This window comes from Thunnus maccoyii, chromosome 5 (genome assembly GCF_910596095.1).
Source record: "Thunnus maccoyii chromosome 5, fThuMac1.1, whole genome shotgun sequence".
Lineage (NCBI taxonomy): Eukaryota > Metazoa > Chordata > Actinopteri > Scombriformes > Scombridae > Thunnus > Thunnus maccoyii.
This window is the reverse complement of record NC_056537.1, coordinates 20,629,023-20,857,861: the sequence shown is the minus strand read 5'-3', so window position 1 is coordinate 20,857,861 and position 228,839 is coordinate 20,629,023. Positions and strand designations below refer to the sequence as shown.

Below are 228,839 nucleotides of genomic sequence, written 5' to 3'. Positions count from 1 at the left end.
GAAGTTTGAGTGGCTGTGGCATGAAATAAAATGGTAGAGCACTATTAAAAAGAGGACAAAAGGGAAAGGGTCGCACTGATATTCTGTTGCTGCAGGACGTTAACCTTTAAGACTCTGTTGTTTTGACCTTTCAACCAAACTGGTGACGCAGTCTGCCCCAGTTGGTGGATGACCTTACTTTGATGGAATTACCACAGAGAATAATGGTCCCTCTCCACAAAACAATATTGCAAATGAAACGTGGGGCTTGCCATCAAACATCAAGGCCCCAGCCGGACATGTAAACATGATTTGAGATGAGAAAATATGAGATGATTTATTGTGGTTGTCTTGGTCCGGAATTATGGCACACTGATCATATCAACATTGGTCTGCTAATTGATTTGCTGGGATATGTTTAAAACTGTATAAGACTTCTGCACATCTTATATATTCTGTGTAATCACTGAGATTTAATATCATATAAATATTATTTTACTATTTTCTTGACGTGAGGACATTTATGTCGTAGAAAGATGCATCCAAGGCCTGGCGCTTTACGTCTGCTGTTTCACCATTTGTCATGAACACAAATCAATATGAGGCTTTGACTTTGTATCTCCACTACATGTGTGTGTTTGGTTTCCTTTCTCCTAGAGCCTCCTTGCATTTCTAAGACACTCTGGCATGTATTATTACTATTATTTATAGCAATTCTAAGTATGTGAAGACATTATTTTTAGTAATATGACTCACTCTGATGATGTATGAAGAAATACAGGCTCTGTTAATGAGGATAAATCACATATTTAAAAAGTTAAAGGAATAATTTGACATTTTGGGAATTATACTTATACTTGTGTACTTGATTGATATCACTGTCATGTCTGTACAATAAATATGATGCCACAGCCTGTAACAGTCATCTTAAAACTTAGCACAAAAACCTGGAAACAGGGAAACAACTAGCTAGAAATTACTGCACCCAACCAAGTAATAGTCTGGTGTATAACCCCCTGTAAAACCAAAATGTGTATTTTTACACTTGAGGTTTTGTACAAATCAAAAAAACAAACAACATATTACATGTTAATAAGCAAACTTTAGAGGTGCTGGTGATTTTGTTACCTTTGGACAGAGCCAGGCTACCTGTTTCCTGCTGTTTGCAATGTTTATGCTAAGCTAAGCTAATTGGCAGCAAGTGGGAGAAGGGTCCAATTGCAGACCTCACATCTGGGGACTCCAGGTGTCTGCAAACCGATGGGAAGAAAGTAGTGTCCCCAGACATGAGGTCTGTCACTTCCTTTTCTGCCACAAAAGTATTTAAACTAATAGGCTACTTATTTTAAGGTTAATTTAACTCTTTTTTGCTCAGAATGAGAAGGCAAGAGTATCGTCTGTGTGAAAAATATGCAATATTTGAAATAAAAATCCAAGAAATGTTCAGATATTACTAGGCGGGTATAAATGTATTTTCAGTCTTTTATAAAGACATTTGTAACTAACATTAGCATTAGTTAGGTGCATGACGTAGAGTAGGATTAAAATATGCTGTTGAAATTTGCTTGTTGTATTTGATGATTTTGTGTTAATCACTGTTACGTTTTTATCCTAAGTGGGTAGAAGTTAAAAAATATTGGAAAATGTTTTCTAATTTCTATATTGTGTACAGGATTTTAAGGCTGTATGAGTTTAGGTACATTTTCAGTACAGTTTCATTCATGTGGATATATTATATTAATTAACAATCTGTTTCATGTATTTGTCTATGTTATCCCTTTATAGGGATAACATAGATGTTAGCTTCTCAGTATTTCTTTCACACCTGATACACAACAAGAATGGACAGTTAGCATTTTTTTGCAAAGCCTCTAAATACTTATATATGTATGGAGACCCTAAAGGAAGTGACACGCCTCACATACTCTCTTTCCATTGGCTCACAGACCTGGGGTCCCCAGATGTGAGGTCTGCAGTTGAACCCTCTTGGCTGGCGGTGCTTCTTATTTACCATACAGATATGAGAGTGGTATCGATCTTATCACATCACTCTCAGCAAGAAAGCAAAGTGTTTTTCCCAAAATGTCACCTTATTCCTTTAAGATAAATGTAATGCTACCTAATGCTGCTGAAAGGGTCAGTATCTTTGTAGTCTGGTATTATAAGTTGAATATTTTAAAAGTATCTGTTGTGACAGCAGAAAGAGATACTTTTTCAAATTGTATTTTTGTGAAATAATAGGACCACATGTGTATTGTATGGTGGCACTGGCATATATCATATATTACATATACAGTTCTTGTAATTGCAAGTGAAATGTCGAAACACAAGTAGAGAACTCTTTCCATGAAGCATCCTCTGGGCAATGGCTTGTGTGGTTTTAAAGCTCGATACAGAATGTATAATTCATAAGGGTCGTACAGTCGTGTCTAGTCCTTGCTGGCCACTGGCAATTACTTTGCATGGTAACATCATACAAAGGCTTCCTCGCACATGGCACTGAATTAGCGTCTGCTTATGTGAATGGGCTGCTTAAAGGTCTCAGTTTCATCAAAGGCTTCATCCTTTGTTTTATTGTGTCAGTTGGAATATGTTTTTTTTCTGAGGAGTTACGCGCAAGTCGACCTACGTTCAAAAGCCCAACACAGACTGTCGTGCATACAGTACATTCATGAGCTGAAAGTGTTCAGAGTTGAAAGGAGGACAGATAGAAACCATAAAGGATGAACTGCTTTAGGGCATATGATCTATGTTACTGCACAGCACCATGAGTGATAAAAGCCATCACCCCTTCAACACACACACACACACACACACACACACACACACCCTCTCATCATTCATTTTTTTCACACACATTTGCCAACTTTCTCTCTTTCTAGCTGATGTAAGCACAAGTGTACTACACCATAAGTCCTTAAAAATTATATACTTCTTTCAGTGCTGGCACAGTAAGAAGAAGAACGTCCTCATTTGAAAGTTGCCATCTGCGACTCTGTGTGCACAAGGAATAAAAAAAAAAAAACATCTAACAATGAAGCTCTTTCGTCTTCACTATATGCAGTCATGCCCCAAAGGCTTCAGGGAAATGAGGTCATCTAGTTGGAGCCAAAGCAGCTTTTTGAATGGAGAAGGGCCACACACAATACCAGCCTACTATGTGGCACTTCTGACAGGATGTCCTCGCATTTTCTGAAATTTACTGGTGCGTTCAGTTATCAACAAAGCTGTGGGATTCGGAAGATGTGTATTAGAAAGACAGAAAAAGCCACGCTGCAAGTTTTTCTTTGCTCGTGATCTCTGGATTTATTTTTCTCTGGGCATGACTGTAAACTACATCATGTGCTAATGAGCTAATGTTGTTGACCCATAGACATTTACTGTAACTCTTCCTGGGGCTTGGAGCAAAACGTGACATTATAATCTTTTCCTATGATCCAAAGACTGGCCATAATTTATCATCTCAGTTGGGATTTGGGCCACCTGGACTCTGGTCAACCACTGGCCCTCATATTACCTGTAGATGAATTAGCCACAGTTGTGCCTGTGATTTATTACCATTACATTAGAGTCACAGAGCTGATTTATTTCAGAGCAGTAAATAACCTGAAATCTGAAAAACCCAGAGGGTCGTTTAACAACAGTCGCCACTATTCTGACTTTCTTTCCAAAATCCTCAAAGATTCTTCTCACCGTCTGGATGAAAAAATATTCTGTTGCTGCACGATCATTTTTAAAAAACAGTTTTTAACCAAATTGTGACTCTATTTCCTATACAGACAAAAACAAAATGCCCTTTTGTACAACATAAGGGAAATATTAACAGGTAATTTTGTATGAAACGATTAAAATCATAACATCAGTACAGACAAATGTTACTGATGATAAAGCTTTACATTTTGTTTTACATCATATACAGACATATGTCATTTCCAGCTGCCGTCTTTATTTGGATAAAGTAACAGTGGCAGAACTTGAGAGATGGGTTAAAAATCTTTTTTGTTGAGCAACAGACAAAATTAAGTGTTAAATAATTAAGTTAAATGACCAGCTGGGTATGTATGCTTCCTGTAGCTCTGTGACTTAAATATAATGGTCATAGAAACATGAAGTGGGGCTATATATAAATATCTCTAAGTAACAGTTTTTTTCTCTTATGCTTTAGTTCAGAACCTAAACTTTTCCACACTGTAGGTGGATTGATAACAAAGATAACCAAAATAGAAATACTGATGAATTCTGTTAATGGGGGTTTCTGGCAATTTAGTATTGCACTGTCATAAAGTTGAGAGACTCACAAGAGACAAATTAAAAACAGAATGGTTGAGGAGAGGCCAATATATCCTGACTTTTTGTTCCTATTATGAGTCAAGCTCCAGAAACACTGAATCAATTTCCAAACTTCAACTCAATAATGCCTCCTAAATGCCTACTTCTGTTACATAAACCTCACACGTACAGTTTGCAATGCAGACCTTGTGGTAAAAATAAATTTAAGCCCCAAGCTTGATGACGTCATCAGGGTCTTTTTTTTTTTTTAATCTTTGGAAAGCTCCCTCCAGAGTCACAGAAGAAATTATACAACTGTTTCCACAGGCTGAGGACTGGTCCTCAAGACAAATAAGCTCAACTTCATTTGTAAAAGGGAACGACTTAAATGCCCTCGTCGGGCACACTTATCCAGTATGCCTTCCATGAAGACCTGCCCTTACTCTGCCTCTGATATTTTTATCTAACCTTAACCATCTCACTCACCATGCTTAAATCTAACCAGTCAACCCTCTGGTATCTTCGTCAGACTGCAAGTTATTCTGGGTAAACATGCCCAACAAGCGTATTTAGTCTCTCCCATTTGTAAAATTGGATGAGTGCAGTTTCAAGGTTTGTAATGAAATGGATAATAATGACACTCTCCATCTTACTGAGGATCCACTGACATCTCCTCAAGGACTCATAGGTCTCTGTTGAATAGATGAATAGTCTGTAACCCAAGTTGAATTTAACTGTCTGTTAAAATGCAGTTTGAACCAACTCACTATCACATGAAAGCTGTTGATTTAAGGCCCTTTTAAAGGTCCCTTCTTCGGCCAGTATGTACCAGCTCTCATGTTGCACTAATTGGTTGCTTTATGACTCTGCTGCCATCTGGAGGACTTATGTCTCACAGACCTGCAGACATCTGTCATGCAGAACACTTGTCCACCGCTCTGTTAATATCAAGTGAGTAAATAATTTTTAGAGTTGTGTGTGTGTCAAAGTAAGAGGAAGACAAACACTGCATGTAACTGACATGCATTAAAACTGAGGATTACTTTGAAAACCAAAACTAATCAAACCAACCTGCAGCCTTTTTTCAGCTCAGCAACTTTTTAACAATTTGTTAAAATTCCAAATAAGTAAACACCAAATTCCAGCTAAGTGGTCGTTGGTGATTGAGTAACGATATGGTTTTATGTCATTTAGATATCAAGCTTTTGATGAACACATGGATGATGTGGTGCAGAGGTCTGATCTATTCAATTCAATTCAATTCAGTTGGCTTTATTGGCATGGCTGCATACAATACAACATTGCCAAACCATATTTAGACAAAGTATGCATATCAAACAAATAAATAAATAAACAATAAGCACAAGAAAACAAAAAAAACAATAAACAATAACAATACAAGAGAGCATGGAGAACAATAGGGGCCATGTAAAGTAGGTAAGAGTAACATAAGATATAAAACATACAACAAATTAATTGTTATTTAATAAACATTAATTATTAGCCATGTGGGTCAGTTGTGGAGCTCATGGCAGGCTGCTTCATATCTTGCTGCCAGTCTACAGCAGTCCTTCCTCTCTCCCAGCAGGACTGGAAGTCTCTCCGAGTCACTTAGATATGTATCTTTCAAGTATTAAGTAAATATGAATTTGACAAAAATCATTAGTCAAGATCCACTTACTAGCTTTTTCCAGAGCTTTCAACTGCATCTCTCTTCATCAGCAGTTGGAGTTTGCTCAGCAGTCATGGAGATAGCTCAGTTGTTATCACATGACCTAATTATTAGGTAGTTGAGGGGAAGGTGCGTGTGTAAACCGTGTCTCTTTTCAAGGATGGTTGTTGTTGTGAAAAGTTGTTGTTCTGGTCGATGACTTTGACATCTTCCTGTCCACGCTGTGACTGTTACAGAGTTTGATGTTTGATGTGATTTTTGAATCTCAAACAATAAGCTAATATATGATTATAAGATTGAAAAATGTAAAAATGTTTTGCAGCAATCTGTGCAGCTCAGGGCAATATAGAGGTCTGTATAACAAACACACACACACGCACAAAAACACACAAACAAGTTAATAGGACCCACTTGGAGGCCCTGATCCTTGTGACACATAATGAGCATCAGAGTGCTGACGAGCTGCTCTGTCGTTTCTCCGTTCATCTCACACTTGTTGCCTTCTGATGCTCCATCACTTGCTTGCTTGGGGGGGTTGAGGGGAGGGGGTGGCATTGCTGTGTCATAGCAACAATACTACACATCCTTCTCCACTGAGAAAAAAGACACATCACCCTTTGAAAACCTGACTGGGCTATTTGGTGGCGTCAGGATCATTGTAGTCTATTTTCCACTGTTTTACTGCACTGCTGACCTCATGGCCTCTCATGTTGTGCAGGAAAATCTTTCCATGTTCACTTAGAATGGATTGGAAAAAATTATGGCGCTCGTTTGCATGATGCAGGGGCCATCTGCAATGGAAATACTATGTAAAGTGAGGAGATGAATTCTCACCACATCTCAACCCTTTCCCATCACATTTATACATATGACCATTGAGAAAATGACGTGTTCACTTTAAGTCAAATTTTATATGATCACGAAGAGAGAAAATGCAGCAATACTCTGCAGCATTACTTTTTAATTAAGTCTGAGACTGTGGGCCTCCCCTCAGACAAAGCTTGAAAAAAGGGCCTCCTCACACCTCCAACCCATCTTAGTTTTCTCACTTAGTTTCACTCAATTCCTGGATGCCTATGAGATTATGATTATGTTATTTGATTCCTTAGACACTCAACAATTGAGCCGAGATAGCCTGATATTGCTGTTTGAAACACTTCGGACTACACCAAATACATAAGACAGGTGTATGAAAGCATTTATTTGTTTCTGACTCTGAAAAAGTTGGAAAAACAGTGAAATTCCCCAAAACTACTGTATTTCTGAACTATCTCTTTAACAAAATAACAAATTTAGGCTATTCTACATGATTTCCTTTTGATAAATAATGTAATAATGTAATATTTTTTCACTTCCATTCACTGACCCTCCCCTGAAATTGTTTAGAGCAGCCCTGGGGAGGCCCACCTCCCCCTTTAAAAACCTCTGATATGGCCCATTTCTTATATATGATTTATTTGCTTAAACTTTTCAAACAATCGCATCATTCAGAAATGATGTATCAGTTTCTGTTGTTTTCAGGTGCTTTAGCCTCGGTGCCCATAAGGCTGAATCACGCAATCATCATCCGACAGTCATTTGAATTCCTGGATGTGGTCATGGAGAAAGCTCAACCACAGGGTGTGACCCTCATTTGTGAGCATCAGTGGACGGGAAGGACTTCAATCCTTGGATGGCAGGCCTTCACCATCAGAGCAACTACTCTTTGAAACCAATGTTGTTTAAATCACTTTTAAAGAACAAACTCTACACACATGCTTGAATTTAGTGATGCCTTTTTTGTATTGCTTTTTGTTCTGCGCCATCTTTTCCCTGTTTAATGTTGCCTGTAAATTCTGTATTGGCTGTGAAGCACTTTTTAACTTTGGATTATTTTTTTTTTTACAAGTGCCATACATTTTCTCTCCACTTGAATATTTCTTAAGGAGTATAGCACTAGGAAGGTGTAGGATGCACCCACCCACCCAGATGTTTTTATGTTTTGTCTGGTGCTGTCAGTTTTTATACCCTTGTCTATATATATTTATGTTTATTCCATTTTAATTGTATTTTTTATAGGTGAAACGACAAAGATTTTTTTGAGAAAAGAGATGAAGGCAGTTCTCTTTCACCAGTATCCAAACACATTGTTATTTATCCTGTTTTAAGATGTCAAATTTTCCAAAGGCTGAAAGTCGCCAGCACTAAATGTGTCTGTGTTTAAGCAGTTTGTCTGTATGAGTGGCACATGCAAACATGTTACAGAGGCTTACGATGCAAATCAGCACTGACAGCATGGACGCAGTACGCATTAGACTGATCTCTCTCTCTCTCTCTCTCTCACACACACACACACACACACACACACACATAAAAACGTTGCACACAAAACAAACATGTGGCACAATCTAATTGCAGTGGATTTGCCTAGATTGTCGCCTGATTGTCTGCACATCAAATATGTTGGAGAATAGGTTGGAAAACACTGTAACTGTAATTTTAAAAACCTGACATGAAATTAATGAACTGCTCTATAAAACCATGGAAATAGGCTACTATGGAAACCCATTTCTGGCAGGAAAAGCAATTGATGCAGAGTGAGGGTCTCTGGCACAACTTCACCTACTTCCAAGGTGCACGGAGAAGGGAAAGAAGTCTAGAAAGATGAGAACTCCAGCAACACTTGTAGTATGAAGAACAACTTTATTAGTTGACCGACATCACAAACACCATTTAAATAAAGTAAGTTGGGTATGACAAGAGGTAAAAAAAAAAAAAGTTAAAAAAATATAAAAGACAACCAATCATATACATCCAGACACATATCAGCCAATGGGACATCTACAGAGATGGGTTGGATACATGGTCATGTGGCTTCAGGCCAATCGTTGTACAAGAGAGACAAGGGGAGTGTCCAAGAAGAGACATGGGTGACACCATACAGGCAAAGCAAATGATACTGTAAATGAAAAGTAATGAATGATAGAGCATAAAAAACTATGAAAATACAAGATACTAGTCTAAATGTGGTTTAGTAAATACAAATTATAAGTTAGTAGGTCAAAATTATGAGTTAGCAAATTAATATTTTGACTCATTACAGTAATCAAAATTGGTGAATTTTGACTTACTAAACCAAACGTATGCGATAGTCAAATTTTGACCAACTATATCAAAATTATGAGAGCTAAATTATGATTTTGACTTACTAAATCAAAGATACAAGGTCAATATAAAAGTCAAAATAATTAAATACTTTTGACAAAATATTGACTTAGTCTATTATAATTTTACCATATGTATTTCTACTTTGATCATGTCTCACTTTCCATACAATGTTTTCCTTTCTTTTCTTGACATGCTCTTCATCAGTAATCACAGCCCAGCAGTGGTGGAAGAAGTACTCAGATCTTTTAATTAAGTAAAAGTACCAATACAGCAACGTAAAAATACTCCATTACAAATAAAAGTCCTGCATGAAAAATCCTACTTAAGTAAAAGTACATAAGTATTAGCAGTAAAATGTACTTAAAGTAAAAGTAGTGGTTTGGTTCCTCTGACTGATACATTATTATATATGACATCATTAGATTATTAATATTGAAGCATCAGTGTGTAAGCAGCATGTTACTGTTGTAGCTGCTGAAGGTGAAGCTAGTTTGAGCTACTTTATATACAGTTAGCTAGTTTAGTCCAGTGGTTCCCAACTTAGGGGTCGGGCCCCTCCAAAAGGTCACCAGATAAATCTGAGGGGTCGTGAGATGATTGATGGGAGAGGAAAGAAGTAAAAACAAAGTTCTGACACACAAATCTGTTTGAGTTTTCAGACTTTTTCCTCTAATCTTTGATTTTTGGTGAAATGTTGTATCATTTGAACATTTATTGAAATGAATCAATGTGAGAACTTTAGAGGGAAAAATCACTATTTGGTGGAGCTGTTAACAACTCAGACATCTGAAATGTGACCTGACTACACACTGCTTGTTGTAAGACATCAAAAGTCAAAAAGGTTGGTAACCACTGGTTTCATCTTTAACAATGTGTTGTATTTTAAAAGCTTGTTATATTATCCATTGTGTTGAATCTTCATCTGAAAAGTATCAAATAAATGTAGTGGAGGAGAAAGTACAATATTTCCCTCTGAAATGTAGTGGAGTGGAAATATAAAGTAGCATAAAATGGAAATATTCAAGTGAAGTACAAGTGTCTCAAAATTGTACTTAAGTTAATGTACTTGAGTAAATGTACTTTAATGTTACTTTCCACTGCTGCAGCACACAAGTTGTAAAATAAGAAGCTTAAAGATCTCCCCGGACATGTATTAAGACATGTGTGTCTGATATGGTTTTGCAAATATAATTCATCTCAAAAGTTTAACTGCTGGACACAAGATGTCTCCTACTTCACTGTAAGATCCATTGTCAGTGTTTGTGCACTGTAGGCTTCGAGTTTCCACATCACATTTGTGTAAATTGAATATTGGACCAGGATTGGCCTCGAAAACTATTTATGATGTCACAAATCATGCTCATAGGCCCATCCCTTAAAATCTGATTTTCAATGAGCTCAGAGAAACTTTCCACTTTCAGCAGATGAAAACAGCCTGTTAGTGTCAAACTCTGCACACACTGCATCATTCTGCAAAGTGAAGTTCAAACATCCAACTGTGGGAGCAAGAAGAAAAACAAATTTTTGAGTGGAGCGGGACTTTAAATTTTTTTGAAAGAAAAGCTTGTTGCTCCGTCGCGCATGCGCAGCTCACAGGTATGTGAGAAGAACAGGAAACGAATAATTTCAGACTCGGACGCAGAAGCTACCGTTTACTCGTCTACTCGTCTTGTTTTTGTCATTTTTTTGTGAATGCTGGCTGTGCGTGACTCCTTCGAGAGGTAGGAACGCCATTAAAAGAGCCAGCTACCGCGGTTAAATAAACACATTTGAGGCGTCTCGGCTGTGAAATCGGGAGCTTGAGTGTGAGGCCAGGGCGTGTTTGAATCTCAACAGTTGGAGAGACAAGCGTGCCTCCTCCTCCTCCTCCTCCCCCTCCTCCTCCTCCTCCTCCTCCTCCTCCACTGGATGCTAGCTGTGTAGCCCTTTGCATGTCGTAGCGATCGTAGTTAAAAAGTTGTGTCTCGTCTAGATTTTTTTTGTATTTGTATCGGAGGTCAGGCTAGAAGAAGATGGGATGTACTCTGAGCACGGACGACAAGGCGGCGCAGGAGCGGAGCAAGATGATCGACAGAAACCTGCGGGACGACGGAGAGAAAGCCGCCCGGGAGGTGAAGCTGCTGCTGCTCGGTGAGACGGGAAGATGGATGGACGGGGTGTCGGTCTGTTAGCTGGGGAGGGACCCTTCCTACTGCTGCAAACATATAGCCAACATTTACACATCAAAATCAAGTGTTTCTGCCCGCTTATGATTCATTTAATTAGCCGCAGTGGCGATAAATCTGTTACGAGGTGAACTTTGATGAAACGGAAACAAGCGGAGCAGTTTGAGACATTTCGGGGCGTTTTATTTATGAACGGTGGTGCAGTTAGCTGAAAAGTTTAGCTGCTGCGTTATCTCTCTTGATTCCCTCTCCTCAGCTAATTAAAAATAATAAGCATTAATAAAATAGTTCTTGATTAAGTTAAGTCGCTACCGCACTAGCGTCAAGTTAGTCGAGTTAAGCTAATTTAGCTCTTAGCTGCTTAACGCTAACTAGCTTCCCCCAGCGGTAGCTTGGATTAGTTAGCAGACAGCTTAACCTCAAACAATGATTGAAATGTTATCTTAAAACAATTCTGCTCGTCCGAAATGTGTGTACAGTTGTCTTCAGTGTGGCAGATTGTCTTCAATCTTCTAAGCTATCTTCTTGTTTGGCAACCATCCATCACATGAAATGAACACTAAACGTACTTTCAGGCCGGTTCACTCCCAAACTGGTGGAAACTACCGTGTGTGTTTTCAGTGATTTTAAATAAATCCCGGTCATACGGCATAAATGTTGATGTCTATGGGAACCAGTTTTATCTCTAAAACCAGCTGGTTTTAGAGATAATACCAACTGCTCAACTAGTCTGAAAGTCTCAACTCAACCTGCTTGTAAAACATGTTTCCTATTTGTTATTTACAATATTTTTTAATTACTTTCCTTATTAAAGGTCCCATCCAAACATGTTTTTAAGCCATTTAAAAACCTTCAGTAATAATTTGACGTCTGTCTGATTTTTTTTTTTTTTTTTTTTTTTTTTTTTTTCCCCACAAAAGAGGTTAACAACCTCTTTAAATTACACATACTCCTCTCTAATTGAAAAGGCTACAATCTATGAACATTCAGGTGTTTTTCATTTGAAGTTTAATTACCAGACACTAGATGTCTCCTACTTGTCCGAAAAAAGTCAATTTTTAAGTGTCTGTGTGCCGGAGGTTTGTCTAAGTTGCATGATGGGCTCCCTGACTAGTTGTGATGTCATACGTACACATCTTACACATGTTTGGTGAGCAAATATCCATGTTTTCTAGTGTCAAACTCTGCACATACATCATTCTGTAAGTAACGATGAGCAAAACATGTTTTTTAGTGGAGATGGACTCTGATAATAAAGCGATATCTTGTGTATAACTAATGGCGATTTCATACTTCATCCAAAATAAAGTTAGGTGACGGTTATTTGAATATGCTGGCCTGACAGGCAGATGCTTTCACTCCCATTTCAATCAGCCAGAACAGGCAAATATATTCAGAAAGTCTTATCACTAAACTGTAATGCAGTCTTTAAGATGTCAAAAACACAGTGTTGAAGTCCTAGGATGATATAACAATAACTAATCCTCCAGATAATATCAGCATTACATCTCTCAGCTTTATTTGGAATTGTTTAATTTCATGGAAAACATACACACGTTCTCTTAATTCTTCACATAACTGGTAGCTGATGACCACCGCTGACTATCTGTCAGGAAAAGATGGCCAAAAGGTTGCGTGGCAACCTGTGCAGCCTGGCTGACGGCAATAAGCATTTGTGGCAACTATGTACACACAACAGAAACAGCTAGTGCATGCTAACTGGATGTCTGCCTGGGCCATCTAGTCTGCAAGCTGTTCACACGGTGCAGGAGTCTTCTGCATCTTTTAGTGCATCTCTGCTCAGGCAGGTGTGTGTGTGTGTGTGTGTGTGTGTGTGTGTGTGTGTGTGTGTGTGTGTGTGTGTGTGTGTGTGTGTGTGTGTGTGTGTGTGTGTGTGTGTGTGTGTGTGTGTGGGGCACCTCGTATTTTCAGACACACTGTCTACACTGTACATGCACTGTGTCAGCTGCAGCAGTCAGTTCTCATTATGTCTGTGCGTCATTTGAGATGGACTTTATTTGAATTTTCATGGTTGTTTTTTTCCTGTCACGATTCCCACAAGCACCTGCATGAGATGTATGGGATTGGTTTGTGGATTTATCATCTGATGGGGCAATTACCATAAGTCTTTGAACACATGGATGTGTTTCACTTCCACATTTGTGAAGCTAGATGTATTTTTTATATTGTGTGTGTTTCTGTACGAGGCAGAGAGATATGCAGCTTTGGTTGACATGCTTATTGCAGTTTGCCTCCCACCAGAGGTGTTTGCATTAATGCAGTAATCTGCAAATGACATGCTCTTGACACAAGTGTTTTGAGTGGGAGGTGTGCCTAAAATGTAGACTGCTTGTGTACTGCACAAATGCAAATCATAGAGATTTTCATTTTAGCGCAGAGGCATTTGTGTTGCACAGTTGCACAAAAAGCAGCAGGCATAGTGTGTATTATTCGCTGGGGGGATATCTGCATCTCCATATAATCTGAGGTGAATGTGTAGCCCTATCACTTTGGGATGTCCTCTGCAGGATAAGGTGCTGTATAAATAAATTTGCCTGGCTTTGCAAATCAAATATCATCATCGACAAACTTGAACTAGCTTGACTTTTCCACTTTTTTGTCACAGTTGCCGACCTTTTAAGCCTTTCAATTCCAGCAGCTCACTGAGGTGTGAGTGTGGGTTTGGTAATCAGAGCGTGTTATGATGTTTGCAGTAATATTAGCTTTGTGTCTTCGGTGCGTGGCTGTTTATCATATGGGACAACGAATTGGTGAACAGTTCTCCTCACCGGGGAGCCGTGAGTCCCTGCAGAGGTAAGGTAATTAAAATGTTGTGTGTTCAGCTGAAAACATGCCGGTATCTCAGAGGGAGCTGGAGAGGTGTATGAGAGACTGTGCATCAAACACTTCTCTAGTTAATTCAAATAGATTTACATATATTTCTTACACTTTTAATGCTGTGATGACATCATACTGCTGCAAGTAGCGTTGTATATTAGTTTCACATAAATCAAATGGTCCGTATTAGATGCATCTGACAGCTTTGAGTCCAGCCAGCTAGCCTGATGCAGCGTGAGTTTCTAACCCAGGGATGTTTAAGCTGTGTATAATCTCATTGACGAGAGGATCCAGTTGATAAATCCAATTGCACTGTGACCTGGCTAAACCAGGCCTGAGACGCTTCCTCTCTGCAGTCTCAGGCCTGTGATGTGCTGCAGTTTGATGTGAACAAAATTCTGTGTTTGGCAGTGATTTGTCTTGTGTTGGTGTGAGATTTAACTTGCCAATATCTCATTAACGTAGCAGCTCATCCTTGACTGATTTGTTATGATTGTAGGGCTGCACAATGAATCAAAAGATTGATTGCTGTACTTTGATATTCCCAGGAGTATCAGGTTTTGTGTTTGACTCTAATCATTTTTCAGCATCCGACAATTGCAAAATCATTCGAAACATTAATGCTGCATGTGCGCCTGTGCTAAAATGCAAACTTTGTGTTTGATTTAGCTTGAAATAACCAAGCAGACAAAGATTATCTTTTAAAAAGACATGTAATGAAGTGGCCTGTTTTTGACAGGTTATAGGTAGAGAAATCGGTATGTCACCTGATTGAAAGAGAAGCAGACTCATAAAACAAAACCTTTGTCAGAATATGGAAGCAAAATTTCACTTTACATATTTATTTACATATCTATTTTTGTCTGTCTGTCTAGAAATATTAGTTAACACAGTACATTAATAAATGACCAGAGGGAGGTAACTGATGACCAGTTTATACCTCGCATTAAAAGGCGATCTGTATCTGGATGCATTACGTGCATAACGGAAAAACGCATGTTAATGCATACAGAACTTGGTGGGATCAGAATGCGATTGGATCTGACAGACTACTACGGATCTCAGCCAGGTGTAAATGCAATACCTGTGACCACATTCATGTTTCTCAGTCAGCATTATGAAAGGTCACCTTACTCCGCCTCTTCCTGCTAGCTTAAGCCACAATTATTAGCAGTGGCTAGCAAGTCTTCCCCCACAGAGAATAATTTTAGAAACGAATGATGTATGTTCGTGGCAGTCCTTTCCTTGGGATGCACCGTGTTTGTTGACAAGTCCGCCAACAGACTTGCTAATTTGCATATTGAGATCTGAGCACAATGCAAACGCAATTGAAATGGCAAAAACACATTTTAATACCAGTTGTAAATGCAAAAGACTCATGGATCGAGCATTATTACCCAGATAATTTATTCAGATACACATGTTAACACCAGGTGGAAACTGGGCCAAGAGAACTGGCCAGAATGATCATTTCAAGCAAAGGCTTTTTGGCAGTATCATGTATTTCGCACCTGCTTGTCTGTGATGTATACATAAGATAATTAACATCATGTGACTGTAGTGACTAATGTTTTTCTCTCAACTGTTGTGTTTCAGGTGCTGGAGAGTCTGGAAAGAGTACAATTGTTAAACAGATGAAGTAAGTGTGGATGATCAACATCACATTTAACAACACATCAAGCTGAAACACTTCAATTACTGTTAGCTCAGAGAATCGTCTTTTCATAAGTGTTTCAGTCTCAGTGACCCCTCTCAGACTGCATGGAGAGCACACACACTTCACTATATATAGATCAAATCACAAACACAGCTGTGCTTATTAGTAATCAACAGGTGAGACACCGTCAACGCACTTGTTCACTGTGTGTGAAATCATTCATTTGTTCAGTCATGTGCTATTGCCTATAAAATGGACACTCAGTCGTTTCCTCACTCTGCTCCAGTGAACACTGAATTGACACTTCAGACACCTTTTATCCATCATTTTGCTTCATTGATTGTTGCTTAACTGAAATTTTCTGTAATGTAGATCATAATAATCTGTTTTATGATCATGTCCACAATAAAACTACTTGGAGACAACTACTTACGTCCTCTCTCTGTGTGCCAGGATCATCCATGAAGCAGGTTACTCAGAGGAGGAGTGTAAGCAGTACAAGGCGGTTGTCTACAGCAACACCATCCAGTCCATTATTGCCATCATCAGAGCTATGGGACGCCTCAAGATTGACTTTGCTGACGCAGCCAGAGCGGTGAGTGGAGGAAAACAAAGCTGGCATTTAACTGTTCTCAGGACATAATGTGCATCCATCTCCTGACACTTTCTTTTTCAATACTGATATATGGCTCAGTGCTACAAGGGCAACAGTTACTTAGTCATATGTCACCCTTCCCTACTGGGCAGCTGTTTTCACTCCCCTCCTCAGCAGCAGCAGGTCAAATAGAGCTGGCAGGGATTCAGTATCACATTCATAACATTTCATTAAAGCAGAGGCTTACGGACATAAATCGTACGCTGGTCCATCAGTTGAGACGATCATCCTGCCGCACTGCTGATAGAATATCTTGAATTTCTTCATGTACTGAAGTGCTACTTGTCAACTTAAGTTTTAATCTTTATCAGCAATATTTCAGTTCTATTCCTTTTTCTATCACCACATGCTGCAGTTAAATACAGTCCAGACTGCAGAGTTTTATTTTCCTCCTGCCTTCAGTTATCTTCAACAGACTTCTGTTTTATTTTAAAAATCTGTTTTTTTTCCCCTGGCATAACAAGAGGCTTAGTCATTGCCTTCAGTGTGACTGGCCTTGCTCTGTCATCGTGACCAATTTTACACCCAAAGCCTTTTCTTTCCTGATTTTTATGCTGTTATACAGTAGATATCAATTTTCTTTAGACATTTTGTAGCTTATAAAATCTAATTTTATGCACAGTGTCAAGGACAATAGGACTGGAACGGGCATATTAATTTGTCTCTATTATTTCATCACCTCATTTGTTCCAAAACAAGGACATTTGTAAGTGACAAATCTCCTGGTGTGATTTTATTTAAAAAAAAAAGAGTTTCCTTCATTTAGTCCAAAATCAGTCAGTTAGGTTTAATACAATGTAGATGAAGTCTTTATTTGTCTTCACAGCCTTTACATGTTCCACACAGAAACATACAGATATTCACACCGCAAACATTATCTGGTATTAGACCAGCTCTGATGTCGATAAAGGTGTCGAAATGTCTGTGTCTGTTTAGTTATTTGTGTTTCTTTTGATAATTGAGCCATAATTAACATTTTTCACCTGCAGAGTTTTAACAAAATATAAATGAAAAAAATAGTAACTTTTCACAGCAAAAACGACAAATAAAGATGAAAAAGATGTTGATTATGACTTTAATTTGAGTGAGTTTTGTCTCATCAGGATGATGCGCGGCAGCTGTTCGTGTTGGCTGGCTCAGCGGAGGAGGGCTTCATGACAGGTGAGCTGGCCGGGGTCATCCAGCGGCTGTGGAAGGACGGAGGAGTTCAGGCCTGCTTCAGCCGCTCCCGAGAGTATCAGCTCAACGACTCTGCAGCATAGTGAGTAGGACGGACTGACACGTATTGTTCTTGATAGAAAAACCACCATTCTTAACTCTTAATCTGCAACCTTTCTCTCTCTTTTTTTTTCCTGCATCTTGTTGATTTTTCTCTTCCCAAAGCTACCTAAATGACTTGGACAGGATATCCCATGGTGCGTATGTGCCCACCCAACAGGACGTGTTGAGGACCAGGGTCAAAACTACTGGTATTGTGGAAACACACTTCACTTTCAAGGATCTGCATTTCAAGTGAGTACAACCTCCACCGTTTGTCCAGTCACTTACCCCTCTTCACATAATCATTGTTGCTCTCCTTGTTGTACTTGTGCTGTTCAGTTTGTGAGATCTCATTTTATCTCATAGTTTATCTAGTTGTTGTTAACATTCCTAAAAAGAAAATACTTACTTTCATGTCTTGGATCAAATGAGGATCGCACAGTTGGCAGTCTGCTCTTCAGTGAGGCGTCCAATAATCCTCTTGAGAATACAAAGTGGCTATAGGGAAAAACTGAATGATTAACGGCTGACAGGATGAATTGTCAGAGTTGTGATGCATGTTAATGAATGAAAATGTGTCTGTGATCTCTGCAGAATGTTTGATGTCGGCGGACAGAGATCAGAGAGGAAGAAGTGGATCCACTGTTTCGAGGGTGTCACTGCCATCATCTTCTGTGTAGCTCTGAGTGACTACGACCTGGTGCTGGCTGAGGACGAAGAGATGGTAACACACCCAGATCCCTTTTGTTTTTTTTATCCTTTACACTGCTTTTTAAGTTCAGTCTGTGCAGTTTCGCTGACGGGCTATGATTGTGTGTCTCTGCTCTTACTCAGAACCGAATGCACGAGAGCATGAAGCTGTTTGACTCCATCTGCAACAACAAGTGGTTCACAGAGACCTCCATCATCCTCTTCCTTAACAAGAAAGACCTGTTTGAGGAAAAGATCAAAAAGAGCCCTCTTACAATTTGCTACCCAGAATATGCAGGTGAGATAGAGACAGACATAAAGATTAGGTGATTTGTAAGTGCAAACACTGTGACAGCAGGCCTGCAGGTCCCTACAGATATTGAAAATGTCTTCGATTAGTCTTTCCTTGGGGCCTTAAAGGTTTTAGACGAGGTAAATTAAATTATGAATTGGGGCTCTTAAAGCCCACATGAATCCAACCTTGAGACAATGAAAAAGCTGAAAGAAACATAATCAAAACTATTTTTCTACTAACTTGTACCATCAGAATAATTTGAAAGATTCTGTAAACATATAAAACATGCAGCAGCTCTACACGTAACAGTTTTACCTTTTCTTTTTTTTTAATGTTCAGTTTTTAGACTTGTACATCCAGAACATACTCGTTCACATTCAGTCCTCCATTTTCTGACACACTCAGCCTGTCTGCCCCTTGTGGCCCCTTAAAGGTGTGGCAGTCTACAGATGACACAAAGATGTTTCTTTATTCTTCTCGCTGCTCTGCTGCTGAACTGCGTGGGCTGCTTCATGTTTATGAAAACGTGTCCTTGTTCAATTCACCAACCATTATTAATGCTCATATTTCATATTTCACACATGTATCCACATTAAAATCTAAGCAGGTAAAGACACAAATTCTGTATGACTGAGTGAGAAATAATCCCCCCACGCCTGCAGTCTTCCTAGTTTTAACGTGACGTAAACTGTCGAGAACAATTCTTTGTTCTCAAGCTAAGATGTAGGGACACACGTCAGTCAGCCTCTATGTGCGTCAAAGCCCAACAAAAATGACAGGCTTCAGTTTCCAAGATTTAATACAGCAAAAGCAAAACATCTCAGGATTTTCCCTTGAGTTACTCTCCGGTAACAAACCTCATCATTGTCAGTGAAACATAGCGAAACAGATGTGAGTCAGTGAAGTTGCTCTGTGGTATGCAGGTCAAAGTCAGAGGTGTTGTACTGCAGCCTGATCAGGTAAAAACAATATCGAGCAAAATTGTGTAAAACCATTAATATATTTTAAAGAAAATTTGAACTATTTATTTGTAAACTATAAATAATTTTTTCTTTTTTTAAACAATTTCTTATTATAAAATGACTGGTTAACTTAAAATTGATACTGAATCAGATATAATAGTCCCATTTAAATCATACGTAGTGTACAGTTTTTAACTCGCAAGGCTAACTGCCTTACGAGTTTAAAATGGCAATTTTGCAATAAAAAGGTCTAACAATTGTCTTCAATTGGGTTGGATTAAACTATGTTCCAATGTCCTTGTTTGGTTTTTCTTTTAATTGTGTCCCTGTTGTCTCCTCCCCTCCCTTCAGGCTCCAACACTTATGAGGAGGCAGCAGCTTACATTCAGTGCCAGTTCGAGGACCTGAACAAGAGAAAGGACACCAAGGAGATCTACACCCACTTCACATGTGCCACCGACACCAAAAACGTGCAGTTTGTGTTCGATGCCGTCACTGACGTCATCATCAAGAACAACCTGAAGGACTGTGGCCTTTTCTAAAGGTAACAAGGACAAGTTTGACAGTCAGTGTGAATGCTGTCAGATTGTCTCGTCTTTTTGTATGCGAATGGGTAATACATAAAGTTTTTTCCAAGTGTTATGTAGGATTTAATGAGTCTTTTTATCTTCTCTAATCGCAGTGTGTTTGTTGTTTTTCCTCCTTCTGTTTAGGCAGCCTGGTGGCCAGCTTACCAAGTGACTTTATTCGAGGGAGAGTCTGAACTTCACAGACACTGCTGTGTGTCACTTTTAACCTCTTATTAACTTATGTTCATCTCTAAAAGTTTTAAAGACGGAGTGTAGAAAAACATTTTGTGTAAAATATTTGTACAACTGTCTATGGCCGGGGATTTTTCACTTTTTAAAATGTGCTTGTTTTAGCTATCATTATTTTTAATTTTTATATGAAAGGGGGGGGCTCTACTTTTTTTTTTTTTTTTTTTGTCCATGAATGAACACTTTTTGTCTTTTGTTTGTAAGTGCTTGTGCCTTGCATGCCTTAGTTGCAGTGTTTTCTTTATGTTGACTTAGATGTTAGGTTTATGTAGATGTACCATTGAACTCTTCCTAAGAACCCCCAGTCCATATTATCTTTTTTTTCCCTCTGATCGTCTTTGTCACATAATTTTTGCCTCCTTGGACAAGACCAATTCACTCTACAGACCAATTCACTCTGACATACTGTGAGAGCTGTGTGTAAAACCTTTTCGGATGTGCTGTTTGCATGTGTGCAGCGAGTGGGAGCTTTGTTTCGATTGAGGCCAAAAGCCTGTGTGAGTGATTCGGCATGCATGACCTCCGTGTGTGTGCCTGTGTGGATGTGAGCACAAAATAAAACAAAGGGACTTTATTCCTCTATTTGTCATCCTCTTTCAAAGTTTTATTTTTCTAAATGACCAAAAAGAAGCTACTCTAATTAATGCGTGCACGTTGTTGGTGCGTCGCTACAAACTGTAACATTCCTGATTGAATCATGACGTAAAGAGAAGCTTTGAAAAGAGGATGCCAATGGCGGCCTTGTAGCAGACAGTAGGACCACATGTAGATCTGTGTTCAGTGCATAGACAGGTAGCTGAGTACAAGCGCACTGTTATTGATCCTGATCTGTGATGGTTTCAAGTTACATATCCCCCCTATACACCCCAGCCCTCTGTTTCCATTGGATGGGGACATTAGTGGACTAATCTCCATGATTTTGCTAATAAAAGAGCTGCTATGGTGAAACCATGGCATCTTATGCAACAAACACTTTTTTCCTTGTCTTTATTGTGTTTGAAATTTTCAGGAAAACATCTGACTGATGGTGATCAACATAAAACACTGCTGACAGTCATGTACAAAAGTGACACCGAAGAGCTGAAATAATAAACTTTATTTATATAGCACTTTTGAGTTACAAAATGCTTCACAATAAAAACCAAACACATAAAATACAAACGTTAAAACAAACTAAAATGACTATACAAATGAATTCACCAAAAAGTATTTCTTTTAAAAAGTTTTGTTTTTTTTTAAGTGATTTTAGGTGGAGTGTGGGACTTTTAACTGTTCTGGCACTGAGAGTAATTACAAAAACACTAATGACACATGCTTACGTCATAGGCTTCGCTGTAGCCTACTCCGTCGCTACTGTGGCTGTAAAACGGTTGATAAATTGTTTTGAGTGTCACACAACCCCCGCGAAATGACTCTTACACTATCAGAATTTGATCCATTCGGCCCCATGGCATTTGAAAGTCTAGAAGAGCCGCACAATTAAATCATTTAGCTAACCGGAAGTTAGCCGCTCGGCCAGCGTAAGTCTTCGGTGCGCAGGCTCTGCCTATAGAGCATGCGCATTATGCATTCATCCGGCTGGCGCGGGAATGTCAAACCCGACACAAGATTTAAAAACTCGGTATACTCCGTGAAATACAGGGATTTATCTTGCTGTGATAGGCTTAATCAGTATTGTGTGAACTCGTTGGGCGAGGGCTTAAATGTAACGGACGTTCATTCATATGGAAAAGTTCTAAACTGCAAGTTCAAAAGACGAAACAGAGTTTTCAACCCTGATCTACTCGGGCAGGTCGTTCCAAACTCTAGAAACCCGAATTACAAAGGCTCTATCACCTTTGCGTCTCAATCTGGACCTTGGAACAACAAGAACAACACATCAGAGTATCTCAGGGAGCGTGCAGGGACATAGGGCAATAAGAGATCTGATATATAACCTGGGGCGAGGCCTCTCTGGGCTTTGTAAGTAATCAATAGCCTAAAATCTTGAAATCAATACGAAAAGCAACAGGTAGCCAGTGTAGGGAAGACAGGATCGGTGAAATGTGATCATGTTCCCTAGTCTGAGTTAAAATCCTGGCAGCAGAGTTTTGGATGAACTGGAAGTGGGAGGGGGATTTTTCTACTGATGCCAGAGAGCAGGGAGCAGTCCAATCGACTGGTATTGATAGCGTGGATGACAGTTTCCACATGTTTGGCAGAAAGAAATGGTCTAATGCTTGAAATGTTTCTGAGATTATGAAAGCAGGATTGAATCATTGATTTAACATGTCTGTCTAAGATGAGGTTTTGATAAAAAATGACAACAAGATTTCTGCAATGCTGAGTTTCTGAATGGGTCAATGAACCAAGACTGATATTTGGGTATTTGCACTATCTTGATGTGTGATCAGTATCTTTATCTTGTCAGCATTTAGCTGCAGGAAATTTTGTGACTTCCACTTATGGATGTCATGAAGGCAGTTTTGCAGGATGACAGTGTTCTGATAGTTGTTTGCAGGGTCACATCTTAGATAGATCTGAGTATCCTCTGCGTAAAATGGAAACATATTATCTTTACATATCAGGAGGCGTAGAGGGAGCATGGACATGAAAAGAGGACTGGACTGAGCACCGAGCCTTGGGGCACCCCACAGTGAACACTTCTTGCTACTGACCTGGACACCAACGCAGAAACACGTGTGAAATGATTAGTCGATCAACTGAAAATTGAACGGTAACTATTTTGATAATTTGGAAGTCATTTTACAAGCAAAAATGCCAAACATTTGCTGGTCAAATGTTAAGTTTGCTGTTTTATTACATGATAATATATCTGTGTTTTGGAGCTTTGTTTGAACAAAAGATATTTGAAGATGTCACCTTGGACTTTCACAATTTTATGTCAATTATTAGATCAAGCAATTAATTAAGATAGAAATAGTCAGATTAATACAATAATGTAAATAATTGTTAGTTGCAGCCCTACAACTAAAATCACTTGTGAGAATTGTGGGTTTAATCATCTGAGTGTCTCATACCTTCATAATGATAAAAGTAATATTTCATACATGAAATGCTGATTTACCCAGTAAAAGTGAGCAGAGCAACAATTTAAACAACAGTTACATTTCTACTGTGATTAAAAAAAAAAAAAGAATTGGTGACACCTCCACTTGCTCAAGAAGGCAGACGAATACAGCAGAAAGCTTCAGAAACAGCTAAGTGAGTGAACCTTAAGTTTATTAAAAAAAAAAAAAATTATCAGGGATTTATGTGTTCCCAAGATGAAGAAGATGAATAACAGTATTCTATATAATATATACAATTACCATTACCATAAACACTGCCACCATCATTATCTTAACGATGGTAGAATTAAAAAAAATAGTAACAATGTCCATCAATTTAAAGATGACTGTTGTGTGGTATTAACATATTCCAGGTAAAAGCAAATCTAATAAGGTGCGTTTTTAACAGGCACAGCACTAAAAAAAAATGAAATAAAATCAGCTGTTGATGTTACAAGATGTTGCTCTCTTCAGATACAGACCTAATTTCACAGTTTGGGTGCAAAACTACAGAAAGCATACAGTGTTTTAGTTTTTGGTTTGGTGAGTAGCAGATAATATGTGGCATTTATCAATACACAGGGTGAAATGTACCAAAAGTTGGCTGAGCATTTCTATGAAGCCCAGTGCTGATGTTACATGTTGACCTATTATCAGGCCCCTACAGTGGACCAGGAACATCTATGCAGGTAGTAGTCAGGGGCAAGTCCATGAATACATTAATAGATATGTAGAAGAATTTTAATGTTGATCCTAAAACTAACTGGAAGGCAGCAGGAGTGATATTTAGGAGGATTTAATGGCATCTACTAGTATTATTGAACAGTAAATAGTTCCCTCTAGTGGACACAGGGAGTAACTGCATGTACTGACCAACACTGATGACTGCTTGATGGTCATAAAGGAGACAACTGAGGAGGATCTAATCACCAGTCTTAATATAATTAACATAGATTGTTCCTGACAAAGATGTATTGGCCCTTTATACAAAATCTCCATTGGAAACGCCCCAAGATTAGGACTAATTAATCCAGAGCTAGAGGGAGAAAGTGATTTTCTACCAAGCTGTGGTGATTTAAAGCAAGAACTGTGGCCCAAAATCTTTTCCAGTATTTATGAGCTGATCAACCGTTGAAGGAAGAGAATTAGAGCTAGTGAAAGGATTATCAGAACAACTGTCACATTACAGTCTTATTATTTTTTATATTTCTCATAAACACTGGAATGATGGCAGCTAACATCCTACAAATGGGTCACAGCTGTGCCAAGGCTGACTCCTGTCTTATGCAGACTTAAGCCATCACTGCTCAAGCACAATGATTAGGCATTAGCTGAGAGGACACTATTTTTGGGAGGCATTGTGTGATTTAAAAGCTAACTGCAGAGTCATTTAGCTAATCCCCAAAGCCCTACCTGGGAGATCAAACAGTGTGGATATGAAGCTTCTTCAAAACGCAGGTATGTACTTGAAGAAAAGAGGAAAGAGTGAAAGAGAAGAGGATGATGATGCTAATGATGCTGATCAAACAGCACATCACTGCAGATTGCAGCTGACCAGAGAGTCCAAGCAAAAGGAATCCAAACCACATATCTAACCAAAAGAAACTCTTTGAAAACTGTGTGTAATAACCAGCTATTTTTTCATCTGTTGCCTAATTGATCCATATATGCCACTTAAAAGATTTCACATCTGAGAAGACTGGATGAAGATAGACTTTGTAAACCATGTAGTGAGTTTTATCAGTGTGTCCATATTGCAGCCCGACTAACACTGGATCTTTGAGGCTGATACTGATGTTTAAAATCTAATAAAGATATATAAGCCCATATTATTTTTTAACATAAACATACTATAGGCTACAACACATGCATTTTTGATAAGGATCCTTTAAACCTGCAGTTACATATTTCTTTTGGCCCACTTAGGGGTACCAGTGGTAACTATAGGTAGGTTGGCACATAATCCCCTGTCAAACCACCACTTGTTGTTTTTACCCTTCAGTTTTTGCATGAATTAAACAAACATGATATAAAATGTTAATTAGCGAGCTTTAGAGGTGCTGGTAGGTGGATTTTGTTACCTTTGTACAGTCAGGCTGTACACTAAATATGCCGTAACTTCAGAGTCAGGTGATAATTCTTTGTAGTTACTCACTATGAGCAATCCCTTTCACTTTACACATCTGATCCATTGTCAATATAAAATGTTGATTAGTGCAGCTTTGAAATTGTGTTTTTAAAAATGATGCCCAAAATATGTACTGAGCGAATGCAGACGATATATTTGACCTTCTGCATTTCGGGACTGCAATTTCTTATTATTTCTCAGCAGACATACACGCCCAAAGGTGTTCAGTACATGAACGAATTAATCTGTAACCCTAAATCTTGAGATTAATATACTAAATCCCCATTGTCAGTGACCAAATCTTAAAACTGAACAAAGCATTTTGAATCAGCAAAAATGATCTGTAGTTTCCACCTCTAGCCAATACAAATATCTGTGATGATATAATGTCAGCTGATATTAGCCTAGTTGATTTATCAGTTGTACTCTGCTGAGGATGTCTGTGTGGTTTGGTTCGGAGTCAGTCTGGACTTTCCACAGGTGTACTTTGCCATCGCAAGTTTCACTATATAATTAAATCTCATTGCAAGCTTGGAGAAAAAGCCAACTTGATTTAGTTGCCAATTCCCTAAAGCCATTCAGTCTAATTAACTTAGTCTGTGTGTGTGTGTTGCGTTTGGGTGTGTGCGTCTGTGTGGGCGCAGATTTGAAACTGATTTTTAACTGCTGCTCCAGTCCAGCACACCCATGGGTCTCTCATTGGTGCCACTGTATTGCTTATTCAATTGTATTGGTTTTAAATTTCATTTTAAAGTTTAAAATGCCTTTCAAACGTAGTTAATGTCTCTGTAGACAGTAGATGATAGTTAATATGTTTGTCTGCAGCCTGTTCTCCTCTAAAGCTATGGCACATCAGTGGATAAAATAAAGATGATAAAGGCGGGAAGGGACGCTTCACCCTGTTGAGAGAGTATGAGTGTTTATGTGAAGGTGACCCTGCACCCCCTCGTCTTTGCCGTGCAATAAAAACAACTTAGTGTGCATTTCTTCCCCAACAATAAATGCACAAAGCAGAGAGTCAATGAGGGAGGCAGTGAGCTAAATCCATATAAGCTCTATTGAAATTCCCCGTCTGAGTGCGCAGACTGCCTCGCGTTATTGTATTTTTGCCTTCTGTTGTTGGCAGTCTGCTTTAGGATGCTCATTACTTTCTGTCTCTAATGATGATATAAAGTAATATCCTTTTCCCCCTCTTCCTCCCCTCACCCAGTGTGCACACACAGGGTGCAAATATATTTACAGACAGTTTGGGGAAGCCTGGATAGATGCTTTTGGTGTGCAGAATCACACTTAATGCTTATTTCATTCATGCTTGATGGAGTTGCTGTAGCTGATCAAGCCATATTTTTTCTCTGAGCCATATACACCACAATGATGCTCAGACCAAAGGGCTTTATTACAATGCTGTTAGGGGCTCATGTAAGCACACCTCCTGCTAACACTGAAGTGTGAGCAGCGGCTACCCAGACGCTGAAAGCATTCGCTGCACTGTATCCTGTCAAGACAAAATCTCAGAGTGCCGATGAGTCGATTGAAGTGACTCCAAATTTAGATGCTGCAGCTCAAAGCTTTGACAGCTGATGGATTTTCTTTTTGTTCTTCTATCACTTCTATTCTCAAAGGACGATCCAAAATAATGAACTGCTCTGATCTAGATATAGATAGACGAACATTGGAAAAAAAAATTTAGTGCATGATTTATCCTGTACACACAAAAAAATAGTCCTTATGTAACAAAAAAAAAGCTACAAGGTGACAGATTTTTGTTATATTTGAAGGCGACTTCAGTTGATTTTACTATTTAGTACACCTGTAAAACAGAGAGGAGTTAATCTGCTGGCGTGGTGTTTTGTTGGAGTGAAAACTTGCAAACTCTCAGTCCTCCATAGGGCATGCTCCCTCAACTCTGAACTACATTTTCAGTCAGCCACGGTCCTCTTAAAGCTGCAGTTCTGACATTCACCAGCAGAGGCATAAATAAAGCAAAGCAGGGATTCATTTCCCTTCTGGGTGTATAATCTCCTAATCCAGCCAGTTTCAGGATTAGACCAGTACTCTTTCTACAGTGTGGTGGTCTTTAATAATCATCTAGTCTGCACCATCTGCTTAGAATTAGTGTCACAAGCATCTGCTGTTAACAGAATGTACAGTATGACCTAAATGTCAAGAAAGTGAAGTAAATAAAGTGACATTCAAAGTGAATCCACTGCTCTTCATGGATTATTTACTGGTTGCAAATGCACAGAGGTTGTATACTGTAATATTGTTTGCTAGGGATGATACTCACTATACAGAAGCACATGCATGTCCTCATAACACACACTCACACACTTTCTCTCGCACTCACAGGCACTGCTGAGAGTGGCAGTAAGAGGGACTGTCATCCTCTGTAGATTTGGAGGAGCAGCTCTTGACTTCTGTGTTAAATATTGAATGAAACTTTACTTCACTGGCCTCGGAGAACCGTGCAACCATGAAATAGTAATGGCAACAAAAGGATTTGTCATTCTCTGCTGGACTTGGATTTATGTCATCATGGCAATTACGTAATGGTGACCAGCTTGAAGAGGCTGGAGTTTTTAAAAACAGAAGTGCAGATGCTGAATGTGGCTGTTTTCACATAACAACTTTTAAAAAAAACAGTTGTAATGAGACAGAGTTCATGCTGTATTTCTTCACTGCTAGTTGTGCGTGAATGTGCTACTGTACATGATAAGGTAGTGAAGGTAGGTCAGATTAACCCAATATGAGGCCTTGTGGCAAAAAATGTGCTGTGGCCCCCATTTAACCCTGTCATTTGTCCCACTCTCTTGAAATAATTTACCGTATAAGCCTTAAAGTAGCTATAATGAATAATTTTACATCAACAATGGATCACATGACTACTTATATATGAGAGGACACACTCATAATGATGAACTCAGAGAAATATCACCCAACTCTGCAGTTTCTCTCGGCTTTACATAGCGCTTTGGCATCTTTCAGCTCATAGTTTTAGTTTTCTGGCCCACAACTTTATTGTTTTGTTTCAGTCTCAACTCTTTCATCAGCATTGTTTCTCACTGCAGTGAAAAAGCTCTAAAAACCCTACTGTGCCCCACCTGCACAGGACCAAATGACAGCCAGAGAGATTTAGCAACTAGCTTATGAACATATTTGAGTATTTATTAGCTAAAGAGAGAAAAAAAATTCCTGAAGGACCAAACCAAAGCTAAAAGGAGAGTGAGCAACAAAAACAAGAACTCCAAATGAATACTAATGTTGCTCCGTAGCTGCTCTATGCTTACATAGGCAAATGTTTGTTAACAAATATAGTATGTCATTGTTGTTTACAGCTTGTTTTTGCTGCCCCAAGTGGCCAGAAACTCAGTGAATACAGGTTTAAAACTAGTATAGCTGAGGGGCCCCTCTACAAGATGGATCCTCAAGATTATGTAATAATTCCCATCATTTCAGTTTGTAATGTGACTTAGTGTTTCCTACATTAACAAATATATTTTGGCTTTTGGCCTCCCTAAGGGTCTGGGGCCAGTTTCCATGGATACACACAAATCTGGATTGCATATTCCCTGAAAAGTAATAATATCATAAAGTTGTGTCTCTCTTTGAAATATGGGTTTCTTCTAGGTTTGATAAGATGCTGCACAGTAAGCAAAAAAAAAAAAGTCTTGAGGACGATTTTCCCGATTTGTCCAAAACAGGCTTGCAGGTAAATAAAAAAACTATAGGCTGAGGTGTATCTATACAGTATAAGTAGAGTAAATGTTCCTCCTACATGTCATTGCCTGTGTGTGATCACAGTGAGCCGGAGGAAGCGCCCCTGGCAGTGTAGTGGGAGCGAAGCGCCTCCTGTTATTTCCCCTCCTCTCCATCCTTTTACGCCGAACCAGAACCATTCATCTCTCCCCTCCTTCAGGCTTCACATCCGGGTCATCCGCCAGTATCTGTCTCTTGCGTCTGTGTGTCTGACAGTGTAATAATTATTTCATCCGCCGCCGTGCTGTACTGCAGCCCTCTGCCCGACTGCGCGGCTCGCCGAGCGGACACTGCGCCTGGCGTGCACCGGTGATGATGGAGCCACGGGCGCTGTGAAGCTGCAGCCGGTCGCACAAAGGCAGGGATGACACGGTAGGAGGCTTTTGTATGGGCCAGCCCGCGGTGATTAACTCGCCCTAACGATGTCTAAGAGCCTCAAGAAGAAAAACCACTGGACCAACAAAGTCCACGAAGCGGTGATAACCCGGGGAAAGGAAGGAGAGCTGGGGTTCGAGCTGAAGGGGGGCGCGGAGAACGGCCAGTTCCCCTACTTCGGCGAGGTGAAGCAGGGGAAGGGACTGATCCAGAGCGGCAAACTGGCCCAGGATGAGCTGCTGCTGGAGGTCAACGACATGCCAGTGGCCGGGCTCACCACCCGGGACGTGCTGGCTGTGATTAAACACTGCAAAGACCCTGTCCGCTTCAAATGTGTCAAACAAGGTGAGACATGATGAACATGAGAGGGGCCAGGAGCGCACAGCCGCGCGGATATAAGAGGCGGGGAGGAGTGTGTGTGTAGTGTTTGTGGACGTGTGTGTGTGTGTGTGTGACTAGTGTGATTAAGATGTCATTTGTGCAGTCATCTGTCAGTCTGCACTAAAGGGAGAAGCCGTGTGTTTAGGTGGGCAAAGCACAAACCTATGCTTAGGCCTGTTTTGTTGGTGAAATGTGATTACGAGCCGCAATGATGGGTTCAGTCCACCAGGATCAGTAACTATAATGATTATATCGCAACCGGGAGCAGCCGCCGTTTGTTTATCACAGTGTCGCTGGTTTGATGCCACAGCCTGGAGGGGGTGTGTCCGTTTAGGCGTGATGCCACAGCCTGCGGTTTTCTCCTTATTTTGGTCGAAAAGACAGGGCTGGTTTCAGCAAACAGGCCTGCGCCGTGGATGAAATGTTTTTCTGTTGCTGCTGTAGACAGACAGGCTTCACACTAAAACACACAGACTCTGCTGGCTGCCTGTCCACATTACCACTACTGTTATTACTGCGTAATTACGCACTGATTGAAAAAAAAAAAGAAACCTATGTAGCCTATTTACTGAAGAGCCTGCGGTCATATTGATCAGATCTGGTTCTGTAGTCAACATGGTTTTGCTTTAACTCCCGCCCCCTCCAAATTTCACACACATACACACACTCCCAAAGTGTTTTGCTTATGAAACCTTGCTGAATTCAGAAGTGGAAAATAATTGTCCAGGTCTCTTGGAGTCATGGTTTGATGAGCCTTTGAGTGTTTTGTTATTGTCAGCTGGTGCAGTGTTTTGTATAATTACCGAGGCCTCTGAAGCTGGCTTGTTGTGATGTTTCTGAGCATAGCTGTGGGGTTTATGGCAACAGTGTTGACTGAGTGACCTGCTTCTGTCAGCCAGTGTAAAAGCCGACAGGGTCTCTGTATATGACTAGAACATTGGATTGAAGAAGCAGCGGAGGAGATAGTTATCATCACACCCTCTGAGGCTCAGTTTAAGTCCTAATAACTGGCTAAAAGGGGCTGAGTTCTCAGCCATGAAATGAGCATTACAGTGGCTTCTTTCTGGGACACGAGTAAAGCAAAAATCAAACACTCAAACCGCTTTTTATTTTTGGACATTGCAGAGTTTGCTCCGAGAGGATTTGTCTTCACACTCCTCGCCTGACTGCTCGCTCTCAATCTTGGTGTTTCCACGGGTTGCGTCAATGTGATTGATTATTGAGTTAGAGCTGCTGACAGAGTAAGAGCACGGTCTTGTGATGTGTGAGGGGTTAAATGCTAATGCACATGTATCTCAGACAGGTCTGTTCTCTCCCTCCTTCCCTCCCTCTCTTATCCATTTAAACATGAGTCTGTTTAACTACCCACCTCACACTGTTCTCCAGCTGAATGTGGTCTTTGCTAAGAACGTCCTTGAGCACTCTGCTGTTTGTGCACAGCTTGTTGTCCCTTTCACCGTGTATTTTTTGGTCTTGTCTTCTCTCTTGCTGTCATATTACTGTTCAACTTAGGACTGGGCAATATGTCAAAATTATATTGGTATCGTGATGTTAGACTAGATATCGTCTTAGATTTTGGATATCGCGATATGGCATAAGTGTTGTCTTTTCCTGGTTTTAAAGGCTGCGTTACAGTAAAGTGATGCAATTTTCTGAACTTACCAGACTGTTCTAGCTGTTCTATTATTTGCCTTTACCCAGTTAGTCATTATATTAACATTACTGATGATTATTTATCAAAAATCTCATTGTGTTAAGATTTTGTGAAAGCACCAATAGTTATCCCTACAATATAGTTGCAATATCGATATCGAGGCAGTGTTTCCCGCAGATTGAGACTTTACTTGTGGTGGTGGGTGGCACGTTGTGCGACGGGCAGGTTCAGTAATAAACTAGTCAAACAAAGGTTTATGAATAACAAAGTTAAAGAGTTTTTTTCTAGGAAAATACAAAAAATCCAAAACATTTTTAGTGCTTTCACCCACATCTTTTGGCCTTAAGCAGTGGTTGGAGTTTTTTTTTAAGACAGCTGGTGTCTGTTTCTGGTCTTCATTCAGCCTCTTGTTCCCCACAACTGTCATGTGATGTCATGATGATGTCAAACACCACTTCGGTCTTCCTCTTAGGAGGGTCCTGTCTATAGTACCAGCAGAGATGTTAAGGTGTTGAATGATCTGTGGTCAGTGCTGACTCCTTGAGACTTGTAGACTCTGGTTAGATGTTCTGACAGTTCAGCCATGTAAGAGAGGAGTTCAGTTCTTCTGCGTTTTTATCAGAGGGATCAGGATCCAAATTAAGTTCCAGGGTGATTGTTTTACCCTCCAAAAAGTCTCTGCTGTGGAGGCTGGGCGAGGGAGGAGGCGTACTTTCCAAAAGTACAGGAACTCTTGGGGTGGGGTTTGCAGTGATGACCGTCACTGATTGGTGAAAAACACATTGTGGCTGCTTCCACTTTTGTATCGCTTCATTCACAAAACAAGGAAGTGCTCTATTATCGATTTGGGACCAGTTTAGGATGAGGTGGGGACATTTCTCTTTGTTTGTTAACATTAAGAGTAAAGTTAGACTTTGTTGTCAGCTTCCTGATTGTTTTAAAAAAGACGAGAGAAAAAGAGAGTTAGCGTGACTGAGCTGAGAGCACAAGAGAGAGAGAGACAGCGTGACGATGGTCGAGGGAGGAGAGGGAGCTGTGGTAGTGAGAACAAAGCAGTGAATGAGAGAAATAAAATGTTATTTTCTGATTGTTTCACAATGGTTACATTCTAAAGCAGAAATAAATAACCATCAAACACTCAACAGATGATTTACTGTGGAAACAGACGCTATTAGTTTAATTTTCCTCCTCTGCATTTCTGCTTTTCATTCTTTCATTACATCCAACTAATGCAGCAGTAAATACAAAGACAACCGGGTAAATCTGTGTTGTTTTGAATTCAGATTTTATCGACCTGGGCATGCCGCCCAAGTAGAGCCTATGTATGGGAAACACTGTGAGGTATTTGGTCAAGAATATAGTGATATTTGATCTTATTAATATTGCCCAGTCCTACCGACTTCCATCAGGGTGGAGAGTGGAGTGTATTTATGGCAGTGTGCTTGCAAACAGCTGCTGACACACTCACGGCCCCACAGAGGAATCATCTAGAAGCAGTCCAGTCACTCGGCTCAGATGCCACACACGGCCAAATAAGAGATGGATGTCCTGGCTGGGTACATAATCATGTCTGGCTGCTCATGCACACACACTTACACATTTTAACAGACTATTTTCAGTCAGGTGGAAATCTTCCTTCTGTACCTGAGGGAGTACAGCAGTGACAGCAAGGCCTGATGGACCTCCAGAGCGAGGTCACAGTCTCACTCTGGCCTGACCTCCTCTCACACACACACATTATTTCATCCCACCTGATCACAGAAAATAGATACACCAGGACAGGACAGTGCTTTGTGAACACTGTGCATTTTTTTGTGTTACTGATGCAGGCTCAACCCACTTCTGGGATAGTGTATAGGCCGAGCCATTAACACAGACGCCAACAATTTTCACAAGTCCTGCGTTGGCAAGTTAGCATGCAGGTGTGAGTTTTGAACTGATGCGAGGGTGTATCAAGTTACCATTTAATAGTGTTGTCCACTGTTAACTGTCTTATATAGATCTCTATCTATTAAACAAATGAATCAGTCAATCAGTCATTGCACTCTGTTTTTGTTCTGCAGAGAAATTACTTAAATGTGATAGTTGAACTGCCAGGAAAGAAACATGGTTTGATTGTGTCTCTCAAGAGAGCTGTTATTTATTCCCCTGCTGTGTGTGTGTGTGTGTGTGTGTGTGTGTGTGTGTGTGTGTGTGTGTGTGTGTGTGTGTGTGTGTGTGTGTGTGTGTGTGTGTGTGTGCGTGTGTGACTGCTTCAAGTGTCTCAGTTCTCAGTCATGTAAATGGATGTGCTGTAAATAAACCTCAGCTAATGGCAATATAACAACATAACACCAAATTTCACCATAAAATCAAATCAAAACAAAAAGATTCCCACATCAAGGCTAAGGCATTTGTGGTTTTAAAAAAATATTGTTACGATTTTTCTTTTTAAACGCGGGGCCTGCAAATGATTTCTTGTCTCTGTCCATCTGTACGTAATTATCAGATAAACATCTCTGGTTCGCGTTCATCTCCTCATCAGCAGCAGGCAGGAGTGAAGTGCAAACGGCTGCTTGGCTCAGTGATGCAGATTTATAAAAGTGCCATGAAGATCACAACCGCCAAGAGGTGTTAGAACAGTATGGAGAGGAAGGAAGTGTGAAAGAGTGTGTGTGCGTGTGTGTGTGTGTGTGTGTGTGTGTGTGTGTGAGTGTGTGAGTGAGAGAGAGAGAGTGAGAAAGACAGGTGGAGTTTTAAGAGCAGAGTATGGTGAAAGTGTGAGAATACGCACTTAAGGAAACGGGGTAAATTCCATCTTGTGATATTTTCAGATTAGTGCTTTCTTTATAATTATGATCTCTTACATGTCATGAAGACTAAAGCACAGACAAAATGTTAGCCCTGTCTTTATCGTTTCCTTCTCTGTAATTGAGCAAAATAATCACAGTTTATGTAACTGGACATCATGTTAAAAAGTGGTTTTATATTTTGGGTTTTCTCAATTCATTTTCCAATTCTGCACATTAGTTAGTTTTTCTGTTTATTCTCAGTTTTTGGAAAAAATGGAAATATAATTGAAGAAAAAAATCCCAGAATTGAAGACTAAATAATCCAGCTCTTCTTTTAGATACCTTTAATTGGCATTAATCTTGCGTCATAAATAGCTATGGAGCAAATACGCTGATATAAATAATCATGTCAGCTATTTTTAGTGTTGTATTTTTTCATTCAGAGAATATAAGGGCCGTCATCCATGGCTAAATCCACAACAAATGATGCTCTGATTTTCATAACAATGAACAGAATATCAAAAAGCTTTTTCTTTTAAACCTACCTGAAGGTACTGAGGCCTGGATAAGAAATGCAGACTTAAAGCAACAAACATGTCACTGCATGCTGATATTGCCTGTTTGAAATGTAATTTTCTCCCTTCCAAATTGTGTTTTTGCGTCTCAGAGAGGAGCGCGGAGGAGGAAGACCCCAGGACGTTTTATTCAGGGTTCATGAGAACAATATGTGGTGTTTTGTGAGGGGAAAAAACAACATGAATTCAAAATGTTAACATGCCCTTTAACATCTAAGTGGAGCACAGCCAGCCTCTGTCACACTGTGCGGCAGCTCTCGGCCACTGCCTATATAGGCCAGGCCAGGGAGCCGCTATTTAGTAATGAAACTGTAAACAGAAATGCAGCAGGGGACTATACCTGCTTTATCTGAAAAATAATTCTCTCATAAAGGATAGCTCTGGTGATATTTTATATTTTTCTTATTGTCAACAAATCCCAAACCAGTAATGAGCTGACACACTAACACATTTTATCTGTGAAGTCAAAGCTTGACAGCTTATTCCTCTTTGCCACGGAGCTCCATTGTTGTCCACAATCCATCAAAAACACATCAGTGAGCCGCACTGTTGCACTGAGTGACACGTTCCTTCATTATGATGAACATGGAAACTGTAGTTTATTTCAAGTCAATCCCACCTACATCATCCTGCTGCTGTAAATACTCACTAGAGCATCAAATTCGCAGCTAAAAAAAAGTTCCTAGCAAATACGCTTTTCCCTCCTGTTTGAGTAATGTTTAAAAATGAAACTGCAGCATATATTCATGACCTGTTTTTAAAGATTTAGGTCTTCAGTAGAGATGACTGGCCGAGTCACACAGACAATGTAGGGGAACCAGGAAAGTGTAGGTCTTTTCATGGGACACAGAATACAGAATACTGCCGGCCTTATTCTTTAAGCTGTAACTTCATGACCCTCACATTCACTGAATACAGTCAACGATGTGACATTTAAAACTGCCTGCGTCATATTAAATAAAGCCTTAGCCTTCATTTGAAGTTTTTGAGTTTTCTGACTCGATTGCCCAATTCCTGCCAGTCCTCTTATGCGGGCACAGTATGGAGGGACAGATGGAGCAGAGGCAGAGAAGGCGACCTTCTTCTCCTCTCTTGTCGCTTTGTTGATGAGAAGCTTGAAGAATCAGTGCATAACATCCTGTCTGCTCTGTTGGTATTAATAACTCGCCAAGAGATGAGTTCTTTCAGAGGCGGACGATGATTTTATTGAGGCTAGAAGCTGCTGGAGCTCAGCTCAAAGGATCAAACTCAAGCTCAGCCAGCCAATGACCGAATATCTAACTGGTCCAGTTAAGTGAATTAGGTCAATGTAATTTTCCTCAGTGTGGACACACTGCATAGAACAACCTGGGACTGTGCTGCTGCATGTGTTTGTGAAATGTAGATACGAGTAGTGTGTGTGTGTGTAACATGTGATTGAAAGAAGGCTTTGGCACACCATTTTTACATAAAGATCACTGTCCTTCAATCACAATAGCATGAGAGTTTCTACCAAGCATGATGATGTGAAATGTATAATAATAATAACATATTCAGTTATTTTAGTGATGCTGGTGTGTGATTTTGACGCCTTGCCTTTACGTGTTGAGTGAGCTGGAGATCTGAATGTCGAGACACAGTTTGCCCTCAACAACTGAGCTGTCGTCTGAAGAAATGAGTCAGGTTACCAAGGGGTTTTCCAGAACAGCACAGAACTTTAAGTGATGGATCACCATGGCGACGTGACTATATGTGAGGTCATATGTTGCAGCAGAGGCTGTATTTGACATAAATAGGATGTTGCCATTAAAAGCATGTGAATGTGTGTGTGTGTGTGTGTGTGTGTGTGTGTGTGTGTTAGTGTGTGTGTGTGTGTGTGTGTGTGCATTATGCTGAGAGTGGTAGAGTATGCATACATAATGCATAATATGCATACATATCCTCATTGTGGGAATAAGAATAAGAAATGGTTAGGTTTGGGGCACAAAATTAGCAGCAGCCACCATCCAAATGCTGGTGAAATATGCAAATGGCTGGTAGATTTGCTTCACTCACCAGCCAAAAACACAATGCTAATCTACTTAGTGGCTGGTAAAATTTGAACATTCGCTAGTCATTTGGCCAGTGGACAAAAAAGTTAATTTTGCACCCTGATTAGGTTGTTCCCTGTGTGTAATGTTTTTGCAGGGAATCAGCTGTTCTGGTAAAATCACATGACCAAAGACAGCAGGACAGAAGTATATCAGAAATGATCAATCTCACTAAAAGAAGACTTGCTTAGTCCATTAGTGCTCTATAGCAGCCACTTGTATTTGTTTCTTTCCTTTTTCCTCTTTTGTTTGTTGGTTTGTTACTATGGTATTAATGTGCTTGGCTGCACTTTTTGCATTTTTATATATAAATCAAATTGGTTTTTGGCTTTTTCTTTGCAACCTTTTGGCACTGTGTGGAGTATATTTATATTTTGGACCTTTTTACTCTACCCTCTGAGAATTTCTGCAATCTACCAAGTTGTCTGTTGTTGCTGAGCCAAAAGAGATGAACAGCACTCCCTTGTCGTTTTACATTTAAGACCAGAAATATCTAGTAAGTAAGTAAACTTTATTTCTATAGTGCCTTTCAAACTCAGCGTTACAAGGTGCTTCACAGGAACACATAAAATACATGAACACCAGAAAATGACAACAAGGTTTTAAAGGAATTGTCAAACATAAAGAATTATAACAAAATATAAAAAGAACAACACAAAACCATTGGAGTAATAAGTTATAAAACGCCAGCCTGTACTGGTTGGTCTCATCTGACCCGATGCTGTTCCACAGTGTTGGATCCCCCATTATCTTAAGCCTGGACCATAAGGCTTAAGATAATGAATTATTATTGTTGTCGAAAGCTAATTTTAACAATATTATATGGTGAGTTGTTTAATTTATATCGATGGATCCATTTTTATAAGCTCATCATTTGTTGTGTAAGTAAAATCTACATTTATAAGGTAATTAGTAAATACAGCTCTCAGATTGATGTAATTGACATAAAAGGACAGCAGAGTCTACCGAACTGTAGTGTTGGAGAAGTATAAAGTAGCATGAAATAGAATATTAGTCCTTGAGTAAATGTACTTCCACCACTGGGAAATAGTCACTACACTCCGTGTCACTGGGACTCCTGTGCGAGATCCCAGCACTCTGGTCCCTTCTTGGCCTCAGTCAGGCTACAGGTGGGAGGCTTTGTTGCGTTCACTGTAACTGGGAGACACAACCATCTCTCACCTCCAGAGATGGAAGCAGTTGGGACATCTGGCTCATCACAACTGCTGCATTGATGTGAAATGAAAGTTATGCAATCTGTGTGTGTTCCATCTGCTGGCACACACACACTTACAAATTCACATACATGAGCGCTGCTTTCAAAATGTCATGTACTGTATGTAGCTAACTTTCTGTGTGTGACAGGGAGTCAGGTCTGCGCTGAAACAAGAGTCCCCCCTCCCTCCCAGTTTCACAAAATCATATCTTATTCAGTCAGGCATGGCAGCACAGAAGGCAGCGGATGGTTTTCTTTCATCGGCATAGTGTAGATTAGCCAGAAGCGCTAATCTGATAGCTTCACTGTAGGCTTCAGATCTGAATGAGAAGGATTAAAAAAGCTGGCGTCAGGGGGGCTGCTCCAGCTGCAGCACTGACACTGGCGGATGGCTAACAACAATGTTCTGCGATTTTCTGACTTTCTAAAGAGGCTCACCGTCATTCCTGAGCTGAATATCTTAGATTGGAGCCAACGTGTGTTTGGATATCCTCACATACACAGTATTATGTTGAGCTAAAGCCTTCTTTACACAGTCACACCTCAGCTGTCTCAAAATCCTCTAATTTGTCTACTTTGCTTTATCCATATGCATACCTTTGTTTTTATATTTCTTGAATAAGAGATAATGGATTTTAACTGAATTCACCTCCTCATTGTACTTCAAAAAGCGCCTCAGTTGAAATGCATCAGTATTTAATATAAATTAAATAAAATAAAGGACTGTAAATATATTCACTTAAATTGCATTCATGAGCTAATCATGTCCATTGCAGCAGCAGGCAGCTTCCTGTTTAACTGTAAGAAATCTCATCCTATATGTTCAAGTGCCTCATTTGCATTCATGATAATTTTATCACTGTAGTTGATGCTTCCTACCAGTAGAGGACAGTAGCTCTCTAATCAGTTCGTCTTCAGAAGGCCTGAGGCAGCTTCCCTCCCTGCACTGACACTTACTGGCAGTTTATGGTCTAGTTTGAACTTTCACTTCAATATGATAAAGGTTCAAATCTTTAGCGGTGTCAGTCATTTTCTCGTCTGATAGTTGTTGCTGTCCAGTGTTACTGGTGTCACTGGTAGACTGGTGACCAGAGCATTTTGACAGAGTTCAGTCTGACTGGAATAATTTTGCTGAGTTGAACTGTTATGTGAAACGACTCCACTGTTTGAGACGGAGGTATGAGATTAATGTCTGGAATGACCAGCGTGTGAGTGTCCCTTACTCCTCCAACAATTACACTGCACCTGAATTACCTCCTGTACATCATCTGTGTGTGTTTCCATTTGTTTGTGTTTTAAACAGACATATTAGACATATTAGACATATTTTAGTCAGTCCACCCAAAATAAAAAAAAATAAAAAAAATGTTCTCATTTTTGTCTTATGGCATTATCTTCAGATGATCGTTCTGTTTTATTTATCCAGATTTTGAGACATTCAACTCAAATTTAAATTCGTTTTGAACAGCAACTCGACTTCCTAGAAATAATGTTCTTACTCTGTCAACACTTTTCATATCGACTGTTTCTTTGTTGAAAATGGTTTACATTCCTGTAAATTATCCAGGACAAGAAAACTGTTTCTGGAAAAACACATTGCTGATAAATTTTTAATGTAATTTTTCAATGCTGTGAGCATCACAGTCTCACCAGTACTGTGGTGAGGCTGAAATGAAAGACAGATATTTCAAATTTGGGCTTTCTTGTTATTTGTGTGAACCAACCTTTTATTCCATCTATTTTTTTAAACGTCCAATATCTCTTTCTGAGGTTTGCACTTGCTACTACACCATTTTGTCAAAACTGTGGGGCTTCAGGGGCTCTAGGCTTCAACAGGCTGAAAACAGATGTGTCCCTGTTGAAATCCAGGTGATAACGACCAGCTAAGCAACAAAGACATTGTTTTTCACAGTTAATAAAGCACATATTGTATTTAGATCTGTTACAACGTTTCATTTTAGCACTCAAATCAATAATCTGTTAGCTGTGTCGGATCCGAGTCTACATTTTATTGTGATTAGCTTCAATGAATGAAGTCTTTGGGTTAGAGCAGTCTATATGATGACATAATGAAATGACAATCACTGTGCTGATGAGTCCGAGCAAAACGTCCACCGTGTAAAAAAGGCTCTAAGTAGTTTTCCACCCGACTTGTTAGGATGTGAGTTATGACCGCCTCTCGCAGACTTTATCTGCTGGGTGTGTATAATATTCCTGTTCATATAGTTCATCCTAACATGTTGTAATGAAGAAAAGAAAAGAGCAGTCAGGTCAATATAGTTGAGCTGAATTCAATTCATTTTGGTTTGGATTTAGGAGCATGAAGGACCCCTTAATCACTACAGACAGGCTTTATTAGACTATCAGACCATAGCAGCCAAATGAAGCATTGGAGAGGAGAATCATTACGGTGCTTAGAGGGCGGCCTTCTCTCAGCCACGATTATTAATTTTTTGTATTGACCAGGAACACACCCTGCTGCCCCTGCTGGTTTTAACCCCTCAGGTTATCGACCACTGCGCCCCCAAACCAATGAGTTTCTTATTACTCTCTGTTGCCTCTATGGCTCTGTCTCTCTTTTCTCCCCATTATTGTTCTCAACTTTCCGCTGCTGTTGAACTGAAGCATTTGAGCCCACACACACCTCTGCCCTTCCTCCAGAGTTTTATTTCATGCCTCTTCCTCCATCCTCTATCGTCTTCTTTGCAGCTCTCGGTTGATGTGTACTTAAATTCTCATTAAGATTCATCCTGCTTGTTGTTCCTGATAGAGTGTGAGTAGCGCTGCTTGAACTGGAGAGTGCAATCAGGGGTGACAAACACCCCTATGAAGCCACATTTAAGACAGGAGCCGTCGCATACACACTCTTTGTGTCCATCAGTAGCCTATTTATCTCATCTGCATAGAAATGCGAGGTGAGGGGAGACAAGGAATTTATTCACCCGTTGTAGGAGGAGGAGGGTGGTACGCGGAATATTAGGCTTGGCAATTCCTATAACCTTCCTCCTTTAATCTTTAAGTCTCATTTGTAGTGTGGGCTTGTTTCTCTTTATAGTGACTCGGAGGTTGTAAATGTGTGTCTGGCCTTGATTACGGCGCTGTAGAGAAAGACATGGAGGAACATCATCATTAAGACTAGTCTGAGGATAGGGTGGGATCAATATTAAGACCTTTAGGAGAGTGACTCTGTCATTTACTATTAATAATGGGCCATGCCGCCTGCTGTAATAATGCCATTAGGAGAACTGGAAACAGATACTTCATCCACAGCTAAATGGCTATCACAGTATACCCACATGTAGAAACTCAGCACATACAGTATAATTCACATCCACACTCTGTCTCTCACTCACACACTTAAACGGGTCTTCTGAGGTTCAAAGCTCAAACTATCTCGTCCTAATTGGGACTGTAAAACAAGAAAAAGTAGACTAGGTGAGATTAGGATAGTCTTAACTGGCCCACTGGAGAGGTGGATGACGAGAGAAAGAGAGAGAAATTGGGAAGCTCAAATCTCAGATGGGAAAAAGGAGGGACAGAGACGAGAAATGGAGTAAGGACCAAAAAGGATAGTTGTTAAAACAGATAGGGCTGCAACTATTTCATAAATCTGCGATTTTTTTCTCAACTAATCAATTAATCATTTGGTGAATTAAAGATCAGAAAACAGTGAGAAATGCCCATCACAATATCCTAAAGCCCTATGCGACAACTTGAAATGTCTTGTTTTGTCTCAACAACATCCAAAACCCCAATAATTTGATTTATTATAATGGAAGAAAAAACATTTGAGAACCTGGAACCATCAACGATTAATGGATTATCAAAATGGCTGCCAATTAATTCTCTGTTGATCGACTAATCGATTAATCAACTATCTCTTAAAACAGAATAGTTTGAATGTATGAGAGAAATGTTCTTTAAAGCCACAAGGGGCCAGGTCCAAAGAAATCAATGTAATGTAGATGAGATGATCCAACTTCATTCCAAAATACAGCACAATAAAAGAAAAAAATAGAATAAAAAGCTGCAAATGAGTGCAAAGTATTAATGAAGTGCGTTGTCATGGTTACAGTGTTAGGAAATAAACTTCACAGCAGTGCTTCCCAAACTTTTATTATTCTATCGAAATTATTTGTAATGACCTTCATACATGGTTGGTTTCGTTTCTCATAGTTCATATAAAGTTATCAGCATGCAGGAGAATCTACAGTGGCTGCGAAAGACCCTCTCTAGAGCTGGCATTTAGTTTGTCTGTTCTGGGCTACTGTAGAAACATGGCGGTGCAACATGGTGGGCTCCATGGAAGAGGACCCGCGCTCCGCCCTACTCTGCCTCTGATTGGCTAGTGCTTGTTGGCTTTGTTGGTTAGGTTGGTTAGGTTTAGGCATGAGATGGTTAAGGTAAGAATATCAGGATCAGCCAATCAGAGGCAGTGTGGGGCGGGTCTTTGCAGAATGCAGGTGGGGGGAAAAAATAACACACTCGCTCCCTCTGTAGATATAAAGGGCTCATTCTAAGGTAACAAAAACACTACGATTCTTATTTTCAGGTGATTAAAGACTAATGAAAATATACTTATGGATATTATACTCCATTTCTGCCAAACCTGTTCAGCTAGAGGTCACTAAATTCTACACACTGGTCCTTTAAGGCGTGTAGGAGAGTGTAACTCGAGTTTAGAAAGAAAGAAAGAAAGAAAGTCTAAAATGGCAACAAGGAAGGTACGTTTAATTCATTTATGTGTCTCTGAGGGTTTTGAGTTTATTTTTACAGGCCTTTAGGTTAGCTAAGTTTCTGTTATGTTAATGTCTGCTATTAGCCGAGTCATGCTCCTTTTGTTTGTTTACTTTTCTGTTCAGCTCTTACGTTGGTTTAATGAAGTGCAACACAAATGAGAAGCACTGGACAATCAGTCAAGGCTGGTCTTTTATTGGCAATTTTATCAAGACCATGAAGGTGTGTTTCTCATTAGTAGTCTCATTTGTGCAAATTAAAAATTAAAGTTAAACTTATTGCTAACCTAGACACTAAAGAAGAAGACTCGCCTGCGACATTAATGGTGAACTCAAGAGCAAAAGTTTCTTGATATTTTGGATTTGAGAGATGAGCTTGCTGTATAAGTCACCAGTTTTTATTTTTACATGTTTTGCTTTCTGAATTAATCTCGTTTAGCTAAATCTTGATAGCATCAGATAAACTCTTGTTTGTTTGTTTTTTCAAAGGATTCAGAGTATTTTCCACAGCAGACTTGCCATAGTAGGATGAACACAGATGCAACTTATAATATTAATGATGGTTCTTTACCAATAATTATTTTAATGCGATGCAGCTGTGTGAAAAAGGTCTATTCAACTTTTGTTTCCCACCACATTCTCTCCTCAGGTCATGTACGTCCTCCCAGTTGAGCCTTGACCCCAAGTTTGTTCATCTCTGCTGTACAGAAAGATGCTTCTGTGTTACGATGTTGCATTACAAGTATAGACGAATACAGTATGAAGGGACAATGACGAATGCTGTGTGTGAACTGTGCGATGAGGTGATCACACTACATTAAGTGCATGCAAAACAGGATAAACAGTAGAAGTAGGAGTAAAGCTGATTGAGTTTGGTGGTACAGATTAGTGCATCATAATAGTCACTGTGTCCAGTGGTGCAGGTTGTCGGTATCAGTTGCCTGCTGATGGCGCCCCTGAGTCCATCCAGAGAGGCGTAAGGGGTTGAGAGGTATCGTCTATGACGCTCGATAGCTTGAGCAGAATTTGGATGAAGAAGCAAGCGAAGATATATTCCTCTATTTATTTCTATTTCCAGAGGTGCTGCCGTGTATATGCTGACTACCGCCTTGCATTTTTATATTCCTCTGTAGCCTGTGTGACCTCTTGTGGGAGTGCGGGCAAGTTATCGATCACAAAGTTTTGTTCTCTATGACAACCACTCCTGTACATCACTACTTCACCTCATGCTCTCACCAGACGCCCCCTAACATCAGCTCAGATGATCTCAGCCTTAAACCAGCCAGACGGCCCCTCAGTTTATTCAGTGTGGTACTGTATGTGTGTGTGTGTGTGTGTGTGCTTGGGATTGGATCAGTTGTGTGTTTGTGGTGCATGTCAGGTGTGTCTGTGTTTGAATGACGGAAAATACAGGAAAGATTTATAGGAGTGAAGGGTGCACAGGAAGGTTATATTTGATGTGTGTTTTTGACATTGATAGATTGAGAGTCTGGCCAACTTTTACATAATGTTGCACGTTGTTTACATCTCACGTTTTCTCTTGTGATCTTGGGATTATGAGAGTGTGTTTGTGTGTGTGCATGTACAGTAAGACTCTGAGTTTGCATGCGGGCATGCGTTCCGGAAGCGTGACTGCAGGGTTGTTTGCACTTAAGAGTCGAGCGGTTTAACTTTGTAAGGAGAGAAACTCAGAGAATCAATGTGGCACGACTGTGCTTCTCTCCTCCCTCGGCCTCGTGGGAGAGTGGGCATGTCAGACCTAATTATGCCTTCCCAAATCAAACAAAATGGCTCCTGTTGGTTACTACATCTATCTCCTCCCCCCTCAGGCCTAATGGTGTACATACAAACAATGCAGACTGCCTTGTTAGAAGAGAGTAGTACTCAAGAATCTGTACTGTACTGTCACTAAGAGCTGCTGATACAATAGATAAACACAGGTTGCCTGATGGCCGAGCGGTTTAAGGCAAAAAAATAACAGAATACATTTTGAAAGTTCATCCTTGACCTTGAAAATAGTAATTTGACCAAAAAATTGTAAGTCAAGGTCCTTTTATCCGCTTTTTCCAAAGCTTTCAGTAACACCTGATGTGAAGTTTGATGAGTTAATGCATCTAACGTCTTCCTCAGTGGATGGAGTTTGCTCAGCTTCATCCATTGAGGAAGATTGTGCCATGCAATTGAAAGCTCCAGACAAAGCCAGTAAATGGACCAAGTAAAAAATGTTTGTCAAAGATTTTGTCAGTAAGTATCTTTGAGCCAGCAGATTTTCGATCATCCTGGATAAAAGTGGAAAATTAGGACCAATGCCAAATAGAGAGTATATATTGTACCCACCAGTGGCTGCAGGAATAAAAGTAACAGGCACAGAGCAGCAGAGAAAGTGATGTCAGTGTTGTGTTAAAATAGAACACCCTGGCATTGCGGTTTTGATAAAAGATTGCCTGTTCGCTCATCTTCTTGGGAGCGAGTATTTTGTATGCTGTTTAGTTTCGCCTCAGGCTGGATGCTGTTTCGAGGGAGACGGCTCATCAAGATAAGTGACAGGTGTTGGAGTGTGATCTTGACCTGTTGAGGGCGTTGAGGGCAGGATTAAGTAATTCAGTTAGCTACCTCCGGGAGAAAAGTTGCATTATTATCAGGCCTGCTATAAAGCAACTTTATTGATGTTGCGCTGTAGTTTCAGCCGTATAAATGTCTCAACGAATATGGAATGATGAATAACAGCCTTTTCTTCAACAAGCATCAGATGCAGCCTTAAATTTACATTTACATTTTGTCATTTATCCAAAGCGACTTGCAAGTGAGGCAAATATCCACCACCTGTTACAGTTAAATCTACAATCAGTGACATCATCAACAAGTTAAATGGTAAACTTAAGTTCATCACAAACAGATATTCATTACTAGAAAAAAATACATCAACTCAACAAAAACATCATGCTGCATCTGTTCTGTCGCTCTTACGAAGCTAAAACTGAAGCAATTTTTATCTCAAAAATGGAAGTAAGGTCCAAATTGACAGAGCTCTCCACTGAATATGTGGTCGCTCTGTAACAGGGGACCTGAAGAATAAGCTGAACTTCCTTTTATATTGGGTAAAACCTTATTATATTAAAAAAAATACATTTGAAAGAAAAGTTAAACTCAACTTTCTCCCGGTTAAATGAGGAGGAGAAAATCCAAATCCTCTGAGGGGATGAAACACTGTAGGCCTGACTGCTCAGCAAGAGGCAGACAGCCAGTGAGTAACAGTGATGGAGTTCAGGTCACGTCTACTTGTTCCTGTTAACAATCGTAATTGAAATAAACTACAGGCTCTTTGGTGGAGTGCTCTAAATACCAGAACAAGCCTGTGGGCTCTGCTGTTTGCTTGTTCTGGTATTTAGACCACAGACACAGTTGTAGAAGAACACCACGTTGTTAGTACAGAGGCCTGCTGGTGAACCTACATTAACATTTGAATAATGTTAAAGGATATGGCAAGTCAAATTTTATTATTAAGTCAAACTTTATTATCCCACCAGGGGAAATTTTGTTGCAGCCAGGTGTATAACATAAAAAACATAATCACATAATGCAACAATTTAGACAGATCACAGGGACAAACAGTACAAATGCATGATCGCTTCAAAATGAAGACAGTGCAAAAACAGCTAAATGAATATAAAAGTGCTTAGTTGCAGAGATCACAAGTGCAATTCTTTACATAATGGCTGGTGTTGTTCTAGATTTTTCTTACTGTCAACAAATCTCATGTGCAGAGCCAAACCAACAATGAATTGAAAAGTATTGTGTGTGTATCCAAAGCCTGATATATCGTATTCCTCTGTGCTATAGACCTCCATTGTTGTCCAAAAAGTATTAAAAACACATCAGTGAGCCACACCGCTGCTCTGGATGACATGTTCCTTCACCACAAAGATTATGGGCACATTAGTTTGTTTAGAAACGGCTCCAAAGAGTAATAACTACAATCTTATTTCAGTCTCCAGAGAGTAGTTCTGTGTAAGGCAGATGTCATTGCGCGTGACTTTGTGCTGCAGTTCTCTGAGAAATTTACAATGTAGTATGAAGTCAAGAGGTTGTGATATGTAGCACAAGTTAGCAAAGCTCTGTAAAAGGAGTTCCTGTGCATGCTCAGTGGCATCTTCCTTACACCAGACTAATCTCCAGAGACTGAAAACGTGATCGCTGTTATTACTCTTTAGAGCCGTTTCTAAACAATCTAATGTGCCCATAATCTTTGTAGTGAAGGAACATGTCACCCAGTGCAGCGGTGTGGCTCACTGACATGTCTTTTAATAGTTTTTGGACATCAACGGAGGTGTTGCACAGAGGAATATGATATATCAGGCTTTGGATAAGTATGTATGATCAATTCATTGTTGACATTTGTTGACAACAAGAAAAATATTTTACAGAAACACCCTGAAAAGATAAAAGATAAATTGTATTTTAATTCGAAGGAAGTAACAAGTCAGTCTAGTTAATCCAATGCCAGAGATATGTGATATGTGTTCTAGATATAAAATATATCTTCATAGTTGTATCTTCATACTATTTTGACAGTATGCAAGAATTATCTAACAAGTGCTAAACACAAAAAACAGCTGAAGCTGATGGGGATGTCATTAGCTTTGCAGGTATTTGGTCTTAAATCAGAGAAGTGGAGAAATTGAAATTTTGACCTGATGATGGTGCTAAAATATAAACACTTTATCCTACCAAATGTCACGGTAATCCATCCGATAGTTGTTGAGATAACGTCAGTAGGTTTAATCCTCTGTGGACCAGAAATATCTGTACAAAATTTTAATGACAATCCATCTTATAGTTGAGATACTTTAGTTTGGACCAAAGTGGTGATCTGCTAGTCTGGCTGAAAATGGCCGTCAACATCATGCTTACAAATATAATGTCCGATCTGTGTCTCAACAATGTTCTATCAGTTAAAGGCAAACATGACCAACAGTCAAACAGCCATTGACATTTCATTCAAAGCTTAACAAAAACATGCTCTTTTTCTTTAAGTCTAACTATGGACTAGAGTTTCACATTGATGACAGCCCAGATGAGTTGGAATGAAAGACTGCTTGAAGCTCAGCACAGAAATATTAGAGAAGGCTTTTTTTTGTTGTTTTTGTTTTTAGGCCTGCATCTTTTGGTTGTGTATTCTTTTTAAATGCTGGATGTTAGGATTTTTCTCAAAGAAATCTAATGATTTTAATATGTTGGAATTTTACATTATTGTTAAGTTTCATTTGTGTGAATACACAGAATATAGTTTAGGTTGAAATGATTTAGACCCAGTGTTGCTCAGGAGTATGGCTATGCAGTGTGCAGCATTCAGCAGCTGTGTAAACAAATCTGCTTCTTTTGTGTTGCTAAGCAACAAAGGCATCAGATTGTGTTGTGTATGCTGCCAACATCCATACATCTCTCTCTGTAAAACAAATTTCTTTTTGGCCTTCCTTGGGTACAATGGAAAGCTTTAGCTGGTTGAACCAACTCCCTTGGTGTGGCCTGATGTTCCCTTTCATGCAGTCACAATGGTTTATCACTCAAATGGTTACACAGTACGGACTCACTTCTCTCGACATGTGGATCCGAGCAGCATGCTATACACTCGGAGCGCCGTTAACTTGCCCAGCAGTAACAGAACAGACATATACAAGGAGATATTGAACATATAAATTCAACAGACCAGCCCATAGAGACCCACTGTACCATTGCAGTGTGTTGATTAATAAGGAGGTGGCTGCTGTGGTGGAAGCAGCTCCACCAGTCACAGCAGTTTGTGTGTAGCAGCTGCTGCAGGGGGTGGGTGGGGGGGAATATGGAGCTGACAGCTTAAATGGGCCACCATGTTGAAGTGTTACAACATGATTGGTATTTTTTGTTTGGTTTTTGTGGGATCTGTTGATGGACAGGACACTGCATGACCTGCATGGACTTATGTAATGCTTCACTGAGCAGAAGCTGCACTGATTGCTGTCAGCCTTGATGAATTTGTGATTGATCGCGGCCGTCATCTTTTTCCCCCTCGATGTGCCACAATTTTTGGAAATCTATAAAACTGTCTTCCCCAGAATTTTTCCTGCTTTGTCACAGAGCAGCCAGCCACAGAACAAGTTGACTGTGATGTTTACAGCAGCAGGTTTAACTGTGAGGTTGCTAAATTTGAACCGTTTTTTTTTCTTTAAACACGCCCATCCTCCACACTCTACTGCGCCTTGAGCTAAGAACTCATATCATGATCATATGTCTCTGTGTTGGTGTTTGTTTATTCCTTCTATTTAGACCAAACCCTGTCCGAGACGGCGCTCAAGGCATCTTTACTGGCGTCTGCAGCTGTGAGCTCATCAGCCCTCCGTGTGTGTACGAGTGTGTGTAACCTCAGCATGACACATACTGCTGCTGCTGCTGCTGCTGCCTTTCACAGTATTTTTCTCTAGATGGTGACGTTTACACAAGGTCAAGCAGGGAGAGCATCTGGTGGGCGAGACGCAGAGTATTTGAGGAATGTCAGGGAGCATCTGGGTGTGCTCACACACACACACACACACACATACAGAAATACAGACACACATTTAGAAATGCTGTCATACACATAAACATTTATTTCCTATTCACTCTCAGTGTCTCCCTCTCTCTCAGCCTCTCTCCGTCTTCTGCACAAACAATTACCATACAAATGCACGAACACTCCAATGCAGTAACAGCAGCAGCAGATAGGGGCTGCTGCAGGACTGTGGAAGCTCTCTGGCCAATCCGCTGGCAGGTTGTTTGGAGCCCGGCTTCCCACTGGCACATCTCCTTCTCCTGTCTTTTCTCCCGATGGTCGTCGTCTCTCTCCATCTCACCGTGTCTCTCTACATCTCCCTTCCCCCTCACCCCCCATCACCATCTTCTTCTCTGGGATTAAAATTGGTTGCAGCCGGTTGCTGTGTGCTGTGTGCTGGAGCAGCGGTTGAGAAGCAGAGGCAGGAGGAGGACGGTGAGGTTTCACTGAAGCGGCAGGAGATGTGCGGTGGTTGGTTGCGAGGCTAGAGGACGCCTGGGAGGACAGGCTGTCTGTGGATGTATACCTGTGGAGAAAGGACCGCTTTTATCAACATCTGTGCCAGCCGCTGATGAGGTGCCTGGACTGCACTGCCTTTTTCTTTTCTCTGTCTGCCTCTCCATCTCTCTCTCTCTGTCTCTCTCTCTCTCTCTCTCTCTCTGAACATATATCTGTGTGTGTTGGTCTGCATGTATAAATATGTGTCAGTGTCTGTGCACGTCAAAGATATGGTCTATGACTGTGTGTGATTACATGGCTGTTTGACGTGATGTTTATCCATTTCAATCAGAAGGCTGCGACATTGTTAATGTTAATCAAGATTTCATCCTGTCTGCCTTTGTTTTCTGGCTCTCTCCTCTCCTCCCCTCTTCTCCTCTCCTCTCCTCTCCTCCTCTCCTCTAGAGGAGAGGAGAAAGGGGAGGAAAAGAGGAGCCCTCCTCTCCTCCTCTCCTCCTCTCCTCTGCTCTCCTCTCCTCTCCTCTCCTCTCCTCTCCTCTCCTCTCGCTTTCCTGTTTCTGAAGCAATTCACAGTGCTTCACAGCCTTGCTAAAATGGTGTCAGTTTACATAAGATGTTATTCCAAAAGGACTCATTGCTGCAGAATCACAGTCACCTGTGTCACCAACATACATGTATGTGTTTGCACAGCGGGAGCTCATGTAAAGAATTTCCTCTCCAATGGTATGCTGTATGTTCTCTTTAACGAGTAGGTAGGCGCTGAATTAATCTCCACCGGTAGGCCAAACGCCGTCAAGTCAATTTGGCAGGAGGTTGCTAGAGTATGCATGAGTGAGAAGACATTTCTGTCATTTGTAAATGCATGGCATGTAACCTCATCCCTCCTGCTGTCAGATGTGATAGTCTTGCATACTGAATGTTGTGTGGAATAAGTTCTCCTCCTCTCATCCTCCTGGGCTTCTTTGGTTTAGGATGAAGGGAGGAGAAACTATTCATGGACATTATCATACAGTGTGTGTGTGCGGCACGGATATGTTGGCCTGCTCTCCTGCTTTCACTTTAAAGGCTGATGTTTGTCATTTTTTATTTTTCTCTGATTCCGTTCTGTGAAAAGAAGCATTTTACAGCGAATAATCAGCAGAGACAGAGAGGCAAAGATGAGGTGGTGTGAGCTTCTGTCCTCTGTAGGCTTTTGTCACCCAACCTGCTGACACCGCACATTAAGCCCCAAGGGGATCACTGGTTTACACAATTACCATGATTTGTGTGTTGGTGTGTGTCAGCGTGTGTAGTAGCCTTTGCTGTATTGCTTTGGTGTGAGAATCAGCTCAAGCTTTCAACCTGATTAAACCATTTTGCCTCATAATTAACCACAAAATCTTGACAAAATCTTAACAAACAGTCTTCTAATTTTGTTTACCCTGTGGTCATATTCATGTCTGACAGTATCATATACTGTAATGCTGTTAGGGACGAAGTGATGTGACCGATCCACATTAAATACAATTTCTTCGTCAGTGCCATTGGGAAGTTCAGTGTGAACAGTTTCATTCAGTCATGGCGGTCAACCGTCACAGTTTTTAGTGCCACAGCAATCCCTTGCGTCATGTCACCTTACATAAAAATGATTCCGGTAAATCCCACACAGTGTGATATGCAGATTTTAAATTTGGGGAAAAGAGAGCACTGGTATGGGATCGGTAATCCATATTAGTAGATTTCCTGGGTTGAAGTATTGGAATCGGTATCAGGAGAGAAAAAAGTTGGATAGGCGGATTCCTTTTTATATATCCGCTTGTTGTAACTCTTCAATGAAGCTATTCAATGTTTACACTGAATGAAATATTCAAATATTAAAACCCAAGATATCTTTGGAAACATTTGGATCTGCACTACAATCTAAAATGAAGAAACATGTGGGGTTTGGATGCTGTTGTGCTGCACTACATGAGTTTTTAATGACTGGCAGGACTGCTTGTTCTTCCACTGAAGTGAAAAACATGCATTTGTTTCCAGGACAGTGTCACTTGCATCATGAATGATCTAGAAACAATATTCAGTCTCTTAAAACAAAGGGACCAATGGGATCTTTGGATATCACTCCAACAAAATGTCAAACAGAGGCTATCTCTAAACTCTCTATCGCTGTGTTTTGTTTTTAGGAGGGGTGGTTGACAAGGATTTGCGGCACTACCTCAACCTGCGTTTCTCCAAGGGCTCAGTGGACCACGACCACCAGCAGATCATCAGAGACAACCTCTACCTCCGCACCGTTCCCTGTGAGTCGACGTCACGCCACCTCTAGCTCTCCTTTCTCCTTCCCTCCTGCCTTCTGTCACTCCCTCACTCCTCTCTTTCACTCCACTTTGATCTCCTCCTCTCCTAATGTAATAGTCTCTTTCTTTGTCTTTCTCGCTTTCTTAGATATAATTTCCCTTCCCTCCTCCTCCTCCTCCTCCTCCTCCAGCCCTATTTCCTTTCCTTTTTCTCTGTTTTAGTTTTCCCTTCTTGCCCTCGGGATGTTGCCCTCGTATTTTTTGATCACACGCTCTTTCTCTCTCTGTCTCCCGCCGCCTCTCGCTCCTTCTTTTCCCTCAATCGTCCGGCTGCCGAGCTCTCAGCCTGAGGTTTCCACGGCAACCACCCTCTTGTCTCGAGGCTTGCGTTGCAGTGATGCCCTACCCCCTTCAGCACACGCTAGACATGCACAACACACACACACACATACACAGATATAGAAAGATAATAACGCGTCACTCTTTCAGATATATTAGACAGATGTTTTTTTTTAAGCTGTATGTGAGAAATTTGCAAAATGGCAACATCTTTACATGCTGGACACACACACACATCCTCACACATACACTAAATGCCTGCGGGAATGTGGACGTGTGAGTCTGTGCTTACATTGAGCACTTGTGTTTTCAGCGCGTCTGCCTGTTGCCTGTTGGGAGACGATGTCATTGCTGTGATTGACATTGAGGGGATGCCGTCCCCAGCAGCTCCGCCTGCTGTCAATACATCAAGCAGCTCGTGAATCAGCTTCTCTGGAGACTGAAGCCGCTCTGATGCCTGACTCTGCAAACTACACACGTTATTCCTTTCATGCAGCATGTGGATCGGTGTGCTTTGATTTGATGTTTGTTAAAGCGGTTTGTTCTTGTCTGGCATGTTTCTCTTAATAACCTCAGTCATGCTGTCTGGGTGTACTGTAAGCAAAGGTGGTCGAGTTGAATCAACGGGCCTTTTTGGCAGAATCTGGTACAGAACCATGAGAAAGCAAAGCTCAGATTTGACGTCAGTGATGTTTTTGCATCGGCTGAGCGCTTCTACTATACAAGATGTCCTCTGCTGGTGTGTTGAGCTGCTGACACAGAAGTGATTGTTTAATATGCTCCCACAGCTGCACAGTTCCCTCTCCTCTCTCTCTCTCTCTCTCTCTCTCTCTCTCTCTCTCTCTCTCTCTTTTTTCCTCTCCTTTCCCTCCCACCCTCTCTCCTGTCGTCTTCTTTGCTTTCCCTCTCAGCTCCCTCTCATGTTTCCCCGGCCTCTCCCTCCTTCGCTCAGCTCTTTCATTTCTTTTTGTCGCCACCTCTCCCGATCACATTTTCTCTCCTTTTCAATTTTAACTCCAGACAGCCGACTCCTTCTTTTCCTTCTCCTATTTTCTGCCTTTCTCAGCCTGTTGGCTGTGTAATAGTGCAGCGAAAGCAGACCAACAGGGCGACGGTTGAGGTGATGGGGACTGGCTGAGGTTCAACACTGCAGGTCCTTGCACACTTTAGCCCCCGTCGAATCTGAGGGATGGCACGGGTCAGTTTGGTGGGATGAACCATGGCTTTGTCACCACGTTTCAATTAAAGCCGCCTTCCAGCTCTTCTTGAGAATGGAAAGACATTTATTCTGTCTGATGTGTGAGCGGTAATGACATCCCCATAATTAAATGCCTATCACTTAACAAAGCTGATACAGTGTAATGAAGATTATAGAAACTCATAGACCTCCTGCGTGGCAGCTTTGAATCATACGCTGAATATTCGAATTTAATTCAAATACATGTGATATTACAGTAACTCCCCAACCTTGTCTTAATCTCACTGACCTGATTTAATTTGCCTTTGGTCAGCAGGTCATTGTGCTGCATATGAAGATGCTGCATATACATCTCTACACGACTTCCTGGCAGACTCACAAAAGCAGGCGCTGCTCAGGCATCAGAGTGACACGGCATCAGACGGCTAAGGAACAGGGATGATGGTCCTGAGGGCTGTGTTGCTCGTGGCCGGCAGGCTGTTTGTTGTTGTGGTTTGGAGCATTATATAATCAGTGTTTTTCTCCCGTGTCTGCAGCGCTCTGACCATGCTGTCAGTGCGAGTCTGTCAGCTTGACAAGCAGACGCCACTCTGCATCACAACATGCTGTCACACTGAAGGACGTGGGAGGAGGTGTGTGTGTGTGTGTGTGTGTGTGTGTGTGTTCATACAGCTAGAAGGCTCACATACTGACATCAACTCCTGCATCCTGTTACATCACTCGGCTGCAAGGTTTTGCTGTTCTCCCCCCCCCCCCCCCCCCCCCCCCCCCAAAAAAAAAACAATGAATTGAATGTGATAATTTGCCATCTGATATTAATAACTTTTTTCACATAATGTATTGTTGCCTCCAGGCTGCCTGCTGTGTGTTTGCTTTTGTGTTTGTCTGTGAATGTTTGCTTATTGGCATGTTTCCTTTTCACATGCATTCGCACTTCAACAAGCACACATGCCAAACACTAGCAGAGCTGGCCCTTTAAGGACACACTCGCACACAAAAACACACACACACACACATCCTCACCAGAGGATAGAGACTTGTCTCAGACTGATATAAACATTAAGGAGAGAAATCAAATTGTGCTAAAGTGAATCGATAGCTGCAAAAAGGGTCAAACAGAAGAAACAAAAATGGCAGAAAAGGAGAATTTGGGAAGGACGGGAGAGGAATAAAACTTAAGAGAGGCATCACAGTTTGCTGGCTGAAAGGTTTGATAAGGTTGTCAATGTTTGATAGTTTGACTGAGATTAGAAATTCACAGCCACAATTTCACTTCATTTACAGGGATCGCTTGACCACTTTAGAAAATGAGTCTGAGCTTCTGTCGGAGCACCTGCTGTTGAGGAATTTAGAGGAGAGTTCTGATGATTCTGCTCTCTGCATACGAACAGTAAGAGTGCCTCTTTCGATATGAGAGGAGCCGAGAGTGGAAGACAGTGAAATGGGGCTAAATGAGTGAGAAGATCTGGAAAATATACGAGAAGAAGCAGAGAGGTGGGGGGTACAGTAAACAGAGAGAGAGAGAAGGCAGGGAAGATGATGGATGTGGACATGAGCAAAGCGACTCGGCGAGAAGATGGAAAAACGGCAGAAGACAGGAGGAGAGGTGGTGGTAAAGTGGCAGTGATCAGCAGGGGAGATGGGAAGGGAAGAAGAGAGCAGACGGAGGATGGAAATTTAGAAAGCGAGAGTCAATGGGAGTGATGGGAAGAGGTTGCAGGGATGAGCAGAGCAGAGATGGAGGGGGGGAGATGGGGAGCAGAAGGGCGGACGTGCACTGAATGGGGGTAGAGGGAGATATGAGGGAGGCTCGTAAGTCATTCCCGAGAGAACCATCTCCTCTCTTCCACTCTACTCAGAGGCATTAGTAAAAGGCTCTAAAAATAGCTTCAACAGTGAGCACGTTTCTCTACTCAGATAGCCTATAAATACATGCAGCTTCTGTCACTTCGCATCCGCTGCTCTGGACGCATGCTGCCCCGCAGCTTCGCAGCCTCCGACAGGGAATCCTCCTCTGGAGACGACAGAGGAGGAGAAGATAAAGATGTTGATGGGGAACATGGCCAAGACGCTTAGGACGGTGATGGTGATAGAGATGACGGATGCCGCTGATAATGATCGCAGTAATGAAGATGGCTATCACGACGATGTGAGGAAATGTGTGGAAAATGACACCTTTTAACCCTGATACATGCAGGAGATTTTCATACACGGTGTTGTTAATGCAAAAATTGCAGGTTATTTATGTAAATGATAACTAGCGCTAGATCACATTTGCAAAATGCTTCATACGGCTCGGTGCACCAACATGCAGTTTAACTCAGTAGCTCATTTCATTCCCTAAAGGATCAGAAACGACCAGAACATTGTTAACATGCCTCAAAAATGTTTCATTCCCAACAAAAACACTAGCATGACATACTGTATGTAGATGCATACATGTATATTGGAAGAAGTACATTAATATTTGATCATTTTTTATAATAAGAGTGGTATAGATTGTTATATTTTTCGACCAGCTTTGCGTTACAAAGAGAATGGTGCATCTACTGTTAATGGACAATATGTTCAAGAGGAAAACATCACAGAAATGCTACAGTACATTTAGCAACTAAAAGTCAAGTGATAGAAACAAATAACTGCAATGCTGTAATACAGAAAATGTTTTCTAGTTTATGTTGGGAAAAAATGTATGCGTATATACATCAAGTAAAAAAGGCTGCAAGTAACCACCAGCACCACATCGTATGTCTTCTAATGACATATTTTCTTGGAGAGAATCCATTTTCTTATCGGACATCTGGTAAAATCTCCATTTCCTGCTGAGTCAATCTTCAGCTAAATCATTTCAAAGATTTTTATTGATGGTGAAGAAAATTAAAGTCCTTTTACACTTGGAAAGATTTTACTGCAGAAGATTTTTATTATTATGACGAGTGAATTAGTTTTGAGACAGAATATGCAAAGATTTGCAAATCAGCAGGCTGCACTGATGCTGGTGATTGAGCTTTAGTTAAAATGAACTGAATAATTTTAAAGAGGCTAGAATCAATATTTTCTTTTTAACAATGGATCAAATAATCGTGTAGTATAACAGGAGACTCTCACAGTGATTAATCCACAAAGAATCATCTCCTGACTCTGCAACTTTTTTCCACCTTTATGGTTTTAGTTCATTCTCAGTGTTGATTTTGGCCACACCAAGCAGCTGTTTTCACCACACTACCTGCCCAGCGCCAAACGATAGACAGGCGAAGTCTCAGACGAAGCTAGTTAGGAACCAGCTGGTGAACTCTTTTTAGTATTTAACAGCTAAGACCCTGATATTTTCCTCAGGAGGCGGTGGAGAACATGACAGAGCTAAAATGAGAGTAAATATTGGACTTACATTCATCAGGTGGGCAGAAACACAACTGTAAACAAATGCTAATGTTGCTCCGTACCTAAATAAGAAACTATTTGCTAACATGCTCATCATGTCAAACTCAACGTCACGTTTACAGTTGGTTTCTGCTGTCTCTGAACAGACAAAATAATTAGCAATGCAGATTCAGTGAATGTTTTCGTTGTTAAGGAAAATCATTCATGATTTGGTCCAAAGAGTTCTGTGTGAAAAGTGTTTGCTAGCAAGAAAAGCATGTCTTGTCATCAACTTGTTGTGAACTCCTTTATAGATATAGAGAGTGATGTCCTTTAAAGAGCTGGAAAAAAACAAAAAAAACAGTCATCGGCTCCAGACTTAGTCCAAGGAACACGAGTACGACAGTGATCAATGTGTCTGCCAGCTGAGTTCTCATATTGTAGTTTTCTCTGCTTTCTTCACAGTCATTCGTACGTTCACACTTTAATGACCTTTTGGTTCTGTCGACACGGCTGCCAGTGTGCTGTTGTAGAAAAGTTGGAGTTTCATTCATTATGCTATTGATAACGTGTAATCAGATGGACGTTCAAATATCTACACCTCCGAACGAACCCTCAGAACCTTCATCTGTGAAGATCTCCTCAGCAAAGGAAGCTGTCATTGCAGTGAGCTACCAAACTCTCCCACCTCCCATCTGTGTTTGATTTTTAATTTGACTGGCTGAAGAAAAAAAAAGGATTTTTTTCATCCCAAAAAAATGTTCTGAAATTGAAGCGAGAATATAGGTGCAGTTTTTTTGGACGCTTTTGAAGTTGGAACACATTCTTCTTATTCCTGTTTGATTGCTGATTTGTGTCATCTTCATAGTTTTTGTGTAAGTGGGCCTTAACCCTAATTTGCTTATTTAAGGATGGTTGTCAGGATGATAATAGTGAAGCTGAATGATGTGATAAAGATAAGATTAATATCTTGTGTGTGTGTGTGTGTTTCTGTGGGAGAATGATTGTGTATCACACTGTGTTTATGCATGAATGTACATGTACGTACTATATGTGTATTTTACAGTGTCGCATTGATTATTCTGTTTGTGTGTTGAGATTTAATAGGCTGAGCTGATAAATGAATAATGGGAGTGTTACACACTATTCTGTGTCGAGGCTGTATGTGCTTGCCTCTATCCGAGAGAGAGAGAGAGAGAGAAATACATCATCCCCACAGGGACTCTCTCCTTAAAGGAGTGATTTGCCTGCTGGCTTGCTCTTGTTAAAGGGCTGGCTGACATGCTTTGATGTGGTTCTGTGCTCCCTGCAGTTTGATTGGCACACTGGATTAATGTTGTTCCACAGATGAAAGAGACTGCGAGGGAATGATATGAATTTTATGAAATGAAAATAGCAAATATTGAACATGATTAATGATTTGGTTATGTTTGCAAAGGGCTCTCCGTGTTAATCTCTGGACAGGTGTCATCTCATCTCTTTTGCTCTCCTCCGTACGGTATGATCCTCTCACTCAGCAGCTAATCAGAAAATGAGGTACTTCTGAAGCCTTTTTTTATTTGTGTTCCTGTCTGTAGTTTTACCCCTCAACCCCCTCGCCCCCCCCCCCCCATGTCTGTCTGTGCTACTTCTAAGATCAGAGTAATGTGCAGTGATGAGCCGGGTGCTCAGTGAGCAGCTCGTCCTGTGATGGTCAGCGAGCGCTGACACCTCAGAGAGCTTAACTGTTTACTCTGGTCAGTCTTTACCTCTCTCCACACACACACACACACACAGCTGTGCACACTGCATACCAAACATTACACACCAGCTCTGTGTGTGTGCATCATCGTGACCCCCACTGTCGTCCTGCGTCAGTCAGCACTGCAGACTAATAAAGGTGCTTTTCAGCCTATCAGGGCTGATTTCCATCACCAGAGGAAACACCTCAGTGCAGCGGCAATTTCTCAATGTCACCCAGGCACCGGCTACGCCAGACGTAGATCCACTGACAAACACAGTTGTCTTTGCAGCCGCAAGTCAACCTGACAGACAGACACTTTATGGAGGGAACTCCAGACTTGATGCACCTGTTTTTTAAAACCTGAAAAAACTTTATCAGGTTTTAGTTGTTTAGTTTTAGTTGACTGGATGTTGACTTTTTGTTTTTACTCTCATTTTTTCCTTCATCTCTTCATCACTTTGTTGTAGTCATTGAGAGGTCATCATGACAAAAGCAGGTTATGAAGCTCAAATACACAGAGCTTTGATGAATTTTAATGACCAAAATTTCCAAATATGTCGGGATGCACCAATCCAACCTTTTCTCTTCCAATGACGCTGTTAATTAAATTTAGAGTACAGGCTGATACCAAACACAGATCCAATACCAGTGCTCTCTTTTGCCAAATTTAAAATCTGCGTTACACGGAGCCCACTGGAATAATTTTTATGTACTGTATAGTAACATGAGGCTGTTACTGTTTTCCTAATAAAAAACTTCCAAACTCTAAATGGAGACATTCAAACACCACAGTTTGTTTCAGTAAAAGCTGAGAAAAGAATCTGTGGGAAGCTTCCAAAGTTACTGCCTTTTTAGTAAGAAATTCCCTCTTTGTGTTTCTCAGGATAGTTTAACTTTTCATACAAGCTATTAATGTAGGAGATTTGATTCTCTGCACTCACATAGTGATGGCACAGGTGGTACTGATGAAATGTTTTGTTATTACTGTAGGTCTTGAGGATTAAATTACCACCAAGCCTTCTGTGCTGTACCAGCTAACAGACCGCAATATATGCAAAATCCCTTTGGTTGGTAACAACAAGAAAGGATGCAGCCTCACCTGAACCCACTTCACTCAGCTCCACTCATTCCCCCGTGTCATCGCTCACTCGACTGGGTGGTTCGGACGGGCCAGTCCTCTTCTTGTGTCAACAACCGTGCTCTGAGCTCAGACCTAGTGTCAGTTCATTTAAGTAAACAAATAGACAGACAGAAACTAAAATTCTCCAGGGATTAGGGTTATCACTCTTTGTCCATCACGGTCTTAAAAAAAAGTTTGTGCTCCTCCGCAGCACACCACACCACTATCCTATGTCCATATCTCTGCTCTGCCCCTGGCGTCAGTCCTCTGACGAATGACAACCTGTGACAACATGACAACATGTTATACAACCTTTAAAACAACAAAAAAAAAACAGATACAGGCTTTATATAAACTGGATGACCAGATGTTGACTGCAGGCCTTCATCTCAGCTCAATCAGCCTTTAAAACTCTCTGATGTCTGTCTCTGATTGTGAGAACACTAGAAGACAGTGTGTATACAACAATCTGCCATTAGCTTTTAAGCTCAGTGTATCTTTAACTAAGCTAGCGGCCCAATCTCACATACGTCCCACACACTATCTCACCGCTGACTGCGGCGAGACAGACTCTGTGGGGGCAGAGCATCCTCCAACCCCTGAGAGTGATTTACACTGGAGAGGTGACATCCAAGTCCCCCAGTCCTCCCAGCCTGCAATCCCCATCGGAGTCAAACCTGGCCGCTTTAACGCCAGCTGAATTACTCTGAGGTAACCAGGTGTGAGCTCTCAGTGACCAAGCTGTGACAGTAATTGATTGATGAAGTGCGAGGCAGCGAGAAGCACAGACCTGCAGCTCTGCGGACCAAAAGGACTCGAGCTGAGGACCCCTGAGACTGTAACTAGTGAAAAGGCTGTGTATGCAAAACGGCCGAGTGTCATATCTAACATAAATATTGTTTTCGTACAGCTAATGTAGATGTTCCAGCTTGTTACCATGGCAAGACTGTGTTGCCAGGCACTGACGTGTTGTCGTGGTAGCAGACACTCCTGTCAGTGTTGCCATGCTGCGTCGCTGCATCTGTAGCCGGGGCTTTGTAGTGTAAATAAGGATGTCTGTGTGTGTGTGCTCGATCATACCTCTCCTATAGACCTGCTGTCACACTTCACATCTGCCAGCCGGGAAGGAGAAGGAGAGGGAGAAGGAGGGGGGGTGGACAGTGAGAGTGAATGAGAAATGGATGGAAGAGCGATGAGGTAAATTTGAAATGAGGAGCAAGAGAAAGGATAATGGAGGGCAATTTGAAAAACAAGACCATAGATAGATAGATAGATAGGCTGATGGTAGGCTGAGAATGAGACAGTAAATAAATAAAGAAGCAGCAGTGTGTGTGTGTGTGTGTGTGTGTGTGTGTGTGTGTGTGTGTGTGTGTGTGTGTGTGTGTGTCGAGAGACAAACAAACACAGACAGTCATCGCATTCCTCTCTGCTCTCTTGCTGCCATGGTGCTCTGATTGCTCTGTGCTGAAAGGGATGCTGGGTAAACAAGTTCAGGGTTTTGAGGACACTGTATTCTGTCTCTGTATTTTTTTTTTTTTTTTTTTTTTTTTTGTATGTGGTTGCAGGATTGTATCTCGCTTCCTGAAACCCAATGTTCCCCTTAAATTCCCCCTTGGGTAGCTTTAAAATTAGATAGGAGGTTTTTATGGCTGCACAATTACACTGAATGGGAAAATTCTTAACTTTTGTGCTTCGTCTCATACACCTTTTTCATAGATTTTAGAGGGAAATACTGCACAAAGAGCTCTTGGGATCTGTACTAGAAATTGAAGTAAATGTTTGTGCTTGGCTGCACATCATGCAAACAGTATGTAGGGATGGATCTGCAGGCTTGAAGAAGTTGGACAAGCAGCATTGAGGAACATGATTCAATTCAGATAAAAGACAGTCAGACAAGAAATGTGTCTCTTTCCACTACATGCAGTAATATCAGGTTAGGTTGGACATAAACTAAACCCTTAGAGGACAGGTGTGCTATAAAATCTGTACCTGCATGTCCGCCTCATTCAGTCCACCTTGGGATCATCGTGAAAGAGCGATGCGCCTGTTCACCTTTTAGAGAATATTTTTAGTAACTGTTAGATTTTGTGTTTCCTCTGTAAGAAATTCACTCGAATCCCAAAGCAGCCTGATGGCTCTGATGGATGATATAGGCTGAAACCAAGAGGGGTTTGTGAGACAAACACAATCCGTATAAGAGCGCAGTGAGACATAAAGGTGGAAGCTCAGGTGGGAGCCATGAGAACATTTTATCCCCCCGTCGTTCATCATCTGGGCTTGTTGCTCAGTCTTTTCAAGTAGGAGTCTTTTTTTTTTTCAACAATGAGTCTTAAACCTCTAGAGGTAATAATGATATCTAAGCTTCAAGTATTAACTATTAATATAAAACACACACTAACTCTCCCCCTCCTTCACCTCCTCGTTCCCACACATACGCACGCTGAGACTGCATCATCTGTCCACCTTCCCCCACCCTTTATTATGATAATCAGTCCATCGATAGTCTATTAATAGCTCTGAATCTCCCCCGCTCTGCTTATCCCTCTTGGTGACTTCCTGTCTAATTATACAAACATTCCTCATGCGTATGCGTACACGTGAACATTTTTAAACTCACTCGCAGGCTGCTGTGGATGCACAACAAGGTTAACCAATCACGCCTTTTCCCCCCTCTCACTGTCTCCCTCTCTGTTGCCGTCTGCCTCAGTTTTTCTTTGCCTGCCACTCTATAATTCAGTGAAGGTCTTTGTCCTCTTATCGTCTGACACCCAGCTGAGTTATTTCAGTATATCTGCTATTTTAGCTTTAGCTCCAAATGGACTTTCCTTGTTATGTTTCTACGTAATCTCTTTCTCTTTCTCTCTTTCACACACACTTCCTGCACTGTTCAAAATATTCTGTAGTGCTCAGTCGTCATGGTTTGAGGCAGAGAATGTCTTCACCCTCTAAAGTGGCAGCTCCAAAGCTTTTCTGTGCTGTTATAGATTTAAGTCATTTAAGCCATAAATCTCTCTGGTGCTCATACTTCTACTCACAGCTTCACCTCTGAGAGGTTTGGATACACTGGCTGATTGCAATGCAAAGGCCATTTTTGGCACACAGCTGACTTTATCCTTTATTAGCAAGAGCATGACATCCAATCAATAGTCAACAGCAGCAGTGCTTTAGGCTCAGGAGAGGCGTTGCTGCCTCTTCACTGTACAGTCTGCTGCCATTTTTTAATTTGAGCACCTGTGCAGCTTGTCCTGCTTTGTTCAGCTCGTTTATTAAAGCTCAGCTTAGGAGTTTGTGTGTTTAAGTGCAAAAAATATAAAGACAGAATCTGCTGAACTGAACTGAGCTGAAACCTTTTCACCGCTCATCCACAAGGCTCCATCAATTATGGATTGTATTTTTATTATTTTTGGCCTCTACCTGGGAGTTTTTGAGGATGAGAAGAAGGGAGTTGGTAAGGTTAAAGATAGATGACGAAAGAGAAAAGTAGCAACAGGGGCAGAGGGAGCACAGTATGGATTCTGCTGGGGACAGTGTTCGTTTTAATAAAAAGGTTCACTTCACAGTTATTTAGTGGGTGTTGCTAAGGGGAAGGCAGGAGTGCGAGCAGAGAGCGAGGGAGAAAAACAGGTAATGTGCTAACCCGCTCTGAGTAGAAATGTGTGAAAAAGTAGGAAGGAAGAAAAGAGGAAAAGTCGGCCTATCTGCCTATCTGAAGACCAGATAGTTGATCAATATTCCCAGCTCAGATCCAAGACGCTCTCTCTCTCTCTCTGCTCTGTTGGTGTGTCCGGTGAAGGAAGCTGTGGGAGAAGGCCATCGGCAGGTCATCAGTATTCCAGCAGGCTCTGCCTACTCTGGTGTGGGCAGCAGAATAATTTCATTCTGATCTTACAGATCAATAGCTGTACCCAGTGGAAGGCGACCGGCCCCGCCTGGCTGCGGTATTCAGAGTACCACTACACATTCGATGGAAGATCTTCTTCAAGATGGATTTTTTGAGTTTAACATGCAGTACAGTTCATGGACCGAGCTCCATCCCACTGGTCTGTGAAGCCTCTTCACAAAGACGTTTCTTTTAGTAAATAAAAGATTATAGCCAGTATCAGGGACAATCTTTGAGCTTTCTGTGGCTGTATTTAAAGGGATGGACAAAATATCAGAAACACCTGATAAGATAATGCAATCCAATGAAATAGTCCTTCAATGTCTTTGTGAATCAGATAACCTTGTAGACTGAATCAGAGAGGTGATGATTCAACTCAGTTCAATTTATCAACACATCAGCCTCAAAAGCCTCCAAAATGACCATGGAATTAAATCAATATGGAACATTATAGGATCCTATATCTTTGCAAGGTTGTTATATTGGGTTGTGTTAAACTATGCAGGGACTGGACAAAATAACAGTAACACAAACACCTGTATTATGTGACATTATCTAGTACAACAGACCTGCAATAAATACTACATTTGGCTAGTGTAAAATTATTATTATTATTTTTTGTTGAAACAATATTTTAGGAGTGTTAGAGGCAGTAGTTCAGGTGTTGATATTGTTTTTTTTTTTTGCTAAATACACAGAATGAATGGACATACAGTCATGTATGTGTCATCAATTATTTACAGATATACATTCTTTTACACTTATGGGAAAAGAACAGCGAGACTACCTGTTACAGCAAAGATGGAACAAAGTTTTGCCATCTGTCAAGCTCCTTTTGTGTGTGTGTGGTAAAACTGCCAATCGTAACCCACAACAGTCAGACTGTGAACATTTCCAAGGCTGCCAGATATCAGTGTCACTAATCTACATGCATATATTACTGTAGTTCACAGATGTTTTCATCTAGGGACCGGTGCTTGATCAGTTTATTAGTAAAGGCCTCGTTTGTGTCTCATTTGTGTGCAGGTCAATAACACAGACCTTATCTAGGACTGAAACTTCTCATCATGCTTCATCTACAAAAACAACATCAAGTGTGTTTGAGGTTTTACTGAACAGGTCATGAGAGATAATGAGCCATCCTGATATCACATAGGAATGTTTATACATAATTACATCTGCTGGTAAGACGTCTCTGATAGCAGTTTGAATTAAATCAACAATACGGTCATGTTGTGCATTATAGAGCCTTTTGTATGTTTTAATTAGAGTCAGAGTGCATCATTTTTATATATAGTTATTTCTAATTATTAAATTCCAAGTGAAGTTAACTGTTTCAGTGCACTGATGTCATTTTAGACAAGAAAATTTGTGGTTAAACTGTAAAATATCCTGCCTTCATTACATATTTTTGTCACAAGTATTTGATATTTGAGGGATCATTGCATCGGCCGTACACACACACACACACACACACACACACACACACACACACACACACACACACACACACATACACACACACGCATACCTGTGGTGTTGTAGATTTACGGTGTCCTACTGAGCTCTGATCAGCTTGGAGATGGGATTACTGTCGGCACAGTGGGCACTTTACCAACATTTAGAGTCGGAAAGACAAACACACAGTCAGGTTACACCCATATTGACACACACAGACAGAGATGAGTACACAAACCTGTGCACACATCATGGCAGTGCTGGACAGCCTTATAGAGGAGGTGATGGGTTTCTGATGGTCTGGGCATCACTTCCTTGCTAATTACGTGTTGCTAAGCTGCCGTCTCTGCTCCCAGCGGTGAAGTAAATACAGTAGAGAATGTTCAGTAGAAACAGTGCAGGAGCAGAGTGGTGACAGACGATCAATAGAGATCTAATGATTAAGATATCACACTCTGGGGAGACTTAGAGGATCCTTCACTCCTCGAGATGACTAGCCCCTTACTTGCTCAGTGTTTGCGTGTGTGCGTGTGTGTGTGCAGTGTGCGTGTCTAAAGCACATCCACCTCTTGCTGTTTTAATCTCCCACAGTTCATACTCCAATTATTGTCCTAGTGTTTCATAGGTACCATTATACCTGAAAACATGTTTTTTCCCCTCCACATCCTTGTGAGAGAACATAGATCTTATTCTACAGCCAGACCTGATGTTCTGGCAAAACAAGCCCAGATCAATCCGACTTTGCTTTAACCATGTGGGCCTGAGTTCTGGGAAAATCTCTGAGAGTGGAGTCCCTCCCCATGCCGGGCCAATCACTGGTTTCAGGCATGATCAATAGAGAGCAGGAATCAACACCAGCGGACTTCAATGAGCCTGAGCTCAAAGTCCACTTGGCAGAGACACAAACACAGCACCTCATTAAACTCGAAACTCCCACCGCTGCCATCACACAGCCGAGCTGAGCCGAGCCGAGCCGCCGCAGCAGCACTGATGGCGATCTCTAGAGCGTTTATGTAGGAAGGCTCTAATTGCTGTATGGTAATGCGGTGCCTCTGCATTCCTGCTGTTCCGACAGTAATCCAGTCAGCACAGTATTGTGTGCTGTGTAAGGAGGTTTGAGTTATGCTTGGTAAAAGTGGCGTATTGATTGACTCATTACTAAAACAGCACAGGATCGGCTTGTATGAACTGAATGACGGCGGTTTGCTGTTTCAGCATATTTTCCCTGCTCCTCTCTAGCTGTCTCTTGCTGTCACTCACACACAATTGTGTGAATGGATTTGGCTATCACAAGTGATGACTCCTCACTGAGCCTCTTCTGTTTCATTTCCTTTTTTTCCCTCCCACTTCCTCTCATACACTTTGTAGCCTCAAATCTGCCGTCTTTTTCTATCCAGCCCTTTTTCTCTGCCTTCCTGCCTTTTCTTCTCAAGTGGCCTATTTGGCTCTGATGACCTCTCCCTCTCTCCCTTTCTCTTCCTGCAGGTACAACCAGGCAGCCTAAGGAGGGGGAGGTGCCGGGGGTGGACTACAACTTTGTGAGTGTGGAGCGTTTTATGGAATTGGAGCAAAGTGGAGCCCTGCTAGAGAGTGGAACCTATGAAGGTGAGTTTTGGGACAACTGTGGCTGCTGCGCAGGAAGGCATTTTGCATCTGCGTGAGACAAGTACAGGTGCTTGGGGAGTAAAAATGGGAGCGTATGTCTCAGTAGAGCAATTTTTCTATTTTTAAATGTAATCTGCCTTCTCGTGCGACAGTGTAGATGTCTTTTCTTGATGGATTAGGTGTGTCAGGTGATGCTCTTACACACTGCTTAAGTAAACAAAATGAGTCTTGTGCACCGAGTCATGTATTACAGCTTCCTCTGATGGTTGTTGAATGCCTCGTTGACTACTTTAGTGTGTGTGTGTGTGAGAGAGAGAAAGAGAAAGCTGGACGAATGCCATTTCCAAGTCATGTCAAGTCTGTGCATCTGCTTTGCTACACTGTCAGGGATACATCTACAGATGGGGGATTTGCTGGTTCATTTGCCCAGTAGCAATTTTTGTCAGCATGTGCGGCTGAACACACTCACACAAATTTTGTGTTTGTGTGTGTGTGTGTGTGTGTGTGTGTAGGGGGCATGTGCACATGCACACTTGTGTGTATTTGTATTCGCTGTGTTTTGGCGTGTTCCTGTCATAACTGTGTGTCTTTGCATGTTTACAGTGTATGTTTCCCTTAACACAGAGCTTACTTATGCCCACTGGGGGAAGCTGTCTCTTTCTGGGTGGCTGCACTGGAGGTGCTGCAACTCATTTTTGTAATAAACATTAAAATAAGAGAAAGTAGAGAAGAAGGAATAACAGGCACGAGGTAAAAAGGAAGAGAAAGATTTAGAAGTCAATGAAAAAGGCCAAAATCAGACATCATTGGAGTATCATGAGGAAACTCTTCAAGGTAATTGTTGTGCATATGTGTGTGTGTGTGTGTGTTTGTGTGTGTTTGTGCATCACATACGGCTTACGTATGTGATGATGTGAGATGAGTCAGAGCTGAAGGTGGATATTGAATTGTTCATAAAGCCATGATGCCTTCAGGCGAAACCAGGAGCATTCAAGATCAAGGGAACATCGTTTTTAAAACCGGTGCGGTGCATCAGGAGGAACCTTGCTTTATGTTCTGTGAAGCATCTCTTCAGGTTGACCTTATGCTTTCACAGGTTGGTGTTCATACTTGTGTCTTTGTTTACATGTGCCTGTGTGTGCACATATTTCAGTCATGATGTGATAAATCTATATAGTGGGCAGCAGGGGAAGTGGTGGCAGTGATTGAGCCATCCTTAATATCTATCCCCCTCCTGCTGTGATGAAAGTAAACTGATGTCTGTGGACATCTTTACTGCTGATCCTCCTTTTGTCCTTCATTGTTGCCTCCTTCCCTCTTCTTTGCTCAGTTGTTTGCCCCTGTCCCCTCTCTGTGTTTCCTCTTTGTGAAACCCCTACTCCTTTTCCACTTTGAAGGATTATAAAATAACACATCTCTGCCTCTCACTCACACTCAATATTTAATCAAAAAATGTATTTTTCTGACAGTGAGGGTCTTATTTGAATTTCAAATAAAAGTCAAACTTTATTGTGGTTTAAGAGCAAATAGCATGAGGGAAGAAATGTACTCAGTCAATATACAGTACTGTATAAAGCACACAGAAAGCTGTACTGTCAAAAAGGAGAGCATATACGTTATTATATTGAGGATGTTTCTTTCCATCTCTAGTAAGATACGCAGAGGACTTTCATGTCTTTCCTTTTCAATGCACTGTAGTGTATTCAGTTTTCCATTACAGTGGGTGTGGAATGAGAGAGCGTCAATGCTATTTATATGGTTTGTTTTTATTTTTGTGCTTGCGCCTCCAAACAAATCTGTTTGCACCAACATGGGTGGAATGACGCAGCTGAGGTTGCGTCCATAAAGATCAGGTGGTGCTGTGCAGTTTTGGTAACCATTTAATCATGAAATCGCACCTGTTTCTCCCTTTTAAGATGTTCCACACAGTTAGCGTAGCGTCAAGATGCATCCCGTGTTTCATCAAAGATCTGAAGACATTGTTCTCAATCAAAAATCAAAATGCCGTTTTTCTAGATAATCATTATAATCTCTTGGGGTTCATGATGTTGACAGTATATGGGAGGTAGTGTAATGAAGTGTCTGCAGTCATGTAAGCGCCTTTTAAAAAGGTTATTTTCTATTGTAGTTGTAGTTGTGGCTCTATTGTTTACCCAAATATGAATAACTGAGTGCAACCTTTTTTATCACTTTCATAAGATACAAATATAGACAAATAACAGCCAATAATAATACATACATATGTTATACTAAGACACTATAGCTGTAGCCTAAGTGCACAGCTATTATTATGTTGTAAAATAAGTTTTAAAAAGCAGCAAAAGCACAGAGACATGGTTTTATTAACTTCCAACTTTATTAATATTAATTTATCATAAAAAGGGACATCGCCTGCCAATGTTGACATATTTAAAGTGCTCTATTTATATTCTGGATGCTTTATTTTTCTTCTCCAGGATTGCGCCAAGTTTTTTTTTTTTTCTCAGGAGAAGCTGAAATCTCACCCCAAACCCATTAAGGACGCTGTCTGCTGTTTAGGAGATGATGATGAGATGTGGGGGACGAGGCCATTATTCAAACACTATCTCTAAATGTTATATGTTATTATTCCTCCTACTCTCACTGCATCCACCCTGTGACAAACATAGAGCCCTACAGTATGTCTTCAGTCCAAACAACAGTTGTAGTTTTGAGATAGTCAGCTCAATTAAGGTAAAAGGACAGCTGGTTTGGGCTTTGAGAGCCGGCACACTTGTGAGTCTGTTGAAGTAGTTTAATGTTGAAGCAGTGCAAAAGCTGTATTCAACCCAAAAATGACAGTGGAAAGGGAGACTGTCCTGCCATAGGTGCACAAGGTGGATCTGTCCATTTCTTTTTTTTCTTTTTTTTTTTAAATTTTCTTTTTATTTACCATTTTCACATTCATTCTGCTTACAACTGGTACACAATGACATATTCTTTTCTCTATTTCCAATATTACAATATTATTCATTTAAATATGACAGTCTTCCTTAGTCTTTTACTTTGGATCCAGATAGAGAATAACTGTGCCTACTCATACATATCAAGAGGGAAAGTAGGATAAAATAAAATATAAAATATATTATTCATATACCTATAACTATATATACATACATGGATACATATACACATGTCCAGAGCACAACAGTTATTCACAATCTCCCATACCTCATGGCCAGTTGAATCAACAGAGTTCTACCATGTGATTGATATTACAGATATTGTGAAATAGAATAAAATAAAAACAAACAAACAAAAAAACAAAAAAACAGAACCTTTCAACACCTGTAGCTATGAAATATGAACTAGGGGTCTTTGTTCCTATGATGTACATCTCAGATAAAGTCTAATCTAGTTGGTTTTATGTACTCTATCCAATTTTCCCAAATTCTTTCAAATCTGTCCCTCTCCAGTCTCACAGAGAAAGTTAACTTTTCCATCCCATATATATTGTGCATAACCTCGACCCAGTCCTCGACCTTAGGTACCTCATTCTTCAACCACTTTCTGGTAATCGCTTTTTTACTTGCAATCAGCATTGTTCTGTAAATATATTTGTCCCCAAATCTTGTTAAATCTATGCCCAATATCCCCAAGTATAACACCTCAAATGTAAGTGGAGGATTTACCTTCAATACTTTATCCATACACTTCTTAAGCTCCTGCCAGTAGGTACGAATGGAGGGACAACTCCAGAACACATGGAAGTGGTCAGCTTTCTCAGCTCCACACAATCTCCAGCACTTTGTATCGTGATACTTTGACTGTGCTGGTGTTCTAAAAAATCTTATAATATTCTTCCACCCATGTTCTCTCCAAGATAAAGAACAGGTTGTTCTCCTTTGCTGTTCATTTATCTCTTCCCATTCATCCACTGATATAACAATATTTGCATCCCTCTCCCACCTCCACCACCTTATATAGTCTTGAAATAAGCTTCGTTCCCAATTTTGATTCATATGTTGCAGTAAATATCTCAATAATTTCTGTCCTCCCGTTTATGACCCCCCTCATTGTTTCCTCTAGATAGCTCCGTAATTGCAAATACCTATATTGATCCGAATTTGTTAGATGATATTGGTCTTTTATCTCCTGAAAACTTTTAATTTTCTTCTTACTTAAGAGCTCCAAGAATATTGTAGGTCCCCTTTCCCAATTTTTAAAACTCTTATCTATTCTATTTGGCATGAATTCAGAATCAAACCCAATCCGTCTTAATAATCTACTTTGAGTTTTCAAGTCGTTTTCCGCGATTAATTTGAACCAGATCTTCAGTGATATATCCAACCATGGGTTTGCCCCTTCTCTAATGTGCTTTCTCAGGTTATTGTCCCCTATTATAGCCTGTATTGGGACCCCATCTGTTGTGCCAGCCTCTATCTCTTTCCATCTCACTGAGTAGTGAGGATTGTATATATTCAACAATGTTTTTATTTGGATCCGTCCATTTCTAACAAAACACAAACCAGATTGAATCTAAATGAACCTGTGATTGACTCAGTTTTCCTCTTCCTGCACGGTGACTACGACTAGCTGTTTAGATTTATTAAAATGATCAGTTCTCAGTTAAAAACATTTGTTAGCTCTGCTGAACTCTTCCTACAAGTCTTACAATTTTAAAGGCATTTATCTGTTCAAAGCCGTAGATGCCCACAAGCAGTGGACCTCCACTCTGCCTGCCAGATGGTGTGTTACATCACCTGAGATTCCTCTTTTCATGTGGCCTCTAACACAATCGTTGCTGCGCCTCTCTCGTCCTCAGATAACTTTTACGGCACACCGAAACCTCCAGCGGAGCCGTCTCCCGCAGCCCCTCCTCTGAATGTGAGTGAAGCCCTGCTGCCCGGAGCCCGGCCCAGCGCCCAGGGCAAGAGGAAGAGGAACCAGTCAGTCAGCAACATGGAGCAGCGCGCCAGCCTGGAGCCGCCTGAGGAGGAGGAAGAGGAGAGCCCAGTCGTCAACGGCAATGGGGTGGCCATCACACCAGGTAATGTAGGATGGAAAACTAGTGAGTGAGAAAAACATCCATTTTCTGTTGTGATGTTTTTTTTTTTCTTAACACATTTTTCATCTACGAGACTGAAATTAGATTCAAACACGGTCTGTTTCACAAACGCCATGACCATGAAGACATTTTACAACAACATATTTAGGCGAGGAGAAAATCTGGCTTGAAGGCCTGGACTGTCTCATGGGTTATTTGTTGCTGTCTCACTGGTATGATTGAGTAAAACCAAGAAACAAGCCAGTTGTCATACCAATTGTTACGGTACCTTTTTATCGTCCCTCACGGATAAATAAGGAGTCTCTTTCCTCCTTTAGTCCAGTTTCATGTCTGCAGTTTATACTGTCCAACCAGAGCAGATGGCTACAAATCTGACCACAAATTGTCCCCTAACCAGTCATTACAGACGTTAACAGACTTCGCTTGCATGAGTGTGAACTGCAAAGGGTCTCCATAACCTTATGTAACAGAATGCACAAGGGCACTTTAATGTCTCCACTATTATCACTGTCCAGAGTCTCATTTTGGCTTCAACCCCCGTCTCCCTGTCCCCTTATTTCTCCTTCTCTCCTGCTGTCTTTGCTCTCCCGCCACTGGCCTTTGTCCTTGTTTCTATTAATACTCCCAACTCTCCCCTCTCTCTTCCCCTCCTCTATCTACCATCTTCTTTCTCCTGACCTCTCCTTCTGTCTTTGTCTCTGTGGACTGTCGTCTTCTCTTCTTTCTCTTTTTCCTCTATCTCTCTTTCTTGCCTCGGTTTTTGCAATGTGCTTATTATTGTGTTGTTTCTTACTTACAACTTTTTTCCTTTGACTGTAACAGAAACAAAATTATTTAATTGTTTTTTTATACATGCTTTAACTTGCTTTAAAACTGTAATTACTCTATAATTTGATACTGATATTACAGCAAAGGCTTGTATCAAGAATAAGAAGTTTGTTACAAGCTCTCTTAACTGTAACACCTATATAAAAAGAGATATACATAAATATTATAGGATTATATAGCTCCTCTCCTCTATCGCGTGCTCTTCATCCACTGACATGCCACCAGCTTTTCTCCTCACACTGAAAAAACTGTTCCTTGTGTTTCTGACTCAGTCTCTGACCCCTAAAGTCTCTGTCTTTCCCTGTTTCTCCATTTCTGACATCCCCATGTTGTTTCCTCCTCATGCTCATCGTCCTCGAACCCAATCTCTCTCTCTCTCTCTCTCTCTCTCTCCTGGGGGTTCATAGCTCTGCAGTGGCTTGACTCTGACTCATCATGCATGGCGTGTGCAGTGTGCATCCAGATCTGCATGTGTGTGTGTGTGTGTGTTTGTAGCCAAAGAGAGTCAGAGTGGCATTTTGTGGAAGCTATACAGAGAGGAACAGATTGTATGTGAGAATAACTGTGTGTGTGTGTGCATGCTTCACAGAGTCCAGTGAACATGAGGACAAGAGCACAGACGCCTCCGGGGAGGTTGCTGTTGAAGTGTCCATCCAGGCTCCAGCCTCCACCGAACCCCCTATCGAGGGAGAGGAGGCCCCAAAATCTCCCTCTAAATCCCCCGCCAAAGTCCCAGATGCAGATGAGGAAGAGCTGGGTCCTCTGCCCGACAACTGGGAGATGGCCTACACCGAGAAAGGGGAGGTCTACTTCATAGAGTAAGAGAAAAGATGAAGGTTTTTTAAGATCTTTTACATAAGAAGAAAGGGTTTTACCCTCAATAAACAGCATGTGCTTGTCTGTAGTGTTACAGATGGTTACAGTAAGTGTTTCATTTATGACATAATGGAAAAAAAAACACTTGAAAATAATAAAAATGGCTCAAAACAAATAAAATGTAATGCGACTCACAAAATGCACCCACTTTAAAAACATGGTTTATGTTTGGTTTGGTGTGTAAACTTTATAGCACCGACCTCTGTGCTGAATAATTGATGGAACATAATGTTAAATGCTAATCAGACCCACACTATATACACACACACACACACACACACACACACACACATACATGCATACACGTGCAAACTTTTGCCCTCTCTTCTCACCCTTGCTAATTAGCGGCTGAGGGCCAATTAGTGGATTAATGACCATTTAGTTTACCTTAGAAATCCCCTTGTTTCTCTTTGCCCCTACACAAACACACACACATACAAACACACACACACACACACACACACACACACACACACACAGATCATTAGTGTTACTTTGCACTCATCTCTTTCTCTTATCCTTTCTGTCAGTCTCTCTCTGACCTCTGTTTGCCCCTTTCCTCTCCTTATTGCCTTCGCTGACACGTCTCTTTCTTCTTCTCCAGTCACAACACCAAAACTACATCATGGCTGGATCCTCGGCTCGCAAAGAAAGCAAAGCCACCAGAAGAATGCAGGGAAGACGGTGAGTCTGAACGACCTCTTTACCCTGTTTGCTCCCTTGTTTTGTAAGTTTTAGTTTGTGTTCATCTGAGTCGAGCTCATCTTTCAGCATCCGTGGGAGTGCGTTGTCTCTGCATTTCCTGCTGTTTGTGTGTCTGCGTTGTCTGTTCCTGACTCACTGCTCCAGCATGTTTTCACTCCTCGAGAAAAAGAGCACAAAAATACTCTGTTGTTCGAGGTGTTTGTTAGTCTGCTGCTGGTCTCACCATGCTCAGGTTTTGGGAGGGGTACTAAAGGAGGGTTTTGAAATAAAGTAAGCACAAACTTGATTAATGAATTCAACCTTTCTTGACCTTTGTTGCTTGGAACTAATTATTAGCTTAGATGTATTTTGCAAGATGTGCAGGGAGGAGTTTAATCATTTGCTCCAAGCGTCTTTTTTTGTTTTTCGATCAAAGGTTTAGTAATCAATTCAAATCAGAGCAGCTGTCGGTGTCAGGACATCACTGAAACATATCAACAGAAACAGAACAAAACCTACATTACTGTTTATTATGTTAAAAAATATTTTTATTGTAAACAAGTGAAAGGACCCAAACCAAAAATACGTTAGTCCATCTCTCTAACCTTTCTTCTCTGTCTGTTGCACTCAGGCCCAAGACCATCTGAAGATGTAAATCTTGAAAAAAATAAAAAAAGTCACAAATATAAAGTTTCATTTTTAAAAAGACTAAATAATTTTCTAGAGTAGCTGGGGTGGGTAGTTTTTAGCAAATGTTATTCAAACAGGAGTAAATAGTGCATTTGTAAGGGACTGTTTCCAGCTGTGGATTGTTAAATATTTGATGCTCTGGCGTTGTGGTTTCCAACTTTTTTGGCATGCGACCCCTTAAAAAGAAGCAGCGTCTGCTTACATATTTTGCCACATTCTAGTTAACTGTTAAAGAAAAAGAGATTATCCTCTCTTACATTGTTTAACTTGAATCATTTTAGATGCCTCAAGACGTAAATCTATTAGTAGTCTGAAAAAATATGCTCTTATATGTTTTTTTAGTTTTGAAACTGGCTTGTTCCTAACCTGTTCATCATCTCGTGACCACTCAGATTTATCTTGTGACCCCATTACAGGGTCCCGACTTCCAGGGTGGGAACCTTTACCCAGTGAGTATTTACGACACCAGGAAGTAGTATATGGGTCAACTCAAAATAATATACAGCGGCCACATTCCTTGTAGTGAAGGAACATGTCACCCAGTGCAGGAGTGTGGCTCACTGATGTGTTTTTAATAGTTTTTGGACAGAAAATGAGCTCTTTGGCACAGAGGAATAAGCAGCATCAGGCTTTGGCTACACACACGCTGTACTTGTTAGTAGGATTAATTTATTGTTGGTTTTAGTCTTTTCATGAGATTTGTTGACAACATAATCCAATATTGTCTCCCCTCTCCCTCTCTTTCTCTCTCTCTGTACCTCTCTCTCTCTCTCTCTGTACCTCTCTCTCTCTCTCTCTCTCTCTCTCTCTCTCTCTCTCTCTCTCTCTCTCTCTCTCTCTCTCTCTCTCTCTCTCTCACAAAGGTGTGTGAAGATGAGGAAATAAAATTAAAACTGACCAAAAAAAATTCAGAACAGGGGTTTAATACAACTAAAATACGACACCAACGTCCGTGAGTCAGTTATCTGTGGTGGTTCGGTGTGATCAGATATGTATCTTGCATCCCTGCTGCTGTCACAGTCTTCGGTCAGCGAATTAGGTTGTGATATGAGTCACCAGAGCGAGATCTGAATCGATACTTTCTCTCCCTGTCTTCTGTTCTCCATCTCTTCAATTTTCTCCCTCCTCCATTCTCCCTCCTGCACTGCGCTCTCCTCATGTCTCCCTCTCTCTCCCCTTTCACTCTCCCTCTCTTCAATTTTCCTGCAGTCTCTCTCTCTCTCTCTCTCTCTCTCTTTCTCTCCCACCTTCATTCTCCGTCGTTCTCTCTCTTCCTCTGCCCAGTAAAGGGCCGGATTGTGACAGGAATTCTAATAACACCGCTCAGTTCTGCACAAACTGCTTCTCTCTCTCACACACACTCACACACACACATGCTACTGTTGTCAATGCTCAAACATGGCTGACGTACTTCAGCTTGGCAGAGCAAAGATCGGTTTCCACCGACGCCAGCAAGGTTCTCAAGCCAAGTCTCTGTCAGCTGCGATGCTCTGTGATCACTTATTTTGTGTTTTAAATTAACGACTTTCTGTTGTTTCTGGCTCTGTCTGTGATCACTGTGCTTTTAAAACAATACTAGAGTTGTCTCAGACATCAGGCGAAAGGAAAGCTTAAGTTGTGACATCACTTGCACTTGTTCACAGCACTTGATGTTGCCATGTGAACCTTTTGTGATTTATAGTTAAACTGTTATTAATTTGTTAGTGTACAAACAAGATGAAGAGTCTAACATGTGGCTAACATGCTCACAATGACAATGCTAATATGCTAATGTTTCACACGTAATGTTCACCATGTTCACCATCTTAGTTTAGCCTGTTAGCAGTGTTCAAACTACAGGGGAGTCAGGGGTGCTTAACTCCCCTAAAAAGAGACCTGAGCTCCCCTCAAAACAACAATAGTTTGAATTTTGTGGGTCTTGAAAAATTGATAGATTTATCAACTGATACTGCGATGGATGATAGTCATAAGAAATAATTAAAATCACATTAAATTCAAATGCCCCATCATCTGTAGTTTTAAATGTGTGCAGCTGCTTTCATGTGTTATTGTTTTATGTGTAAATTGTGTGTGGATTTGATATCAGATAGATCAGTGATTTGCAATGACTGGGCTGCAAAGTGATACCAGTCCATGCAGTTGCTAATGGTCCGCAAAGATGTTATCAGACGAGGATGTACATCTCCTGCCCACTTTCCCCTGCTGCCACCTCCTGCCAGTACAAATAATAGATGAAAAGAGAGAGAGAGAGAGAGGTACAGAAAAAACACAATTTTAGAATAGGCAAGAAACACTCACAACCAACAGGTATTCCACAGTATGACAGATTATTTGTGAAGAATGTGTATGTGTCTAATATTTGGTAATAATAATAATATAATACATTTAATTTGTGCTGTACTTTTCATTCATAGTGAAACTCAAAGTGCTACAGTATTAATAACATAGACCATAGAGCATGAAGAACACACAACATAAAGAAAATAGAAAATAGTAATAAGAGTTATTAAGTATAATGCAGTGATAGCCTCTTTCTCTACCTCCCCTCCTGAAGCCGTCCATGTTTCATACGCATTTAGAGTTGGGGGTAGTAAAGTTGAAAAGTTAAGGGATCACCAAAGTTAGGAGATGAACATCTGTATTGAATTTCATGACAATCTATACAATAATTCAGTCTGGATCAAAGTGGTCGCATAGACCGACATTGCCATCCATAGAGCCACACTGCTAGCATGACTAATAAAGTACAGTTCTCCTGATTTCTCATCAGTGTTCTCTTCTAATGTCAGCTTTCCAGCTTTATAGCTGTCATCTCTAAAAAACACCTACACTGTTCAGGCCTCTCTGTCCATAATAGGCCATAATTATACAGCATGAGTCTTGGACTTTTGAGAAATGGTGTTTGCTATATTCATTTTTTTTCAATTCAGACTTTATTAAGGTCATAACTCATGGGCAGTCCATAGCACAATAAGCTACAGACTAATAAAAACAGAAATATTAAATATACAACAATAAAACATATTTATTTCAATGTAGCATTCCTGTCTATACAAATGCAGTGAACCATGTGACAAACTGTTAAATAAGGTTATGTTACATAACTGGATTTTATATAATTTGCATTACTACAGAAGTTCACTTGATTTTGCTAAGGTTTTTTTACCACTGGGACAGAACTGGGAGATTCCAGTTTCATGTGTGCTCTTTATAAAAGAGTCATTTTAATTGAGAGTCACAAACAGTAACAGTCCAGCATTAGCTCTACTTATCCAGTTAGCAGCTTGATTGGATCTCTAGACCTTCCTGATAGCAGAAAGTGAAATATGTCAAAGGCAACACCTGCCCTCCATCTCCTCCTATTTCTTTCATTCTTTTTATCCATTGGTCAGTGGTTTACCTACTGTAAGAAGATCACTTAGGGTATGGCTCTTTTTCTGGCCTCCATTAACAGTGGTTAAATGATATTAATGCATGAACGATCACCACCAGCAAAGGATTTGGAATCAAAGGCGCTTAGCAAATGGTGAATGGTAAACGCACTGCACTTTTATAGCTACTTTCTAGTCTTCCGACCACTCAAAGCGTTTTTACACTACAAACCTCATTCACCCGTTCACACACACATTCATATGCTGATGGCCGAGGCTGCCATGCAAGGTGCCAACCTGCTCATCAGTAGAATCTAATCATTCACACAACGATGGCGCAGCCTTCAGGAGTAATTTGGAGTTCAGTGTCTTGTCCAAGGACACTTCGACATGTGGACTGGAGGAACCGGGAATCGAACTGCCGATCTTCTGATTAATGGATGACCCGCTCTACCTCTTGATCCACAGCCGCCCCAGAACATTTGTGTAGGTCCTGGATGACACATCACATCCTTTTGCAGCACCTTTGAATTAATGTCTTCCAGAAAACAGGTTTAGATGCCAGGAAACGCTCTTTTCTTCCATATAAACAGCCACGCGGACGACAGCAGAATTAATCCAGTGTGCTGCTCTATACATTCCTCGTCCTGTTGTTGTTTTTCATTGAACAATCACTCCGATGTCCTGCAGCTCTTAGTTAAGTGCTACGCGGCATGTTTTTGGTTGTTTACACACCAAGTGACAATTTAAAGTCATTTTTCCATTTTCAGCCACATTAATGGACATGTAGTTCTGAGTAATGAAATATGTATGGAGACATGGATGTCAGATTCTACAAGGAGAGTGAATAAAACAATAAACATGGGGAGGGAACAGCAGGAAGAGGTGTTGCTGTTTTTAACTGCCCATCTGCCTGAAGGATTTCCCACAGTCTCACAGCCTCAGGCAGGAAGCAGACAAACATTCAGACATACTTTGTCAGTGCTGTTTTTGCATCTTCCCTCTTGTTATTCCCTTTCCGTTGCCTCCATCTCATGCATGTCTGGTCTTTTTGCTCCACTTTCCTTTAGCATTTCATATCCTCATTCACTATTCCCTTTCCCCTCGCTCAGCCTCTCGGGCTTCTTTGCTCCCATACTGCGTTTTGGGTGAATTTGAGGAGATGTTTGTTTGTGTTGATGTGTTTGAGCAAATGTGCAACTTTTGTGTGCGTTGTATTATATCTATATGCTAAGGCTGACTCCCAGAGTTCAAAGGCTTGTCACCACAGATCTGGCTCGCTTGCAGTCTTTTTGTCAGTCGAGTCCTTTGTTACATAACGCAAGCCCATATCTTCTCTCTCGCTCAGAAGAGGCAAGAACAGAGCGGGACAAGCTTCAAATCACTGCAAGTGTTGGTTTCAATTCAGCCTTTGATATGCACTCAATCCCTGTGCCAGTTTCAAAGTAATCTCAGTGCTGTTGACAAAAATGTGTCACTCATGTCTGGTTTAGAGGCAGGAATCTTAAATGAGGCTGATGTCACAATGTCAAAACCCCCGTCTGTAACCAACAGAAGAAAAGGTAGAGACATCAGAGCAGAAAATAGTGAAATATGAAAATTTATGAGAAGAGGTGAAGGGAGAGGAAGTGATGATGATGTCCTGCCAGCACTTCGTCTTGAAAAAAGCATGAAAGAGACAAATGGAGATGAAGAGAGAGGTTTGAATATCATGAGAGTTGAAGCATCCACTGTCAGACAGTGATGGAGCTGTGTTAAAATGTTACCTCTGAGTTACATCACTGTTATTTCACTGTCATGTCTGGACTAGAGCCATTTCTCTCTGCGTCTATGTTTTTCTCACTTCATGTTTTTCTCTTCATTCTTCATTCCTGTCTTGATTACTGATCTTTATTTCCTATCTATGCTCTCTTGATAGCACAAACATGATCCAACACTTGAGTTGTACTCGCATAACTATAGACTTATAATTATCAGTTGATTAATCAATTAGTTAATCAACAGAAAGTTAATCAGCAACTATTTTGATCATCAATTAATCGTTTTCAGCCATGCTAGTGGCATGACTGTAGGGGAGGCAACGTCAGTCAGTCAGTTGGTCCACCATTTTGATTTAGAGTGAAATATTTCAATAATTATTTAATGGATTTCCATGAAATTTGGTTCAGACATCCTTCTACGGGATGAATTGTAATAACAATAACAATAACAAATGCCTGTAAACCTAAAGACATTTTCATCAGCCTTCGCTGAACTTTGTGTTTAGTGCTAATTAGCAAATGTTAGCATGCTAACATGCTAAACTAGATGTTGAACATCATTAGCATTTTACCTGCTAATGTTAGCATTTACCTCAAAACACAGCTGTGCCTAAATACAGCCACATAGAGCTGCTAGCGTGGCTATAGACTCTCTGTAGGCAACATGTCAAAATTCATTGTTTCCAACAACAATATTTATATTTTTTTTCTTCTAGGATTTTAAACTAAATAACAGATTTTTGGACTGTGGGTTGGACAAAAACAAGCAATATGAATTGTCAACTTAGGGATGGGGAAATATTAGATGGGCATTTTACCTTTTTCTGGCAACATATGGACCAAAAGGATTTATCACAGTCTGGGATTTTTTAAATTAAAAATATAGAGGTCATGTTTTTGGTTTATTCTTGAGTTCATGGTTAGTGTTTCTGTTTGGTTTTTTTTCAGAGTCAGATGAGTTCATTGTATCTGTTCCTGCGTGCCTGTTGGTCAGGGACTTTGTGTTAGGGGGAAGATGACTCATCTAATGTAGAGGAATCACAATTAGACTTCATGTGAGGAGAGACACCAATACAGATGCACATAAACAAGCATCCGAACACACAGGCGGTGCTCATACTGTATACAAACACATGATGAGGCGTTTGATTTAGTGTCAAAGAAGATGACAGTTGACTCATTCAGCCATCTCATACACAACACACACACACACCAAATATAGTCTCATATGAATGCATAAAAACACACAAACTCTCTCTCTCTCTCTCTCGCTCTCTCTGTATTTCAGCAGCAGGAAATAGAGACAAGACAGAGCCCTCAGCTCAGGCGAGAAAAAAAAAAAGACTTCTACTGGTGGTTTCCATGGAAACTGTCTCCCTTTCACTTTAGGGGGAGGGCAAGCGACTAGTGGATGAGTTAGGCCAACATTTAAGGTGGCTCACGGACAGGGTGGGAGGGAATTTAAGGTGGTTTGAAGTGTGAATCCATCTGACTTGTCCGCCTTGAGGGTGAGAAGGGTCGTTCGAGGTAATGGGAGCGTTATGTAGGCGGTTTGAGCAAACAGGAAAGCAGATCAAAGATAATTGTGGCATGCACCCCTTTCACCTTGGGCTGCACCGTCAGCTTGCTCAGCTGCCAGCACACACATGCACACACACACACACATTCACACATGGATTATTGATATCAAGATCACAAATCTGTTCATAATTACATTACAGCATGCAGGGATGATGCCACAGTATCTGTGTCACGCACGCCAAATAATTGTAAAAATAATAGGACTGGGGATTTGTGTGTGTGTGTGTGTGTGTGTGTGTGTGTGTGTGTGTGTGTGTGTGACTATCAAAAGACTTCAGATGGTCTTGTAATGTTTTGGATTTTCAATACTATCGCTGCCGTTGTTTTGATTATTTTCAGAACTTGGAGATATATTAACGAGTTGGTAATGTTTTATTTTACAGGTCCATAATTTCTTAATTATTTCCTAATGATTTCCGAGACGTGCAAAGAACCTTGTAATTATAAATAAAATAGAGCCATTGTTCTGTGCACTTGTATTTAAATAAATTCAAAGTACATGCTAGGAGAGTTTTTTTTAGTGAGTGCACAACAGGTCAGCTGAACATGCAAACGTGTGAAATTTGTCTGAAGATGAGCATACAATTCAACATATAAGCAGAATTTAGTTTCCAATGATAAATTAATTATGAATAAACATTTGTTTGGGTGTAAATGGAGCTTTTCTTTCAAGGACATTCGTTGATTCCCAGTAATTAGTACCTAATTACATTGTTCTTGCCAGAATACTTTATTTACTAAAATTATTAAGAACTTCTTACCAACATGTTTTTCCACAAAAACCCAAGTTCTCAAATATGAAATGTTGTCTGAACACAAGCAGACATACAACTCACCTAAAATACTTTCTAAAATGATCATGTTCCTGATTTTAATGATTTTGATTCTAATCAGGAACTCCTCGTCCCACCTGCCACCCCCACTCACCTTTACACACACCTAGACCTCCTCTTCTACCACAAAGGTTGTGTGTGTGCGTGTGTGTATTTGTGATTTAATAATAAGCTTAGGGTCAAACCAAATCCCTGATGACTCACTGTTAGTGTATTTGTCATCTATTTCAATCTGTATGATTCTACTACTTCATCAGGTTTGCTTTGTTTCCCTGTGGAAGATACCCTCCTACAGACATAGTCATGAATTTCATGAATTAGACTCTTTAATGCAAGACATGAGGAGGAATTAATATGAGGGAGGAAGATCAACCTTTCAAGAACGCTTGCTGATGAATGCTAATCAGACACGCTGTATTTCTAGTATATGTCGGAGTGGGAGGGTAACAGCTTGGGCAGATGGACTGTTACTGTGGGTGTTTGTGTGTATTTTTGTATGTTAACTTATCCTTATAGTACGAGGTCAATCCCCCCTTTTGTGTTCCTTACGCCTTAGTGAAAGCTGAGTGCTAAAGCCAAAACATCCTGAATTTTGCATACACTGGCAAAGAGAGCTCATTATAGGGCGCCGTATATTGTGTGTAAGTGCGTTTGTGCGTGTGAGTGAAACGTTAGGAGAAGTGAAATAGAGGAATAGGGCAAAGAGTACTGGAATTTTAGCAGTGCCTTGACCCAGTTACTCTACGGAGGGAGAGAGGAGAAATAAATCAGCAAAGGGATGGATGAAGTGAGGGAAAAGAGAACCAGAGGAGGAAGAGGAGGAGACAATTAACACAACAGCGGTGGAAGCCATCCAAGGTGAAAAGGAGTGGGTGGGTGAAAGGGGGGAAATAAAAAAAGAGACAAACATGAAGATATTTGGCCTCAAAGGATTTGTGCACACCACAAAAGGAAGAGAATGAAAGAAAGAGACAGCAGGATGAGATGTGTCACACTATTTAAATGTTCTTTTCCTCCCGCTCTGCTTTTTATTGATGTCTTTGTTGTGATTCGTGTCTCCATGAAGAAGCCACCGCTGCAGATCGAAGTGTTGTCTGTCTATTAAAGGAGCACTTTGGGAGAGTAGCTGTGAGCCCTGAGATTCATGTTGTCTCCCCTCAGTGGTTCAATTTAGTGTCTACATTCCTTCTTCTGCTCTCAGCATAAACTGACTTCATTTCCCTCATCTGTTTTCTCCTTCCTCTCAGAGCTGCCCTATGGCTGGGAGAAGATAGATGACCCCATCTACGGCAGCTACTACGTAGAGTAAGTCTCCCTGTTGACTCGGTTAGCTCGGCTGCTCTGTAGTAAAACAGGAAATGCATTTCCATGGTTTACAACGCCTCGTTATGAATTATAAATGATTACATTCTCATGTCTTTTTTATCTGTTGCTGCTCATTTGACAAAACTCATACACGGAAATTCTGCTCGGAAGGGTTATTAGGAGGCGCAAAGTAAAATACATTTACAGAGAATATTGTTATGGATTGCTGGTACTTAGCTTTAAACTTTTTTACTCTTGCTTTAAAATATTTGGCTGTAGTTATGAATTGCTTTGAGGATAACATTTGACATGTAAAACATAGGAAAGATCATAAAATATTATGTATTGCTGTATTTTAAACTAGCTAACAATATATGCAGTTAGACCTAACAGCAACAACATTAAAATACAGATAATATATTGAAGCTGTTGACTTTTTACAGAGAGAAGGCAGAATCCAGGCTCCACAGCAAGCTCAGAGCTTGGTTTACTCCATCAGCTATAAGTTGTTTTTGCTATCATGTTAGCAAACACCCGCCTCACCTTACTTACACATCCAGCAGGAACACGAGCCTTTAATGTTAGTCCAACATTCAATGGTATTTTATCTCTGGTTTGGTTTGCCACCGTCTGAGAGAAATATCTGGGTTTTAAGCTCGCTAGCTGTTTGTAACTCTTGTCAGAACTTTGTTTCGAGTCACTGTCAGTTTGCTGACCAGATAGCGTTCACAATTTATGTGAACCGGAGTGGCTGCCCACGTTTTTATATGGGGGATAGGTGAGAGCCAGAGGCACTCTAATATACAGTTACACTGGCAAACTAAAACAATTAACTGAAAGCAGCTGAAATTTATCCAGAGAGCTGCGGAGCTTGACTGTTGATTCTCAGTGGGATCAACAGGGCTAGCAACCTTTCGCTGTACAGGAAGTCTTTTGATTCAATGTTGTTAAGTGGAGTTTAAATGCAGCAGTTATTTAAAGCTCTCAAAGGCAACATTCTTCTCAATGAACACTTATTTTTGGTTACTAAAAATACTTTCATGCTTCTGTTTTAGTAAAGTTTTGAGTGTTGAACTGCATTGTGGTATCGCTACCTCTGCTTGAGGAAACGCTTTGAATAATCCTGTTTCCATTATTTGTAACATTGTATTGCATTGTATTTTTAGTCACATCAATCGAAGGACCCAGTTTGAGAACCCAGTCCTGGAAGCAAAGAGACGCCTGGAGCAGCAGAGGCAGATGCAGAGCCAGGGACTCTCCGCTCTACCACTGCCCACTATATACAGAGGTACCACACTATGTGCAGTTATGTCACAGCTGCACAAATATGATCATGTGCAGATAGATTTAAAACATTTTCAAATTCTCCCTGTAGAAGAAATTTGTAAACATCCAACGTCAGTAGCTGTACATGGAGCATATTATTGTTATCCTATTATCTATTGTTTTCCTAACCTATATGATGGATACAGGCAGTTTAAAGGGTGAGTATTTGACGGGGCAGATGCACAATGTCACAATGTACAGGGTCGAATGGAGATTGCTGGCAGTGCGGGGGACTGAGAACATGCTCGCCCTGAGGCCCCTAGTGGACTAATCCAGGCAAGCGTATGAGGATGTAATAGACCAGTACATAGTGAACTGCTTCATAATGTACTGAGTGAAAACTACATATCTCCAATGAGTCAGCTTATCAGGAATTAAGGAAACGTAAGGACACAATAGGTTCTTTCAGTATCAAAAAGATCATGGGGAAGTTAAATCCCAAGAAAAATAATGTTGAAACCAACCATGGACATTGCAGAGGAGATTTAGCTGTATTATGTACAGAACTCCATCAATATCACCTAAACATAATGAGAAATATCTAAAATATCATGTTTCTGAATCTGTCATCCTCCAGAGAAGCCTTTGTTTACGAGGGACCCAACCCAGCTGAAGGGCACCTTCCTGTCGACGGCCCTGCAGAAGAGCAACATGGGATTTGGCTTCACGATCATAGGAGGTGACGAGCCCGATGAGTTCCTGCAAGTGAAGAGCGTAATACCAGACGGACCCGCCGCACAGGATGGAAAGATGGACACAGGTAATTATGTGTACTTAGGCAGAATATTGACATCTGGTTGAGGTTTAAACAACTACAAGCTGCTGATCAGTGTCCGAAATTAAGTTGTTGACTCACCTGGTAGATGAAAAAATCCACTGGCCAACCATATTTTTTACAAAAATAATAAATTGCCTTTTTTTTTTTGCCTTTTTTTTTCATATACATTTGTTTCAGTACATAATGTACTTCACTATATTGACTTTATATCAAAAAGTACTCAGGAGTGTAAACATGCTGTACATGAGTAAAATTAATTACTTAATTACTTAATTAGCCTTAGACCATCTCGAGCAGTTACAGTTTCACAGCACTGTTTAGATGCATGTAAAAACATATATGGTGCCGTGTCTACACTGTATAGGGACAAACATGAGTAATTTCCTCCGAGCTGTCATGCCAGATATTTTATCACAAACATTTACCTGCCAGTGTGGCGGATAGCCTTCCGAGATTTACTCGCCAAACAGAAAATCTACCCGCATTTTGGGCTTGGCGGGTGTTAATTTCAGAGCCTGCTGCTGATACTGTAATTCTGTGTTTAGAGAAATTCTTAAGTACAGCCTCATTATTCTGACACCTCAACATTATGGACTTTAATTTCCTGCCAGAGCAGATCAGTGTGAAGTCCTTCTGCTGGCAGTGTTTCAATTTCATTCAAGTACGTTTTTTTACCTGTCTGGTGGGTAATTTTGGTCAACCTTTCTTATACCTAAAAGTTCGGGGAGCACAGGAGGAGAGGGGAGTGTCAATAGCCAATAAATTTGGTGGTGCAGGTGAGTTATTTTGTCATGAAAAATTAGATTTGTGCCTTTGCCAACTCAGAACATAAGCACTGGTACTTTTGTTAGTTTTATGGCTTTAGCTAGCAAAGGTCACCCACATACGCAGATCTCCAAAATCACATCCCCTGAGATACAAACACTGTGTACGTTTGCCTATTTCACTTTGTTTGTCTTGCACTAAATTCACTTTCAAAAGTCCTCCACGGTCTTTCTGAAACAAGACAAAAAAAAGAAGACAGTATTTTTTTACACAGGAATTTAGTGTCTCAATAGTTAATCTCACTTCTAATGTGTGGCTTACTAGGAATTTGTAGCATTGATTTTCAATTGATTTTCAATTAAGCAGATTTTAAGACTTCTTGGGTCCTAGACTGACAAGCCAATTATAGCCTATTGTGGTTCACAATTGTTCATTTAACCTCAGTTTCACCAAGTTTCCACCAAATTTGGATTTTGTGGTTTCAGTAACTGACAAAGTTATCAGTAATAAACCACTGGGTGACACTTGCCCTGCACTAATGAAGGTCCACACTTCCTTTTTTGTCTGTTGCCAGCATCTTTTCGTTAGTTCATGAAATTCGTCTAAGCTGTATAATAATTTGTATCAATAACGTGAACAGAATTGCTGCCATACTCCAAGAAGCACATTTTAGCAATCGAAAACTTAGTGGCAGAGGTTTCAGTACCCCCAGAAATATGAATTCATCTTAAAAGGGGACATCATTTGCCCATGGTGGCATATTTGGGGTGTCCTATATTTTTGCCTGTAGCACTGTGTGTCCCAGACAAGGACTTCACTTTCCTCTTAGCAAGCGTTCTGTCCTCTGCCAGCACTCAATAACATCCAGTTTTTTTATGGGAATGAGAAAAGCTGATTTGATTGGCCATAACTGACACCAGCCTACACAACACCTACTTCATTAAGAGATTCGTTTCTGCTTTTACAGCTGCACTGCAGGTACAGTATCACTACACTTAATGCCACAACATTATTAAAAATCAGTCATATGCAGGTACACCAGCAGCATAAAATATCCCCATACACGTGTATGTGCTTTGATACTTAAAACTGAGCCTTTAATATCCACACAAACAGTAATGCAGATTCACATGTTTAACTTAGTGGATCCCTGCAGCAACATGTTAATAGACCTACCTGTAGAGAACCTTCAGTATAGGCCTAATCTCATGATGATGTTAGTAAAAATAACAGTGAGTTATAGAGAAGGAACTGTTGTATGAGGCTTTGTATGTTATCTCCTCTGGACCTGCGAGCTGTCCCCATGCCTGGCACGGTCGGTGCCTAAATCACTCATTTCGGAGCTGGGAATCCTCCTTCCTACTCTCAGCTCTTGCTCTCTGCTTTTATGTCTCTCCCTCTGCCTATCAGTTTCTCTTTCATCTGGAATCCATTTCTTTCTATATTATCACCATCTCTCTCTTTGTCTCTCTGCCTTACCCTTTATTATACTTCCCTATCTAGCCATGTCATCTGACACTTCTCCTCTGCTCTCAGTATATTTTCACTCTGTCTCTTTCTACCTCTCTAGTTTTTTTTCTCTCCTCATCCCTCTATCCTGGTCCTCTTTTTTCTCTGTTCTGATTTCTCTCTCTCCAACTTGCTCCTCTCCGCTCTGTGTCATTGCCAGAGCTGCTCACACACATGCATGCGCGCACAAACGTTCACACTCACGCATGCACACAGTCACACAGTCACACACCGGCACTCCCTGGCTGAGATTAGCTGGCCTATTTGAGCGGTGCGGCGTTGCTCTAAGGGATTGTGTATGATTGTGCGTGTGACATGTATGTGTGTGCACATGCTCACGGGAGTGTGTACACGTGTGCATGTGTGCATGTATGACAGAGAGCGCCTCCAGAAGTGTGAAATAGAGGATTTGAGGCAGCTGCATTTGTCATGGGACTGACTTTAAATCTGAAATCCATAACTTTCCGCACGTTCAAGCTACAGCAGAGATGACAGACCATCTACTGTTGCATTTGTGAAGGTGTCTCACCTCATTGTTATTGGTATGCAGGGAAAATGTCATCAACCAAGGCAGAGGTGGAGGAAGGAAATATAAGACTACGCCATTACGAGTAAAACTGAAATATCACCTAAGTAAAAGTACAATAGTAAGATTAACAAAATGTATCAAAAAAGTACTTGTAATGCAGAAAAATGTTATACTCTTACTGTATATGTTACAGATAGATTATAGCAGCTATTTCACATAAATCCCCCAAAAACGAATGAGGTGATCATTATTGGATTATTATTGTTATTGATGTATGAATGTATTAGCAGCAATTTTAATGTTGTAGTTAGTTGAGGTTGAGCTGATCTGAAGTATTTTCTTTATACTGTTGGGTAGTTTAATCTGTATCAGTGCATCATTTTATAAGGTCATCATAGATCTTGCATGTAAAATCTTTGTCTGTGAAGTAACTAGTAACTTAAGTACAATATTTCCCTCTGAAATGTGGTGGAGAAGACATATACAAGTAGAACATAATAGTCAAGTAAAGTACAAGGACCTAAAATGTGTACTTTTGTACAATATTGGAGTAAATGTACACATGTAGTTACATTCCACCACTAGACCAACATGAGGTAAGGTGGACATGAATATAATATTTAGTGAGGTGATAAAATCAGACAACAGCAGCTGAACAAAGTCAACTTTCCTCTCTGTGAACACAAACATTGTTACAGATATATATTTCCAGCTAGTCAACAGAGCGACAGAGACGTGCAACATCCTGATGCATCGTGAATGAAACAAAACTGTTACTACTTGTGACTGTGACCATGTGTATCTGTATGAAGTTATGATATTTTCATGTGGATGCCAGTGTGCACCAGATGGTTGTCCTAGTCACAAAGACAGACCCTCTCTCTCTCACCTCTCTGTCTCACACATACACTTGTGGATTGCCTGCAGTGCCAGTGAACTGATATTATATTCCAATGCGACACTTCAGAGGGACAGCGCGCTTTTTCTGTGTTGCTGCAGCATGTCCTGATACCACTGAGATTTGACATTCATGGCAACAGACGGTGGCAAGGTTTATTTTTTTAGCACAGTATGTTAACACCTGAACCACAGAGACCAAGTCATGTGGTCTGTGTAACATGACATGAAAGTGTGAGTGTGGCTGATATTGTTGTGTCCTTGCTATCTCATTCCTCTTCAGGTGACGTCATCGTCTACATTAATGACATCTGTGTGCTTGGCACCACACACGCCGACGTGGTCAAGCTGTTCCAGTCCGTACCGATCGGTCAGAGTGTGACCCTCGTGCTCTGTCGAGGCTACCCTCTGCCCTTTGACCCTGAGGATCCCAGCGGCGCAGCAAGCACCTCCCTGACCCCCATCGGCCTGGAGCACCGCCCCCTGGTGGTGAACGGCCGCAGCAGCTACGACCCCTACCTGGAGTATCTATCGTTGAGCTCCCAGCTGCCTCCTCAGGCTCTAGCCCAGGCCGGAGCCCCTCACCCCGGGGACACACATCTGGACGGCTCATCCCTGCCACCCACCACACCTGGCTCATCCTCAGCACTCACGCCTCACGACGACAATGTGTCCATGGCCTCCTCGGGGACTGCAGGGGTTGCCGGGGCAACAGCACAAGGGGCAGAGCTGCTGACAGTTACCATGGTGAAAGGGGCGGAGGGATTTGGGTTCACTATTGCCGACAGTCCCACTGGTCAGCGAGTTAAACAGGTGATGTATCACAGTTCATCTGTACTTTCACATAGTAGACCATCAGTAGTCTGTAGATGTGTTTGATATTTTAAATGTGTTTAACTGTGTGTGTGTTTTCAGGAAGTAAATGTCTTCTGTCAAGAGTAAAATCTCTGTCGTCAGCTAAACTCAGTAGTCGAGTTACAAAAAAGTAAATTTAATTTGGTCAACGCAACTAAAGATGGAGATAATATGAACAAAGTGAGCTCAGCCTGTGTAGGATTTTTTTTATCTAATAACGTCATAATGAATGAAGACTAGACTTTCCTAAAGAAGGTAAAAAAGTAAAAAATCCCAGACTAAATATAAAATCCTGGCACTAAAGAACAGCTCAATTAGTTGTGATGTGACAGATGTTGTTTATCATCTCTGTTATATTTATACAGTAATACATCTGCATTGCCAAAAAAGCAAATCATGTGTCTTAACAAGTAATTTATCTTTTGCTCAGTATTCAACACTTTTTATTCTTTAAATAACCACCTGCAGCTGTTCCTAGTACAATTTTCATTGTTTTGGGAATTGAACAATTTTACAGAAGCAAGTCAATATCGTCTTGTTAGTGTCTTGAAACAGATTCCTGGACCTGAAAATGTTAGAAAATTACTAAAATAAGTGGATTGGTTTTGGAAATGGCTGATATATTCTTACCACATAGGAAGACTTTTTTAAAAATATGACTTTGGGCATCAACAATAAACACCTTTGCAGCATGAACAGGTAAATTAGGAAATTAAGTTTCTCAAAATACAAAAATAAATGTGCAGGTTTTCACTCTAACCCATGTTTATTAATTATGGTGGACAATAGAAGTTGGGAATGAAAGAAATTGAAAGTCACCACGAAATCACAGCCCAGCAGGCCTAACTGTGTGACTGCGGATGTGTTGTGGATGTGTTGGTGTGGTGCAGGTGCTGGAGCCGGGCTCACAGGGAGCATCAGGGCTGATAGAGGGAGACCTGATCCTGGAGGTGAACCAGCAGCCAGTTGCTGCAGCTGGACATGGACGTGTGGTGGAGATGCTCAAAGAGTGTCCTGTCGGAGCCGAGGCGACACTCCTCATACAGAGAGCAGCAACAGGTGAGAGACAGACCTTTTATCTTTTTGTTAAACTGTCAGTCCCCGTGTTTCTGTTCCAGTTTGACCCCTTCAGCTCTTAAGGTGAAGGAGTGAAGTAACTGGTGCCAAATAAATCTTATAATTCAAATATTGATTGATGGTGCATATTTATAATTAATGAAAGTTCTAAAACATACTTTATGATGGATAAAGCACTGCCAAAGTGAAATACTTTTCAACACTTTTTATCTATTTATGTCAGCAGAAATGGCAAAAATGATTACAGTACAATTAGTAGCAAATAACAAGTGACATTTTAGCAAAATCAGAAAGGTCCAACACAAAAGCAACTGCCCAGCTAAACAAGCCTGTGATTGAAACGCACAAATATCATGTTACTGTGCATCTTCAGCCCCAGCTGCAGCTTTGCGAGAGAGGAGTCAAGTAGAGTTGACAGTGAGAGCTGGGAGAGCAAAATAGATTTTGATTATGATCATTTTGAGACCCGTGCTATTTTTGAACACATTGAAATTCCAGTGGCACTTTATTGGGATTTTATTCAAGTCTCTAGATGAGATTTTATTTTTGGAAATATTAAATATCTTGAGTGTAGAGGCTAAAAGAATTAATTTGCCTGGTGCAAAACTGGTCAAGTTATTCTAGTATTTATGGAAATACCAACAGTATTTTCGTAAAAAAAATACAATTCCAGGATTATTTCACAGACCATCGCTTCCATGTGCCAGTTAAGAAAAAATGAAACTTTGATGGGGAAATCAGGTCATCACAGGAGCAAACAGCCACAGGATACATTAATCGACATTAGAAAATAGAAAAAACTTAGAAATGAACAACAATATGTTGCGTAATGTTCTTCATATGTGTTGACTCATGCGGCGAATTCACAAAAATATTACAGATCAGAAAAGAGTGTAAACAGATGTCATAGTAAGTGTTGTGTGTGTCACACCATGTGTTCTCAGTGTTTTCCAAATGCGGCTTTATCACCAACATGTCATCGATGTTTTTCACTGAAGCAGACTGGAGCCACACAGGGGGGAGATTTAGAGATGTTTTTAAAATGCAGCAAAATCAAGAGCTGGTAAATTCAAAGTGCAATGGAGAGATGGGATGAGAGGCAGTCATAATCTCACTGTTAGGTGTTGAACAGCTCTGTGGCACCAACACTGTTAATGGGGAAGCTGTTTAATTCCCACTGGGGCTGCTCATATTCAGAATATATGCCGTTATTTCACTCTAATATGCTTTGGACAGAAAACATCCACCAAATGACTGTGGAGAGATGTATCTAGCTGCCACCTGTACTGACTGTACTCTGAGATGATGATGATTTGCTTGTACAAATGGCATTTGTTCTGGATGTACAAATAGTTTTGATGCAATGCTGAGTTAGAGACAGTTATAAGAAAGATGAAATTGGAGTCAAAGAGCTCTAAAAACAATGCACATAGTTGTGTTTGTGATCTGTAATGTTACAATCTTCAGATTCTTCAGATTCACTGATCAAATAGAATTTGTTTCTGTGTGATTGACCACCCACCTTCCCGTCTGAAAAATATTCTTCTGGATCTTTCTCACAATTTCCTCCTACACCCTCGTGACTTTTAAAAGCTAACATTTAATCTTCACTGATTTTTTTTTTTTGTCAGGTTGTTTGTGTATTTAGATTTTAATTCAGGCCAGTGTTCCTCCACTATACCTTTCACATGTTGAATCGCTGTAACAAGCTCTGCATTGTGATGAGCTGCTCCACAGTGCCTTTAATTTTCTGCTTATATTCACCATTTTACCTCCACCTTGAAGTGAAAGATGACCACATGCCCTTGGTCTGAGAGAATAAATCAAAATGGAGTTATAAAATAGCTGAAAAGAGGAATAGGAAAGAATTTCTTAGCGTGGAAGTTTGAAGAGCAGAGTTCTTGTCATATTGCCAGAACGACATGGAGTGTGGCCATTTTCCCTCTTCTCCTATTTCCTGCATGACTGGCCACCTGTGAGGAAATTAAATTGCACAGTGAACGCTTTATTTGCTTGACATGTGCTCTGCACTGATTCTCTAAAAGGTGTTCTGGTCACAGGGTCAAAATTTGATTTGACTTGATAATTACCCCGGGCTGCCTATACCGCTGAGCCTGTGGCCATCTCAGGAACACACACTCAACCCCACAATAATTGACCGCACAGCACCGATCAACAGCATGCATGAAAGTCATTCGAGTCAAAAAAATCTTATGGCCATTTATGTCACATTTAACGAGTCAAAGTTCACAAGTTCATTCTGGTTGCTTTTGATGTGGCCACCCAGCAGCTCAGCAGCTCACATTTTCATGCTCATTAGTAGTTAAGTCTGTCGTTTTTCTAGCGGTAAATTGCCGGGAGTGAAGAGTTGATTCGCATTGTTCCTGAGATGATAACAGAACAATAAAAAGGAATTATAGATCTGCTCTCTTTTGCATCACTCCTTTTTCACGGGTTGTATTTAATTAGGGATGAAGGCAATCAGTCTCTTATGCATCTCAGGTTTAATTAATTGCAGTGTGACAAGAATTATTATTGCAGACCTGCAACAGCAATCAAAGACATTAGCACTTAGTGATCCTGATACATCAGTGTATCTGATGGAACTGCTACTGATTTTACACTAGACCTGTTGTCTCAAGCCTACAGTACATTATTGGCCATTATTGAAGATGTATCGACAAACTTGCCTGCCAAGTGAATTAATTGTGTTCTGTATGTTGTTCAGTGAATTATACTCAGTCCCCTCATTATGTGAAAGCTAATAAATTCTACTGAGTCTGTGATGTGCACAAATGACTCAAGTGTTCGCAGCAAGAATAGAAAAAAAAACATGTACTGTGTATGTGTGTGTGTGCATGCACTGCAGCATGCAGGGATGTGTACATGAGCAGCTGAGATCAAATGTTGTGGCGCTGAGCAGCCAAGCATCTCATGAGCCAGTATCTGCCACCTGGTGGTTAACCTTTGCAAAGACACACACTCATGTTTCACTGACAGATACGCCATTTAAAAAAGGGTGCTGAAATTCAATACACAAATGAGATAGCTGTACACACATTTGTGCATCATCACGTGTATATACACAGATCTGTATCTGAATTCATGCACACACACAGCTTGCAATGGATATAACCTTTTAAATGCTGAACTAAATGTGACAAATTGCCTCCCTTCCCCCCAAAGATGCCATCTCCTCCTTCAACCTCACCGGTTTCTATCAAACAACTCAAGACAACGGCCCCACAGGGACTATCAGCCTGACACACCAGGAACCTCTCTGCCTCTCTTTGTGTGCCTTTCCTCTCTGCAGGGTGAACGAGAGGACAAGGTCCTTTGCAGTGACTCAGATGTGCAAAATGTCAGGAATGTTTAAACATGTTTGTGTTCATAGACGTAGGATTTCTGTGTAGAGCATCAACGGAATTTTGCTTGCACACATGATTTCAGATGTGTGACTGAGAGCATCAGTGCTTTGTGTAACACAGACAGGGTGTTAGACTTCCGCTGCATGTGTGACTATGTGTGTGTATGTGTGTGTTGTGTCTCTGTGTCTGACTGCTCCGCTCTAGTGTGGGCACTCTGCCAGAGTTCCACTGAGCTCTGGTCGTGTTCACAGCTCCGTCCCCTGACAGCCCAGTTGGAAGCGGAGCCAACCACAGACTAGAGACGTTTTGCGGCACCAATGAGGATGCAGATCATAGCTGTGAAGAAAAGGGTGTCAGGCTACACAAGCCAATCAGGCTGATCTGAGGGCCATCCAGAACTCAGCAGGCTAGTCTGTGAGTCTGGCCTGCCAGACTGCCTGACCACTGACTCGTGAGCAAGGCCACGTGAAGCCTCTCTACCAGTCATTCATTTGTAATTCATCAGCATGCATATGAGCGCGCCACACATCCGGCACATATGCCGATGAATTGTATTAGCATTTAAATTAAGCTTAAATGTGTCTGTGAGTATGACGCTCCTCTTTAATATGAGTGGACAATTGCCTCCTAGCTCATACTCATTTCCTTCAGTGGGTCATTAAGGAAAGTTGCCTGAGAATGAGTTATTAGAATTCCTTAAAGGCCTCCCTTAAGACCTGTATTCCCTGCAGAATGCCCCCCCCTCCCTGCTGCTGCCACTGTGCTGAATCATTTCAGTACCACGGACAGCTCTCCTGAAACCCCCATTTATGTTTATGGGACTCATGGACAGGAGAGCTCTTTTCTCCTTTGCTCCATATTCTTGTGTCCTCCTCCACGCTCACAGACACAGCAGGGACGTAGGATGTTTAGATTTCTGGGTAGGAAAGCTGATTTAATTGAGCGAATAGTGGGGGCCTGGGGTTGAAAAATGTGGTGAATTAGAAATAAAAGTTTAAGGAATTGCAAAAAAAAAAGTCCTCACATGTCTAATCTATTGTATTTAATTTTTCTGAAATCTCCTCACACTTGCTCCACTTGATCTTGAAAGAAAGTTCTGCCCCGTTGCTAAGTGCACTGGTCTTCATCTCGCTTATCTAAAAGGCGGGCGGATGTAATTCCATTCCAGGACTCTCTAAAGAATATTTTACCAGCACCCACGTCTGTGAAAGGATTCATCAGCGATGCTGCAGGAGTCTACTGTGCCTGATGAGTGTGTTTCTATCCTCATGTATAAAGATACAAACCGAATGTTTATGCAAGCCAACCATTGCATGCTATCTCCCCCATGTCTAAATGTATGTATTTGGGTCTCAGCAGCATAAATGTACTGTATGTCTTTGATTCAGTGGAGTCACAGGGGAGCTGTGTTGATGAGATTGTTGTTGTGATGTAGAGTGCTCCCTGCTTCCTGCATGCAGATAAAATATGACTTACAGAAGAAAGTGTGTGTGTGTATGTGTGTTGGGGGGGGGGGGGGGGGGGTGCTTTCCCCTGCAGCTAATGATGTAATTATGTTGAAAACAAACGCAACAACCAGACCCGTTTAGGAAGAGTTACACAAACAAAGTCAAAACAGAGGAATATGAAATCAGCAAACTCATGTTAGAAGATTTAACACACGTGTCCAATATCTCAAATGTCTCCTTTAGAAACCTTTGTACATAGTTTCCCTTATAGTTGTCTTTATCTGGACAGTCATAATTGTCTGTATTTTGTTGCTTAAAAAAGAATCCAACAGATTTTCCAAGTCCAACTCCCTGTTAACTGTGTTTTTTTCTCTTCCTTCCTCAGGCCACGTCTCTCCATGGAAGGCCTCCAAACAGGTATGAATATGTTTCTGCTTATGATGACGTGTTCTTACTGGTGTGTATGTGTGTGTAAGTGAGACAGAAACAGAGAAAATGTGCGTCGGTGAACCAGATTTATTTTTTGAAGCAGAGAGAGAAGACAATGGCTTGTAGGATCACTGTTTGTCACAGAGGCGGTGTTGCCTCAGAGATGTTTGACTTTGCGTTATTGTGAAATGAGCCGGCCTGTCCTGACCTGCTTATTGGTTTGATCAGATCTCACACCTCGCTGGCTGGGGGAAAAGCTTTTCAGATTTATACTTAAACTGCACCTGTTACTGCTTGTGCAAATCAGCACTCATTCATGCTATTAAAACAGAATATTCAGACATGATGAATCTCATCTCGTTGAAGTTTAAATGTGAATATTGATTTTAAATTCATTATCATATCTGCCCCTGGCCAAATAGCTATTTTTCTTTTTCACATAATTGAGTTATTGAATCAAACATTTAACTAAATATAACTCACACACTTAAAGGGTAACGCTTTTTTATTCTTTAAGTGACAATTATCCATTATTACCTATCTATTTATAATATTCTCTGTGGTTTTTACACATACACAGCCTTGGGCTTGTTGTTTTAACTTCCCTGCCATTATTTTTTGTACAATGTGAAAACTACAACATAATTCATTACAGTAAACATGAGGCCGTTATTTGTTTTATCATCAAGGTCACAGTATTTCATTATACACGTGTTTGCATGCATGTAAATGCCTTTTGTCTCTCTTTTCTGTCAACTTTTGTTTGCAAATGAAACACTTCTCTTATTAGCACTACAGCTGGTGCAGTATAGCATTGTGTACTTTTTATTGCCATGTTGCTTCTTCAGCACTTACTATATTAGTCCTTATATCTTGCATAAGGACTACAGGTCAGCGCTGCATATTATTTTTAGCTGTTTGTTGCTGTGTTGTTTTCTGCTGCCTGGGTAGCGTGGTATTATGTGGGCTGTTGGGCGCTGTTATGTGTGGATTACGTCTGTGACTTGTTTTTTATTGTGTATGTTCTTTCTATGCTCTTTTTGTGCCCACACTGTGAATCAATTTCCCTTTGATATAATGAAATGGATCAGTCATTCAAATCACTAAGATGCCAACAGGAAGACATGCTATTATCGTACAGGCATTGATCCCACAGTAACATGAAGCATGAGTAGTTAAATATGACCTAGATTTAACACATTTGTATTAAACATTTCAAGAAAGACGCAAAAATAAATGTGGCCACGAATGCATTTCAAAATGAGTGGGGGAAATTTAATTGACAGTAATAAATGTTTTTACCCTTAAATCATACCGTACCTTCAATTAATTATTCGTGTTGGTGTTTTCTATGTAGTTGCCTGACCAATGGGACCCACATGGAAGCCCCCAAGCAACCCTGTCTGGCCCGGTCCTGCCTCCTGGCACGCCCTTCCCAAACCAGCCACAGCACCGCACTTCTGTGCCTGACTCAACTGAGGGCTTCGACCTTAACAAGCCTGACCCCTATGACCTTTACGAGAAGTCAAGGGCTATCTATGAAAGCCGACGTGAGTATAGAGCATGGGAGACAGAGCATTATGTTGCATTTGATCTGCAATAAAAAAAAAAAGAGTGAACCTTTTTTGTCTGCATCTGTATGTCAGGTCCAGAGTATGAAGAAGTGGAGGTGCACCTTCTGAGGGAGAAGACCGGGTTCGGCTTCCGCATCCTGGGGGGAGACGAGGCCGTGCAGGCTGTGAGTCCGGACGCCCGTGACAAGGCTCGTATGGGACGGGCTGGACCTCACACATACTTAACCTCATACACACCAACCCCATCTTACCTGCACCTAACCTCACCTCACACTCTTTATGCTGTTACAGTTCATTCATCTGACCAACATGCCCTCCATACACACACTTACACACAAGCACACCTTGACTTTCTCACACTGTCCTGATCCCCTAACTGCTCGGTACCTCCCATACTGAAGAAACGCCTTGCTAACTTGTGCAAGTGTAAAACAGCATGCAAACTTCAATACAGAAAGTGTGGCAGGAGAATATTAGGAAGGTGAAACAATGTAGTTCACAGGCTAGATAACGTAGTTACTGTATGATGCCACTATTTCATCTTCTTCACCTTCATCTATGCTGCTAATATTGATTGTCTTTGAACAGATTGTTATTGGCGCTATAATAGAGAACACTCCTGCTGAGCGCGATGGGCGGCTTAGACCCGGGGATGAGCTCATTTCTGTGGATAAAAATGTGGTTGCTGGGAAACCGCACAAATACGTAATAGACTTGATGCACGCAGCCGCTCGCAACGGTCAAGTCAGCCTGACTGTGAGAAGGAGAGTGCAAATGCCTGGTGAGGAGATGTTTTATCTTTTTTGTTCTTTTCTGTTTTGTTTTATCTTTTTTCACACTTTACCAAAACCGGAGCACACGCTGCACATTTCACTGGCATCAATTTGAAAAATAGACAACTTGGATAGGACACACACGCAGACAATCTGTGTGCAGGATCAGTGTGTACTGTACTTCTCACCCACGCATCTTCTCTGAGGTAGTAGATCATACATACATCTATCCTTTGTTCTTTCTGAACATTGAAGCAGGCTTTGTGATTAGTGTCTTTCCACATGCAGTACAACTGCAAGGACGTATTATTACACAAGGGTTAGACCTGTCAAATGACAAACCAACAAGCAATATTTGGCTTTGATAGAGAATCCCTGTGGGAGGTAGAGAAGTGCACTGTTTCATGTAATACATGCTGCAAAATTAGAATTTTTCCAGTGGCAATATCTGAAGTTTTTAAAATAAATGGTTATAAGAGACTGAACTGGTTGTTTTACAGTAGCAGAGCTGTTGTCCTGACTCATCCCTACTCGTGTCTTTCTGGCTCTTCCGCCTCCTTTCCTCCAGGTGAACCATGTCCTGTGAACGGCCGCAGCCCCGGCTCAGTGTCGACACAACACAGCTCTCCACGTAGTGACGCAGCCTCGGCTTCAGGCCCGCCGGTGGTTGCCGTCCCCGCTGCAACCTCTCCTCCAGAGGGATCTGCCCTGCAAACCAGTGACGTGGTCATTCACCGCAAGGAGAATGAGGGCTTCGGCTTCGTCATCATCAGCTCCCTGAACAGACCGGAGAACGCCACCGTCATCAGTGAGTTTCTTCTGTCTGGAGCTCTAAAGGTTGCTCCTGAATGCAAATGGTGATTTGTAAATCCTGATGACCAAAGATCCTGAAAAGGGTGATGACTGTCCAAGAGTGATAGTTTATGGGTTCTGGTTACTATTTCAGTTTCAGGTGTTAGGTCGTATCTGTGAGCCTTTGCATTATGTATGTAAAAAAAACAGGCATGTGCACAGATAGACCCCAAGTGGAGCTCAAGCCCTCTTGGCCTCTGACTAGATAAGTTCCCTTTTTGCAAGACATTTTTCGTCTATTCCTTTTTCTAATTATATATTATAGTCTTTAAATTTGGCCCGTGGCATCAATTCTCAATTAAAAGCATATTATAATGCCTGACAACTGCATTTGAGTTCTAATTCTGCAAAACCACACAAGCTCCTGCCCCTCTCTCTATGACTTTCCCTGTCAGCCACCACAGTTAACACACGCAAACTGAGCATGCTGCAGAGCAGCATGATCCACATCTCCCTGACCTGCCTTCATTGGTGACAGTCAGGTAACGATAGTGTTTGCCCTAAGCCCCGGCGTTGTTTGTCACTGTTGTGAAATGAATGAAACCACTATTAAAACATCTCAATACAGCAGCCAGCCTTACTTAGGCAATAACCCTCCATTAAGCTTAACAACAAGCGAAGTAGTCTGGCGTAAAATAGCGTCGTCAGTGAAAAAGAGTGAACCCTGGTAGTTAGTTCCTTTGACAGGCAACTGAAATAAATAAATATGCATTACGTGGTTAATAGTGTATGCAATCATATTTGGATATCTATCCTCTCTCCTCACTCCTTATCTCATTTTCACCTCTCCTCTCCTCTCCTCTCCTCCTCTCTCCTCTCCTCTCCTCTCCTCTCCTCTCCTCTCCTCTCCTCTCCTCTCCTCCTCTCTCCTCTCCTCTCCTCTCCTCTCCTCTCCTCTCCTCTCCTCTCCTCTCCTCCTGTGTCAGCAGCTCTTTTGTTAGCAGCATTATTCAGGCTCCAAGGGCTTTTGGGGGAGACGGGCTTTAAGGTGTCACCAGAGCAATTAGCTGTAGGCTCTATTAAAGCCCCCCTTCCCCCCTCATTCACACACCTCTCCCCTCCTCCACTTCACCTCCACTCCTTCACACACTCGAATCACATTCTGCCAGCCATCTTTAAGGTGGTATGACTCCCTCTTCCTCTTCCTCCTCTCTCCATCCCGTCTCTGTCTGCGGTTTCCTCTCTGGTCCAGCTGAAGCAGGACAACGAGACTGATAGTTTTAACTTTTATTCTGTGTGGGGTTTCCACTCTGAGAAAGAGTCTGAATTATCGGTGAACAGGACTCAAAGGTCAAGCTGATGAACTTTTACCTCCTAAAAGTAAAAGTGTAGCTTTAGATCTAGTTCAGGTTGATTTTATTCTTAAAAAATTGCCGGATTTGTTCTGATGAGACGCAGTTTGACAGTTTTTTTTTTTTCTTTTATACTATTTTAGTACATTAAATGGTTTTGAATCATGTTAAATGACACCATGTCAGTTGTCTTTTCACTGCATGTCCACTCAAAAAACATGGTCTGCTTTACTACTGTAATAACCAGTGGGCTTCATGTCCCTTAGCAATTAATTTATTTGAGTGATGTTTTTAATCCACCCAATAGTTTCAGAACTTTCATTAGATGGGGTCAAACTGGAATTGACTTTTGGGTTTGGGTTTTTTTAATTTTGTTTTGAGGATTTTGTCTTAAATTGGTCTTAATCTCATGCCAGGGTAGTATTAAAAAACTCTTTAAAAGTCTTGGCTTTATTAAACATATGGTTAGACTTTGCTAAAGGGAGCTGATATCTTTCAACAGACTGTGGGATTCTTGAGTCAGCTTGGACTAATTGTGCACTGAATAACCTGCACAAATACCTGGTGTAGTCACATTCATATACAAAAAATATTATATTAATAAATATCAATTTCTAAGAACTGTATGCTTAAGTTCATGGCACCCCCTCTCAGTGTCTGTATACATCTAGGAATACGTATACCCCAAATGTGAGTTTAGTGTACAGTAGTCATTGTAATATCAAACATTCTGGTGCATCCAGAAATGTGTAATATTGACATGGAAATTTTCAGTTTTCTGTCTTTATTTGTGTGACGGCAAAGTGGCAATCAAATTTGAAACTCAAATACCATTTGTTTTGTTTAGATGTTATTGTCATAAAATAGTGACGAAGATTTAGAAAATTACATTTCTCAGCAGGTTTTAACAGTGTAAGCTTTTCAATGCAGTGACATTGCTTGGATTGGACAACTACAAAGCTTAATATTTGGAACTAATTTTAAAAAGAGTGGCTGCAATATTATAAATTTATGACTGGCAAAGCTCATACTGTAATACAATTTGAAATGTTATTTCCTCCACTTTAAAATTGAGTATTATCTGTGCTGTTTTGGCATCTTTCTTCAAAATTGGTGTTGACAACTAGCTTGTTATTGTCTGTTTCCAGCTGTGCCCCATAAAATAGGACGTATAATCGAGGGCAGCCCTGCAGACCGATGTGGGAAGCTGAAGGTGGGTGACCGGATCCTGGCTGTGAACGGGCAGTCCATCATCAGCATGCCGCACGCAGACATTGTCAAGCTCATTAAAGATGCTGGGCTAACAGTCACACTTCACATCGTACCGGAGGAGGGTAAGTGTTTTTGTATGGCAGCTTGTTTAATTTTCCCTTTGCATTGCAGTCTTGTGCATTTGTGAACGTTTCGATCCATTTTAAATCCCTCTCCTTGGACTTTGACACGTTCCACATGCTCTTCTGTCCATCACAGGCTCCCATTCTGGACCCAGCTCAGAGAAGCAGAGCCCCATGACCCAGAAACACAGCCCCCAGCCCAGTCCTGTAGCCCAATCAAGCCAAGGAGGCATCCAGCCCAGCCAAACAGCTCCTCACCCGAGCCAAATGGCCACTCAGACAGCACCTGCGCAGCCCGGTCAGACACCAGCTCAGACAAGCCAAACAGTGACTGGCCCTCCTGCACCAGCAGCCTCCCAGCCTGCACCAGCTGGATCCCAGCAGAGCCCTGTCACCCAGCCCTCCGGCCCCCCTATACAGCTCTACCTCCATGACGGCAGGTAAGACACCTCTAACAGGGATGTTCTTGTTAAGACTCAGCAGGAGCCATTTATAAGATTCTTTAAGCGTAGTGTGTCTTGATGACTGCATGGAGAGTGATGAGTGGAAGAAGGAGGAGCAGTTTTTTAAGGCGACAAATATCAAACTGTATATAGATGAGAGAGTGTCGACATCTCCTTGCATGCCAGTAAACTCTGGAGAAAACCTTTGACTGCAGACAACTTTTGTCCCATTCAGACGCTCACTCTCAGGCTGGTTTCTACTTTCTTACGTAATGCCACTTAGCTCTTACAGTGTCACTGAATAATTTACCTTAAGGTATCTCTTCTATAATGCAGGAACCCAGCGATCAGGCCCTGCTCTGTGTCACAACTATGAAAGTGTGAGTGCATGCATGCATGGATAGATGTGTGTGCATGTGAGTCTCAGATCAAGACACTGAGAGTAGCACTCCCAGAGCTGTGGATTTATGTCTATTTTACAAGCAGGAACTTGATAAAAGTTTAAAAACAGAGAGTGATATTTCCGTCCTTTTAGTGGTGACCCATCTCAGCTGCACACACGCAGTAATCCTTATATTCTCATTCTTCACATGGCAGTCTAATTTTAAATGTAACTTTACCCATGAATCTACACATATGAGGCTGGGTGCAGCAGAACACCTCTTTCCTTTGTGCTTATTCAAAATAATGCTCTCTCAGATTTTGTTGCTTCTTTTCTCCTCACAGGTCAGAGGTAAAAGCCAGACAGGATGTCAAACCTGACTTCCGCCATCCTCCATTCACTGATTACAGGCAACCACCGGTAGACTACCGCCACCCACCGGTGACCGATTATCGACAGCCACCGACGCTGGACTACCGACACCCACCTGGTCTGCTGGACTTCAGACAGCACCCTGCAGCTGCACAGTTCCCTCTGGGGATCCCTGCAGACTTCAGACCACAAGTACAATCAAATCAATAATTTTGTGCTTGAGTAGACTGTAGTGATCATTAAGTGTACATTTATATGGGGTTATACTAGTAGAGAGGGTGTTTGTGATCTTTGTTTTCAGCATTTGCAGTGGGTTTGTTGCAAGTTGTCTTCTTTTTTTTTTTTTTTTTTCAGGACTTTGATTACTTCACGGTGGAGCTGGAGAAAAGTGCAAAGGGTTTTGGTTTCAGTATCCGCGGGGGCAGAGAGTACAAGATGGACCTATTTGTGTTGCGCCTTGCTGAGGACGGTCCTGCCATACGTAATGGGAGGATGAGGGTAAGATGACATGGACGAGATGATGAAAACTATGACAAAGCACTCTATAGTTGTTGTTCTGTCAAAATGAAGATAAACAAGAATATAAGATAAAGTTACAGACAAGTATTGACTATGAATATGTAACACATAATGCCAGTTTTTATTCATCTTTATGTCAACTTGCTTGTGAGATATATTTCACTGAATTTAAAAAAAATACTGTAAAATTTGAAAAAACAGGCAACAAAGTCAGTCTGGTGTTCTTCTTGTGCTTTGCTTGTCATCTTTCAGCCATTCTTTTAACTGAAGTCTTTATTTTACAGTCTATTTCTTCTTCATGGGGCAGTAATAGCTTAGATGTTAAGAAAGATGAGGCGAGTAAGTAAAGGATGTGAACTCACTGGCCGTGTAACCTTCTGCTCAACTGTCAACATTTACAGTTGAGATGCACTTGAACATGGCACTTAGTGGCAACTGAATCCCCCAGTTGCTCCAGTAGAGATGCTGCGTGGGCACAAGCAGAAGGCAATGACTTGTGTAGAAAAGTCAACTTTCCGTGGATAAACAGAGGTTGACAGAAATCGACCCTGTGCTCTGCGTGTCTCCTCCAGGTGGGGGATCAGATCATAGAGATTAACGGGGACAGCACGCGGGACATGACTCACGCCCGTGCAATTGAACTCATCAAGGCGGGAGGCAGGAGGGTCAGGCTGCTGCTAAAGAGAGGCACAGGACAGGTGCCAGAATATGGTGGGTTTCATTGGCACAAACTAAATGTCTCATTCTCATTCTTTCTACCGTTGTCTCTGACCGGATCTCTTCCTCGCTATAATATTGGAGATTATTGGCTTTTCCCTGATAGATACTGTGTGTTTTACTCAAGAGCACATTAACAAGCATAATAACCCTAGCTTTATTATTAATATCTCTCTTCATTTTACTCCTCGCTCCATGGTCCTCTATTCTGTCATCTACAATTAATTTTCTCTCTCTGTGAAAAAAACGAGTGTGAACAAACAGAAGAACGTCTTTATCCTACATGTGTTGTAACCCCACTGCTTTAAGTCTAATGATTGGTATAGGCTTTTACTTGCCTTCCCTCAGGAATGGTACCTTCCAACCTCTCCATGTGCATGAAAGGTGACACACTAAGCTCCCCCTATTTCTTCCTAATGGGCCACTCTAAAGACACGGTTTGTGAAAAACAGCATGTCTCTCTTTCCATACTGATTAATCTGTGCTCTGCAGCTGTGCTCTAAGCATGCGTTTGTGTATGCATGATCATGACTTTATGCATGAGAAAACAGCAGCTGTGTGTGTGTGTGTGTGGATGCTTTTGTGTCTTGTAGTAAGAGAGCAATATGGTTTGAAGTGACCCTCTAGATGAAATTGTATCATCCTGTAGAGGGGCTGTGAAGTAGACGGTGTGAAATCAGTCTGCTCAGGGCTGCTCAGGATCAGTCTGTCACACAACTACGATTAATTGTTCTCAAGCATTGAATGAATCTTGTCACACAAAATGAAAATGTAACTGTTTTGTCAATACCATAGTAGTCTAGATATAATTTTAGGTGTACCATATCAGATGTGTGCTGTTGACACACATTTGCATGCAGGTTTGCCTGATATATTATGTTGTGGTTTCACTGTATTATTGTGTTTCTTTCTCTGCTTGTATCCTCTCTGCTTCCTCTCTATATATATACAGTATATGCATGTGCATGCTTGTTTGTGCCACTCTGCTTTCATCTTAGTCCACCTGAGCATGTTTTCCTCCTGTCCAACAGACTGTGGCGGCCCCTGGGATTCCCTTTCTACAATCCACTCTGCCCTGCAGGAAGTGACCCTCGAACCCTACCCGAATCCATTGCTCTCATCCCATCCAGCCTCAGCCCCAGACTCCCCTCATCAGCTCCCTCTAGAGGCCACAGTGTGCATGGCAGACAAAGCTCCACAGCTGACAGACCACAGCTCCATTAGAGGGGCTACAGGTGGCAGGTCCACCCAGCAGAAGTGCATCATCAGGGGGCAGGGAACCCCCCAGGGGTCTGGAGGGGTGGACTGTGGACCAGGCGACAGACAGCCTCGGGCTTTGCCTCCCAAAGCTGTCCTGGGGAGGCCTGCTGAAAGAAGAGAACGGCAGAGGGAGACTTGCTCCCCTTGCTGTGAGAGGAAGGGCCTACACACACAGGCAATGAGCACTGTCTGGCCCTGGGACCCATATGTGAGTGTGAATTTGAATGGAGCCTCTCTAGGCAGTGGAGATGGACATGTCAGCCTCCAGGAGAGGCTGGTGTCCAGAGGTCTGTTCCCCAGAGAAGACGAGAGGGCCGGTGGCCACAGTGGGCTCTGCTGCCCCTCTAAAACCATGGAAGATCCTCCTGCAAGGAGCGCAGCTGCCTCCCCTGGGCCCTGGAACATCCCTGGGTCTGATAAACTGCCTGGCACCCTGAGGTCCTGGACCTCCACAGTAAGCAGGTAGAAAGGATCTCGCTGGTCTGGACCAGATCACACTGTCTGGCTCCTCGTTCAGTTTACCATCGGATGGATGTCTGAGAAAAACTCCCTCGCTCTCTCTTTCTGTCCTGTTTTCCTTTCCATCTACTTCTGAAATCATATTTTATGTTTCATTTGTTCTTACAAGATGATTATTACACCCACCACCTTAAAAAACAGGAACTTTCACAGCTATTGTAACATACAGTATAAAACCTGAAGGAGACTACTCAATACGTAGGCATTTTGTACCCTCAGATGTGACAGTTGTGATCACAGATGGAGCAACAATGTGTGATTCTGAGTGGAGCTTTGCTTTCAACGTGTACCTTTAACTGCTCGACCGTATCTGGCTTCAGATTCGTCAGTGCAACGTAACCTCAGATGGAACAAAGTTCCTCACAGGAGAGAGACATATGTGCATCGAAAAGATTTACTTTTGCTCCATTTTCTCTGTGCAGCGGGAAGAACGACTCTACAAATCTGTCAGATGGAGGCAGTGACACTGAAACTTCTCTTGAAACACGAGCTCCTGGAGGACATGGCACTGACCCAAATGACAGCTTGGTTAACCACACATATGTTAGATCTCACATGCCTACCAATATATCATATACTGTAAATGTAAAGATGTGAAAAATATGTACATTTGGTAAATTCAAAAACATACCTGTTGGTGTTTTTTGGGGCAGTGTTGTAGTTAGATACATTGTAAAGAAAAGAGAAAAAAAAACACCAGGACAGTATTTTAGGATCACTATTTCCATGGCCTCGTCTATGACTACATATCAAAGACTGTGCAAGTCACCAAACCCAGACCACTGAGGGAGGCAGCGGTCGTGTGCATGGATATAAACCACCATGTCATTATACAGGGACTCACATGTCTTTTAGAGGTAGAATATAGGGAGGAAATCCTCTGTGGAGCTAACCAGTTGGTACTCATGTGAGACAAAAAAAAAAGATCTTTTTTCATCAAATTGAACTTTTGACTGACTGAAAACAGTTGGCTTAGTAAGAACCCATAATACTGTTTTGAGTTATGTACACAACTTGATCACAAGTCAACCATGCAGTCATTGTGCAGAATTATAAGCTGTGTTGTATTCATTTAATGCTCAACAGAAAACTTTATGTCCAGTCTATATTTCCCATTTCTATGCCTTTTACTGTGCTAAGTGTACCACATCACTGTGGGAGAGGGGCATCGGTGTGGGGAAGAGGAGGCCGATGGTTATGAGGTGGGGCGGAGTGCCTTACTCAAACTAATGCCGAGCTGTTGCCGTCGTGATTTGTTTTGGGAACCTGAATGCAAAACAGATATTAGTGACCGTGCACACATATCAGCAAACTGTTGAGTTGTGGAGCCTCTTTCTCTTCGGACTTAACACACAAGCAGTATATACAGTTATCTGGATGCACTCTCAGCTGTATAGCTTATCAATGTCAATGATTGCCCTTGTCCCCCTAGTGTTTAAAAAGGGGGATCAAATGTAGCCTGTAGCATTACATCCTCTTCTTAGAAAGTAGAGCTGTGAACGTTTATCAAGACTGGGTCATTATCAAAGTGGGCCGAGCTTACTGTTGCTTCAGATATATTAGCTTAAATTGTCCACTCTGTAAAGAAAACATTTGGTAACGCTTCAGAGTAACTTGCAGGTATTTAGTGGTTCATTTTACAGAGAGGGTGGTGCAGTTTGGTGATAATTATTTTTTTTAAAAACTGAAAAAAATGTTAAGTTGATTTAGTGTTGAAGTGCCCACTCATTCTATTTGTGTTTGTATGTAGTTGTTAATTTGCAAAAGATCTTAATATCTTAACAATTAGAATCTTAAAAGTTCTTTTAGTGACATAAAATACTTAGTTTTCAGTGTGTAGATTTGTGGGATTGTGTGATTTGTACATATTAGCATATTAGCAATGAGCACATTTCCTGTATACTACCAAATAACACAACAGTCACACAGCAGATACTATTAGGAAATTATTAAAAACGAATGTTGATAGCATTCTCAAGAAACAACTGAATATGCTTATGTATTGTTTGACATACAAATCTACAAACAGTAAGTATTTTCTATCTGCTAAAGAACAGTCAAGAATCAAATTTTTTTTTTTGCAAATTAAAAACTATGTATGAAGCCAAATGTGATGAGTGGAAACTTTATAAGCAAAACCAATTTAGCACATTTTTCTGTTTTGCTTATAATTTGTACCAAAGTGCACGACTGAACCGTTAAATACCTGCAAATTACTCAGAAAGTTTCCAGGAAATTGGTATGAAAGGATCTGTAAAATATGTCATACAGGTCATGGTCATCAAAGGAGGACTTGGTTCTCTCTAAAGCGTTACCAAACATTTTGCTTTGCTTGCAGGCAGTACCAGCGCTCCCTGAATCTGAACTCAAGATCTTAGATTTTAGAAAAAGCAGTTTAATCACAAATTTTGTTAGCAGCATAGAGTGGAGCCATGCTGCTAATAAACTCAGACACCGGAGATGAAGTCACTATCTCTCTCTCAACAAGATGTTTGCTCTCATTTAAAATGTATCACCAGAGCTTTAGAGTGCTGGAGGACCAGATTAAAAAACAATCACAGTGCTTTGTGACAATTTGACTGAATGCAGCATGATGGCACATCCAAGCTGTACATGTAAACTGGGCTTCTAGTTAACTGCTTTTAGCAAGGCGGACTGCAGACTGAGACACTAAGACCTTGTGCACAAAGCATCATCCTTACAGATCTTTACCCGCATTAGTTTCTAAGTATAACAAATGGTCTTGATTTTATTGAGCTGACTTGAAAAGTTGAACAGAACCGTGGCTCATGTGATAAACTGGTTAACATGTTAGCAAGGAGCATGAGAACATGCCATTAGGCTGTAGAAATGTGTTTACTGTGCGTGCAAATGTCAGAAAAAGGTGAACGAATACGTCATCCAGCCCTCTGTCTCCATCCAGGCCGTCCCCCTGCCTGCTGTGAGTGATTTTGTATACAGAAAACAAACAAACTGCTTTATTGGAACCTGTGACGGATGGCACGTTCATAACTCCCCATTGAGATCAAGTATAACTGTGTAGTGTTAATTGTGTACTATTCACCTTGTACAGCTGTATTCCTACAAATATGGTTTACTGTATCATTGATACTGTAGTTTCAAAGACGTGAACAACTATTTTTATGAAATGCGACAGTACTGATATATTACATTTTGCTAAAAAACAAAAAACTTGTTTACTGAAAGATATTCTGAAATACTGTCAAATAAACTCTTGACATGGTGTAAAATATTCTTTTCTACAGATTGCTTTTCTTACACCTGAGACAATGATAAATATTAACAAGGAATGTACATCAAGTCGAAAGAGGATTTTTATTTAACAAATCCGCCTTGTATTTGCAACAAGCATTTACACATAGGCACGTTCGTGGAACAACTTAAAATACTCCTGGTCTTTTTTCTGTTTTTTTTTTATTTTTTATATAGTTCCCATTAAGAGGCTCTGCACCCCCACACAGCTGTTTCTGTTGTGGCTGATTTAACTTCACTATGATGTGGGTTAAAATGTAATTAATTTGTCAATTTAAGTGAAAACACCTGTGTGGGTGGACCATGGCTGTGTAGGTGCTTTAACACCAGGAAAACTCGTATTTAACAAGGTCAGATCTACAATAATAGACCTTTACACAGAAGGCATTTTGACATGTCACGGTAGGAGAAGCACAGGTGTAAATAATGAAATTAACGAACAGCTGAATTCTATTTAGCTGCTTCAGCTTCTGGTATTGTGCATACAGGGTCGCTGTCAGGGCTTACTGGGACTGAGCCATCGTTAATGTTATCAGTAACACCTGTGCTTCTCCTATAATGAGTCAAAATGTCTGCTGTTCAATCCTCCTGGTGCTGCAGCTTTCCAGTGATTGAGACATAAGATTAGTGGAGGTATTGATTACAGTCCTTCCCAGGCGGATGACCAATTGTCTGAATCACCCACAAATACATACACCCACCAATAAAAATTTTAAAAATGATAAAAATATTTACACATCTCTCAAGAGATTAGGGACATTTTTCATGATCAAACAACTTGTAAACATATTCCCATTGCTCGTTGCTGTCTTGTGGGTTAGGCCAAGATGGTGAGCTGTGGGTCGGCTGCAGCTGAGTTGTAGGGAGCTCTCTTTACTGACTGTAGTTTTCTGTTGGAAGCGGGGTCTCACTGTTTTCCTGCATATTCAGAGGAGCCTCTTCCTGAGATAAAAGAAGAGGGGAAAAAAAGGGTGACGTTGCTTGTCACCTTTCCAATATATTTCAGTTCAAAGTAAATGTCATGTCAACAAGGTTTACAGACATATATTCACTCACCTTAAGAGGTCTGTACATTCCCATTTGAAAACGACAGCAAACCACATCAACCAAGAAGCCAACCATACCATGGAGCATGCCTGCAAGTGAGAGAAAGATCCAACTTAAGATACTGATGCTCATTGATTTGAGTTATGATGTTAGCTGTTGCTTTGATGTAGGAGAAGTTGTTGAGTCAAAGTGCGAGTCTGTTTTTGACAACGTGATGTTTTCATGCTCACATACATCGATGAAGAATGATTTTTGGCTGATTTTCAAGCTGCCTAACACCATTTATTTAAGAATGAGTGTCACAAACTGAATCATTTGTCTACAATTTAAACTTCAAGCTGGCAAATTACTCCATCATTTTTGTTCAATGCATTTATTATCTCCTCCAGATTATATTCTTCCTCGTAGAAACATCCTCTTAGATGGCAACATTATAACATTGTCCAGCTTTTGAGTATACATGACATCTTAGAGGAGCAAACCAATGGTAATGCATGACTTTGCCCGTTAACTAGCTACTATTAGCTAGTTAATTGTGTATATTTTGAAAAGAATACCACAAGTTTTAAGATTAATTTTCTACCTTCCAGGCAGTCATTGCTTTTGAGTTCATGCCAGTTTCATGTGGGACTGTTTTAAAAACACTTTCTTGTTCATGGGTTCAGGCGTTTATGAAAAGCGCCAACATCTAAAATTAGAGAACTGGCAACAGAAAGCCCTTAAATTAATCATCTATAATGTCAGAAAATGTCATAAATGTTCACTGTGATGGATTGCCTATCTAACACATTAAGCCTGCAAGATGATTTTCAAGTGTAGTTAAATAAATAAATTAACAGCACCCAATGGCCCCCTAGAAGTCAGGAAAGCAATTTAAAAAAAGCTTCTTTTTACATGAAGAAGTCCTTTAAAGATGCATCTGGGACTGGGACATTACCAGATATTATTTGAATACTAATATATGTTATGTAAGTTTGTATGTGTGAGTTCTGAACCTGTGGTGGAGAAGATGCCTCCAATGATGCCGCAGAGTCTGACGAGAAACTGCCAGAAAGGCATGTGCTGCTCAGTGACTTTCACCATTAGTGAGCTGATGTCGTATTTCATAAAGATCCCTGAGACTCCATGGCTGCCGGCAGCATGGTTTATCGCTCGTTCCTGCAGGACAAACATACAAGCATTTTCGCTTTCATACTGATACATAGCGTACTACACAAATTTACAAACTGGTCCAAAATTAAAACCTACCCGCTCTGTGACAGAGTATTGATGTGTTTCTGCAGAGACCTTGTAGGTGTTCAGTTTGGTGGGCACGATGGTGATAAAGTATTGAAACATGTGGTTAGCTGGAGAGAATAAAAACAATGTTATGACAGAGCTGAGTTAAGCAGCAAAAAATAGAATCATACAATTTATTTTCTCAAAGAGTGGTTATATGTTAAAAACAAGACAAAAATGGATTATTTGACAACACAGACGTACAATCGGGTGAGACTTTTTCTGTGCCATCTAGTGGGCTGATAATTCCAGGGATCGCTTCTCCAAAGGACAGGTGGTCAATCCGGTGAGAAAAATTATAACCTGTAACACAAAACGAAGTCAGGACAACTAATAATACCCATCACATTAATACAATCACCCTGTTGCCAAAGTATAAGAACATACATAAAGTAGAAAAGTATACAACAAGGTTTGGTCAAAAAGAAAACAAACTCACTGTCATGGCTAACTAGGGCTGCTAGATGAGCATGGCCTCTGGGATGTGGGATGGACCTGTGAAGGGATGAAAAGTTCCCGGTTTATAATGAAGGATGCTAACTTTCTAATAATTACTAAATTATCAACACACTATTATGAGTGTTAAAGCCATGTGGATACGTACTTGCCCACAGTAATGTGGAAATTTCCTGCCACCTTGTTAACATACAGGTGTCCATGAATCCTGCAGGCACTAAGAGGAGTGGAACTGTCCTGGCTATGGGAAAAGGGGCAACACAATGTGGGGGGGATAAAATGTTAAAATGATTTTAATCAACATGTACAGAAGATCGCACACTTTCTGGTTTATCATCATATATTCAACCACCCCAACAGAGCAGAGGTCATCTTGAGGCTCCCGTACCTTTGAGGGTCATCAGGAGGAGCTGCTTTTAATGCAGCCTTGAAGAGCACGTCTTGGAGAGCGTGCTCCACTCTCAGACGCTCCTGGATGTGCAGAAGAGTCCTGTGATGTGAGGGGCAAGACAGATTAGGGAAACAAAGATTCACTTAGGACAAGACAAAGCTAATTGCGATGGATAAAAGGGCGTTTTAAATCTAAGCCTATTATTCATGTCACAAAAAGGAAAAACATGTAAAAACATGTCAACTCTGGTCTGCATGTTAGCACCGTTAAAAGATAGGTTCACAATTTTTCAAGTCTGTCTTCCAGGTCAGGTCAAAATGTATCAAAAAGTTTATTTGAAGATAATGATGCTTCAGCAGTCTGGGCTGGTCTTATCAAGTGGATATCTGCCACATTTACAATCTTTTTTAGCATAAAATTCCCTCTTTGTGTTTCCCTGTTGAGCTGCAGTGGAAGGATTCTAACAAAAAGAGGCAATGAGGCACTAAAAACACCAATTTTGAAGATACTGACTTGATTTGACTAATTTGGACAGCTGATGCCTCATATTAGCTTCAAATAAACTTTCAAATACATTTTCGCATGGAAAGAGGATTGTGAATTTTATCCACCATCGTTTACATTTTAAGTGCATTATGAAGGGATCTCTTAATGGTCAGTATGAACAGAAGGAATGATTATAGTGAGGAAAAACGTGTCTGTGTTCATATAGGGTCTAACTATTGTTTTAGGACAGACTTGAAAAACTGTACAAATGGCTCCAATAAGCAATTACCTTGGGGTATCTTTTAGAGTTTCTAACAGTGTCACCAATGGACTGCTGATGAGTAAATACTGTATCAAGACCATAGACTGTACTGTTCACCACTAAAAAAATAACTCCCTGCTGAATGTAATAGTTGAAAATCTAATCAGTCTTTTAGGGAGTGACATTACCAGATATTACTAGTGTACTTGAACCTACATGTGCCACAATCTTTGCTGTGGAGAGAGCTCAAAGTTGACCTATAGTGGAAAAAAAAAACAGATAATTGTGAGATCAACATAAATATGCTTTGCCGTTTTAACACAATAGATTAAATTAAGTTAAAAGCATTTTTAATTTTGACACCTCTACCACTGTCAAGTTTCTCATCTTTATAATACAGTGAATAAATTTCTATTACACATTAATGGCACTCATACTCACTGGTTCATACTTTAGCCCATCAGAAGCAACCATGGTCTCAGCCAGATCCAGGACATCTGCACCTATATCTGCATTTATCCATACATACAAGTTAAAGACAAATTTTTCCCATCAGCTGTGTTTTCATAAAGCTGAAATACAATTTTAGTACTTACATTGGCATCTCATGGCCACTGTAATGTCAACATTTATCCTCAGTTTACTGTAAATGAAGAGCAGATGCAGTTAAGGGGTATGTTAAGCCAAGATAGTTTTTAGACACAAAGATAAACTTCTTTAACTCTTACCTGCTGAAGTCTTTGTCCACCTCATACTCATACTTCATCCATGTGTCTCTGTACACAAAGAATTCCAGGAAGGCAAGGACAGCCATGAGAGTGAATGCTATCAGAGACACTGGAGAGAGTGTCAAAATGAGTCATTATGCAAAATATATAAGTTAACCTAGCGCTACTCCCTCGGGCAGGAGTTTGTATGCAGCTTATAGAGTTGAAAGCTAGCAACATTTGGCTGTGTTGTGTATCTGTACCTGTCCCACCGCTGGCTGTAGACTCTACATAGCTCTCGGGAACCTTTGGGAAAGCGTCCAACTCTTTCACCAGAGTCAGAGCTTTCTTCTTGGTCAGTCTCTTCATCTCAGCAGCGGCAGTGATGTAGTTTTAGCTTCAGGTGACTCCCTCATAGAGCGAAATGTTTTCTAATTGTTAGTTAACGTTGCTTGTTTTTGTGCGACGACCGTTGAGCAGTCGAATGTTCAAGTCTTCAATTCCTGCTTTTCTGTGCTGACGTCAACCATGACAACAGCCGAACTAACCGTCAACCATTAACGACAACTAGCCGGCTAAAACATGACTACAAAAGAGACAATGTAAGCGTCAGCTCAGTCCACGGTTAAGGGCTTTTTTTCAACGTTAAACATAAAAAAGTATGCGCTAAGTGTGTTATTGGTTAGGCTAGCTTCTTTGTCTTTTGACCCCTTGTCTAGAAGAAAACTGCACACATTTGGACTTAGCGCCCTCTGACGGCGGCTAACGTCGCTACAAGTTAAAAAACATTAATTTTAATGTTTTAAGAAATGTTTAAAACGCTTAAATTTTGTGAACAACATTCAAAACTATGTCGTGTTATAAGTGCTATCATGTACGAACAGTTTAGTGCTTGATAATTTACCACTAGCGAGTGAAAACGTTTGATCCAGCCAAGATTGGATTAGCAACTGAGCAAAGCAGACAGCAGCTGCCAAAACTCCCAGGCTGTCTGTGAGTCATTCACTATTAATATTACTACGCAATAACTGTTGCTTATTACCAAATTTATTTGGTAATAAGCAAGTGGATCCTTCCTATATTATTGTCTTATAGAGGGGCCCTAGATAAACTGACTCACAGCAAACATGGGGCTGGGTATGTGTGTGACCCCTATTAACCCCTCTGTTCCTCTCCTTGTCTGTGCATTATGCACAATATTCTTATGCTGGAATATTACATGTCCCTGTAGACATATTTAAAGAGGATGCTCCCCTGAGTATAGATGCCTTAACGTCAAGTGTTTTAGATTCAGAGCCCGTATTGCATAGTGTCATTCAAAAATCACTTCGCGCAGAGGCCCTGACTAAAGCCCCTGAGCCTGTGCCCATCAGAGCAGTTTGGTCATCCATTCATGTATGCTGTGCTGTAATCTGATTAAACACAAATTAATTTAGGAATATGCACCATGTAAGCAAAGTATCACCTGAAATAATGTTTTGCAGCTAGATTTTTTAGACTTTCCCCACACGAGACATCAAGATCAGATAATAAAGAAGAACATTAGATTACTCCAAGGCCCTTATCATGTCTGTTGACATGTAGCAACAGATGCCCACTTCCTCCCGTTGGTAATCGTGCCTTGAATCTATCTAGGACACAGTGTGACAATGATATCACTGTTCATTTACTGCCAATTAACATTTAATCAAGATGCAGTCACAATGCTCACATTAATTTTGACTTACAGGGAAAATCCACTGTAATTTTAATGTATATTATTCTGTTGATTTTGGGCAGTATAGGCAATACAAACACACACACACACCTGTACCCTTATACTTGAAATCAGAACATTATAGATATATAAATTGATAATATTAACAGGATTTCTGTTGTTGATCCATTGATACTGAATTAATGTGACTCTGTGGGCTAATAAATTCTTTTGATTGAGATGTTCCATACAAACCAGGTTTATTTGACTGTAAGGTTGTCAGCTGTGACTAATAAAATGTATTCATACCCATATTTTACCCCTGCTCACTATGTACTAGGAGTGGCTCTAATATTCTCTCTTCATGGAGCAGCCTCAGTATTTTTCTCTAGATCCCTCTTTGCTTTTTAACTTAATATTCAAATTCACATGTAAAATATTACAGGAATAACTTGTGTGAAGTGTATATTATAAACTGGATTTTTCCCTTTTAAACAAAAACTGCATTTTTAAAGGGGAGCAGGGTAGCAGACTGGTTCTGTCCTCCACTCATACAACCTCATTTCCAGATCTTATGTCAGTAAGTGTCTGCTCTGCTACTGTGTCCTTGAACAGTCTGCTGAATTCCTGACAGCTCCTCGGACACTGATCACTGACCCTGACTTACTGATCGCTGACACTGCAGCTCATCTCAGGCCTCCCTGTGATAAGCAGGAGAGCAGAGAGTGATATATCCTTCAAGGATCAGTAAAGCATTGTATTAAATGCTAACAAGGATCCATAGAGTAACAATGCTCCATTATCATTATCATAGTTACCACTTGCAAATCCTAGTTACTTTTAATCAGGTTGAGAACACTACCTACTGTCTTTCAAGTAACATATATCATGAGAGAAATTATGAGAGACAATTTCCTTCAGTCAAGTGTGCATCTCTTTAAGTTGCCAAAAATTAAATATGTGTATAATCACATAATAAGTGAGAGCTTTGCTCTAGTTTAAAACAACTTCAAGTATGGTCTGCATTATTTTAGTGCTGTGCAGGAAAAGGACAAGTAACAACAAACATCGGGTGTCCTCAAAGACAGTTCATAGCCACCTCCAGAATCAATATTGTCTGCAAATATTATGGAGGCCAACACAGAATCAAAAATGCAACATGACCTGAAGCTGACATTAGTTAATATTGAAACTCCGGTTTTAAGACTGAAATCCACCCATGACATATCTCTATTCTGCAGGCACAGAATCAGGACCCTCATCCTGTAGGACGGCTGTCAATGGGACGTCAGAGGTGGGCGTGTCAGGCGGCTCTTGAGAGAGATCTTCAGAGCATCTGCTCACAGTGGGTGAGACCACATCTGGACTAGTGTCACAGGACTCTGTGCTCTGCTCTGAGGTGGCCGTCATGATTGTTGTGGCAATACTGGGGAGAACTGGGTCAAACTCGTCATCTTCATCCTCCAGGATGGGTGACTCATGGATGTCTGCCAAAAAAAAAGAAGTTTAAAGTATGATATTTAGGCAAATTGAACTGATTGTGGTTATAAAATGAATATGAATGAAAAGAAAATGCTAACTCACTGCTGAAAGCTTCAGGGTACTGCTTAGCAATCTTCCCCTTTAGTGTCCTGAAAGTGGAGGAGACCAGTAATCAGGGTTGTGCGTGTGTTCACATGTGTGCTTGCACTAAGGAAGTCAGCCTTACCTGATCCTTCTAAAGATGCTGTCCAGATCTTTCTTCATCTCCACAAGGGTGCGTGTATGAAGAAGGAAGCGCTCATTCATTTGCTGCAGTCGCACATTTGACAGCCCGTTGAAGTTGATCAGCATTTCATTGGTTTTCTCAAAGCGGTCAAGCCTGTTTTCAGAATATTTCAGCAAAACATGAACAGTGTTCAGTCCACAAGAAACAAACCAGTGTGTCAGAATCACTCTTAATGCAAGTTAACTGAGCTGCACTAACAAAAGACCCATTTCATATTTAGTAGTATGAAGCAGCAGAGAAGCTAAAACAGAAAAAGAAGACCAATCACACTTTGACACTCACATGTGTCTCTGAGCCTGGATGATGGCGTTGACATCCTCAGAGTTGACCATGCTCAGCATCCTGTTGCAGAACACGCCAGATGCTGTGGACTCCACCATGATGAAGATCAAGAAGGAAAAACTGCAAATACAAACCTTCATTGAGAAACTTGCGAGCAGCGATATTTTCACAAAAATAAAGATTGAAACAATGAACCCACAGAGAAAGCTAAATCATGAGCCTAATACACAGTCAGTTATTCAGCCAGATTCAATAACATTAATAAATGTCCTCTGATAGTTTTCTGCTGTGATATTTTAACTGCAACTCGCTGTACCGATGATGAACTTTATTATCAGTCCAGTCAGGACCAGGACGAACCATTAATTATCGATTTAGCTTGCAAGCTAAAACAAACAGCGAAGCTACAAAATTCATATTACCTACCTCAGGGTCCACTGCGGTTGTCTCTATAGACCTCTTGCTGTTTTAATATTAGATTTAAAGTTACATCTACAGCCTAAAGAGGCATCTGACAGCTGTGTGTAAAACAAAAACAAAGCGCTCCCGTTTTCTTACTTCCGGTCACACGACCTTCGTTTCCGGTGCTCGTCTCTTTTTTCTTTTTACTTCTTTATTTAAAACAGCGCAGAATACAAAGATACATCCTAAAAAATCTGAATTAGTGAAAATTGTTTGTCATAATCATATAATAGCAAAACAGAACAAAAGTGCGGGGACACTTCAAAATCATAAGCACTCATAAATAAAGATCAAAAGAACAAATACTTTACAAAAACAAAAAATGAAGTTATTAGAAATACAAACGCATATGATCACTGACTGAAACAAAATAAAAAAGCATATTATTTCTGAGTGCATGAAATCAAAATGATGCATGTGTTGGTTGTCTTTCTAGTCACATATACAGTCATTATAGGGAGCTGAAAATTGCATTAACCTCTACCAAAAACTGTATGAAATTTTATTTATGAAAATGTAACTTCCTGAAGAAGCACAGAAGTTTAACAGCATCATCAAAAAACTATTTCTTTCATCAGCCTAATGAAAGCATTAAAATAAGTAGAGAAAATATTTATTCAGAAGGGGGGACATAATAAATAAGTGTTTCAAATTTTCTTAATCTTTTCACAAAATTAACAATATTTTTCATATACTGGATTGATAATGGACAGACTAATACTGAGACACACACACACCTATAAAATTTTAAGAGCCTACAAGCAAATGGAAAATAAAATGTGTGCAGCAGTTTTGCACCTTTGAAAGACACTTCAGAAAAGAAAGAGACTCTGCACATCCAGAAAACTCACAAAATTACTTTTATTAAGGGACAAGTAAAAAAAGTACATGATGTATAAAAAATACAAAACCGCTTTGTCTAACTTGTAAGCGAAGTAAATGCATAGCAACAGTACATGCAAGTCTAGAGTTTACTATTCTGTAACATTTTTAAGCTACAGGCTAAAAGAGGAAAAAGTACAGTTTGGTTGCAATCTATCAGTCGTTTCAGTCTACATGATACAGATCCAAAGTGATGGTAGAAAATAAGTTAGGTTGCACACAACTCAAATGATGAGTAAATAAATACTTAACAACACTTCACAAATATTGACAACCAGTAATTCAACGCAATGTTAAACAAATCTTGCATGAGAATTACATTTGATTTCTGATGTACAAAAACCATACTACGTATAAGCTTAAGATGAAAAGAGTAGTATTACACTTCTAAGCGAGGGGATGCAGTGATACAAATAAATATGAAATAAATAAATAATGAAACCCATATAGGAGCCATATGGCTCACCCAACCCCTTATGTACATAACACACCCACTGCTCCCAACTACAACATCACGTGTATGAAATTTCATATTAGTGTTCTTTTTAGAATACCATAAACATACATACAAATGACCTCGGACAAGCACAAGTGTCCATAGAAAACCTGCATTGATTTGACATTGGGTGAATTTCAATGTGCTTTGGCTTTCACTTGATAAATAAAGTAATATTAGGCTATATATCACAACACATTTGTGGTATATAAGAGGCAATGGCATAGAATTTCAACTTGTATAAAGTTTTTTTTTACCATATACTGACCCGGGAATGACGGAAATCACTGATATTGATATTGCTGAATGACTATAGACCGATTGTGTGTTTTGCTGTCGTATTGTGTGGTATTATTATGCAAAGACACTTTTTCCATTTTTTTTTTTTTACATATAAAAATAAGTTAAAACTTCAGAGAAATGGATCCAAAAAAATAAAAGTAAGATTTACAGTTTATATAAGGCCATGCAATTTAGTATACTCATGCATCAGATCGTTAGGTCTTTTGGATGAGTGGGCTTGCCATTCATGCAAAAATGCACTATGTGTTGCTGAGGCCACGATAAATATAGCAACTGTCCCTTTTTGTTCCTTAATACCAATCCAGAATTAACACTAGCACTGTCTGTAACACATAATTAAGGCTGGTGTATTTGCTGTTGAAGCTGTGAATAGGCTTTATTCAAAGGGGGACCCACATATTTGCACACAGAGACACTAATCCAGTCTACAAACACAAACTCTCTGATAGGAGTGGATGTCAATGTGAACAGACACAAACACAAGGGCTACTGTACAGATCTGTGCTCTGTCAATATAAAGTGTCATTCATTCCAAAACAACATAACCACCATTTCAAAAAAAGAGATAACTACTCTCAACAGAAGGAAGCAAAACTAATCCTGCAATATTAGTCGTCTTGACATATATGCTTACAAAATATCCGGATATTTGAGAAAATGGGTTAAACTGTATTTTTGAAATGTTGAGTAATGAGTTTCAAGTAGCACCTTTTTCTGTAACAAGTGGATCTATTGCGTTTTGGAATAAAATCGGTTACATGTACCAGCAAACTAGAGCTCCAGCATTTTACCTAAAGTAGATCAAAAACACTACAGATGATGGTCCATCGTCAGGATGGTGAGAATATTAAATATAAAAAAAGAGACAAAGTGGAAACACAACAGTTCATAAGTTACTGTTTCAACATAATAAACATACCTCCAACAATATAACGGAGAAGACCGAAGGATTCGCAGCTGCTTTATGGTTGAAGGCCATCTGAGGCAACTTCTTTCTGTAAGTGCTCAAGAAAAAAAAAACAGCACCCCGAGATTTCTTCACAGATGTGTGCAAGGCGGCGGGGGGAGGGGGAGGGGGGGCGTTGTTTGACTTTACCACCCTTCTTCTGCCCCCACCCCACTCCTGGTTGAAGGTGTTGTCACGGCAACACATAGCTGAGCAGGCTCTGCATTTTGCACACAAGCTGGTGTTTCCTTCACTTCCTCTTCAGTCAGAGAATTCATCCTGCTGACTTCCACACCCACCTGGCCCTCGTCTACCTCCACCTCTTCCTCCTCATCTTCCTCCTCCTCATCCTCTTCCTCCTCGTGCTGCTGCTGTTGCTGCTGCTGCCGTTGTTTGTTACGACAGCACGGTTTGAACAAATGAGGGTCGATGAGCACCTCCCCAAAGCGCCCCTTGTAGATTATTCCACAGCACACCTTTTGCCTACAAAAAACATGAAACAATGTATTTATTCAAGCATATTATAGAGTGACAACAAATTAAAGGCCTATATATATTTGTACATTTATAGGCCTTGTACATAACATTACTACATTACAATGCAATGATAGTGTAACTGTGAAAAATACTGAATGTCAAAGTGACTATTGTCTGATGCACACTTATCATACAGGTGTGTAGAAAAATGAAGTCATGCAGCAGTGTTGTAGTGCACTACCACACACTCCAGCACACTGTCAGCTGTCATATTTGTTGAAGACTTTCTGTCACAGACATTCACCAGCAGGGTGAAAAATTAACTTTTTTGTCCACCAGCCAAATGTCTAGTGACTGTTTACAAGCCACTCAATAGATTACCATTGGGGTTTTTTTTGGCTGATGAGTGAGGCAAATCTACCAGCCACTTGCATTTGGAACTTGCAACCTACCTTTTACATTTGGTTGTTGGCTGGTGCTAATTTTGTGCCGTGTTCACCAGGCATTAAAAGTGCCTGAAATTTAATTCTTTAACTCTTACAAATACAATATTGCTGTGATGGATTGCCTATCTCAAGCTTCATACTCGAGTTTAAAGTCTCTACAGACTTGTTTTTTTATGAATGAAAACTACTGATATGATATATATCTGGAAGGCAGGAAAATGCATAAAAAAAACTTTTTAAAAAAGTAAACAACAGATTGAGAAAGTCTCAAACTGGTCTTTTAAAGAGGGTGAGCAGTCCTTATAATTTTCAATAGTATCAGACCAAAAGCATAAAGATGGAAGATTCCTGGGTTGAATATAATTTTCATTCCTACTTCAAAGATTTATATTTACTAGTGGTAAAAAATTACGAGGTCTAGATGCAAATTATGTAATTTAACGTTGCCACTGTCTTTATTCAACTGCTGTGACAGACATCATATCTGTTTCAAGCTTTTGCACCAAAAGTTTATAAAACTGAATGCACAACATTAACACTAAAATGGACTTCTTGCCTTTTCTTTACATTTTGAGCATCTGGAATTGTACCAATGTGAATTCTAAAACGTCTCTTTGATTTTTTATGTTGATTGAGTGTAATATAGGGATCAAAAACAAGATTAAAATTAGCACTTATTAGGGTTGTTGCAGACCTGAGACAGAGTCTGTGCTTCACTGTCTGTCTTACCTCTTCCAGTAGGTGAGGTCCAGGAAGGAGAAAACAGGGGAGCGGCTGGATCCAGGGCTGAGCTCCGAGTCTGAACCGTCGTCTGAAAGGTTGCTGTAGCTGGGAGACTGAGCGGGAGATGCACTGGAGGTGGTGCTGTGGGCATCTGAATCTGGTGAGCAGAACGAAGCATGAAAAGTGGAGATTAGGTGCTGAATGTGGTGTGACTTTGAGGGGTCTGCACGGGGAATGTGTGTGACAAAAAGACTTCCTTCAAACAAGTCTGACTTTAAAGTTACAAATCAAATGCCAAAACGCAGAGCTCACTGTTTCTTTTCAGCTCTTTCTGCAGCCTGCTGATCTGGCTCGGCCGTGCTTTCTTGGAGATGGATTTTATCTTCTTCGGCCTTGAAGTTATCTTTAGGCTGGGACCACCTCTGGCATCCACCACCTATATGGAAGAGAGGGCATGTTACCACTTTAAGTTATTTTTCCACATTTTTTTTATCAGATAGTTCAGGAACAATATCATTACTGTGGTCCAGACTCACATGATTCCAGTTCTTCTTGGTTCCCACAGGTAGTTTCTTCCACCGCTTCACCAGGAGCACACAAGCGTTGCAGATTTCTCCAGATCGCGTTTCACTCAATCTACAAGACAATTACAGTTAGTTTGTGAGGAAATGACAGTGGAAGAAAGTTGATATCCATAAAGGTATCTAGACTTTAGAGCTGGATCTCTCACCAAACCCCACGTGTCTAAGCTGTGTCTCTTACCCGAAACAGCTCCTGAAGTCTTTCTCATACCGCTTGCTGTCCGTGAAACGAGAGCTTGACGACTTTGCGCGGCAGATGCAGCAGCCGTCCAAACTCCTGTACATTTTCGGCTTATGAAAGCCAAACATCTGCGTGCAAAACATAAGTCACATGTGAATATCTCAGGCTCTAATCAGTGTGCATCGTGTGTTAACTGCAGTACCTCCCTGCAGCACTAGATTACTGGTTCATATGAGAGGCAGTATTTTATTGAACCGTTTCAGATGAGCAAAATGTGAATTAAACATGAAATCGGGTGCTTTGCCACGATCAGAGAAGTAAAAACATCCAGTGAAAGCGATTTTTTTGGAGCATCTCTCCGCTCTGGCCCACATGGAGGAAGTAGGTCAACAGTCAGACAGCGTGTCAGACAGATCATGTCAGCATGCTGCGCTCACAGGATGCACGCTTCAATTTGGCAGCTCAAAATATTAGCACGCACTTACTCCCAGCCTCCAGGCTACAGAGGATATTAGGTTATCTGTTGTGGTTAAACTATAAAATATAAACCGGTGTTGCCAGAGAAATGCAGAAAAATATGGATGTATCGGGGATGATTCACTCGAAATGCAATAAGCCGACTGTGCAGAGGAATTATGATTTATGTTGCTAGGGAGAAATTTAATCTCCACAGCACATGTAGACCTGAACTGCGGCAAAACTGCGAGCCGCGCCCCCCAGACTGTTTTTTTTTTCCGTTTGCCATCATTCCTCAGGGTCTTCTGACAGTGCGGTGCCACAGAGAGCAGGCAGAGAGCAGGAAAACTCATAGACCACTCACTCTGATAGTTATATCAGATATCATTTAAGGTTGGGAAATATGACAGCCACAGAACTGTCTCCTTAAGTCTGAAGATATCAGTTGACATATGAAAAATTCACGAGAAATTGTCTAGTTGATGTTCAGCAGAACGGACTGGATGAGAACAAAAACCGGAACTCATTTTCAGCAGTGAGAAATCAAACTTTATATTAACATAAAAATGTGAAACTATGTGTGACTATGTTACTATTTCCTAAAGTAGCTTCATAATTCTGTATTACATCACTATGATCCAAGTCTGTAAAACAGAATAATAAACTACAAGTCCAGCCCAACAGATGTTAATGAACAACGTTTAAAAGGTCTCAATGTTGCCTATATTATTTACTGCTGCAGAAAGTTTAGCAATTTGCAAATAAAGCCACTGACCTTCGACTATAACATAGAGGTTGAATTTATATACAACTTTATTTAAACAGTGAACGGCTTCACTGATATAAAATATCTAACAGAGCAGCAGCACAAAGAACACAGACCAGGTTAAAAGACATAAGTGACTAAAATGGATAAAATATAAAGAGAATCTATGATCTGCAGAACAGATGTGATCAGAAGAATGAAATGGACAAAATAGCTGCAGTGTGATTTTTCTTAAATTATTATTATTGTATAAAAAATCAGTGTCTACAAATTGTGATGATATGAAGAACTCTTAATACATCTATGCTCACAAGTCTGACTATATATCCGCCTCTGAGTGCCTCATCTGTAAGCAGCAGACGATCTCTGCAGCAGAATACAGTACGTGACGCAACTCAACATGGCAACACACTTCAAAGGCGGAGGCAGTGTGGGGAAGGGGGTGTGATGCGATTTTCCGCAAAAACTGCTTTATTCCATGGAAACTGCAAAAATCGCCCCAAAAGCAGTAAGGACCTGTCCATATAACATTTCACATTTTAAAAATAAAAGAAGACACCGAGAAATGCACTTGTTTTTATCGAGAGAAAAGTGCAAGTCGCCAATTTCACCGCCCACTCCGGCGAGGAAGCATGGCATGCCACACGACCTGCTTCATGCGCACCCATTTTATGATGACCGTCCTCTGCTCGACGATGCCCGACTTTCCTCCCATACATTAACTTTATGGAGTCAGATAAACTACGGCAAAGCAATTTCAAAAGCAAAAATACCTCCCGTTCATTTTTTAGTGAAAGCTGCTCTCAGATAATCGTGTAATTTGATCTTTACTCTTTGTTATTCCAGAGCCGCGTCACTGCAACAGTCCACCTACAACTGCATGTGCACGAAGTTCAAAGCGGCGGCTTAGTGAAAGTCGGTGTTTTCTACTGTTTTTCTCGCACTAAACAAGCTTGTTCACCCAGCTCGAGTTTCACAGGGTGTTCATAAATAGTTGGTGTTTTGCGGTAGCTGTTTTGTTGACAGCAGCGCCCGCGTGCTGAGACGCATCTCTCGTCCGGGTGGGCGTGAGAGGCTCAACTTGGCTTATTTAGCAGGCGCAGATGTGCAGTAACTAGACTGCAGCTGCTATACAGCCACAACGTGGACGTTACTCTGCTTTTTAGAAGAGTGTGTTTCCCACCGTAGCGACCACAATAACCGACTTAAGTCAAATTTCGGGACCGATAAAAGGAGTGCAGCCAGACGCACGGAACCAGCCAACAACAACAACAGCCATTACATGCTCGCCGTGCTTGCACATGAAGCCCGTGCTGACACTATTTAATGCATCTTCAGCTTTATCTTGTATTCCCCCAGCTTTGCTCGGTCACTTTAACTGTTTATAAGGTAACCGACACATAAGGCGGACCACCCAGTTAGTCTTACCGCAGGCCTAAAAAAAGAGCAATTGTTCTAAGACAACTCGGAGCTTGTTTTAAATTACACGTCTGAAAACACAGCGTAGACTCCAAACCCCCCTCAAAGCTGCAAAGACCCAACAAAACGCATAGAAACCGGATGCATTCGTTACCTTGTTGCAAGTTGCGTGAAGTTGATACAAAGTAATATTCCGTATGCGGCGTCGTTACGATGTGACTATTATCAAAATCAGCCCGCATCAGTAACCCGCTCTTCTCTTGTTGATGTCTGCGCTTGTGGACGGGACTGGATAGTTGTGGACACAGTGCGCATGCTCCGTATCCACACCTCCATTTCGGAGTAGAGCAGAAGGCTTTTTTCTTTTTCTTCAATCAAGGCATTTACATAAACGACGTGTGACGTCCCCGTGCGTCTGCGCTCTGCTGGCCTTATAAGGACGGGAACATTGCGCGGGAACAGGGGGCTCGGCCCCGGTTGCCATGGCACATTGGAGAATGTAAGCAAAGGGGCGGGGCCTGTCGTTTTACTACACAGCGCCAGATGGCCCGTCTGGAGGCCGACGGTTTTTAGGGGGCTCGGCGTCTAGCAGGGAGATGCGCTTTGTTGATCTCAATTGCGTGACATCGGACCAGATTAGTTGTAAATAAAAGGTAGGAGAAACATGGTCTCCACCCAGCGGTCATCTTAGATCAAACAACCACTGTTTTTTTCTTTTCAGATCAGTAGCAAAAACAGTCACCCTACCGTCACTGCTGTCCATGTTGTTGTCACTAGCAAAATCTGGGAAATCTTAAAGTAAGCCCGGTGGATAACCCGAGTTATTACATGGCTATTATGGGGCCTTAAATTGTAGATTGGTGATCAAAGTAAACAGATGTAGCTCTCTACTGTAATCTAGAACAACAGTTCAGATACTCTCATTACTCTCTCCTTCTTAGTACCATACACACAAGCACAGTAATGTAATCAAGACAAAAATGACAAAATCATCGGCTTCACAAAGGTGGATTTTACTTCAGGTTTAACGAATTTGATCACATTTCACTTTACATGTGCTCATATTGGGTCATCCTGTGTAGGAGGCTGTTTTCACATGTTGTACTGGCTGTGATGCCAAAACCACCACCAATAGTGCCAGCACCCTCAGACTGATCTTTCCTGAGGTTTCTTCCATTTTTTACCCTTTAAAGGGTTTTGTTTTGTTATTTTTCTTTAAGGGAGTTTTTTCTTATTGGAACTGAGGGTCTAATAACAGAGGATGTTGCATTGCTGTACAGATTGTACAGCACCCTGAGGCAAATTTGTGGTTTGTGATATTGGGCTATAAAAATAAAATGGACTTGACTTGATCTAAGGAGCTTCTGTTAGAGAGCACTGCAAAACAGTTTATAGTAGCTCAAGTTTGCATTTAGAAAAAAACTATAAGAGTCCAATTCTTTGTAAATATCAAATGCAATAAGTCTTAATTTTGAAACTGACAAAACTGACAGTTTCTGTTAATATGCAAACATATCTGATTGTTTCAGACATCACAGATCTTAGGCAAATAGCACAAAAAAACAATACCAACACATGTCAGTTATGTCAATATTAACTTTAATCTTTGACAACACATTTCATAAATAACATAATTCATTATTGCTTTCTCTAATCTGTATTTAAATGATAATAGAGGCTTGGTCATTGTGGGTTACATAGTGCTTGCAGGACAGTGCAGGAGACAGCGTTTTCATAATTCAACTGTTAAATCAAATGCGACAACATAATACCTAGCGGTTTTAAGAACCTGTGCGCTATTCATTGTCTCGATTTTGCAAAGACAATTGAACAGTTTAGAAACAAACAGCATGACTATTATCTACATAATCAGTAAAGTGTGCCCATAATGGAATCTATTGTTTTATACAGACACAAACAGGATGCCTTTATACAGAAAATATGCCACAAATTCATTACACCATAATAACAAATGGGCACGATTCTATCAAAGATCTAATGAAGCAAAAATATTTACAAGAGAGAAGGAAAAAAAGCTTTCTGACAAAGTGACAAAGACTATTTGAACTGACACAACTGGGACACCAATTTGGCTTCAGTGTTTCACCCACTGAGGATTTCATGAGCACAACTCTGTTCAGTACGTGACCCCAAACTGAATTAAACAATGAGAAACAGGCCAGGCATTACACAGTATAACATGAGCATAATAAGATAACAGATTAATTATAATATAGACTGGGAACATTATTTTATAGTATAATTACTAAGATATCCAATCAATAAAGTCAAGAAAATGTTTATATAGTAAGGCCTGGGTCCTGATATTTCAGATCACAACACACTTGAGACATAAACAGATTTGGCCATGCATGTGCTTAGTTTAAAATTCAAGTGCAAGCAATACAGCAGTAGGAGGAGAGTTATAGTTGTCATAGGGTCAGAGTAAATGGTGTGAGCTGTGAAGATATGTTCTGTCGATGTGAGATTATGAATGACTCTATTTCTCCTTGAGGAAAACAGAATTTCACAGTGTAAACAAGCATTGGAAAATCAGACTATTTCCTGAAGCAAATACAGTGTGTAAGACATTTACATCAGTGAACAAGGCAATATGTTTGCAGCTCAAGTTGCCGGTGACTCCATCTAGTCCTCTGTCCATTTCATCATAAAGTCACAAGTGTCTGATGTACTTCTTTTTCCGGCACATGGAAAGATGAATATTTTAACCCATCAGAATTCCTGCGGTAGGTTACGATGCAGGGGGCCGATATTCCGCAGTGCTTATCCATCAGGGTCAGAGGTCAACCCCTTTAACCAGCGATGTTTCCAGTGTGATGGTGAACTCGGTGAGTGTGTGTAGGATGCGGGAGAGGGAGTGTACAGCAGCACGGTCCCGCAGCAGAGCGCCTTCCTCGTACATCCGCACTGTCAGCGAACACTCTGCCAGCAGGGGGAGCCACTGAGACAGAAGCCGGTCCCTGTCAAGAAGACAGGTTAATGATCGTTCTATACTGTACATGCATTATGAAGTTTAGTGTAAAATTTCAAGCCTGAAGGGGAGTTAGCTGATTTAAAAACAGAACTATTGCCCAGCGCTTTCACTTTAAACCACTCGGCTTGTAAATTGATTTAGTTGTGAAAAAATTGTGACAGCCACAACTGATCTAGGCTTTTTTGAAGATTTTTCTGCGATCAATGCCCAGCTACTACAAGATGAAGGCTGACCTGTCCCTTCCCAAACTGTATGTTATGTAAGAAGGTCAGCGTGAGAAAAACCTCTGAGTGGCGTCATGCTGCAGGCTACTTCCTCCGAGCCTCAGGAAGGAAACTGTTTGACCTTTGCCCAAAATAACGTAACAACCAGGAGGCTTTAAAAGTATTTTCAGACTCTGTTTCAGGTTTAAATATAAATCATAAACCTTTTAGAATGATTTAACCATTTCTTATTTTGTATCAATTACATTACAGTAGTATCAGTCCTATTACAAACTTATTAATGGATTATAAGTCTATATTGTATTTTGTATTAACTGCTTCAACTTTCTGCTCATTTTTTTATTTTAATTACCTTTTCCTGACCTATAACTCCTATTACATCCCTGGCCATTTAAGGAGATTTCTTCATTTTTTTCTAATTTGCTAAGGTGTACTGGAGAGTTTTTCTATGTCATTTTTAGAATTGAGACCACTCACCTGACTCCCAGGCAGACGAACAGCTGGAACTTGCCCTCTTTTCCGATGTTTCGGGGTGAAGCATTGATTGCGTTGACATAATGGCACAGTGAGTCGCAAGGTGGACCTTTTGTCAGCGTTGATCCATGCAGGTCACCCATCTGATCATCTGTCTCCATGGAAACCACTGCCTTCTCTATGGGAACGAGTTGGTTATAGTTTTAGTTAATGAATTGTTAGAATACAGAAAATACGGTTGCAAAGACAGGTTTTTAACAAATCATATCAATCATGCTTTGTCATGTGCAATTTGATATGTCAAATTCATTTTCACTGCCACTAGATGGAGACAGGAAACACAGTCGGAAATTAAACATCACTTTTAATGTTCACTGAATGCTTTTAACAAGCTCACACACACAGAACTTACCCACAAAGTCCCAAACAAACACATTCCTCTGGAAAAGACGGTTGGATTTGAACCCATGGAGGAGGAACTTCTCCAAAGAAAGCACCAGACCTCCTTCACCACATAGCAAGACTGTCAAGTTTCCCCTCTGGGAGGATAGAAACGGGAACAGAGTTAATGTGGACACTTTGAACAAATGGCTCATCTTTCAACTTCAGTAAATCCCCTCATATGAGAGACAGACGGCACTGCAATTTTCCAAAATCCTCCACAGAACAATTTATTTATTTTTTGGATTTAAAAAGGCTCCTCTTCCATTTACTGTACTAAGAGAAGATAAACAACGCTGAGCAAAGGCTTCTGCATTGAAGATTGTGCAGTGGTATTGTCCTGAGCACTATCTGGCCTGCTATGAAAATATAATAACAAACTGAACTTGAGGCCCATTACAGATAGTAAGTAAAGTGATCCATCAAGTGTCTGCAATGCTTTTAACTTGCTGTTGAGATGAGAGAGGCTAAAGTGATACACAAAAGACACAAATGAGGCCCAGGCTGAACAAGCCGGGGTAATGAACCATGTTGGAGATAAAAATAACACATACAGAGTGTTGAGAGTCTAACACACGGCTGCAGAGATGCTCTTCTTTGCATTAACCGTTTTCTATCCATTTTAGTCTGATAATGATGATGATTTTCCCTTCCAAATTTGAAACATCACATAAAGTTCCAGTTTTTATTTCTGTTGATCTCGTATTAAAAATGACTGTGCGAGGCAACAGCTTAAATGAGTCGAGGGGACACACTCACGATTACAGTCACATACCTCTTGTTCAGGTTTGTGGAAGTGTTTAACAAGGTTATTTGCCGCCTCCCTCATGTCTTCGTGTACTTCAACAGACAACACTCCTGACAAGAGATAAAACAAGAAAGACACAGGGAGCATAGTTATAAATAGAAACATGAGGGAAGAAGAACAGAGACAGAAAGGTGATACTGGAGCTGAATCTGTTATTATTGTAAAGCTCAATAACAAGTAGGGCAGCTATTGTACTGAAGAATGTGTTCTTTGTCAGTACGTACTACTCCGGTTGCCAAGCGATCCCAGCACTGTCCGCATGCTCTGAGAAGGAGAGGCCAGCTCTGGAGGCGTCCCTGTAAACCTTCGAGCATCCTCCTCTCCACCAGGTGACACCAGCTGTCCAATGAGGACTCGCTCCAAGCTGCCATCGCCCACGCCTTTCCCTAGCCATCGGCCACATGGGAACCTGACAGGAAAGAAAGAGACAGTGTTTCATTATATGCAACGTGAAAAAAACGTGATTTATTATACAGGGACATGTCGTAGGTGAGGCCATCTGTTCTAATCAGTGCTGTGTGGTGAGCATGCATTTTTCTAAATAACTTTAATGACCATACTGTTGGTTTGACATGTTTTGAATACAATTTATATTTAGATTAATTTGCTATCTACCAGGCAACAGTTGGTTTCAGTTTATGACAATATGGTATTGTAGTCACTTTTATTTTGCTGTGTTATTGTCGTGATAAAGCAGCTGTAAACAGTTATTTTGAAAAATATTTCTAAGAGGAGCGTTCAAAAGAAGCTCAGACATCCGGTGTTTGACAGGCAGGATCATTAAGATGTCAATGTATCTCACACTTTATCACAGCTGCTTTCCACAAACACATTTTTGCACAGTCAGGGTTTTCTGATGAGACCAAGAGGTCAGAGGGTGAGTCTTACTTGTAGGTGTGTCCAGTGATCTCATTGTAGACCATCACACAGTCAATAAGACACTTGGCCAGCAAGCCAGAGTTCTCCTGTCCCAGCTGCAGGGTGCTCAGTCTGCCGAGGTTCTTGCACTGACAGAAAAAAAGTAACAGTAATTGATGTTGCTTTTTTAGCCATGTGAGGAAAGGCAGCCGGTCAGCTGGTGCACCACAGTGGTCCAAACGGAATATCTCAACAACTACAAAGGGGATTGCCATGACATCAAAGGTCCCCTGAGGATGAATCTTACTGATTTTGGTGATCCCACTCTTTTCATGTAGAGCCACCATTCGCCTGACATTTTGCCTCTCACGAAATATCTCAACTACCATTGGATGGATTGCCATTGAATTTGATACAAATAGTTATGGTGCCCACACATGACCCCTAATGACTTTGGTGATCTTCTGACTTTTCCTCTAAGGACACCATGAAGTAGACATGTATGGTTTTTGAGAGAAATGTCACAACAACAATTGTATGGATGGCCACAAAACTTGGTCCAAACATTCATGTCCCCCTCAGGATGAATGGTGCTTTGGTTTATGACCAAATACTTGCAAAACTAGTAGGACTGCCATCAGCATCAGCTGAGTGTTTTAGTGCTAATTATTAACTATTAGCATGCTAACACACTAAATTAAGGTGGTGAACAAGACAAACATTACACCTGCTTAGCAACAGCATGTGAGCATTGTCATTATGTGCATGTTAGCATGCTGACATTAGCATTGAGCTCACAGCACCACTGTACAGTCCATGAATGTATAACTGTAAGATAAATATAAAATATAAATCCATGGTACAGTCTCACAGAACTGCTAGCATGTAGACACTTAGTATTTTTTGAATGCATCAGGACTTTACTGCGGAGGTGTGTATACAAACCTGGAAAAAAATTTCTTGTGTATTCTTCGGGATCTGTCTAACTCCTGAATCACCCATTTCTCCTGACACGCACACCCAAGGATCAACTGTTGCCATAGCAATGCTAAGCTTCTTCATTGGTATTATCACAACACGGTATGGAATACCTGGGGAGACACAAGCAACCCAGAGCAAATGTTTACAAAAATGATTAATTTCCTTCATACTTAAATTGACAGAGTTTCTCCACAGTAATGAGTAATCCACATGAATTTGGCCAAACACAACCAGAAGCAGCTTGTCAGTGTCCTTGGAGGCTATAAAACTGCCACAGTGAATTATGTCATTTTTTCCGCTAAAGTTTACTTACTGATGGAGGTGAAGACGCGTGTGAAGCAGAGGTAGTCCACAGTGTTGAGAGAGAGCAGGTGGAATAAAAACTGCTCCCTTTCTTCCTCACAGAGCAGGAATGCATGGGGTTTATACAGTTGCCTGTCATGGGACATGAAGAGAGCGAAAAAAGTCAAAGTTATGGGACTTAATACAAATGAAATCCAAAATATTCTACTTGTGTTGGCTTAGCAGTAGATTACTTATGAGTGAATTGTGACCTGAGCAGCTCCTGGTTTTTAAGTAGCTCTTTAAGGTGTTGGGAGAGCATTTTCTTCTCCAGGGCAAGATGGATCCAGGCCCGGGCCTGTCCCACCTCAGACAGACCCTCACTCATGGTCTGAATAAACCTGAAAGAAAAACAACAGAAAGGCTGGCATAAGCAGTGAGGATAAAGCTCTAATATTCAATTCAGTTTTTGTATTTAACCCCTTAACATCCACCCTTTTTATAGAATTTTCGCCTATTTGGCATACCCAAATGGAAAAGCTTATAACAGAAGAACTGTGCCACGATGCATGTATTAGGCTTCATTTGACAGGTGACATCTTCTAGTTTCTGGAAATGTGCTTGTTTAGCATGTGGCTAAAACACAAACAAAACTACGTCAGTTCAAATAAGGCTCCAAAAAGTGTTTTTGGTCCTTGTCTATAATGAGTCATATTTGAATAACAATAATTAGGACATGCTTTATGCCAGAACTATGCAGAACAACATATACCTTCTACATCTTGTCAACCTGTATAAAATTCCAGACTTCTAGGCCTAACGTTATGGGAGCTAGGGAGTTTTTAGTTTGTGGTGTCACTGGTGTCCCCGAACCTCTCCAATCATCTCCAATTGGTCAAATTGTGCAAATTGCTTTTACTCATTACTGCGTGATGCTACCGCTTACAAATAGTTTAAGCGGGTTGCCGGCGACCCGGTGGATTTTAAGAGGTTAATGGCTCTTATCTGAAACAAAATATCTAAGTCTTATTGGTTTATATCATACTTCTATCACACAGATATATCACTCTTCCCACCATCACAGTATGTTTTCTCTCATTACCTCATATCCTGTATTAATGATCCTCTCAGGACGGGAGTGCCATCGTCAAACGTTCTCTGGTCTGAATTGTTAAACCCTGAACATGTAGCAAATTCAGCACCAATGATCATTCAACAATTAACTCAGTGATTTACACAAGAAAAACAAAGTGGTAGGGTTGTGCTCTGACCTGGAGACTCAGCTGGTACCTCCATCTTCCCCTGGGCCGCCTGGTAGTGAAGCAGATGAGACCAAAGAGCGGACTTCCCCTGTTCAGAACAAACACGCTCGTCAACATTCAACCTGTTTATACAGTCGTCTCTGTGTGTTCATGTGCATGATGTGTATTTGTTTATAGTTCCAGATGGGTTTTTTTTAGGTCATCTGAGCTGGTAATTTGTTAATGTCTGTGTCTGACCTGTTTCAGCTGCAGACCGTAGCCCCAGGTTCTCTCCAGTAGGTCACACAGACCATGGATGAGCGTGTTTTCCTGCAGGCCTGTGATGTTGGCTTCTCCCTGACCCAGTTCTGCGCTCTCCTTCCCCATCCTCTCCATCAACATCCGTTTGGTCTACAAAGCCAGGGAACATATTATGGCGTCAACCTTGAACGGTGACTTAAGAAAATAGTCACAGCAACAGTACCTCTTCTATCACACACAGAGAGAGCTCTCACCTTCAGACGACACTCGCTCAGCAGCCCGTCAACAAACTCTCGATGAGTCTGAGTGACGGCTTGAGGCGACGGGTCAAGTAACTTAGACTGACGGAGGTTCTTCCTCGTAAATGTGTGCTTCTGTTGAATAAATAAAAAGGTAATAAATCAGGCATTGGCCTTATGAAGTCTTCCTGTGTGCGTCTGTGTGTGTGTGTGTGTGTGTGTGTGTGTGTGTCTGATCAAATGCAAGTACCTGTCTCTGTTCATTGTCCACTCCTGAGTGTTCAGAGACTGTTGATCTCTTGGGGTCGGTCCTGCGTGAGGCTGTGACACGACTGGACCACCTGTTCAGGCGACATAAAATCAAATTCACAAGTCTGCATGTGTAACCTGTGTTTCTGCAGTTAAAGTACATGCGTGTGTTGGTAAAAAAGTAGACCCTGGCAACTTGTAATATTCTACCCCCAAAACCCTTTCATGAGCTCAAGTACCCCTTAACCCCACCTGTCTTGTTCCAAATGGGTTAATTTCTATTGATTTTAAGGTTAAGTTAAGATTTGGATGTAACATAAACTATGAGTAGATAATAGCTTTTACAATATTTTTCATACACTTGAATTGTCAATGTTTAGGTCAGTTTGGTCAGGTTTGTAGTTATTGCACTGGCAGGAGCTGGACTTTTAATCATTTGAACATTACCTTTAGCCATCTATTTAAACTAGTATTTTTAGCTAACTCTTTCAAATGTTTATAGATTATCTTTTTTATCTATTTCATCCTTTTATAAATGACTTTTAGCTGACCATTTTGACTGCACACTTGCTAACTCATTTTCAAGCACTCTCAATCACAACAGTGTCAGGGTGTACTGTGCAGTCGGCCTTTGGTGGCTTACTGGTTATTGGGACAATACATTTACTCAAGATTATCATCACACCCATTTGAAATCTTATTTAGCTGAGTACCCCCTGGGCTTGGGGTACAAGTACCTCTGGTTAGGAATCACAGTTCAAGTGTATTTTCACTGAACAACAACAGAAACCACGGCTCACTTGTTTGTGTTTTGTCCCTGTGCAAGAACATCAGCCTGCAGCTTAGGAAAGTAGCCCTGCTGGTGACGACCCTGGCCGATCCTCATGTCCAGCAGGTGAGGGTGTATGGCTGTGTGGTCGGCCTTCAGCAGTCTGCGCTCAATGGACTGGGCTGCAGAGACAAACACAGCAATGGTAAAGATCATGCTGCAGGGATTTCTACTGTAGATAAAAAGGAGTCAAGAAAGTGATGATAAAGACATTTCCAGGGAGGACTTGTGGGTAACGTTTAATGTCACTTCTTACATGAACGTTAGACTGGGACATAGAGTATACACCAAAATGGAGTGAAATATGTAACTGACGGTACATCTTAAAAGAGATGAAGCATCTTTTGAGTCTACATGTGAAATATGGTGACACAGACAGCTGAGATACAAATGCTGCATTCTCTGCAGAGGTTGGCAGAACTTCAAAGCAGACATTTAAAGCAGTTTTCATAGGACACAAAGCCCTGTCCTCCCCTTACATAACGCTCATTCTCCACCACATCCTTTAGTTCACCACTCTCTAGTTCATCTTTACCTCCTTTTTAACACATTGTCTGATTATTTGTTTTATTTCAATTTCTACTGGAGGAATATTTCCATCAGCTACTATTTGCACAGTTAAATGTTCTGGTATACGAGTTAAGCAACATTGTCCAAACCTTTTATAGAGGAGAAAGAACAATAGTGGTGGTTTCAGAAAGACAGAGCAACATAATCAACATATAAACCCAAACAGACAAGCAGATGGCGACAGATTGGCAGATTTCCTCTGGCATTCACTTCAATCACATCATTCAGCTCAATCCACCGAAGGAGGTTTCGATTTATTTTCCTGCTATACAAACACTATCTAAATGCTGAGAGGAAACTGCTGAAAAATCCTGATCTTGATTTGTCATAGTCTATCATTAAAATGCACAGCTTAGAGAGACTTAAGTTCCATCACTTGTATATTTCTCATTGTAAACTTGCACTTCACTGTCAAATATACATTAAATTAAATAGAAATCAAGACAGGTTGGACTACTGAGCTATAGATGTTTTTATATGTTTTTTGCATCTCCTTCAGTTTATAAGACCCACGTATTTACAGTACCTTGTGCCTTACTTGCAGTAATTTGCATGATGTATTATTGTACTTTATTTCACACTCGTTTGTGAGCTCTCTCACACTACCTGACTCAAAGAGCATGGTGCATTTCCTGTAGCGACAGCCGTGGGCATCCTCCTCGTCGGTGTCATACAGTCGTTCTCTCTCCAGGCGGTTGTCAAACAGCTGCTGCAGTGGCTCCCTATCGGCCCAGCGAGCTATCACCTTCCCATCGACGAAAGATGAAAACATGGAGGTCTCCAGGAACCGAGACAAGAAGTGCAAATGGGTCGCAGGCTGAGCTGAGAGGAAGGAACCCTGAAACATTCAAAAGCAAATATTTCTGTCACAATCAAAAAGTATTTCACTAACACGGAAAAGGGATTGTAACATATCTATTTAAAGATAAACAGCATAAATACAGTAGTTTTATTAGATCCATCTATTGACGTTGTGCACTAACATCTTCTCAAGTACCTTGTCAAAGCTGAATGTCCCTTCTCTGTTGCTCAACCAGGAGTCCAAATCAAGAGCGCTGTGGATGACAAACTCCTCATACCTGCCAAACATGGCAGCAAACCGGCCGGCAAACACCTCCCTCAGCTGAATGTTCAGCTTTGCAGCCTTCATCTCTTCCTCCTCTTCCTCTAACACATGTCCCAGTATCTTCTCCCCATCTGACATTTTGCCTCCTCCACACCTCCTTGCCAGAGCCTGCAGCCTCTCCAGCACCGCCAGCTCCTCGCCTCCGAGGTTCCCATTCCTTCTGTCCTCCATCAGATCCTCCAAGACCAGGCTGCTCAGGCGAGGGGAGGTGGTAGTGGTGGTGGTAGTGGTAGTGGGCTTAGTGGTCACGCCTCCCTGTGGAGGGAGCCCAAAACGCAGCAGTATCTCACTCAGTTCCTGGATGAGCTCAGTCTGGTCTGGAAAAACGGGCAGGTCCTCAGGGGCTTCGACACAGTGATTGTCAATATCCACAAAACACAGGTTGGACTGCGCAGGAGGAATAGACAAAGACAACAGTGAATAACATGCAAACACCCGACTGCAATGAAACAAGGTTCTCAATTGGCTCCTCCATCAGATAATCATTATAGGTTTAACCTGTCACAATGCACACGCTCTAATTCATCTCACGCAGACAAAGTAAGCGAGTTTTAACAGCACTGGAGCATGTACAGAAACATCCAATTAAGATCAGAGATGAAGATTTACGTTTCCTTAATAGATTCTTGGTATTTCACCGTTATAAACCCTCAGAGGATATTAGCATGTGGAGGATTATCTAAACGTTATCACAGCAACAGGAGAAACTGTGGAAACCAGCAAAAAAAAAAGAAATCAGGCTTTTGCACCAGCAAACAAATAACAAAAGCTGTGCCCATGAAGCTGCTGAGTAATGAATAATCGCACTTTGTGAAAAAGATAGGCACTGATTTAAAAAAAAAAAAAAAAAAAAAAAAAGGCCTTTGTAAGCAGCAGTGGAGCACAGCCCAGTCAGCAGCAACACAACCTTCAACAGTGACCTCAGACAGTCGGTTTAAAGCCTCAGGGGAAGTTGGGAGATGTACTGTGGAGCGGACAGTCGCAGACAGAGGAGCTTCATCCTCCTAGTCTTCCTCGTCAATGTCTGTTCATCATCAATTTGATTTAAAGAGGACATTTAGACAAAGAGAAGAACCAAAGTAGTAGATGCAACGATTAAAAATATAATAAAGACTGAGTTTTTCTTTCAGATTCAGAGCTAAAACATATTTTATTTCCCCATTATTAACTCATGCTCCCATTTCTACAATGAGTTTCCCTGTACATCAATATTATGGAAGACTGCTTAAATGTATTGCTGTTCAGACAAATTCCAAACAAACATACATGTATGATTGAAGTATTTCCCCCTTTCTTGCAAATTACCCCCCATAAATCAACTCGTGCAACTCAAGAAATAAGTGGTGATCCCTAATTCACATTAATTATTCAGCCAGTCCCATTATTCTGGATCTCTGCTGCTCTGCGGTTTTGCTTTCATCCCCCCGAGCTGTCTTTCTACTGCCTCCTTTCTGGGGCAGAGCGACTTCAAAGAGGCTTCAGTGAGATATTCATGCCGCAGAAAGTGATCTCGGATTGCAGGATTGGATTTGTGAAAGCGGGGGCAGCTCTGAGGAAATGTATCGTCTCGGTTCAACAGGCCGGAGGCTGAGGGCAAATTCCCATGCACGCAGAATGGAGGAGATCAGCAAAATGGATTTGGAAAAGCATTTCAAGTTTAACAAAAACATCAGATCTTTTTGTACGAATCTCCTGCACAATCCTGAAATTCTGACCGGTATATTCACACAGGAAACCTGCAGATACCATTTACATGTTGTTGAGTGTTGTACCTCATGTGGTAGGTGGAGGGAGGATCGCTGAGCTCCTTCTCTGCGTTGGATGCCCAACATGAACGGCACGGGAGCATCCAGCAGGTGATGTAATGGTGCAGAGACGATGGGCAGGTACATGTGTTGCCACTGGAATGGGAATAACAAAGTGGTGATGCCCTCCGCCACAGTCATCAAATGCTGGTAGTCTGAGGAGACAAGAAAAACAAGAGAGAGATGGAGAGATATTAGCTTGAATTGCAATGCACCCAGGAAAACCTCATTTTCAAGGAATTAGGTTTTAATCAAGCTGTTTATATGAGTTGCTTATATAGATACTTAATCCATATTTCTGTTTACAGGCTACAGATCATTGCCCAAATTACTGAATGAGGACACCTTTTTCTCATTAAGTTAGATTTCCCTGCAGTATTTAACCCATCTGTCATGCTGTTACTGTAGGTTACATGTGTGACTAACTTAGTGTGTAAAGGCTGTTTTCATTTTGTGTCATGTCTTGTATAAATAGCTTGTCTATTTCTATTAATTCCACATTTAGTGTCATCTTATTACATAACCATTTTGAAAAGCCAGTTAGCTTATGAGATGTCAACAAATGATATGTTGCCACATTGTGCTGCTAAATTCTGCAAAAACACTGATAGATTTGATCAGTGGAGATGCTCTTCAATATGCTCTTAAAACTAATGTCTCAATCACAGTAATAATATGTCCCTTCAGCTCTGCTTACTCTGACAATGACCTGATTTGCATTGAGATAATCAACAAATGTTTACGTGGTTATTTCATGTTTGGAGTGTCATTTCAATCATGCTAATTGATGAAAGTGAAATGAAGTGAAAGTGCACAGTGCTTACCGTGAGAGCAGAGCAGAACCTGTGTCTCCAGAAGTGCACAGGTAAGTAGTTGAACCATATTGTCCACACCGAGCAGGCTGAATGCCTCTCCAAGAGGGTACTCCCCAAGTGGAAGCTCACCTGGCCCGGGCCGTTGGCACAAGATGGGTCCCTGTACCCCGTGAAACCTCAGTGACCTGCCGGGTGGAGGTAGGGGCACCTCGTACAGGATGTTGTGGATGTAGCTCTCCAGAGGGAGGGGCGGGGCTGTGTGCGACGTCACAGCCTGGTGCAGCTGAGACAGGAACTGTCGAGCAGCTTGAAGGAAGGGGAGCGGCGTGAGGAGGCAGAGGGCTTTGGACACATACAGGGTGTCACGTGCTGGGTCAAAGGAGGCCGCGCAGCCCAGGCAGGCGGAAACCCCGGCTAGAGACTCGGCGTCCGACTCATCCAAGCTGCTCACAAGCGAGTCCATACTGGAGGTGGAGGGTGAGGAGGCAGATGAAGACGAGGAAGAGGGAGAGGAGGAGGATGACGAGGAGTGGTGCTCTACATGGTGCATCTGGTAGAGTGTCTGCATGGCGGTGATGATCTGAGCACTGGTCACCTCCTCGTAGAAAGTGTGGACAAAGCCGTAAGAACGCGTGCCGTCGTCAAAAGTAATAGTGAATGAGTGGAACTGAGAATCGAGTCTGTCTGCTTGAGTGCGGAAGGACAGACCCCTCGGCATACAGAGCTGAGGATGAAGTGGTAAAGAAAGAGGAGGAAGGAGAGGATAAAATGTAAGAGAAGGTTTAGAATAAAGTGGCAGAAGTAGAGACAAATCATAACAATTATATCAATAACTGATACTGTGCATAAGGAACAGTGGATTTTCTAAACTATGCTCATGTTTTCTGGAGTCGCACTGAACTAAAGCATTTCTGGCACAATGTAAAAGGAACCATGAAAGACATATTGAACTCTCCGGTAGGGAACATAAAGGATGCTGTACCAAGAGACCTGACAAAAAATAAGCTTGAAGCAAAACAGGAAACAGGTGAAAAGCTGATCCTTGCATTGGCTTTATGTTGTCTGGAAATGTATTTAATGCAAATCTAAATTGATCTTCTGGGGGAAAAAAGGTTGTTTGTTTTTTTTCCGAAATTTTAGAAAAAGTGAGTACCCCATTTGTTCTATGGTATGTTGTAATTGTGTTATTGTCACATGTATTTGTTTCCAAATCTGAAAACCAAATAAAATCATAAAAAGTATAAAAAAGAACACTGATTTTCTAATAATTTCAGCATAACACACAACATAAAACAAAGTGGTGTCTCTCTAGCAAGCAAAGCAAGGCCCCATATAGAAATGAATTCATTTCCATCTGACAACAATCTTTTGAGGCTTTCATCATCCTGACCTGCTTTTCCAACAGAGAACAATGAACACCTTCTATGAGAATATATCCTGTTAGAGGCAAAAATACATGGCTCCTTGCGTGCTTTTGTTCCAAATGATTTTATTGTCACGTCTCTCTCCTTTGTCTTTTTTAACATAATTCATTTTCACTAGTTGAAAGAGCTACAAAATGTTTACCCTTCAAACATGCCACATCACCTCTTCCCGTATGGTTCAACTGTTGTGAGAATAAATGACCATTTGTGTGAAATCCTGAATCTCACCATGTTGACAGCATCTTTATTGAAGGGGTTCCTCTCTGTGTTTTCAGGGTAGTGCACCAGGACCCTCGACTTGAAGGACCGCCGAATGGGGCTCTGCTCGAAGCCCTCACCTGAAAGAGACCCGGAGAGAGAGTAAAAAAAAGTATTAGCGCTGAGTGATCTTTGACCTTTATCACTGCTGAATCAGAATTCATGACGGGACACAGAGGACAGAACAGAACAGAGGACATCACAAAATGACAACAACTTTGATTTATGAAGAAGCACGGACTGTACGACCTTGTCTGACACACTCTGTAAAATAAAAAATAAAAAATAAAAAGTTCATCTGTTATCGACAGCAAGGTCCACTCCACAGCAAAGACCATTCCAAGGATTATGTAACTCAACTCATTACCATAGAGATAGACTGGGAGAGCGGTACAGCAGCCCTCAACCCTGGCACGCTGTGGTAGGAAACATTTTACGCTTCTTAGAGGTGCACACAATAGAAATGTGCTCAGGAGAAAGGATGAAAGATTTCTCTATAACAACTACATGTACACGAATGACTGAATTTGCAGTGCATGCAGGAAATGTATTCCTAAATTCACACTGCACATTTGATGCATTGCCCCGTCTGGCTTAAGTTTCTCTCCCTCTCAGTCTCTGCACCTTGCGTCAGCTTCTAGCTCCAGTTACATACAGAGTGCTGTCTGTGTGAGCATGAGTGTGTGGAGAAGAGATAGCAGGCAAAAGAAAGAGACTGACAGTAGTGAATGAGGGACTTTCATTATTCATCCACTTTCTAAGGGGGATGCCCTTGAACAGTACTCTTCACTGTATTCCCATGGACTCCCAGAGTTCGGCTGTAACTCACATCGGCGTACTACAAGAACAAAAACAACTGCAAATGGCAAACTAACAGTTTTCTCTCAGCTGCCAGCCGTGACGCACTCATTCAGCATTCGGGAACATCCACCTCACCTGCCAATGAGATGACGCACAGGACCCCAAGAGAGGAAACTGCACTGTAGGCTGAGTGAGAAATGAGCACCTCTTCAAATTAAACTGAGTCAGACTGGTAGGTGGGAGACAGAAGCTAACAGATCACTGTGACGAGAGGAGGGAGTCAATGTTCTTTGCTAAGGATACAAATTGGCACTGAGAGACAGAAAGGAGCCTAGGAGAAGGACAACTAGTTGCCATGGTAGCTGTTTCCACCGTGGCCTCAAAGATAACCATCAAGACAAAGCTCGTCAGTGGTTACGTCACCCCAAATTTTAGCAGCTGACCCAATTAAAACCCACACTCCTCTTGACATGAGCTCCCACCTAAAGAGTTTATACAAACCAGAGTCTCTCAGCATTTGCATTAACAGAACGGAGAAAGAAGGAGGTTTGTTTTAGTGTTTGAATGAAAGCTTAAATGGCTGTTTCAGTTAGGCAGTAATTAGTATGTTTCCTTCTCTTACCACATTAACACACACACACACACACACACACACAAGAAACTGTAAATGAGCCAATGAGAGGCAGAACTCTTTACATCATCAGTGGGGCTGCAACCAATTACCATTTTCATTATGGATTCATCTGCAGATTATTTTTTTGATTGTTTGGTCTATAAAATAACAAAATAGTGACAAATGTTCATCACTATTTCCTAAAATCCAAGATTCAAATTGCATGTTTTGTCCAACCAACAGTCCAAAACCCAAATATATTTAGTTTATTATCACATAAGACAAAGAAAAACAGCAAATTCTCACCAGTGAAATGCTGCCATTTTTGTTTAAATCAATTCAACAATTACTTGATTATCAATAGTTGCAAATTCATTTCCACCGTTTCAGCTCTACTCATCAAGTCCTCATTACTGTCACTGTAGAAACAACATTGTGAATATCATATCTTTGGATGACAAAAACAAAAAGTGCCTCATATTCACTCCAGTGTTCAGATATTCATCACAAAGATTTATGGTCCCAAATGGTCGTCCATCCGTGAAACAGGAGCACTTCATCAGGGATGATTGAACAAGAATAGAGGTAGACATCTGTCTGTCATACTCAGCAGCTGAATTACCCCCACCGTCCCATTCATCACATGAGTAGATGAGGACAGATATAAAAAGTGGATAGGGATTAAAATGACAGCAAATATAATAATAGACTCCTTTTTTTGGCTCAAACAATTTAAATCACAGTGTCTTTCCAATACGGATTTGTCCTTTCACTGAAGGTGAACCGTATGACAAAAAAAAATTAAATTTTTGCTTTTCATCTCAGCCTGAGACACAGACGTGGTGCTGGGCTCATATGCTTAAAATAAATAGGGATAAAAGTGTTGAGAACCTAAAAATAAAATGACTCAGCCTTGATATCTGCTTACACTTGTAAAAACAAGACAAGTGCAAGATATTTTCATGTCTTTCCAGTCATTTCAACAGCACATATTAGCTATCAAATGTTCGGTCAGGGAGTTCTCGTCCTCCACTGATGTCATCCCCCTGTGACTGTCATCTGGCCTGAACGGGCGCTGAAGCCTCGGCCATTCAGCATTCCAACAGGCAACGTCATGTGAAATTTGATTAGGCTGCAGAAAACACACACAGTGGCATCTATTGAGAAGCCAACAAGAGCAGATTGTCTCTCGGTAGGCCTTCACTAATTACACATACACACACAAAAAGAGATACTGTGCAACCTCACACATCTCGACTCTTATATGACTAGTGCACGTGAGGGAATAAACATGTCTTGCTTGACTGCAGCTTATGTGTATGCAAAGACAAACATATTCACACACACAGACAGAAATCCCTTGAAAGGAGCAGAGCCCCCCTGCTGCAGTGGGCATGAGATGACCTGCTGTTACATAAGCAGATTGGTGGAGCTCAGATGTACAAGCCAGTGACGCTGTCACTCGCCGCAGGGAGCCAGCTATCAAAGCCCCCACTGGTCAGTTAGAATGCTTAATAATCTGCAGCTTGAAACATAGCAGGACTATCAGTTGTTCCCTTGCAGCTAATGATACAGAGCTTGTCCTAAATATACATTTTTCTTGTCTCTATTAGAGCGATTATTCAAATGAGTTGTTGTCTGAAAAAGAGAAAAAAAAAAAAAATCAAGTTACAGCCATATTTTCCCCTGAGGAGCTGCGCAACATGAGCTACATTTCTGCTACCAAGAACACAGGGTGTGACTATTGCTTGTGCTCCACATCTCAAACCTGGAAGTGACTTTTAAATATGTTGGTTATTAGCACACAAGCTCACAAAGACATGGGCAAAGACGCAAGAACCGACACACACAGCAGAACACGTGCAGATGTCACAGAAGGACTCCTGAGTGAATCTGTCAACAACTCAGCATGGAAGAAAACAACGCCACCTAATATGTCTATTTCTAACAGTGCTACCCACCACAAATAAAACCATCACGAGCCCTAGACACAGGCAGCATCACTGCAGCTGTCATCACCGTGGCAACCCCCACATCCACCAACACTAACAGCATCCTTTTAACTTCCCTTTTGGCTTTTAGTGAGAAAAAAAGGACAGAAGTGTTTTGGATAGAAAGGTGAAGGGACCATCTGTATCTGAGATGATGGAGGCAAATCAGCCGTTGTAGAGGGTTTATCACTGCTTTTTCACTCAGAACAGTGTAATCTGGCATCTCTCGCTCTTTCTCACACATACATACGCACATCACATCACACAGCCCTGGGTTAACCATGAACAGTTGCCTGGCACATCCATCTGTGTTCCAGCTTGATCGGGCAGGATGTCATGCTGTCGTCCTCTTTCTGTTCAAACCTCATTCTGCTGAGTTCCTTATCCAGATGTAGCAGTGAATGACTTGCAGAAAACAAAGCTGTATTCTCAATAATCTTACTATAGGGTGTTGAAAATCCGATCAAATATGTAGATATGTAATGCTTTTTAAAGCAGATGGATGACAAAAAGGACAAGACCGTGTGATAATACAGAATAAATCTTACTTTAAATTCAATCAAACTGCTTCAAATTTAGAGGAAAATGTGCATTTTCTTGGATTTTGTGTTTTTGTGTGTCACTCTTTCATAACAAGAACATATACACAACACTGTATATGTTCAGAGATTTAAATTGAACAGAATCCTGCCAAAAATATTAAGATCAATCAATAAACTAAAATGATTTTATACTTCTATAATCGCAGATATTAAATTGTCAACAACGCTTTGAAAAAAACTGAAATTTGGAGTCCAATGAAAACATATTTAAATGTAACCTCAACAAACACACATACACACACACAGACACACACACACAAATAGGCCTATAGGTGTTTTCCCTTCAGTATAATCAAACATTATCATCGGCTGTGTATTTTTGCAGCAAGGATTTGTTGACACATCTTTCATGTTTATGGACCATCTACTGCACCTGCTCCATCGTCCGGCTCCAGGCCCGTCTCTGCATCCACTCCACACACAACAAAATAGTGGGCGAAACGGCAAGAAGCCGATCCTGCTGCCGCTGCGGTGCCGTTCATCCTCGACGCGTTTTATGGGTGAAGAGAGCTCCGTTTGCTTCTACTTAACGTGATGGATTTTCATAGCTGATGCGGCTCAATCCTAAATGTCGTCCGTCCTTTGCTGATCCGCGTTACTGGGTGTTGTTCGCCTGCACTCTCTGATCCGACTGATGGGAGCATAGGACGGTACAACGCTGCTCATCTCGGCTGTTCACAGGGGGAGGAGGCTGTGTGTAGGCCCGGGAGGGAGGGGAGCAGAGAGGAGAGAGGAGAGAGGGAGGGAGACAAAGACCTGAACGCATCATCACACCAATGGTTAAACAGCTTCATTTTAAAGGGTGTTATCGAAATTCATCATCAGTGTTTTTCCAATCCTGGTCCTGCATGTTTTAGATGTTTCTCTCTTCCAACACACCTGACTCAAATGATCAGCTCGTCATCAAGCTCTGCAGAGGCCTGATCATACAATCAGGTGTGTTGGAGTGGGGAAACATCTAAAAATGCAGGACCAGGATTGGAAAAAACACCGTCCTGCATCACAGCAGTCATGATTTGTGAATCTGAGTTTTTATTTGCTTGTCAAAGACAGACACACACACACACACACACACACACACACACACACACACACACACACACACACACACACACACACACACGCTCACTCCTTTAGCCTCAGGCACATGTGCTGTTATTTTGACACACAGCATCAAAGACTTGGTTATGTAGTGAATTTATTTTTTCTAGTGGTTTTGTTTCTCACACAAGCAGAGTGCTGAAAGATGTACCAAACATGCCTCGTTTATTAGCAGAAATAGATTCCTTACTCACCTCTGTTATAAACAGAAATCCACAAGACTCATAGACTCATTCAGCTTCCTTTTCCTCACAAATGACACATTTTATGACACATCTGATTTTTCCCCCATATGTATGCGCCTGTCCTTTTTGTTTTGTCTGTTTCCCTTTTTTCTCTTCTTACTTTTCATAAGTTTTATACATTTATTGCATTTGTCTTATTTTTATTTGCATGTTTATCATCATTTTGTTTCTGTGACTCTTGATTCATGCGATGTTGAACCTTTTGTCTGCCTTTGTCTGTATATCTATGACTGTTCTGTTCCCATGTTGAGATTTTAAAAAACAGTCATGGTTTGTCAAAGGAAAAAAGTGAATTTTCAGTGACCAGGAAAGCATATAATGAATAATTTTACAAATATATATGATATTTAATATACATTCATTTTAATATTATTAAATTTAGGCTACAGAAGCACCTTTAATTGTAGACATTTCACACACAAAGGTAATTCAAAGTGCTTAACAAAATGGATTAAAACATTAAAAAGGAAGTACAGCATAAACTATTAAAATGCTAATTAAAAATGTTAAGAAGAAATTTAAAAATTTAAACTAGAGAGAAATTAATACTAAATAGAAATGATGTAAAGGGGCACTCCACTGTCTTTACAGATGAAGATCAGTTTACTCATCATCGGAGTGCTGCTCAGTCTTCTGCGGCTCTGGAGGAGCTCTCTGAAGTCTGAGAAAAGACCACTAAAGATGCCTCTGGTTTTATCTCCACAGACCAAAAATTATTTAAATATAGGCTATATGTGGAGTTTATAACACTGTAGTTTGTCAGAAAACAGTGAAATACACATTGAAGTTGCATTATGTGAAATGTAGGATCAAGTGTTTGTGGAGCTTGACCCACACAAGGGACTTAAAGTCTGTTTATCTCAGCTTCTGCTGTTTTGATTCTGTCTATTCTTTTTTTTAACCTGTCTCGTGTGAGTCACCTGACTTTATGGAAATGCTACTTCCATAAATCACTGGAGTAACCCTTTAAGGTTCAGTCAGCGACGGTGGAGAACAAACAAGTTTTTAACCCAGATAAGTCAGGGCTGTTTCAGCTCTGTGGTGACAGTAATCTTTATGACAGTGACTAAATGTTGCCTCTTGATATGTAGTTTCTGGGAACAGTTAGGAGACCACTACTGGATGACCTGGGGGCTGAGGGGGTTCATGTGATAAAAAACAGTCAGAGGTCCTCGGCCACAAAGAGGGCATTTGTACATCTGACAGCCAGTGCAGAGAGAATTGATGTAATTTGTTCAGTTTTCCTCGTCTTCGTCAGGAATCTAGCAGCAGTATTTTGAATGAGGGAATCCTGAGAGGAGACATTTATTGTGATCTGACTTGCTGGAAATTAAAGTGTAGATAAGAGAAATAATAATAATAATAGGTCATATAGGGTATTTATTGAACCACTTAAACAGACATAACAAACATTTCTCATTTTATATGCAAAACGCTGACTAACTTCATTTAATAAATATGATAATCTAGGTCACGAGCAAATCAGCCTCCTGCTGTATCTGTTCTGGTAAACCATATTGCCTGAGACATATTTAGGATTTGAGTTAAGCAAAATCAGTGTCCAAACATCAAAATTGTGCAGCATTTCTACAGTATACACCTGGACTGGCTCATGCCATAAAATCCTTGCATTAAAAATCATAATTTTCAGTTTTTTCCATGCCAATTGCAGGTATGCACCTACACCCCAACCCCCCAATTCTGTAAATACAGTTTAAAAAGTCAGCAGATGGGTCTACAGCTCCAGCCCTCCAGCTAACATATGGATCTGTCACTTACAGTCTGTCCAATTACAGTAAGTGCATAACTTAACATAGTGAGGCTTGCATTTAACATCCAGTAACTGTTGCCACTCAACAACCATTTTAGGAATAAAATCCTTCATCTATCATGGCAAAAATCATTATTGTTTTTACTACAATGCTGCTTTGTCCAAGTTCAAAGAAGCATTTATTTTTAAGCTCCATTTCCGTGTGATTTCAAGTGGTTTAAACAATCATAACAGTCCAGATCTGCAGGTGTTTCTGGTCCAGCTGAGAGACACAATCGTACCCTGGGGGGGGGGTTTTCCCCGCAGGCAGCTATGGTTGTTGTACCTTCAGAGTCAAAGTTTACCTTGTCAGCATCTTTACCAGGTCCCCAAACCACCTCAACTGTCTCTTCTTAATGTCGAGGAGGCAGTGTTTCAACTCCAAGGTCTTCCTGATACACTTTAATGCCTTAACATGCTACATAATCACAGAATGCGTGGCCGACCGCCCTGTAGGTTAACCTCACTGTTGCTCTTCAGAAGTCATAAAGTCACTGATTTTCAAATGAAGTGAAATTAAAGAGTTTTCTTTCATTAAGAAAAATACCACGATGTTTGAATCCAACATGTCAGTGCATTAGTGAAGACTGGGGCTGCATCCATTCATTGGTGTCTCCAAGGCATGCTAGGGTGTGCAGTGAGACACTTCTCCAGCTCTCCAGCTAAGTGCCTCTCTAAACACTTCACAACAGAGGGATAAGTAAACTGGGTCATGCTGCGCAGGCCATCCTGACACATTCTCTAGAAAACTTTTGGCAGTAGGTTTGGGTTCAAAAATTGCACCTGGAATACATCTTCAGAGAAGGTGAATAAAGTTCTCAGAAGAAAGGGCACTGTGGGACTTTGGAGGAAAGAAGTCTTTTGCAATGAGAAGAAAACTCTTGGTGGCAGGAGGAAACAGGGAGAGGTGTTTTTACACTACTGAGTAGTTTCTTCCTGCTCCCGTCCTTCCACTCATTACTCATTAATTAACACTAAGAAACTGGAAAACAGGGCAGAGTGACTGGTGAGGTGCAACAGATCATTTAGCTGTGTGTAATAATACTGATTTAAATGTGTGTGGGAGTGTAAGCTGTGTGTCCACGGGAGGCTACACAGCTTGCTCTTCCAACGGATTAACGTCAACAGATTTATAATTTAACTGGAGGGGTGTTAGGTTGATGGCTTTGGCAAAATATATGGAAGCGAAAGCTGTGCATGAATACAGGGTGCAGAGAGGGAGGACTACGTCAAGATGCGGGCCACCTGAGCCTGAATCTCCCTGTCGGGGTGTGAAAGCAGCTGGACCAGTTTACTGTGGAGTTGGGAGGACTCATCTAACATGACCCGGAAGAGGCAATCCTGCTTCCGCCTCAGTTCATCGGCCACCTGTGCAGAAGGCCTCCAGGCCTTTAAGTTCCCTGCAAACGTCAGCAGTCGCAGAAGCACTGCAGGGACTGTCCGTGCATCAAATAGCAGCACAACAGAAGCTGGTGCCTGGGGCAAAAAGCACACAAGAAGGAAAAATGAGGATTCATAATGACCACAGGCTGTGTGATGGTGGCTGTCTCATAAATTATTTTCACAAGATTGTAATGAGTCATTGAAAATAATGACTAGTATTTGAGTTACAGTAGACTGCAGATGTGCAGACTGTAGAGACTGAATCTTTGAACTCTGAACTATTGAATCTTTATTAGTCTTTCAGTTGCAATGTAGTTAAGCATAAAGTCTAAGATGTAAAGAAGCAATGTCTACACAAGACTTACAGTTAAGTCTCTGCAACATAAACTTCTAGCATGTAGTATAGTCATCAAAATCAACAAAGTTTATTATGAAAAGTTGAGTTAAAGGAATATTGGACTTTTGGACCTCTGACACATCATTTTGCAGCACCTTGTTTCATGAACCCTTAACACAGAGCCATGCTCAAATATAAATATGATCAAATATTTAATTCCTTTACTCTTACCTGAGCTTGAACAATGTCATCCATCATATCTGGGTTGGATGACAAATTCACAAGGACTTTCAAAGCCTGAACCTGAAACGCAAATATTACAAGTTCTTCATTAACTGCACTCACAGCCTGACCGAGCTTTTGTTGTGTAACATGTTTTTGAGTATTTTGAAAAGCGTCCTATAAATAAAATGTGTGATTATCTGTTTTCCAACTAGAGCTACAATCTTTGAACATCTCATAATGGTATCAAAATATTACAAATCATTATGTAAGAATATATATATTTATACAATATAAATTTTACCCAAAAAGTCGCTAACCTGTAAAGTTTCATTGCTCACGACAAGCAGAGAGAGTAACAGTGTAATTGATTCCTTCAGCAAGTGTTGATGTTTGTCTGTAACTGAGAGGTTTGTCAGCAGCCTGAGTGCACCAAGCTGAAGGTCAGAATTCACTGGTGACATCTCAATCAGCTCCAGCACCTGTGGCACATAAACCTACAGGATAAGAAGAAAATTTTTAGTGTCTTTTCAAAAAATAAAAAAATAAAAAAATAAACAGACTGGAAGACATAACCAAAAAGGCAGAGAAGATGGATGCTACTCATACTCAGCTACAGGCTACATGCTAGTGTGTACCTTCAGCTGCTCCTGGTTTGGGATGTTCATGCACAGATTATTTAAAGCAGTCAGAGTCTGCACTCTAACATCTGCTGCAGGATCGGAAAGGAAGCCGGCTATGATATGTATTCCTTCAAATTCCCGTATGAGATTCTGTAGGATCAGTAATAAAAAAAGAAAATATATATTGCGTGGCAGAGAAGAAACATAATGAAACAAGTTGTACACAGAACTTAGAGAGAGACAAAACAACTTCATTATTAAAAATATTAAGCTTTCAGATTCTTGTTTAGCAAAAAAAAAAAATAAAGCAACCAATAATAACTTAACATAGAGAAGTTTATACTTTTACTTTACCTGATTCACAGTGAAGGCAGCAGCATTTCCTAAAGTAACTAGAATCCGACATTTGTCTGATGGATTATTGCTGGTTTGCAGACATGACAGCAGCATTTTCAGGTGCTGTGGCTCCAGGTTGCCAGGGGACTGGTGGATGATGTCACCTGTAGAGCAAAATATGACATTAAATGACATTTAATGTGTGTTTACAATAGAGACGGATTCTCCACCCAGCTGTAGTTACTGTTGGTAAACAATATGATTATACGAGTTATTACAGCTGCAACTAACAATTATTTTCATTATTGATTAATCTGTCAGTTATTTTCTCAATTAATGGTTAAGTTGTTTGGTCTATAAAAAAAACAGTCTATAAAACTGTTTCCCAAATCCCAAGATGATGTCCTCAAATGTCTTGTTTTATCTTGACCAACAGTCCACAACCCAAAGATATTCAGTTTACTATCATAGAGGACTATAAACACAGAATATTAATTTAAAATGATGGAATCAGAGAAATTGCACATTTTCTCAAATTATGACTCCAAACAATGAATTGATTATCAAAATAGTTGGCAATTATTTTAGTAGCTGACAACTAATCAATTAATCAACTAATCTTTGCAGCTCTAAGTTAATTTAGAGGATTAACTGCGGTTGCAGGAGTGTTTAAACAAAAGTCATTTTTAAGAAATCATCTGGAAACATGAACTCCTCTGAACCAGTAAGATAAGTTTAGATATAGTTAATGTATTAATGTATGTAATATTAGTTCTATACATTGGTATTGTAAACCGCCAATAAACGCAAAGAAGAAAAACAAGAAGTCAGTATTAGCTTGGTTACCTGATGCAACATCCACACCGTGTGTGTCCACAGGTCGGGCACAGACAACATCCAGCCCGGACACTTTAGCCAGCAGGCTACCCGGCTTCAGGGTAACCTGACTAGGCTGACTGCTCTTGACACCAGGACCTTCACTGGTGGCACTTTTCTTGTTTCTCTTGAAGCCTCCCCCGCTGATAAGTTTGTATATCCCGTAGGAGGCTCCAGCTCCGGCGACTATACCAAGTAACGCCTTCATGTTGCCGAGCCTGGGAGTAATGCTGCCATCGCCCATGCTGCTGCTGCTATTAGCTAAACTCTGCTAGCAGCTAACGTTAATCTACAGATGACCGCTATCAAACAAATCTGATCATTTACCAGCTAACTAAGCCGGCTCATTAGTTAGCTACCACAGACGACAACCCATTGAGACCACTACAAAGCCATCCAAACTAATGTTGACAGCTTCATCGTTGTGCAAACTGATAAATTGTCTGACGAGCCACAGTTGTCAACAATGTTAAGCTACGTTGTTACTCCGGGCCGCTCGGAGTGGCCAACCAAAGGTTTCACAGAGTGACGAGCAGGGACTGTTACGAGACATAAAACACCATTTTTGTTTTACATATTTAGATTATCTTACGATTTCAAAGTACGTAACATGACCAATCTGTTAGTTTGGAAGTCATGTGCGATTAACAAACGAAAGAAGGCGCTTTAGTTGTCCAACATTAAAATGTCAGTTTGCTGAAGTTTTTACGCCTCGTTACCTAGCAACGCTGAATTACCAAATAGAGATGGAGAATACAGAGTTAAATCTGTCAAACGCTCATTTAATTTGAGCTAACGCTAGCTAGATAACCGTTCAACATTGCAAATGTATCCGAGACACATGATGGCTTTTTCAGAGCCTGCTCTGAAAGATTATGAACTGCCACAACTATATAAGGTAGGTTATTTTGTGTGGAAATGTTTTAGTGACGTGTAACGCTAACGTTACAGACAACCCGAGTTTAGTCATACCTTCAGTAGTTGCTACACACATTCAGTTCACTTTATTTATTTGACCATGTTTAATTGTCTCTGACAACAGGCCTTATTGACAGCTTCATGCCTGTCATGTCCCAACGATCCGATACAGTTTCTGAAAAACACTCTTATGACACTGCAGGGACATGATAATCTACAGGATGTTGACTGGTAGGTGGACCTCTTTCCTCAGAGATATTGCTTGAGGCGAACACTTGGTGGCTCACTTTCTCAAGTTTTCTTTTATTACTCCTGAGAGTATTAACTATGGTATGGCTATCAAATGTGGAGGAGTGAAGATTAAAAGTCCAAAATAAATTTCCCCTAAACTGCTTTTCACAAAAAAGAGAGGAAAAACTTTTACAAAACAAATTAAACTGACATGTTTTTGTAAATAGTATATGTATCACATTGTGTTTTCATTTGCAATATGTTCTCTTTATTTGCTCACATCAAGGCCCCTTTAAGTACATGGAGTGTTAGGAATACAGGAATAAATCAAATAGGCTACTTAATGTGGATGTACATGGATATACTTCAACTTTAGGTGACTCTCAAACACAACACTTCTGGGGGTCCTAATAAGCACCAGGGTCCCCAACACCTCTTACAATTACAGGCATTGCTCATTTAAGACCTCATTTTTGGTGGAGAATAACAATGTTCTTTGTCAATCTAGATTTTTGTTTGAAATATGATTTTTGGTGGTCATTCCTGAACACGTGCTTTTAAAACAATTATAACTTTCTGCCCAAGTGAAATCACCAAACAGCTAAACCATGTATTGCTTCTTCCACTATTGCTATTAACTAATACTCCATTACTATCTTAAATAGTTTAGTAGGCTTTAATGAATCAATTACATCCACTCCTGCTTGTGAGGTATAATGTGTAAATCACCAGTTTACAAACCTAGTCAGTGATACATGTATGGCGTTAGCATTAGGGCTGCAACTAACGATTATTTTCATTATTGATAAATGTGTGGATTATTTTCCCAATTGATTGATTAGTTGTTTGGTCTATAAAATGTCAGAAAATGGAGAAACAGCCCAAGATGGCATCCTTAAATGTCTTTTTTTTGTCCCGACTAACAGTCCACAATCTAAAGATGTTCAGTTTACTGTCATAGAAGACTAAAAAAAAACAGAAATATTTACATTTGAGAGGAATCAGAGAATTCTGTCGTTTTTCTCTTAAAAAGTGACTCCAAACAATTAATTGATCATCAAAATAGTTGGCAATTAATTTAATAGTTAAAAAAAAAATCAATGAATCAATTGACTAATTGTTGCAGCTGTAGTTAGCATGATCTGTTATTGATGTCAATCTTATTCTTTTTTGAGGCACAAGTTTGTTGATGATGCAGAACAGCACACAGCAACAACCTCTCTGACAACAACTGTGGACACTGCCCACATGGACCCAGATGATACTATGGTACAGTATAGTTTAGACTTGTTCATGTCATAAAAGTTCAGTTGAATGCTATATTTTACAGACAAATTATTCAAACCAAAAATAAAATGGTTTTATTGCTTTTTACAAATATTTCTTTTCTACATTCCTAGTTGTCCTTTGGTCTGTTCGAGAAGGCCTATTCGTGTTACAGGACAACTTTAACAAGCTCTTGCTTCAGGTAGGCCCACAGTATTACAGTGAAGACCAACACAAGAGTAAAGATAGTTTAATGAATGATGGGCCTTTTTTACAGCAGATATTTTAACGTGTCATTGTAGGAAAAACACGGGTGTTAATAACATTAACAATGGCATTGACATGACAGTGAAGCATCATGCACAATACCAGGACCTGAAACTAAAGCAACTAAATGGAATCCAGCCATTATTAATTTTACTTTTTATACTGCGCTTTTCCTGCTGTGACACATCAGAATCTCTTTTGTTCAAAAAGGCTTGTTTCTTGAGGGGAAAAGGAAGAATGGGTCATGAGATGTGAGCTACATTAGCATTCTGGCAGTTATTGTTTTTCTTGGTTTGTTTTACTAAAAGAATTAAAGCAAAGTGTTAGCTAAACAAGACTGAAGATCATTTTTATAAATTGTCACCCTTTGTAAGAGAAAAGTAATAAATCACAACAGATGAGTCACAACCACTTTTTGCTGCTCAGATGATAGAGTTTATGCTTTGTTTTGTGACTGAAAATAAACATTATCAACCTAAAAACACAGATTGTGGATGAGGTTTTCCCATCTGACACAAAAAAAACCCAACTGTCTAAAATATTTAGATGGAAAGGTTCACAATTTGTCTGTCCTAAAACAACAGTCTTGTGCCCAAATGACCATGTTTGTTTTTTTTGTTGTAATCATCCCTCCTGTTGATACTGACCCATTAGAAGATTCCTTCATAATGCTCTCACAATGTAAGTGATGGGGGCCAAAATCCACAAGCTTCCTCCTGTGCAGAAATGTATTTAAAAGTTTATCTGAAGCCAATATGAAACTTCAGCCGTCCAAATGAGTCAAATTAAGTCAATATCTTTCAATGTCAGTCTTTTTAGTGCCAAGTTCCCTTTTTTTGTTATGATCCTTCCACTGCAGCTGAACATGAAAACACTCCATTGAGACACAAAGAGGATTTTTTTAATAAGATGAACTGTGGAAGATATTATAGAGTTTATTTAACTAACTTGGACAGCTGAGGCCTCATATTATCTTCAGATAAACTTTTAAATACATTTTTTCCTCAAAATGAGGACTGTGGATTTCTTCTCCCATCACTTACATTTAAAGTGTATTTCGGGGAGGAGGAGGTCTTCTAATGGTCAGTATGAACAGGAGGAATGATTACAGCGAGCAAAACCCCTTGAAGAATTTTGTGCTGCCCCTAAATTTTCCATCTCCAGTTTTCAGTTGTTTGAGCATTACATATTCGTATCAAGAATACTTTCATATATACAAAAAGGACTTGCTGTCAGTCAGCATTTTGACCTACAATTACAATAATTAAAAAATAATAATTGCAGAATTGATAGCTACAATTTTCACACTCTAGATACATTTCGCAGCTGTTTGTCTCAGCAGGCTCCAACTATATTTGTATATTTGGATTTAACATCATTCTGCATCTTAAATCCTTATTTACTTAAAGTTCAATGACTTTATAAAGTTTCTCTCTGAAACTTAGAGCCACTTTCGTCTTTGAATCTTGTTATTCAGTGACAATGACAGTGAGATGTGAGAAATAATTTTAGTTTAATAAATTTTAGTTTAGTATTTAACAGAATTTAATAGACTGAAGTTCCATCTATAACACACCAGTTATGTTCACAAGCAAAACATTTGAAAGTTTTTCCATAACATTTAACGTCTCACTTGAAAAAGTTGACGCTCCTTTACTTTTCTTCCAGTTCTTTTACATTATGGGATGTAATGTTGTATTTACGTTGTCTTCGGGCAGGTTTCCATTGGTCCTTACTAGCCTCGCCTTCATTCAGCAGATGTGGTGTGTAACGGGTCTCTGATAGAGATAATTTACCCCTTACATAACGGTTTCTGGATTTCACAATGTAAGCATTTACAGATGGCGGTGACAAGTCAGTGTTGATGGGAAGGGGAGGCCTTTTTCTGTAGCCATCATTTCTCCATAGGATGTTGCTTAAAGTAGAACCAAAAACTTTGGATGTAGACAGCGGTTTAAGAGGTCTGTTGGCGACGTTGCCAAGCTTTTTATTCACATTGGCTGGACGTTTCTGTTCTTTGGTAGGTTGTATGAAGTTCTGTAGAAGGTCAGCTCTGGTTGCACTCACGTAGCCTTCATTTAGAGAAATGCCTTGCCTTAAAGGTGTAGAAAATAAATCAGAGGGCTTTCTGGTGCCATATATACCAGATGGAAACATATAAGAGATCATGTTCTGGGTTTCAAAGTTCCTGGACATGACTTTGTCACCAACTAATGAGGCTGGAGCCAAGTTAGTTGGGGAGTTGAAACTCACATCTAAGCCACTAGAGACAGGAATTGGGGTATTTTCAGTCATATGTTTTGGTTCCTGAATGGCAGAGACTAGAGCCTGCTCAGAAAGGTCTGATTTCTCCTCATCTTTTGCTCGGGTAGAAATAATGGAGGGATGAGGACCACCGACACTCTGGTCTCCAAGATAGTCATTATGTCTGCTTGAGCCATGAGGAGAGCTTGAAGGTTTCACAGTAAACATGAGATGAGATTTGACTAGCTGCTTTCTGCCAAACACTCGATTCAGAAGGTCATGTGGGCTGCTTGCTTGGACACCCACATGACCGCTAATACTCGGTGGTGAGAGGATATTAGAACTTGAGGAAACAGAGCCACTAGGGAGATGGACAGAGGGAGAGAAGTTTATATCCTTAGATTCCTTGCCAACTGTGGGTTGATATCTCTGAACTGATGGGGCTGGTCTTTCCCCATGGGTGGGCTGCTGATCTGGGATATTGTTTGATAATGGGTGTTGAACTCTTGGAGCACGGACGTAGAGGCTTTTGCCATAAGAAGATGGGGGATTTTGTGGAATCACTTCACCCAGACTCTCACTTTGCAAATATCCACTGAGTTCAAAGCCATCAGATGGTTTTTGATACCCTGTTGGAGAGTCTTTACTGTGAGATGTATATGTGGGCTGCTGGATTTTCTGCTCAGAGGTTAGAGGAGTTATACTGGATGTCTTACTTGGATAGTAGCTGAGATCTTGAGCTGAACTGATTGGATGTTCAAGTGGAGATGCAGTCACATGGGAACTGGAAGAAAAATACTCACCATATGAGTTGGAAGAAAATGGAATTTGTTCAGGGAACCTGTTGTAACTTTTTGACTGAACATATTCATGCACATGAGGAGGATGTGTCAAAAATTCAGGGGTTTCCCTAGAAAAACCAGCATTGGAAAAATGTCCATAATGACTTGACACATGTTCTGTGGCTGCTAGCTGAGGGCTGGGGTAGAAAGCCGAGCCCAGTCCAGAGTCTTGGCTCTCATAAACACTGGGAGAAATGAGACCTGCAGTGGCGATGACAGGGTCAGGCACAGAGAGGCTTTCACTTGGTGTTTCATAGTTGGCACCCTGTTCGCTTTGTTCAAAGACTGAATTCATAGGTTCACTCCAGACTTCATTTTCACTGCCATCATCATGGGCAGATCCTTCTTCTGCAGAATTAGAAGACTCTCCTTTAATATTCTGTGCACCAGAAGCCATCTCATTTTTCATAGTTTGCCGTGCGGTATGAAAATGTCTACTCAAGTCACTTCCTGGCGTTAAGAAGGAGCTCTTCATAGATTCTATAAATTTTTTGAAGTCTTTGATTGATGGGAAACTGATGCCCTTTGCTGCTTTCTTTTGTGTATGCTCCTTCACTAAAAGGCCAAAGGGATGTTGATAACCAGAAGTTACTTGCTCATGTTTCTGCACAAAGGGAGTGGGGGCGGCCCCTGGCTGTTCTGAGTCAGATTCGCTTTGCACCAGCTTGTCTTCACCGGGGTTAACAGAGATAACATCTTTATTGTATTTATGGTGGGCTGGTTCTCTCTGAAGGGAGACAAAGCTCTGGTGCCACATATCTTGTGACTCATCTCTTGGACTAACAGAATCATGATTTGCTCCAGAATTAAGCTGGGTTGAGGTTTGTGGACCAAATGCACCTGCATAGCTACTGAATTCATCATCATTGAGTGAGTAGCCATGTGCAAAGTTGTAACCTGGTGTGGAATAAACAGACATTACATTCAATTCATATAGTTGAACATGGGAGTGAATAAGACGACATTCTTACCTTTTTGAGGAGGAAAACAAAGGCAGCCCCATAACAACAGAGTGCAAAGCCAAGAAACCCTGAAAAACAATAAAGTTAGAAAGGAAAAAGTAACATATGTCAAATTTAGCCAAAAAAATACACTTGCATTTTATTTACCCAAAAGGAAGAGCCATGGTAGCGAGTTCAACCACAGCGTCCACCTGCAACAATAGCAACAGCAGCAGACTGTTGATTAAAAGTAGCAGCCCAGATATTTATCACTCATGCTCTTTCCTTTGTTTCTCTAAAAAGAAAAGTGAGCAAGGAATAATAGGAAAAGAGCAAGGAATGATACGAAAACCTTTCTGATTCTGCTCACACTGATTGCAATTGCAGCCAGCTGGTGCTGTGTGGACATCAACCTAATTAGACAAGCACAGGTGGAGCATTTTTCTCACAGAGCTGCATGGTGACGGTTTATCTATAAAACCAATCCAGAAGTCCATCTAGAATGTGATAGCTTTAAAATATCTGTTGCTTTCTTGTTGTTTAGTTGTTGTGTAGAGTTTAATAAATATGACATGTTAAGTACTTTCAACTAACCTCTCACACTTAGAATGAGACTTAACCTTGTGGAGTTGATGAATAAACATTTATAAAGTATTCATGATGATACCAAGAGAAACAGACTCAGCAGAGCAGAAATTTGACCCATGTTAAAGAAAGTCCTGAATGTTTTCTCTACATCATTGTCAACAAGCTGGCGAATGCATGAGGTTATTCTATTTCACAGATTCCCTTTCACCCGTCTGTTACCAGTGCAGACTAATGCAGCATTGGCTTTTTGTCCTGTCAGTCACTCTATCTGAACATCCAAACCTGCTTCAGTTGAGATAATCATTAAGAATACCATAAACTAAATTGAGATAATGTTTATAAATCATCTGTGAACATTATTTCAACATTGCTGCCTCATGTCTCTGCTGAGTTAATGCTGCTTCCTGACAGCCTACCTGTGTACTGAATTAATGATGAGCTGTGTTTGCTGCAGGAGGTGGAAGAGGTTCGCCGCACAGAGCAAGAGGGACACCAAAGAGCTGGCGCTGAAGATGGACATGACAAAGAAGCATTTTGAGAGAAAATGCCAGCAGGCTGCACTCACCAAATGGTTGAATTGGGTAAAATTGCACAAGAAGGCACAGACTGGTAGGTGAAAAAGTGATCATAAGTATTTGCTTAACTGATGTTATTTTTTTTGTTTTTGAAAGCTGTGACTCAAGTATATAGCCAGAGAAAACATATACTGTGGTTAACAAATGTGTCCAAACTAAAAATTTTTTCCTGACAATCATTTCTTCCCCACTTAATACACCCACTCCTGTGACTCATTTTGTCCCCTTCATGTTTCACCGAGACTTGACTCTAACAAGTTTCTCTTGAGAAATGACTTTATTTAGGATTACAGTATTGTTGCCATAATTTAAACCACACATTTTCCTCTGCTGAAAGAGATGCAGAAAGGCACACTTGTTTTTTTTCCTCAAAAGTGTTTACTTTAATGAGTTTTAAATTTCTTTTCAACCTAGCTGCCATCAAGAAACTTGAGAGACTTGTTAACGCTGCTCGCCTTAAGCGCATCGTAGCTGCATGGCAAAATGTTGCACTGGACTCAAAGAGGACAAAAGAGTACTTCAAGGTATAGATTTTTTTTGGATTTTGGTGAAAACTGTAATCAGCTTTTGCAAGTTTCTATATTAATTTGTACGCTTGTGTGTGTGCTGCAGAGGTTGGAGATGGGTTTCATTGAAATGGATAGCAAAGAACACCAGATTGGGGAAGGATGTGATGGACTCTCAGTGCTTCCTAGCAGCCTCTCACTGAAGGTACTTCCTTTCACAGCAAACAACATTTAGGTGTTACTCCGCCAGTTTTTCCATGTTTTACCATGCAGTTCTTGAACCTGGTTAGTTCATACATAGTGAGATGATGGCCCCAGATTTAAAGCTGCAGCAGCTTCACTTCTCCGTTCTCTAAACAGATAGTGATGAGATTATATCTGTTGTACTTTAAGTGGACTTCACTATAAACATACTCCCAGTCTCTTTGAAGCCAGTTGATTAAAGTCAGTTGTGGCTCATTATGGTCAAGTACACCTATTAGCTTCCCATCACCACAGTAAGGATTGTGTTTGTGGGAGAGCTCTCTCACAACATCTATTGCTGTGTTTGGGTTTTGTGCATATAAATCATGATATTTTTGTAGTTGTTGTATAATTGTTGAAGTACTTTCATACCATTGGCTCTATATTTTATAAATATGTTGAACCCCCCACTGAACATGTTATCTTATTCACTCTGCTCAAACTAACCAGTTGTTAGGCCATGTTTGTTTTGGCTTCACAATTGCTGGCAAACTGAGGGTCTTTTTGGCTTTGTTTGCTCTGGTGTTTCTGTCCAACACCTCTCCCGATAAATAGCACTTTAGCATGACTATGTTTGGAAAAAGAGAGGGGCCACTTGTACACTTACATCACCCTGCCTTGAGCAGCGGCAGATGGGGCAAAGCACTCTTCCTGTTCTGATACGGGTGCCTAACTGTCCCCTTGACATTGGCCAAACATTTCTAAAGAAACAGCTAAATATGTAAAATTAACCTCAAGACCTAAATATCAATCGATCATTTTTCTCAGATTTTACATACACTTCATTGGTGGTTAAGAAAATCTACAAACCTTACTTAGAGCATATTTATACCTATTGGCAATAACATAATAGAATAACATAGAAGTTAAGTTAAGTTGTGGAAAAAAATAATACCTTGAACTACCCTACATAAAAGGAAATTTAGATGTTTTGTTTTGTCCTCAGATTTTTCAGTATCTAGAATTACGAGACTGGCTAAACTGCGCAGAGGTGTGTTGCACATGGAAAGCCATCATCCAGTCAGGCACACTGTGGAGTCAGGTCTGTTACAAGATTGCTTTTTTTATTTAATTCATACTATTGGTAAATGGTTGTACTGGAAACAGGGGTTTAAATGTTTCCTGATGTTTTGACCTTGTTAGATCAACTTCTCTGTGGAAAAAGACTGGATAACAGACATCACAATGAAGCAGATTCTTCAGAACTACCGCCCATTTGTGATCCATCTCAACCTGCGTGGCTGCACGTCACTAAAATGGTCCAGCTTGAAATGCATCAGTGAGTATTCCAGATTCTGGTGCCAGATGTGATTCCTACTGTTACTACACTTTGTTTCTGTAGTGAATGTTTTATGTGTAACATCTAGTTTTCACTAAAGTAGCGACCCATACAGATCATGTTCTTTAACCCTAATAATTGGTCAAAACAGTCAAAAAGTTGATCATTCCTATCTTTTTATTAAACAAAACTGACAAAACATAAAAGCAACACTGACAAAGGTATTTTCACCATCTGATACAGACTGTTTTACAATACTGAAAGGAAATGAAAGAAGGGAATTGAAAGAAATTAGATTTTAGGTCATGTTTTCACTTGAGTCAGGACAGTCTGATGATCTGGTATTTCTGTGGCCCTCTCAAGTGGCTTGGCTCCAGCTCCTCCTCCAGCTCTCCCTGCACTTCCAGAGGGGTGTTCCAAAGCTCAGGGTCCGTTTCATCTTGATCTGTTCTGCTGTGCTGTCTGTCCTTAGGACACTCTCTGTTGTAGGAATCCACATACTCCTGCACTCTCTCACCATTATGTTCAGGAGGGGAGTGACACAGCAGGCCAGAGTGCCTCACTCTGGGGTGCAGACGCAGCCAGTACACCATGTAGTGGATGCTGAAAAGTGCAACTAATTTTAAATATGATTCTTGAATTTGTCTCAAACTATATTTGATTGCACACTCATGAGCAGAAGAACCCACCTGTAGTCACACACCCAGGGGTTTCCTCCCAGCTTCAGCTGCGACAGGAAGTAAAGGTCTTCGAGAACCCCGTACTGAACAAAATGCAGGCCGTTGTCAGACAGATCCAGCTCATGGAGGTGCAGGAGCCCAGATAGGGAAGCTGGAAAGAGAGAGTCAGTGATACATGGTGCACAGTATATATTTATCCATTAGTTTCTTTCTTCTCTGAGTATAGTTATATTTACACAGACCTGTTGCTGTTTATTATTAACAAAGAAAAATAAAAGCCAATGGTCCAATCAAACTGAGAGTGGAATGTGCAGGCTGAGGTTGTGCAGCTGGTGTCTGCATCACTTGAGCACATTGATCACTTTATGTCTGTGGCCCTCTCAGCTTTCCTGTATATAAATAGAGCTAATACTGTATACACAACGATGGCAGAATGCCCACTGTCTCTAAAAAGGAGAAATGTGAAACAGACGTTAGCAGCAGCTGTATAACGTGCTCTCAACCTCTTGGCTCCATATGTTATCTATCATCTAAAGAAAAACATAACTTTGCGTAGTCTGTCATCCTGGATATTACTGGAAATATAAAGCACATACTAATAACTCCTGTTCACCGATTATGATTAATAGGTAAGCAGTTATAATATCATACATTATAGGTTATACCTGTCTCAACGTGCTCCATATTGTTATTACTGAGATTAAGCGTTCTCAGGCTCCTCGCTCCGTGGAAGTCTCTGGCTCTGAGGTGACTGATTGAATTATGGGACAGATCTATGTGAACAACATCCTCTGGAATGCCTGTAGGCACCTCGGTCAGACCTAAAGATAGAGAGAAGGGGGCCATTAGGGGCTTATTCAATCACATTTGATTATTTTACCTTTGCCAAAATTGATATCTTTGCTTCACTCATATGTTCAGTATTTACTTTTTCAATTAGCTAAAAAGTATGACTATTTCATCTATACCATTCACATTTGTTTAACTGACTGTTCTTGTGAATACAATAAGAAATCATCTTGAGATCCCACTTTTAATGCTGCAAGTGCAGAAGCTTAAAAATTGGCGTAGAGACAGATTTAAGTTCTGCTTCTATCGATAACCTGAATTTGATACTAAAATCCAGACCTTTTCCAGTAGGAGGTCTATTCTTGAAATTAAGATTAAGAATTAAGATTCATTAAAGTGAAATTAAGATTCAGAGGTAAAGAAGCAAGCAACATAACATTGAATAGAAAACATCTGCCGAAACAGATGTGTCTGGCTCAGAAAATCCTTTGAGAAATGGAACTTAAGTCAATCCAGTCATGCAGTAATATTTAACCATCATCATACATGTTTTCTGACACGGTGCTGCAGTGGTATTTTTCCTAACCTCTCTGTTGCATAAGAATTTCTCAAAACATAGTGAGGTACATAGGAGGGTACAATTAATCAATCTGATGTATGAAAATCTGATTAATGATTGTGATCTTGCCTCGGCCACTGCAGTCCATGCGTATTTGGGGGAAAAGGTAGGTGTGGCAGGATGTGGTGGCATCTGGTTTGGAGCGAATTGGAACGGGCTGTACAGGGTCTATGGGAACCGTTTGGTCGCCCTGTGGGTCGCCTATTGCGTCCGTCTCCTTACAGAGTAACTCTGGGTTAACCTGCTTCAGCTTCATGCCTTTTAGCTTGATGGGCTCTGCACACCTGGCAAAAGAAATACAGTTACATTGATGTCATATCAGATGTGATTACATTTCACTTTTTATTAAATTATTGGCAACTGGACTGGCAAAACCTTGTGGATTTCAAGAGTTTTAATATAAAGAAAGTGCGGCCTGTTCCTCCTTTTGTTCAACTAATGTTTTGCTAGTAAACAGCTTAAAGTCTGTTCATCATTCTGATGACACATTAATGACTTGTACACCTCTAACAGACTGTCAAAGTCTTTTTGCGAATAAAACTGACCTGGCATGTTTTCCGAGGTTACGGTTGCTTGGGACCTGAAGGGTGCGTATGAGACTATCCATTGGGCAGAGACAATTCCAGGGATTATCATAGAGACGTAGATAGCGTAGGTTTGGCATAGGGATGAGGACCTCCTCACTAAGTGTTCCCAGGTGGTTGTGCTGTAGCAGCAGGGTTGTAAGACGTGTCAGACCCTGGAAGGCCCCCTCCTCTACCAAGGAGATCTTGTTCTGCTGCAGGTCCAGACTGGTTAAACTCTCATAACCAAAGAAGGCCCCATCATGGAGGACTTTGATCCTGTTTCGGGCTAAAAGGAGGTGTTTGGGTTGTTTGGACCAGTTCTGTGAAGCAGGAATGGAGTTGAGGCGTTGGTCTTGACAGTCCACAAAGAACTCTCCAGATTCTGTTGACTCTGAACAGTCAGGTGCTACAAGTCTGGAGGGACGCGATCTGCTGTGACGCCCAACACCTCTTACCCTGACAGATTTAAAAACAAAACAAAAAAAATCATGGCTTGTCAAAACCTATACATGGACATTACAGTCGGTAAAAAATGGGTTGAACAAATTAGATCCAAGAATAAATCTGTACCTGTCCCGTGTGAGTTTGTTTCTTACTCCTCTGAGGCCTCTGCCCCTGCCCGGTCTTTTCATCTCGGTGGATGGGAGCAGCAGGAGGAGCAGGGAGGCAAAGAGGAGAGATGAGGTTACACGCATCCTGAGCCCTGCAGGGATTGTCTTTTCAGTAAGAAGAGCTGGAGCCAAAGCAGGGGTTTGGGATAACAGTCTTAAGAAAAACAGGCTTGGAGAAACAGAAGCAATAGGTCAAAGGGCAACAGTGTTATTGTTGATGGAACGCAGCTGCAGCCTGCCCTGTGGAAGAAGTGAGAGGTAGCAGATTATGTAAGAGATAGGAGCAATCCAGGAATGTATATACAGCTTTGAAACAGAGCAGGAAACACTTATAAGGTTTTGACAATATACCATACCATGACAATATAGAGACATGTTCAGAAATACACACATGTGACCTGTGAGGAATTATAGCAAAGAATTTCCAAAAATAGACATTGGAGTTTGATCACTCATTTCTCTGCATCTTTGCTAATTTTCTCTGCATTTCATCTCAGGTGAATGCAGAAATCTCCAGGAGCTCAATGTTTCGGAGTGTTTTAACATTACTGTAAGTAAGACATCGTTAAGACTATTGATGATGTGCGGACAATAACAAAATTCCAAATCTATTATCCTTTTATCTGAGATTATGCTATATTTGTCTTGGAAACCAGTGATGGTGTCATTGTTATGCTCTAGCAGCAGGTGACACATAGTCACAGTACAGTGGTTCAGTCAAAATTCAAGAAAGCGCTGTAGCTTGTGATTTAATATATGACCCTGTCTTGCTGACATAACTTGAAGTAACATTTTCATCTGTGCTCTAACAGGATACGATGATTCAGAGGATTATTGAAGGATGTCCCTGTCTGCTCTACTTGAATCTTTCTTGCACGCTTGTAACAAACAAAACTCTCAGAGAACTGTCCAGGTAAATCTCCACTTGTGGCAAAAACCCACCATGTCACCAGATTTGTGCTCTAAATTGTGTTCCAGCTAACGTGCATATCCAAATGACTGGCCTCTTGTCATTTAGTTCCGAGAATTATCCCATTTCTGTTTCTCCAGTGTGCTTGGTTGTATATCATCTGAAACCAGCGTGGTCAGTGCCAATGTTATGATTTAGATGAACAGACTTGACACTGATAACTGCTTGACTGTATGATTGCATTGTTGATAGATTTGCGCACTGTAAATATTTTAGTTGAAACTGTCAGTAGGTCTGTCTCTTGGCAGTAGTATAAAGCAAAATGATTTTGATTTTACCACACATTAATTTGAATATATCTACTTCCAAATGTGATGTCACTATTGCTTTCCTTGCAGATTATGTACACACCATTTTCTTTTGTTAAAGATAACAAAAGCTTTAAAAGCTTTAAACACAAACAATCAATCTTCAGTTTTTTATATAAATTAATCTAACTATTGGTTTTGAACAGAAACTGTCTCAACCTACAGTACCTGAGTCTGGCCTACTGCTACAGATTCACAGATAAAGGCTTTCTGTACCTGAACACAGGAAAGGGCTGCCACAATCTCATCCACCTCAACCTGTCCGGCTGCACTCAGGTCAGTTGTCAGTCTCCTCTGGGTATATATATTGTATTCTTTCCTCTCAGCTTTATCTGTGACCAGCTCACAGCTTTTTGCCTACTGGAAATCCAAAAGTTTAGTGTTCAGTTCACCTTGGGTAAATCCAGCCACTCTTCTCTGTTTGCACGTGTCGTGTCTCCCCTTGTTTCTGGCTGCACGCTATTTGCACTCTGTTCAGTCAGAGCTCAGAGCGAATGAGCAAAGATCTGAAGGAGAGGGAGAGTAAAAGGCAGCTGTGGCCAAGTGGTGGGTTGGGTTTATAAAATCAACTCTGGCCCATCGGCTCACCATGTGCTCACACTATAACATAACGCACATGCACCGCAACCTGAGACGCACCTCCTTCTGGGAATGTGCCTTGGTTTGATTCCAGATGTATGGTTTTACTTTATGGGAAAAATGTGAAGAGTGAGGAAAACTATATCCAGGGGAATGATTCAGATTCCATCATGGACAAATATTTTCCTCTCTCTCCTCCTAGATTACAGTAAACGGGTTCAGATACATTTCTGCAGGATGCCCTTCACTCAAAGAGATTGTGATCAATGACATGCCCACACTTTCAGATAGCTGTGTCTTGGTAAGTTTGTTCATTTCTAAAACATTTCAGGTTTCACAGATTTGAAATGTTCAACAGAGAATTCTAAAAGAAAATAAGGAATAAATTAGAAAAGAAACTTCAACTCATGTATTATTTTTGGCTACATGCTCTTACCTACAACAGAGAAAAGCTGTGTGTATTATTTTAATCTAACAGGCCCTGATTGCCAGATGTCGATGTCTGTCTGCCATTTCTCTGTTTGATGCACCTCATCTATCCGACATCGCCTTCAAAGCCATCGCTGAAGGAGCCAAACTTAAGACTTTCTGTACTGAGGGTAAGATCATTTTGAGTCCTGCAACCTTCATTTCCATATAAAAAGATGTAACACTCCCAGTTATTCTGTCTGTTCTATACATCATGTGCGCTTTAGGTAACAACCAAATAACAGACCTCAGCTTGAAGGCCCTGTGCAGCAGCTCGCACAGCCTCCGCAGACTCCACGCTGCAGAGTGCCCCAGAATAAGTGATGCCAGCCTCAAGGCTGTGGCTGCCCTCAGGAACCTGCAACAGCTGGACATCTCACGTTGCAACAAGTGTGTGTATTTGTGACTGCAGAAGTGTTACATCATCGATCTTAGATGCTGCACCTTTTCATTTTGTGTATTGTGTATTTCAGAGTGAGTGACAGAGGGATTTATTACCTGATCGAGGGTTCCTCATTCACCAAATTGCGAGAGCTGAATGTTAGTTACTGCAATCACATCACCGATACATCTGTCATGAGGATTGCAAAAAGGTATACAGTACGACTGCACACACACACACACACACACACACTCACACAAACATATCTTGCTGTGTTCTGTTGAACAGTGTCAGTGTCACAGCAGCTCCTATGTGTCGTATGCATGTGGCATGTGTGTGTTATCAGGATGTGTAAGCTGTACCATCTCAACTTGAGTTACTGTGAGAGATTGACTGACATGGCTCTGGAGTGGCTGAGTGGCAGCTCTGTCCGTTCTCTTGACGTCAGTGGTTGCAACATTCAGGATCAGGTACTGTTTGCATGTTACTCATTCCTATTGAAGAAAAGATTACTGGCCTTTGTTGTGAACAGCCTGTAACTTGGTGTTTGTATTTTTAGGGATTGGCTGCCCTCGAGAGAGTTCGATGGAAGAAGTTATTTCTTGCCGAATGTGTCTATATCACAGATATTGGCATCGAGGTAGAAATCTTGCTAGAATTTCAAAACGTGGCCAGATTTGTCATTTTTATAGAACAGATTACAACTTTAGTGGGTCGAAGTTTACTTCCTTTTCCAATGTTTGCCATAATCAGCAGCTAACAGGAACTTGTTACCCGAACTGTTTCCCAGAAAAATAATTCCAACAAAATGGTCAATAATTTGCACAGCTGTTTTATTTCTGCTACTCCCTCCGGAAGATTGTGAAAGAGGAAAAACATCTCTATATACTTGTAGACATGGTTCCCCGTTTCCTTCCTCTTTTCTTCTCTTTATTTATTTTTGTACTAACTCACAGTTTATTACAAATTTCTTTCAATCTCATTTGTTCTTAATGAGGGAAGAAGCTGTGCAAGAATGCGAGAGATCTGGAGCATGTTGATGTGTCTCACTGTGTAGCTCTGTCTGATCCGGCCATCAGAGCCCTTTCTTTTTACTGCAGAGGTCTAGTCACACTGCGGATGACAGGTTGTCCAAAGGTACTCTCTCTCACACACACACACACACACACACACAGTCTGCCTAAAGTTGGTTGTGTGTGCCCTTGTGATCGCGTGCCACATTTTCTGTTTCTTTTGCCTCAGATGACAGATATGGCAGTGCAGTATCTGACAAGTGGATCTCAGTACCTGCGAGAGCTTGATGTGAGCGGCTGTGTTCTCCTCACAGATCGCACTCTCCGACACTTAGAGAGGATCTGTCCTCCACTCTGCTCCATCACCATGGCCTGCTGCAGTGGCATCTCAAAGTAAGAAACAAACTTAGAAAAGTACTGCAGAGTCTTGCAGTGGAAATTTTAATGACCAGTGGGTGTGTGTCTCCTCAGGTTGGCCGCTTTAAAGCTACAGCCACATGTGCAGTACTGGGAGCACAGCAATGATGACCCTCCCTACTGGTTTGGATACAACAGAGGCCAAATAGCACATCCAATCACAAGACCAGTCAAGACTGGCGAGATTTGGGGAGGGGAGGAGCAGCACTCAATGATGACAAGAGCAGCAAGTACAGAGAGGACATAAACACATTTAAATAACTCAGGACAACTAATGCACACAATGTGTTTGACAATCACAGCAGAAATGATTTTTGGGATATTGTATACTTTATATCATAATATATTAAGAGCATCATTAAGCATCTTTAGCACAATACATTTGAAATAATCCACACAAAAATGAATCACATCTTCACATTTAGTCTTTGTTTAAATATACAAGACTTAAGCAGGACAACAAGACTTATACAAGACAAGGCTAAAATCTCAAATCACTGGTTTATAATTAAGTCTCAGCTGTCTTCTGTGTATACAGGCTTTACTATTTCAGCCTTCTCCCTGGTTTTCAATCATACAGTGTTTGTTGACCTTTGAAAATCTTTTAATACGGCAAATCATTCTTGTTTTTACATAAATTATCCATTCATTGGTCTTGATTTTGCAAGTTTCTCATGGTTCAAGAACTTTCTCTCTGATAGATACAAGTGTGTTAAAATGTGTAATATCCATTCCTCAGGGGTCTGTTTTGGGTCATTTACTGTTTATATGAATGTTATGCTATTGTTTCAAGTAATTTAGTACATTTGACATTTTTTTTTTAATTATTTACTTTTTTTTTAAATAGTACCTGACTTTTGTATACAGACAACAGTTTGTTTCCACATATTCCAAAGTGTGCAACTCTGATTTAACACTCTTTAAATGCAACTTCTGCATTGTAAATTACTTTTAAACTCTGAAACGGTTTAGTGGATGTTGTTTAAAATAGCAAAGTGCTCAAATTCCAGCCTTCACATACAGTATATTCAATAGAAAGTACTCCTATAGAGAGAATTCTTGAGTATGAATACCTTGGAACAGAAATAAGAGCTGCTTCACTATTCCTTCCTTCAAGAAAACTGTTCTGGATTACAGAGATACAATCTGTCTATAACTCAGCACAAATTATTAATCGCCAGTGACAGCAATAGCACACCACTGTGTGGATACAGAAGTTGACTGGCCATCTTCAAACACTTAAGCATTGAGACATAACCATCACCAGTGTCTATTTGTTTAGGAAACTTTTAACTTCTGTATACACAGAAGTACAAATCACTTTATATTTGTATTCTCTGGTATGACTCAACCAGTTCATCAGTCTGATTTTAGAACTTGTCATAACTGATTGTAACGGTTTTTAAATTTCTACATTTTGTTGTAAACACTGGTTTGTCTATGCAGTGTCTGTCTTTTTCCATTAGAAATGTTTATTTATGCTCTTTACATTAAAAATCTGTATTCTTTTATGTGAAAATCTTGATTTATCCTTTAACTGAACGCTTTCTAACTGCATTACCCCTCATTTTATTTTTTACTGACGTTCTTACAGTGTGTGGATGTGTTTAATGCAGGACCTAAACAGTTAATACTCTCTAAGAAAACCCAGCGAGACACGCACACACTTTCTGCTTCACGCTCTGATGAAATGAAGCTCATCAGTGGAAACAAGTGAGGGATTCTGTACAGTTTCGCAGCTCATTTGGGGCAATGATATGAAGCACCTTTTGAATATGCAAAGGGGATTATGGGAGATGTTGGAAAATATTCATATTACATGTCAAGATAAGCATTTCTTCATTAGTAACATTCATTAATTATAGCCTGGTCATTAAAAGTGAACAGGCATGATTTATAGAATGACTTTGTCATTTTGTAACTATGATTTTGATGACATGCAGGTATAAGAATTATCCGAACAGTTTCCACACTATTGTCACAGTTGAGACTTCCAATAATAGTTTTTATAGTATTTACATACTGCCATAACATACAATCACTGGATAGTAAACATACAAAAATATGAACAAGCTGTTTCTAATTAGCACTCATAACCATTTGACAGCTCAGCACAAACCAACACCGGTTTGCAGATACACAGTATGTTTCCTAGACTCAGTGTATGTACAGAATATTAACATAGAATAATTGTTAAATACTTATAGATGATACAGACTTTCCTCATTGAAAGTACAGCATAACCTGAGCACAGAATTTGAAATACTTAGGCAACGTAAAGATACATCCGGTGTCAGAGTAAAGCCTCAGTGCGGTGATGTGGCATAAATCTCGCCATTCAGCTTCTCAGCTTCAGGGACTCAAACCAGCTTTGCGTCTTCAGGCGGACAGAGCCTCTGTCTGCCTGAACTTTAACCCACTGGTCTGCTGGAGATTCTCCGTTCATGTAGCCTGAGACAGACAGAGAACACGGGAAATGAGAGAAATACAGGAAGCAGGCAAAATATGTTCTGTGTTGATTTACTTCATGGAGGGTTTTGTTTATTGACTGTACCATGAAGTGTGATGTAATAAAACCTAATGGCTTACCAGTGACTGTGGTTTGGCCTTCAGTTTTGTTGTTTTCTACTCCATGCAGAACAACCTCTGGGCTGACATCCACCGATACTCCACAGAGCTCCACCCCTGCTCTTAACGAGGAGGGGACGCGCACACACACGGCTCCTATGCAAGGCAGAAGAATGAGGGATAGACTAAGAAAAGGAAGATGATTCAAAAGATAGAGACAGGTGAATATTGTTCTTATACTATGTGTTTACCCTCCTGGCTGTGGAGTTCAGCACTGCCACCGTCTCCCACATACACATCTATGCCTCCGCTGTGAGAGGAAACCTTCAGGAAACTATTTGAACCATCTGCAAAAGCACAGCAAGCCTTGGATGTTTTGCTCTGACCAGCTGCTGACAGATACCATACGTAATTCATTATGCAAGAGGTTCAGCATACTTACCTATAACTGTATCTCCAGATACGTTCTTCACAGTGGCGTTACCTTTTATCCAATAAAAACACAAGGTCAGCGCCAACTAACGTGACTATATCGGTCAGTTTATCTTCAGCCACTAACAGGCAGATTACTAGATATTTAAAAGACTACTTGACAGGGGAAACACTTTCATCATAGGCTATGCATCACTGAAGTTAACAAGATAATTGTTTCCATGTATTCTATGATGAAAGCTCATCTGTATCAGGAATAAATTAAAATTCTACGAGGATGACGCATATTTTTCTCTTCACTTCTCATTAAATTACCCTCAGTCCTCCAATCTGCCTCCAAGAATTAGTGTTTTTTACAACTTATCCATTTTATGGCTGCTGCCAAAACAAATAAGTACATAATTTGTGATTAACTACAACCACATTGCACATAAATCAACTGTTTTGATCGGAACAGGGATCCCCAACGTACCCTGTTTGTGTCCTGTTTTAAAAACCAAGCTACAGTAATGTGGTTTTTGAAAATTTTGGGACCCACAGGCAGGGTTGATCTATACTGGCTGCAGAGTTTTAACACCACCACCTGAACTAGAGCTGGACAAAAGCCAAATAAATGTAATAAAACATAGATTTTGCTCCTCTCTACACTTGAGATTGGCTGCCGTACTAACCAAGCCGACTGTATATATGCGGATAAACAGATGTTGCTGTTTACTCACCGTGTACATGCCCCAGTTCTACTTTGCCAGAGCACGAGGAGATGCAGCTGGACTCCGCATAGATGGCTTTAACCCTCAGAGGACCGTGTTCTGTTGAAACATTCATCTTGGTGCCCTGCAGCTTCTTGACATCCACTGCCTGCAAACACAAACAAACTGATCACAGCACAGGGCTGCAGACAGGTGATGTATGTATGCAAATAACCAATAAATTATTCAAACTTTTTCCAGTCATGACATAAGACTCAACGCTGAAAACAAGTGTAAATAAATCCTGTTTTCAGGCTGCTGCTGCCCCCTAATGTCTGCTGAGTGTACGAAACGATAACACCATCCTTCCTTACACTGTCTCCACATGTGCTGATGTCCACGTTGCCATGGATAGTGCCCACACCTGTAACATGTCCTCCACGGGACTGAACCTCAACGTGATGACCCTAAGATACAACAAACAAGAGTGAGAAAATGTCAGCCTGAAACACGTCCCTCTTACTCATGAGTCCTCTCTGGATGATGAGCATCTTCAATCCTACAACAACAGTCTACAGGGTAATTTAATGTCAACTTGAATTAGTTTATTTAGTTGTGGACTGTTTGTAGCTTCATTTCTTATGACATATGCTCATGTTTTGTGCTGTAAGCCAACTCAAGTTGTTGTTGCTGCTGGGAAACACTGATATGGTTTTTGAAGCACACATACAGAACTGTGCAAAAGTTTTAGACACTAAAAATAAAGTTAGTGGGTGAGCAAAATAATGCAGTGAATAGTTCTTATTCACCAACTAACTTGATACAAAGTTTAATAAACAGAAGAAACCTAAATAAAATCAATGTTTGGTGTGAGCACACTTTGCCTGTAAAACAGCACCATCTCTCCTCAGTACATTTGCACAGTTTTTCAAGGTATTCGTTTGTTCCTGCATCTTAGAAAACTTGTCACAGTTCTTGGTTCTGTGGATTTAGGCATCTCAGTTGCTTCTGTCTCTTCATGTGATCCCAGACCAACTTGATGATGGTGGTATTGCATATTTGATAAGAATCTAAACATCTTAAGTGCTTAAAACTTTTGCACAGTCCTGTATATCATGCCAGCCAGTCAAGACTCAAATAGCGTATAGAGTATCAGTACAAATGTAGCTGGTGGAGCTTTTCCGACTTGGCTAATATAAGACACAGTATCTGATTTTGAGCCTAATTTGATAGTTGTATGAAGTGAGGAAGAAAAAGAATTCAACTTCCACAATCATTCAAATATCTGCAATACGAAATTATGAAATCAACAGTTTGTTGCTTATTAAAGATAATAAGTTACCATAATAATGACAACACATGAGTGCATCTCCACTTCTTTTCAGTGTGTTTTCTGCAATAAACATTAGTTAATGTTGTCACCTACCTTGACAGAGTGCAGCAAACAGTTGCCTTTCTCCGTCTGCACCTTGCAGATATCGCACTCCATTTTCTTCACTTGCACGTCACCTTTTCCTTGAGTGGTAATGAAGAGATCTGACAGACAAAACACACATACTGAAGTGATGCGAGGGCATGAAAAGTCAATGCAGTTGTTGTCATTACAGCTGCTGCTGCTGCTTATCGGTCGTCATTGATCAACACTATCTGTCTGCGGCTGTTAAAGTTAAAGTTCCCCTCCACTCAAAAATTTGTTTCTCTTCTTGTTCCTACAGTTGGATGTTTGAGTTTCACCGTGCAGAATCATGTATGTGCAGAGTTTGACACTAGAAGGCTGTTTTCACATGAATCTGCTGAAAGTGGAAAGTTTCTCTGTGCTTATTAAAAATCAGATTTTAAGGGCGAGCATGATTTGTGACAATACAAATAGTTTGGAGCCAATCCTGGTCCAATACTCAACTTACACAAGTTTGATGTGGAAACTTGAAGCCTCCGGTACACAAACAGTGATAATGGACTTTACAGTAAAGTAGGAGACATCTTGTGTCCAGCAGTTAAACTTTTAAGATGAAATATATTTGCATATTTATTAATTATGGAATTTTTAATGAGGGGAAAAGGAGGAGATGCCATTTTAAGGATTTTAAAGTTGCAATTATATATTTTTTTTCTGTAAAAACAATATCAGACACACATTATTGTTCCAAGCAGAGTATTTTTTTTATGTCTTAACATATGTGAAGAGGATCTTTATTATTTCATAGGAGATACTCACTACTTTTGATTGGTGCGGTCAGATCAATCGACAGGCTGCTGTTCACCTGCTCAGCAGAGATGAGCAGCTCTTGGCTTTGGTCGTCGTAGAGGACGTGCAGGTGATCCAGGCTGACCTCCTGCTCGGCACCGGCTCCGTGTACCATGACGAAGGCTCGGTCGGCCTCGGGGAAGGCGTGTGGGTCCAGCGGGCGGATGGAGATGCTGCAGCCCAGCTGTGCCCGCACCGTGCTGAAGGGGCTCACGTCCAGAGCCCACTGCTTCAGCGGCTGCTTCTTCCCCTCTTCGTGTGTTGGGGTCACCGCAGATTTCACGCAGGAAGAGACGGAGAGGCATCGCGGGGCTGCGAGAGTCCCGGGACTGACCGTCAGGCACCAGGAGCGGAGGAGTCCCACACATGTCCGCTGACCCGCCGAGCTCCAAAACATCTCTGTCACCTCACGGTAAACGAGCTCATTCACACCGCACACTGACTCTGTAAAAGCTGCTGACCCACACAATCTACTGAAGCTGCCATTCAGTCAACATGCGCCTTCATAACATTGTCAAGTTTCTGTCGAACCGAAAGAACAACACTTCCGGTCAGTTTTCAGACTGAAAGCGTCGTTTAACAGTCACAACAAACTGACTAAAAATATGTAGGCCTGTTCTTCAACGTTGTTACTAACTGCTCTAATAGAAAATATAAAGGGGATATTATAAATAAGGTGTGAAATACGAAAAAAGGTTAAATAAATAAAAGGTCGTCTAGAATAAACATTTACAATTCACAACAAATCAATAAAATGAGCATTATTCGTGGTCAGTCGACTGACTTGACCTCTCTCTGGCCTTAGGAATCAACACCTTTTACATAAGACTTTTTCTTTTTGCTAATTTGTGTTTATTTGATATAAACTCCAGATATTACACATATTTTTGTCGAAAACATAGGATAAGAAAGATCTATGTTCCTCACCATGGGCACCTGGTTATGTTTTAAAATTTAAGCTTCAATGTTAGTATTTGTTGTTGCTCTGATATGAAATAATAAAAGGGATATTATAACAAGGTGGGGAAAATATGAGGAGGTTAAATAAAGGTCACTCACACAATCTAAGACAGAAACACACACACCACACCCTGTGAAATTGTGAGCAGTGTAATGTAACCAATTATTTCTTTCACAAATATAACAGAATGTTTATATTGTCCCCTTCTATCGTAAAAATAAAATAATTCCTCTTGAGCTCAACCTGAACCTCCATAGCCTTGGTTTAGTTTCTAGTTTTGTAGAAACTTTACACACACAGTCAAAGAGAGAGAGAAAAGTACACACATCATTATGGCCAGATTATCCTGCTTGGGGGCAAAAATGAGCTGCAGCGCCCCAGTTAACCCTCACATTTCTCTCCTCTGTGCAGTGTTTACAGTTTTTCTATGCTGGAACACAATCCGGCCACAGATGGTAAACACAAATTAACTTAGAAATTAGCTAATGTAAGCCAAGGGCTGAAATAACGAATTTCTATATTTTGACACACTGACCCTCTTCAAAACAGGACCTCAAGATTAGGAAATAAAGCAGAACTCACCTTATGGCCCTTATGCTAGCTGATATTGTGTTTTAGTGGTACGTATTTCCAAACAACTTTTCAGTTACACTAACACAAACTGCGTGGTACACATCCAGTCTGGAGCTTTCAGGGTCCTGGTGTTCTGCCCAGTTAGTAATCCAGCCTGTCACAAAAAACACTTCAAGTATTGAGGAGTGCTTATGTCTGTAGATACAGACTTCATAGTAAACCATTCTTTGTTATATCCCCATGCTTTTGATCCAAATATTTGAATCCACCTGTGAAAATTGTTCGCCTAGTATTAATCAAGTAACATCTGGGAACAGCTTCCTGCCCCTCTTGTGTGATCACAGCTGTATTTGCACGCTGTCTGATCACTGTATAAATGATAAATGTGCCTCCCTGTCATTCCTCTCAGTCAGTTTACTGTGTAAGACTCGCTCTGTGTAAACTGGTATACAAAAATAAAACCACTCTGCTACAGCAAACCTCTCAACAGGACTCTGGATGATCTATTAACACTTGTTACTCTTTTGGATGGAAATAAAGGCCCACAAACACTACCAGACACAGTTCTAACACCCCATCCTTTAACATGGGATTTTATGCTTTTATATTGAGGGCAAAGTCACGTGCTTCCGGCCTTATTCTGCGTCACTCTGAGGAACTTGACACACCGGATGTACGATCTTGTGTAAACATCGCACCGCCCCTCTTGTGGTTTTGTCCAATCAGCAGACGAGGTTAGCTATTCAAAAGCGACGTAATTTTCTCTGCATAGGGTGTAGGGAGTTTGAGTCTTGAAACATTTGTTCAAGTCTCCTGCATGGGGCTGATTACTGAGAGGCCATGTTGCCTTTTTAAAAATAATAATAATATTGATGGAACTGAATACACAGTACAATAAATACAACACACAGTTTTTGAATTTATTGGTTATTTAGTACTTTAGTTGGCAGGAAATGTCAGCAGAAAAAAGGAAAGTAATCCAAAGCTTTTATGTAGCACATTTTATTTATTTTCACAAAACAATCTTAATTATTAAACTCTCCAATCCAACATCAACTTCCAGTACTGTAATTTAAAAAATCATCTCTATGATCTTCACTGATAGAAAAATAACTCCTCACAAGAGGATTTCCCTCTCTGGTCAACAAACAAATTCCACTCTCGACATAAGTGTTATAATGACATATTAATATTAAAAGACTATGAAAAGACAATTTGTAATTAACGAATAACCTTTATAAGTACTATGTACATCCTTATTATTGTCACATCCTCCTGTAAACAAAATAGTATCTCAGAATCACATCCCACCACAAGGCGGCAGCATTGTGTTAACAGTGTACAGAAAGTAACTGCTCCTCCACATGTGACTTTTTGACCTTTCCCCCCTTTTGTTTTTACGTATTTATCTATTTTTGACATCAGAACACACATTCCCCGGTGTACTATATGGAGATCTAACTGGGGGCTCGGTGCTGCCATTAGTCCTGTTTTGTTCTGTGTCATAAATGTTATGTGCACTAGTAATGTAATGTTTTGTTGCTAGTCGTCAATACATAACTTGAACTTTAATAAACCGTTGATCACAAAAAATAGTGTGTAAGTGTTAAAGTATAATAGGTTTTATTAAATACTGAATATTAAATACTGCATGGAGCATTTTAGGAGCTTATGGGTGTGGTTAGCAGTTATATCTTTTTTTGTTTATTTTCTTTTCAAACACGCCCTGCCCGAGACTCACACCCACTCAGGGTGTGAAGCCCTTTGGTCTTATCATCATCCTGACATTTTTAAAAGACTGTCTGTCATTGGTAGGGTAATACTCTGTCGATATGTTGTGCCACGTCCCCCAGTAAATCCCATCCCGGATTCCTTTGTAACTTCCCACATAGTATCTCCCGTTGAGGTTTGCAGCCATGCATGCATCAAACCACCAGCCGGAGCTGTAGTAGGCCCCGCAGTTCCCAGATGGATAGCGGTCATGGTCCCTGTCCGGGGTGGTGAACCACCTGTTGTTGTGATCATAACCTCTGCCGTAGCGAAGTGAATCACCTGCAGTGCCAGAGTAACCTCTTACTGTCAGCCTGTAGCGCATCCGTTCACTTGCCACCTTGAACTGGTCATACATTGCATACTCCATCACCCCGTCAAAGTCCTCCAGCTCCACAAACAGCATCATGTCCCGTTCCCGGGTCAGCAGGTGGATCATGTCGTTGCCCAGCCAAAACTCCCCTCCGTTCAGCTCACCGAAGCCTGCTCGGTACTCTGCCCAAGTGCGATTGAAGCTCACGCTGCCGTCTTGACGGCGCTGCAGCACGGTCCATCCTCCACCATTCCTATCCATGTCACAGAACACCGAGAAGCTTCTGCCGTGGAGTTCTGGAGTCACCAGGTAGACTCCACTTTCAGTCTCCCCCAACAGAAACAGGTCAGAGCAGTCTCTCCTCGCCATGGTAACTGTAGATAAGGAAAATGTGATCAGGAAGAAATGATAAAGAATCATGATTATTTTTTCAAAAGCAAACTGGGACTTAGAGAGTGATCTAAAATCCTGCCTGCAGGTGATCATCTAACAGCTGGGATGTAGCCCTGAAATGTTTTGAGTGAGGTCACATGTGCAACAGAGGTCAGTGCAAAACTAGGCCCACTTTTCCACCATAAAAAAGTGTCTTTAAAGTCTTTTAAGGTCAACCTCCACACAAGCTGAATTTGAGAGATCAATGCAAGAAATGCAGAAACTTTAAAATTATTATGTTTTATCAGTATTTTTTTCTGATATATGAAACAAGTAACACTTTACTTTAAGTCCCCCTAGTAAGCAGAATATAAACATTTAATAAATGGTTTATAGTAGACAAATACATGAATAAACACTTATATATGCGTACAACTTCATTATTGTGTGTCATAAGCCATTTATTAACTGTTTATACTGCTTATAACTGCTATATAGGGGGACTTACAGTAATGTAAAGACATATGCAGTAATTTGAGACCTTCACCTGTGCACTGCAGGCTGTTAGTTCTTGATTTTATAAACATGCAATGTTTGAACGTTAAAGTGTTAAACTGAAGAATCTATAAGACTGATGTCAAATTAATTGCTCAGTGTGAGTCACACTCTGCTGCAGGATGTTTCAAAGCTGTTAGTCTTGGCATACTTGTGGTTTTCTATCCATAATCACCATGCTCACACTGATGCACAAACATTTTGCACACATATGCAAATTACACCCTTGACAAATAATAGCCGCGATGTATGGTGACAAATGATCTCATACCACATAATTACATTATCATTTTTTATTTGTTTAGTGCTTACTGTGTGGTCCTCTTACTAAAAAGGCTTTTAGCTTAGGTCATACCAATTTGCTTTATGAGTAACACAATTATATGCACTCAAATACTAATGTGCAACCATTTGTTTAAGTTTTCTCAGCCTAATGCTTGTGATCTAATGTCATCAAAAGATTTTTACATGGTTGGTTGAAAATTTCAAAGATTTTTTTTATTGGTGAAGTTGCATGTGGCTTCTCTCTTCCTTTTTTGTATTTTCCTTTTGTTTGGTGAATATTACAACATTTCTTTGAGTTGACTGATTCAATTATGGCACATGGGGATGCAAATCATTAATATTTACTGCTACTGCAAGCTCTGTCAGTAATAATAACCACAATCCCTGCATGCAGTTAGTGTGTAGTTAAAGTGTAAGCTAATGGTAGATCATGCATACATTGTTCAGACACTGTGACAGTGTAAAACAATATGTCTTGCCTTCAGATGGTATCAGCGTTGGGGGTTTGCTGCCTCCCTGGTTGTACTCCCTGTCTGATGGTCTTCCATTCTGACTCAGGCTGTTACTGGGGAAAGCAGCCACCTGATTGATTTTGACACGCAGCTCACGTGCACTGGATGTGGAGGACTCAGCAAGCGGTGCCTCGGGGCCAGAGGTGGCCAGGGTTGTTGACCTGATGTTAGAGCTTACTATGGAGATGGGCTGAGCACTGGGGGAAGGGACTTCCTCCACATTGTGAAGTATCTTAGCTCGTAAGCTGGAGTCACCATTAGAAGCTGGATTTGGCTTTGTGGATCCTGGACTGGCGCTAGGCATAACACTTGGGAGGATCCCATGGATGACTTTGTTTGGTCTTGTTGTCATTGGGATCGGTGATAGTTGACCGGCTGTTTGTGGCCTCAGATCAGACGTGATCCTGCTGTTTGGGCTCATTGTGAAGCCTTCAGGGAGAGCGTGAAGGCGAGGGAAGGGACCAGCTTCCAGGCTGTTAGAGGTCTTGGGATCCAGACTTATAGTTTTCATCGTGCTGGGACTGAACTCTGTCTCCCCTGGGGAGTGACTCACTTCAGCTGTTACAGGCCGAGAAGTAGGTAGCATGTCAGTGTGAGAGTCTTGGATGATGTCTATGGTAGTCGTGCTGATTTGAGGAGGATCAACGTGTGTTTTGGTCTTTGGGCTTGGCTTTGGTTGCACTGCTTGTTTTGGTCTTTGAGCAGGTGTTGCTCCTGGCTGGAGTGTAGGTGTGGTTGGTGGTCTGTGTCTGGGAGGAGGCCATCGTTTGGATGTTTTGTTGGATTCTGTGCCAGGGATTTGATCAGATACAGATTTGAGGCTGAGATTAGGTATTTGGGCGGGCCGAGGAACTTTTAGCCCATTATTGGTTTGCGGTGTTTGGTTTGGTTTAGGCTTCACATTCGGTTTAGTCTTCTGGCCTGTCACAAGCTTTGGGGGGTTTTGGTTAAAATTGGGCAGTTGGCCAGGTTTAGGCTTTTGGTTAATTTTAGGGATTTTCTTGCTGGATTCAGGCTTTTGATCAGCGAGTGTGTTATCACGATCAGGTGTAAGCTTTTGTCCAGGCGTTGAGTCTTGGATAGATTTGGGTTTATTTGATGGCTTTTGATCAAAATGTTCCATTAATTCAGTCACAGACTTTTGGTTAGGTTTTGTCGTATGGCTAATTGTTTGACTTCTTCCAGATTCAGGCTCTTGAACAGGTGTGAAATCTTGGTTTGATATAGACCTTTGATCAGGTTTTGTTTTTTCTTCGCTTCTCGACTTAATGTCAGGTTTTTGTTCTTGGTCAGTCTTGTTGGTTTTAAAAGGATGAAAAGGTTTTTTCTTAGGTTTGGAGTTTTGATTAAATACTGAGATTTCATCAGATTCAGGCTCTTTGTCAGAGCTGGTTGTGTTGACAGTTGCAGGTCTTTGATCAGATGGAGGTCTCTGAACAGGAGGATTTGGTTTTTGATGACCATTTTGCTTTTGGATCGGTAACTGGCTTTGATCAGTTATTTGATTGTTTTCCAGATTTTGATCAGTTGTCCTGTCTTGAACATGTTTGGGTTTTTGGTCGTTTTCCAGATTTTGATCAGTTGTCCTGTCTTGAACATGTTTGGGTTTTTGGTCGTTTTCCAGATTTTGATCAGTTGTCCTGTCTTGAACACGTTTGGGTTTTTGGTCATTTTCCAGATTTTGATCAGCTGTCCTGTCTTGGACACGTTTGAGTTTTTGATCGGTTTCCAGATTTTGATTAGTTGTCCTGTCTTGAACATGTTTTGGTATTTGATTTTTTTCCAGATTTTGATCAGTTGTCCTGTCTTGAACACGTTTGGGTTTTTGGTTGTTTTCCAGATTTTGATCAGTTGTCCTGTCTTGAACACGTGTGGGTTTTTGGTCGTTTTCCAGATTTTGATTAGTTGTCCTGTCTTGATCAAGTTTGGGTTTTTGGTCGTTTTCCAGATATTGATCAGTTGTCCTGTCTTGAACACGTTTGGGTTTTTGGTCGTTTTCCAGATTTTGATCAGTTGTCCTGTCTTGGGCACGTTTGGGTTTTTGGTGATTTTCCAGATTTTGATCAGTTGTCCTGTCTTGAATATGTTTAGGTTTTTGGTCGTTTTCCAGATTTTGATCAGTTGTCCTGTCTTGAACACGTTTGGGTTGTTGGTTGTTTTCCAGATTTTGATCAGTTGTCCTGTCTTGAACACGTGTGGGTTTTTGGTCGTTTTCCAGATTTTGATTAGTTGTCCTGTCTTGATCAAGTTTGGGTTTTTGGTCATTTTCCAGATATTGATCAGTTGTCCTGTCTTGAACACGTTTGGGTTTTTGGTCATTTTCCAGATTTTGATCAGTTGTCCTGTCTTGAATATGTTTAGGTTTTTGGTCATTTTCCAGATTTTGATCAGTTGTCCTGTCTTGAACGCGTGTGGGTTTTCGGTTGTTTTCCAGATTTCGATCAGCTGTCCTGTCTGGAATACGTTTGGGTTTTTGGTCGTTTTCCAGATTTCGATCAGCTGTCCTGTCTGGAATACGTTTGGGTTTTTGATCAGTTGTCCTGTCTTGAACACGTTTGGGTTGCTGGTCGTTTTCCAGATTGTGATCAGTCGTCCTGTCTTGGACATGTTTGGGTTTTTGGTCATTTTCCAGATTTTTATCAGTTGTCCTGTCTTGAACATGTGCAGGTTTTTGGTTGTTTTCCAGATTTTGATCAGTTGTCCTGTCTTGGACATGTTTGCGGTTTTGGTCATTTTCCAGATTTTGATCAGTTGTCCTGTCTTGAATATGTTTAGGTTTTTGGTCATTTTCCAGATTTTGATCAGTTGTCCTGTCTTGAACATGTTTGGGTTTTTGGTCATTTTCCAGATTGTGATCAGTTGTCCTGTCTTGAATACGTTTGGGTTTTTGGTCATTTTCCAGATTTTGATCAGTTGTCCTGTCTTGAATATGTTTAGGTTTTTGGTCGTTTTCCAGATTTTGATCAGGTGTCCTGTCTTGGACACGTTTGGGTTTTTGGTCGTTTTCCAGATTTTGATCAGTTGTCCTGTCTTGGACTCGTTTGGGTTTTTGGTCATTTTCTAGATTTTGATCAGTTGTTCTGTCTTGGACACGTTGGGGTTGTTGGTTGTTTTCCAGATTTTGATCAGTTGTCCTGTCTTGACTATGTTTTGATTCTGGATTGTTCTCCAGATTTTGATCATTTGTCCTGTCTTGAACACGTTTGGGTTTTTGGTCGTTTTCCAGATTTTGATTAGCTGTCCTGTCTTGACCATGTTTAGGTGGTGGATCAGTGGGTAAACTATCGGATCTTTGGTCAGGTTTCGAAACCTGGACTTGTTTAGAGTCTTTGCCAGGTTTAGATGTCTGGTCAGGTGTGGGTTTATGCGGAGAAGGTTTATGCTTTTGGTCATGTTTTGTTTTTCTGTCAGGCAAAGGGGCTTGGTCCAGTTTACGGTCATACTTTGAACTTTTTTGCTTTTGGTCTGCTACAGGCTTAACTCCAGTTTTATGTTTTTCGCCAGGCTTTGGTGATCGGCCTGGTAGAGGTTTCACGACAGTCTTAGTGTTTGAGCTGATATTCTTTTTGGATGGCCAACGGCTGCGATCTGCAGCTCCAGGGAATGTAGTTGTGTGTAAATTTTGATGAGGATTAGCGGTGGTTGAAGTTGCTGTAGTTGAGCTTACTCCATTCTGAGAGCTAGCACCACCACTAGGTATCTTTGTGGCTGTTGCTGCTGGCCTGCTGGTCCTAAAGGCAGACTCTGCGTCATGGTGTTTAGCAATACCAGCTGTCCAAAGGTCTGTGTTTGAGGATGGTATTCTATAAGCAGTTATTGTCGTCTCTTCATTGAAATCTGTGATAAAATGTGAAGTGGAACTGGTCAAAGGAGGAGATGGAAGAGATGACGTTATGGTTATAGCTTCGTCTGAGTCCATGGAGTCAGGCCTTTGAGTTAAGCTAATGATAGATCGAGGAGTCGGACTGATTGAAACAAAGTCTGTGCCCTTGATTGCTTTGATAGATGCTGATTCTCCATCACTGTCTCTCTGAACACTCTGGACTGTTTTTTCTTCTTCTGTTCTGATCTCCTTTCCCTTCTCCCTGTCCTCCTCCACCTCGCCCTCTTTTATAGTCCCCTCTTTTTCTGCACGGCCGATGCTTTCAGTCTGCTTTGGTTTCTCATTATTTCGCTCCGCTTTTATTCTCTTTTCCATTTCCTTTTTCCTCTCCTCTCTGTGCTGCTCTTGCTCCCTATTTGTATGCCCATCATGGTCCCCTGACATCTTTATTCGATCATGGCCCCTGTCTTCTTCAGTTCGGGTCTTTTTCTCTGTTGCCTTTGTTTTATCTTGCCAAATGTGATGGTCACTTTCTTCTGTTTTCTGCTTACTTTTTACATTAGTTGTAATCTTCCTCTCTTTTCCATTCTCCAAGTTATCCTCTTGATCTCCCTTTGAATTCCCTTTTCCACCTTTTCCTTTATCTCTGTCTGGCTCTTTGTTGTCCTCTCCTTTTGCCCCCTCTGCCTGAGTTTTTCCATCTTTTTCTGCCGCTTCTTTTAGAGTTTTTTTTTTCTCATTTTCTTTTGTGGGTCCTTTATCGCTCTCTCTTTCTGCTCCCCATTTCTCTCTCTCTTTCTCTTCCAAAGTCGTTCTTTTTTCTAAGTCAGAGTCACCGTCTCCCTCCATAGTCTTTTCCGCTTTAACCCTGTCCATCCCACACTCTTTTTTTAAATCTCTGTCATTCTCTTGTATTCTCTCAGGATTTCTCTCATTCATCCAGCTCCTCTCATCCTTATGTTCATGCTTGCCCTCAATCAGCATTTCATACTCTCTCTCTCCTTGTCTCCCACACGCTCTCTCACTTTGGCTTACTTTACAATCTGCACACATCTTCCTCAGTTGGTCCACATTATCCTTCAGCTTCTGCAGATCCTTCATGATCTTCTCCAGCTCTCTTAGTTGCTTTGGCAAATGGACAGTCAGCGGCGGCAGATTGAATAGGTAGGGGCACGTGCTCTCATCCTGCCCCGGTCTGCACGGCACAGCAGGTCTCAGAGTTGCAGCGCAGGGCCCAAATCCTTTATCCCCCAGGAGGACTCCTTCACCAGCGTCCGCTGTGGTCCAAGAGAGGTTCAAGAAGGCCAGCAGGGTCCCACATATGCACAGTGCTGTTAACCTCATCGCGTCCTGAGAGTGAAGAGTAATGGGAGAGGAGGGGGCGATTGTAAAATAGACCCACCTCAATTTGTGAAGTGCAGTGACAGTGAGAGGAGGAGGTAAGTTGGGAGGGAGAAAAGAAGGGAGGGGGAAGTGATGGTGCTCTTCAGTGGAAAGGGAGTCTGCGAGAGAAGTGGAGAGCAAGAAGCTTTGAGAGGGAGACAGGTGAAAAAAAACTGGGAGAGGGAGAAAAGGATTATGTGGATGTAGTCACAGTAGATGGTCTGTATGAGATAGTGGATGAGGATCAGAAAGCGTGAGGAAATAGTAAAATATTTCTACTTCATAACATAAGCAGAATTAGCCGTAACCAAAGTAGAGATTCAGAAAGTGTGTGTCTTATTGTAATCCTGTTGTTACATTCCATTTTGTCCTCACTGTAATCACATCACCTAATGAAGACCATTTGCAATGCATTCTCCCTCCATGCTGTAATAATAAGTGTATCAGGGCCCTGAATATGCATGTGTGTCACAGTTGCATTGGCAGGCGCGTCCCAAGCTTCCTCTCAGTGGGTGCACAAACATGTGAGTGACAGATGCAACAGGTCAAAATATGTATTTGAAGGAAAATACTGGCTCCTGGGCTGGAGCCAGGGGTTTGTTGTAGATTTGTAAGGACATATTTCATTTTACTGTAAGCTGTGTGGTTTAGTTCAGCTCCTGAGTAATGAAAGTCAGGAATGTCGGATTTATCCAAGAGGGCTGCTTGATTCAAACACTATGCCAGGGGAAAGACATTTCTCATGTACTATTGACTTTATTCGGACAGTACTAATCTGCAACAAGTGTCGGGAATTGGTGAGGCAATCGCTGGGTGGAGAAGCGAAGCTCACTGCACACAGACTGTAGGTTCATCTAAGCTAATTCATCATGTCTACATATAAGTAAGAAAAAAAAGAAAGAGAGAAAACACAGTCACATGAACTAAATGAGGCATCTGCTTGGCAGGGAGTTTAGATAATGAGGCTGTAGTTTCTCAGACCCGGCGTGTAAATGTCAGTCCCACCACAGGATATGAGTGATAGCATGCAATGCTTTTTTTTTTGATGTGTCAGAAATTTGTCCATGTTAATGCTTGTTAGACCACTTAAATTTTCTTATTTTTAGACAGTAGTGAAACTTGACCCTTGTGCAGTTTGTTCTGGCTGGTTTGTTCTGACTCAACTAAGCTGGAGAGATTTCTCAGCTGTCCTTTAATAATGACAAAGGAAACCATTTGTTTTGCAGGAGGACTGTGGGAAGCATCAGGTTAGAAGTGAAAAATTAGTTCAGACGAAAGAAAAAGGTTTTATATAGAACAGAATTTACCTGTAAGTTCATAGTTACGTCTAGAGAGATGGCATCTTGCAAAGTCATATAAAGGTGGTAGTTATCTATCTAAACCTGCTGCACTAAATATGACTTGACATTTCAATCCGAACCCATCCTCCTTCTATGCTGATGCAGCTTATGAGCTCATTTGACATTTGACAGCTGTTGGCAGGATAAAAGCCAGGAGTATCCTTTGACCTTTCACAATCACTTCAGTGCTTCAACACTTACTCTGGGAAATAGTGTGAGAGAAATGTTTACACTCTCAAGAGACTTCTGTCTGAACACTAGGCCGTATTGATTGATTATCATAGAGACACATCTTACCAACACAGCCAAACCTAAATCTCAGACACTTGCTGCTTCACTACAGAAGACTAACCTGATGCACTGGCTGCATGAGAAACGATAATCGTTACAGCTTTAATGCAGTTGATTAAGGTTAATAAGGTCAATTCATTTGATAGCAGCTAATCTAAATGGCTTCGTTCTGCTCTCTACAGCTGCAGAGCACAGCTAGGAACTTATTATTCCCAATAATACCCACACTCTTGGCTTTACCCATTTATGGACAACAGCTTTTTTTTTTCTCCTCAGGGTGCCCTCTTGGGAAACAGTGTTTTGAATTCCCCCAGTGAGCTGGCTTGGCCCACTCTCTATCCTGGATTGTGTAAACACTGCTGGTTTTTTCCGTACAGACTAGAACAAACATCTGACCATCAGTCCAGCTTTGCTGCCTGCGCTTCCTGGCAGACCACTTCATCTCCATCCACTTTGGGCAGAGGAGACACTGTCGTCGGTCGTGTCTGTTATGTGCATAAGTGTCCCATTTCCAACTGAACTGGAGTGAACCCAATGTCTGTCGTAGTCTGCACTTAAGTCTGGCTGCCTGAAGGTTTAAACCTACCTGGACAATAATATTCGTCTGACTCACTGTTTGCATGCTGAGAACAAATAAACATATTCATCTAGCGAAACAGTCATATGATACATTATCTGCCTCAATCCTGTGGATCAGTGTGTATCACTTTAATATTAAAGTATCACTCCTCATCTCCCCTTTCTCTGTCACACACACACACACACACACACACACACACACACACACTCATATTCACATTCATATCCACATGATTTGCCTGTTGCCAATTCCTTAATTCTTCAGTAACTGATACATTCCTTTGCCATGTGTGAGAATGTTTTTCATCGCACAACGACTGATAGTGATTCTTAAAAATGAAACAACTAAATGTTCCTCACATCTGGGCTGGATTTCCTACAGCTAGCCAACACCAGATAGCGTCAGGACAAATTGTTTCTGTTCCAAAACCCTGGACTTCATTAAGGCATTGTTTGAGATTTATATTTAAGAATTCTTGTCCTGATGAAGGATATGGAAAGCGGGCGTAACGTGGGAACAGGTTATCTGCTGCTGTCACTTTCTGTCCAATGGGACAAGTGTGTCTTGCAGTGACCTGTCTGCACAGACCTTTGTCACAAAGGCATTCAAGTGCAGCCGTTTGGTTTTTACATTATTCTGTGCATTCTGTGTATTTCCCAGCTGTGGTTAATAGAAACCATGCATAATACACACTGGATGAATGAGACGTGAATGCACAGAAAGGTGTGACTGAGTGCATCTCGATACTCGATATGTTTGTTGGCCCTTTCTCTCGTCTGTACCAATTCTTTAATAATATTTAGCAGAGTCTTCTAGAGGCTGGTAAAAGTAATTAGATTGGAATCAGAGCTTGTTTTTCTTATCCAGAAGTAAAAGTAGAAATACAACACTGTGAAAATACTTCATTACAAATAAGTCCTGCATTGAAAATGTTACTTAAAGTCCCCCTTCACTCAAAAAACATGTTTTACGTGTTTTTCCCTCACTTGGATGTTTGAGCTTCGCTGTGCGGAATGATGTTTGTGCAGAGTTTGTTTTCACATTCTTCTGCTGAAAGAGGAAAGTTTCTCTGAGCTCACCTTAAATCTGAGTTTAAGGGGCGGGCCTACGAGCAGGATTCGTCACATTACAACTAGCTTGGAGACAATTGTGGTCCAATATACAACTTATACAAGACTGTGTGTGTGTGTATGTGTGTGTGTGTGTATGTGTGTGTGTGTGTGTGTGTGTGTGTGTGTGTGTGTGTGTGTATGTGTGTGGACTTTTTACATATTGTGTCCTCAGTTAAACTTTTGAAAACATATTAATTAATTCTGGATTTCTCAATGAGGGAGAAGTTGTAGATGGAGGATTTTAATGAGATAATTGAACTTTTTTTGTGGAAAAATCATATCAGACACATAATAGCATAGAGCAGGCTTGGCTACTGTAATGCTGTCCTATCTGGTCTACCTAAAAAAAAAGAGTCATAAATCAGCTCCAGCTGATGCAGAACTCTGCGGCCTTAGTGCTGACAAGGACCAGAAGGAGAGAACACATTACACCATAATTTTAAAGTCCTTACACTGGTTGCCTGGCAGTTTCCGTACTGATTTTTTTTTTAAAAATATGTATTTTCAAAGCACAAATAAAGGAAAAACTGGTACAGGCCTGAATGCTTGACCCCTACAGTCAGGGAATCTGGTGGCTCTGTTATGCTGTGGGCAGAATTTTGCTGACATGCTTTGGGTCCACTTGTCCCCTTAGAGGGAAGGGTCACTGCAAATCAATACAAAGTTGTTCTGAGTGATCACCTTTATCCTATGATGAAACATTTCTATTCTGATGGGAGTGGTCTCTTCCAGGATGACAATGGGCACGAGGGGTCACTGAATAGTTTAATGAGTATGAAAATGATGTGAATCACATGCTATGGCCCTCACAGTCACCAGACCTCAACCCAACACCTATGGGAGACTTTGGACTGACTTAGAGTATCTTTTTGAAGAATGGTGTTCATCCCTCCAGAAGAGTTTGGATACTTGTAGAATCAATGTCAAGGCTCATTGAAGCCTTTCTGGCGGCACGTGGTGACCCAACACCTTACTATGACTCCTTATGTTGGTTTTTCCTTTAATTTGTCACCCGTTTGTATGTCTCACCAGTACAGCCCCTCAGGTCCTCAGGCATGAGTCTGTAAGTTGTTCCAAAGTGCAGGACTGAAACCTTCGGTGAAGCAGCTTTTACCTTTTATGCTCCGAGTCGCTGGAACAATCTGATGAGGATCTGAGAGCAGCTAGAAGTGTTGAAAACTTAAAATGTAAACTTAAAACCTACTGAACCTCTTAGCCTGGCTTTTGATTAAGAAAGAAAGACGGTTTATAGACATTATTTACTTTATTTTATTCACTTAGTTTAGTGTATTTATGTTGTAAAATGTTATTCTAATTTATTTTAGCTATTATTTTATTACTATATATATTTTTATCCCTCATTGATTTTATTTGTCTGTTTTGTTTTGTCTTTTTAATCTATTTAATCTATTTTTTAGTCTAGCTTTTATTTAACTCTATTTATCATTATTATTATTATTATAACTTTAGCTTGTAAATCTATTTTATTGTATTTCATTGTCATCATTTTTATTGTTGTTTTGTCTTTTTAATCTATTTTATCTAGTTTTTTAATCTAGTTTTTATTTCACTCTATTTCACAAGTACTGTTATTATAGTTTTTAGATCTATTTTATTATATTTTCATCATTTGTATTTTCTCGCATGTATTGGTCTCAAATTGTTTGTTTTTTTTGTTGTTTTTACAGTCTACACTTGTTCTGTCTTATTATCGGCTTGTCAGTCATCTGTGAAGCATTTTGAACTGCACTAACCTGTATGAAAGGTGCTATACAAATAAAGGTTTATTGATTCATTGATTGAGTATTTTTATAAATTGTGTCTGGAGGGGATCTTTAACTAAATGTTGCAATTGTCAAAATGAACTTAGTATGGTATAAAAAGTAAAGTATCAATAGTAAAAGTACTCAATGAAGAAAACTGGCACCTGTGAGTGTTATAATATTAAATAAATTATTGGATTATTTTTATCGATACATTAATGTGTAACTTGCATTTTACTATTGTAGAAAGTTGAGGTGGAGCAAATTTTAACAGTTTTATATACTGTTAGTTACTTTATCTGTTTTATATTTTATTTATCCATAATAATGTATAGTATTTCCTAAGATTATCTGGTTTTGTGTGTAAAATCTTAATCTGCAAAGTAACTTGAAACTAAAGCTGTCAAATAAAAAAAGTGAAGTAAAAAATACAATATTTCCCTCTGAGTATAAATCAGTATCAAACTCAAATATGAAAGTAAAGTATTAGTACCTCAGATTTACATTACTTGAGTAAATGTATCACCACTGCTGAAGCTATAAAGGATTTTTCTCTTTGTGCTGCCTCATGTTATGTGAGCCAAAAATAACCTTTATTATCCTGTAAACTGTATCTTCATCTCTATGGCAACTGTTTAAGTGTTGGTGCTCAGTTTAACATTTAACCAATGAACAATGTCGGTCAAAAGAAATAAACAAATCCCATTTTAGAGTAAGCTAATGTCATCACTAATGAACACTGTGTACACTACTTTTCCAATCTCTCTGGCAGATACAACAAGAGTAGCATGTAAATGGGTGTCGACTGAGAGAGAGGACCATTTGACAGAATGGTTAGAGGAGATGTAATTTTCCACATCTGTGCAGGATTTGTTTCTGTTTTCTATCATAACAAGAAGACAACTTTAATCAAATATTAATACGTTATGAAACATAAGCATTTAGGCATTGTGTTCAAATTTTAATCACATAATGTTGACATTATATGAGTAATAGCACTGATATCCTGGATGTAATAAAACCAGGGACTAAGACTTGTTGTGCAATAGAAGTAAATAAACTTTCAACCAACACCTCCCAACATCTGCGCAGGAGCGCTCATAGCACAGCTGTGTGAATCAGTGGATGTGATGATTTTGAGGGAAAATGCACTTTGCTGCATTTCCTTCACATCACTGCCACCTTGTGACATTTTTAAGAAATGTCTCAAAATTTCAGATTCACATTTAAGACTTAAGTGTATACTTTATATAACTTGTCACATATGGAAATTGGACAGTATTTCCTCACAAGCATTGTGCATTGTTTCAAATCTTATGAATAACTAAACTAGTTTAAAAGTATTTTTATTACTATTAGAAATTATATACTATAACACTATAAGCATGAGGACACAAATGTTTCAGTGTATACAAAAACCTTTGTGATGTAACTATTTTCAGTAGAATACATCATGCATGTATCTGTAAATTAGGTTATAAAAGGGTTTTAGAACATATACTTATTAAATTATGCACTTCTTATTAAATAAATTAACTTTCTATTGAAATTTTAAGCTTGTTTTGCGTGTCAACATTTCAAACATGAGTCATGAAAACCATGAAATTACTGTTTTCACCACCTTACTTTACCTTTATTGTTAGTGGTAGTAACCATTCACCAGCATGTAGCGACGCAGCACCTGAACGTCTTCTCAGATCCATAATCTTCATGTTTGTCTGTAAAGTTTTGTTATTGTTGTTGTTGTTGTTGTTGATGTTGTTGATGTACTGGATGTTTTACAGATTGACAAATTTGTCATTTTGTAATTTTGAAGTTCTTGTACTGGAGGTGATGTTGTTACATTTTTTGCAGGACCCCAGTCTAAAATCTCATCTAGGACACTAACATAGTCAGACCCAGTAATGGGCTTCAATGATTTCTAACAACCGAAACCAGAGGTTTAATATAAATCCATCTTTTAATTAACTCCATCTTTGAATATATTGTTTGGTCACAATAATTAAGAATAATAATAATTATATAATATAGTGTAATAGATAATTATATGTATTATATTTTAACATTATAATGATTAATAACAATTGTACAACATTTCCACTTTTTTCCTCCGTATTTGGGAACTGAAACAGGCAGACGAGCCCAGCAGAGTAAAACGTACAACACATCACAGTATCAGCTGTAATCTTACTCAGTGGAGAGCAAAGAAAAAGAAGCAAAGAATCTCTTTATTAGTCAAGTATACAAACATACAAAGAATGTGTAACAAACGCAACATAGAAGAATAAAAACAGAACAAGAGTAAGGTCATAATAATAATATTGAAATAAACAAAGTAGCCGAGTACTAAGATTAAATTTAAAATTTAAAATCTATTTACACAAAAGAATACTAATAGTTTTGAAATTGGATATAAAACTTGAAATGAAATATTGACTGTACAAAGTAAACATGGACTGTGCTGCAGACAAAGAAATTAAGTAATGATATATATGAAGGTGACAAGCGCAAAAAATTAAATGTGACATGTGCAATAAATAATTAAATGATATAACAGGGGAGCTTTATTGAAGCAAGTATACAACAAGTTTACACCATCTTGTGTGTACAACTTGAGTCTACAATCACAAACACACCAGAGAGACTAAAGGTTGTAAAAACGAACAAACAAACAAAAGTTAAGTAAATATCTTGTAAAGCTTACAGTGGTTATAGGTTTTAAAAGCTTTTTTGTTTGTACAATCACATATTGAAGAAATGTGTTGTTTGATATAGACAGTCAGCTCTGAGAAGTTTGGCTTTTTGCTGAAGTATTTGGACTGGTGAATATAAAATTTGGTCAAAATAGTAATAAAAATATCTGCGAACAGAGATTCCTTTCATATTCAGTGAATCCAAACAGCATATTTTTTCCAAAGTAATAAAACGTGAGGATAGATATGATCAGCAATAAACTGTTACAATTTACTCCACAGTTGTTTTGTATGCGGGTACAACTTACATCAATGTCTTTCTGAGTTTCTGCAAATAATGATAAGTTGGATAAAAACCAGTGAAGCATTTTAAAGGATCTCTTTGACTTTGTTAGTCAAAAACAACAACAACAAAAAACCTTATGGTGCAATAACCAAACTCTTTTCCAACAAATATCTCCAACAAATGTGGACCAGTATGATAAGGCAGAGGGTGTATACTCATGATGTCTTATTGATTGATTGCCTTATTTTTATTCTTAGTCAGAAATGAAAAACAAGTGTTCACAACCGTTGTTTCAGTTGCATCTAACAGTGGAGGCTTATTGATTTGCCTTAAAACCTTTAAAAAGTGAAATAATACAGCATCAAAGACAACTGAGAAATCCTTTGGAGAAACAGTGTTGAATAAATTCAACATAATTATAGAGTTGACTATGCTGGTTGGATAACTGACTTAACAATAACATATTATTACTAACCACTGTTGAAAAAAATAGATTCATTTTTATACAGAATATCTTTATTGTCCCAGATAAAAAAAAAAACCCTGTGAGGAGTGAAGTGATGCCTGTAAATTAAACACCATGGCAGTAGCATTTGTTTATGAAATGAAGAAAGTTTGAAGGGATTATTATTATAATTATATATTATAAGTGCATAACAACACGACTGTTGCTGTTACAGAAACTACCAGCTGCTTCCATTTGAAACGGTAAAGATTGATGGTTATAGTTTTTATAATCCACAAAGTTTATTGTACAGTAGCAACAACCTGATGTTGATTGCAGTGCAAGGACAACAACGTGGTGGAGTCGGCATGTACGGTGCAGACAATGTGGTGTTTACAGCTGTGTTACTTATAACATATTAGTAGCGGTCATTTATTAACCAGCATCTCGTCCCACGTCTTTGTTTAAAGAACAACTTTGAAATCATCAACCATCTGCAGGTTTATAACAGACAAAAGGTGTATTCAGCTTGTCACACAACCCACAACAGGGAAAGGCACGATAATTAACCATGTGTCTGTGAAAACAACACATTACGATGTAGAATCAATAAATTTGCCAACATATGTCTGATCATTAAATGATTGTATGTTCTTTTAATGTACAACTTTCCAAACTGACAAGGAATAACTTCAGACTTGTAACAGCTGTAGGTTTAATGCTAATATAACTACTATATAATATAATATGATATGATATGATATGATATGATATAATATAATATAATATAATATAACTACTATATAATATAATATAATATAATATAATATAATATAATATAATATAATATAATATAATATAATATAATATAATATAATATAATATAATCACCAACCAACTAGTGCAGTACTTCTTCTTGCCAGGGGTGGATTTAGTGATTTGGGGGCCCAGACAAACGCAGTCTTGCTTTATTTTCACCCTCTAACTGGGTATGTTGGTATTGGCAGTGGTAGAAGAAGTACTCAAACTTTTTTCTTAAGTAAAACTATTGATACTATTAATACTTCACAGTAAAAATACTGTGAAACTAAAAGTCTTGCATTCAAATTTTTACTTAAAAGTGAAGAGTGAAAGAGAGGAATTATCAGTACAATGTACTTTAATTTACTTAATGTCTGTTTGAGGTTGAGCTTTTAATTCTTAAATAATTATATAAAAGCATAACCAGTAACATTTATCTGTCAGGTAAATGTAAGTTAGTGATACAGTGTTTTCCTCTGAAGTAGAAGTATACATTTGCATATTTTAAAGTGCTTTGAGGGCTTTTTGTAAGTTATCAGTGGTGGCTGGTCAATAGAGGGCGCTACGATGCCGCCCCACAGCTCTCCACATGAAGAAGAATCACATACACCTTCACTGAGTAAGACTTTTAAAAATTACTTTGAAATATATATTTTTTAAAATGAGCAAGTTAAATATTCTATAGTTAGTGAGTAAAATGTATAATCTGCAATAAAAATGTAGATTAAAAATGTTCTAGGTTGTCTAAAGTTAGTGATATGTGACGTATGTCCGGCATTTGTCCAGCGCCCAATTCAGCTGATTTACACTCCACCACCCAAGCAGCAGAGAGCGAGTGGCATGTTGTGTAACACCTGGATACATCTGTGATAAAATATATCTGTATCTCAGCAGCAGCTAGACAAGAAACACCACACACTGGGCCCAGGTGAACTTCAGAGGGTAGCTACAGAGGTGAGATAGAAGCTACATATATGGTGTTGGTCTTTTACAATGTTTTTAATCGTAGTAGTTCTGTATTGTGCAGAAAAGTAGGCTACACGGCTTAAGGTAGGCCCTGTATAATATAATAGTCTAGTTCTGTAGTGGCACTGTTCATTTGCATTTTACCTATCAAATAAACACATACATTTATAAAATAATAATAATTTTAAAAAATGTATGAATGTATAGATATAGCTATAGATTTTATATATAAATCTATAGCTATTTGGGGCCCTTTTAGTTGGGGGCCCCGGGCAGTTCCCTACCTGGCCTACTGGTAAAATCCGCCCCTGCTTCTTGTCCTGCAGAGCTGCAAACAGTCCTGTCTGCAGCTCTCCCTCCTCCGTGCCTCCGTGCGTAAGTACGTAGCCCTCCAAGCCCCGCCCCCGGCCTGGCTCTCACGCACCAGTTACGTCTGACCGTAAAAAATAGAAACTTCCAAGATGGCCGAGTCCGTGGACTCCATGCATTTCGCAGCAAACAGCAAAACAAATTCCCCTAAACCCTTAATAGCTAAGCGGCCACCGGAGAGCCGGCCGCAGTCTTCCAGCGACATTTACCCGCCGCCCCCTAAGAAAGTGCGTGTGGAGGAGAAGGGGCTGAAGCACCGGGCAGTGAACGGAGAGGTGTGCGCAGCGGACAAACACAACGGGAAGCAGAGTTGTGGGAGCCCAGCGAAATGGAGTTTCGGCCCGGCCAAGGCGAGCCTCTCCACCGCGGCTCCCGCTCGGAAAATCTTCAAGATCAGCAACTTCCTCGCGTCGCCTCACAAAGTGAAAAGGCCGAAAGAGAAGCGGCACAAGGAGAAGGAGAAAAGCGGCGAAGCGCAGCGGAGTTCAGCCGCTGCTGTGGAGAAAGTGAGCGCAGCTAGCTGCCATACAAAGACCGAGAACGGAGACGTGAAAATGCTACAGAGAGGTAGGACAACACCGCCAGCCTGCTCAGCTCAGCTCGCTTTTTTTACACTTTAGAGTCAGATTAAGAACTGTGCGTAAAGCAACACTGCAATAAAAAGCTTTATTGCATTATTACATAATTTGCTCTGCCACAGGCCCCAGTATTTATTAGGCCCAGATGGTGATATTCACACGTGGAAAATGTTTGTTCGTCAGTTCTGTCTCAGCGTGGATGTAGCAGTATTTCACCTCACCCGTGTGTTTCTCTCCTCTGTGTGTTTTTTTTCTTCTTCTTTCTTTCCCTCCACCTCAGATCATCGTGTTAAAGAGAAAGACCGAGAGAAGAAGAAAGACAAGAATAAAGAAGAGTGGAAAAGTCACAAATTGCCACCTGTGCATGACATTGCAAGAGAAAACGGAGAAGTGGTTTCTCCACAGAAAGGTAATATAACAGTGACCAACTGGGATGAAAATTATTTTTTTTAAGTTCATTTTAAGATAACTATAAATAACAATAAGTCTTTTAAATTAGTTAGTTAGAGGGTTAACTTTAGTCAAGTCACTTCTCAATACTAACTGTAAAAAACAAGTTAAATTAGAATAATTTAAATATCTGATTTAAAACAATATGTCACATATTTTATTTTATTGCTGTATCATTATTTTTTAATATGGTAAAAACTGCCATCACTAAACACATTAATATAGGGCTGCAGTAAACATAACCCAGTGAAACAAATGTATAAACTATGTAAAGTTTATCAAATTATGATTTAAATCCTCACTGCAGCTACAGGCCTCGAATGATGCACACAACTCTACTTAATCTCTAAAAAAAATGTCTTATCCTCCATTGCAGAGTCTAAGGAGAAGCCCAAAGCCGGGTCAGAGGAAGACCTCCTGCTGAAGAAACTCAAGAAGAAGAAGAAAAAGAAGCACAAAGATGGCGAGCGAGTGAAGGAGAGGCACAACCGACCCAAAATGTATCATCGCTCGTGCCAGACTGTGTGTTCAGGAGTGTCTCTCGGTCTCCCCGAGTTCCTCAGTCGCATCAACGGGAACAACAACAACAACATCAGCAGCAGCAGCAGCAGCAGCAGCAGTCTGCTCCACCCCGCAGCACCGCCACAGCAACACCAGGATCCTCCCGTCACTGCCGCTACCTCCGCCTCCACCCCCTCCATGGTCAGGGACCGGCTGGGCTACAGCTCCCCGCTCCACTGCACCCCAGTTCCGGGCATGCCTGGTCTGGAGTTTGGCCATCTGATCCACATCGAGCAGCAGGCCAACGGAGGGGCGTCTGTGGCGCACGCCTACACCGAGCAGCTCTCCGCTCTGTCTCCGGCTGAGATGCAGCGTTTCGCCCAGGAGTTTGTGACCCTGTCCTTCAGTGAGGACGAGGCCCAGGCTGCAAGTTTTGTGATGGGGATCATCCACGGAGCGGCGTCCTACCTCCCAGACTTCCTGGACTACTTCTCCTACAAGTTCCCCAACGCGCCAGTGAAGATGGAGGTGCTCGGGAAGAAGGACATAGAGACGACAACCATGGTCAACTTCTACTCTCAGGTGAGCATTTTTGTTTTATTTTTCCCGTCTATAATGTTCACGAGTGTAAGAAGCGTCTGCAGGTTAGAGGATTTGTTCACGTTTGTAGTCTGAAGGTCTGAGCAGCACTGACAAAACTGCATCGTTGTCCACAAGCTCAAACAACATGAGAGTCTTTGTGTTTTGAGGTTATCAGTCTGTCGCCCTGAGACATCTTCACTCCTGTGTTCAAAGTGTTTCGCTGTCCAGGTCGTCTCGTTGTGTGTGTCGTCGTGTCGGCTGTTGTCACTTTGTATTGATAGTTAATAGTCCCTTAAAAAACTCCTCAGTTAAGATGCTCGATAGTGATTCTGGTACGGTCAGCTGGAGGTGTGTCGCCTGATACTCCTGAGGAAGGTTTAATTGGATTGAGTCAAGAAAAAAATAATTGTTTTCTTTTTAAAGGTGGCTGGATGCACATCTGCATGCTGGGTGACTGTTTTGTAGCAGCTGTTGTTTGTGTTTACAAAACGTTTTTCTAGTCAGTCAAAGCTAAATTTAAAAAATAATTCCACTTCTTTCCAATCTAAACTAATGTAACAATGTAAGAGGGCAAGCTTCATTTTTTATTTCTTTACTTCCTCACCAGATCATGAACATTGTGTGATTGTTGTATTTTTTTTAAAATTGAGGATTTTTCACATTTGTTTTGAGATCACTTTGCTTTCATACTGAAAAGGTTTGAAAGGATTTTCTGCAGCTTATAAATTTCAAAGAGTGTGAGGCTTCTTACTCTCACAAATCATCTGAGTTCATTTAACAAGATGTGAACAGGAGTTTGTCATTTCTAGATCAGAAAATAAATTATGAAAAACAGGCTTCTCATTCTGAAATCAGCGTCTTTTTTAAAGAGAAAAGCTTTATTATCTTTTATTAAAAGACACGTTGGTTTGTACTCTACAAGTTTTCATAAACCTTTAGTTTTCCCTGCAGATGTTACACATACATCAAAGTCAATGATGATGTACAAAAGTCTGAAGAACTACCAAGAGCCAAGAATGTTTTTATTAAATTTCATCACTAATTACTACATCAAATTATTTATCAATGATTGATATATCCATTTTCTATTATTATATCTGCCATAAACTGCTGCACCCCTACTGTAGCGAGCCACATCCTGAAAGATAAGATCAAGAAATCATGACTCACCTGAGACAACGGTTAAATTATATTTCTTAAATCCCAAAAAGTATGCAGCATGTTAAGAACAGTCATAAATTATGTCTACCACACAATCACAGCATGCACTCTCGCATAATTTGAACACAGATCGAGAGGATCCATTTAGGTCAGGCAAACCTAAAATTATTCCGGCCAGGGACCCCTCGCTGGGAAGGAAAAATGTTTCCAAGGTCTCCCTCTTGATCATACTGATACTCCGCGTGCTTTGTAATCAGATATTCCTTCAGCTCGTCTGGCATCGCGGCTTCAACCGTACCAACATAAGGCAGATGGTGCTTTTCTTCCTGTTGCTGTTCTCAATAAAAACCAAACTCGATATAACTGTCAGCATATTTTCTTAATTTAGCTGGTTTGGGCTTAATGTCAGTTGATGATATGAGCCATGGATTTTTCCAAACAGAGTTCAGATGGTGAAGCGACCGTGTTCACTGCCCCCTGAGTGAATGATTGATTCTCGACTGCATTCGCTGTTAAACTGACATGATGTGTCAGAATCAGAGTTTTTACTGGCATTAACTTACATGTGGGAGTAATGGATACAGTATTAACATGGATTTTATTGCATAGCTCGACTCAAAAGCCTGAAATATTCACTTTTTAATAATCTCTTAGTGTTATGACAGTGTTTTGTTCCTCCAGGCTGTGTGTCACAGACCGCAGGGGTCCTCGGTTCTCACTTTGACAATCACAGTTTTAGAGCATCACAGACGGCGTCTTTGTGATGTTGCAGCACGTTTTTGACTTTTTCCTTTTTCAAATGTTGCTGAAAATGTTCAGGGGTGAGAGGTTTGGTGGTAGCTGGCGGAAACGCCGTGTGTCAAGCCGTCTTTGCTCTTCTTTGGTCGTCAGAAAGTCTGGGGTAGGTTTAATGTGTAATTAGGCTCATTTTTCTGCTGGAAAATGAATCGTCTTTCACGCAAAATAATGTCAGAGGTGGTCTAGTTGATTCTGTGGAAGACACCAACTCATGAAAAGATGAAACATGAATTGGTTTCGATTAGAACCGCGACTACATGTTATTTTCATTATCAATTAACCAGCCGCTTAAATGAAAAAACAGTGTTCACAATTTCTCACAGAGGCCGCGCTAATGTTTTCAATTTGCTTGTTTTGTCTGACTACAATCCTACAATGTTAAGATGTTCAATTTACATATCAGACAAGAAAAGATGGGAGTTTTTGCTGATTGAAACGATTATCAAAATAGTTTATATTTTGGAATAATTTCAGCATTCCGCAAAAACAAAACACATTCCTCCAAACTATTCTGGTTATTTAACCAACGATAACATTTAGACTTATGAAAGAAGTTATTTGGAAATTCAGCTATTAAAACTCTGCACCTCAGTAAGACTCTCTAGATGTTGTTATGAATAATTTTTAAATTAAATATGTTGGCAGTAGATTAATAAAACTTTGAGTCATATCAATATCGTCAACATCTGATGTGAGTATCTATCATCGTTAAAACACCGACATGTAACTGTAACTCATGTGACTCCTGTTCTCACTGTTGTCATCACATCTCCGTCTTTAGAGCTGCGATAATTAGTTGATAAGTCGATCCACAGAAAATTAATTTACAACTATTTTGATAATCAAATAATCATTTTAGTCTTTTTTTTTAAGAGAAAAAAACACATTTTTGCTTGTTGCAGCTTCTTAAATGTGAGGATTGAAGCTTTTCTGTGTCTCACATGATAGTAAAGTGGATTTTTGACTGTTAATCAGACAAAATAAGACCTTTTGAAGACGTCGCTCTAGGCTCTAAGAAATTATAACTGACATTTTTAACAACTTTCTTTTACATTTTATAGACAAAACAATTAATTGAGAAAATAAATCAGTAATGAAAATAATCTTTCAGTGTTTCTCGTATACACTTTCAACAGGGGCTGCTGAAATTTCAGCTTGTACATAATAATCACGACAAACGCAAACCATTCACACTCTCTCCGCTTCCAGCAGCTGAGCAAGCGGAGTGAAAAATAAAACTGGTATCATGTATGATCACACAGTAGCCTCTGCTCCCTGTGTCGGTTTGACCGAGGGCGGGGCTCAGCTCCTCCCCACACACACACACACACACACACACACACACACACACACACACACACACACACACACACACACACACACACACACACACACAAAGCAGAGATACCATGGTGGAGATAGTGAACCAGGTGAAGTGAAAGAGAAAGTTTTATTCGAGTTGATGACAGCTACCTTTGTTACTATAAGTGCAATAAAACCTTTGCGAGTAAAAAGCGAAGACGTACTTTATCAAACCACCTGTTTAACAAGAATAAACAAGCAATGTTTTTCACCACTTTGCCCGCAGTGTTGCGTCCACCGGCGGTATGTTCAACCACAGCGCGCTCGTTAAGCTATGAGTGTTATGAACAAGCTAAAATAAAAGCTGTGTGTATGTAGCTGCTGTAAATGTTTGGCGTAGTTTGCAACGTATATTAAAACTAGTCAAATTCCTGTAAACTTCGCTGCCGACTGAGACAAACCAGCCCCTCCTCTCCCTCTCTCTCTATACCGGCGGTACCTGCAGGCAGTGAATCATATCAACAGGACGAAGGACTGATAGAGACTGATGTCTGTTTTCTTCATTCTTTCTAAACTTCACTCACTATTTTGATGTGAGAAACATGATATAATATTATAATACTATTCACTGACATTTTAGATTTGTTTCCAGTGAGGTATTATTGAGTTTATATAGTGACTTTGCTGTTGTAAACATCACTGCTGCTGCTCTCGAAAACAATATTTAGTTATATTTAAAATATAAATCAATTCTAATCCTGTTCTGGGTTAGGAAAACTTCAGGACACTGTGTTTCCTTCCTCAGTGAGCATATTTGTTTCACTTTCCTTCTTTCTAATGTTTGAGTGTTTGGTGAAAAACTACAATCTGTGTGGGTTTTTTTTAAATAAATATTGTAATGACAATGGTACAAAATGATGTGAAAATGCATACTTTTTAGTCAAATAACATAAAATTTTCTTAGGGAAGACCCACCAAACCCCTCGACTGTGCTGAGGCATTACATTTTTTGACATTTATTACAATGACACTTATCTGGACCTCCAGAGCCCTTCTGGTGTCAAATGCTCCTGTAAATGATCACACACATGACACTTTGGACATGGATGAACCTATCTGGAACAGTTCTAAGGTAGTTTTAAGTTATTCCACTGCTGGTGTGTGCAAATATGCGCCCTGGCGTTGTGGACTCTGCACACGCACAACAGCACCGCTGCTGAAAAAAATCCGAGGGGAAACACGGTCTTTAGTTGCAGACGTATCCTTCTTGCAGTGTGATGCACCCCTTAATACAGTTCATACAGTTCTTTCCAGATTTGTACTTGTAATTCATGAAAACTGTACTTTCAGTGCAGTTTTTTTTTCATTGCTTGTATTTTATATCATAGTGACGTGCACCCTGCATTTTCATTAATGGTTTCATTTGCACTTCTCACATCCCTTTATTTTACATGTCAGATATTTTACTGTGTATGTGTTTACAGTAGACTAAAGTGTGAATGTCCCAGAGGGGAAATTTGGCTCACAGATAGCAGTCAATAATAATAAATACTTTAAAAGTACTGGAATTAATAAGAACTACAATAAAGGCAAAAAAGTAAATACATAGCTGATGTCACTGTTGATATTCTCACTTGTCACCAAAACCATTAAAAATAAAACAAGAAGAAGTCAGAAACTAGGAGACACCCTGTCACATCCACAGCTAGAAACAGACCATGTTACATTTTGTTTAAAGTCAATGAATTATGTGAAAAAAGACTTCATATATCTGTTAGTGACGCCCCTAGGGAGGTAAAATCTGTGTCCCGATGGAAGCAAATTAAACTCACTGTGTAAAGCGTGCTATGAGTCCAATGAGACGCCCTGAGCTTTCTGCTTATGTCTGTATACTGTGTTTCATATATTTACATATTATTTTATATTTTATTCCTGTAAACTGGGCATCTTTGGCACAAAAACTTCCATCAAGACAAATAAAGTTATGAAAGAATGTAACTAGATTATACAGTTAGAGACAATACACACAATAGTCTTTTCCTGCAGTATAATACAGTGAGATGTGACGACACCATAAACTACAGCTTCAAAAGAGAAACAAAGTTGAGTTCTGAAACATAATTAAGGTTTATGAGCCGCTCTGAAGCATCAGCCCTGCTTGCTGAAGCCCTCTGTGCACTGTTGACACCTTGATTCATTCGTTCAGCTCTGCTTCGCAGTCAACAGTCTGTTACACAAGCAAGCGACCCATGTGAACCTCATATCTGATTTTTGTCGTCTTTATGACCCTTATGATTAGAGGGCCTCTTTCCGATCGCATAATTCACAAGTTTCAGTTGGTTTTTCACTAGTTTTTGTGCAAGACAGTCTTTCCTTCCTCAGATTAACAACAGCTTGTCTTTTCTTTGTCGTGTGTTGACATTTTGCCTCCCATAATTACTGCTGAGTGTCTTGGAGCTCCAATAAAAGTAAATCTTTGTATTTAAGGTCTTGTTAACTGGCTAACATCTGCTGCTAAGACTTTTAATGAGAGCTTTATTAAAGACAGGTGCACTGGAAAGGTTATACCGTTTATGTCAAGAACAATGACAGTCCTGAACCAATATGTTGTCTGTTAAAGGTGCAAATGTTTTCAACTTTTCATCTGGCAGTAAACTACATGTCAGGTTTAGATCTGTCAGAGTAGGATTTGTTGATACCTGCTTACTGATCTGTCTCCTCTGTGTTCTCCTGCTGCAGGTGAAGCGGACATATTCCCAGGGAACGTACCGTGCCGGGGCCATGCGGCAGGTCAGTCTGGTCGGGGCTGTGGACGAAGAGGTTGGAGACTACTTCCCAGAGTTCATCAGCATGTTAGAGGAATCTCCCTTTCTGGAGGTAAGTGTGTGTGTGTGTGTGTGTGCATACGCCTACAGCCAGTAAGTTTTCTGCAGTGTGTCATTGTGTAACTCCTTATTTCTCACCCTGTGTTTACGCAGCGGACTCTGCCCTGGGGAACGTTCTCCAGTCTGCGGCTGCAGAGCCCCACTGAGAGCGACGACGGCCCCATCATGTGGGTCAGACCTGGAGAACAGATGATCCCTATGGCTGACATGCCAAAATCACCCTTCAAAAGGAAAAGGTGGGTTGACATGTTGAGTGTGTAAATATTTACCGGTGCACAGGTGTAATATGCCCCTTTTACACAACCTGTTCAAGGTGGGAATGGTGCGCCGTTATTCCACCCCACCATTCTGTATAAAACATACAAACATGGAATCGGGGGACAATGCTGTTCCGCCATTTAGCTGGCAGTGAAGGTAGTCACATCGCCAGATCGATGTCTGTTTGAATTGGACAGCCAGCATGGCGGGACTACACACACTATATGCCAGCGCTGTTGTGTTACACATCATGCCTTTGATTCTGAAACGTCAGCATGCTATCTGAAATCATACACGGAGGCAGCATTATGCCCGCTTTGTTTGGTTCAGTGTAAAAAAGCAAAGCCAGCATGATGACGGGTCTTCTTTACAGCAATATTACTGCAGTCTCACCAGCATCCTCATTTTTGAAAGCAGGAAATTTTGAAGTTGAGCTGACGTAGCAAAACCACATTTTAGTGAAATATTTCTGAATCACTGAATGTATCCTGACTGTTGTAAATACACATATTTCAGGTCCACCAATGAAATAAAGAACCTGCAGTATCTACCCAGAGCCAGTGAGCCCAGGGAGATGCTGTTTGAGGACCGGACGAGAGCCCACGCTGACCACATCGGTCAGGGGTTTGAGAGACAAACTACTGCTGCTGTAGGTGTGCTGAAGGCAGTACGCTGCGGAGAGGAGTAAGTACACAGTGGCAGAGTTCCCACGTGTCTTGGAAAACCTTGAAAACTGTTGACCAATTTTCCAGTCATAGAAAAACACATGGAAAATAATAGAAAAAGTAAAATGTCCTGGAAAATTATTTCATCATTCTCCTATTTTCCTTTAGCCGAGAACGAACTACTAGGCTACCTATCAGAGCTCCCCAAAACAGAAAACATTGCCATCTGAAAGGGTTAAGTTATGTTCAGGATCATATTAACGTTCAAATGGTAGTTTATGGAAGAGACTCTTTTGAATAGGGTGATCTCAGTTATGTTGTGGACACACTGTGAACACACCCCCCAAGTCACATCACATGGTAGCACAGCGCAGGTTGGATGACATCACAACTTAAGTGGCTGAAACTCTGAATAACGTAAGTTACATTATCCTGCAAATGTAAATATTAGTCACTGCTGGCTGGTAACTTTTTATTAGGTTTATAGATTAACGTTGCCTTCTTTCCAACTTGTTTTAAAAGGTTAAATAATGTTAAATTGGTTAGCATGTTTGGTTCAGTTGCTAAAGTTGATGTGCCTGCTAGCTTTTTTTTGCCTGCAAAGGTTTAAGGTTTGTGATTCAACTCTGGCTGGGAGCAATGGTTTCAAATGTGTGTTGGGTATTGTTGAGAGAGTTGGATTATAATGAACGGGAAGCCGAGGTCAAAACAATGAATGGGAGCCCAACTGTATGTGATTCAAACACCTGCTAAATACTGTTTAGCCGGTATTGGCAGCAATGCGTCTCTTCGAACGCAGTGCTGCATTGTTATGGTAAAATGGACCATAACATTGACTCAGTAACCATGGTAACATAAGCTGAAGGTGCAATAGCAATATTTGAGAAACTCCTACAGGTTCTCCTCAAAGCGGGATGGTACACTGCCTCCAAGTGTGACAAAGTTCTTGCTCAGTATAAAGCAGAGTTCCAAGATTTTGTTTACAGCTGCAGGCTTGATGAATTTCTTATAAGATTTGTCAGTGGCAGAGCAGAGTATGCAGCACTGTGGGATCTAATGAAATGTCTCCCTACACTGTCTCATGGACAAGCTGCAGTAGAAAGAGGTACTTTGGCAACAAGGATATGCTCATAGAAAACCTGAAGCCTGAAGGAGAGGACTCTGGTAGCATTGCACTTGGTCCAGGATGCTATGGCTGGACATGCAATAGATTAAGCTCTGCCAAAAGACCTCATTGAACATTGCAAAGGTAGCAAGGATGAGGTATGTGCAGTACCTGGAGGATGAAAAAAAAGAAAAAAGACCAAACTGCTAATGAGAAGAAAAGAAAGGAGCTCCAGCATGAAATGGCAAATGTCAAAGCAAAACGGCAAAGAATAATGCAAAGCAGACGATGCACAAAGAGGCAGATGAAATGGCAGTCAGGGCAGAGAAAAAACAGAACTTCACGTTACTGTCAAAATCAAAAGCCTATCACAAAAGTGTTAGAGAGAAAAGGGAAGAGCTGGCAGCTCTAGAAAAACTCTGGAGAACCTGCAGCAGAGTGTCAAGAGACTGAAGCTCAATGAGAACATTTTTATTTGAATGTGACATTTGCTCTGTTTTGTATTCACCACTTTGCATGATGAATATCCATGATACAGCAGCTATACTTTTGAGTTCTTGATCTTCCTGATTTTATTTATTTATTTGTTTGTTTGTTTGAGTAAGGCAGGTGCCAGATACTTTTGCTGGCTCTTTATTTTTTACTTAATTTTTATTTTTTAAAGAAAGTAAGAGAGAAAAGAGAAAGCTGAGATGAGAGTTGCCTAAACCATTGTTTTAACTTAGTTATACTAATACTGTGACATGCTATACATCTGCAGGTGTTTTTGCATTGTTCTGTAAGCAATTTTACGTAATTTCCAAGCATGTAAGAGATGATTTCATAGATAAGGTAAAGCCATAGACTGCACGTCTTTTAAATCAGACTCCCACAGAGAGGAACATATTAGTATATGGCACGATCCCGGTCTGTCATACCCGGAAGATCATCACTGAAAATATCCTGGAAAAGTCCTGGAAAATGATCGCTAGGAAAGAGTGGGAACCTGACAGTGACACCTTATCACATTCAGCACACTTTTGCATAGAATTACAACTCAACCGTCTCAGGACGTCCGGTGTCACTGACAACATGTAAAGCTAAAACTGTGATGGAGTATCAGAAACATAGTTAATGTTGCTTTTGTGTTCTTGTTTTAATTAAAACCACTGAGCAGGACTTTCTGTGTTGCTTTACAGCAGTGACACTCCGGCCCGGATTACCAAAGATGTTGTGTGTTTCCACGCTGGAGATTTCCCAGATGTGGTCATGAGGCTGCAGCTGGACCTCCACGAGCCTCCGCTGTCTCAGGTCGGTCGGAGTTCTTAACTGTATTTCTAATTTTGAGGGTGAATTTTGGACTTAAATCAGCCAATTGGCCAGAAACACGACTACAAATGAACGATAATGTTGTTCTGTATCTGCTGGATGTGTAAAGAGCCGACTGTTTGCTAACATGTCTTCAGTAACAACTTTATAAGATATGTCACACAGATATGACTTTGGTGATCAATTAGAGAGATTCTCCAGCACATTACTGGCCATTAGTTGTACAAATCACGACCAGCATCAGTTTTTCTTCTCTCTACCAAGCAGGAGTTACTGTACAATTCTGAATATTTGAACATTTTCTCTGTGTAACCGAGCCACAACTGAATCTCTCTTGTTCCTGTCATTGCCTCCACAGTGTGTACAGTGGATTGACGACGCCAAACTGAACCAGCTAAGGAGGGAGGGGATCCGATACGCCCGTATCCAACTCTACCACGATGACATCTACTTCATTCCTAGAGGAGTTGTCCACCAGTTCAAAACTGTGTCTGCTGTCTGCAGTTTGGCCTGGCACATCCGGCTCAAACAGTATCACCAACACGAGGAGAAGGAGGAGGAGGAGGAAGAGGAGGAGGAGGAGGAGGAGGAGGAGGAGGAAGAGGTGAAGCAAGAGGAGAAGTGTGCACCCAGAGAAGTCTCACTTCATATCAAAGAAGAGGGGGAACATGAGGAAGTTGAGGCGAAGGAGTGTGACACTGCTGTACAGACAGTGACGAAGCTGGAGGATGAGGACGGTGAGGGAAGGGAGGGGCCGCCCTCACAAACTCCGACACAGATTTTCAAGGAGGAAGAGCACGAGAACAGAGCCGAGATGAAGGACTCGTCAACGATACAGTCTCTACCTTCTGTCAAGAAGGAGAGAGATGAAGGTGTACTCGCTCACACACTAACGGAGCCCAAGGCTGAGGAAGATGAAAAGGAGGAAGGTAAGGGAGGGGGAGACGGAGGTGCAGGCGCATGCCAGACACTGCAGAAGGGCCATGAAGAGGGTGGAGTGGACGGTGCATCTTTAAAGTCACTACAGCAAATTAAGAAGGAGAACGATGTGGAGGAAGAGAGGCAGCAAAAGACGACTCAGCCAGGTCAAGGTCTAAAAGAGAAAAGTAAAGACAGTATAACCAGCACTTACAACGTACCGCAAATCAAAAAGGAAAAGGATAAAGGAAAGAGAGAGAGAGATGAAAAAGAAAGGGCTAAAGAGAAGGAGAAGAAGGACAAGGACAGGAGTAAAGAGAAGGAAAGGGATAAAAAGGACAGGGGGAAAGACAGGGATAGAGAGAAGGACAGGATGAGAGAACAGGAGAAAGTCAAGGCAGAGGGTGGCAGAGAGGGCAGCACGTCCACGCAGCCATTGCAGCAGATCAGGAAAAAAGAGGACGAGGAGCGGACAAGAGAGGGCAGTAAAGCGTCTCAAACTTCCCTGCCCGCTCAGAGAGACGAGAAGTGGGCCAAGGAGTGGGATTCAAAGACGCAGCCTCACGTCAAGAGAGAGAAGGAGCACGAGAAAGACAGGGGAGGCGCGCAGGCAGCCTCTTACACGCGGCCAGACAGAGAGGAGGCTCGAGACGCCTGCACGCATAAACACAAGTCTTCACACGGGAAGAAGGAGAAGAGCGGGCACAGGGAGGGCAAGGAGAGCAGCACCTCGACTACGCAGGGAGTGCAGGCGAAGTCAGGGAGAGAGGACGGGAAGACGGGCACTCCCAAACCTGCGAACATTCAGGTAAAGAAAGACGGAAAGAAGGATAAAGACATCAACAGCAAAGAGGAGAGGAAGAAGTCTGCTTCTGGTCCCCCGCCAGCAGAACACAAACCACCAAGGACGCTCATCACCTTTGACCTCTTTAAGCCGATGGAGGCTCACCAGACTCTGGCTCTTTCCTTCACGGACAGTAGACCTAAGACCCACCATCACAGTGACTCTCGAGGCTCTTCCTCTAAGCTCGGATCAGAGAGCCGGACAGTTGTGTCCTCTAAAGGACCAAAAGTAAAGGACTCGATGCAGGGAAAACCTGCCACACCCCTACAGGACACTCGGCCGCAGCAGCACTCATTAAAACAGCCCCTCAAAACACACACACCCCAAACACAGAAAGACTTCTTAATATGAATGTCTTAGATGTCTGGTCTTCTTTTTTTTTTACTGTACAACTTACGCCGAGGCTTTGTTAAAATATTTGAAGATGCGCCCTTCCTTCACACGTAAACTGGTTTTTCTAATTCGTAAAAGACGGGCAGACGCATTCCATTACTTTGCTGTGACATTGACGCCGCCACATTTTACTCCAGTGACGTAGTGAAAAGAGGACGCACCCTTCAAGTATTTTAACAGCGCCCAAGAATGTAAGCTAAGTAGCTCACTTCACGTTTGTTAGCGAATGTATGTAGGCTCTATATAAAATGTTATGTGACCCGTGTGTCAGTGCCTGTGCACTACTTAGCTTCGCTCTTAAAGCACCTATTTTAGGTACTGGACTATTCAATCTGAAAACAACCACGCTTACTCCCTGCTATAGGAAAAACCTACGTTCACTGTTTGGAACATGTCGGCAAGTCACTGAGCTCCTACTGAAATCCTCTCTTGGCCACGTCATTTTAGTCGATGGGGTTTGTCGTTTTAACACTCCAAAATCGGAGCAAGTCGTTGTTTTCAGACTGGACTTTGTTTGACTCATACAGGGCTGTAAATGATACTGTATGTACCAAAACTGTACAGTATAGATGTTATTAGCACCAATGTGAGAAAATGTATACAGAAATTGCATATATTTTTTGTAAGACAAGTTTTATTTTCCATAGAACTTATTTATATCATTTACTGTCTGTTTTTATTTGAAACCAATGTATGTGAAAATTTTGTTGTAAATACATTTTATTTCCTAAGATAAGACTTGGTAGTGTGATTTATACTCTGATCAGAACCTCTCAATAAATGGTTCAAAATATTGACTTAGTCGATGTCTCTTCTGCATTTCATATTCGTCCTTTTTTTTTTTTTTTTTTAAAGCCTTTTTTAGCAGCTAGGCTCTACAGATGGATTGGACTGCCATGAAACTTGGTGCAGACACTGATGATCCTCAGAGGATGAAGCCTAATGATGAGCCCTGACTTTGTATCTTGTGCCACCAACAGTTCAAAACGTCCACCTCTCTAATACGTCAGTTCATGGCAGTATAGTCTGAGCATTACTTTTAGTTTGATGCTAATATAGAATGCTAACATGCTAATTATTATAATTACCTAACAGCATTCATGTTAAATGCTGTTGGTAGCATGCCATTATGACACAGGCCTCTCCTACAGCACACGTTTTGACTTGTATTAGGTAAAGCACAGGTGTTGCTAATAATAGTAACCATGGATCTGTTGTACTCAAGTGTCCCAGTAAGCCAACCAGCCCGCACAATACCAGGAATCTGAAACTGAACCAGCGAAATCTAAGCCAGCCATCATTTATTTGATTGTTTACACTTGTGTTTTAGGGCTGCAACTAAGGATTATTTTCATAATCAGTTACTCTGGTGATTACTTTCTAAATTAATCAATTGGTCAATAAAATGGTGAAATATGTCAATTACTGTCCAAAGTCCAAGGTGACGTCCTCAAATGTTTTGTTTTGTCAGGACTGAACTGGAAGAACAGTCCATAACCCAACATTTGACATTTTTTCTTAAAAAAATGACAATTCAGTGATTATCAAAGATAGTTGATGATTAATTTTCTGTCAATCAATTAATCGACTAATCTTTAGTTTTCCTCTTGTAACATGTCAGAATGTACTGCTGCGAAAAAGGCCTACTGAGCTCCAAGCAAAGCTAAGCTAAAGCTAAAAAAAGAGGTTGAATGCTCTTATTGTAAGTCGCTTTGGACAAATATGTCGGTGAAGCGCCAAACTGTAACTGGATGGATGCTGAACATGAGCCTGCGGACAAGGTACAGCACAGACTGATAAAAGGTGAGTCTTACAACTTCAGCTGTGTCTGACAAGGTGAGTCAGGATAAACTCTGTTGATTTAGGGAACATTGCTTTTCATCCGTCATGTTTGTTATATATATATATATATATATATTTTTTTTTTTTTTCACTGGTAACAATTTCACCCAATGGACATATTTTACAGGAAAATACATCTTTGCACCGTGCAAAGATATTTTTTTAATCCATATATTAAGAGGAAATACAGAATTTACATCCAAATTGTGTAACTGACACAGGGATATCCTGGACAAATAGTTGCAGTATGTCATATATGGTCCATTTCTATGGATGTCATGTAGTTTCTAACAGGTCAACAGTGATATCACAGACAGACAGTGAATGGCTCAATGGCAGGCAATACATGCGAGTGCAGAAAAGTGAAGAGATGACTTGTATATCAACATTTAGTGTAGCCAGGAACTGCAGCACATTTTGGATCACAACAGCTGATCACTGCCTCAGTTTGCTAGCAGTTTAAGTCTAGTTGTGATCTGATTCCACTTTTGCCTGGTTTTCTTCTCCTGTTGCCTAAAGACGAGCCAGAAGGCAGAGTTGTGAATGCCAACGAAATGTAAAAGCTGGGTTTATTCTGAAGATGCCAAACCCTGTGTGACTGGTGTAAGGAAAAGCCTCCTTTAAACCAAAATCCAATGGTATCACAGAATAACACACAGTTAGCTCTTTCTGTGGCGGGAGAAAAAGATGCATTGATCCAACTTTTTCCTCTCGTGATAAAGATTCCCAGTCCGATACTGGTGCTCCCTGTTTCCAATATTTGAAACCTGTACACCACACTGTGTAGAACTTATGAGGACCCCAACCTGATGTGATGTAATATATTTAACTTATAGTTGTTACAGTGAATTTTATAATGACACTGATAAACAAACTGTATTTAGTGTGGATCGTCAGGTCTGGACCATACTCAGTCCGCTTTATAAGGTCAGTATCGGCCCTGATACCAATCCAGGGAATCAGATTGGTGCATCTGTAGTGAGAGATACTCAAGTATCACAAAGTTTAGTACATTTCAACCCTGCAGTCCTCTGGTTCAGTCCCTCCTGTAGTGGAAAACACTGTGTCCCAGCTCCACCAGCGCCCCACCCAGCAGCACCCACAGGGGGACACACACCACACTGACCCACATGTCGGTGAGCCTCTCCAGGCGGGAGCACAGAGTCAGACAGAAGGCCAGCTTCAGCAACAGGGCCGTCAAGTACCACAACCTCCGCTTCAAGCTCTGCTCGCCATCCCTGGGGTCAAGGTCTGGCTTGCAGCGACCTGCCATCTTCACCACCAGCATGAGGATGAGGATGGTGTCAAACGTCCAGACAGGGAGGAAGATGAGGAACCAGTTCCAGTGGATCTTGGAGTCAAGTTTGAGGACGAGCATGATGAGGAAGATCAGGGCGAAGATCCAGGAGAGGAGCACTCGCTGGGCCAGGGACATCTTCATCTACAGAGGACTGGCACCGAGCCAGTGTCATCCACACCCCAGAGAGACTGAGGAGGAGCCTGAGGAGCACAGCCAAGGTGACAGACCTGGAAATACACCAAAACATAACAACAGGGTCATTCCCTGTTGGACACGATGCTCCGGAAAACAGAGGTTTATTCTGGTCAAACAAAACATGCTAGACTGAACATGTCACGACGACTCAAGTGTCCTCCAAAGAGATGCCTCTCAAAAGCTTTTACTGTCACTGTCAGTGCAGACCTGAAGCTACTGTAAGTTAGCATAACATGCTGCATTGCGGCTAAGTTATAAAACCCACATATAAACATTGTTAAAACAGTCTTACCAGGCAGTCCACCCGTTTTCTCAAAGTTTGAACGACCAGCTGTCCAGCACACAGACTAATGTCGGCACTTTTAAATGACCTGTTCAGTTTTTAAAGCACAAGCAGGTCGTTCATGTCGACGAGATCAGTTCAGTGTGTTTAGCTTCTTGCTGCTTTAGCTCGCTGCTAGCTTCCGTTAGCAACAGACCTGCAGGACTTCCGCTGAATCTCAAAACAAAAGCGTGATGTTTATCTGTTCTTTCTGTCTCTGATGTTTGTGTAGTTATTAAGTTACAGCTTTCAGGACACACAGATCATTTCCTCAGCATTTTTGTAGGGAACAAGGCGGATTTTACAAATAATTATTAACTCAGAGTTCACTTATTATTGCCATGGAGATGGTTTAACCACCATTATTAAAGGACAAGTTCACAATTTTTCCAACTCTGTCTTAAAACAACAGTTAGGAGCACGAATGAACATTGACACATGTTTACTGGCTGTAATCATTCCTCCTGTGCATACTGACCATTAGAAGATCCCTTTATAATGCACTTACAATGTAAGTGATGGGGCACAAAATCCACAGTCCTCCCTCTGTGCAAAAATGCATTTAAAAGTTTATCTGAAGCTATGAAGCTTCAAATTGTCCAAATCTTTATAGTGCCAAAGTCCCTCTTTTTGTTACTATACTTCCACCGCAGCTCAACAGGGAAACACTGTCCGAGGAAACAAAAGGAGGGAATTTTATGTTAAAAAGACTGTAAATGTGGCAGATATCCACTTGATACGACTAACTCAGACTGCTGAAGCTTCATATAAGCTTCAGGTAAACTTTTAAATGCATTTTTGCACAAAATGACTGTGTGCACACACTGTGGTTTTTGGCCTACATCAGTGACATTGAAAGCACATTTGAAGATGATCTTTTAATAGTCAGTATGAACAGGGGGAATGATTACAATGAGGAAAACCTCTTTCATTGTTCATAAAGGCACCTGAACATTGTTTTAAGACACACTTGAAAAATTGTGGATCTATCCTTTAACTGATTGGGTCATCTAAAGTCAGTTTTATTTGTATAGCCCAATATCATAAATCACAAATTTGCCTCAGGGGGCTTTACAGTCTGTACAGCAAACAAGAAAAAACTCCCTTAAAAAAACTTAACCAGAGAAAAAAAGGAAGAAACCTCAAGAGCAACAGAGGAGGGATCCCTCTCCCAGGACACAGATATGCAAATTACAGAAATACAGCATAGAAAACAGGATGACAAAATTATAGATGGATTTATATCATATATGATGATCCAGGTGCCACCAAAACAGAACAGGACCATAGCCATGTGACCTCCATCACCATGGAGACCTGGGAGGAGGACAGACCACACATGCACACAGGGGAGACTCACATCACACCATTCGAATACACAGAGGAGAACAGAGAAGAAACCATACACACACAAAAGACATAGAAAGATAAGGACATCACACACACAGGAGAGCGAGAGACATGAGGTGAGGCTGAACTCCTGCAGGATCCAAAAACCTCTGGAAATGGCACCGACAGCCAGGGAAGCAGAGCAGTTCAAGGACAAGTTCTCGTCCGGCAAAGAGACGCACACAATCTCCACCATGACAAATGAGAAGCCACAATACATGGCTGAAAGCTCTGGAAAAAAAGTGCACTTTAAGATAGGAACATTTGGTTAAATAAGCTTTAAAAGGAGGGAATCACATTCTACAAATAAATAGTCCAGCTATAGAAGTCTTTGAAATAGCATTGGGAAATCATTTTTTGCAGAAAATATAATGAAACAATTAATTGAAAAATAAAACATGGAAAACACAAATGATTTCTGGACCTCAGTATTTTTAAAATCCTGACTATGGCCCTGATTATAGATGAGTTTGACCAAAGGAAGATAAGACAGAACTCATGGTTTACATATTATTCAAATTTATTTATTTTTTACTGGGCTAGTATAACAAATTAATACAAAGTACAACTCTGTAGACATCATAGATTGTCAAAAAAAGTAAAGTACAAAACGCTTGAGGTAAAACATTGTTGAAAAAGATCGAGTTAAAAAGCCCTTATTAAAAAATCTCAATTCATTTTAAGGTAAAAGCTCACTTGACACTATCTAGCTGTCCTAAAAACCAACAATGCACTTATATTTACAAGGTAGCAGTGGTGCAAAATACAGTGTGTGAGACAACATTCAATCAAGATTTTCATGTCTTTGTCGAATGTAAACAATAAACATCATCATATTCCTCAAACTCCGGCTGTACAAAGCTAATACAGAAAAGCAAATGCTGTCACACTGATGTTTGGTCTAAGAAGGGACTTTTGCATTAGACCTCTACGAGCGCTGACGATAAAAAAACAGTTCAATATTTCCACTTTTTCATCAGATTCGGATCAAAAGTGAGAGCAGAAGACCTCATTTCTGTGTTAATGCCAAGCGGCAGACAACAGAACGTAAACAGAAACTATCAAAAATGTTGTAAGGTTCAGAATACACACAAACAACACAAATCCATGAAAAATGTAAAACATGATGATTATGTAAAGCCACTTCTGGCGGCTGTAGTCGCCACCTCCTCAGTGGAGGTAAAAAAAACTGTGGTGTGAAAACCTTGTAATTCAAATTTTTTGTGTTTCTACTTGCTGTTGAAGGATTACATGCTCCTCAGCGGGTAAAAGAATAAGGCTGGCGATATTCAATATTTTTGTTATGGTCCACAAAACCCATCAAAAGACCAAAACCGAAGATGCGTTGATCTCTCTCTCAGTACTTTACACAGCACTCAGCCACAAGAGCACTTATTCGTACTCAAAATGGGTCACAAATAGAAACTTTCATTAAAAAAACAAATTTAATAGTCTTCTAAAACAGCTGGGCACTGCAGTTTTTAAGCAAACATTACTCAATCAGAAGTAATTAGTGTATTTATTAGGGATTATCTTCAGCTGCGGATTAATACACCATTTGTGCTCTGGTGAGTATTTACAGTACCAGGAGCGTGTATGAGGGACTCAAAATATCATGCACATGACACCCAGTTCAATGGTGTGGCTCACTGAGATGTTTTTAATAGTTTTTAGTTCAGACAAAAGCTATAAACTCAATCAGGCTTTGGCTACACAATCAAAACTTGTGTGATCAGTTCATTGTTGGTTTTGGTCATTTCATGGGATTTGTTGACTATAAGAAAAAGAGAAAATTATCTGAGGTTATAAAATCCTTCCAAAGCTCATTTGATAAAGTTACAACTACACTATCCTCAAGTTGAAAACACAGTAAAACATCTCCAGCTCTTAATATTAATGAAATTAGGCGAGAGTATGTTTCTTAGCTCTTAGAAAGTTACATTTTCAGAGTTACGAGGTTTGCATCCACCAGTGAAAGCAGCAGGAATGACCTCCGCGTACAACAGTAAGAAAAGAAGACGGTACCCATTTAATGAAATGTAGTTTTAAGATTTCTTTTTAACTTTGTCCCAGATTATTACCGTACACACACATGGGGGGGAGGGGGGGTGGGGGCGCTCCTAAAGGCAACCGCAGCTACACAGTGCTCTGCCTGCTCTCGCGGCTGTACCCGATAGCCTCTGAGGAGTGAGGTGGGAAATCAATAAATATCCCATCTGAGTCTGAGTCTGCAGACTCTAGCACTTGTCCAATTATGGTTTCGGGGCTGGATGATTCACTGGGCGGCGTAGAGGACGCAGCCTTACTGAGATCAGTCATTGTTGTTGTGGCCTCAGTGCCGTGGAGGGCTCCCGAGGAGTGAAGGGGAAGGATGGAGGGAGACGAAAGAGGCAAGTCCAGGGCGCCGGCTCCTGCTTGTACGATACCTGTGAACCAGAGGGGTATAACTGATTCATACATTTTGGGGTTTTTTTCATAATAACCAACAAAACAGAAAACAAAAGTCATACCTTTGAACTGAGAGGCCACACACAGCCTGTTGGAGGAGGAGCCAGACAGTTCAGATCCCGAGGCCAGGTCAGCATAGGCCAGTCCTTGTTCCTCCAAGCATGATATAATCTCACAGGCCGAGTGGCGCCTAATTCCTCCACTGCCAACCGAGCTGGCATCTGGGTCATACTCAGCCACTGGGGTCAGCAGCAAAGGGATATTGTAGCTTTTCGATCGTACCACTGGGTTTTTAGACAGTTGATCCGCAGACTTGGAGCAGCCCCAATGTAAACGCTTCTCTGAAAGACGAGAAGAAAAGCAGGGAAGGTGTTGAATAAGTTGTGTTTCTTGTTGGACACACACGCCATTGTTACTCTTTTCTAGGTTTATGTACACACTGTCTCACCCAGAACACAGCAATGGGCCTCTGCGCCATCTCCAGAGTAAAGTCCGTGGGTGCCCAGGTAGGGCGAGACTACCTTCTGAACAAGAGACTCGAGCCTCAAGTAGTCCTCATTCACACCCCGTGACTCATGGACCCCCTATGAACAGAAGAGACAGACATCGATCACACTACAAGTTGTGACGATTTTGATAATTATTTAATAGTCATTTATAAGTAAAAATATGAAAAATAAATTGAGCAACTTTGGGTTTTATGACTGCAGGTCAGACACCGAGCAATATGAACACAATATAAAGCAATATAATATCATTTTAACAGGCTCAGAATCAGAAATATTATTCACTCAGCACATGTGTACAAGGAATTTGTGGTGACTTGAGGTGGAAATTAGTATTTATTTTTGACATATTTCACACTAAAGTAATGATCATTTAATTTAAAAATCAATCAGAAAAATTGGGATTAATGAATTTGTTCACTTTTACTCAATTACAGATTAACCTGGTTTGTAAAAAAACATTAAAATGTCTGACAAATAAGTTTTTTATGTCACCCAATGTATATATTCACTTAAAGGTATAATATGTCATTAAAACGCATTAATATGTCACTGAAAACGACTATACCTATGTTATATATTTTGTTCAGTTGTGTACTTGAATTATCCCAAATGTTTCCAACAATTTTTAAACCTAGATAAATCCATTATTTTAATTAGGTAATGGTTAGTTTCATTTGGTTGCCTGTAAATAGTGTCAAACGCCCTCTACCCCAGAATATAGTTGAAAGTGCACAGGGACAGGAAACACGGGTAGTGAGACGGAAATCACAAGTAGAGTTCACAGCCAGAAGTGAAACATTGATGTTGTGGTTATGTTTGTTTTAACCAGCAGGCTACCAGGGCGCCCCAATAAATAAATATTTTTTATTAGAATTTTCATCTTAGCTTTTTCTGTTTTATGCCGTTCTGTGTCATGTGAGTTTATATTTATATGTAAGTAGAAAACAGTGGATCTGAGCATGACCTCAGATGCAAATCAGGAGGTTTGTCTGTGATGAGATTACCATTTTAGTTTAGAGACTGTTAAATATACAGTTTAAACTTAAAAAACATGATTTAGTACAGATTTCCCACATGTGGAACAGAGACAATAACTTAACACAAGTGAACAAGCAATCACATCCGCAGGCCTACCTGTAGAATAAGCAGCATCTGTGTAACAGAGGGGGGCACACGGGCCCGAGGCCGAGAGAGGGCGTCCTCTAACTTTACGCTCAGGACTATGGTGTTCCTGAAGTGAAGCAGAGCTAGCTGTCGGACGGAAGGCTCCTTACCCTGCACACAGGGACGACACAGAAACCAGCAGAAGTGAGCAACAATCACCATCATCAAGTCGAGATCTGACAGTTGAGGTTGTTGATCTTTTGGGCAGTCAAGAGAAAAACCAGCAGATTTTTAAGATGTACCTGAACCGGGTGGAAGATGGCCTGCAACATCGAGAGAACATCACAGAAGAAGAAGTCCCAGGTCTCAGCCAGAGAGTCGAGTAACTTCTGACCTGCATCCACCACACGGGGGCCAAAAAGACACTTCATTTAAGCTTAATGTACTGACACTGACCACCACAAAATATATTCAGACCACATTCAGTCATACCTTCGTAGAACCTTATTTTGTCCCGAAGGATGACCATGCCTTTTGTCAGCAACTGGTTCTGTGAAATCAAGAGAGAAGATTAAATATGAACATCTGAGATAAGCTGACTGAATCTCATATATTTCATGTATCTACATGATGTTTTTGCAGCCATTTACTAATCCCAATCCTGTTCCATTCAGTATTAAAAGTCTATTACCTGAAGGTATTCTGTGAAGAAGGACCCCAGCTCAGTCTTCAACAGATGCCTGGAAAAACAAATACGTCATCTGCTTCACTATATGACTCAAATACAACACCAACAGTCCTAAAATGAACAGCATTCAACCATTAATAGAAACTACATGAATCAGTGCAGCCTTTTCTCATTCCTGTGTGAATAAGGTGTTTACAACCTGCAATCAATTACTTAATTACGCTAATTTTCAGGTTACTGCACAATCCAATCGACACCTCGTTTTCCTGTATTACACTCAGATTTCGAAGTGGAGTTGAGGAAATGTGTGTTTCGACGTCTTTGTGTCTTTTTTCCGCACATGGAAACGTGTTTACTGAGCTTTAATGGAGGGTAATGTGATAGAAGGGATGAGTCTGGTTTACAAAGATAATGAGATATCTGGCACGACCACATGACTCCCCAGACCCACATACAGTACACTACACACGCAAACAAACTCATTCACTATAATACATTCAGTCAGCAAACGAAGGGCAGACTAATTATACTAATTACGGCAGAAAATGACATCAACAGTCTAAAATCAGGATGTTTTCTCTACATAGTGAGCGTGTGTGGCTGTATAAACTTACCGGACACCTTCATTGAGGACGTAGAGTTCGTTATCTGCCAAACCCTTCTTCTGGAAGACTGCGATGACGGCGTTGTGGATGCTGCGTCACCAAAAACACACACACTCTCGTTTACATTACTGTCCCAAATGCATTTAAATACAATATTTTTTTTGCACCTTGATTTTATTTGGTGTACCTGTTCCAGGTGGCGTTGGCTCCTGCCCTCTTCTGTTTCTCCCCTCTGTCCTCTGGCGAACTTTTCTCGCTCTTCCCCAGCTCACTGAGGCTGGGGGAGCTCATCAACTTCAGCCGGTGCAGAGTCCTCATGAGAGAGAGAGAGAGAGTTTGAGGGGGTGGAGAGAAACAAGAGTATGCACTAAGTACCGGACCGGAGAGAAAGAAGGTCAGGCTGCAAGCTGACACACGCAGAGACTGACACAGGGAGGAAACACGAGGAGATAGCTGCAGGGCCGAGGAGAACATAAGCGGCGCGAGCCTGAGAGAGAGAGAGAGAGAGAGCGCACAGAGGGAAAACGGACAATGACAATACAAAGAGCGGCCGCGGTGACAGAGGAGGAGAGAAGTAGGACAGAATGATACATGGTGAGAGAGGGGCAGCACGTTAAGAGCAGGATGGGTGGAGCCAAGCCGAGAGGTGGGCCACGCTGCCCGAGGTCTCAGAAGAGGAGGAAACAATAGCACATGCACTGATGGGGCATACTCTTCCTCCCTCTCTGCCTCTCTTCTCTCAGCACAATACAACCATTGATGCAAACAAATATTTATGCAGAACACAGATGCCAGAGGAACTGCAGGGTAAGCAGACTGGAGCAGTGGGGGACTTTGTTGCGCTTGTCACTGTACAGCGAGGAGGTGGAGGAGGAAGTCGTGCAGCTTATTGACAACAAAAACAGGGATAGGAAGCAGTGATACAATGCAGGACAATAAAGGAGGTTTTCCTGCTCTCCCATTTTCAGCACAGCTGGTGATGAGTGGTGCAGGATGACAAAAGTAAGAAGTAGCACAATGTAGGAGACAAGAGCATGAACAATACCAGATATTTGAGGCAAATAATATCAGACATAAAGATATTGAACTTCCCGTGCTCAGAGATCCTTTATATCGTCCAGTAAAGCTCTTCAACAAATCATTGTGATATGAGAGTTGTGTCACTCGCATTTTGTTGATTTTTGATTGCTGGTGGTGTTGTGGTGAGCATAATGTTACCTGATACTATGGAGCACTAAGCTGTTTGATGATTAATTGTAATATCCTTGTTGTTGCTTGTTTGTCTGACAATTGCCACGGACATACAAGGAATTTATGAAAGGATAATAAACTAAGCTAACTATTATTAACTATCAGTGTTTGAGAATTTAAGGGAATAGTTCAATTTTTTGGGGGGGAAATACACTAATTCGCTAATTTGCTCTTGCCCAGAGTTAGTTGAGGAGATACCATGTCTCATGTCTGTACGGTATATTTGAAGTTGGAGGCAGCTGCTGGTTAGCTTAGCTTAGCATAAAGACTGAAGGCTAAAAAACAGCTAGCCTGGCTCTGTAAAAAGCTAAAAAAAAAAAAAAAAAAAAAAAAAAAAAAAAAAGCCTACCAACACCTTTAAAGTTCACTAATTAACATATCTTGTTTGTGTAAAATGACAAACTGTGGTTTCCTTTGAATTCAGGAAGTTACTACACCTGGCCAAGCAATAGTCTCACTTCCGTTGTTTTCATTCTCTGGTTTTTGTGTCTGGACAGAGTCAGACTAGCTGTTTCTCTCTGTTTCCAGTCTTTATGCTAAGCTAAGCTAACCTGCTGGTTGTAGCTTCATATTTAGCATACAGACATAAGAACGGTATCAACCTTCTCATCTCACTCTCAGCAAGAAAGCAAATAAAAAAATAATCTGATAACAATATATTGACCAATAGTCTTTTTTTTTTTTAAACAGAAACACATAACCCAAACAAACAATTTTGATAAAAATACCTTAAATTAGTCTTTTTTTCTTAAAGGACTATGATCACAATATGTGGGCAGGACATTATACAGTGGAGAAATAAATTTGTCAGGTGGACAAACTATAAAATAGAGACACTGATAGACACTGAGATACTGTATATTCGGCATTTCTGTACTAATATTTTTCATTACTTATCAGCCGACATACAGACCACTTCTGATCTAATATCTATAATAAGCTGATATGGTTGATTGATTGGTCTTGCTCTAAATAAGACATCCTCCCTTACAGATTCTTGTAAATCCTAACTCCTGGATGTGATCACGGATTTTAATGCACACTTGCATTCATTAAAAAATTAAAAAGTCCTGAATTGAAATGAGTGTCAAAAAAAGAAAACACTGTTTGTATATTTTCAGGGGGATACTGGTGAAAACTAGAACTCTGAAGAAGACGAAATGATGAGTTCAAACCCACGCAGTCCAGAAACTCTCTGCTGACAGCACGGCAGTAAACAACAGACCCCCTTCATCACCCACATGCACACAAACACACATGAAAACATGAAAAGCAAACGTCTCAAATAAACACTCACACATATGAATTGATGAAATGTACACGCGTAATGAAAGGAATCAATCAAATATCCCACAGGGAGATCATTATCTTTAGGTCGACATATGTTGCAAGAAACACTCAGCCAGTAAACGAAATCTTTGGGGGGGGACGAGAGAGATGGTGGGATTTTTGTGAATGCTCATGAATATTTCATGCATTTTCCAGGATGCTTGTACGTTCTGAAATGTTAATCCCAGGAACTGATCCTTACCTCCTGATTGGATGTTCACTGCTGCTGTCCATGTCCGGGCTCGGGGGAGGGGCAGAGAAGGTGCTGAAGTTGAGTGAAAGGGGTCGGGGGGAGGGCCGGGAGGCGTGCCTCCGCCTGAGTCCATCAAGCATCTGAACACAAGAGGGGAAATGATGTAAAAGTGGTTATTATGATTGGAGTAAAAAGGAAAAAGATAAAAAGCCTACAGGCACGATCAAAACGCTCTTGGAGACATCAGGCCCTTAATGATCCGCTCATATCTTCCCTTCAGACAAAGGATGACATTAAAGCATTGAAACAGACACACATGTCAAATTAAAGTAAATAAAGACATATTTGTTACCTCCTTAAAGGAGTTATTGTCTCAAAATCACACAGCTTGTTGCTTTTGGTTTCCTTATTCTGTCACTGACTGTGTGTGGTAAGGTAGGAGTGTTAGGTTGAGCAATGATTGCAAAATACACTCCCACAGTGTTGAAATAACAGACATTACGTTGTAGGAGAAGGGGAGGAAAACGTGTGTGTGTGCATGTACAGTATGAGTGTACACACTGTATATGATTCTCCTGGAGTATGACATTACAGTATTATAGTCTATTTGGGTGTCACCCCCACAGAAACACACTGTACATAGTAAAACACCATCCTCTGGTCAGAGGGGAGAACAACAGTCTGGGCTGTCACTCTTCAGACAAAGACACAGCACCAGCCTCCTTTCACTGCCACCCTGCATGCAAGTGATAAAATGGGTGACTCGTGTATTTTCAGAGGGATTGGTCTGCAGTATCATTAGAGTAAGTCGCACACATACACACACACACACACACACAAACACACACACACACACACACACACACTGAGGCAGACTACACTGTCTACCCGACATGCCATGCCACGCCAGTCTGGGCATTTCTGCTTCTGTTCGCCCTCCTTGTCTTTTAGGGGCGACTACAGTCAGATCGATGCCACTTTTTTTGATTACCATTTGCCACTATTGCTTTTCTGGCGTATTGATATCCCACTGCACTGCCCCTGTCATGTTTATTCGACATAAAATAACCAAATCAATCGGCCAGATACGCAATCAACAGTCCACGTTTATCCTACAGGGAGGAATGTTTAGCCAGTCGTGCGTACGTGGAGGTTTTTCTATTTTTTCTACCTGTGTGGACGACAAAATGAGGAAAAGTACCACTGTAAACAACGCGGCTGTCTCATGGACACACACAGACTGGCACAGATGCATCATAAAGTCCACCTATGGATGAAAACTGTACCATAATGGCCACAAAGTTGCCGTATGTCATGCGCCTGTGCCCGCCTGTAGCCTGTACTCACCGTGCCTTCTCCTGTCGTGTTGTTCCTGATGAGATGAATCGGTCATGTAGTCCAGATTGGGAAGTCTTTACCGTCCGGGGCTCATCAGCGGCGGGTTCCTCTACTGTTCCCCGCCAGTCTGCGCACCCACACGGGCATCAGGGTGCAGGCGGATGAGGGGTCCGACCTGCGGTGCGGCGGAGGGGGACTCATTCATGAAGCATGCAGCGCCGCTCGCTCGCTCTCTGGCTCGCCCCCGCTTTGTTTTGACGAGATGCAAAAGCGAACCTGCACGCGTGGACGCGACCGAGAGCGGCACGTGCACGCGCACCGAGGTTTTTAAACTGTATATGCAAATAAGAGGGCACCACTGTGATTCATGAGTTTTGTCCTGCATTGGACATTTCTGGAAAATGTTGCCATTTTATTCATTAAGCATTAAAACGCAGAGTCATGTAGGACACAGATTTACTGCAGGCCCTTGAACCCAACACAAAAAACCCCCCCCCAAAAAAAACAAAACAAAACAAGAGGTATCTACTGTGAATGCAGGTATGCAGAGTAGATGTTGGTGCTGGAGAAAGACACACTGACCCCAATCTATGTCGTTTAACACAGTGGGTGTCTTGCCATCTGTCAGTGCAGACGATGGGATTTTGCAGATAATCCCCTATTTCCATGAGTGGTGTGGTGTAAATAATTCAGAGCAATTTAAATGGTATAGAGAAATCACTACCTAATTTTTTGTAATGAATTTAGGCACACAGTAAATTTCAGTTGCCTCCTCAGAATATAAGAATGTAATTTTTGACTGGTGCATAAATAAGCAAACATCAAATAATGACATTCATATGCGTGTTGTGACAGTTAATCTGTGCGTGCAGTAAAACGCTCTTATTGGATCAAAGAGGCGCACATCAGCATACTGCACAGCCCGGATAAACAATAAAGGGAGTTTCTTTCACCTCAGATCCAGTCTGTGATGTGTTTTTTTCTGCTCAGATAATCATTTGCACGATTTATTCAGAGTGAAAACGTGAAAAGACAAGAAAGGTATATAGAAGAAGCCAACGATTAAAAATAATTAAAAAAATAGACAAAGTGAATAAAAACATGGATCTTCATCTTTCTATATTTATTCCCCCAAATTAAATTAACAACAACACGGTGCATTAACAGTGGACAATTTAGACTGTCGAGTAAGAGAAGAAGAGGGAAATAGAGCTTTTTTCATCTTTATTTAATCTTCCTAGTGCATAATTTTAATGTTCCATTCAGGTGCACGTTGTAAATTCCCATTTTTAGCCTATTAAGAAGGAAAATAACCCTCATTGCGCATTACGGCTGTTTTGGAAAGAATTAGCCCACAAATCTGTACGGGAACAAAAGCTGTTTCTATATTATTAAATGTTATTCATGTGCTATAGCGACAGAACGAAGAAGATAAATTGAATATGTAGCCAATTTTATTCGATCCTTATTTTATTCAATAAAATAACCTGCCGACACATTTTAAAACACATTTGTTGTCCCAAGTTGACTCTCTACCATTAAGAGGGTGACGTTTCTATGGTAACAGCCACATCTGTGATTGGTGTGAATTTGTGCTTTATCTCTCCTAAGCAGTAGTGGAAGAAGTATATCATTTACTGATGTAAAAGCACCAACACAGCAATGTAAAAATATAACATGACAAGTAAAAGTTCTCACGAAAAATGCGAAAGGCCCTTCTGCTAGATGCCACTTAATTCTACATACTGCACCTTTAAGTAAAAGTACATAAGTATGAGTAGCAAAATGTAGTTGAAGTATTGCAGTAAAAGTAGTGGTTTGGTCCCTCTGACTGATATATTATTATATATGACATCATTAGATTATTAACACTGAAGCATCAGTGTGTAAGCAGCATGTTACTGTTGTAGCTGCTGGAGGTGAAGCTAGTTTGAACTACTTTATATACAGTTAACTGGTTTAGTCCAGTGGTTCCCAACCTAGGGGTCGGGCCCCTCCAAAGGGTCAGCAGATAAATCTGAGGGGTCGTGAGATGATTAATGGGAGAGGAAAGAAGAAAAAACAAAGTTCTGATACACAAATCTGTTTTCAGTTTTTGGACTTTTTCTCTAATCTTTGATTTTTGGTGAAATATTGGATCATTTGAACATTTATTGAAATTAAACCATGTGAGAAGTTTAGAGGGAAAAATCATGATTTGGTGGAGCTGTTAACAACTCATAGACATCTGAAATATACTACATTACTACACACTACTTTTTGTAAGACGTCAAAAGCCAAAAAGGTTGGAAACCACTGGTTTCATTTTTAACAATGTGTTGTATTTTAAAGGCTTGTTATATTATCCATTGTGTCAAATCTTCATCTGAAAAGTAACTAAAGCTGTCAGATAAATGTAGTGGAGTAGAAAGTACAATATTTCCCTCTGAAATGTAGTGGAGTGAAAGTATAAAGTAGCATCAAATGGAAATA

General features: G+C 40.6%; 15 protein-coding genes and 2 long non-coding RNA genes across 35 annotated transcripts; 6 read left to right on the top strand and 11 right to left on the bottom strand.

Moving 5' to 3' along the window:
• Positions 1 to 10,647: 10,647 nt before the first annotated feature.
• On the top strand, positions 10,648 to 20,507 carry LOC121897444 (guanine nucleotide-binding protein G(i) subunit alpha-1). The gene is made up of 9 exons (XM_042411937.1): positions 10,648 to 11,197; positions 15,667 to 15,709; positions 16,181 to 16,322; positions 17,486 to 17,643; positions 17,766 to 17,894; positions 18,237 to 18,366; positions 18,477 to 18,630; positions 19,941 to 20,133; positions 20,303 to 20,507. The coding sequence occupies exons 1-8, from the start codon at positions 11,080 to 11,082 to the stop codon at positions 20,129 to 20,131; spliced, it is 1,065 nt and encodes a 354-aa protein (XP_042267871.1). The 5' UTR covers positions 10,648 to 11,079; the 3' UTR covers positions 20,132 to 20,133; positions 20,303 to 20,507.
• A 1,490-nt stretch (positions 20,508 to 21,997) lies between these two features.
• Positions 21,998 to 110,326, top strand: LOC121897888 (membrane-associated guanylate kinase, WW and PDZ domain-containing protein 2-like). 5 transcript variants are annotated; one of them, XM_042412675.1, is made up of 25 exons: positions 21,998 to 22,369; positions 22,975 to 23,123; positions 29,213 to 29,294; positions 29,387 to 30,061; positions 52,305 to 52,421; positions 66,982 to 67,101; positions 71,885 to 72,109; positions 73,545 to 73,773; positions 74,436 to 74,515; positions 83,998 to 84,055; positions 85,222 to 85,343; positions 85,959 to 86,141; positions 90,143 to 90,672; positions 91,605 to 91,773; positions 96,993 to 97,024; positions 98,394 to 98,586; positions 98,683 to 98,774; positions 99,199 to 99,391; positions 99,952 to 100,191; positions 102,676 to 102,861; positions 102,998 to 103,301; positions 104,031 to 104,250; positions 104,413 to 104,556; positions 105,150 to 105,288; positions 106,326 to 110,326. In XM_042412675.1, exons 4-25 carry the CDS (start codon positions 29,764 to 29,766, stop codon positions 107,018 to 107,020), a joined length of 4,569 nt encoding a protein of 1,522 aa, XP_042268609.1. In that variant the 5' UTR covers positions 21,998 to 22,369; positions 22,975 to 23,123; positions 29,213 to 29,294; positions 29,387 to 29,763; the 3' UTR covers positions 107,021 to 110,326. The 5 variants fall into 5 exon arrangements, with proteins under 5 accessions (XP_042268609.1, XP_042268608.1, XP_042268610.1 ...); XM_042412674.1 differs by having other exon boundaries at positions 98,683 to 98,798; XM_042412676.1 differs by lacking the exons at positions 29,213 to 29,294; positions 29,387 to 30,061 and having other exon boundaries at positions 98,683 to 98,798.
• Positions 110,327 to 110,390: 64 nt separating this feature from the next.
• On the bottom strand, positions 110,391 to 115,706 carry ergic2 (ERGIC and golgi 2). 2 transcript variants are annotated; one of them, XM_042412700.1, is made up of 13 exons: positions 115,237 to 115,706; positions 114,995 to 115,103; positions 114,863 to 114,909; positions 114,708 to 114,775; positions 114,483 to 114,523; positions 113,516 to 113,617; positions 113,276 to 113,368; positions 113,111 to 113,166; positions 112,876 to 112,974; positions 112,642 to 112,739; positions 112,389 to 112,551; positions 111,403 to 111,482; positions 110,391 to 111,288 (listed from the first exon to the last, which is right to left on the bottom strand). In XM_042412700.1, exons 1-13 carry the CDS (start codon positions 115,340 to 115,342, stop codon positions 111,220 to 111,222), a joined length of 1,131 nt encoding a protein of 376 aa, XP_042268634.1. In that variant the 5' UTR covers positions 115,343 to 115,706; the 3' UTR covers positions 110,391 to 111,219. The 2 variants fall into 2 exon arrangements, with proteins under 2 accessions (XP_042268634.1, XP_042268635.1); XM_042412701.1 differs by having other exon boundaries at positions 114,995 to 115,042; positions 115,237 to 115,322.
• Positions 115,707 to 116,635: 929 nt separating this feature from the next.
• On the bottom strand, positions 116,636 to 119,311 carry kxd1 (KxDL motif containing 1). Of its 2 annotated transcripts, none has more exons than XM_042412708.1 (5): positions 119,142 to 119,311; positions 118,720 to 118,839; positions 118,378 to 118,530; positions 118,254 to 118,300; positions 116,636 to 118,156 (listed from the first exon to the last, which is right to left on the bottom strand). In XM_042412708.1, the coding sequence occupies exons 2-5, from the start codon at positions 118,815 to 118,817 to the stop codon at positions 117,900 to 117,902; spliced, it is 555 nt and encodes a 184-aa protein (XP_042268642.1). In that variant the 5' UTR covers positions 118,818 to 118,839; positions 119,142 to 119,311; the 3' UTR covers positions 116,636 to 117,899. The 2 variants fall into 2 exon arrangements, with proteins under 2 accessions (XP_042268642.1, XP_042268641.1); XM_042412707.1 differs by having other exon boundaries at positions 116,637 to 118,156; positions 119,146 to 119,310.
• On the top strand, positions 117,933 to 123,869 carry LOC121897909. Its single transcript, XR_006096308.1, has 3 exons — positions 117,933 to 118,018; positions 123,470 to 123,614; positions 123,780 to 123,869. It is a non-coding gene; the product is annotated as an uncharacterized LOC121897909 (long non-coding RNA).
• Positions 120,024 to 127,505, bottom strand: LOC121897903 (SIN3-HDAC complex-associated factor-like). 2 transcript variants are annotated; one of them, XM_042412704.1, is made up of 6 exons: positions 127,012 to 127,505; positions 124,217 to 124,344; positions 123,991 to 124,090; positions 123,767 to 123,890; positions 123,461 to 123,611; positions 120,024 to 122,291 (listed from the first exon to the last, which is right to left on the bottom strand). In XM_042412704.1, exons 2-6 carry the CDS (start codon positions 124,342 to 124,344, stop codon positions 121,955 to 121,957), a joined length of 840 nt encoding a protein of 279 aa, XP_042268638.1. In that variant the 5' UTR covers positions 127,012 to 127,505; the 3' UTR covers positions 120,024 to 121,954. The 2 variants fall into 2 exon arrangements, with proteins under 2 accessions (XP_042268638.1, XP_042268637.1); XM_042412703.1 differs by lacking the exon at positions 127,012 to 127,505 and having other exon boundaries at positions 124,217 to 124,801.
• Positions 127,506 to 129,214: 1,709 nt separating this feature from the next.
• LOC121897889 (DENN domain-containing protein 5B-like) lies at positions 129,215 to 147,748 on the bottom strand. The gene is made up of 21 exons (XM_042412679.1): positions 147,118 to 147,748; positions 142,708 to 142,817; positions 141,065 to 141,779; positions 140,208 to 140,395; positions 138,307 to 138,822; positions 137,916 to 138,147; positions 136,711 to 136,861; positions 135,912 to 136,002; positions 135,677 to 135,796; positions 135,420 to 135,572; positions 135,192 to 135,270; positions 135,023 to 135,098; positions 134,193 to 134,321; positions 133,952 to 134,073; positions 133,603 to 133,748; positions 132,688 to 132,806; positions 132,024 to 132,208; positions 131,767 to 131,849; positions 130,963 to 131,089; positions 130,554 to 130,728; positions 129,215 to 129,838 (listed from the first exon to the last, which is right to left on the bottom strand). Exons 1-21 carry the CDS (start codon positions 147,224 to 147,226, stop codon positions 129,655 to 129,657), a joined length of 3,810 nt encoding a protein of 1,269 aa, XP_042268613.1. The 5' UTR covers positions 147,227 to 147,748; the 3' UTR covers positions 129,215 to 129,654.
• Positions 147,749 to 149,452: 1,704 nt separating this feature from the next.
• armc10 (armadillo repeat containing 10) lies at positions 149,453 to 154,170 on the bottom strand. The gene is made up of 6 exons (XM_042412702.1): positions 153,648 to 154,170; positions 152,820 to 152,965; positions 152,481 to 152,615; positions 152,163 to 152,339; positions 151,852 to 151,923; positions 149,453 to 151,376 (listed from the first exon to the last, which is right to left on the bottom strand). Exons 1-6 carry the CDS (start codon positions 153,919 to 153,921, stop codon positions 151,125 to 151,127), a joined length of 1,056 nt encoding a protein of 351 aa, XP_042268636.1. The 5' UTR covers positions 153,922 to 154,170; the 3' UTR covers positions 149,453 to 151,124.
• Positions 154,171 to 154,316: 146 nt separating this feature from the next.
• On the top strand, positions 154,317 to 173,701 carry fbxl13 (F-box and leucine-rich repeat protein 13). Of its 6 annotated transcripts, XM_042412685.1 has the most exons (22): positions 154,317 to 154,575; positions 154,720 to 154,826; positions 156,002 to 156,095; positions 156,227 to 156,294; positions 161,429 to 161,583; positions 161,964 to 162,073; positions 162,162 to 162,260; positions 163,245 to 163,340; positions 163,442 to 163,577; positions 167,340 to 167,392; positions 167,655 to 167,755; positions 168,267 to 168,396; positions 168,902 to 169,000; positions 169,178 to 169,298; positions 169,395 to 169,557; positions 169,641 to 169,760; positions 169,896 to 170,019; positions 170,109 to 170,189; positions 170,552 to 170,686; positions 170,792 to 170,955; positions 171,034 to 171,209; positions 173,618 to 173,701. In XM_042412685.1, the coding sequence occupies exons 1-22, from the start codon at positions 154,504 to 154,506 to the stop codon at positions 173,632 to 173,634; spliced, it is 2,421 nt and encodes an 806-aa protein (XP_042268619.1). In that variant the 5' UTR covers positions 154,317 to 154,503; the 3' UTR covers positions 173,635 to 173,701. The 6 variants fall into 6 exon arrangements, 5 of the variants coding, with proteins under 5 accessions (XP_042268619.1, XP_042268618.1, XP_042268622.1 ...); XM_042412684.1 differs by lacking the exon at positions 173,618 to 173,701 and having other exon boundaries at positions 171,034 to 171,817; XR_006096305.1 differs by lacking the exons at positions 171,034 to 171,209; positions 173,618 to 173,701 and having other exon boundaries at positions 170,547 to 170,686; positions 170,792 to 170,852.
• On the bottom strand, positions 157,854 to 160,699 carry LOC121897894. The gene is made up of 3 exons (XM_042412689.1): positions 160,555 to 160,699; positions 160,417 to 160,475; positions 157,854 to 160,342 (listed from the first exon to the last, which is right to left on the bottom strand). Exons 1-3 carry the CDS (start codon positions 160,569 to 160,571, stop codon positions 158,013 to 158,015), a joined length of 2,406 nt encoding a protein of 801 aa, XP_042268623.1. The 5' UTR covers positions 160,572 to 160,699; the 3' UTR covers positions 157,854 to 158,012.
• On the bottom strand, positions 163,736 to 168,850 carry LOC121897897 (leucine-rich repeat-containing protein 17-like). Of its 5 annotated transcripts, none has more exons than XM_042412696.1 (7): positions 168,337 to 168,850; positions 166,802 to 166,964; positions 166,211 to 166,687; positions 165,735 to 165,949; positions 164,923 to 165,078; positions 164,267 to 164,408; positions 163,736 to 164,180 (listed from the first exon to the last, which is right to left on the bottom strand). In XM_042412696.1, exons 2-7 carry the CDS (start codon positions 166,924 to 166,926, stop codon positions 163,898 to 163,900), a joined length of 1,398 nt encoding a protein of 465 aa, XP_042268630.1. In that variant the 5' UTR covers positions 166,927 to 166,964; positions 168,337 to 168,850; the 3' UTR covers positions 163,736 to 163,897. The 5 variants fall into 5 exon arrangements, with proteins under 5 accessions (XP_042268630.1, XP_042268629.1, XP_042268631.1 ...); XM_042412695.1 differs by having other exon boundaries at positions 166,802 to 167,082; positions 168,513 to 168,850; XM_042412697.1 differs by having other exon boundaries at positions 168,513 to 168,850.
• fam185a (family with sequence similarity 185 member A) lies at positions 172,964 to 177,420 on the bottom strand. Its single transcript, XM_042412699.1, has 8 exons — positions 176,884 to 177,420; positions 176,095 to 176,204; positions 175,043 to 175,135; positions 174,699 to 174,837; positions 173,990 to 174,031; positions 173,799 to 173,894; positions 173,569 to 173,703; positions 172,964 to 173,430 (listed from the first exon to the last, which is right to left on the bottom strand). The coding sequence occupies exons 1-8, from the start codon at positions 177,308 to 177,310 to the stop codon at positions 173,318 to 173,320; spliced, it is 1,155 nt and encodes a 384-aa protein (XP_042268633.1). The 5' UTR covers positions 177,311 to 177,420; the 3' UTR covers positions 172,964 to 173,317.
• Positions 177,238 to 189,749, top strand: LOC121897908. Its single transcript, XR_006096307.1, has 2 exons — positions 177,238 to 177,325; positions 189,368 to 189,749. It is a non-coding gene; the product is annotated as an uncharacterized LOC121897908 (long non-coding RNA).
• LOC121897904 (fibroleukin-like) lies at positions 177,562 to 181,250 on the bottom strand. The gene has a single exon (XM_042412706.1). The coding sequence runs from the start codon at positions 181,014 to 181,016 to the stop codon at positions 180,195 to 180,197; it is 822 nt and encodes a 273-aa protein (XP_042268640.1). The 5' UTR covers positions 181,017 to 181,250; the 3' UTR covers positions 177,562 to 180,194.
• Positions 189,750 to 198,103: 8,354 nt separating the features above from the next.
• On the top strand, positions 198,104 to 212,647 carry LOC121897891 (lysine-specific demethylase RSBN1L-like). The gene is made up of 8 exons (XM_042412680.1): positions 198,104 to 198,673; positions 198,965 to 199,093; positions 199,511 to 200,217; positions 206,218 to 206,355; positions 206,457 to 206,599; positions 207,138 to 207,305; positions 209,570 to 209,681; positions 210,058 to 212,647. The coding sequence occupies exons 1-8, from the start codon at positions 198,199 to 198,201 to the stop codon at positions 211,810 to 211,812; spliced, it is 3,627 nt and encodes a 1,208-aa protein (XP_042268614.1). The 5' UTR covers positions 198,104 to 198,198; the 3' UTR covers positions 211,813 to 212,647.
• Positions 212,648 to 213,815: 1,168 nt separating this feature from the next.
• tmem60 (transmembrane protein 60) lies at positions 213,816 to 215,786 on the bottom strand. Its single transcript, XM_042412709.1, has 2 exons — positions 215,484 to 215,786; positions 213,816 to 215,223 (listed from the first exon to the last, which is right to left on the bottom strand). Exon 2 carries the CDS (start codon positions 215,135 to 215,137, stop codon positions 214,733 to 214,735), a length of 405 nt encoding a protein of 134 aa, XP_042268643.1. The 5' UTR covers positions 215,138 to 215,223; positions 215,484 to 215,786; the 3' UTR covers positions 213,816 to 214,732.
• Positions 215,787 to 217,442: 1,656 nt separating this feature from the next.
• Positions 217,443 to 226,597, bottom strand: prr5a (proline rich 5a (renal)). Of its 3 annotated transcripts, XM_042412691.1 has the most exons (11): positions 226,377 to 226,597; positions 225,039 to 225,169; positions 222,444 to 222,569; positions 222,266 to 222,346; positions 221,655 to 221,703; positions 221,456 to 221,513; positions 221,266 to 221,357; positions 220,994 to 221,134; positions 219,799 to 219,934; positions 219,413 to 219,691; positions 217,443 to 219,328 (listed from the first exon to the last, which is right to left on the bottom strand). In XM_042412691.1, the coding sequence occupies exons 2-11, from the start codon at positions 225,167 to 225,169 to the stop codon at positions 219,039 to 219,041; spliced, it is 1,383 nt and encodes a 460-aa protein (XP_042268625.1). In that variant the 5' UTR covers positions 226,377 to 226,597; the 3' UTR covers positions 217,443 to 219,038. The 3 variants fall into 3 exon arrangements, with proteins under 3 accessions (XP_042268625.1, XP_042268626.1, XP_042268624.1); XM_042412692.1 differs by lacking the exons at positions 225,039 to 225,169; positions 226,377 to 226,597 and adding an exon at positions 223,945 to 224,065; XM_042412690.1 differs by lacking the exons at positions 225,039 to 225,169; positions 226,377 to 226,597 and having other exon boundaries at positions 222,444 to 223,805.
• Between the last annotated feature and the right edge of the window lie 2,242 nt (positions 226,598 to 228,839).

Bases quoted from the DNA above. Each gene is read 5' to 3' on its own strand.
- LOC121897444 (XM_042411937.1), top strand. From the start codon at position 11,080: ATGGGATGTACTCTGAGCACGGACGACAAGGCGGCGCAGGAGCGGAGC. The intron at 15,710-16,180 runs GTAAGTGTGGAT...TCTGTGTGCCAG, and splicing joins ACAATTGTTAAACAGATGAA to GATCATCCATGAAGCAGGTT. The intron at 18,367-18,476 runs GTAACACACCCA...GCTCTTACTCAG, and splicing joins TGGCTGAGGACGAAGAGATG to AACCGAATGCACGAGAGCAT.
- LOC121897888 (XM_042412674.1), top strand. From the start codon at position 29,764: ATGTCTAAGAGCCTCAAGAAGAAAAACCACTGGACCAACAAAGTCCAC. The intron at 86,142-90,142 runs GTAATTATGTGT...ATTCCTCTTCAG, and splicing joins GGATGGAAAGATGGACACAG to GTGACGTCATCGTCTACATT. The intron at 98,799-99,198 runs GCTCGTATGGGA...GTCTTTGAACAG, and splicing joins GTCCGGACGCCCGTGACAAG to ATTGTTATTGGCGCTATAAT.
- ergic2 (XM_042412700.1), bottom strand. From the start codon at position 115,342: ATGAAGAGACTGACCAAGAAGAAAGCTCTGACTCTGGTGAAAGAGTTG. The intron at 114,776-114,862 runs GTAAGTACTAAA...GGATAAATGCAG, and splicing joins AGTGGCCATGAGATGCCAAT to ATATAGGTGCAGATGTCCTG. The intron at 112,975-113,110 runs GTGAGTTTGTTT...TTTGTGTTACAG, and splicing joins AGCCCTAGTTAGCCATGACA to GTTATAATTTTTCTCACCGG.
- kxd1 (XM_042412708.1), bottom strand. From the start codon at position 118,817: ATGGTGGAGTCCACAGCATCTGGCGTGTTCTGCAACAGGATGCTGAGC. The intron at 118,301-118,377 runs GTAAGGCTGACT...CTCCACTTTCAG, and splicing joins AGCATCTTTAGAAGGATCAG to GACACTAAAGGGGAAGATTG. The intron at 118,157-118,253 runs GTGAGTTAGCAT...TTTTTTTGGCAG, and splicing joins GTACCCTGAAGCTTTCAGCA to ACATCCATGAGTCACCCATC.
- LOC121897903 (XM_042412703.1), bottom strand. From the start codon at position 124,359: ATGTTTTGCACGCAGATGTTTGGCTTTCATAAGCCGAAAATGTACAGG. The intron at 124,091-124,216 runs GTAAGAGACACA...ATTGTCTTGTAG, and splicing joins GACTTCAGGAGCTGTTTCGG to ATTGAGTGAAACGCGATCTG. The intron at 123,891-123,990 runs GTGAGTCTGGAC...TCTTCCATATAG, and splicing joins CCAAGAAGAACTGGAATCAT to GTGGTGGATGCCAGAGGTGG.
- LOC121897889 (XM_042412679.1), bottom strand. From the start codon at position 147,226: ATGAACGGCACCGCAGCGGCAGCAGGATCGGCTTCTTGCCGTTTCGCC. The intron at 142,818-147,117 runs GTGCAGTAGATG...GGTCTCTTTCAG, and splicing joins GGAGCCGGACGATGGAGCAG to GTGAGGGCTTCGAGCAGAGC. The intron at 135,099-135,191 runs GTCAGAGCACAA...CTACATGTTCAG, and splicing joins GGTACCAGCTGAGTCTCCAG to GGTTTAACAATTCAGACCAG.
- armc10 (XM_042412702.1), bottom strand. From the start codon at position 153,921: ATGGGCGATGGCAGCATTACTCCCAGGCTCGGCAACATGAAGGCGTTA. The intron at 152,966-153,647 runs GTAACCAAGCTA...TTTGCTCTACAG, and splicing joins CGGTGTGGATGTTGCATCAG to GTGACATCATCCACCAGTCC. The intron at 152,616-152,819 runs GTAAAGTAAAAG...CTGATCCTACAG, and splicing joins CTGCCTTCACTGTGAATCAG to AATCTCATACGGGAATTTGA.
- fbxl13 (XM_042412685.1), top strand. From the start codon at position 154,504: ATGTATCCGAGACACATGATGGCTTTTTCAGAGCCTGCTCTGAAAGAT. The intron at 167,393-167,654 runs GTAAGTAAGACA...GTGCTCTAACAG, and splicing joins CGGAGTGTTTTAACATTACT to GATACGATGATTCAGAGGAT. The intron at 170,020-170,108 runs GTACTGTTTGCA...TTGTATTTTTAG, and splicing joins GTTGCAACATTCAGGATCAG to GGATTGGCTGCCCTCGAGAG.
- LOC121897894 (XM_042412689.1), bottom strand. The intron at 160,343-160,416 runs GTAAGAATGTCG...ATTCCACACCAG, and splicing joins TTGTTTTCCTCCTCAAAAAG to GTTACAACTTTGCACATGGC.
- LOC121897897 (XM_042412693.1), bottom strand. From the start codon at position 168,368: ATGAGATTGTGGCAGCCCTTTCCTGTGTTCAG. The intron at 167,012-168,336 runs GTACAGAAAGCC...TGTTTCTCCAAG, and splicing joins CAGCCCTTTCCTGTGTTCAG to CCTGTTTTTCTTAAGACTGT. The intron at 165,079-165,734 runs GCAAGATCACAA...CTCTATCTTTAG, and splicing joins CATGGACTGCAGTGGCCGAG to GTCTGACCGAGGTGCCTACA.
- fam185a (XM_042412699.1), bottom strand. From the start codon at position 177,310: ATGTTTTGGAGCTCGGCGGGTCAGCGGACATGTGTGGGACTCCTCCGC. The intron at 176,205-176,883 runs GTGAGTATCTCC...TTTGTCTGTCAG, and splicing joins GACCGCACCAATCAAAAGTA to ATCTCTTCATTACCACTCAA. The intron at 175,136-176,094 runs GTAGGTGACAAC...GTTGTATCTTAG, and splicing joins GTTTGCTGCACTCTGTCAAG to GGTCATCACGTTGAGGTTCA.
- LOC121897904 (XM_042412706.1), bottom strand. From the start codon at position 181,016: ATGATCACCTGCAGGCAGGATTTTAGATCACTCTCTAAGTCCCAGTTT.
- LOC121897891 (XM_042412680.1), top strand. From the start codon at position 198,199: ATGGCCGAGTCCGTGGACTCCATGCATTTCGCAGCAAACAGCAAAACA. The intron at 200,218-206,217 runs GTGAGCATTTTT...CTCCTGCTGCAG, and splicing joins TGGTCAACTTCTACTCTCAG to GTGAAGCGGACATATTCCCA. The intron at 209,682-210,057 runs GTCGGTCGGAGT...TTGCCTCCACAG, and splicing joins ACGAGCCTCCGCTGTCTCAG to TGTGTACAGTGGATTGACGA.
- tmem60 (XM_042412709.1), bottom strand. From the start codon at position 215,137: ATGAAGATGTCCCTGGCCCAGCGAGTGCTCCTCTCCTGGATCTTCGCC.
- prr5a (XM_042412690.1), bottom strand. From the start codon at position 222,730: ATGTTCTCCTCGGCCCTGCAGCTATCTCCTCGTGTTTCCTCCCTGTGT. The intron at 221,135-221,265 runs GTACATCTTAAA...CCCTGTGTGCAG, and splicing joins CCATCTTCCACCCGGTTCAG to GGTAAGGAGCCTTCCGTCCG. The intron at 219,692-219,798 runs GTGAGACAGTGT...CTCGTCTTTCAG, and splicing joins GGCCCATTGCTGTGTTCTGG to AGAAGCGTTTACATTGGGGC.